Raw genomic sequence first — 265,000 nt, forward strand, 5'->3', positions numbered from 1 at the left:
TAGAGGATGCTCTCCCTCCCTCTATCCCTCTCTCCCTCCCTCCCTCTCTATCCCTCCCTCCCTCCATCCCTCTCTCCCTCCCTCCTGTCTCTCACCTCCCTCCCTCCCTCTTTGCAAAACTAAGGGGAAGGAGGAAGGGGTAAGACAGAGAATTGGGAAAGGGCCTTACTCTCCCACTCCTTTCTTTCTTTCTTTCTTTCTTTCTTTCCTCCCTCTCTCTCTCTATCTCTCTCTCTCTCTCCCCCTCCCTCTCTCTCCATCTCCCTCCTCTATACTCACCAGTAGGTTGGCCCCGGACTGGAAGAGGTTGTATGGGTAGAGGATGCGCTCGTAGTGGGCCCTCAGGTGGGACCCCACGGCCTTCCCGGGAGCGAAGCCCATCCGCAGGGCGATCTTGGTCCAGTGCCGGTCCCGGCACACGATGTCAAAGCCCCCCTCATCCGCCACCAGCTACACAGAGGAGAGGGACCACAGGGGACATTATTATTCCCGAACCTGGCGAGAGTGTTGGGGACTGTACACTGGCACTCTACACTAAGATGTTGCTAATCTTACCGAGTTGGCATCGAACCAGAATTGTGTTGTAGACTGTGGTGGTTCTCCTCTAACTGGGTTGGTGCAGACTACACTGGCACAAACTAGTTTGCCAGAGTTTAGATCTTGTTCCACTGAATAGGTTTCGACTCCGCTGGCTTTGGCCTTGACTAAGCTCAACACACTAAGCTGCCACAGGCCTTGGTAAGCCGGAGTGTTGCTTGTGCTATATGAGGTTCTACTGACTCGTTGAGGTTCTACTGACCTCGTTGAGGTTCTACTGACCTTGTTGAGGTGGTAGAGGTCCAGAACCTTGCGCTCGACGTGCGGGATTTTGAGCGAGCATCCCTGGAGCTCCCAGAACTTGGCGATCTGGTCCAGGAAGTTGAGCTTGACCCGGGTCTGGGCCTGCGCGACAGGAACAGGGGGTCAAGTAGTGAATGCATGTTGGTCAAGTGGTGATACAATAAATGGCCTAGACGCTACCCATGTGACGTCACCCCAAAATCTTACCTACCTAAGCCACCTCAAGATATCATTGACACCCTTTACCTCAAGATCATTGCTTATCACTGCACCTCAAAATCTTATCAAGTCACCCCAAGATCTCTGCTGCCTACGTCACACCATGACCATAACTGCCCAAGTCACCCCAATACTCATCTACAAGTAATGACTATTAGACTCTTAGACTATTACACTTTTCTCTGAGTGCTGAGTTAAGATTTCATGAGACTGCTTTGTGTCCTTCCTCTGGTGACTGGGACAGATGGTCTCATGGCGGCCATGGCGGCCATGATCATTAACTGGACCCCTGCACAGTGCATCTCCCCAGAGTACACAGTGTGTCACACACACACACACACGGAACAGAGGGGGTATCTGCTGACCCATCAAATCTGGTGGTTTTCTGGTGGTCTTTGAACTCTATTCTCTGACTTCCAGTAACAGAGGATCCTCAGCTCCCACCCCCCCCCCGTACGCTAACACACACCCACACACACCCAAGTATATGACCGCAGAGACACACACATGCACAAACAAAATCCATGCAGCCATAAGATTGAAAACACACACAGTAAAATGTTAGGACAAGATAAAACAGAGAAATTACTTCCAGCTCATATAGGAATGCACACACACACACACACCATAATTACCTCCAGCTCGTTGAGCCTCTGGATGCGAGGCGTGAAGTGGAGTCTGTCGACATCACAGGCGAAGGGAGGCTGCCAATCCTGTAATAAAAAACAAGACCAGTTACTACAGAGCAGCTACTGATAACTACACAGCTATTACTGATCAGAGAACAGTTATGACACATTATTACACTCCTCTTCAGAGTGCTGCAAAACGTTCCATTCACATGAATGGGCTTTTCCAATGTTCAGAGGGCTGTTAAAATTATATAATCACCGCTGCAAAGTATATAATGACTGCTGTCAACGGCAATGGGTTTTGCTCTTTTGATTCACGTCTTTCATATCACTCCGCAAGCAGTCCGTTCACTTATTGCAATGGAATTTTATTGAAAGTGAAAGTCAGCTAGTAATATGTTGCCACGCAACACCTTAAACTCAAGTTCTATTTGTGTGGCGAACTACTGGTTTTCTCAGCGGAACCCACGAAACGGTAACAAAATAATTTCAAAAGACCCATTGTGTGAAGTTTCTTTTCTCGTTTTGGCAAGTAGCCGTAAAATAAGCGGGATAATGTACTGTCCGCTGGTCAATAAGTCGCTTCAGGACAAAGCAAGACCCCTCCGCCGTGCATCGGAGTCCTATTCGCCCTGTCTGGACTTATTTACCGATTGTGACCAGCAGACAATACATTATCCCTTACGTAATCACTGATAACTACACAGACATTACTGATCACTGCACAGCAACTAAGCAACTTGTTACATGTGTTACACTAATCATGATGTACCAATTACAGGTCATTATAATTTATCACACACACACATGTCCCCTACATGTCTGAATGCCTCCTTTTCCCTCCCCAGAACGGCATCAACAGCGACAGATAACCACCCCAGTAATCACAGACAGACAGACAGGCAGATAGACAGACATGCAGACAGACAGACAGATCGAGCAGACAGACAGATCGAGCAGACAGACGGACACCATCTCTCCCATCATCCTGTCTATCTACTCGGTCTGTCGTGTATGAGACGCCTGTATGTGTCTGCAGCTGTGACCTCTGGGGGGTGAAATATCTATCTGCTCAAACCTCCTCTAAAATAATATCTATCTGCTCAAACCTCCTCTAAAATAATATCTATCTGCTCAAACCTCCTCTAAAATAAGACGTGATCACGCAGGAAATATCTATCTGCCTGCTCAAACCTCCTCTAAAATAAGACGTGATCACGCAGGAGAGATCTTCACTGGGTGATAAACAGCCTTATTAATTTAACACCACTTTTATGTGTTAAGCATTTAGGACTTAGACATCTGTGTGTGTGTGTGTGTGTGTGTGCATTCTGAGTGCTACACAAACAAAATGCAGGTGTGTATGTGTGTGTGTGTGTTGCAGACATTCCATATTTCCATGTGTGTATGCTTGCATGTCTTTTGTGTGTTCAGCAAAGCAGGTGTGCTTTTTAAAAGGCGTCACTGTAGCAGACAGCCCCACTGACACACACACACACACACACACACACACAAACACACAAACACACCAAACCCTCAGAGGAGGAGAGACAGAAACAGCACAAGCCTCTTTAGCAGTAAAAGCTACGTGGACTGGAGGGGCCCACTGTGGTTGAAAACGATGTACATGTGTGAGAGTGTGTGTTTGTAAGAGAGAAGGGGGGGAGAGAGAGAGAGAGAGAAAGAGAGAGAGAGTGATAGTGAGAGTGAGTGTGTGTGTGTGTGTGTGTCTCCTAGCCAGGCCTCACAGGAAACCTGCAGCCTGCAGTCGGCCTGCTCTGGGCTCTTGGCAACCTGCTGCGGCCAGCTCTCTCGGGCAAGCCAGTGGGGGAGGGGACGGAGCAGACGCACTGCTCTAGGCCACAGGGAGCAGGTGAAACGCTCCAGCTTTGGGGCCTCCTGTAAGGACACCTCCTGGGCCACAGAGAGGGGGGGACGTGGCTGTATTGGGGCCTCTGGTTAGGACACAGAGAGCAGAAGAGACATGACGGTGTTGAGGCTGTGTTGGGATCTCCTCCAGGGCCACAGAAACATCTCCAGGTATTCCAGCTGCCAGATCAGGGACTACTGGACACACAGTCAGAGGTCCACACCCACACCACTGTACGCGCTCAGTACAGGACACACATCCACACCCACACCACTGCACGCGCTCGATATGGGACACAGTGAGCCCTCACTAGGCTACGTCACAGCCAGGCCAGAACCAGACTGGAGCCAGGCCAGCACTACACTAGAGCTTGACCCACTACACAGTCTGGATGTGCACACACCAACACAGACACATTGTGCGCACAATCAGGCCTCTGAATGTCACATGAGACCGCAGCACATGTCCAGTCAAGCACACACACACACACACACACACACAAAAGCCTCTGAGCTTCACCTGCAGGGGGTCCCATTTACAATTGTCCCATTTCTGGAATAATTTGAAGTCCATCTGCTGGGAATAGTTCCGTATGAGACTTCAAACACGCCCAAAATGCTCCCATGGCTGCACTCAGACGTGTTCCCTCACAAATGCTGCAGCTCCCTTGACGACGTTAGCAAGCAAGCACTTTGTCTTTAATAGAGTACAGAACCTGTCTACAGTGAGGGGATCTGGGGCTAGCTGGGGGATCTGGGGCTAGCTGGGGGATCTGGGGGACGTGGGGCTATCTGGAGGATCTGGGGGATCTGGGGCTAGCTGGAGGATCTGGGGCTAGCTGGAGGATCTGGAATTAGCTGGGGGATCTGGGGCTAGCTGGAGGATCTGGGGGATGTGGGGCTAGCTGGAGGATCTGAAATTAGCTGGGGGATCTGGGGCTAGCTGGAGGACCTGGGGGACGGGGCTAGCTGGGGGGGGGCTGGGGGGACGGGGCTAGCTGGAGGATCTGGGGGCTAGCTGGGGATCTGGGGGCTAGCTAGGGATCTTGGGGGCGGGGGCTATCTGGAGGATCTGGGGGACGTGGGGCTATCTGGAGGATCTGGGGCTAGCTGGAGGATCTGGGGGCGTGGGCTAGCTGGAGGAGATCTGGGGGCTAGCTGGGGGATCTGGGGGGCGGGGGGGCTAGCTGGGGATCTGGGGGCGTGGGGCTAGCTGGGAGGATCTGGGGGCTGGAGGATCTGGGGGCGTGGGGCCAGCTGGAGGATCTGGGGGCGTGGGGGCTAGCTGGAGGATCTGGGGGGCGTGGGGGCTGGGAGGATCTGGGGGACGTGGGGCTATCTGGAGGATCTGGGGCTAGCTGGAGGATCTGGGGGACGTGGGGCTAGCTGGAGGATCTGGGGGACGTGGGGCTAGCTGGAGGATCTGGGGCTAGCTGGGGGATCTGGGGGACGTGGGGCTAGCTGGAGGATCTGGGGGACGTGGGGCTAGCTGGAGGATCTGGGGCTAGCTGGAGGATCTGGGGGACGTGGGGCTAGCTGGAGGATCTGGGGCTAGCTGGGGATCTGGGGGACGTGAGGCTAGCTGGAGGATCTGGGGGATCTGGGGCTAGCTGGGGGATCTGGGGCTAGCTGGAGGATCTGGAATTAGCTGGGGATCTGGGGCTAGCTGGAGGATCTGGGGGATGTGGGGCTAGCTGGAGGATCTGAAATTAGCTGGGGGATCTGGGGCTAGCTGGAGGATCTGGGGGACGTGGGGCTAGCTGGAGGATCTGGGGCTAGCTGGGGGATCTGGGGGACGTGGGGCTAGCTGGAGGATCTGGGGGCGCTGGGGCTAGCTGGAGGGGCTCTGGGGGCGTGGGGCTAGCTGGAGGATTTGGGGCGGATCTAGCTGGAGGATGTGGGGCTAGCTGGAGGATTTGGGGGACGTGGGGCTAGCTGGAGGATCTGGGGCTAGCTGGAGGATTTGGGGGACGTGGGGCTAGCTGGAGGATCTGGGGCTAGCTGGAGGATCTGGGGGACGTGGGGCTAGCTGGAGGATCTGGGGGACGTGGGGCTAGCTGGAGGATCTGGGGCTAGCTGGAGGATCTGGGGGACGTGGGGCTAGCTGGAGGATCTGGGGCTAGCTGGGGGATCTGGGGGATCTGGGGCTAGCTGGGGGATCTTGGGCTAGCTGGAGGATCTGGAATTAGCTGGGGGATCTGGGGCTAGCTGGAGGATCTGGGGGGATGTGGGGCTAGCTGGAGGATCTGAAATTAGCTGGGGGATCTGGGGATAGCTGGAGGATCTGGGGGACGTGAGGCTAGCTGGAGGATCTGGGGCTAGCTGGGGGATCTGGGGGACGTGGGGCTAGCTGGAGGATCTGGGGCTAGCTGGGGGATCTGGGGCTAGCTAGGGGATCTGGGGCTAGCTAGGGGATCTGGGGGACGTGGGGCTAGCTGGAGGATCTGGGGGACGTGGGGCTATCTGGAGGATCTGGGGCTAGCTGGAGGATCTGGGGGACGTGGGGCTAGCTGGAGGATCTGGGGGACGTGGGGCTAGCTGGAGGATCTGGGGCTAGCTGGGGGATCTGGGGGACGTGGGGCTAGCTGGAGGATCTGGGGCTAGCTGGGGGATCTGGGGCTAGCTAGGGGATCTGGGGCTAGCTAGGGGATCTGGGGGACGTGGGGCTAGCTGGAGGATCTGGGGGCGGGGGCTATCTGGGAGGATCTGGGGGCTAGCTGGAGGATCTGGGGGCGTGGGGGGGCTATCTGGAGGATCTGGGGGCTAGCTGGAGGATCTGGGGGACGTGGGGCTAGCTGGAGGATCTGGGGGACGTGGGGCTATCTGGAGGATCTGGGGCTAGCTGGAGGATCTGGGGGACTTGGGGCTAGCTGGAGGATCTGGGGGACGTGGGGCTATCTGGAGGATCTGGGACTAGCTGGAGGATCTGGGGGACGTGGGGCTAGCTGGAGGATCTGGGGGCGTGGGGGCTAGCTGGAGGATCTGGGGCTAGCTGGGGGATCTGGGGGACGTGAGGCTAGCTGGAGGATCTGGGGGATGTGGGGCTAGCTGGGGGATGTGGGGCTAGCTGGAGGATCTGGAATTAGCTGGGGGATCTGGGGCTAGCTGGAGGATCTGGGGGATGTGGGGCTAGCTGGAGGATCTGAAATTAGCTGGGGGATCTGGGGCTAGCTGGAGGACATGGGGCGTGGGGCTGGAGGACATGGGGCTAGCTGGAGGATCTGGGGCTAGCTGGAGGACGTGGGTTTGAGCCCCCATCGCCCATCTCAGCCACTGGAAGACACAGAGTGTACCATTGACACAGCTAAACAGTTATGTTAGCTATGAAGAATTGTGACCTCACTCTCTCTCACACGTACACAGAGGATGGGAACAGCTTAGACACACTGCAGTTCAATTTAAACCGAGAACAATAGTTTTTTCTGTTTCGCCACTTTCACCTCCTCCGTCTCTCTCGCTCTCTCTCTCAGACACAAACACACACCCTCCCCCATCCTGGTGTGGGTTTAATGTGTAAACAAGCCTTCTCTCTCCACAGGCTAACAAGTATGCCAGGTTGACATCTTTACCATTCAGGCCTCCCACTGCAAACCCCACCCTCTCTCACACACACACACACAATGTACTCCCTCTTTGTGTTCCACAAAGAGCTTTCTGAGGTCCTAAAAGACACGCATCCCCAACAAACCAGCCAGCCACACACAAATATGATATACACTTAAAATGGTCTTCTGCCACAATGAAATCAATTCATACATAACGCATAAGCCCTAGCGGTATCCCGTTATCCCCAAAGTGCAGAGGATATCGCATAGATGGTCTACTCCTTTATGACCCTCTAGAGATGATATTGCCTGCATAGATGTCTCTGTTTACAAGTCAGAAACTGGGAGGTTTTATTTGTTTTAAAGGCCAAACCACAGACATATTCTCTAATAGTAATTAAGTAAACATATTGTTCCACTGTCTGCTCCCGAGTCATCATCACGCCGTCGAACACAAACGCTGGTCATTTGGGAACTGTTGTACGCTCATACACAATGGGAAAAGAACAACAGCCTCATACCACTAAAGTCCAATATAATTTGATCGTTTTATTATTTCACAAAAAATAATAGGAACCGAAGTAGCAGAACAATTATTCGGTGAGCGCATATCATCCTTGAGTTATCTGACGCTTCACGCCTATTGGTCAGTGGAATTCCTAAAACAAGGAGAAAGCCTTCGTGTTTCACTTATCTTTGCATTATATGGTTGGATAAATTAGTAAGTACAGTGTCCTTTGACCGAACCACGCGATACGGAAGTTAATAACTTTATACACAACCCAAATCTATTGTAAACATGGAGAAGACATACAATAAGGAATTAATTAATTAATTTCAGTAGCCATGTTGCGAGCACACACCGTCACCGCTTCTCGACTTCTTTCCACTCACCCCTCTCCCACACACACTCCACAACCGGGACAGAAACCCGCTATGCGGATTGAGGACACACGATTTCCTACACTGTTCGAGCACGAAGGCTTTGCTCTTGATGCCTCCACAACAACCCCTAGCACAGACACACAAAATGGCCAGATGGTGCTCTCCATAGCCTACCACAAAGCCAACATGGAAGACAACACCCAAGACTAGGCCTGCTTGGCGGACGGCCTGGGCGAACACAGAGCTGTGTGGAACCTCGCTCGGGCTTCAAATGCCTGACCTTCGAAGATATTTAATTAAAACTTCTTTATTTATTTTTTCACATCCCTGACACGCTGCAGGGGGGGTGTCTTGTCACTACTGCCTAGTTGAAAGGCAGTTGCATTTATAGTGCGTGAATGACTTGACTGACTTGCTAACTGAAATCATGATCTAAAATCAGCGTGTACATTAGCCTACAACAGAAGGACTACCGACTCTTATTATTTAAGGAAATGACCCCCATGTAGGCTATGGCAAAGCAAGCTCAACCAAGCAATTGTAACACACAATGTCAAGGCGATTGAAATAGGAGTAGCCGACTTTCTAACACAAAACACCCGTTACACATCAGTTATTACGATTTAAGCTAAAATTGATTACTGACAGTGAGCGTCGAATGCTACCATATTTAAATTACTGCATGGAAAACGTCACGTAGCTTCTACTTCCAGTGTGAGCGTCACTTTGGTGAGAGTCAAAGACCAGACAAAAATAATGAATCATTACATATGTATGTCTATATGTAGGCTATCCTAGAGGCTCTAGTATAGCCTAAACCTCTGCAAATCAACCTCAATAAACGGATGAAGTGGCTGAAGGTTGTCAGTGGTATTGAGAAGACTGCTACTGGATATATGCCAATGTAGGATTTAACTGTGTGAATAAAATACAATCTTCTTGAAACCATTGTGACAGTAACATGTGCCCTGTGCCCACACAACGACCATCAAAGACTTTCTCTTGATACAATGTATCGTCTACTCTGGTCTTTACGTAACCCATCCCCTTGACTGAGGAGCAGAAGCAATCCAGCAGCACTTTCTCTCAGGACAGAGCGGCGCAAAAGGGAGAACTTTTGAGACACTCGTGGCGCGTTTGGTTCAATTTGTCATGCCAATTATATTGAAGTAAAGATAGCGGTAATAATCCTATGCTTCAATATGAGAAGGACCAGAAAGACTATGTTCAATAATCTAACAACTTGTAAGAAAACAACTTGCCCGTGCTTAACTTTAGCATACTTTTAGTTATAAAGGTATACATTAAAAGCCATCACACTGTTAGGTTACAGCATACATATTTGATCATAGGCTAGGCTTACCCTTATTGTGCAACTGAGCTCAGCTCGGCTGATTGGCAAGTTAGGCAGCGATGTTCACTGGCTAATAGATAGGCTAGCACCAGGTATGCTGTCCACGTTGTGTGACCATGAAGCCTCCACACAATCAAGGCTACTTAAGATCTATTACACTCCACAAAATTACTTGTACATATAAGTAAGTGCAGTGTCACAATGTAGAATCAGTGCGGCATAAGTCATTTGAAACACACGCCGGTCGGTAAAACCACCATTCTCCACAGCAGAACTTTCAGCTAACGTTAGCTATAAAGCTAGGATAGTCAACAACGTTAATGTCTTGAGTTTGCCGAAGAAAGCGGCCTATTATATGGCAAAAAATATCTTTGTCTCATTTGCAGGCTAAGAAGAAGTATCTTTCATGTGTATTTGGAGCTTGGAAACCATGCAGTTAATTATACCCTTATACAGTCGAGGGAAGCAACTAACGTTAACCAAATGTCACTTGTGTGAAACAACGACCCTATCCAACTTACGTTAGCCAGCGTTAGGCTAACTATGTCAGATTACGTTATCGGGTCTCACAAAACAATTCGTGGTGATAATAGCAACATTCTGATAAGACAGAAGTGATCTTCACTGAATATATTTTTTCAAGTTTGTATCTGTTGTGTTATTAATGTGTAGTTTTTTGTTTACTGTCGTTTAGCTGTACTGGGCTGAACGTTTGCTAACGTTACTTCAGGACTTTTCGTCCCAATGATCAGGAGGATCTCCAATATTTGTGTCAAAGTACAGTTACTGATCAGCGTGTCAGGTGTAAAACTGTCACACACACCGCGCAGACGGCCACTTTCAACCACCTGCCCCCCATTCTAATTAAAAAAGAAGGACCTTGATAGTTGAGCACACAAAAGATAGCAAGCCAGCTGTCTTATTCTTTCTAAAGCCGCCATGTTGAAAATTTCCCTTTAAACCCATTAAGACATGATCCAAATTCTCAAACAGTGGTTGCCGAGGAAATTCAGTTTGCAGCATCTTGAAACACTCTATCCCCCAACGCCGCACTCACCGGAGGCGGTCGGACCTTGCAGATGCCAGTTTTCTCGGCTATGGGTCGAATCTTATTGATAAATGCAAAGGGATCCGCAAATTCCTCCCAGCTTGGTTCGAAGACTGGGCACTCCGGTGGCGGCTTGAACTCGTCCGGCCGAGGCTGGGTCATTGTCGTGGTCCGGTTCCAGGCCAAAGTAGACACCGGTCGCTTTATCCTGACAGACTGAAATGTTGTTAGGATCAACAAGACGATCAATCCCTTGGTTACTCCAGCATCAGATTCTCTTTGAGTCAAACAATCAGCATCAACATTCACTAGCACTCACACACACATACACACACCGTGAGATGATTGTTCTAAGGCAGTGACTACGTCCGCCCAAAAAAATAGAGACCAATTTAGTCTACTTTAAATATTATAATTCTTCGAAAATCTTAGAGACAATATTTAATTGACCTGTGTGAAGTATAGTACCTTTTCATTACTGGTTAAGTATATTGTTGTTAAATTTCACAATATTTGTCGGTGGAATGTAAAGGGACGATTAGAGATAGCCTTAGATAAATGCATGAGTTACATGGCCTAAAACACGTTGCCTGCGTGTAAAAAAAAAAAAAAAGATACGCATGCATCATAGTCTAGTGAAGCTCTGAAAAGCATGCTGCGAGACAGCGAATAGGGAGCTCTTGTTAGAGGTCCCATAGGCCTATCGAGTTTATTTATTTATTTGTTTGCCAAATGCAGCCTGCTGTAGGCTAATACCGAATTAATCAAATGACGCTGTGTTAGGCCAGCAAAATATATGGGGACATCGAGTATAGGCTGCAAATAACCGTCTCATCAACAACTTCAAAACATTTTCAAGGAGGTTAAGGCAAATTGAACGTGACACAACTTATTTTAGTACACGCTACATGTTTTAACTAATACGCGTTCACTTCATATGAAGTGATTACATAATGTTTATTGCAACTACCACCGGGACGGCGTCCTTCCATAAAAGCGATATTGCCATATGTAGGCTGGCTACCCATCCAGTACTGTTTACTTCCGCGGAGGAATATCTCCAGGTGACAGCTCACGGTGACCGGGACTTGTTCTTTAAATAGACTCTATGGAGTTGCTGATTGGATGCTGTCCCTACGAGTTTGGGGAAGGAGGGGTCTGTTGTAATTAATCTTATTAGGCTGGAGTTAGGGAAATGAGTCTACACCAAAATAATGAAACAAAATCACAAGATCGAAATACGTTGAAGGATTTGGCCCTGCACTCCAAAACACCACCGTGTGTTGCTCTCATATCCAACAGTAACAGTGAAGTAGGTCACTCAGTCAGCACTCCAATGTGCCTATAACTCCTATTAGGCTAAAGGAGATATAACAAGATTTTACATTAGACTGACTGGCCTATCTTGAAATGCTTGGCGCTCCTTGCAGTCGGTAGTTTCTGCCTCAGAGCTGTTCGTATTCAGTAGAAGCGGAATTAGCATTTGCATTTATTTTGAACCCTTGATTGAGTTATAAACTTATCTTAAGTTTAACACTGTGCGAATGTCTAGTATACGGGTCCTTAAACAGCAGATCGACTCATTCAAAGCATCAGACAACAACAATGTCAAGGTCAGCCGGAACGACGCCACCATAGACTCCCCACAGGCCATTTTGTGTGACATGTGTGTGTCCATCACAGGAGATTGGAGGGGGAGGTTTTTCCACCCACGTTTCACGCATTGAACCGATAGTTTTTACGGAATGTTTCTGGTTACCACGTGAGAAAATGACCTTACAAAACAGTTTACTCTGGTTCATACAAGGCTATACCAGATGCCTACAGGCGAAGTAAACCGTACACTGACACCACAGAAAAGTTGTTGTTTCTTGGCATAGGCCTACTATAATTTGGACATATGCAAATCATTCATTTACATGAGCACCATGCCAAACCAGATCTAGTCCTTCCTATACCCACCCTAATCGGAGATGAATCAAGACAAACTAGTCGAACCTGCTGTTAGGGCTAGTCAACCAAGGAAGTGAAGCCCTATATTGGTTAACACCACCATTCTTTTACACAATAATCAGAATCACCATATAATCTCAGCATCTTAAAAGAATAGTCTACATAGATTTCGAATGTATATGTACACTGACGTTTCATTGACACTGGAAAACATGTTTTTATGCTGCAGAGCATGAAGGGACATCATGCTGAGGCAGTCCCCAAAGCAAGTCTGAATGTGTATTTACCATCTTCTGTGTAGCTATTCACCGTATGGCATTGTACATCATCCACCTATATAATCTCCAGGGTACAGTATGTAGCAGGAGTCTAGCATTATAAGCAAAAACTAGGCAAGCCAGTACAAGGAGTTCAACACACACACACACCAGGAAGTGACATCTTACCGTGCATCCCATGGGGAGCCACACACACACACACACACACACAAAAGTCCTCCGAAGCAGCAGATGTAAACACAAGATCTTTATTCAGGGGAATAAAAAACACTGAAACAGTGGGCAGCAGCACAGTCTGTTTTTAGAAACACAACGGTCACGAAGAACTGAGACCAGTCACTTATCAGACAACACCACAAGTACAAACAGAGTTCACGAACAAAAGAAATCAGACAGCAGGACAGATGAAACACACACACACAGACACACACACAGAGAAACAGACGAAAGAGAATGTTGATCCCTTTTGCGGGGTGGCAGTGGGCGGCAGGCTCAGAAGATGCAGTAGGCTCCGCTCAGTACTCCTCGCCCTCCTCCTCGTCCTCCACGGAATCCGCTCCCACCTCCTCGTAGTCCTTCTCCAGCGCTGCCAGATCCTCGCGGGCCTCGGAGAACTCGCCCTCCTCCATGCCCTCGCCCACGTACCAGTGCACGAAGGCACGCTTGGCGTACATCAGGTCGAACTTGTGGTCCAGACGGGCCCAGGCCTCGGCGATGGCGGTGGTGTTGCTCAGCATGCACACGGCCCTCTGCACCTTGGCCAGGTCTCCACCGGGCACCACAGTGGGCGGCTGGTAGTTGATGCCAACCTGAATGGGAATAGAGAAAGTGTGAGATCAGTGGTTTAGAGCAAACCATCATGGCATGGCACGTGGGAACAACCAATCACATGCATTCTCTTCTCTGGGATCAACCAATCCCAAGCACAGCACACTCTTCCAGACTCACCTTGAAGCCAGTGGGGCACCAGTCCACAAACTGGATGGAACGTTTGGTCTTGATGTTGGCGATGGCCACGTTGACGTCCTTCGGCACCACATCTCCCCGGTACAGCATGCAGCAGGCCATGTACTTGCCGTGACGAGGGTCGCACTTCACCATCTGATTGGACGGCTCGAAGCAAGCAGTTGTGATCTCGGCGACAGACAGCTGCTCGTGGTAGGCCTTCTCAGCGGAGATGATGGGAGAGTACGTCACCAAGGGGAAGTGGATACGAGGGTAGGGCACCAAGTTGGTCTGGAACTCAGTCAGGTCCACGTTCAGGGCTCCGTCAAATCGGAGGGAGGCGGTGATGGAGGACACGATCTGGCCAATCAGCCTGTTAAGGTTGGTGTAGCTGGGCCGCTCAATGTCCAGGTTGCGCCTGCAGATGTCATAGATAGCCTCGTTGTCCACCATGAAAGCACAGTCGGAGTGCTCCAGGGTGGTGTGGGTGGTCAGGATGGAGTTGTAGGGCTCCACCACTGCCGTGGACACCTGGGGCGCGGGGTAGATGGCGAACTCCAGCTTGGACTTCTTTCCGTAGTCGACAGACAGGCGCTCCATCAGCAGGGAGGTGAAGCCGGAGCCAGTGCCGCCACCGAAGCTGTGGAAGATGAGGAAGCCCTGAAGACCTGTGCACTGGTCAGTCTGCGAGAGAGGGAGAAAGAAAGAAAGAAAAAGTTATTTCACCATGTGAGGCTTTTGCAATGGTGCAGAGGAAAGAAAAAGAGTGTGAGTGTCTACTGTAAATGAGAGCCCTACAGGCCCGTACTGTACATTCAGCAGGAGACACACTTGGCAATTGTCAGTATCATTAGTCAAGTTCCACACAGAAATAATGTTTTACCACCAAGAACCAGGAGATATGACTGGGATTCTTCCACACACAAGAAATGCAAGAGGACTGACAATAGTAAACTCCTTGTGCTTGTCTCGTCCCAGCAGGCAGAACCTGATTTGCAACAAAGAGCGTCGGCACAGTGACGAGGACGACACTCACCAGCTTGCGAACACGCTCCAGGACTATGTCGATGATCTCCTTGCCGACAGTGTAGTGTCCGCGGGCGTAGTTATTGGCTGCATCCTCCTTCCCGTTGATGAGCTGTTCAGGGTGGAACAGGCTGCGATAGGCCCCCGATCGGACCTCATCTGCGCCACGGACAAAGAAAAACAAACAATGACGGATGGGACACACAAGGAGCTGTGGCCTGCCCTTGTTTATTACAACTGCTAAACGATTCAGACCATGGAGTGTATTACATAGATCTGGAAAGAGTGAGGGAGCAGAGCCCCCATTCATTTCAATGGCCCATGCTAGGTAGCTAGGCTAGCTATCAAAGTTTGAAATTCACAGCAACCAATTTTTTCAAAATGGAGTTTCACAGGGCTTATTTCCAGCACCATCTAGAGTTAACCAATTAGATGCTACGTTACAGATGGAGACAAGATAGTACAACAGTATGTCGTCGATGCAGATTAGTGGTTGAGGTGATTTTGTGCTGGCAGGATCAGACAATCCACACGGATGACATCATCTGTGGCCATCAGAAATGTGGCACTTAAAGCAACACCAAAGCACTTTTCCTCTGTCGCACACACGCTATTTGTTTATCCAGCAACGGCTTTGCAAATAACGATGTCCATAGACAAGGTAGAATATGTTGCATGATTTTATGAAAGTATGATGTATTGCGACATCATGCAAGCTAAATCTGTAGTTTCTAATGTCTCATTCAATGGAACTACAGATCCGCTACCCGATCTGGCAAACTTACATAGTGCAGTTATAGCCGATAGAGGGCCCGCAAAGCGAATGCAGAAGTACCATTCACCCTGTTACGAGTTGATAAACCACTGAAACAAATTTGGAAACATTATTTTAAGATACAAAAAACTCTTTGGTGTTGCTTTAATTGGTTTGATTGTGAAAATGGGGCCAGAAGTGAGCACATATTGGACGCCATTTTAAAGATGGTGGAGGCCAGCTGGGATGCTAACTCGCTAAAGCTAACCCTCTTCCTCACCCCCTGGTTTAGACAGCACAGACAAAGGTTTCCATGACAGTGTTTCACTGGGGGCAGTTGCGGTCTGTGGCCACTAGAGGGCACAGTTGGCCAGCACATCTGACTGAAGGTCTACAGAGGTTTTCAGATGAACCCATATTCCCTGAGGGCTGTCCCTGTGTTCTCACCAATCACAGATGGTTCCAGGTCCACAAACACAGCCCGCGGAACGTGCTTCCCAGCACCGGTCTCGCTGAAGAACGTGTTGAAGGAGTCGTCGCCTCCACCTCTGGGCTTGTCGGCTGGCATGTTGCCATCAGGCTGAATGCCATGTTCCAGGCAGTACAGCTCCCAGCATGCATTGCCAATCTGAACTCCAGCTTGACCCACGTGTATGGAGATGCACTCACGCTGGATGACCAGAGAGAGAGAGAGACAGAGAGGAGAGAGAGAGGAGCACAGGAGTTTAAAAAATGCAGACCTCCATATCGCTGGGCATATGGCACCCAGGCATACTGACAGTGACTGACACACACACCAAAATTCAGAATTGAACTGAGAATAACTCCTAAATTCCAATTCTTGAATTTGATGAGGTCAAAAACAAGATCTAGAATAAAACTCAAATTTGAATTAAAGGAAGTACAATTGAAATTCAAAGAAATTCATATACATAATTTAAGTCTAGTGAATATTGCTTTTAAAAAGTAATCCGAATAAAGTTATCCAAACCACATTTATAATGGGCAACTTAAATCAGTAACCAATTACATTTCCAAATGAACCTTCCCAACACTGAATGTATGGGAGATTCAACACATTCCGTTGTGACTGGAATTTCTTTGAATTGCCATGAATTTAATTCCACTTCCTGTCATTACAATTCAAATTCAACTTCCTGTGGGGCGGAGCCAATTCAATTCAAATTCATGAACTGAATGGAGGTCAATTCTAACATTCTCAATTTTGCACAAGCCTGAAGCAACTGGCATGTTCGTCTCATTGACGCAAGGTCACCATTGTTGGGAGGCACACAACACCCCCGCATGCCGCATTGATGACGCAATAGTCATCACTCGCCGCGTGCGTGGACGCACACACACACTGGGCTTTGTGTGACCTTTAACAACTGCGTGACGGGACACCCTTACGACTTGATACACTCAGAGCCAAGCAGCCGCCTGCGTGGGACCCAGGATGGAGCAGCATCTGTCTGAGCAATGTGACCAGGCCCCTTCCCATAGTCAGAGTTCAGTCATAAAACCAGAGGAGGATAGACACACACCTGGCTCACGCACAAAACAAATGGTCGACCAGGAATCCACCTAGACTCAAACACAGGAGTCTGTAATTACTGCACTCCTCATTTACACACTAGCGAGTCTAAGCCGAGAATGGGCGTGGTCAGAATGGCATGACTACTGCCCTAGGACACTTACACTCTCTCCCTGTGTTTAAATGAGTGTGGTCCGCTTTAAAGCATAGCTCAGATTAATGTGGCCAGGCTTCCTTTAAAATCTGGGCAGGAGGCCAAAAAATTCCCTACACTTTCCTTAAAAGCCAGTTAGGGGGGCACACTATCAGAACTGGCCTGGACTGGATTCAGCATGGATGTGGGTTACTGTAAGGAGGGGCCTCTTGTGAATCTGGAGAGTGTACAGAAACATAAGGTGGCTCAGGTTTCTCTCCTAAAACAATCACTCCTCTCCTCTCCTCATAGGAGCACACACACCAGATCAATCTGAGACCACTTAGCCTACGACTGGGCTCTGACAAATAATCTTCACTTCACATTCAAATAATGCAGAAAGGGAGAGGCCAAGTTAAAACGATTTCTCACCGTGTCAGCAGAGGGAGAGAGAACTACCGCTACATGAGGGCCTATACTGTCCCGTCTGTAAAAAGAACCAGAACTACAGCCCACTACGGGCAACATCGTGGGGAAAGTAACATGTAACCATTAAGCAGGTTTTGACATGCTGCACACAATCACCATTTCAATGAAACCAACTCAACCCTCTCTCTGCAAGAGGCCTAATGATGTGTGTCGACTTCTTTTTGAACACCAACGGCCGACACACATGGCGAACACGGTACAGAGAAGCGACTTTATGGTGCTACCGAAAGCGATCCTGAATGAGTCAATGGATAAAAATGTCAAGGCGAAAAAAAGAAGGGAAAAAAATATTTAAAAAGAAACCGACAGACTAGGCCGCCAACCACTGTACAGGTCGGACTTATATGTCTGTCCTTGTTGTCAGACAGACACTACCTTTAACCAGGTGTACAAGGTTCTTCCCAATCTAAGTATGTCAAGGAGTGCGGGAGCTGACGCATGCGACTTTATGGCAGAAGAGTTCCCCGCTACTCGAGATCCCTTCCCCCCATCCCGGCTACGATGCATGAAAAAATCCCACCTACCCGTTTCCCAACCCAGGGCCAACATGGGCCTCTTCGACAGATTCCGCGGATTCCTCCAAAAGCACACCGCACACATGTCGCATAACCGCTTTGTTCCTCTACTAGTACATCACAGGCAAGCTCAGAACATTCGCTTTTGTCCCACGAACAAAACTTAGTAGAAAATGGCAGGAAATCACAGAAACAGGAAGGTGCGTACACAAAAAAGTTATTGTCGTGTGCAGTTTTAAAATGAAATGGGCACATGTCGAATGACCTTTCAGTCAGACTGAAAGTCGTCACGAAGTTAAAAACTATTTTACGACTCCGTCATGTACAGTAATAACTTAAGACTTTCTTGTCCAGATACTGTTGGCGCACTGGGGATGTGGCGCATCTGGTCCAAAATTAGATCGCACCACGGGGACAATGAAAAGCGAAAAGAGACAAAACTCACCATTTTAGAGATGGACTTTGAAAGTCTGATAAAAAAAATGTAGAGAAAAAGTGTTCTGTGCGTTGACTCCGTTGACTTTAGACGCGTTACGTGTCTCCGCCAACACAGCAATGTCATTCGAAGAAATGCACTGACAAGTTTTTATACGGGCCGCAGGAGAGACCGCCTTCACACGAGCACTATTGGTGCACGGAAGGGAGATGGCTCTCTACGGACAGTTATTGGTGGACATATTTTTATAATATTACGCCTTAATTAAGACTTACGCTTTACACAATTGAAATTAATACAATGTAAATGTCAAGTTTGAGACATTCAGTACAGCAGGCGTCAAATACATCGTCCTGTAGTTTTCCTGAAAAGTTTTAGGATACATTCATTGGAAAGGGGAGGGACACTACAATTTTGAAATTCGCTTTGAAGTTGTCTCTTGCGTTGCTCTGCAGAGCAGCTTCGCAAAGTGCTGAAAAAAGATTCCTCCCCTTTCAAACATACGAGGAGCGCATGTCTGGCATCTTTCAAAATTCAAAATACCAGTGCAGTTGCGGTTATCCGTCAAAAGATCCACCCCTACACATAGTGAAGTTTAAAGCCATACCTACACCAGTGGGTGTAAGTGGCTGTGTGAAATAGTACATCATAAGTAATAAAACAAATTAAACATTTCTCAATGTAGCTCAGCATCACCGTTAGTGGTGTATGCAGAAGACGACCTATCATAATAATGTCCAACAATCATCATGGTCATGTCGGAGTGGAGAGATGGGTACTTTACCCTGACCAAACCCAGACATTCTAAAGGTCAAAAGGTCCTTTAGTACAGGGATACACACACAGTACATACGAATACTTGAGTGTGCAGCTTGTGGGAGCGTGTTCCATGGGGAGGCAGAAGTGTAAAACTGCCCTAAATTGCACAGACAGGGTGTCACCGGAGAGATTCTCACAATTGCAGTCACCATAGCAGTCTATAGAGTCCCACTACACTAGTGCCTAAGTACGTCACGGAGTAACCAAATAGACATCTTCAGACATAACATGGTGCTTCGGCACGTAGACATCCAACCCCTGGACCAGGGGGGTATTCCAAGTACGGGGTTTAGTGATAAACCTGGGTAACTTAACTCAGAGTAAGTGGTAAACCTCCTACAACAAGAGCCCTATGGTATTGTTTTGTTAGGAGAATGAAGCCATACAGCTCTTCTATTAGGTGGTTTACCACCTACTCAGTGTTAACTAACCCAGGTTTGTCACTAAACCTCGTACTTGGAATACCCCCCAGGTCTCCAAGCAAGTTATGGTGGTGCAGGCACGAATGCACCACAATCTGCAAAATCTACCTCTCTAAAATATCAGCAACACAGTCCACGGACACCTGCATTTGGTCAACACGGTCCACAGACACCTGCATTTGGTCAACACAGTCCACAGACACCTGCGTTTGGTCATTGCTACCTGACATCAGAGATGGGAAGTAACAAAGTCCAAATTCTTAAGTACTGTAATTAAGTATCATTTTCAGGTATCTGGACTTTACTGGAATATTTATTTAACAACCTTTCACTTTACTCCCCTACATTTTCACAGAAATATCTGTACTTCCTACTCCTTACATTTATCAAAACTCTCTTCAAAAGTCTTGTTACTTTTGTGTTAATGCATTTGAGGAGAGCTATCAAATTAGTTTTTAATTTGAGGTCATTTTGTGCTTTCCCAACATCAAGGCTGATTTATACGTAAATCGATGGGACAGTAGTGATCCAAAAAGAGGGTTGACTTTGCAACTGTAGGGGTGCCGTCTAAGTGGCGACAGCAAGACAATGGTTACATGATAATGGAAAACTTATCTATCGAATTCAGTGCTTCATCAGGATGTGTACAGACGTCAAAACATCATATTCTTTGTCTGCTTTTCCATCTTAAAAAATGGACATTTCCCGACTAGGCCCTATTCTGCCAGTGAGCTTACCTCAAACAGAGGTTGTTTCTCTGCCAAGTTCATCCCATGGCTTGGTAGTAGGCAACAAGCTTGCTTGATTTTTTTTTTCATGAAATGTCATAGGGACAATGAAATAGTTGTAAAGGAGTACAGTTGTTAAATTGGAATAATTGTAGACTCCAGTCCACTTCTTTAATAGTAACAACTGGTAAACTAGTCCTTCAAAATGGCCAGGATACTTTGTACTTTTATACTTTATGTACATTGTAAGTCTGTACTTTGTTATTTTTACTTGAGTAAAGAAGTTGAACCACTACTTTTAACCAATACTTTTTCTAGAGTATTTTTTTACAGATTTTTACAGTATCTGTACTTCCACTTGAGTATGGAAAGTGTATACTTATTACCATCTCTGCTGTCGGCTTCTACACACAGTTGCGTGCGTTGCAGTGCTGGAGACGCATCCCATTCACTTTACATGTTCTTACGTCATCCGTTGCCGAATTGAATTGTGGGTCCGTTGCGTCAGGTGAGCAGCACTGAGGAAACGCATACACACCTGCCTCAGGTGAGCAGCACTGAGGGCGGTTGGACCATAGACACTTGATCAGGTGTACAGTGCTAAGGACAGCGGGACCAGACACCTGCAGAGTCCAGGACTGCTCATTCCCGCTTCATCATCTTCCCCAGGTCAGGTCAGATCCTGATATCACGTGAGGTCGCCCACGGGTGTGGGAGCAGAGTGTGGATTGATTTCTGCTGGGTGAGAATGACGCATAAGTAAGTTATATTGTAGAGACCTGATCAGAGCTCCTTTTCAAGCACAGGCAAAACCAGAAAGACTTCTTTCAAACTTACTGCACCAGAACATTCTGAAACACCTGAAATGTCAATAAGTAATGACTTACACACAGAGACAGAAAAACACAGACACCCACACATACAGGTAGACAGAAAAGACAACTACACGCACACACAGACAGACACACATACCGTCACACATGCAGACAGACAGACATAAACACACATGCAGACAGACAGACACACAGACACACACACAACCTGTGAGGAGACACAGCAGTAAAGGGACATGACCAAAGAGAAGACTGAATACAATCTTTATTAACAATAAGATTTAGTGTCTAAATGCACTTAAAATCATTATTATAATAGTTTTACAAACACACAAACATAAACACACACACTCGCACGCAGTCTCTCTCACACACACTCCAAATGATCAAAGAGATGTCTGATGCAAGATGAATGCACATAATGGCATGATGGAGAAAATATACTAGAGTCCCAAGCCTTAACTACAGCAAAGGCAATGAGTTACATGAGTATGTGTATGTGTGTATGTATGAACAAAAGTCCCATGACCAGGTGCAAAATTGATCAATACAGGGCGGTAAGGCATACAGCAGCGGCTGAAGTGATAGTGAATGTGTGCACGTGTGTGTGTGTGTGTGTGTGTGTGTGTGTGTGTGTGTGTGTGTGTGTGTGTGTGTGTATATTCTCATATCCATTGCAGCGGTGGCAGAGAACATATATTGCACATTTCCTTGATCTGTTGAGCACATGTGGACACGCATCTTGCCGGTCACCATGGTAACCAGTGCCACCAACACACGGAGGGGATGTCACTGGCCACACCCACTTCCAGTTGTTTAGTGTTCCAACCAAATCAGAGTGAAGGGGCGTGTACATTCATTATGGGTACTTACTGTAGACTCAGACTGCAGTAACCAATCACAACGTCCGCTGGATAGAGAGAGAGGGAGAGACAGGTGCTCTTCCCTTGCTGTCTCTCGCCCTCTCGTCTAAAACCAGGGGAAAGTGGCACATAATGGACCCGGATGGGAGCTGCCGATTCCTCTCCAACCTCCTCCCCCCCCCCCCCCCCCGGCCGTCCCCTCCTCTAGGAGTGGTCTTCAACGAGGGGTCAAGGGTCATTTCTCTCGGAGAACACACACTCCTGCATCACATCGCTGCGTGGCCATGGAAGTCACCACCTCCCAGCTGTCAATCACCGGGTCGTAGCATTCGATGCTGCTCAGGAGCGAGTTTCCGTCATAGCTGAGACACACACACACACACACACACACACACACACACACACACACACACACACACACAGTGTATATTAGTCATTCAGATAAGGGGTATAAAGAAAGCTCAGTGACCATAATACATTTGCTCCTGCAGCTACCCACGGGACACATAACTGAGCATGTCTTTGTGAGTGTGTGTGTGTGTGTGTGTGTGTGTGTGTGTGTGTGTGTGTGTGTGTGTGTGTGTGTGTGCGTGAGAGAGAGGGAGAAAGAGAGATAGAGAGCACATGAACGATGGCGTGCATGATTTGATTTGTGTTTTTGAGACGTACTGAGCACATATTATGTGTGTGTGAGAAAGAGGAGCAGAGTGCATCTATGAAAGTGTGGAAAGTGTGTGTGTGTGTGTGTGTGTATATAATATATATATATATATATATATATATATATATATATATATATATAGTGTATCTGTGTCTGTGTGTGTGTGCGTGTGTTAGAGATGCGCGGATGGGCTATTATTTCAACTGTAACTGCATAACAAAACTTATCATCCATCCGCATCAACGTTTTTTGACCAATTTTCAAACCCGCACCCGCCATCCGCTGGTTGTTTTAATGTATATGGGTGATGCGGCGCTGCTGACGTGAGGCTAGAAAGCTCTTGCCTGTTCTACAAAGACTGATCCAATGCAGCAAATATATTAAAAGGCTAAAGTCCTACATTGGCTATGTTGTAGCCTATCCCCAGAATATCAGCAGCAAACTCAGTCTCTGTCTCACAAAAAAGTCTCCAAATAAAACACACATCGGCCTGTAGCCTACAATTTTATCATTGTAATAAAAAACGCAATTTGGCACATATTTTCAACATGCTGCTATTTAGCCTACTAATTAATGCCTATTGTACTTTATTTTTTGCAAAAAGAAAGAAATCCTTAATAAAATAACAAGTCATTCACATTATACGCTACTTTACGCACTGGTCATGTCAGGGTGACACTATGACAAGCCTGTTCTGAAGACTCCCATTCATTTTGACTGCATGGGAAGAGAGCGCGTCTTTTTCAGACAGACAGCGCAATTCATTTTATACCAGCAGGCCGATTGGACAAACTATGGTGCCTCGATATTAAAGAAACGCAGACTCTACTCATTCCGAAAGTCCACCGCACAACAGTGCAACGTGCATGTTCACATTTTTAGTAACAACTGCCAAACTTGCTTGCTTGCCTTACACATCTAAGTTTTCCGACTATTTTTCTTACCTTCTTTTTTCCACTGTGGATGTTACTGAGCTTGTAGAAGTTTTAACTCTTACGTTCTGAACATCTCGCACTGCCATTGCCCGATGTAATTTCTGAGTCATATCAGTCCATAATCTGACTCTCTTTTAAATGCATATTCCCTGAATGGTAGGCTACAATGACTATGTGTTTTATATATAATATCGAAACAAAATAACCCAGGCAGTCTCATCTATGAGATGTTTAGGCCTCCTCCAATACTGACAGCTGGGCTCATAGGTTGCAGATTTGCTTAGTGGCCTACCAAGGCTCTGCAACGAGACCCGACATGGGAGATGAATCATCGGTCAACTTGCACTGTAGCCTATTCTACTTTCTTATTGCACACTGGAGAGGAAAAATGCTGGTAGGCTACGATAGGCTACTTAATTTACACTTTTTGTTACCTTTAGTGTGTGTGTGTGTGTGTGTGTGCGTGCGTGAGAGGGGTTGCTCAGTGAAACATCGGAATACACCGCAATTCCCCAACACATCTCTGATAGTAGCCTAGGCCTAAACAAAGCAGCATGCATAGAAGCAACTAGGCCAAATAACTGCCTGAGGAAAATTTGACTATTTCAAAGTGTGCTCGTTTTTTTTCGGATGTAGGTAACACAATTTAACAATGTATAGGCTATATTTTTTTTCATTTGATTGGTTCAACCGCCACCCGCCCGAATTTAATTAAAATATTATATTTATTCAAGTCGTCCGCCCGATCAGCGGTTTAACCGCGGAGTCCACGTCTGTAACCGCGAACCGCGCATCTCTAGCGTGCGTGTGTGTGTGTGTGTGTGTGTGTGTGTGTGTGAAATATATATATATATATATATATATATATATATATATATATATATATATATATATATATATATATATATATATATATATATATATATATATATATCTGTGTGTATGCGTGTGTATACATCTGTGTGTATGCATATATCTGTGTGTGTGTGTGTGTGTGTGTGTGTATATATATCTGTGTGCATGCGTGTGTGCATGCGTGTGTATCTATCTGTGTGTATGCATATATCTGTGTGTGTGTGTGTTACCCTGCGATGGCGTAGAGTCTCCCTCTGAGGACGGTGGCCCCCACGTAGCAGCGCGGCGTTGTCATGGGCGCCACGGTGGTCCAGTAGTCGGTGCGGATGTTGTACACCTCCACGGACGACAGGTGGGACGTCCCGTCAAAGCCACCCACCACGTAGATGTGGTCATTCAACAGCGCTACGCCCGCACCTGCACACACACACACAAATAGCTTACCCACCACGTAGATGTGGTCATTCAGCAGGGCTACTCCCGCACTCGTGGCCACACACACACATTTGAGCACACACACACACACGCATATGAGCACACACACACACACATATGAGCACACAAACACACACGCATATGAGCACACACATGTAGATGTGGTCATTCAGCAGATCTATGGCATGCACACACACAGTCTACCCGAGCACTTGGCAGACCTGGGTGTTGTGCTGGTCCAGTGGCCAGTGTGGAACACACACACGCACTACCTGAGCGCTTGGCAGACATGGGTGTGACGCTGGTCCAGTGTCCTGTGTGGGGGTCGTAGCGCTCCACTGAGTTCAGAATGTTCAGCCCATCATATCCACCTGCACACACAGCAACAGGCACACATGTATGTATTTACTTACACACACACAGGCAGTTGTATCCACCTGCACACACAGCAACAGGCACAGTCCCATTATGGGAACACTACTGGAGTCCCTCGATCGATCGATCGATCGATCGATAGATCGATACTTTATTGATCCCCAGGGGAAATTCAAGACTATGGGCACACTACTGGAGTCCCACGTTATGGGCATATTACTAGAGTCCCACGTTCGCTCTGCTCATATCATGTCCCTTGAACTTGACTTCATTGACCTTTAGACACACACGATGCTGTCCTGTCCAGCACGGGAGGATAGGAGGTTAGAATGTGCTTCCGCCCCTTCCACCAGAAATCCATTTCTCATCACCCTAGGTGTGAGTGATCAGGCATGGACAGATAGCTTTTTGGTCAGCCATTAAAACACAAACATTTTCTATCAGCACGGTCTGTTCAGAAACACCCTGACCTACTGCTCAAAGTGGGCAACTGTCCGGATTTGCATGATTCACATGGGTCAGACGGAAAATCCGGCATTAATCGGATAGAATCACATCCTTGATAACCACCACCAGTCTGGCGCCCTCCCTATGTATGTGTATTTGAGTGTGTATGTGTGTGTGTGTGTGTGTGTCCAGCGCTCATACAGAGACAGTAGATGAGGCCGCTGGCCACCACTAGTCTGACTCCCTCCCTGTGTGTGTGAGTGTGTACAGTATGTGAGTGTATGTGTGTGTATGTGTGCGAGTGTCCAGCGCTCATACCGAGACAGTAGATGAGGCCACTGGCCACCACTAGTCTGACTCCCTCCCTGTGTGTGTGTGAGTGAGTATGTGAGTGTGTGGGTGAGTGTGTGGGTGAGTGTGTGTGTGTATGTGAGTGTGTGTGTGTGTATGTGTGTGTGTGTGTCCAGCGCTCATACCGAGACAGTAGATGAGGCCGCTGGCCACCACTAGTCCGGCGCCCTCCCTGGCCGTCTGCATATCTCCAAGCATGCTCCACTGGTCGATGTTGGGGTCGTAACGTTCCATGCTGGTGTGTCTCCGACTGCCGTCAAACCCCCCTGCCACGTAGATCATGTCTGGGGACAGATCACAGATCACACACACACACACACACACACACACACACACACACAGGTAGAGAGATAAATAGGACAGACAGACAGACAGAAAATCACTATGTGTTGTGTAGCAGTGAAATTGCATAACATTCATTTAAACATTTGTTCTCTTTTTTCCTATGTAAGTTTTGACTAGTCTAAGATGATCGTTGCTGCCAAGCAGGAAGCCCTGTTCTCACTCAATAAGCTACACTTCCCACCCAATAAACTACACTTCCAATAAACTACACTTCCCACCCAATAAACTACACTTCCCACCCAGTAGAGTTCCCAGTCTAGACCAGCTACAAGAGTCTCTCCAGCTCATGCAATGCTTCCAGTTTAGTTCCCACCCAATAAACTACACTTCCCACCTAATAAACTACTTCCCAGACAGCTTTAGTTTCCAATCTAACCAGTTAGCTCCTGCTGTTCCTCGATCAGCTCATAGTCTTCCTGGGTAAGTTCCAAGTAATGCCCACTCTGACCCCGCCTCTCCACCCCCTTCACCTCCGAGGGTGGTGGCCCCCGCCAGGCCGCGGCGCACGTTCATGGTTGCCACGGTGTACCAGACGCCGTCCTCGTCCGCCGTGTAGTCCAGACACTCCACTGAGCTGAGCCGCGAGCGGCCGTCATACCCGCCGATCACGTACACGCGGTCGTTAAGGGCAACAGTCGCCACATAGCGCCGCTTCCGGGCGATATTCTGACACATGGGTGAGAAAGTGTGAGTGTGTGAGGAACAGAGGCAGTCACATTGGCACTGAAGTGTGTGTGTGTGTGTGAGTGTGTATGTGAGAGAGACTCACAGGCAGGAAGCTCCACTCCTGTGTCTTGGGGTCGTACTTCTCCACCACGTCTATGGGGGACTGCTGACTGCCAAAGCCTCCAATCACCAGCAGCACTTCTTTAGCCCCTACAGCCAGAGAGGGGGAACACAGGTCACATAGTATAAGCAGTCTGGTCTAGAGGGGGAACACAGGCAGTCTGGTCTAGAGGGGGAACACAGGCAGTCTGGTCTAGAGGGGGAACACAGGCAGTCTGGTCTAGAGGGGGAACACAGGCTACATAGTATGAGCAGTCTGGTCTAGGCGTACAAGTACGAGTTAAAGGTGAGTAGTCTGGTCTAGGCGTGCCTGTGTGTGGGGTTAAAGGTTAAAGATGACAGTCTGACCTAGGCGTGCCTGTGTGCGGGGTCCCTGCATCTCGCTTCTTAACTCAGGACGCAGGTGGAACTTCTTGGCTTCGTCGACCAAATCTCTACAAGGCAGACTGCAGCGAATCAGGGGCTAAAACACACACAGACACACACACACAGAACATGATGTTACACACAGTAAAAAGAATCATTAAGTGTATGTGAGCAAAACCAATGTAAGCGGGTTCCTGTAAAATTATTATGTGGGTGTGGACAACTCACATCATTAAGAGTGCTGCTCAAGCTTGATCTTGATCTGCTAAGGTCATTTATGCATCAGGCACTAGCCTCAACTCGTGTGTGTTTGTGTGTGTGTGTCTGTGTCTGCCGGCAGCACGGTGTGTGTTTGTGTGCCAGATTGGTGGTGTGTGTGTGTGTGTTTGTGTGTGTGAGCAGTTGCTTGCATGAACGTGTCTGTTTGTCTGCACGTGTGTGTGTGTGTGTGTGTGTGTATATAGTTGCTTGCATGAATGAGTCTGTATGTCTGCATGTAAATGTGTGTGTGTGTGTACAGTTGCATGTAAATGTGTGTGTGTGTGTGTGTGTGTGTACAGTTGCATGTAAATGTGTGTGTGTGTGTGTGTGTGTGTGTGTGTGTGTGTGCAGTTGCATGTAAATGTGTGTGTGTGTGTGTGTGTGTGTGTGTGTGTGTGTGTGTGTACAGTTGCATGTAAATGTGTGTGTGTGTGTACAGTTGCATGTAAATGTGTGTGTGTACAGTTGCATGTAAATGTGTGTGTGTGTACAGTTGCATGTAAATGTGTGTGTGTGTGTGTGTGTGTGTGTACAGTTGCATGTAAATGTGTGTGTGTGTGTGTGTGTGTGTGTGTGTGTACAGTTGCATGTAAATGTGTGTGTGTGTACAGTTGCATGTGTGTGTGTGTACAGTTGCATGTAAATGTGTGTGTGTGTGTGTGTACAGTTGCATGTAAATGTGTGTGTGTGTGTGTGTGTGTGTGTACAGTTGCATGTAAATGTGTGTGTGTGTACAGTTGCATGTTAATGTGTGTGTGTGTGTGTGTGTGTACAGTTGCATGTAAATGTGTGTGTGTGTGTGTGTGTGTACAGTTGCATGTAAATGTGTGTGTGTGTGTACAGTTGCATGTTAATGTGTGTGTGTGTGTACAGTTGCATGTAAATGTGTGTGTGTGTGTTTGCAGTTGCATGTAAATGTATGTGTGTTTGTGTGTGTATATAGTTGCTTGCATGGATGCATCTGCCTGGGTGTGAGAGTGTGTGTGTGTGTTTGTACAGTTGCATGTACTGTAAGTGTGTGTGTGTTTGTACAGTTGCATGTACTGTAAGTGTGTGTGTGTGTGTGTGCGTTTGCAGTTGCATGTAAATGTATGTGTGTTTGTGTGTGTATATAGTTGCTTGCATGGATGCATCTGCCTGGGTGTGAGAGTGTGTGTGTGTGTTTGTACAGTTGCATGTACTGTAAGTGTGTGTGTGTGTGTTTGTACAGTTGCATGTACTGTAAGTGTGTGTGTGTGTGTTTGTACAGTTGCATGTACTGTAAGTGTGTGTGTGTGTGTGTACAGTTGCATGTAAGTGTGTGTGTGTATATATAGTTGCTTCATGGACGCGTCTGTATGTGTGTGTGTGTGTGTGTATAGCTGCTTGCATTAATCTGTCTGTATGTCTGCACGTACAACCCCAAAACAGCAAAAGTTGGGATGTTGTTTAAAATGTGAATAAAAACAGAATGTAATAATCTGCAAATCTCTTGCAAAAAGGACACAGACAACATATCAAATGTTGAAAATGGAAATACATGTTAATTTTGAATTTCATACCAGCAACATGTTTCAAAAAAATTTGGGATAGGAGTAACAAAATGCTGGAAAAGTTGTGTAATGATAAATAAAACAAAAGGAGGAATATTTCACAACTAATTAGGGTAACTGGCAACACGATTGAGTATGAAAAAGAGCATCCCAGAGAGGCAGGGTCTATTAGAAGTAAAGATGTAGGGGTATTGATCACTCTGAGTAAACTTGTGTTCACAATGATGAAACAATGTCATTTTAATGCTTCTTAAGATGCAATTGTGAAGTATTTAGGGAGTTAGTCATCTACAGGACATAATATTATTACGGTAAAATATTCAGAGAATCTAAAGAAATCTTTCCAAACAAGGGAAAGAGCTAAAAAACAAATTGGATGGCTGTTGTATTTTGGACCTAAGCTTGTTTAAAATGGACTGAGGTAACATGAAAAAAAGTTCCTGTGGTTAGACCAATCAAAATTTGGCATTCTTTTTGGAAATCATGGACTCATCTGGGCTAAAGAGGAGAGGACCTATCCAAGTATCCAACCTATCCAACTTGTTTTAGTGCTTAGTCCAAAAACCCAACATCTGTGACTGTGGAGTAGCATTAGTGCCTACAGCATGGGCATATTGTACATTTGGCAAAGCACAATCAATTCTGAATGATGTATACAGGTTTTGAGCAACATATACTGCCATTCAGGCAATGTCTTTTCCAGGGAAGACTTTGAATAATTCAGGAAACCAATGCCATGACATGAATTCTGCACATATTTAAACAGCATTTCTCCATAGATGAAAAGTCCAGGTGCTAAAATGGCCTATCTGCAGTCCAGATTTGTCAAATTAGGGGCATAACAGAATGAAAAACATGACTAAGAAAACCCCATACTGTTGAGCAACTGAAATCGTGTATTGGGGAGTAATGGGACAACATTTCACTCTCAAAACTCTAGCAACTGGTCTCCTCAGTTCCTAAACATAATTTTGTTAAAGATAGATAGATAGATACTTTATTGATCCCCAGGGGAAATTCAAGGTCTCAGCAGCAGCATACATACATACAACACAAACACATTCTTTAACAGCAGAAAGAGTAATTAAAGTATATAATATAAAATCACAACTAAGCAGTAAGGATAGTAGAAGATAAAGAATATGCTAAATATACTAAAATACAAATTATACTAACACTTAATACAATATATAAAAATATACTAAAATACAAATTACAAAAATACAAATTATACTAACACTTAATCTAAATCAATTCTAAAAACAGTATCCACATAGTGGTGATTAATAAATCAGAGGCGCTTGCAATGACTGAGGCAGGGACTGAGCCTGTGATTCTCTGTGCATAGTAAGGTATGGTAAGGTGCTCTAAGGTGCTCTGTGTGAATGAGTGTCATGGTGGTAGTGCAATGGTGATAGTGGTCATGGTGATAGTGCAAATGAGTAAGTCAATAGTGCAACAATGCAGAAATAAAGTAAAGTAAAGTCTATATATTTAACTATTTAAGAAAATGTATAAGTGTGGCCACAGTTCGGCTGTGGCATGGAGGGGGGGTTATGCATATGTGCTAATGTGCTAATATAGCATGCAAACGGTGAGGCATAAAGACAGTGGGACAAGTGGCTAGTGGACAGACCGTACCAAACATGGAGGGGGTGAAGAGGCAGACAGACTATGCAGAGAAGTCCATCTCTCCTCTTCCCTTAAGTGAGGCATTGAACAGTTCAATGGCCCTGGGGACAAATGACTTTCTCAGTCTGTCAGTTGTGCAAGGCAGTGAGCGAAGTCTCCAGCTGATCAGGCTCTTCTGCTTAACAATTCACCCCTTGCAGACACGTGACTTAAGTCACGTGACGGCTCCATGCTGGACGACAAAAAGATAGGAGACGGACGGCAAATTACATTATGTCATAACGATTATGATGAACTGAACACCATTACTATAACATCTTTGTAGTTCAATGTATTGCTGTTTGGGGTCTGATAGTCAATGAAAGATGCCAGTGGTGTTGTTAGATGAAATGGGTCATGATCGCAAATGTAAAGTTATTAAAACTGGTGGTAACAGCAAGTGGAGATAATGTTACGTTAGGCTACTGTAATTAACATTATGGTAAATGAACACCCATAAGTATTTCTAGACTAAAATATTGCAAAGCGATTTGGTTACTTTATTTGTCTTGCTTTTATCAGTTGTAACATAGTCAAAACGTTAAGAATGTCATAACAGAACATGAAATAATAACTTAGCTGCCACACTTAGAAGCTAGCTATTCTAGCTAACGTGTATCGTAGCTCATAGTGCTAGGGCTAATGTAACTCGTCAGTTTGTACGTTGCCCAGCGAATAAACTTACTTCTTAGGCCTACATGTCTTAAGTTAAAGAATGGAAAGAAATAGGAAATTTAAAAAAAACTTGAACGGTATTATCTGTTTACATTCAGATCTTGCCAAAGACTTTGCCTAAGTGCTGCCGTCCTGTTCAGAGTCTATGGTTGCTATAGCAACCGCTGCTGTGCTTCATACACTGAGGAGATAAGCATGCAATTGTGGTTGAAATACTCCCGAAACACAAAGAAAACAAACCAAAATATATCTATGCAAGAACATGGGATGTTGTTGTATTCCAAACAATAAGCCAACAGTCGGGAAGGGGGCATTACTACGGTTAAATCTCACTATAATCTCCTAGCTGTGCGATATGTCCCATTACAACCCATTGATTTGATTCGTGTTCTTGCCGTCCACTAGGCTATTTTGCTGTGGCGCGAACAAAACGTGACGTCACTTGCAAGGGGTCAATAGTGCTGTGGAGTGGGTGACACTCATTGTCCAAGATGTTGATCAGTTTGTTCAGGGTCCTTTTGTCAGATAGTGAAGTGATGCACTCCAGTTCAGCTCCCACCACAGAGCCAGCTTTCCTTACCAGCCTGTCAATTAGCCCCACATCCTTCTTCCTTGTGCTTCCTCCCCAGCATACTACTGCATAGAAGAGGGCGCTGGCAACAACAGACTGGTAGAACATCCTGAGGAGCTTACTGCACACATTGAAGGACCCAAGAGCCTCCTCAGGACGCATACAGCCTGCTCTGCCCTTTCTTGTAGAGTGCATCAGTGTTGGCTGACCAGTCCAGTTTATTGTCCAGGTGGAGACCCAGATATTGTAGGTGCTAACCACCTCCACATTGACCCCATCAATGTGGACTGGTAGCAGAGTGGGCTTAGACCTCAAGGAAATCCACCACCATCTCCTTGGTCTTTGAAGTGTTAAGTTGAAGATGATTGAGTTTGCACCATTGCACAAAGTCCTCCACCAGGCTCCTGTACTCCTCCTCCTGCCCGTTCCTGATACACCCCACAATTGCAGTATCATCAGAAAACTTCTGCATGTGGCATGACTCGGTGTTGTAGCAGAAGTCAGATGTGTACAGGGTGAACAGGACTGGAGAGAGCACAGTTCCCTGTGGCGCTCCGGTGCTGCAGATCACAGTGTCAGAGAGACAGTTCTTCAGTCTGACGAACTGTGCATAAAAGTTCTTCAGTTTGATTCTGTGCATAAATGAAGAGGTGAAGCAGCACAGTGGTAAAACATGCTACCATTCCAACTTTTGAAACATGTTGCTGGCATCAAATTCAAAATTAACATATATTTTCCATGAAATAGTCCACTTTTTCATTTTCAACATTCAATACGTTGTCTACGTCCTTTTTGCTGCTAAATATGGGTTTACGAGACTTGTATATTATCATTCTGTTTTTATTAGCATTTTACACATCCCAACTTTCTGTTTTGGAGTTGTGTGTGTGTGTGTGTGTGTGTGTGTGTGTGTGTGTGTGTGTGTGTGTGTACAGTTGCTTGCATGAACGCGTCTGTCTGCACGTAAGTGTGTGTGTGTGTGTGTGTGTGTGTCTTACCTCAGCGTCGATAACGTCGGTAATGTAGCGTGGTGTGAGTAGTGGCATTCGGACGTGTTCTAGCATGTGAGGCAGGTAGGGCTCTCTCTCCTTACGGTTGTGTTTCACCCAGTTAATCACAGCCTCAAACACCGGCTCCTCTGAATCCACCTACACACACACACACACACACACACACACTGCAGTATCCCTTAACGTTTTTTCTTAACTAAAGAAACAATTTAAGGTATTATTCTGTGCAACACCCTTAAATAAACCCCTTACCTAAGGAGAAATTAAGCCTTAAGGGTCATACTTCAGGGGAAAAACTTAAGGTGTTTTGTGTTTACCCTCGCAGTGGCACCACCATGCGTGCGTGTGAAAAAAGTCCCGTCTGAAACACTGTCACGCGGCGCAGCATTCCAAGCGTTGTGTAATCAAATACACCGGTATGGCGGTATATTAAAAATTCATATCATAACGAAAATATACACCGGTATACAGTGTGAACCGGTATACTGCCCAGCACTACGGCTGCACCTATACACACACACACACACAGGTTTACCCAGTAAATCACAGCCTCAAACACTGGTTCCTCAGAGTCCACACACACACACATAGAGGCACACAATCAGACAGACTGATACACACACACACGGTAAACCTGGTACTATATTTGGCTCTGACTTTCTTTACTGTAGCTCTTTTTGCCTCAACATTCCCACCTTCACAGGTCACAGAAACACACACACACACACTTCAACAGGTTTACCCAGTTAATTACAGCCTCAAACACTGGTTCCTCAGAGTCCACACACACACACACACACACACACAGGCTGATACACATACAAGAGGTACACAATCAGACAGACTGATGCACGCACGCACGCACGTACGGTAAACCTGGTGCTATGTTTGGCTCTGACTGTCTTTACTGTAGCTCTTTCTTGTCTCAACATTCCCACCCTAGGTCACAGAAACACACACACACACACTTTAATACACACACACTTAAACACACACACACACTTAAACACACAAACACTTCAACACACACACACTTTAATACACACACACGCAGGTACACAATCAGACAGACTGATGATGATTAAGGTGTTGGCTGATAACAGGTCCTGCCATATCCGTGACTACTTCTAACAAGCGGGGGTATCTGGGGGTGGACTGACATAAGCTCTCTCTTCCAGTAATCATTAGCTTGCTTTTGTGCTTTTTGTCTGACTCTGCGAGTGTGTGTGTGTGACAGTAAACACAATTTTTCTATGTGTGATATACACACACTCTGGGGACATAGGAGGTCTTGCAGGAGGGTGTGTGTGTGTGTGTGTGTGTGTGTGTGTGTAGATGGAAGATGATTAAATGAGATTATATTTATTAATCTACAAGTTTAAACTGGCAGCATTTTCATCTCAAACCACAAATTACTGCAGTGATGAAAGAACACACACACACTCATATAGAGGGAGAGCAGCTTCACAGAAGAGAACCTCTGACGGCAAATTTGAGAAAAAGTTGGTAAACCACCCTTCTTACCTAATTTGAGGATGCTGATTCTGAATATTTTGTTTACCAAGCTCAATTCTGAGTTCTAAGCCGCATAATCAGCATTTTAACATAAAATAGCGATTGTTTTTGCTTATTTTTCCCTAAATTGGGTTGATTTCAAAAGTAAATCACTAAAACCAAATAAAAGTGTTCTCTAAATACATGTTTGAGCATTAAAGAACACATACTATAGTTTATTAACATATTTAATGGGAACATGATTACAGTTAACATGTAATAAACTCGGAAATTCAAATCAAAACACAAGCATATTTTTATTGCTAACATAGAGAGTATGGGTTTAATGCATTTCATCACAATAACAAGTTGCACAGATAACCTTCAACTCAGATATATCCTACAGTAGCCTAGGCTACATATGAACTTAGATAGCAGGAATAAGCCTAATGCAGAACTGCATCTACCGTTAGCAACAACCGAGAAGTAAAAAACATTTTACTTCTAGTAACACTGGATTTGGTATGTGTGCTTGCCTCCATACTAGAGCTTGATAATGTGCTCTTCTTATATGCCATTGAGCTGCATCACTTGTTGGTGGTAGAGCCTCCGATCCTCGACTAATTATGCTAATTAGCAAGCCTAAAACTTAAAATTGAGCTAGGTAAACAAAATATTTGAATTCAGCACCTTCAAATTGTGTGAAATAACCCCTTTACCGACTTTTTCTGAACGTTTGTTAGCTATCTGCTCTCCCACTAATATATACACACACAGCAGCCTCCTCTATTAACCCTTTACTTACTCCACAGCATGAACTCCTCCTCGTGTACACACACACACACACACAGACACACACAGACACACACAGACACACACAGACACGTTACCTGGATCTCATCACACTTGATGAGCTTCTCCACCTCGTTCTGGCAGAGCAGCATAAACTCCTCGTGCTGCACCACCTCGGAGAAGTGCTTCTGGGAGAAGAGCTCGGCCGCCTGCATCAGGTCCAGGCAGTTGTGCATCTCTGCAAAATCCCGGATGCCCAGGCAGTTCGTCGGGTCCAGCTGGCTGTTCAGGAAGTCGCAGCACGCCCTCTTGACCCCTGCGAGAGGTCAGAGAGGTCAGCCGATTCTCACCAGCTAACGACTGGACACGCCACACACATCACCCTCACTAGTTAACTACTGGACAATCCACACACACACATCCCTCTCACCAGCTAACGTCTGGACACGCCACACACACACACACATCCCTCTCACCAGCTAACGACTGGACACGCCACACACACACACACACACACACACATCCCTCTCACCAGCTGACTGGATACGCCACACACACACACACACACATCCCTCTCACTAGCTAACGACTGGACACGCAACACACGCACACACATCCCTCTCACCAGCTAACGACTGGACACGCCACACACATCCCTCTCACCAGCTAACGACTGGACACGCTACACACACACACACAACCCTCTCACTAGTTAGCAACCCCTGAGCTGCACAGTAGAAGAGTGGGCTACAGCTCAGCTCCTCTCCACTAGCCCGCTGGGTACTGACACAGGCCCGGCCCTGGACCCTCATCTGGCCCTGATGTGGCCCAGCCCTGGCCCTGGCCCTCATCCAGTTCTGATCCGGTTCTGATCAAATGTAAAACCTTCGTTTACAAAGAAGACGTGCTGTACTAAGGCATGATTGTCCAGTTACTGATACAGTATGACTTTACATACAGTGCTACTTTAGGGCTACTCATTCTATACCATCTGGTACGGTAGGCACTAGCATGATCGCAGAGTACAGAACATGAATTATGTATGGGATAACGGACGCCGAGGTGTCTTGTTATACCGAATTAATGGATGAGGGCGGAGGCAAAGAACTCCCCGATGCACGCAGCCTCTGGCAAAGTCCATTAATTCTGTATAACAGGACACCTCGAAGGCTGTTATCCCGCTTATCACCGTGTTGCCACTATAGGCAACAGTCATGCCTTTATAGAAAGCAAAGAAAACACGGGGTTCCGTTTACAAAGAAGCCGACTTGTTGTACAAGGCCCTATAACAGCGATAGCATGGACAGTTAGATTGTTTACAGTGGATTCCATTGTTGCGAAGCCTGGCTCAACAGTCGTCCTACTATGGTTGTTATAGTAACCATTCATAAGCATTGATATGGAACGGTGATTAAACTTTTTTTACCAGATCTACTTCATAGGTGTCCTGTTATTCAGAATTAATAGCCACCCCACCAGCCAATCAGAAAAGAGTATTTCTTCTCTCCGGATGATAAGACGTGATCAACACTACTGGTCTGTTTAACATTTACATCTCACAGAATGATTTTGATTGTTCTTCAGTAGGTTGTTATGGCAACAAAAGCTGCTCTCAGGCGAAGATTCTAGTCATCTCAACTTAACTCTGGTACAGATCAATAAGTGCAGTCATGCTCTGGCACAGTACAAGTGAACCCACGTTAGTCTTGTCCTCGTTCGCGGATCGTCCTGGCACACTGTTACAGGCCCACAGAGGGAGGTCCCATGGTGTGAACAGAGACACAAGGCTACTCTAACAGGAAGTGAGGGGTCTGACTGTGGGGGGCCATTTCCTGTCTCTGCAGAAGACTCCCACCTATCTGATCATCTGCCCAGAGCAGACCTCACATGGGCTGCAACATCTACTTCCGCTCTCAGTGTGTGTGTGTGTGTGTGTGTGTTAGAGTGCGGATCGGGCCGCAAATTTCTGTCCGAACCCGGCCCGCGTCCGACAGAGTTGCGTCCGAACCAGACAGGCATTTTCATTTTTATGTCCGAGCCCGACGCGGATGATGCCTCAGTTATTCCCATGCTAATGTAGCCTGGGTGTTCCCATGCTGCCTTGCGCGCAATTTGATTCACGCTGCTAAGGCAGCCTGGAGACCATGGAGCAAATTTTCGCCTGAGATAGGGACCCAATCACAGAACAGGGGGGAAAGCAAGACGATTATGAGCTATGCACAGACGCATTTGATAGACATCCGTGGCACCCAATAAACGGATCTGGGCATTTTTTTCAAATACGAGAAAATGAACGTTTGGTTCCCAGACCACGTCTCATTGAGAAGTGGTGGCGCTAGCCAGGCTAATGCTAGTGATTAAACGTTCACGTTTGTGGATAGCCTGTCTTTTTAGCCCATTAAACGGAATAGACAACAAATTGTCTACAGAATTAGATGAGCGTGCACGCACGCAGGTCACACACAGCGCACATTAACACAAGAGGCCCAAGCAAGCATTGCCTATTGAAATAGAATTATTGTCTTACCATTGACGAAAAGTTTTAAAAATGAACTGCAACAGTCGTTGAAACTACAGTGCCTCTGTCACTGATCCATATGCAGCATCGACGTTAATTGGGGCAACTCGAGGAAATCCTCATCCAGTTGAACGAGACGACCTTATAGCCTACCGGTAGCCTATGTCTTTACCACAGTATGCAACGCAAATAATCTTAAAATCTCCTGATAGGCTAACAACTTTTTTTTAACGTCACCCAAGACTGTGCTTATGTGCATATGTGCGAGATGTGCATAACCATTTGTTTATGTAGTCGTGACAACGCGTGTGCATTTCAGGCGGCATGCCTGAAATGCGTTGTCACGATAAACAAATCTTGCACACAGGAAGAAAGCTATTAGGTCTTTTTTACATTTTACTTTATTCTCAAAAAACAAACGTTTGCCTCATGTAAAGCAGACCTGTTGGTTACCCAACATAATAAGGAATTTAAATGTAAAGCTTCCAATGCATATCGCCCCCATGTGTCCGAACCCGACTACAATTTCTAAATTTTTGTCCGAACCTGGGTAGCCACACTCTAGTTTGTGTGTGTGTGTGGTTAAAATAGGAGGCTGAAAGTTTAGATATAAGTGTATGTAGGCACTGATAAGTGAGTATGTGTGTCTGTGTGAACCAGTAAGCTGCTGCTACAGCTCAGGAGTGGGGGAGTATGTGCAAATATTTGAGAGTGAATGAGTGTGGTTTTCTCTTTGAAATAACAGCAGACATGCCAGGGCATCAGAGGGGTGTGTGTGTGTGAGTGTGTGTGTGAGTGAGTGAGTGAGTGAATGAATGAATGAGAGAGAGATTATTATTTATGAATATGGGTGGGAGTGTGTGTGAATATGTGTGTGTGTGTGGGAGAGAGGGAGAGAGAGAGAGAGAGAGAGAGAGAGAGAGAGAGAGAGAGAGAGAGAGAGAGAGAGAAAGATTTATGAATGTGTGTGAGTTTTTGTGTGGTTACCCTTTGAAGCTGCAGCAGAGATGATGCAAAGGGAAGTGTGTGTGTGTGTGTGTGTGTGTATATTTTCACCTTTCAGCTGCAGAAGACAGGCTGCAGGCAGGAGCTCCTGCACATTCTCCACGGTAACCAGTACGGTCTCAGTGTACACAAAGTCCAGCAGGATCTCCATGGTGGACGCAGTCAGGCCCTGGATGTCCACAAATGACTTCCCTTTCTCCGAGAGCTGCGGGGAAAGGACAGAGGCACACAGCACATTACAACACAGCACAACTCAGAAGAGAAGACCCCCTCACACACACCAACTGCTCCACAACCGTGCCACATACGGGCTGGACTAATTCCTGGTCTGAAGTGAACCTAGCATCTGTGTGTGTGTGTTGAGTGTGTGTGTGTGCAGCAGGACACCCTCAGCGCTCATGAGCACCCCCTAGTGGTGTGTGGTCAGTTCTGTCCTTACAGGGCGCTCACACCCTCCCCTATTGGCATGGCATCAAACACATGGTGTCACCCACTCACTCACACTCACACTCACACTCACACACACACACACACACACACACACACACACACACACACGTCTGAGTGGCAGCTGGAGACCCTGCGGAGCACAGTGTGCTCTCATCCTGCAGGCTGCAATGACAGAGACTGGCACCAAGATTAGAACATGGCTTAATGTTGACCTTCTGGGCGTTTATTAGCAGGAAGACAACACATTTGCAGACATCTGGCCCATGTAGCTACTTTACTGTTCCAAAACGGTAGCGTTGATGTTCACAGGGGCCCCAGCGTTTTCCAGTGGCAGCGGCTTCATTCTGGGCAGGTGTGCTGCTGAGGGCTTTACTCTGTCCAGGTGTCTTCAGTCACTGCGCCATCACACCGTGAGTCACAGAGGAACCAGCACACACAGACACAGCCTGGGTCACGGTCGGAGTGGCACGCACTTTGGGAGGAGAACTGAGGCTTCTTCAGAACTACTGCAGTCGTGGCCCACTGGTTAGCACTCTGGACTTGTAACCGGAGGGTTGCCGGTTTGAGCCCCGAGCAGTGGGCCGCAGCTGAAGTGCCCTTGAGCAAGGCACCTAACCCCTCACTGCTCCCCGAGCGCCGCCGTTGAAGCAGGCAGCTCACTGCGCCGGGATTAGTGTGTGCTTTACCTCACTGTGTGTTCACTGTGTGCTGTTTGTGTTTCACTAATTCACCGATTGGGTTAAATGCAGAGACCAAATTTCCCTCACGGGATCAAAAAAGTATATATACTTATATACAGTCAATGTGATGGGTTGCACCACAGCAAAGACTTCCATGGCATCAGAATGCAGAAGCGCCCATTTAAACTGGGCTGCTGTACCAGCACAAGATATGATTCCTATGATGCAACATCTGATTTAATTTATTTGGTTTGCTTGTGTATATCTGAAAGAAAGTATAGAGGCATAGAGGGAGTGAGAGGGGGATAGAAAGAGCATGCAAGAGAGAGGGAGAAAGAAAGAGGGGGAGAGAGGAGTGATTTTGACCGTGAGAAAGAGGGAGATGGAGAACAACAGACTCTGAGAAAGAGAATGAGTGTGTGTGTGTGAGAGAGTGTGTGTGTGAGAGAGAGTGTGTGTGTGAGAGAGAGAGTGTGTGAGAGAGAGAGAGTGTGAGAGAGAGAGAGTGTGTGTGTGAGAGAGAGAGTGTGTGTGTGTGAGAGAGAGAGCGTGTGTGTGTGTGTGCGTATGAGAGAGTGTGTGTGTGTGTGTGCGTATGAGAGAGTGTGTGTGTGTGTGTGTGTGTGTGTGCGCATGGGACTTACCTCGCTGGTGAACATGGCACAGAAGTAGTCGCTGCAGGCTGCCAGGACAATGCGGTGAGCAGGGAAGTCGGCGCTGTCGACGCGCAGCGTGATGTCACACAGCGTGTTACTCTTCCGCAGCGAATTCATGGCGTTCAGGATAGACTTGGCATGAGAGTTGGTCATGATGTCTTTGGGCGCCATGGCGATAGCTGGTGGGCTCGCCAGGGTGCTGGAGGATCTCAGCAGGACAGGAGGGAAACAGCGAACCAAGCAGTCAATGAGGAACCGGCCTCCGCTCACCTACAGGAGGGAGCAAAACACTGTGATGACTGAGTCACCACACTCCAACAGCAGGTCCCATACGGCCCTGTTACAGCACCACACACACACACACACACACACACACAGGACTGAGTCAGCCTCAGCGTATCTGGGTCACAGCAGTAAACAGAGCTAGCAGCGTCACCCTCATAGTGTGTTCACCCTCTTTGCTTGTTCTCCATACCGCTCAGCCTGGAACAACATCCAAGCCACTACCGCACAGCTGTGTTAAGAAGTACCATCAAACACTGGCAGTCCATTCTTAGTGCCAGACACGTAAACACCAAACAAGTATTTGCCTGTCTGTTCGTTCTATTGTTCCGCCCGCCCACCCAGCAGAACTGAAATTCGGTGCCAACCTTACATCATGACTACTGCAGCTTGTGTCACGGAGTGGTTTGACTCGTATTGTCTGCAGACGGAGGGAAGAATTGGTAGAGGAACCAGACGCGAATGACAGATTCATGACTACGTTGACATGCACACCATATTCCGATTAAGGTCCATACTCTGGATAAGGCAATATTGAGTCGCACAGTAGCAATGTCGTTATTCCAGAAGCTCTACGACACCGGTGTGCGTGTCTGGAGTAACGTCAACAGTTAGGGGCACAAGCTAGCAGTCCTAGCTGGCAAGGCACACCACACACGCGTAGGCTGTGAAGTTATCTAACTGGGCTGGCAAAAGCACAGACATCCTGACTTGGTAGATAAGTGTAAAGGACATATTCACACATGTGACCCCTACCACAAAAATATATTTAACATTTAACCACCTGTGCTATGCTACTGTCGTCACCATGCTACCTTTACAACAACACTGCCTGGAGTTAGCATGTTTAGCTAGGATAACTGGCTAGCTAGTTGGCTGTGAGCAAATCGCATGCAGCTAAACAAGTCACTGTGTACAGATGAAATCGTAAAAATGTCCACTCTACTAGTGTTATTAGCTGAGCAATATCGCTGCAGCATATCTTGTAGTTTTAGTATGATGACCCACCCGCTAATTACGGTGAAGACGCTCAGGGATTTGGTGCTACTCTTGCCCACGATGGCGCTTCATATTCCAGCAAGACCCCTTCACTTCAGCAGCTGTTTGTCGGACGGTCAGGCTGACTACTAGGGACAGTCAGCTACTAGTGCTTGCCAGGATGTGAGAGAAACAAATGTCAACCTCTGTACAACTCTCGCTTGTATAGCAGAAAAGGTGTATCCTTTGGTTTGGCTAACACACATCCACGAGAGTCTGGCAGAGGCACAGCGAGCTACTCTCAAGGAAAACACACACCAACGTCATCAGCAGCGCGCTTGCGACAAGAACGCGCACGGCGTTCCTTCCCATCGAAAAGAAACATTGTTGCAAAGTCACTAAAACAAACAACTCCAAAGGAAAACATGGAATGTTCAGAATGAATGACAAGTTATTTATCGAATGTTAAAAGAAATAAAGTATTTATTTCACTAATACCTCATGCATTAAATGCAAAGTCTTCAATATGTTGGACTATTTCCTCAGAGGTGGAGAAGTCCAGCTTCAGAGAGTAAAAGTCCAACCATGTATTGGTTCTACCTATGCACTTAGCACAGGTGATTTCACCAATTAGCTGCGCCACCCATAGATAGTGGAAAGTTAGATACCGCATTGGGCTCCAGAATGTACGTACATAGCGATCACTGTGGGCAACGATCACTGGAGGCCAATGGAGAAACAGGTGTCACTGATAGCAAGTGTTGCCCATAGACAGTAAGGTCAGGTAAGTTAGGTGTTTGCCCCCAACAAAATGGCGGCCGCGTTCACGTATGGCTCCTAATATAATTCGACGGACATTATGGTATCTAGCTTTCTAATATCTATGGCTCTACCCGGCCTGTGAATAACCTGATGAATGCCCCCCCGCGCAAAACCACAGCACAGTCCATCATTAGTGCACCTCCTCCTCTATTCTCCTTTTCCTTCAGGGCAACACCTCCTCCTCCTCCTCTACTCCTTTCCTCTTGAGCAACACCTCTGCTCTCCTGCTCCTCTCTTTCCTGTATGGTAATGCCTCATCTGGCTACTTCTCAGCTCACTCATAAAGGGCCGTGGTTAGCTAGTATCATAGCCAGCTTTGATGACGACATACACCCTTCAAAACAACTCAGGAAAAGGACTGCTACAAACTACATGCTAAATAGTAAATAATCTAACTTTACAATTTATACATCGTCACTGAGTTGGAAATAACTAAGAGATTCAATCTCAGTCCATCACTTCTGTGTGACACCCATATGTTTACAAGGACAATATTACAATATTAACCCAATTAAGGCAATAGAATTTTCTGATTGCCTTAACCCCAATAAGGTCATAGTCGGAATAAGCAAAACAAGTAATCAATTTAAGACTAGGAGTTTTCCGATCTTAGTCACATTGAGGTGTGTTGTATACATCTTAATTGCATTATCATGTCCTATCAGAATTTCCAGTGCAGACACCTTTACAGAATCAATTGTCTTTGCTAGTAATAATCAGACTATACGGTGTTACACGTAAACAGGAATATGAATGGAATATTCCATTAACAACTCGTCAATAGTCGAAATATTAATGACCATGTAAACAGAGTCACTGTTTCTCTTAAACAGGCCTGAAGTGATCCTTGTGTCCATGTGGAGTTGGAAAAGAAAGCTCCCCCAAATGTACCATCACACAGCATGCTTCACCATGTGCAATAAAAACACAGCACACTCAACAGGGAGAACATGTCATCTGTTTATATGAATATACTGAGCACTTCAAGTATTTCAATTACAGAGTTTGAATGATTCAGTGTTTCTTGTAATTGTTCTGTCAAAGACATAATACACACTCTTATCAAACAGAAGTGAAGCTTTCTGAGGTTCCTCAGAGGGTTGACAGTTAACACACACAAACACACACACGCATACATGCACACACATGTACACACACATGTACACACACACACACACACACACACACACACACGCACACGCACACATGCACTAATTTCTTTTATGGTTTTTGTCAGAGAATGTGTAGGGTACTGGCACCATCAGGGTGGCACCATCTCCATGGTAACATGACAGGAAGTGAGGTGTGGTGGGAGCAGGAAGCAGGAAGTGCTGCTGTGACTGGTCAGAGCAGGGAGTCGTCCGTGCAGCCCCCGCTCAGGCCATAGCGGAACTCCTGCAGGTTGGAGACGCCATAGAAGTGGATGAAGGCGGCCGCCACCACCAGCACGTGGAAGATCTGGTGGGACTGGAACTACAGAGAGGAGGAGGAGGAGAGAAGAGGAGGAAGAGAAGGAGAGGAGGAAGAGAACAGGAGGAGGAGAAGGAGAGGAGGAGAAGGAGAGGTAGAGGAGGACAGGAAGAGAGGTGGAGGAGAGGAGGAGGAGGAAAGGAGGTGGAGAAGGAGGAGGAGAAGAGGAAGAGAGGTGGAGGAGGGATGGAAAGAGGGATATAGAGTGCCAGATGAAGGGAGAGGGATAGAGTAGAGAAGACAGAGGTATGCCCACCATTAGATTAGATTAGATTCAACTTTATTGTCATTGTGCAGAGTACAAGTACAGATGCCTCCAAGTAATGTAATGCTGCCTCCAACTCATCTGAAAAGACACCTTTGAGAAAGGCAGCCTGCCATTCTAAATCAAACTCAGTTTCCCACTTTTCTAAAAGGAAACATGACAGATGTCTCCTCTCCTCTCTCACTGTGGCCCAGCTGGCTGGTGTGTGGAGCAATCACTCACCCAGATGTCGCACTTGCCGGGGAAGTAGCGCTCGGGGACGCGGGCGGCGTACAGGCCAGCTCCCGTGATGTACATGGCGCCCATCAGGTAGAACCAGCCCATCTGGCCCTCTGTGATCGCCTTCACAAAGCCCTCCGCAATGGTGAAGTGCATCGTGGGTACTATGCCACTCAAGCCCAGACCCATGAACACACCTGAAGAAAAAAAACACACGGCACAAGCTCATTCCACAACACACACACACACACACACACACACACTCACTCACACTCACACACCGGATCAAATCAATAACATGACCCAATTTGTACTGATAAAAACTCTCAGTGCTGTGTGAACTGCTGCGAGACAAACACATGGAGTGTATTGATATGAAACAGTGACTAAGCTCGAGGGAGATGAGTCGGACAGACACAGGAAGACAGAACACAGAAAAGCACTTATGCCACTGGAGGCAAAACAGCAGGACAGTCAGCAGATGACCCAGGGGAGAGAGAGACACAGAGACACAGTGGGGAAGGATGGAGGGAGACAGAAAGGGGATGAACAGACCATGAAGGAACAACAGAAAGAGAGAAAACAGACAAGAAATGGGGAGCGGCTTTGGTGGGTCAGTGCTGTGGTGTGTGTTTGTGCATGTGTGTGTGTGTGTGCCTGTATGTGTGTCTGTGTGTGTGTTTGTGTGTGTGTGTGTGTGTGTGTGTACCAGCTCTGGCTTGTGGGTGCTGTGGCGTGTGTGTGTGTGTTTCGTGTGTACCAGCTCTGGCGTGTGGGTGCTGTGGCGTGTGTGTGTGTGTGTTCGTGTGTGTACCGGCTCTGGTGTGTCGGTGCTGCGGCGTGGCGAAGCGGTCCCATTGGGCCACGATGATGGCGGCGATCCCGAGCACACACACCACAGAGAGGTAGATGAGCCGCGGCTGGGGCGAGCAGTAGAACGAGTAGTAGAGCCACGGCACAAACGAACCCATGATCAGCAGCGCAATGCCAGAGTAGTCCAACCTGCACACACACACACACACACAGAAACACACACACACACACACAGAGAAGAGCAGTGAGAAGGAGTCCAAATAACACAGAAGGAGAGTGTGAGGGATCATTCTACTTGTACACAATCAGCGAGCCATTAACAGCCACTGAGCTGAAGCTAAACACGAACAGTCATCTACAGGATCAAGGACAAAGCCCCCACCCTTGAACACACACACACTCTCACACACACACACACACACACACACACAGAGAGAGAGCTCCCTCACTTGGAGAAGGTGCGTGAGACTTTCTCGGAGTGGCAGTAGACGGTGTGGAAGATCCAGGAGAAGCCGAGGCAGAGCACGGCGCCCAGGAAGAACATTCCGAACACCACCTTCTCCTGCAGCGGCGCCATGAAGTACACGTTCGGCCGCAGCATCGTCAGCGTCCCCAGACATATGAACAGGATCAGACCTGCGGGAGGAAAACAACAACACACACACACACACACACACACGCACACACACACACACACGCACACACACACACACATTATGGATTATCAAACACATCAGGCCTGCAGGTGGGCAGTCACTCACCAGGTTCATACATACAGTATGTAGTAACATATCACATATTTATAACTGACCATGTCTTATCTTTGTGCTTAAATAGTGTAGTATCTCCAAAGCCCTTGTGCTCTCCCTCTCTCTCCCCCCCCCCCCCTCTAAAGTGTGCAGAGCCACACAAGGAGGAGCCATTTCGGGTTATGCCACTGCCGCCTCATTTCCTGTTCCCCTGTTCTGATGCATCATGGATGTGGTTGTGCTGTCCTACATCTCCCATGATGCATCATGGATGTGCTGTCCTACATCTCACATAATGCATCATGGATGTGGTTATGCGGTCCTACATCTCCCAAAGGTGCCCAGGGAGTGGTCAGGAGGCTCAAGTGCACCTCATACGTGGATATAGACACAGGAACGCGCTGTTCAATCACTCCCCCACCTAATCAGGGATCTGTTCAATCACTCCCCCACCCAATCAGGGATCTGTTTAATCACTACCCCACCCAATCAGGGATCGGCCTCAGAATGGGAGCAGTCCTACTACTGTGGGTGACTGGTCAGCAGTCCTACTACTGTGGGTGACTGGTCAGGTCAGACTGAGGGGAGGAGACCAGTTGGCAGCATGCTGCGGCCTCTCCTGACCCTGTGTGGGGTCATAATTAAGGACCAGTTGAGCGCTACGCCCGGAGCGGCCTCTCTTAACCCTGGGCTTTGTGTACAGGGCGGAGGTCACAGGCCCTGGGCAGTGGCCACTGTTCTATACTACTGCTTTCATACAACCATCTCTCTTTCAGTGATCGCTCACACACCACCCAGGACAACCAAGCACATCTAAACAAACCAAGGTGGAAAAAACACCATGACAGCTATAGACCGCAGAAGACCACAGGTATAGACCGCACAAGACCACAGGTATAGATCGCAGAAGACCACAGGTATAGACCGCACAAGACCACAGGTATAGACCGCACAAGACCACAGGTATAGACCGCACAAGACCACAGCTATATCAAAGTCCTTTTAGGCAAGTCCCTCCACTCGGCGGCCATTTTGCAACGCTTTTTGGGCACTTATCGGGCATCTATTTGGGCAGAAATGCATGTGCGCAAGGCTTTACGACACCAACCTTGCTCCAGTGGTGAGATCACAACACATGATTGGCACGATGTATTCACAACACACCACATGATTGGCACAATGTATTCACATGACAACTTTTTTGCGCAGAAGGGGCGGGATATGTGTAGACAACTGCCATTTGGCATTACAAACTAACCAACAAACCAGTAGGGGTCAAGTCATTCAGAGACCTCAGACCAGCCTCAGATGAGTCCAGGAAGTGACGTCAATTCCGGAAATAAGTACATCATTTACTTTACTTTATGGAGAATACAGCGAGAAAAAACGTGTTTTCTTTTACAGTTCATGGAAAAAATAGTCACATTAGGTAGAAGCTTTTTATTATTATTCGTAATTAACATTTATTTATTATATAATCGTTTGCGACTGACTGTCCACGTGATCTGCCAGAGTCAGCTGGGAGGAGCTTGTGACTCATGCATAGGGACTCACGGCAGATATTGCGCGAAATTTTGGTTTATGGCTATGGTTTAAATGTCCTTCCTATTCATTAACATTAACATGATGACTGACGAAATAAATTACTATGACGTTTATATCACACCAACTAAGTGTTTTATGTAGGCTAGGCTACTGTGTGACATGCTTTACACTACAGCAAAAAAATCAACAAGTATAGGCTATCAACACATTTTCAGTATCACTGTTGCAGAAATCACATACAAAAAGGCATCCTTTTGACTGTTTTGCACATTGCAACATAAGGAAGCAGCATGAGGAAACATGAGGTTTTTCTGCCTTATGTACTAACTAATTTTACGAGTCTGCAGTATCCCCGAGTACAGCTGTTACAAGAGGGTCTGGCGTCCCTTTGTTATGATGCACTTCCTGTGACGTCAATCGTCTCTAAATGACTTAACTCCCTCTCCAACAAACTGTTGGTGTGTGTGTGTGTGTACTGTATTTTTGCTTGTGTGATATCTTCGTACTGGGTACAAGATCTGAGGGAGGAGCTTTTGGAATCAGGAAATGGGAAAGGAGCACCAACCAGGAAATGGAGCAATAACCTTTGAGACACTTTCTAGTTCACTATGTGGACATGTCACATGACTTTCGCTTCAGTTGGCTGCACACATGTGAAAGTCTGAGGTAGTTTCCGTTCCTGATACACACATGAACTAATGATTCTGTAAGCGATCATGATTGCAGTTGACCTCACAGAGGTAGCGATGTAATGAAATGACTGCTCATGTGTAGCAGAACCTGTACAACTGGCTCCCTATTTCACTCTCACTCACTGGGCCTTCATGTCAATCACAGACAGAGCACAGCTAGTCAGTGAGCAAAGTGTCTCGCTTGAACTATTGCTGGTTTGACTTATAATCGTGGCTACAGTTGACATCACAGCTATTGTGAAAGGAATGCTGACATATAGCAGAACCAGTACAACTGGCTCTCGAATTCACTTTCACTCATTTAAATAATCGACAAAGTGCAGTTAGTCAATGACCAAAGTGTCTTACGAATTGATGCCGGTTTTCCACTGAATGGTACCTGCTGAACTCCAATTGGTTTCTTTGGTTTCCCGTTAGGAAAAACTGGTACCACCTGGTACTGTATTTGGCATCACCCCTGTCAAGGCTCAAGCTGAGGTGATACCAAAAGGTGACGTGAGAGTATTGCAGGTTACTGATTGGTCATTGTTGCCTATGGCATGTGGGAGCATTGTGTTGACCACCAGTGTTTGTGGTTAGAATCTTTCTCATGGTATTAAATTAATACATTAGTTTTTATGGTTAATACATTAGTTTGAGAGACAGTACACTCATTTCCATCATATAAATTAGAGCCCAAGATCTATTAATGTTGACAATAGTGTATGTGTGTGTTGTGTGTGTGAGTGTGTGAGCGTGTATGGGAGTGAGTGAGTGAGTGAGTGAGTGTGTGTGTATGTGTAAGTGAGTGAGTGAGTATGTGTGAGTGAGTCTGTGAGTGAGTGAGTGAGTGAGTGAGTGTATGTGTGAGTGAGTGAGTGAGGAGTGAGTGAGTGAGTGAGTGACTGAGCGTGTATGTGTGAGTGAGTGAGTGAGTGAGTGAGTGAGTGAGTGAGTGTGTGTATGAGTGAGTGAGTGAGTGAGTGAGTGAGTGTGTATGTGTGAGTGAGTGATTGAGCGGGTATGTGTGAGTGAGTGTGTGTCATACCCAGCATGTGTGTCCAGATGTTGCCAGTCTCGGTGTGGATCCTGAAGATGCTCCCGAAGCAGGCCTTGAAGGAGGGCATGGGGGGGCGGTGCCCGTGCTGGAGGTACTCGTTATCCTTCAGCCACTCTGGCAGCAGCTGGTACGGGATCACACGCCAGCGGCCCTCCCACATCTGCACCCACACACACACACACACACACACAACCATACACACACACACACACAAACAACCACACAAGACACATACACACAGGTGAGATACACGTACAGTCAGTAGAGTTAGTGCCAGTGTGTAGATTCAGTAGTACAGGTTGGCTACACAGGTATGTAGATTTAGTACACGTGTATTACATGGTGATACAACCAGGTGAGCTGCGTTGGTAAACATCTCAGACGGGTCACTGACCTTGTGCACAAACTCCTCCATCTTCTCCATGGCATGATGTGCCTGCAGTGGGAGTGTTATCACGTGCGTCCCTTCCTCATCGTCCTCTTCCTCATCCTCAGGGAATGCTGATGCACCCTACACACGTACACACACACACAGTTTTTACAATCAACTACATAACCAACAAGAGGACTATTTGACATCAACACATCTCTGTCTGTCTGTCTGTCTGTCTGTCTGTCTGTCTGTCTGTCTGTCTGTCTGTCTGTCTCTCTCTCTCTCTCTCTTTGTGTGAGAATGGAGGATGTCCTCTCTGTGGGGACTCACGCGGGGGCTGGAAACGGGGGATGCCGCCCCCAGAAGGGGTCCCAGCTCGGTCACCTCTGGGTCCGGCTCTGGGTCCATCAGCTCTGGCTCCGGAGGATCTCTGGGTCGCGGCCTGTGGCCAAGCGGGTTCTCATTTAGAACCGGGCCCTGCAGTTCCGGTTCTTCCTCCAGGAACGTTCGGTGGGCTGCATTACGCGAGGCATGGCCGCGGGCCGTCATGGGGAGATCGGCCCCACCGCCTAGCCTGCTTACACACACTTAGGAACAAAGCTGCACACACACACACACACACACACACACACACACACACACACACACACACACACACACGATAAAATGTCTACAATACCAAAATTCCAAACATAAACAATAAAGAGTTTTTGACAGTTCAACAAAACACAATGCCAATCCTGTAAAATATACTTTTGACACTAACAGTGCGAATATCAAGAGAAACCTGTCTGTACTTATTTAGAAATTGAATTACAACTAAATATAACCTTTGTCAAAACTACCACGTCAATGTAACCTACCCTGTGAGCTGAGGGCTAACTCCAAGCGTATTCCAGTATACCACCGTAAATTAAGTGAGAAAATAATAATAAACTCAGATGTCACAGACTAGAGAGAACGGACAGGTAAAATTAAAAATTACCTTTGGTCAGCTCACCATACCACGATTTACGTGGCAAAACTTGCTAGACCGGATAGACAAGCGTACGACCCACGGAGAGACTTACAGCATTTGTCACATATTAATTTCCAAATACCAGGTCACTATCTAAAGTGGGTACTGGCTGTAAAACAAGTCGTTACTTAAATATTATAATTTCACAGAGAGGCACAGTAGGCTACTCGGAACAAGCACGCAACCTTCCGTTTATTATCCGAGCTAGCATACTGCCTTTTGCTAATACTGGAAGCTAACCGAGATTTCAGCTGTTCGATACATTGGCCATTCCAGATGTGTTTGGCACATAACGCGCGTCTTCCATACGGTCTCTCTGGGATTATGATATATAGACCTACGGGATATTACCGTTTTCTTACCTTGCGTTACACCTTGGCGAGTAGCCTAGCGCTTCCGCCTGCGATTCACCGGGGAAATGACAGTAGCCTAAAATGAGCCCTCCTCCCGGTCCTCCCTCGTACCCGTGAAGCAGCTGGTAAACAATCAGCAGGAAGGGACTCACGCTACGGAACCGAAAACGTCATCTTTTCATAGCAAAGAATTATAGGCCTATGCAAGACACCTTTGCAACACTAATATCTATAGCATATTCTGTACACCAAAATACATAGTATCTGAATGCCACCCTTTTCACGTGAGTAAAAAAACAAAAACAAAATCTTCCCAAATAACACTCAAGCAATCCTAGCAATCCCCAAACATACAAACAGCAACGCCAAAAGTAGGCCTACAAATAAAAGGCCAACAGTTGAATTACCTTAAAGTTTTTTGACCTTAACATAAGATTTCCAAAATCATTTTGATGGCACATATATTTATGACGAACGGCACTTCTGCCATTATCTGAGCGGCCCTCTGTATACCGACCTAGCAAGTTTCTAGTTTCGGGTAGGAAACTGCACCCCCAACCCCCCTCCGAAATCGCAACGTGAAAGAGGCACAAATGATCCTATGCTACAGGAAGATGTACTGCAAAGCGGTACAAAATACGACCGCCGCTCAGTGCTTCACATTCTCTCCGCAAAAAATAAATCACGCTTATCAATTTGTGTGTGTGTGTGTGTGTGTCTGCTTGCCTGCATGTGTGTGTGTGTGTGTTCGCTTGTGAGTGTGTGTGGGGGGTAATGGTGTGTGTGTGTGTGTTTATGTGTGTGTGTGTGTGTGTGTGTATGTGTGTATGTGTGTGTGTGTGCGTGTGTGTATGTGTGTATGTGTGTGTAGTGTACAGTCACTAAATGTACACATATATTAATTTATTGTAGGGTCCCCCATGAACGGAATTCCACGAAACTTGGCATGCATTCAGAGGGTGTCATAATGATCCTTCAAATTCCGTGCATTTGTCAACCTGTCAGGCAAAGATACCTGCGATTACAACACCTCGTTTTTGCTTTTTCATTTTTAACTAGGTGGCGCTATACTTCAAATGAGTGGATATGGGATGGGTTGACATGGCCCCTTGAGACCAACATACAAAACAAGTTGGTCATCCTAGGCCCTACGGTTCTCAAGATATTCACAGAAAACTGTGTTCTCTGGTCTACCCTCCTTTAGGGGAGCCTGTTGCAGCGGGTGGGCGATTGACGAAAAACAATGGTTCTGTGTCACCCTTGTGGGGTTACATACCCACCAAGTTTCGTGCAGCCCGGTCTCTCAGTGTCCCGGGAATCGTTGACGGAAATTCACTATTAAAAAAGCCTGACTAAACCTATACTGTATGGAGGTCATAATAAGAGACCACTGCACATTTTTCTGATGTTTTCTGATGCAGCCTTTGGTTGCTGAGTGACATTCGAATGAGTTTATGGTCATACTCAAATTTACAGTGGTCTCTCAATTACTTAAATTGTCATTGGTCTTAACTTAAATTGTCATTGGTCTTAACTTAAATTGTCATTGGTCTTAACTTAAATTGTCATTGGTCTTAACTTAAATTGTCATTGGTCTTAACTTAAATTGTCATTGGTCTTAACTTAAATTGTCATTGGTCTTAACTTAAATTGTCATTGGTCTTAACTTAAATTGTCATTGGTCTTAACTTAAATTGTCATTGGTCTTAACTTAAATTGTCATTGGTCTTAACTTAAATTGTCATTGGTCTTAACTTAAATTGTCATTGGTCTTAACTTAAATTGTCATTGGTCTTAACTTAAATTGTCATTGGTCTTAACTTAAATTGTCATTGGTCTTAACTTAAATTGTCATTGGTCTTAACTTAAATTGTCATTGGTCTTAACTTAAATTGTCATTGGTCTTAACTTAAATTGTCATTGGTCTTAACTTAAATTGTCATTGGTCTTAACTTAAATTGTCATTGGTCTTAACTTAAATTGTCATTGGTCTTAACTTAAATTGTCATTGGTCTTAACTTAAATTGTCATTGGTCTTAACTTAAATTGTCATTGGTCTTAACTTAAATTGTCATTGGTCTTAACTTAAATTGTCATTGGTCTTAACTTAAATTGTCATTGGTCTTAACTTAAATTGTCATTGGTCTTAACTTAAATTGTCATTGGTCTTAACTTAAATTGTCATTGGTCTTAACTTAAATTGTCATTGGTCTTAACTTAAATTGTCATTGGTCTTAACTTAAATTGTCATTGGTCTTAACTTAAATTGTCATTGGTCTTAACTTAAATTGTCATTGGTCTTAACTTAAATTGTCATTGGTCTTAACTTAAATTGTCATTGGTCTTAACTTAAATTGTCATTGGTCTTAACTTAAATTGTCATTGGTCTTAACTTAAATTGTCATTGGTCTTAACTTAAATTGTCATTGGTCTTAACTTAAATTGTCATTGGTCTTAACTTAAATTGTCATTGGTCTTAACTTAAATTGTCATTGGTCTTAACTTAAATTGTCATTGGTCTTAACTTAAATTGTCATTGGTCTTAACTTAAATTGTCATTGGTCTTAACTTAAATTGTCATTGGTCTTAACTTAAATTGTCATTGGTCTTAACTTAAATTGTCATTGGTCTTAACTTAAATTGTCATTGGTCTTAACTTAAATTGTCATTGGTCTTAACTTAAATTGTCATTGGTCTTAACTTAAATTGTCATTGGTCTTAACTTAAATTGTCATTGGTCTTAACTTAAATTGTCATTGGTCTTAACTTAAATTGTCATTGGTCTTAACTTAAATTGTCATTGGTCTTAACTTAAATTGTCATTGGTCTTAACTTAAATTGTCATTGGTCTTAACTTAAATTGTCATTGGTCTTAACTTAAATTGTCATTGGTCTTAACTTAAATTGTCATTGGTCTTAACTTAAATTGTCATTGGTCTTAACTTAAATTGTCATTGGTCTTAACTTAAATTGTCATTGGTCTTAACTTTTAAAATTGTCATTGGTCTTAACTAAATTGTCATTGGTCTTACTGTCATTAGTGTTCCTTTTCTGATGGCTAGCGAAATTATATATATATATATATATAGAGAGAAAATATTACAAATAACTATATAAATAAATTAAGGTGTACTTTTTGTGGATTCATCAATTTTACAGGTTAATTAACGCTATTAAACAAGTTCTGGGTATGTTGAAAGAAATACATTTGAGCAGATTTTCATCACCCAGATTCCACCTTTTGGGTAGAATGACCCAGCACTTTGCTGTGAGTGTGCTCACATGGTGTCCTTCCTCACCCTGCCTTGGACAACAACACTCTCTCATTCCTCAAGAACATGCAAGGCTGGAGGTGCGACAATATTCTCATATTGAAATGAAGCAACCTCCACCTCCTGTATCTTTCAAGACAGACTTTCAAGAGTCTGTCTGTCCGACCTGGAAAGGAAAGTCACTCCTAGGAACTATACATGGGCAAGGCTTTCAGTCGGATAATAAATGTGTTGCACACGGAAGTTGAAGAGATTTCCATTAGTGAGCAAAACAGTTTGCACCGCGAAGTCCATAAACTCCACCGTTTCTCTCGGTATTTTTGTGTCATAGACAATACATTGTCCATGTGTCATCACTGAAAAGTCTTTACAAGTGCAATCGCCGTGTTATTTTCTTAATCTGCGTTCGCTATCAGCTCGTTGTAGTTGATTTTGTGAGTTTGTTAACATGAACGTTGACACTTCGCAGCCAGTGACCACTGGAGGAACAGCATCGAATTCGTCTACATCGAGCAACAGCAGCAACTGTATCACACTCACAAACAATGCAGCATCAAACGTGAGCAGTATACCTTCCATCGGAGCTAGTAACGGTAAGTTGTCGACCCACAGTTTGTAAAGTGTTGTCCCATCAGGTAGCAAACACAGTGAACTAATTTACTTCCACCGAGTTTGGCGATCACTGTTATTCCCCAAACTCTGGGTTCCAGAAGGATGGTTTATTTGTACATTTCAACATAAGTAATGCATTTGATGCATAGTCACGATACTAATGTAGTTATCTTTGCAATTTAACAATTCCTGTAATAATATGTATTAAGGCTATATTCAGAAATTGTGTAGCTGGTGAAAGGTGTTCTGTAAAAGGTTCAGGATTGGCAAAATGCAGGGTCATCCGTGAGATTGTCAGCAAGAATGCATGACCATGAAGTTAAATGATATGTCATTGCTACATCAGAAAGGTTGCCCAACGTTATGTCAATTTACCTGCGCCTGCGTGTCTTCAGTTCCAACCTCCGCTGCCATGGCGACCCCATCCTCTGATGCATCAGTGTCTAATGGCGTGTATATGCCGTCCGGAATCGCCAATGGAGACGTGAAGCCGGCCATTTCAACCACGCCACTGGCTGACTTCCTGATGCAGCTGGAGGACTACACTCCCACGGTAAGCTCTGAGCTCGAGGACTCCTGGGCTCAGTGCTCAGTGCAGCGGCAGCAAGCCTGTACTCTAATCCAGCATTTCTCAAACTATGGGTCGCAGACCGGCACTGGTCTGCGACGAGGAGACTACTGGTCTGCGGAGCCTCAGAGTGAAATTATGCCCGGTGCTCCGTCTGATAATTTGCTGAACTGCGGACCGACAGAAAAAGAAAAAAGGGAATATGAAATAATTTGGCTAATTTGGTGTCATCAAACATAGATGGGGAGGGAGGGTCCTGTTGATGGGCCCTATGATTCCAAAGTCTGTCAAAACCGGGCCTCAGGTGAAAGAAGTTTGAGAATGGCTGCTCTAGTCAACGCAGGCCTCTTCATGTGTTTGTGTTGATTGTGTTCTGGCCAAAAATCAGGTGTGGGTAACTCAGTGCATCACAGCAACAGCACTGAGTTACCCACTGAGTTATCATAAAGGGCTTTCAGATATAACATCAGAAAACCGACCGTGTTGGCTAACAATTTATTAAATACTCGTGTTATTGTCATCAACGACGTCGCTGTAGGCTACTGCCTTTTCAGCGCCTTCTGCTTATGATGATTTGGTCTTTTGAATTTGTTTGGCCTTGCGATGCAGTTGTAGGCTACATCAACGTGTCTCTTGCCGTTCCCTTCATATGTTCTATCACAATGCTGTCTGCCCTCATGGACAGTAGCTCTGTGATGTGTGCATCTTTCCAGGTCGGAGATTTTCTGGACAGCAATATGCCACTCCATAATAACACTGGCATTTAAGTCAGATTTAACCACATGGACGCATGAAAGAAACGTCACCGACACGCCCTGTCACTAGGTGTGAATTTTAACCGCATGTTCTACGCTTCGTTCAGACACAGCACATTTACATAATGTCCGGAGGAAATACTAGGGGGGGGAGTAGTAGAACAACCGGCTAAATTCGGACTTCCATATGACCGGTTATGTCGTTCAGATATACGGCCCCATCGTTTAACATCAGCAGAATCTCCGGTCTTACACGTATGTCTGAAAGCGCTTATAGTGATCCACAGCCTGTCTCTCTCTCTGACCGGCAACCTGTCTCTCTCTCTCTCTCTCTGATCCACAGCCTGTCTCTCTCTCTGACCGGCAGCATCTCTCTCTCTCTCTGACCAATAACCTGTCTCTCTGTCTGTGTCTCTCTCTTTCTCAGTTTGATCCACAGCTTGTCCCTCTCTCTCTCACTCTGATCCACAGCCGGTCTCTCTCTTACTGATTCACTGCCTGTCTCTCTCTCTGATCCACAGATCCCAGATGCAGTGACGGGTTACTACCTTAACCGAGCTGGTTTTGAGGCATCTGATCCTAGAATGTAAGTGTCGCTGTGTATATGTTGCTATAATATGCCGCCTTGTATATATTGGTCATGCATATATGTACATAAACATTTCGTATATATTGGTCATGTGTATATATATGTACATAAGCATTTTGTATGTATTGGTCATGTGTGTATATATACTAGGGGTGTAACGGTACACAGAAGTCACGGTTCGGTTCATACCTCGGTTCGGACATCCCGGTTCGGTACGAGTTCGGTACAATGGAGGGAAAAGCAAAACAAAAATGCAGAAAGCATTTTTTTTTGTACATTTCTCAGGCTGTACCACCTAGTGTCATACAGTCTCTTCCCTGAGCTATCTGCAACAGCCTGAAGTGTGTAAGATGTAGGCTAAACAGTACAATAAGTACCCAGACTCCATCTGTAACTTGTAAACAAAATAAAACAATCAGCTATAAAACTGAAAATAGGCCTACAGCATCTCTTATTTCTGAAATTACATAGAAAAATTATTTTTAAAAATCCACTTAAGCAAGACCTCAACATCTGTGTTAAGTTGTATATGGAAGGGTCTACAATTTGCCTCAATATTTTTCATTGTGTGTAAAGTAATAATCTAGCCTACTAACTGTGAAAATATCACACTATTTTGCCTTTTTTTAAAAAACGAAATTGCTCCTTTCATTTCATAAACAGACTACAACTAGAAGTCACGTGACTTTGCCCTTTGACGTTAACTCACCGTAGCATGGTTTGTTTATTAGCCTGGTTAGCGTTGTCACTTTACTGTCTATGCACCTACCAGCTCCTCAAGTGAGAAGTTACAAGTTACCCCAACAGGTAATTACCACGCGATTTACATAGCTTTCTGTCATTACGAAATCGTTTAATTTAAGCCATAGGTTTTGGCCCTATTTGTATATGTATCCAAAGGCTGCTGAAGCGCAGGGGAAGTTTTTTACACCTCGTTTCAGTGATTGGTAGCCTACATCATCTGGGTGATGGCTTAAAATATGTGTAGCATTTTTTCCACTCACATACCCAACAACTGCTGAACAAAGCCGACACAGTTTCATCTTATCCACCACTCTTTCGCCTGTACTAACGTTACTGTAACTGAAGTTCTAAACTTTAGATCTTAAAGAGACCAGCGGATCCTCTAACTCTTGTGGGTCGCCACCACTTCTTAGTGCTGCTATCTCTGACTGACTGACTTGACCGGCGACCTGACGAAAAAAAAACATAGAAGAAACAATCAGAGCTTCAGAGCTAAAGGCGAGGCTACAGATTAGAGTTAGGTGTCGCTAAAGAACTACCGTAACTCTCGCTACTTAACAGTAATTGCGCATGACATTAATTAATCCGCACACGAGTTTTATGTATTTTTATAACGTGTATTCTCCGTGTAAATTCATGCACCGAACCGTGACGCCCGTACCGTTTCGGTTCAATACGAGTGCATGAACCGTTACACCCCTAATATATACATGAACATTTCAATATTTGTTTGATTTTGTTTTCTCTAGAATCCGGCTCATCTCATTAGCTGCCCAGAAGTTTATTTCCGACATTGCTAACGATGCCCTCCAGCACTGCAAAATGAAAGGAACCGCTTCCGGAAGCTCCAGGAATAAGACTAAGGTCGGTGTGATGGCAGAGTCAAATGCTGTGGTGCTTTAGATAAAGGATGATGAATGGTGTACAGTAGTATGCAATTAGAGGCACAATCATGGTGAGTTTAGCTACGCTAAGAAAGAAGAAAAAAGGTGCAATATAAACACTTCTGTATGCGAAGTCCGGCCTTTTCCCTTCTTTCTTATCAGTTATACGTATGGCCCAGCACTCTCAAAAAGACAATAAGAGACTGAGTGAAGCCTGCTCCTGCCACACAATTCTCTGAGTAAGTAACGCTGTAATGACTCTCTGCCTCATGTCTTTGTGGTGGTCATTCTCCCTGATTCTAGGATAAGAAGTACACCCTGACCATGGAGGACTTGGCCCCTGCTCTCTCTGAGTACGGCATCAATGTGAAGAAGCCCCACTACTTCTCATAGTCACCTCAAGACCTTCAACACACACTCACACTCACACACACACTCACACTCACACACACACACACACACACAGGGTGTAGAACTGTCTTGCTTCTGTTCAGTTAGCATTTTTATAATTCATTGTAGCATGTCGTCCTTATGTTCATTTATGCATTTGTGATATTTTATTGAGCTCAATAAAATCTTCCAAACCAAAGCTGTTAATGTGTACCGAGTGTGTTTAAAGCAGGATTAGAAACGGTTCAAACAACGAAAACCAGAAAAAAACATTTCTGGATGAACGTAACCGAAAATGGTAACAAAACCAATTTCACTTGTTGCGGATTGAAAATGCTATTTTCAATTTTAGATAGCCAGTTAAAAATGGTATTTATCGTTCCGAGTTACCTTTCTTTGAATATTACTCTGATTTCATGACTCAGTGTCTTTCCTGTATAACAGGCTAAGCCTTTTATGAGTTCATTAAAATGATTTTCCTATCCAACACTATCTACAGTAACTGCCTTTTCCAAGTAGGCTATATAGCCTAAATTACTGAAATGTGGGCAGCCGTGGCCTACTGGTTAGGGCTTCAGACTTGTAACCGGAGGGTTGCCGGTTCGAACCCCGACCAGTAGGAACGGCGGAAGTGCCCTACCAGAGAATGTCTAATAAGGGGAGAACTGCCACTCTCGGAAATCTTCCGGTTTCTGAACTGGTTGCAGTTCCTTCTGTGGTTCCACATGAGGGCGCTCATCCACGAGTGCAGAATGCATGGAGGTCTATGGAGCTGATATATTTTTTTTTCAAGTAATTTGAATATTGTATTCGAAAGGGGAGGCAAAGAAAATACACTTGGTGGAGTATTATATTTTTTAAAGTCACTTAATTGTTCTAAAAAGCCTTTCACACGTGTCAATGATGTCACTTATTAGCACAATGCTAGCGTGTTATGGGCAACAATGACCCAAACTGTAAGAAATCAAAAGGACATAAGTACTCGTTAATTCAACTTTTGACCTATAACCCATGTTGAAGTTATACAAACTACAATCAAATCTGAGATTTTGTCAACGACAATCAGGTGAAAGAGACAAATTTAGCCGTCTAGCTCCATTGACTCCCATTCATTCTGCACTCATGGCGATCGCCCCCAGTGGAAATCTGGTGGAACTGCAACCAAAATTCGGTACAATGAGACTTAATATGGAGTGGCCGGGCTCTGAATGCACCTAACCCCTCACTACTCGCTGAGCGCCGCTGTAGCAGTTATTAGTGTGTGCTTCACCTCACTCTGTTCACTGTGTGCTGAGTGTGTTTCACTAATTCACGGATTGGGATAAATGCAGACGTGATCAAAAGAGTATAGGCTACTATGCTTAAAATAACATAGGCAACCAGAGACTCTAGGAAAATATAGTGTCATGCAGTTGGTAGCACCACACATACGTAGGCTAGGCTATTACAGGGGCTTCTGTGCCTGTAGTTAGGCTATCAATTTTTTTTTTCGACCATAAATCAATTTGTAAAGACAATGTCCTTTTTAAAAGAACGTTATTAACCATTCTTCTATAGGCCTAACATTCTAACTGGTTACCATGAGTAGAGAGGCCATGGAACACTGGAACGGGACCGAAAAAATAATGTTTTTGCACAGAACGAACCGATATGAAAATAATTCTGTTTTCAATTTTTTTTCCAGGTTTAAAAATAATCATTCATAGGAAATGTTGAACTCAAGGCCTCAGTCCCCACACTGCTGAACATCCATGAAACTCACCACCTTGAAAGTGGAACTGTAGAAAGTTAATGTGAATTGCAATATGAAGAAATGAGTAAGTATATACTCTTTTGATCCCGTGAGGGAAATTTGGTCTCTGCATTTATCCCAATCCGTGAATTAATGAAACACACTCCGCACACAGTGAACACACAATAATCCCAGCGCAGTGAGCTGCCTGCAACAACAGCGGCGCTCGGGGAGCAGTGAGGGGTTAGTGCCTTGCTCAAGGGGACTTTAGCCGTGCCTACTGGCCGGGGTTCAACTACCCTCCGGTTACAAGTCTAAGTAGGCCACTGCTGCCCCCATGCCCTATTTTGTTTGTAAATATTTCTTACATGGGTTGACTGTCTAAACCTTAATGTCTCAAGATTGCTACTAGAAACCGCTACTGCAGTGTAGGCCTAACCTGACCCTAGCCAGATGAATTTCGTTCCGCTTAGCTCCGCCTAGCTTCACTCACATCCATCTGGGACCTCTTCCATTGAGAGTGATTTCTGCAACCCGACTATGGTTCAGCCAATCAGGGCCAGGGCGGGAGTTTCATAGATGTGACATAGCGTGAAGCGACTGTGAAACTGTTATTAAGCGTCACAGGTTGGCTTCCCGATGTGAGTGGTTGAAGTAGCACGTCAATAGATGACGGACAAGTGACTTATTCAATCATATGCAAGCATTTTTTGATTAGGCCCAGCCTTCTGAAGCAACACTTCAATGGATCGAGTGGAGCTAGGCGGAGCGAAATTCATCTGGCTAGGGTCAGGTTAGTGTAGGCCTGCTGGGTCTCATCTCTCCTGGCAGCAAGGACCTCATGGCTTGCTGTGAGCCTGCTCTCCAGGTGGCACCGGGTGTACATACATATATATATATATATATATATATATATATATATATATATAATTGGTTTATAGTTTGTTCGTTGTGTTCATTTTGGGTGTTCATGTATTGTTCCATGTTGTGTATTTCTATGATGTCCACAAGTTTTTCAATAAAATATGTTTCTTGTTTACTTGTTACTTTGACACTAACCTTTTATAGGGCATATATAATATGGATTTCACTCTGCAGCGTCCCAATGTTTTTGTTTTTTTAATGACCAACTGGTTAGGTTATGTTTACCTGAGTGCGTGGCATGTGCAACAATGTGATTACAGAGTCCTCTACCAACACACAAAACAGCATATCCCCGCAGTCTTGCTAACCGAAGTAGTGTTAGTAATAGCACGGTGAGTGGAACATATTAGCAAAAGTTTCTGAACCTTAACTCATGGAACAACAACTAAAACTTTTGGGAAAAGAATAAGAGCTTTGTCTTCCATAGTGTTGCAACAAGTTGCTACTTATGTGTGTTTCTATGGGGAAATGTTTTGGATATCATACAAATTATGGTCATATAAAGCACACATACACACGAGGCATTTAATCAATGATATACCAGCTTGGCTTTTTATGTAAGATTGCCTTTTACAATGTACCTACATAAAAGGCAATCTTACATAAAAAGCCAAGCTGGTATATCATTGATTAAATGCCTCGTGTGTATATCTGTCCTTCATATGACCATCATTTCTATGATATCCAAAACATTGTTTGGAAAACACACCTAACTTTCACAAGTTAGGCTCCTTACTGTAGTCTACACAGGAAGGTGCATTTGTTATTAACATTGCAAGATGCTCAAACATCGCCCAGGTCTCAGACATCGACACTGTTGCAAGTAAGATGTCATCCTTCAATCAACTAGGCTTCAGTGACGTTTAGCACGAAAAACAGGGTAGGTAGCGTTATTGATGCATACTCTAGACAACGTTTTTGTTCACAAACCATAGCCATTTGTGTTGAATCTTTTTAATAGTATTTGGCCAACGCACCCCCTTCAAAAAGACTGTTGTAAACAATAGCTATTTCGGCGTACTTTTTCCTTTTGCCCCTGACAGATTCACTGTTCACTACACCTTGTTTGTGCGGCTCCTCGTTTTTTCTAAGAGATTGGTAGCACAGTGATCTCACAATGACACTACCATCTAGGCCTACTACGTTGGAGACTATACAAAAACATGCACGTAATCATTTCAAAATAAAATACTGGATCATTTATTTACACAGCTTTATTGAAGTGCATTTACAAGATGTTTGGATCTGACGTTAGCCACCTAGCTAGCTGACATCAACATTACCTTCACAAAACATAAACTGTTCATGGAACAATTTATATCTACAATCCAATTCTGATGGTTTAGTAGAAGTATAGGCTACAGGATAATTTTGTTGCACTGCTTTATTGAAGTGCATTTACAAGCTGTTGTGTCTTATCTAGTATTATCCATCTAGTTATCTGGTATTAGCCATCTAGCTAGCTGACTGACTTTACCTTCATATTTATATATAAATTGTTCATGGAATTGTTCATGGAATTGGAATTGTTCATGGAACAATTTATATCCCCGATCCAGTTTGGATCGCTTAGTTTTCGTGTGATGTACAATATCTGCCACCTGTGACAGATTAATATTTGGCAGATGCCGCAAATTCCTTGTAAACTTGTAGATAACTCGTTAGTTTATGTTTCTCCATAAGACATTGTTAACCGGAAGTGAGTTTACGGCTTATCGATATTCAAAATGGCGACTTGTCAGCATAGACAGTAGCTCGTCAGCCTTTTGACAGCCAGTCAGTTGAAATATCGTTTCCATTCAGTCTGTGATCACGCCGCTGTTGTGCAATTACAAAACGTATTACGACTTTTAACGGTAGTTATAAAACTTAGCTAAACACTTGCAATGTATCGCCTAAATACTGAGGTTTACTAAAATGGTGGTGTTTAATTCAATGTATAATGTTTGGAAACTTTAGGAAGTGGACAAAGGAGAAACGTGTGTTAAACTCTCGTGTAGATTGTCCTACGGCAGTTACCGTAGAATTGTACTCTATCGGCTGTTGTACATTTGTCGTGCGGAACGTTTTTGAATCGCCGTGCAAGTCCACGCTGTACTGCTTAATAACATCAATTATAAACCGTGTTGTTTAAATTTAAGAGATAACTGGAACGTCTTAGATTTCATCATGAACGTTCAGCCATCAAATCCTAACAACCCAATTGTGTTTTTTGACGTCACAATCGGCGGGCAGGTAAGGAGTTCATGTTGTGGCAAACTAAAACGTTAAGATCTCAGCTAGCATATTACATCGAACTAGCATTGCTGGCTAATGTTGTTCCATAAATAAAGATAAAGATCTAGATAGACCTTTGTTGATAGAAAATGGAAATAAAAGTCAGTTAGCATGTGAGCGTCATCCGTTATTCCAAGCAGCTTTGTCAGTAGTGATCGCACATCATGTGAGATGGTGTTATCGGGAATATCATGCTACTTTGTTGTCCAACCATATAACACATTCCAGTTCCAAGCTTACATTTATTCGCACCAGATAGTATTCCCAGCGAAAATCCACAAAGGTTTCGTTTTTGTTTTGGGGTACAGGCTGCCCCTACTTTGCTCCCAGTTTTCGGAGGCTGGGCTGTTGAACTTTTCAACATTGATTGATGTGCAGCATTGAGTTCCAGCTTGTTGGCCCTGTCAGATTAATTTTAATTGTATGAAATTAACTTTTCCATATCATCTAACAGTTCCAGCTTTGTTAAATAAACTTTTATGTTAGGAAATGAACGTTTCCAGGCTTATTAGGACATTTTCCATATTATTTAAAGTTCAGCATGAACAGTTCCAACTTGTAGCCCTGTTCAGTTTCATGGAACTTCCATATTGTCCGCAGAAAGGGCAGATCTGCTGGCAATTTAAATGTCCCCAGCTGTAGAAAATACTCTCTCACTTGCGACTGTTACAGCAAGACATAGCAAGGTAGCGGTTTGCTAATTTGGCAATGTGAGGTGTGGTTTCATTGGTCCTCCGCCATTAGAGTGGGTTACAGTGCAGTGAAACACAGCCTACTGCTTTGTATGAGGTAACTTCTTCCTTCATCAGCTGCAAAACAGGCTTGTTTCCCACCTGAGTCTTGAAGAGCTCACCAAACTTTTTAGGAGGAGATGAATCAGATGACTCTCCCTGGGGGATGATCTGGCTGCTGTTGTCCCTGTGGTGTCCTCAAAATGAAACGACATTGTACTGTTGTACTACTGACACTGTAGCAGCCAATATTTTGAAGTTAAGACATTTTATGCACAAGAAAATGAATACAGTGCCTGTTACAATCTCTGTAATAAGGCCATCATAGATGTTTTCAGGCGTCATCCAGATGAGGAAGGGTCTTGAACCGTGGGTCAAGAGTTCTGCATTTGTGGAGGAAGTCATGACAAGCAGAGTACTGGTATCTGTCCTCCAGATTTTCTTTGATGAAAATCTGGACTTGGGTTCCATAGAGTTGAGCACTGGGGTTTTCACAGGCAGGGTTGTGATACTGAATTGAGGGTGTGGCTTCAGAACTCATCAGTGTTATAGGATTCATGGACATGGATTTGGTCACATACATAGTGATACTGTTGTGAACATGTAGTGAAATGGTAGGCTAGTTAGCTGCTCAGATTTCCTGTGCAGAGTAGGCTAGTTAGCTGCTCAGATTTACTGTGCAGAGGTGTCGCCAGATATTTATAAGGATACAGAAGAAAGATTTAGAAAGAATTTAAGAAATAGATTGAGAGAGAAGGAGGTAAAAAGTGTTGTGAGGGTTTTTAGTGGTTTATGGACCTCAGTTACCATTCTCACATCCTGATCAGAAGTTGAGGTTATTTACTTATTCCGTTAGCGCTGATGAGTACGCAGCTGCTTGTTGTTAAACGTACCTCTTAATTTTTAATGTTAAAGGTTTAAAGTAGTTAAACCTTTGAACTAGCCGATAGTCTGATTAGCTCGCCTGTCACCACTTGCCAGCTACTAGAGCTGTTTCACTGTCCATGCCACCAAGGTGACGTTTGCTAGGGTGAAATCCATGAGATGTTTCACTGTGTGGAAACTTTCTGTAAAGCATTTCATAACTGGAGATCTATTGGTGCAATGTGGTGACTATTATGAGTGTGTTTTGGTATATTATGTATCTCTTGTTTGGTCTTAAAGTGAATGACTGACTCTACCTAGCACCTTCTTCAGCATGTGTTGAAAACCTGTGTTCTCAACACCGGAGTATGGTCATACATCTGCTGCGTTAAAACCCTCAATGGCATTTCTTATTGCTTTGGCCCATTTTGAATTCACATTGAAAGGCTGTTTAAATGACTAAGTGAGCATCATTTTTAATGCGCTGTTTTTTTTTTTCTCTTGCAGTAGTGGCAGTGATATTCACATTTGTGTGGTGCTGTCTCAAATGAGTCATCAAGTTTGAGTTGTTGCTAGCAACATACCCGATGACTGAACAATTTTGGCGCACTTCTTCCATCTTGTCTGCTTGTTTTTGTCCATTGTTGTACAACCCCAAAACAGAAGAAGTTGGGACGTTGTGTAAAATGTGAATAAAAACAGAATGTAATAATCTGCAAATCTCTTAAACTCATATTTTCTTGCAAAAAGGACACAGACAGCATATCAAATGTTGAAAATTGCAAATTTTAATATTTCATGAAAAAAATATATGTTAATTTTGAATTTTATACCAGCAACATGTTTTTAAAAAAAGTTGGGACAGGGATAACAAAATGCTGGAAAGGTGTGTAATGATAAAGAAAACAAAAGGAGGATTGTTTCTCAACTAATCAGGGTAACTGGAAACATGATTGGGTATGAAAAAGAGTATCCCAGAGAGGCAGGGTCTCTTAGAAGTAAAGATGTAGGGGCATTTATCACATCATGTGTAAACCTGTGTGCACAAATGATAAAAAAATGCCATTTTAATGCTTCTTAAGATGGGGAGTTCATCATCTACAGGACATAATATTATTAAAACATTCAAAGAATCCAGAGAAATCTTTGCAAACAAGGGAAGGAGCTGAAAAACACATTGGATGCTCGTGGTCTTTTGGACCTCAGATTGCACTGCATCAACACCAGACCTGTTTCCACACCTGTCATTGTATGGGCTCAGAACAAACTCTGATAACCATTGTTTATGTGCACAGTTTGATACTTAATTCAAAAACTGCAGCCAAAATTGTATTGAGACACGATACAGAAAATACCACAGTCTTATCTGGACCTGAGCTTGTTTAAATCTATCCAAGTATCCAACCTATCTAACTTGTTTTAGTGCTCAGTTCCAAACCCAACATCTATGACCATGTGGAGGAGCATTAGTGCCTACAGCATGGGCATCTTGCACATTTGGCAAAGCACAATCAATTTTGAAAGATGTAAGTTATACAGGTTTTGAGCAACATATACTGCCATCCAGGCAATATCTATTCCAGGGAAGACCTTGAATATTTCAGGAAAACAATGGCAAAATGAATTCTGTACATATTTAAATAGTATTTATCCATAGAGGAAGAGTCCATGTGCTAAAATGGCCTATCTGCAATCCAGATTTGTCAAATTAGGTGCATAATGGAATGAAAAACATGACTAAGAATACCCCATACTGTTGAGCAACTGAAATCGTGTATTGGGGAGTAATGGGACAACATTTCACTCTCAAAACTCTAGCAACTGGTCTCCTCAGTTCCTAAACATTTACAGAATTCTGTTAAATGAAGAGAAGTGAAGTGAAGTGAAGCAGTACAGTGGTAAACATGCTCCCGTCCCAACTTTTTTTGAAACATGTTGCTGGCATCAAATTCAAAATTAACATATATTTTCCATGAAATAGTCTTTTCATTTTCAACATTAGATATGTTGTCTATGTCCTTTTTGCTGCTAAATATGGGTTTACAAGATTTGTATATTATCAGATTTAGTTTTTATTTGCATTTTACACAACGTCCCAACTTTTTCTGCTAACCTCGACAACCCAACAGTATTCTAACAGTATTATATTGTAAAGGATTTCATCCCATCCCAAACACCTCATGTGTAGGCTACACTCTAGAGAACATTTGAAATAAGGCAACACTGGTGCTAAGCTGGTAAATCACCCATAGCACTGACTGTCTTTTTGTAGCATGAGCAGTGCAGAGCACTGCAAAGCCCTGCTTCGTGTCCTTACGTAGAAGTGCTTCTGTGCCTCCTTCACTAGATAGGTTGGTAGTGTTGGCAGTCCATGTGAGGTCCTGAGAGATGTGTGTGCAAATGATTTTGAAGTAGTTAGACACTAGTCTCCACTCAATTATATCTCCTCAAATATGTAGAAAAGCTGTCTCCTGAAGCAGATCATCAGCTCTTTTGTTTTGGTGGTTCTATCAATTGTAATGTTTTTACAGTATGTAAACACTAAAAATATATGGAAAAAAAATAATAGCAGAGATTTAACGACCTGAATGCCATGGGAGTGCATTGATTCACTGTTGGAGTTCTCAATGGTGGTGTTGGCCGTGGGGTCTCTATAACTTTATATTACATATTTATATTATTTTCAGACCTACAATGAACTCCTGATATTTTCCTGATACTAAACCATCATTTCCCAACCTTGGGGGTCGGGACCCCATGTGGGGTCGCCTAAAATTCCAATGGGGTTGGCTAAGATATTGGGTATCTTACAATTGACCAGTACATTACATAAATATATATATATATATATATATATATATATATATATATATATATATTGAATAAGAAAATATGGAGAAAAAAAACCATTAAGTTACTAATCAGATCCTTCATTACAATCTAGTTATGTAAAAATAAACGTAGACATCTGGCATGGGATCATCATGGGTAATAATGCTTGATCAACGTTCCAAACAAAGTAGCAAAACAACCAGGTGAAATAATTCAAACAAACAAATTAGCTTGCAAGGACATTCGGGGAAAATACTGCTCAGAACTGGATGTGAGACCAGAGCTGAAATCGCTCCCTCACTGAATGCCTCTCTGACTTAAAATTATGGATGCAAAACAATTTTCTCAAGCTCAACACAGACAAAACCGAAATTCTGCTGATTGGCCCTAAAAGCATCCTCACCAAATCTCCCCATCTCACTCTCAACATTGATGGCTCATCTGTCCACTCCACCCCTGTTGTTAAAAACCTTGGCATTCAGCTTGACTCCACCCTTAGCTTTGATCCTCATATCAAATCACTCACTAAGATTGCTTTTTTTCACCTCCGTAACATTGCACGCCTCTGACCCTTCCTCTCTGCTAGTGATGCACAGACTTTGGTTCACTCTTTCATTATGTCCCGTTTAGATTACTGCAACTCATTTTGGTCTCCCCACTAAAACCCTTCAAAGACTACAATATATTCAAAACTCTGCAGCTAGGCTCCTCACCCATACCAGACGATCAGCACACATCACCCCCATTCTCCATCAACTCCATTGGCTACCAGTTCCGTCCCGGATCAAATACAAAGTACTACTACTCACCTTCAAAGCCCTCCACAACCTTGCTCCCCCCTACATCTGCGACCTCCTGACCCCTTACACTCCTTCCCGCTCACTCAGATCCTCTGACCAGAACCTCTTGGCTATCCCCAGCTCCCAGACTCTCCACCCTGGGTGGCAGGTCCTTCAGTGCCTTGGCCCCCAAACTCTGAACTCCCTCCCCAACCCCTTTGTGCCTGTCCTTCTCTTCCTTTCTTCAAAGCACATCTCAAGACCTTTCTGTTTAATGATCACTTCTCCTCCACACCCAATACATAGTTCTTACAGATAACTTGTCTTTGTTGTATTGTTTTGTTTGTTTGTTATTGTATTTCCCTGCCTTTGTCTCTGTTGTATTATTTGTTTGTTTGTTATTGTGTTTCCCTGCCTTCCTACTATGTAAAGCGACCTTGGGTTTGAGAAAGGCGCTATATAAAATAAGCTTATTATTATTATTATTATTATTATTATTATTATTATTATTATAGCTGAAATGCGCTCTCTCACAACATATTGTGAATGATTGGGGTTGCCAACATTTTGTGACATCAAAATAGGGTCACCTGAACAGTCAGGCTATATTAGATTAGATTAGATTAGATTAGATTCAACTTTATTGTCATTTAGCAGAGTACAGGTTCAGAGCCAATGAAATGCTGTTGACATCCAACCAGAAGTGCAAAGAAGCATTAAGTGCCAAGTGCAGGTAGAGTATGGCTGTGCTGTGTAGACAATAGAGATTAATAATGTACAGTGTATAGTTGGATAAATACAGGTTTCCAGATGACATGTCTACAGAGATAAATGGAGTATGTTGAGTATAAATAGACGTTCTATATAACTAATATATATATATATACGTACGTACAGTATATTGCTCAGGTTTATGGGCAGGCTATGAAATATAAAATAAATATATGAGTGAACATGTCTGACTTTTCTAGGTGCCACACGGGTGAGGCAAAGTCCTTTTATGGTTATGGTTATGGGATTTGGCAGACGCCTTTATCCAAAGCGACACACAAATGCAAAAACAACATAATATTTCAAATTTAACAGGGAACAGATTAGAATGTTGGTCAAACTATAATAAGGAGAATAGCAATAATAAACAGTAATGTCAATTCAATCAATAGCCTAATAAATTAATCAATGAATCAAATGAGGGGAAAAAGCAATAATAAACAATAATGTCCATTCAATCAATAATATAAAAACAATGACATGGTAAGACTACATTAAGGAAAATATCAATAATAAACAATAATGTCAAATTAATCAACAGCCTAATGGAAATAAAACAATATTATACAAACCATAACGCATAAGAAGCGCTTAAAGAACTAAGTGCATGTTGAACAGGAATGTATTTAACGACCCAAAACCCCGTCTTAAACGACCCAAAACTACCACAGGAACAGAGAGCACTGGGCAACTCATTCCACCAACATGGAACCACTGAGGAAAAGAGTCTTGAATTAGACCTGATGTTTATGACTGGTCGACACAACAGACGCTCATCAGAAGACCGCAGTGGGGGTTGGGGATGTAAGTCTTGATTATTGAATTAAAATAACTAGGAGCAGATCCAGTCAGTGTCCTATAGGCCAAAGTGAGAGCTTTAAATTTAATTCTGGCTACTATAGGGAGCCAATGGAGAGTAACTAGGATAGGAGTTACATGTGTCCTCTTTGGCTGATTGAAGACCAGGCGTGCTCCAGCATTCTGAATCAGCTGTAATGAAGCGGGTGATTTCACAAGCGGGTAAGCCAGCTAATAGTGAAGTACAATAGTCCAGTTTGGAGATGACCATGGTCTGAACAAGAAGTTGTGTGGAATCTTGTGTCCGATAAGGTCTGATCTTCCTTTCTTTCAAAATTCCTTTTATTGGTTTTTGATTAACACAGACAAAGTACAACCTGATTATTTAAGAATTAACCCGCCCCTCCCAGGTTAACGCATGGGTGGATTTAATCATTGTGAGGGGCTTTGTTGCTGACATTTCTTTTCAAACTGAAAGTATTTAAATGTGAGGTCAATGCAGAATTGCCATTGACCTCATCTACTTCCTACCCAGACTATCTGCTACATGTATGGACCATCCCCCCACCCCACCCAACACACACACCCCTTCCTCACACTACCCAGAGTACCTACTGCATGAATGCCCCCCCCCCAACACACAAACACCTCCCTTAAACTACTGCATGCACTGCAGTACTGAACTGTGTGCAGCGTGTGCTATGTCAGCTTGTGAGCTTCATGTCTCTGTGCTGTTTGAGATCTGTACCTTATTGCATGTAAAAGTTCTGAAGTTCAGGAGTTTAAAAAATGGCTTATGCTGTCATACAGGTGGTGACCGGCAGGTGTCACTACAGATTCTCTTTCCCTGTGACCCCTACTGGTGTGTCCTCCCCACCTCCTGAGCAGTAATGTAAAATACATAATAGAATAGGAAGCCAGACCTAGCTGCCATACAAACAGACGTTTGTTAGCCTAAAACAGAATAAGTTCCCAGTGTGTGAATAGGGCAGGATTACATTATTCAGTCGCAAGCTTTGTGTTTGCCTTTAGGCCTATATGATAATAAACCTTAAACACTGACTGATGGCAGTGTCATGTTTGTCTAACAGGGGTTGCCATAGTACAATGTTTGCATAATTTTCCATGTGCATTTTGAATGAGACTTGTGCAGATGTATTTGCGTTTGTCCGTTTGTGCTTCACACACACGCACACAGAAAATAAACATATGAGCTCTGCTCTCCCTTTTGTGCATGTTCTTGTCACTGTGATGATGAATGAATATAATATAATATAATATAATGTAAGTCACTGGTCAAGAAGGGAAACTGACAAGCAAGCACGTAATTCATAAACACAGTAGAATCAGCTGTGCCATCATCATTGGGTGTGTTTGTCATCAGATAGCAGCTTACAAGAACTGTTCTTCATACAGAAATGCATGCTGGACTTAACATAATACATGTTGGCATAGATCTGTAGATCTGATGGACATTCCTACCCTACAGATCTGATCTGTATGTAGATACACGTCATTGACGTCAAGTTAAGTCAGGTCAAGTTTATTTATATAGCGCATTTCATACACAGAGGTCATTCAATGTGCTTTGCATAAACAAAACAAAAAACAAAGGCAAAAGTATTAAAAGTAATAAAAGACAATTTATTTCATACTATTTATATATTTACATTGACTGCATTATGTACTATTTATTTATTTACTATTTATTTTTTTGAGGAGCAAAAAAACACAAGAAGTTTACTCGTATACCCGTACTTTATACCCTTGTAATAAAGATATCTTGAATCTTGAATTCATTAGAGTAGCATTACATACCATCCAGTATTTCATGATCATTGACCCAGAAATCCCAGATAGAAGAGAAACATGCCCCCCACTATGCGCACCCGCTAAACCTGTCCTCTGTCCTGTGCAGTGTGCAACCCCCAAACCCTTCCCCCTGTGTGTGAGATTGTGTGTGTTATGCTGTCCAGAGTATATCTCAAAGCAGGAGCAGGGGCTTTAGTTTCCTCTCTGACGGAGTCTGCAGTTCCAGGGGCACTTTGTGCAATGGGCCGGGGCTGTTGCCGCGGTAACTGACGTAGCTAGGGATCCTCCAGTCACAGACGGCGTCCAGGTGATGGGTGCTGGTGCCCGTGTCCTGCCTTGCCCGCGCCCAGGAGGTGATGCCCGCCAGCAGGCTGTTGGCACAGCTCAGCCACAGCGTGTTGACGCTGACGTAGGAGGGCACTGACAGCTGTAGCAGCTGGCTGCTCAGGTGCAGTAGCAGGTATGGGCACCACGGCACGGCGAACAGTAGCACGCAGGTAACGTAGAGGGGCGGTCCCCGCTGGCACGGGGGCTGCCCCTCCATCTCAACAGACCAGATGGGCAGGTCGGCGTGGGTGAGGGGCATTTTGCTGTTGGAGACGGGCACGTCGGCTTGGGTGAGGGGCGTTTTGCTGTGGGTGACAGCCAGGTTGCTGCGGGCCATGCCGACCGCCTCCCTTTCCACCGTCAGGCAGTGGATGAGGCGTGTCCAGCGTGGGACGTGGGGCAGGTGGAGCAGCAGTACGACGCCGACCACCATGAGCAGCACCAGGCAGAAGAGACTGACCTCCCACGCTACCCGCACCTCACACACCCGCGCCCACCCAACCAGCTGCGGCGGCCTCAGCTTCACCTCCAGCACTGACGGGTCAGTATGGCCTGCCGAGTACAGCCCGGCCAGAACCCACAGCACCAGCACTGCCCCGCCCTGACCCACGCTGCCCCCTAACTGGTGGGCTCCCCGCCGGTCCGCATAGGCGTAGTCCAGTGACCCCAGCGCCAGCACGGGCAGTGGCAAGAGCGCGTAGACGGCGGAGGCGTGAGCAAGTATGAGGGCCTGGTAACCTGGGTAACCTTGAGGGTCGCCCTGCAGCCGGGTAACGGCCAGTGTGGTGGCCAGCAGGAAGTCGGCCAGGCAGAGCGACAGGAAGCAGAGGCCCATTAAGGACCGTGTTGGCCGCTGGCTGCCGTAGCCGCACGCCAGCAGGACGCAGTTCAGCAGAACCTTGATCAGCAACAGGGACAGGAAGTCCGGCGTGTGCTCCTCCCAGTGCGCATCCCAGTCCGCCCTCTCCTGCAGGACGGCCAATATGCTGTGGTTGTCTAGCAACATGGCTGTTGGCTCGGCTCACTGGCACCACCTGGAGAAGTACAAGGGAACAGCAATAGTTGGGTCATTTTGGCACATTCCCGCGGTTTCGCGGCATACCTTTTTAAATACCCCTACTGTCCCCCTACCAGCTCCTCCAACCCCAGCACGAATAATAAATTAACCAAACGTGACGGCACAATGAATCCTTGCAATACTGGGTTGGAGGAGCTGGTAGGGAAACAGTTGGTAAGTGTTCTTAACAGTCTTCTGTAATAGTGTTGTCACGATACCAAAATTATGACTTCGATACGTTACCTGCCATAAATATCACGATGCTCAATACTAAAACGGCGAAATCCTAAGATATCTGGAGAAGAAAGGACTCATACCTCCTCCAAGTGTATGGAGTCATTTGTGTTGAATTCGGTGCACTTTTGTAGTGTGCAGGTCAATTCTGGGTTCTAAACTTCCTACATAATTATTATTTTTTTTATAGTCAGTAAAATAGTAGGCCTACTTTGTGTGATTAGGCTAAGTCCTTTATTGTTTGTTATAGTTTATTTACATTGTGTTGTGTTTTGGCAATAAAGTAGCTTTAAACAGCCAAACTAGGCTAGATCAAGGTCAGTGTTAAAATTACTGCATGCAAATCACTGAATGCTATGCAGAGAGGCCTAATCTTTAGGCCATCTGATGTACAGTATAGGCTACCCTAGGCCTTCCCGTGTTCATGGAATTTCTTTGACAGTTGCAAAGGGGAAAATGTGAGGATAGTCTTCTTTGCGCCCAGTGTACAAATACGACGTTCCAACCACTCAGGTCTTTGTCAGATAGGCCTACACCATTACCTGTTGCAATATATCTGTGTGCATTCCTACATTATGTCAATTTCTTTGATAACATGATTTGCACAGAACTTTATTATTTTAATAAAGTATCGATTCTAAAAAAGTCTGAAATCGTATCGTTTTTTGCGTGAAGGCATCGTGATACCTTTTTAGTATCGATACACCGTGCAACACTATTCTGTAATAAACTCTGGGTTCGCTAACTACGTTGTTGGTGCTTCGTTTTATGTGTAGGGTCCTTGAGCAAGCTACTGACGAGGGTTGGTGCTGTTCTGAACATTATTACTGGTTGAAAAATGCTATTTGGGAAGCGTTTTTCTCATGGCCCTTAGCTAATCCACTCTTTGTGATTTGGGGCTATAGCGTATACCAGAGCAAGCTCTGTAGTGGTTGACCAATGAAAAATAGTGTCTCCACGGCTTATTTATACTCTACATTTATACTCTACTTATCTCTGTAGACATGTCTTCTGGAAAACCTGTATTTATCCAACTATACACTGTACATTATTAATCTCTATTGTCTACAAAACTGCATAGAATACCGTACTCTTGTACCTACGTAGGTACACTTGGTATTTAATGGTTACCTACACTTGGTATTTTACGGAGCCCCTAAGGGAACATGAGCAAAAAAAAATCTAAAGTTTAGTTTCATGTGCTCACGTGAAACTTTCATGTGCGCACATGAAACTTTTACGTGAGCATATGAAAGTTTCAGGTGAGCACATGAAACTAAACATTAGATTTGTTTTTGTTGCTCATGTCCCCTTAGGGGCTCCGTAGTATTTAATGCTTCTTTGCTTTCTTTTCTTCTGGTTGGATTGTCAACTGCATTTCATTAGCTCTGTACCTGCTAAATGAGTTGAGTTGAATCTAATCTAATCTATTAATGTAAGAATAAGATCAGAGTTGCATCCCCACAGTTAAACGACATGGGGAGAAGGACGACATGCAAAACAACGCTGTCTCGGAGAGCATAGACTGCATCAAAAAATCACCCGATCTTTTTTTACTTTTTTTTTTTTACTACTTTTAAAGTTGGATGGGTTTTTCGGTCATGCTGCTCACTTTAGCCGTTTATGAATAAGTAAAACCTGTCGATTAAGCGAGTTTGTAAATTAAATACAATTATTTGATATTGCTGGACCACAAGTGTAATTCGGCTGCTATTAATCTACTGTACTGTTGCCTGGCGGCAGTAGCGTGATAACATTGCAAACAGTTAAGCAGTCTGACAAGTCCGATAGTACTAGTTCAATATTTGGCAAATGACGTAACAGAAACTTAAGCACATTTTATGTTTGTATGCGAGATGTATTTAGAGGTTGAAGTCTGTTACACCGCCTATGTAAATGGCCCTGTCGTATGAGACTACAGCCTCAGGATGGGCACAGAAGGACCTTCACATGCATTGGTTCAGGAGCACCTTACCTTTCAGAGACGACACCCCCAGCTCTCCTATGGGTCAGGGGTCAGACAGAGGGTCACAACGCCAGCGCTATACTGGTGGGCTGAAGCAGTTGTGTTGGAGATGGTCTGCAGTCTCTCTCCTCGAAGGCAAAATCACATCCAAGCAATGCTGCCTACAGAGAAATACAGAGAAAAACCCCAGTCAGTATATGATGTTGACAGATCAGAATGACTATGCAGGATCTGTGTGTGTGTTTAATTACACAGTGTTCTATAGATAACCAGCAAAATAATTGAAATCCGTAGGTCTGTGCATACCAGTGAAGAGCCATCCGCAGAAACAAAGAGATTAGAAGTAAGAACATGTTTAGTCACCGTTGTCTGAATTTGACTTGGCTTTGATTTGGCTTTTTAATGCTAAAAAATCTTTATTAAGATTATGTGACCTGCTCGTTTTTGTTGTCCAGACGCTTGATTAGTCCAGCCTGTGTTTGACTCCTAGAGTTTGTGAGTGTTGGGAGGCAACGTTAAAGGCTTCTGTGGCAGTGTGGTGGTGACATACTTAAGCTCAAAGTTGTGTCCATATCGTTAGAGCTGTAAATCAGATATGAAGGCCATCAGTACAACGCAATCGACACCCTCACCCCAAACACACACACACACACACACACACACACACACACACACACACCAAAGGGGTCAAAGAGTAAACATCATAATACACCATAATGGATGGAGGACTTTACCGTGACACAGGTCCAGCCACAAGTGTCTAGAGTACTGGTGAATCGACGACTGTCCTCCTGTGTGTGTGTGTGTGTGTGTGTAGGTAGGTCTGACTTAAAGCTTGTTGTGTGAGTACTGAGCTCCTCCCCTGTCCCCACGCCCCTTTACGGTCCACTTTGGTGTGTGGAGCTGCTTGGCCAGTTGCCTTCACCTTTTGAAAAGGAAGTAGACACAGATACACACACACACACACACACACACAACCACAGCCTGAGGTTTGGAGAAACGGGTTTAACAAGACGATCCGGGTTCAGGAATCCATTACATTCTGATGCAGAGGCAGACAATACAATATGCATATCAAAGCCTCAACAGGCCATGCAGGTCTGTAGGTGTAAGTCTGCTTTGTTTTTTTTGGATAGTGTGTCCTTGATTTGCGGTGTCTGTTAGCCTTCAGCATCAAGTCTTTACAGTATGAGAACAGTATGAGCACCTCTCTGCCGTATGGGTTTGTGTGGGGGTGTGTGTGTGTGGTAGTGCTGGGCGGTATGACCAAAAATGTATATCACGGTATTTTTCAAAATTCTTACGGTTTCACGGTATATGACGGTATTTTTTTACCATGCATAATCAGATGTTCACAGCATTTTCTACAGGTTGAGAGAGGAATTGACTAAGGATGGACTATTTTACTGTCATGATGTAGAGAATAAGTCCACACTAGTGGTAATGCAGGTTTGCATGGCCCCAGAAAATGATGCTGTTTACAAAGAGCCACTCATGATTCTAATGAAGAATCTAATCAGAATGCAAAGACAATTGCAGTCAAAATACAGAACTTTTACTGTGCAAATTTCACAAACATCTTGTATAAAACCAATACAAAAAGTAGTGCAACTTGCAATAATTATACTTTTTTGAAAATGATACAATTTAAAATAAAACCGGGGGTTCCATGTTCCACATGTGTTGTGCATGCATTACTTGAAAAGAACTAGCTCCAGTTATGTATGAACAGTGAAGGTAACGATCTCTTGTGAAAAACGTGAACTTGAAGAAGTGAAAATTGAACAATATGAACTATGAATATTGAACAACTTGAAGCTAAAAAGTGTGAACATGCTTAACAAAATATGGGAACAAAACATGGGAACTAAACGTGCATTCTTAATATAATCAGTGTGAGCCCTGCTTGTTTCCCTGCAACAAGAAGCTTCCATCTGGGGGTGATGGAAGACAGTGACACCCTCAGTGTGTTTGAAATGTCCAGTCGATTGCGCAATTTGGTCTTAGTTGCAGTCATTGCCGAAAACCCGGCCTCGCATAGATACGTGGTGGGAAACGTTTTCAGCGCTTTTATGGCTATCTCGGGATATTCTGCTTTGGTTTTGATCCAAAAACCCGCCAGCGAGGTCTCCTCATACACACTCTTAAGACCACCGTCATTTGCAATTTCGATCAACTGCTCTTCCTCCTGCGCTGACAAGTTAGGACTATTCGGGATATTGACAAATGGGTTAGCGGACCCACTCATTGGTTTGCCGTGGATCTTTGGAGGATGGGAAGTAACGCTCAAACTCATTTGAAAGCGCCAACAAGGTGATCAGCGCGCACCAGCTGCGAGAGAAAGGGCCCTGCCTCAGTCTCTCCCAAAACCCCCACTACTGTTTGGAACATATCAAATACACCCTGGTCCACTCGTCGTCCCCACAATTCAAGCTTGCTTTAAATGCAGCGACTTTATCTGCCAGTTTAAAGACAATCGTCATTCTCCCCTGGAGTGACAGGTTGAGGTCATTAAGCAACCCGAATATGTCACACAGGTAAGCGAGTTTTGACACCCAGTCCTCATCACTAAAATGTGCAGCTAACGGTGACTGTCTGTAAGAAATCTCTGCAGCGGCTCTCGCAACTCAAACACTCTGGCCAGTGACCTGCTAAAGATGCTTGTTTTGTTGCTCATTCTAGCAGTTTAGCTAACTTCGTGACACTACCGTTAAGCCAAGAACTGATCAAGTGAAGTGAGCTGACCTGAGGCTGCGCAGCGCTGAAGGCAATATGGAAAAGTGTTGAAGGCGGGACAGACAGACGTAAGAAAATAGACCTTGCAAAATGCAAACATGCGTGCAATCAAACAACTGCATATAGACCTATGCCATGTATAAACGTGACATTATTGCGAATTAAATTTTTAGTTCGCATGCATTTTTTTTAAACTCATGTCGTAGGCTACGGCCCGGTTAGGAATGTCCTGCGGCCCGGTGGTTGGGGACCGCTGGTTTACATGACGTTAGTGGTAGGCTAACGTTAACTTCATGTGGATGTGGATGTCTTGTTAGCCTGCCATGACCTTCGGTTCGGTTCGCTAGGCAAAACATTAACAAAAAAGTTTGTTTTGGTGCACTGATGAAAGTCAGGATCATTTCTAACTAGCCAGCTAGTATTGCTCAGTGCATGTCTATAACATGCTTTACTTGCTATCTGGATAATTTCAGCAAATATTCTTAAGGTGAGATGAATGATCATTAAGCTTCACTGTGTGGGTTGCTAACTAACGACATCACCTACTAGCCAGCTAGTTACAGCTGTTGAACAATCTCAATAGAATTTTCGTGACGGTAAATCCCTTTCAATGCAGTATCCCTTAACGTTTTTCCTTAACTAAAGAAACAATTTAAGGTATTATTCTGTGCAACACCCTTAAATAAACCCCTTACCTAAGGAGAAATTAAGCCTTAAGGGTCATACTTCAGGGGAAAAACTTAAGGTGTTTTGTGTTTACCCTCGCAGTGGCACCACCAGGCGCAGCGTTCCAAACGTTGTGTAATCAAATACACCGGTATGGCGGTATATTAAAAATTCATATCATAACGAAAATATACACCGGTTTACCGCCCAGCACTAGTGTGTGGTCACATAAAGACACGCACATATAAACACACACACCCACATAAAGACGCACACACCGCAGTGTTTCTTCTACATTTATTTTAGCATGGCGGCCCACCATGGTTTAAATTAATACCGCCACGGTATCAGAATCAGGGCAGATGCACAATGTTGCAGTTGCTTTTTAAATAATCCTGCCGACGTATCCTCCCCTGCTGGCTGCCGCTCACATTGAACAAAAAGTAGCCTTGGGTGGGACAGGTATACCATTCCACTTTTCAGGGTAAGGCCATTCGTACTATCTGAAACCAAATCAGACCCTAATGGGCGTTTTGTTGTTGTGGTTGGTAAACTCTACAGTCTGCCTGTGACATTAGCTTGTGTTTATGCCCCAAATTGGGATGATTCTAAATTTATGAGTAACTTCCTGTCAAGTATACCGTACTTAGACACTCATCAACTTATACTAGCTGGTGATTGTCTGTGTAATTAACCCCTTATTAGATAGATCTTCCACTCGCATAGTTGCTAGATCAAAAATGGCAGAATGCATAGAGGACTTTTTACAATGTTGTGCAATGTCTGACCCATGGAGATACCTTTACCCCACAAAGAAAGAATTTTCTTTTTTTTCACCTGTGCACCACACCTATTCACACATAGATTATTTCTTCATACATAAAACCCTACTGCCTCTGGTAAATGCCTGTGACTACAATAGTATAGTGATATCTGACCATGCCCCTGTTACATTAGTTTTGACTCTCCCCATCCATAGACCTAATAGATTCAGATGGAGGCTCAATTCACTTCTTTTGTCCGACGAGTCATTTATTGCCTGTGTTAATACTTACATAGACATATTCTTAGAAACCAATTCAAATGATGAGACCTCCCCTTCATTGCTTTGGGAGACCCTTAAGGCCTACCTGAGGGGGATGATTATCTCCCTCAATGGCAGTATCCACAAAGCGCGAATGGCCAGACAAACAAAACTTTCTAAACTTATCTCTGAGGTGGACAAAGTGTATGCTACTGCCCCAACCCCAGAGCTTTATAAACAACGTATGTTACACCAGGCTGAGTTTGATATGCTTTCAACTGGACAGGCTGAACGGGCTATGTTAAAATCTAGACATATGTCCTATGAATATGGAGAGAAACCCAGCAGAGGCCTTGCTTACAGTCTGAGACATACTTCCATTAGTCATGTCATCGATCAAATTGAATCTGAGTCAGGATTATTATCAGACCCAACAGACATCAATAAACAGTTTTGTGATTTTTACTCTAATTGGTATACATCTGAGCCTCCCACTGATCCGAGTCTAATGGATACTTTTTTTAAGGACCTAGATATCCCTACTGTGGATGAAAAGTTAAGGAAATCTTTGGATAGCCCTATCTCCTTGGAAGAAATAAACAAAGCTATCGCATGCATGCAGAGTGGGAAATGTCCAGGCCCTGATGGCTTTCCTACAGAATTTTACAAGAAGTGTTCAGCAAAATTAGCCCCCTTACTCAAAGCTGTGTTTGATGATAGTCTGGATTCTCAATGTCTTCCACCAACTTTACGCCAGGCATCAATATCCCTTCTTCTTAAGAAAGGCAAGGACCCCCACAATTGTTCCTCCCAATAAGTCTTCTTAATGTAGATGTGAAGATATTGGCTAAAGTGCTGGCTCTCCGTCTTGAATCGGTTTTGCCCACCATTGTGTCATCAGACCAAAGTGGATTTATAAAAAATAGACATTTATTTTTTAATGTCAGGGGTGTATTCAATATCCTTTATACGTCGTCCACCTCTCAGCACCAAGAAACACTTTTAGCTTTGGACACTGAGAAAGCTTTTGATCGTGTCGAGTGGAATTATTTGTTTTATGTTCTTAAGCGGTTTGGTTTTGGAGAAACTTTCATTTCTTGGGTCAAACTGTTGTACACTTCACATCTAGCTTCCGTCAGAACTAATGACACTTATTCACCATACTTTCCTCTTCAGCGCGGGACTAGACAGGGTTGTCCACTCTCTCCTCTGCTTTTTGCACTGGTAATGGAGCCCCTTGCAGCCACCATTAGGCAGTGTACAGATATCAAAGGGATTTTCAGAGCAAATCAGGAACACAAAATTTCATTGTATGCTGATGATGTCCTTCTCTATATATCTGACCCTCTTGTATCTATTCCGCATATCATCACTATCCTTAAAGACTTTGGCAGTTTCTCAGGGTACAAGCTCAATCTTGGAAAAAGCGAGCTCTTACCAATTACTACAGCTGCCACTCAGACCTCACTTCATTCACTACCTTTCAAAGTGACTAATAATAGATTTAATTACCTTGGTGTGTGTGTTACAAAGTCCCACTCTCAGCTTCTGAAGGCCAATTTTACCCCACTCCTAGAGCGTACCAAACAGGATCTTGCACGTTGGTCCACTATGCCCTTGTCTTTGGCTGGGCGAATCAGTATAATTAAAATTAATATCCTTCCGAAATTCTTATTTTTGTTTCAGTGCATCCCATATTTTCTTACAAAAACTTTCTTTACAAAGCTTGATAGTGTTATTTCATCTTTTATTTGGAATAACAAAACACCTAGGATCAGGAAATTGTTTCTACAAAGACCTAAAATACAGGGCGGGATGGCTCTACCAAATTTTCAAATCTATTACTGGGCTGCTAATATCAAAAGCTTATTGTGCTGGCGGTGGGATATATCACCCCTGGATTTGCCTGGCTGGTTACAAATTGAGTCTAATTCTTGTCCAATCTCACTTTCAGCTCTTTTGTGTTCATCTGTTCCCCTGCCTTCACCCCAGACCTGTCAGAACCCAGTAGTTCTTCACTCCTTAAAAATCTGGTCTCAGTTCCGAAAACATTATGGGCTAGTTTCTATGTCAGTTTATTCTCCTATTACAGGCAACCACTTATTCCCAGCCTCTTTAGATAATACTTTTACGAGGTGGCTTAAAAACGGTGTTTTAAATATCAAAATGCTATATAAGGATGGTGTTTTCATGTCATTCGATCAGGTTAGACAGGAGTTTTCCTTACCAACTAGTAACTTTTTCAGATACCTACAAGTGAGACATTTTATACAGAATCACCTCACTCAATTTCCCTCACTCCCACCAAAATCTAGACTTGATTCAATCCTTGAAACCCCACCTGAGGCAAAGGGGACAGTGTCAAGGTTATATACAGTGATATTTGAAATGGAGGGTTCCTCACTGTCAATAATAAAAGAAAACTGGGAAAAGGATATGGATGCCAACATAACTGAAAATCAATGGTCTGCCATCATTCAAAGAATTCACTCTTCCTCCATTTGTGCAAGGCATAGTCTTATTCAGTTTACGATTGTACATAGGCTTCATATGTCCAAGGTTAAACTATCTAAAATATTTCCAGGGGTTGACCCTATTTGTGACAGATGTAAGCAGGCACCTGCCACTCTATACCACATGTTTTGGTCATGTTCTAGTTTAACAGCTTTTTGGTCCTCAATATTTGAAGTATACTCAGCGATTTCAGGTTTAACTGTTGACCCCTGTCCTTTCATTGGACCTTTTGGCGTTCCATCAGAGGACTTTCCTTTTCAAAAGTCACAACTAAACTGAATAGCCTACTCCTCCCTCTTAGGCGACTCATTCTTTTAAATTGGAAGAATAACAAACCCCCTTCCTTTGGCAGATGGATCTGTGATGTCATGTTTTTCCTTAAGATAGAAAAAATCAGATACACACTGAATGGATCAATGGGGAAATTTGATGTAGTATGGCAACCTTTTATCTCACATGTGGAACAACTTACATGCACCCTGGCTCTGAATAGCGGTTGTACAAGATGACTTTGTAACTACTATGTGGACTTTCTTTTGTGTAATGTATGTTTTTTTTTTTTTTTTTTATATATATATTTTAATTATTATTTATTTATGTGTTTGTTTGTTTTTGGAGTTTTTGTGTTTACTGTCTTTGTGTATTTGTCTGAAACCACAATAAAAATACATTGACCTAACAATAAGTAGCCTAAAACTAGTCAGAGGTTATGGCCCATCCAGTTTCACTTCACATATTATATAGTGTATTGATGTAGCCTATTTAAAACATTAACTTTCTTCTCAGTGTTTCCTCTTCATTTAGCGGTGCCACTGCTTCAGAATTAGGGGAGACGCACAGTATTGTCCGGACGCATAGTAGGCTAAATGCCCTCCGCTGGCTGCAGAGAATTGTAGTTTAACAATAAACAGCAATGCTAATCCGAGGGACCTGTCTAGTTTTATTCCATAAATATATTGTTTTATAGACGTTAGTTAGTGGAATGTGGATGGCCTGCCGCCACTGTTAAAAAAAAATCTAGAGGAAACACTGCACACCACACACACGCAGTGCACATGCACACACGTAAAGACACACACACCACACATGCATGCACATGCACACGTACCACACACACAGTGCACATGCACACATGCACGCACATACACACACACCCCATTACCCTCACACACACACTCACAAGCTAACACACTAGGGGTGGCATGGTTCACAAAACCCACAGTTCGGTTCGTATTACGGTTTTAAGGTCACTGTTTTCGTTTCTGTACGGTTATTTTTCCTTTTAAATCATTAACACTTCAGAAATACCAGCATATGATGTATAGCTTAATTATCCACAATTTAGGCTACAGTATTAGTATAGTTATATAATGTACAGTGCAAACGGAAAGTATTCAGACCCTTTCAAGTTTTCCACAATTTATTATATTTCAGACTCATCTTGAAATGGATTCAATTCGTGTTTTTTCTCATTAATCTACACATAATACTCCAACACTCCACAAAAAAACAGGTGTTTAGAGTGTTTTGTAAATTTTTAAAAAATAAAAGTCTGAAATATTCCATTTACATAAGTATTCAGACCCTTTGTTATGACACTCGTCAAAGGCTCGTTTACTCACCGCAACATAAAGGGAGACGGACAACAAAGTTCCAATTTATAATTTATTAAGATTAAGCAACAATAGTAATACCAAACATAATGTGTCTAGGGGAAGATGAGTGTTGGCGTGTGTGTATGTATGAATGCAATGTCAGCATCAGTATGTAAGATGACTAAATGGTAGACAAACGAAGATAGAAAGATTAGAGAGAGGAGAGAAAGCATCAAGTGCCAGTGCAGAGAGAAAGTCAAAATGGTGCCTGCAAGAGAGAAGAAAAGTGCCTAAAGGGGAGGAGAGGAGAACTCCTTATATAACCACACCCTGATGCATGTGTACACAATTCCTAATTGACCTAATCAGGCCCTACCTGCCCGTGCACTGACAAGGAGAGGCCCGAAGGGGCGGGGGTCGTGACACTCTTGCAATTGAGCTCTGGTGCATCCTACTTCTATCAATTGTCCTTGAGATGCTTCTTCAACTTGATTAGAGTCCATCTGCGCCTAAATTAATTCATTGCCCATTATTAGGACAGGCAGACATCTCTTTATATAAGGTCTCACAGTTGATGGTGTATGTCAGAGTGAAAACCAAGCCACAAGGTCAAGACAATTGTCCGTAGACCTGCGAGACAGGGTTGTGTGAAGACACAGATCTGTGGCCTGCCTACGTACTTCCGGTCGATTTCATCTCCCTACAGTACTCCGTCTGGAATAGGTTGATTCGCGCTCGTTTACTTCGGCAGTTGGGCAGCCGACCAACCAGCGAACAGAGGGCGTCCCTGAGAGCGATTACGTACCCAGGCATGGTGTTTCAATTACTACGTCCCCGCCCCTGAAGCAGATCGCTTGGAATACATCAACGTAGGGAGCGAAAAGGGCTTATACTTATGAAATCTTTGAGCAAATGTGAATAATATCAAAGGTCAAAATCACGTGAACCTGATGAAGCAACTTGCGAAACGCTTTGTTCACGCCAAATAAAGTCAGCAAAATATACCCTCCAGTGTGCGATGTATACTACTCTTTTGACTTCCAAATGTGAATAATAGTTTAGCCTATTATCAGGAGTGTCACGAACGAAGTCACAGTGGAGTAGGATGTTATATCGTCAGCTAAACTTTAGTCATAGATTTTGTCACTTGAAATAGGCTACTTAACGTTATTCCAAGTCAAACTGTAGTTTAGTAGGCTACATGGTTGTCAAAATCAAGATTTTGCAAACACTAAGAAGGCTCGACATAACTTGAAAACTTTGATCGAAGATTATCAATGTCTCTACATATGAACTTCGAAGCATTAAGAACATTGTTAAATACACATAGTTTACTAAAAGAAAGATTTTGGACAACTCGCTCCTTGCAAGATGGCAGCGAGCAGAAAAAACAAGTGAGTTGTTCTTTTAGTAAACTCTGCGTACACCAACAATGTTCTCAATGCTCGAGTTCATGTGTAGAGACACTGATGATACTTCGATCAAAGTCGTTGTGTCGAGCCTTCATAGTGTTTGAAAAATAGCGATTTTGACGCGATTGTATCAAAAAAGTAGTAGCCCTATAGGAATCCCATTCAAAAGGTCATTTCACCCGAAAACGACAACGCAACAAGCTTAAAAGTGGCGCTTTGGCCGTACTTATGCATTTATATGAAAGTTTGACTTGGGTACATTCACAAAACACTATATGATGCATTTTGGCGAGAGTTACGCAGATGAAACGTGTGATTGTTTGCTGATAAGATGCACCCGTGCTTGTTATGGGCGTGCTGCAGTGAAACTTCTCTCTATGACGAAACGCCGGTTGTTAGTGATTGGTTCAAAGGAACTCCAATGATTTTAAATCAAAGATTGTTAAGGCGGAGCAAGATATTTCATCAGGAGCCACTTCTGGGAACCCAGATCCCACGAGGGGGGAGGGGGGGTCATAATCCCCCTTTATGCAGAGCAGAAGCAGCGACTGCTCCATTGAAGTCTATGGGCATAGCTCAGAATTTTACCACATATGCTAAGGTCTTGGTTCTATAGAGTTAGGAATGTGAATTTCGGGCACGTTTTCATGATCCTCAAACCCTTCTGAACCTTTCAGGTACATTTTTAGCATTTTTGAGCATTCCAGTCTGGAGAAAATCGACTTTATATCAGGTGTGTGCCAGTTATTTATGCCGCTGCTGTTGACCGGTTGCAATGTACGCTCATCAATACGTCATCGACACGCCTCTTTATGCAGACAGGATTTGATCCCCATTTCGCGCCCATAGACAAGAACTACGACAAAGTATCTTGCTCCGCCTTAACAATCTTTGTTTAAATCTCAAACTGTGCCCTCCCACCCGGGAATAAACTTACGCCTATGGATCTAGGCAGAGAATGTCTAATAAGGGGAGAACTGCCACTCTGAAAACTTCCGGTTTCTGAACTGGTTGCAGTTCCTTCTGTGGTTCCACATGAGGGCGCTCGTCCACAAGTGCAGAATGAATGGAGATCTATGGAGCTGTACCCCTCAAAATCCACTTTTCTCGGGATATATTTTTTTTCAAGAAATTTGAATATTGTATTCGAAAGAGGAGACAAAGAAATACACTTGGTTGAGTATTATATTTTTTAAAGTCACTTAATTGTTCTAAAAAGCCTTTCAAACGTGTTGATGACGTCATTCATTAGCACAATGCTAGTGTGTTATGGGCAACAACGACCCAACCTGTAAGAAATCAAAAGGACATAAGTACTCGTTCATTCAATTTTTGACCTATAACCCATGTTGAAGTTATACAAACTACAATCAAATCTGAGATTTGTCAACGACAATCAGGTGAAAGAGACAAATTTAGCCTTCTAGCTCCATTGACTCCCATTCATTTTGCACTCATGGCGATCGCCCCCAGTGGAACTCTGGTGGAACTGCAACCAAAATTCGGTACAATGGGACTTAATATGGAGTGGCCAGGCTCTCCGTAGACGGGCTCTGATCTAGGCCAGACTCTCTGCGAAGTCAGGCTAACAGATATGGGCAAGGATACAAAAAAAATTCTGCAGCATTGAAAGTGCCCAAGAGCACGGTAGCCTCCATTATTCTCAACTGGAAAAGTTTGGAGCAACTAATAGTCTTCCTAGATCTGGCTGCTCAGCCAAACTGAGTAATCCGGGACAAAGGGCTTTGGTCAGACAGGTAACCAAGGACCGAATGGTCACTATGAATGAGATCTAGAGTTCCTTTGAGAAGATGAGCGAAGTATTTGTGTGAAGGCGTGCCATTGGAGGAGGGGCTGCTAGTCTCCTATTCCCCTTAATTATTGCAAATAGACTTGGTTGCGATTTCCAAACAGGTTTTGTGAGGGCTATTTTGTTAATATTTGGGAGACTGCAAGTACGGGGCTTAGACTGCACAGCCTAAGCTGCTGAAGTGCTGCGAGTGCGCAGCTAATGAACTTAAGAAACAACACATTCAAGCTTGCGATATTCAGACCGGCACATCCTCCCGAAGCTCCCGATTAGCCACTCCGGGTCTGTACTAGAATAATTAATAAGCTACGTGTGGCACAATGCTTGCACATCACAGTCGCAGTTCTATCTACTGTTTTAGAACTCCAAAATGTTTGCACACACCACACCAGGCTGCATTCGTTATCGCTCCCACTTGTCATTTCTACACGTGATCCGCAGCACTCCACACCTCCGCTTTCACGCAAAAGGGGGAACAAACACACATATGGGCATGAGGCTACATTACGCATGCCTTGAACCGTCAAAACTGTATGATGCACACATGCTCCGCAACCGAGGCAAGCGAACCGAACGTTTTTTCATGAACCTTGCCACCCCTAGAGCACACACACACACAAAAGCAAACACATGCACACATGCAGTTTAGGGAATGGAGTAGGAGATGGAGACAAATTGACAAGCGTGATGCGTGATTTATTTTTGCGGAGACAATGTGCAGGACTGAGCAGCGGTGCTATTTTGTACCAGAAAACTCACAAAGGTTTAAAAAAAAAAAAAAAAGTCTGACAAATATGGGTTTTGTTAGGTGAAAAAGGGATTGAAAGCAGGAACTAACAACTCCTAGTTACATATTTGTCCATAAATCTTTGTCACTTTTCACACACTCGTAAACAAAGGATGTTTTAAATACACTTTTTGTCAGAGGCACTCTAAAGCGCCTCCAAGACTTCAAGAGCTCAAACTGGCTGGAAAAAGGGTGTGTACTGACTGCAGTGATTTTCATAGCTTTCTTCCTCATACTGCCAGTGTATATTTAGGTTAGGGGTTTTTGTTTTCCTACTATTTTGCTAGCCATTGACACAATCATGTTTAACTTGTTCTTGTATTTGCAGCCTAAATGGCCAAACCAAGCAGAGATGTGAAAGGTTAAAACACTTTGAATGTGTGTAGTGTATACCAGACAGATGTCAAGACAGCTCAGTCTTCTGAGGAGACTGAGTCATTGTGAGCATTTCTTATAAATATAGTCGGTGTTATCAAAAACTCAGATGGTTGTCAAGAACTGTACCTAATAAAAATTTAGAATAAACAATAGATTTCTAGGCAATAGGCTCTAGGCAGGGGCCAAGTCCCCCCAAGCATTGTCTTGCTCACCCAAAAAAAGTCAGTTTTTTTTGTTGTACACCTGCCCAGTGTGCAGCCTCAAACCCAGCTTGGATGTAGCCATTTTTCACAAAGATCACTGTTTTTCAAACTCACTGAGTAGCCTACTGTTGGTACGAGAAAAAACAATCAGTGCTACCTAGCTCAAGTTGCTGCAGCCAACAGTTAGAGCAGCCAGGCAGCTACAGTGCTACATTCTGGGCAGCATGATTTTAAAGATGCCCCCAGAGTGAAGCACTGTAGCTGCCTGGCCTCTAGCTGTTGGTGTATTTTAAAATAAAATATCAAATACCCTAATTTTTAGTGTATCAAAATAAACAACAAAATACATTAGCCACATAAAAAATACTGTATTTTTGTATTTTGAAAGTACTAAAATATTCTTTAAAGTGAGCTGATATCACTTTGCAAACCTTCCACATCTGTCTATTTAATCTATTCCTTCATCAATACAATGACTCTGTTGATTAAGTGGACAGTGTTTGAGAGCAACGGCTTTTCTCTGCCTGCGAGACATGCCATAATCTGCAAACAGTCAACAGATCAACTATGCTGACCTGCCTGTTGCATCTCATAGCCTATAATTACTGTATCAGAGATGCACTGAAAAAGTCACAGCTGAACTTGTCAAGCAGTTTTGATACAAAATACGAAGCCACTTTCTTCAACAAAATAAAATACAAATGACAAAATCCAATTTTGAGAAATGTCGGGAAATGTTTGTCCGTTATATGTAGGGACAACGTCGGGAGCATTTGGGGAAAAGTTTAACTGGAGGGCAACTTTTCCACATTTCACCCCTCCTCTGGAGACTCGACACAGGGGTGGCGAGACAGGTAGTCAGCAACCAGGTTGTGCTTTCCTGGCCTGTAAACAACCTCAAACTTAAAGGGCTGCAGAGCTAAAAAACCACCTTGTTACCCTTGCATTAGTGTCCTTCATCTGGCCTAACCATTTCAGTGCTCGATGGTCTGTTTCAAGCCAAAAGTCTCTACCTAGAAGGTAGTAACGGAATGTGTCCAAGGCCCACTTCACCGCGAGACACTCTCGTGGGAACAGTTTGCGGCTAATGTAGGCGACTGGCCGCTGTTGGTCGCCTTCCCCCTGGAGTAGGACCACCCCCAGCCCAACCCCAGAGGCGTCAGTTTGGACTGTCCATGGCTTGTCAAAGTCAGGGCTCTTCAAAACTGCATCGCTGCACAGAGCCTCCTTCAACTCTGTGAAGGCTCTCTCGTGCGGCTCCTCCCACCTGACCCTTGCTGACCCAGACTTCCTGGTCAGGTCAGTGAGCGGCGCCGCCATGGTGGCAAAGTTAGGCACAAAGCGCCTGTACCACCCTGCAAGACCCTAAAAGGACCTCACATCCTTCTTGGTTTTTAGGCCGCGGGCAGTTGCGGATGGCCTCGAGCTTGTCAGTTTGTGGGTGGATCACACCATGGCCCACAATGTGACCCAGGTAACGCACCTCGCGCTGAGCAATGGTGCATTTCTTGGGCTGGATCGTCAACCCAGCCTCGTGGACGCGTTTGAAGATCTCGGCTAGATGTTCCACGTGCTCCCACCAGGTGGCGCTGTGGACCACGATATCATCCAGGTAAGCACCAGCAAAGGCCCCAGTCCCTTCCAGCACGCGGTCCATGAGCCACTGGAAGGTGGCTGGCGCTCCCTGGAGACCGACGGGCATCTTTGTGAACTGGAACAGCCCACGGGGTGATCGGAAGGCAGTGTAGGGTCTGGCCTCCTTGGCCAGCTGGACCTGCCAGTACCCTTTGCTCAAGTCCAGCGTCGTGATGAACCGGGCCCCACCCACCCGTTCGACCAGCTCCTCGAGCCGTGGCATGGGGTAGGCGTCGAAGTGGATCTGGGCATTGACTTGGCGGAAGTCCACACAGAACCTCATAGTGCCGTCCTTCTTCACCACCAGGACAATGGGGCTACTCCAGGCACTGTCCGAGCGCTCAATGACGCTCAGTCGCTCCATCACCTGCAGCTCCTCCTGGAGAGCAGGCAGTAACCGCTCCGGAACCCGGTACATTCGCTGCCGTTTCGGGGTGGTCTCTTTCAGGTGGATCGGGTGCTCAGCCAGTGAAGTGGTCCCAGGCTGCCCGGTGAACAGGCCTTCAGGGATGACAGCCCGCAGCTCTTCCTGTTGCTCTGCGGTGAGATGGGAGAAGTCTGGTTCCCCTGCTGTGCAGTCAGTCGGGAAAAACTGCTCAGGGGTGTCATACTCTTCTCTCACAGCTTGCACCATGAGCTGGTCACTCACCGGCTGCTCTCTGTCATGGTACTCTTTGAGCAGGTTTATATGGAACACCTGCTGTGGCTTCCTCCTCCCAAGCATGTCCAGCTCGTAGGTGGCTGGCCCCATCTTCCGGCTGATGCTGAAGGGCCCCTGCCACTTGGCCAGCAGCTTGTTCTCCTCTGTTGGCAGGAGCAGGAGAACCTTCTGGCCGGGCTGGAACATGCGCTGTCGGGCTGACTTGTCATACCAGCTGGATTGGGTCTGTTGAGCGTTCTCCATGTTCTTCCTCACCAGGGTCGCCATCTCCTCCATCTTCTCCCTCATGGCGATCACGTACAGTGGGCATCGCTTTTAAATGGCCACTTCAGTCGCCCATTACGAGGTCGTGAAGCTGCGTGAAGCTTTAGTACCACTTTCAGCCACTGTGCGTCGCTCTGCCACTGTACATCGCTCTGTCAGTAGCCTGACTGCCGCCCCCTCTGAAAAAGCAGGAGGCTAGGCTACCTTTAAACGTAATGGTTACCGAGAGGAATCCCAGCCTACGAATTCAATAGCAAAATAAATCGTAATTAAACATTATCTAGATTAAGGCTACTTGGGTATGGCTTAAGGCTTGACTACACGGTGGTAGCGAAAATCGAAATCTGCTTTTGATAGCCTACCGGTGCCGCTCCACAAAACGAAAAAATATCTTAATTTGCTGTCTATGTTATTGTCAGTGTTAGGGGGTAACGCAACTGCGCAAATCAAAACAGTGTCTTAATTTGCCCTACTTCTTGACTGCAATGTAGTCAATTGATTGCTTGACATGTCATTTTTATTTTTCTGTACAATAAACAAATACATCTGCTTTATGCCGCAGAATTACATTCATATTTGGCTGACTGCAGACGCGCCACTTCCCTCCCCATATTCCAAGATTAAGAAAGTAGCCTATACAAAAAGCACTTCATACTATCATAAAAAAAATCGTTAAAACGAATAGCTATTAATAGCTATTAAACTTAAATAGGTTAACATCACTCTAAGTTCGCCTTCAAGCAAGGAAAACGATGATTTGAAGACATCTTTTTCGTTGGAAGGGCAAGGGGTAGCAACAGGCCAACACAGAGACAGGCCCGATGGCAGGGCTGTTATGAGAGTATTAAAATATGGGATATTCTACGGAAAACATTAAAACGGCAAGACAGCGGGGAAAGTTAAAATCGTGATAAACACGGAAAAAAAAAATGCATTGTTTCGGTCCCCGCACAGGGATTATTTGTCATATTATTAATCACATATGATTATTTGTGAAATTGTGCAAACAGGCTAACACATTTGAAAAGGAAGGACTGGTAGCATGCAAGCTCACGGGAAAGATTGATGTAAGAACGTTATCACAGTGTGTGGCTGTAGCGCGGGCGGAAGACAGCGACAATTGGCAGGGGAGGGTCATGTCTTTTTTAACAATTCTGTCGGAGGGTCATTGAACAATTTCTAGCAGGCAAGAGAGGGTCATGCAACTTGCAACTGAAGCACTCAAAATTCCTCCGTGGCCCCTTCAATAAATAACGAACAGATTGCTGCTGGGCTATATGTCTTGGTTCATGTCTGTTAACAACTCATTGCCACAAACGATAGCCATATCTCGGGTTGCATCCATTACAAACAAACATGCAATGTGAACGCCTGGGATTGGGGGAGAGAACTAAACGCTCTACTGAATAAGCACGAAGTCAAACCTTTAAATGAAAAACACTCTTTAATAATAAAAAAATAAATAAACCGCTAATGAAGTAAACTTGTGACCATCACAAATCGTTTATCGCCTGTAACTCTGTGATAACAGGACGTAACAGGAAGGCATTTGGCTGAGCAACGGAGGTTAATATAATCTATATTTTGTCCAAATGATGTCTGTCTAACATCGTTGCACTCGGAGAAAACCAGAATGTTTAATTTGTCCCATGCTTTAATTTGTCCCATGCTTTTTCTACGGCTGCAAACGGGATTCACTGCGAGTTAACCAAATATTTCTTTATTAGGGCAGGGCAGGCATATTTCTGGCTATTAAATTATTTCTAAACCAGTCTGCTAAAGTCTGTAGTGAAGTCTGTGTAGGGTTTTCCAGGCTCCATTTCTTTTTACTTAAACACCCTGCTCACTTGAGCCATCTACCGTTGTTTGGGTTGTTGCAGCGGCTCACTGGAAAAATACAAGTTAAAGTCGCAGGATACCGCTAAGGATCCCACGCTGACCGCGAGGGGAAGCTGGTGGGCAGTGCTGGTCGAAGCACTGCCCACTGTAGGTGAGGACGTTGGTGGTAGTGGCGCTCGGTGACTCCCAGGCATCCCTCAGCAAATCCAGAGGCCTCCACACTTGCCTCCCATACAAAAGTTCAAATGGCGAGAACCCGGTTGAGGCTTGGGGTACCTCACGGTATGCAAACATGAGTAAGGACATGGTAAGGGAGCCAGCGATCCCAGTCCTTGGCATTAGCACCCACGAACTTTCGCAGCATGCTTTTGAGGGTCTGGTTGTCCCTCTCCACCAGCCCTGCGGGTGGTAGGGAGTGGTCCTAATACCCCGTATCCCTAACAACCTGTAGACCTGCTTAAGTGTGTTCGACAAGAATGCTGTGCCTTGGTCAGTTAAAATCTCCTGTGGGATCCCTACCCTGAAGAATAACTGTAGGAGTGCGGGGGCAATGGTTCTGGCGGTGACTTTGCGGAGGGGAAAAGCTTTGGGATAGCGTAGCACAGACTACAAGGATGTATGTGTGTGACCTGTCTGTGTGCGCTCAAGGGGACCAACAATATCCATTGCTATCCTGGTGAAGGGGACTTCAATGACAGGAAGAGGCTGAAGTGGGTATGGCTTAACCCTCTGCTTGCTGGTGAGCTGACAAGTGGGGCATGTCTTGCAGTGTGTGTGAACGTCTGTGTACAAGCCGGGCCAATAAAATCTGTTAGAGATTCTCTGCAGGGTCTTCACACTACCCAGGTGACCTGCCCATGGGATGTCATGAGAATATTAGGTCTCAGGCTAGTGGGGATAACCAGCTGCTCAGTGCTGCCACCCTCTGGCTGGTGGTAAAGCAACCCATCTTTAACAAAATAACCCTCCCCAGAGAGGGATTTAGCCTGGCCTGTGGTCACACCATCAATTTCAGTGGCCTTACTGAAAAGATCTTTGAGTGTCTCGTCTTGCTCTTGTAGCAATTTCAAATCATGGGGCACATCCCAAACATCTGGAGCTGCAGTGGGGGGTACATTCTGCTCTGCACTCGTCATGGACTCAACTCTGTGAATCAGCTTTTCACGCCGGCGCTGATGCCGGCCCTTGCGTGGCCTGTTTGTGTCGGGGGGCGCAATCTCTTAATCACAGTAGGGGAACAATTCACAGACCTTCTGCTTCTCTGTCTCGTCATCTGCCACTCTTTTAGCCTGAGATCTGGTCACAACCATATTTATGGGTGAAGTAGATTGCACCAGCTCTGGCAAAATTGCAACATCTTGGCCCAACACTACGGGATGATGGAGGCCCTTCACTACTCCGGCTTTGAGAGTGTATGTGTGGTCGTGTACACGCAGGCATATTTCAGCTAGAGGGTATCGGTGCTCGTCGCCATTTACACACCGCACCTGTAGGCATCCTCCTGTCATTATTCCTGGCTGATCAACCAGGTGGGGTTGCACAAGCGTCTGGGTGCTACCGGTATCTAAAAGGGCTCTAGCTGCTCTACCATTAACAGTAACATCAACAGTCTGCACTCTGTTCTGGACTTCTGGCAGACTAGTAGTGGTGACCTGAGCACTGGGGCCAAAACTTCTTGGTCGCTTGTCAGGGCAGTTACGTATGAAATGTCCGGGCCTGCTACAATGGTGACATAATGGCTCAGTACTTGTGGGTGCGGACTGGGTGGATGCAGGGTGTCTATGTGGAGATGCTCTGGGTGTGTGTGGAGGTGTGCGACTACTTTGACCCCTACGCTGATCCCCTCTCCTAGGACCAACTCCCGCACCATAGCCCGCAGACTTACCCCTCTCCGCAGGTTGGCTGAAGCCCTGGTAGCGAAAGTCCTTCGGTCCACGATGGGCGGCGAGGAAGGAGTCCACCAGTTCAGCTGCTCGTTGTCCGGTCTGTGCAGGGCTGTATGTTAAAAAAATTTGCAAGTAGCACTGGTGCTACAGAGGTTAAAAGTTTTGTAGCACCAGCCACAAATTCTGTAGCATCGATATAAAACCTCTAAAATCTCTAAAAACAATCACAAGTAGGGCAGTTCATCACAGTTCATCAATTGTGGTTGGGATCTGTAGGCCTACTGCAACTGGATTGATAAAAGGTCATGTAGTTGCAAACATCTCACCTGGCTACATTGTGTTTGAGATGAACAAAAGCTATCAGCATGATATGTTATTTGGTTGTTGTGTTTTTGTAAGAACAAAAAAACAATCCCTGACAGTTCCATGCAGTTAGACTTTTCAATGGGTATCAGGAAGACAGGTCATGCCATTGGTTTTTTGTTAATTTTTCTTATTCATGCATTGGAAGTCAGTTCATTTATTTTTGAATAAGTAGAAGATATATATATATGCTGAAGATTTTATTCCACTAAGATTTAATTCACGTTTAGTTCATATTTCTAAGTTTTTAGATTACCTAGATTACCTAGAGCAGTGGTTTTCAAAGTGGGGCATTCAACCTTATCGGGGCCTTGCAAGTTGGAAGGAAAAATAAAAGCAACAAATAAATACATCTGAAAAATGTAAAATATACCTATTACTATGAGGGTTGTTATACAATTCCAGTGGTATCTGAACATTATATTTCCCATGATAATGACTGGGAATAATAGTAGCTAATAGCAGAAAGCCCCAAATACAATTTTACACACTGTATGCATGTCAAAATAATTATTAGGATTATCTTAATGTACATTTGCACCCATGAAATGCATTTGGGGGCCCTTTGACTGTTCCATACACATAAGGGGTCAGTATGTAACTGACATGTCCCTAAAGATAGATAGCTGAAGGTCTGTGGCTAACCTAGAGTTGTAATTAAAGTGTTGTGAAGGTTTTTCGAACCGATCTTGTATAGGTTAAATTTCCTAAGCACTACTAAAGCGAGACTGTTGTGCATGAAGTGGGCTCATATTTGACAGATAGAAGCGAACGTCCCGGTGGACTTTTTTCTTAATTTTAGATCTGAATGGTGTTGTTTGGATACTAAGTTATTCGTTTTAAACTGAACTAAAAATGCAAAGCAACAAGGCGATTGCGACAAACTTCTACCTCTGCTTGCCTAATTTAATCACCTCTGCCCGGCCCGGTCGGAAGATAGGCCTACTTTCGATTTAGGCTAAACATAGCTATCACTTGTTCGATTCGCGAGGATAATTTGCAAGGTGTTGTTTGATTTGGATTTGGATTGTTTGGATACTATAGGCCTACAAACAAGTAGACATACTTTTTAATAGCGTAGACTGCAACTAAGTTGAAATCAAAGTAGCATACATCGATTCCCCTCTCACAGAAGTAGTCTATACATAGGCACTTCAAACAAACAAACAAGCGTTTTACCGGGAGCCTACACCGGGCGCGTAACGAACGCTCAAAAACAGAAGACGGGTTTATTTTTTTTTAACGTGGCCTACGCGCCGCTATCACATCTGGTGTAGCCAGTTGCACTGATCACAGTAGAAGGTAATTGCTGTAGCCTCCCTGTCAGTCTCACACGCATGCATTGTATTGCCATAAGCAAAATACTGTAGCACCAGTGCTACATCAGGTTGCTGGGGCTGGTCCTCCTTGGTTCATCACTGGGTGCTGGGGGGCTGCAGGCATCAACAGGGAGGCTGGTAGCGTAGCAGGCTGGCTACTCGGGCCAGCAGGGACCGTCGCTGGATGTGCAGCAAGAGGCACCACAGGAACCGCAGCAGGAGTCGACGACAGGGGGGTGCCGTGGAGGCGACGACCGCATCAGCAGGCGTTGCAGAGGCGACCCCAGGAACGGCCACCGGAGCTGCAGGGGGAACTCTTGCCCTCATTTCTTCCAGTTCACCGTGGACAGTGTTGAGTTGGACCTGGACGTTCCTCCATCTCTGCTCCTGTTTGATGACCTCCTTCTCCTGGTTGCTCACGGCCCTCTGGAGCATCTTGAACATGGAGGCGAAGTCGGGTGCATCACTCACTTTTGTCCCCGTCTGTTTCAGGCACCAGGTCTTCGACCCCCTCCCCGCCATCTTCTTGGTGGGTCGACATCAACCTGCCAATGTCTTTCAACCGTCGGTACGCGACCTTACTACGCACTTGGGCTCGTCTAGTCAACCTTTCTCTCAGTGCCCTAGGGGGCGCCACAATCCCACCGCTGCCACCACGTGTGAAGAATGAGACCTCACAGTCCAAACTCACAAAGGTGATGTGCGCTCTTTCAGGCAACCAAGGTAAAAGGAGACATTGACGAACCACAGACAAGTGCAAATGTTGTACTAAGAGTGCTGGTTTATTTACAGTGCTCAAAAGTGCTAAACAAAAAAACTTTGAAAAAGGCTACAAACAAAAATCAACACGAGGGTTGTTCACACTTAAAGACTTAACTAAACAGAATAATCAATACAAAACTAATAGGGATTCAAAGAGTTAAATGTTCACAAACCAGACTCAGCCTCACAGCAAGCTGCTCTCCCTGCGCCACTCTAACCTGAATGACAGAAGCTCAGCCTTTTTATGGGACTACCCATTAGAAACGTCACTCAGAAATGGCTGGAGAGTAGTGCACAAAACAATTAACAAAATAAAGACATAAACATGTCATGATCCTAATAATATTACCATTATTTTACGCTATCAAAAATATATTTTCTCTTTCCCTAAAATCAGTTCAGAACCCTAACCACAATTACAGACACGTCATCAAAACAAAACAAAAAATACAAAAAGATTGCAACTCTGAGAGTTTGGGTTTCTCGGGGGACCATTGATGGCGGGACACACAACAGGGAAGTAAATGCAGTCAGTGTAGGTGCTATGGCGTGGGAATACTGGTGCGTGTGGTGGAAATGTTTGGTGGAGCAAAACCAGCGCAGGGCTCGAATTACGTGGGAGCCAGAGGGAGCCGAGCTCCCATAGAGTGAAACCAACAAACTCAAAAACCTCAGGGGGTCTCTCATATCTAAAGGTGTCTGGCATTGTAATTTAATATTAAACAACCGCTCATTATCCATCCCTGTGCAATCTCTTACCATTAAAGACGTTAAATTAAAATATAGGCTACTACAGGACGTAGACCTACACTACGCTCTTGAACGCAGCATGACACTTCACCGCCACACCACTAGACTATATGAGCAAACCGTATCGATTTGACAGCACTCACAAATCTGAAGAAGTCACCCTGCTTTGATGTGAGTGTTTTGTCTATTTGCATGGCGTTCATTGGGCTAGCTCTCGTGGTTTGATATATGCTGAAAAGTCCTGTTTGCTGTTGAACTTTATGCTTCACCTATTCTATGTTGATTGACAAAGCCATAAATTATGGCTCATAATGCAGCCTACAATGATTGTGTTGTCTGATGATCTAGCTATCCTCTGCCATTCAGAGCTCCGGAAAGTTCCCAGCTATTTTGAAACACCTGTTCAACACATTAGCCTACTAGAACATAGTTTGGCTGGCTTTATTCATTTCTGCCAGTTAGTGCTTTTTCCCCTGTGTATAAGTTACACTACATGTATTATTGTGTTTGACACTGAGGATAGCCTATCTGAGACGGTGGTCTGGTTTAAATGAGTTACGTTGTGAAATTGAGAATGGCACAGACTAAATCGTTTAGTCTATTTCTTTGTATTGTGAAATTGAAATGACATATGGACTATTATAATCAATAATATGTTGAAATTAATTAAAAGTAATCCATTTCTATGAAAAATCTATGTCTGTTGTGTGCGTGTGTCAAGGTAAAGCCTATGCCTACCGTGCGCATATATACTGTACTGCGCAAAAGCGCCATTTGCGCCTAGGCTATTTCATTGTATCGCCTTGTTAGGCTATGCGCGGGGTGTGCCAACTTTTTATGAGCTAGAGAGACCCCCTTAAAGACAAAAAGATAATTCGAGCCCTGAACCAGCGGGTACCTCGCGGCTTGCGGAGATGTTGTGGATGAAAACTGGTGAGTACAGAAATATGTGCGACACTATGTGATGGTGAAATATGAATGTGTTCAGAACGCGCTAAACCGGTATCGCGTGTAATGAATTTGCCGAGGTGTGTGCGTGTGTGTCGGGAAATGTTTGTCCGTTATGTGTAGGGACAACGTCGGGAGCATTTGGGGAAAAGTTTAACTTTTCCACAATGCGGTTATGCGCCTCTAACATTGTGTTTGTGTGTGCTTGCGCCTCTAACGACTGATACCTTGAGTTGAGTCCTCAGCTGTCCCATTGGCCACTCTGCTCCTTCCCCAGCACCAGTGTTCCTTCCCCAGCACCAGTGTTCCTTCCTCAGCACCAGTGTTCCTTCCCCAGCAACAGTGTTCTTTCCCCAGCAACAGTGTTCTTTCCCCAGCAACAGTGTTCCGTCCCCAGCAACAGTGTTCCCTGCTTTAGCATAGCTTTCTAGTATTCCAGCTTCATTTGTGTTTTTTTCCACACATTATCTCTGGCTACCGCCAGCCCCTACAAAGTCTGTCTACAGACACAGTCTGTCTGTCTGTCTGTCTGTGTGTGTGTGTGTGTGTGTGTGTGTGTGGGAGGGGGGGTGTATTCTGCTGATAATTCTGAGGAACAAATGACTCTTTTCAGGCACACTGACCCCCTCCCTCATGCCCCCTTGTCCCACACACACCAGTGACAGTAACCACTACACACACACACACACACAAAGGCTAGGCCTACACTCTTGCGTATGCAGAAACATTGCATACAAACACACACACACACACACACACACATGTCCATGTACTTATACATGCAGACACACACACATACACACACACATCTACACTGGGCTAAGATGGCTGAGCAGATGGGTGTGATTGGCAGTCATGGAATGGGAACAAACGCAGTTGTGGTGAAAAGTGAGACTCAATAATAGTGAAGTCTCTGAAACTTGTCAAAGCGTCAATCTGAGCTGAATTGATTTGGCATAAACTTCCTTTGTATGAGTGCGGCCAGCACTCAAGGTCAGCCTCTCACCAGCGTTCCTAACCCAAGGTCACGTGGTTTCACGCAGGGCAGCTCAGCAAAGATAGGAAGAAAGCAACATGAACAGAAATATTCATGTGTGTGCAGAGGCCAAATGGATTTGTATGACTGACGCATACACACACACACAGATGCTTAATTGACACATACAAACTAGGGGTCGACCAATTATCGGCCTATGCCAGTTTAAATCATATGAATCCTCTGACACCATAAGCAAGGTAAAGTAATTTTTTGCTTAAATTATTATTGTTTAAGTGTAGGGATCGACCAATTATCGGCCTGGCCGATTATTAGGGCCGATATTTAGCATTTTTATAATAATCTGTATCGGTCATTTTTTCCACCGATAAGCCGATATTGAAATGGATAAATAATGAAACGTGCTACTTTCTCTGTAAAGCATCTCTCACTCCCTGCATTTGCTACTCTGTGGTCAAGAGAACTGTCCCGCCCACTACACCGTCTGATGTGTTAGTTAGCACGAATGCAGCCAATCAGGATCGAAGACTGAACACAGAGAAAGTTTAGGATTCTCACTGAGGCAGACTGGGCTTCAGCTGTACGTACTAGAGATGCACCGATATGGAATTTTAGGGCCGATAACCGATATTTACTGGTTTGTTGTGGCCGATACCGATACGATAACCGATAATATTACTCTTGAAAAAAAATTGTGAAAAGTGATTTGGGGAAAGCATTTAATAAGCATAATTTTATTGCAGGAATTTTACCTACCACCAAATGATGGACAGAACTCATAATAGTCCTCAATAGTACGGCAGTCAACAACATAACAGTAGCCTAGCCCTACAGTATGTGTGGCTCCTTTAAGTGAACCTGAAGTCAGTGAATTGCGAGTGAGTGGCTAGAGAGTTTGAATCGTTTTCATTTAGGACTAAACGCTCATAAACGCTCAGCTTGGTATAAGCTACAGTATAGCGACCAAATCAGTGTTTGTGAGGGAAACTTAGGTTTAGTTTCAACTGCGGGTAACTGAATAAAGCTGCAACTCCTCAGACTGTATCTTATGTCCGTCTACTCTGTTGCGCACAACCTGTTGCAGCAGAAATTAAAGGAGTTAGCCCTGAAGGTTTTAATAACTTATTACAGTATGATGACCTGTCTGGAACTGAAGCACGAATGGTTAGCATATTTCTAGGTAATAATACAAAATCCAAGCTAAAGTAATGCAAATATTACACTAAAACACAACTAGGTCTACTTATGTAAGCTACTCGTCCCACTAACGAGTTTGTGTTACCAGCGCGGTAAAGTGCAAACACACCAGCACAAGACGGCTCTAGATAGGGCTGAGCTCCGCTCTAGGTTAAATGGCGGATCATTCACGAGAGGATTTTGAGATGCACATATTCCCAAATGAACGCATATACAGATTTTGTTAGAGTGGTGAAATACATTCACACCGCTGACATTATATTGAGGAAAAAGTATAGCCAACCAAGCTCAAGTGTAGCCAGACGGACCTTACGTAGGCCTAAATTAAAAAAAAGGCGCAAATTATCGGCCAGAATTCTGTTATCGGACCGATTTAATAATATTTTCATTTTTTCACTTATCGGCTAATAATATATCGGCCGCCGATATATCGTGCATCCCTAGTACGTACGGAGCTATTTTTCGAAGGTAAGGAAGGTAGCCTACATTGCTGAAGTTGCAATGAATCACAATCATCTACACTTAAGTTACAAAAACATCACTTTGTAAGCTATTGTCTCTTTGATCCGGATCAATAAGTAAAGCACCCACTTCCTTCATTTAGCGAATTCCCGATTGATGCACGTTAGTGATGTTTAGGCTACTAGTTAGCCTACAAACCCTGGTGCTGCGCGTCGGGAGTTCTCTGCCTCCACCTTGTCCGTTAATTGTGAATAACGGGACACCTCGGCGGACATAGTACAGACAAGTCCTAAATTATGCGATAGCGAACGTCAAAAAGTCTAATTGCTCCTTTTTGAAACGGACTGTCAGAAAAGACAACATGCACCCAGGGCCAGCCGTAATTTAATCCGACCTGAACTAAATTGTGTCCTGAGCTGGCTATTAAAGCAACACCAAAGAGTTTTTTGTACCTTAAAATAATGTTTCCAAAATCATTTCAGTGGTTCATCAACTCGTAACAGGGTGAACGGCACTTTCTGCATTAAACCTAAGGCCCTCTATTGGCTATAACCGCACTATGTAAGTTTGCCGGATCGGGTAGCGGATCTGTAGTTCGATGGAATGAGACATAAGAAACTACAAATTTGAATTGCATCTGATGTCGCAATACATCGTACTTTCATAAAATCATGCAACATATTCTACCTTGTCTGTGGACATTATTTGCAAAGCTGGTGCTGGATAAACAAATAGTGCGTGCGACAGAGGAAAAGTTCTTTGGTGTTGCTTTAACGTGCCTTTTAGGCTCTCAAAAGTGTAGCTTATAGCATATGGACACAAATTGCATGCTTAAATAGCCTACGAACTATTTTAGAACTGTTTTGTTAAACTATTCAACCCTAACACTTTCCATCACACATGCACCTCTTCCTCTCCCTCTCCCGTGCACTCACACACACGATGGCAAAGCATCCTCTTTCTGACAGGTCCCTTAAAGGTCTCATTTCATCGTTTTTTCATTCATTTTGCAGTGGTCTCTAGTATTAATGAATGCCCTGTGAGCCGGTTTTGATGAAAACAAATGCTCTCCTGCATCTATTTCATGCTGTTCTAGTTTGGTGGGGAAGGTGGGAGGGGAGGAACGACAGGATTTTGCCTCTTACTCATGAATATTCATGACATGTTAATGACCTCGCCTCTGATTGGCTAACAGTACTGTGACGCTCCCTCCAGTGTGTCCTCATCCGATTCTGCCTGTGCTGTGCTCCATATTCAACTTTACAGTGCTAAAACCTGGCTAAAACTCGAGTCAAAACTGTTGCACAAAATGTCTTCGGAGATACAACTTCATGTGTTTCATCCTATCTGAGTAGGATGAAGAACCGCTTCCTGATTGTTTGTCGGAGAATGTTGGTTTAATAGAATGGTAACAATTGCATGTCAGCTTAAAATTTCTCCTAAAAGAGGTAAACGTTTGTGGCATTAGTCATCTTGCTTTCAAGTAATAAACAGTTGGAAACGTTTTAAAATAATTTCTTTACACAGTCAAAAGTCTTTGCAATCTTCCTAGTAGATATTTTACTTCACAACACAGGTTATAAGCACCCTAAATGCAGTTCAGCCACTGACCTAGCCTGCTAATTGTATGCTATCGGAATAGATAGTTATGGTTTGAATTCCATGATACTATCATTGAAAGACCACTTGGTCATAGCCCAATATATATATATAGATCTAAATGCAAACACACCTACCTAGCTATATTTAGCTGGAATTGCACCAGAATGTCTACAGAAGCAGAGAATGTGTGCTGCAAGGAGACTTCTCCGGCAATGAGAACTATGGCTTTGATTGCCTACATTGGCAGAGGTTAGCCTACTCAAGTTGTTTTCTGTCACGTATGACCCTTAGGAAAAAGTAGTATAGGAATCTTATAGTATTTTGGGACTAAATATTATAGTAATCTTTTAGGAATACTATAGTAATCTTATAGGAATACTCGAACGTCAAAAAGTCTAATTGCTCCTTTTTGAAACGGACTGTCAGAAAAGACAACATGCACCCAGGGCCAGCCGTAATTTAATCCGACCTGAACTAAATCGCGTCCTGAGCTTTAGGCTCTCAAAAGTGTAGCTTGTAGTCTACACATGGACACAAATTGCATACTTAAATAGCCTAAGAACTATTTTAAAACTGTTTTGTTAAACTATTCAACCGTAACACTTGCCATCACACATGCACCTCTTCCTCTCCCTCTCTCGTGCACTCACACACACGATGGCAAAGCATCCTCTTTGTGACAGGTCCCTTAACAAGCACATAGCCCATTGTGTAGGCCTAGTCTATGAACATTTTTGCTATCACTTAGCTCTTGGATTAACATGATAAACAGGATTTACACTTGCAAGTGATGCAAGTTGATAGACAATTGTGTATCAAAAGAAGAAAGAAAAGTTTGCATAATTAAATGCTTTTGAATTATTTTTTTGCAGCATATCGCCTTTACTACCTACCCCCCTTTTTGACAACTGACATCGGTTTTATATATCGGTTATCGGCCTCCTGTTTTGGTAATAATTGATATCGGTATCGGCCCTGAAAAAATCCCTATTTAAGTGGTCCTTGGTCTGAAAATGTTTGAGAAACACTGACAAACAGTAATATTGCAGTCTATTAAAATAATGCAAACACAAAACATCCAAACTATGTACAGAATTAACAATGTCCTCTTTTTACCAGACGATGCAGACATCTGGCCTACAGATCCTTTGTAAGACGGTGCTGGGATTAATTAGGGAAAAAGGTCTGAGTTGTTGTTTCGCTTGTGTTGTCCTGGGGATCCGAAGGGACAACACACAAAACACATTTGTTGACTGTGATGATTCTATTACATTGCTCATTGATTGCGCTGGGTCATAGGTAGAGCCATCAGGTGTTATTGTGGAGATGCCACTTTCATCCTCCTCCTCCTCTTGATCAACCCAAGGTCTTCTAGCTGGCCTTGGATGAACAGGCTTGATGGGAGTAGAGGTAGCAGGCCCCCATGCCCATGGTGTATCCGAAGTGCTTGTATCAATACTCATACTTTTCATGAAGTATTCTGCTTGGGTACCTAAAGTAAATAAATGTGTATTACTGTCAAGATACAAGATACTTACAAGATCGGTTTTACATATCGGTTATCGGCCTCCTGTTTTGGTAATAATTATGACCGGCGCGCAGCGAAGCGGCGGTCATATAGGTTTAGTCAGATTTTTTTTTTCTTTTTCTTTTTCTTTTTCGCATGCCCAAATTTCCGTCAATGATTCCGGGACACTGAAAGACCGGGTACACGAAACTTGGTGGGCATGTAACCCCACATGGATAGCATGGAACCATCGTTTTTTCGTTTTGATCTGTAGCCCCCGCTGGACTGGACCCCCCAAAGGAGGGTAGGGCAGACACAGTTTTCTGTGAATATCTCGAAAACCGTAGGGTTTAGGAGGACCATTTTTTTTGTATGTTGATCTCAAGGGCCATGTCAACCCATTCCATAACCACTCATTTCATGAATAGCGCCACCTAGTTAAACACAAAAAGTAAAAATGAGGTGTTGTAATTGAAGGTATCTGTGACCTAACATAGTCAAAACTGCACGAAATTGGAAGTGTAGGATCATTATGACACCCTCTGTATGCACGCCAAGTTTTGTGGAATTCGTTCATGGGGGCCACACAATAAATTAATTTATGTTACTATACACCAACTGGCCTGTAGGTGGCCGGAGACAGTTTTCTGTGAATATCTCGAGAACCATAGGGCCTAGGAGGTCCACTTTTTTTATGTATGTTGGTCTTAAGGGGGCATGTCAACCCATCCCATTACCACTTATTTCATGTATAGCGCCACCTAGTTAAAAATTAAAAAGCAAAAAATTAGGTGTAGGCCAGATCTCTGGCTGACAAGGTCAAAACTGCACGAAATTAAAAGTGTAGGATCATTATGACACCCTCTGAATGCATGCCAAGTTTTGTGTACTTTCGTTCATGGGGGGCCTTACAATAAAATAATTTATGTGTACATTTAGTGACGTACACCAACAAGGATTCCCGGGACACTGAAAGACCGGGGTACACAAAACTTGGTGGGCATGTACCCCCACATGGATAGCATGGAACCGTCATTTTTCGTTTTGATCTGTAGCCCCCCCGCTGGACTGGACCCCCCGAAAGGAGGGTAGGGCAGACACAGTTCTCTGTGAATATATTGAGAACTGTAGGGCCTAGGATGACCATTTTTTCCGTATGTTTGCCTCCAGGGGTCATGTTAACCCATTCCATGTGCACACATGTGCATAAACAGATACACAAGCACACACATACATTTACAGTAATCATACGTATGACACATACTCACACAGTAGACATATGTACACATGCATGCACATGCACAAACACACATCATGAGGCAAACACACAAGCACGCACATACACACACACACCCACACACATAAACATAAACTTGTACACGCACACATGCACACAATTCAAGAATTTTTCCGACATCTACTTCCTGAATTTTTGGTCATTGATACCGGGACACCGAACCACGGGGTACATGAAATTTGGTGGGTATGTAGCCCCACTAGACTTTTACGGAAAAATTTCATTTCGTCCCCGGGGACCACCACCCATCGATATGATTTGATTCCAGCTTGGTAGTTGTAGTCTGTGAAATTAAAAAGCATGTGTGTGTGAAGTATCCAAACAATGACACCTTCATTTCATTATGGCTGCTTTAGCAACACACCTTAAGCTACTGTGTAGTGGGTCCCATTTAGAAGTGACTACTTCATTCGCTTTCCTTGACTCATGGAGCTGCGTGAATGTTATTACAACTTTTCACCCGCGATATGGCAGTTTAAGTCCGCTTGATACTGTAAGGTGTAAGCCATTGGTTTCCAAAGGAGATTTTATTTGTGTCGCCAGCATAGCCTATTGACAATTTATGTTGTAAATAGGCCTACCTTATAATCCTACCTGTAGCTTAGGGAAGCTAACAGCTTTCTATTAGGATCTAGTTTGTTAGTCACCGCTTTGTCATAACTCCCTGATGCATTTTGCATTTAGAATAGCCAGAGCGTGTATATCTCAATCGAAAATTAAACAATATCGGGTGCCTATGGACTAGGCTGGGTGAACCCAGCCTGATCTGCCCGCTATTTATTTTTTGATTTATTAAAAGATTGAGCTTGGTCTGATGAAAGCCAGACTAGCCATGGACCTCAGTTACACAATGCAAGGGAACATGAATCAGCCTATATTTGCACGAACAATAACGGACAAAAGCTCTTCAACTTTGGCCCGTTAAAATGTGTATGAACAGTCTACACGACGCATTTCATCAAGGCCCATTTGGACATGTCAGTTATTTGCACCACTGGTTAGATGTAAAACAGCATTTCGTTTCAGACTACTGTTACTTAATTTGTGCATTAACAATAACGTTTCAGACTACTGTTAACTTAATTTGTACTTAATTTGTGCATTGACAATAAAGTATTACATGAACTAAAGATGACTAAAATCTTATGTAGAAGAAGAAACATTCACAAAAAATTCATCCATCCAAAAATTACCTTTTGTTTTGATAGCTGTTGAAAACGGCATGGAACTGACAGAGATGTTTTTGTTTATAAATACATAAAAAATAAATAAATAAATAACATTATGCTGATACCTTTTGCTTTTCCCAAATACAATGTAGCCTACAGGTGTAAGTGACCTTTCATCAATCCAGTTGCAATGGATGAACTGTGATGAACTGCCCTACTTGTGATTGTTTAGAGATTTTAAAGGTTTTATAACAATGCTACATCTTCTTTGGCTATTCTACAATCTATTCACCTTTTCAGCACCAGTAGGCTACTTTCTGTGCAGCCGCACACACACACTCAGGCATGCCAAACAAGCATACACAAAAGTGGGGGATGGAGTAAAATATGGAGACAAATTGAAGTGTGATTTATTTTCGCGGAACGGATGTACAGGACTGAGCGGTGGTCATATTTTGTACCGCTATGCGGTACATCTAGTTGATATCGGTATTGGCCCTGAAAAAAAACATATCGGTCGATCCCTAATACAAACACACACACGCAGATGCTGAACTGACAGCACACACACACACACACACACACACACACAGATGCTGAACTGACACAAACACGCGCACACACACACAGATGCTGAACTTTGAACTTGGATTTTTTTCAGGATGTGGGAAGGTTGAAAATTGAGTTGTTCGCCGACGTGGTACCAAAAACGGCAGAGAACTTTCGGTATGTGGGTCGTACACACACACACACACACACACACACACACACACACACACACATACGTATACACACACGCACACACAGGTTCTTGAGTGAACTTGTCATTACTCATGTATTTGATACCTGTTTTTTTGTCTTGTAGGCAGTTTTGCACAGGGGAGTTCAGGTAAGGAACGACTGAGATCAGCTCCGTCCCTGGTGGAGTGTATCACCTGTAGCACCTGGTGGAGAATAGCACCTGTAACTGCATTGCATTAGTGTGTGCAGAGGTTGCGTTAACTGAATATTTTCCATCATTGACAGATTTTTTTTAATGACAGAAAAATCAGAAGTCCATCCTTCATTTTGACAGGGGTCACAATTGACCATGACAGATTTTTTCTGTTTCTGTCAACTCTGTCCGTCATTTTGACAGACAACGGAAAAGTGTAACACAACCTCTGCATGTGTGCAGTGTTGGGTCCGATTACTTTGAAATGTAATCAATTACTGAGTACAGACTACATGCCAATTTTTGTAATCAGTCACGTAATCCATTGGATTACAAAAATGATGTAACATAATCTGAATACCTTTGGATTACTTCAAAATAAAAAACTCAAAAATGAAATACATTGAAAAAAAAAAGACACTTAATCAAGATCATTTTGATGCTACGCTGATATTTACTATGGAAGAATATGGGTAGCTTTATTCAAATGAGAATGCAATATGCAATTCAAAAATTATGCAATTTAATATTGCAATTTGCAATAATTTCCAACAAATTGTATTTTAATCTGCAAAGTGACAATGAAATCCTAAAATCATTTCCAATAATTTTGGTTAAAAAATAGAATAAACATGGATTGAATTGCATTCCATTTTGCCATGGTACTTCAGTCTCAATATTCAAATGGCAATTCATTTTGCATTTCAATTTTCAATAGTCAGTTTCATCATTTAACTGTCAATTCGTTTTGCAATGTAATATTTAAAGTGCAATGTAGGATTGCATTTTAAAAACATATTTGGCAAAACTGTCAATACCAGCCTGAAAACATTTTGGATTATTTTGGGCAAAACGTTTTGCCATCGTTTTAAGGCATTTTATTCAAATGGGAAAGAAATAGCGCCCCCCGTGATTGCATTGCACTTTGGTCACGCTCTTTGTGTTGCAAAATTCAAATGGCCTGCCAAATGCATTGCAATCGGTCAAGTCACTCGTCAAGGCGGGAACTAGGCTACGTCTTACCCAGTTAGCGTTTGCAATGGAGGAGTTTGCAGCTGCACTAAGGTCTCTGCTATCTTGCCCTACTTGTCCGATTTGATGTCAACCTGGTCCGTTCAAAGATTTCTGAGGCCTTACAGCTAATGGGCGCTAGCCGGTGGGGAGACCTTCTGTGGATACCACTGGAGGGAATAGAGGGTTACCTCTCCTATTAGGGAGATCGCGGAGCTCTTTGGAGTTCACAGGACAAGTAGGGCTAGATCGCCCACTCTGTCGTCCATTGTCGTTAGTTAGGCTAAAACTCACACAGCCTTTCCTTGCCCTGCTCACACACACACACACACAACGGAGACTCCCCTCCGTGGTCTGGCTAGCCTCATAAGCGGACCGGGGGGTGCGGTCGCTCCGGGCCCACGGCTGCCACGACCGCAAAGGGGGCCCACGTTTGGCCAAATCTATCTCGCTGAATTGTTGTATGCTTATTTGCGATGCTTATTTGTAGGCTACTGATTGCTGGGGGTGATTGCTGGGGGGAGGGGGGTGCTACTAAAGATGCCGCTGGTTAGACAGGCAAAGTTATCAGCAGCAACATAAGAGCCTTAATAATGTAAGAACACAGCTGGGTCTCGCGGACACTAGGCCTACTCGCGGTCACGGTTAACATTATTCATCAACTGTGACATGATATGTTTGCGCCGCCAACACTTCCCCCCCAATAAAAAAAAATTTGCCCCCTTGAAAATCGCAAAATTTGCCCCCTCTGTCACTGTACCCTACAGCCGGGTCTGTCGGCCAGAGACTGCAAACTCCTCCATTGCAAACGCTAACTGGGTAAGAAGACGGAAGTGACGTAGCCTAGTTCCCGCCTTGACGAGTGACTTGACAGATTGCAATAGACCTCTCCAGAATAAGTCCCGCCTCCGTAACTTCCGTATCCATCCAACTTCCGGGCGTTGAATGTCAGTGTTTCCCACAGAATTGAATTATATTTGTGGTGGTAGGTTTGCAGAATTAACTTGAATGCAACAGTTTTTAACAAATTAGTGCAGCGTGGTTATGATGTTAACCAGATTTAAGCACAATGTAGTACAACCTGGAAAATCATTGTGTGGTGGTCAAAGTTGATATTGTGGTGGGCCGCCACAAATAAGTCAATGTATGGGAAACACTGAATGTCTATGGGAAATAACATGGCGTTTCGAAATATCATACCAGTAAAACATCTGTAGGTGGCGAAGTAGAAAAAAATGGTTGGCCGATTGGCCTACACACTTCTGCCATCTAGTTTCCACTAGGTTTTTTGATTTTTACTGGGTTTTTTAACTGGGTTTTTTTAAATTACTTCAAATAGAATTACTTAGAATGACCGCCACCCAGTTCAGCACATTTTTTCCACAAAAATAAATCACGCTGAAAGGCCTATATGATTCTAACTGTCTCACTAAATTGCATTATCCACACTCATTTCTCACTGGTATCTGCTAGACAACAAGTACCAAAACATGATTAGTTCATAGATTTCACATGTAAAATTAATTTTATACAACCCCACCTCCATCTTGCCTGTTCATAATTCTGAGAAATTCTTGAATTGTGTGCATGTATATGTTTATGTTATGTGTGTGTGTGTGTGTGTGCGCGTGCTTGTGTGTGTGCCTGCGTATGTGCCTGTGCATGCATGCGTAAAATATGTCTACCGTGTGAGTGTGTCATACGTATGATTACTGTGAATGTATGTGTGTGCATGTGTATCTGTTTGTGCACATGTGTGCACATGAAATGGGTTAACATGACCCCTGGAGGCAAACATACGGAAAAAATTGGTCATCCTATGCCCTACAGTTCTCAAGATATTCACAGAGAACTGTGTCTGCCCTACCCTCCGTTCGGGAGGTCCAGTCCAGCGGGGGGCTACAGATCAAAACGAAAAATGACGGTTCCATGCTATCCATGTGGGGTTACATGCCCACCAAGTTTTGTGTACCCCGTCTTTCAGTGTCCCGAATCCTTTGTTGGTGTACGCCACTAAATGTACACATAAATTATTTTATTGTAAGGCCCCCATATGAACGAAAAGTACACAAAACTTAATGCATTCAGAGGGTGTCATAATGATCCTACACTTTTAATTTAATTTTAGTTTTGACCATGTCAGCCAGAGATATTGTGATGAAAACACCTAATTTTTTGCTTTTTAATTTTTAACTAGGTGGCGCTATACATGAAATAAGTGGTAATGGGATGGGTTGACATGCCCCCTTAAGACCAACATGCATAAAAAGGTGGACCTCCTAGGCCCCACGGGTTCTCGAGATATTCACAGAAAACTGTCTCCGCCACCTACAGGCCAGTTGGTGTATAGTAACATAAATTAATTTATTGTGTAGCCCCCCCCCATGTATCTGCCCTACCCTCCGTTCGAGGTCCAGTCCAGCGGGGGCTACAGATCAAAAACGAAAAATGACGGTTCCATGCTATCCATGTGGGGTTACATGCCCACCAAGTTTTGTGTACCCGGTCTTTCAGTGTCCCGAATCCTTGTTGGTGTATGCGTCACTAAATGTACACATAAATTATTTTATTGTAAGGCCCCCCATGAACGAAAGTACACAAAACTTCGCATGCATTCAGAGGGTGTCATAATGATCCTACACTTTTAATTTCGTGCAGTTTTGACCATGTCAGCCAGAGATATTGTGATGAAAACACCTAATTTTTTGCTTTTTAATTTTTAACTAGGTGGCGCTATACATGAAATAAGTGGTAATGGGATGGGTTGACATGCCCCTTAAGACCAACATGCATAAAAAAAAGGTGGACCTCCTAGGCCCTACGGTTCTCGAGATATTCACAGAAAACTGTCTCCGGCCACCTACAGGCCAGTTGGTGTATAGTAACATAAATTAATTTATTGTGTAGCCCCCCCATGTATCTGCCCTACCCTCCTTTCGGGGGGTCCAGTCCAGCGGGGGGGCTACAGATCAAAACGAAAAACGATGGTTCCATGCTATCCATGTGGGGTTACATGCCCACCAAGTTTAGATGGTACCCGGTCTTTCAGTGTCCCGGAATCCTTGACGGAAATTTGGGCATCTAAAAAAAAAAAAAAAAAAATCTGACTAAACCTATATGACCTTCGCTGCGCGGCGGTCATAAATAGCCTTCTGGGCCTCAGCGGCCATTTCTCAAGTATGAGCCTGCCCTGCAGACACATTATGTGTGTGTGTGTGTGTGTGTGTGTGTGTGTGTGTGTGTGTGTCTGTGTCTGTGTATATGTGCGTGCATGTATGTGTCCGACATCTGTTTTTTCCCCCTCAGGAAAGATGGTGTCCCGGTTGGCTTCAAAGGTTGCACATTCCACAGGTATGTGTGAGTGTGAGAGAGTTTCTGTGTGTATGTCTGTATACATGTGATTTGTTATATGTTATGTACATGTGAGCAGTTGACAAAACTGGTGTTTCTGTTCTGTTGTTGCCCTGACAGAGTCATAAAGGACTTCATGATCCAGGGAGGAGACTTTGTTAATGTGAGTAATGGCACCCTTACATCAGAAGACTTTTTGGGAAAGATTTTTGAAAGACTACAGTCTCATGCGTCTTACATACTCGCCACTCCCGACCCGTAGGGCAACAATGTGACGTCAAAATGACATAGATTTCTCTGGCGTGCCAGGATTTTGGCCGGGTAGCGCACCACTCGATTGACCTTATTCCGCCTGCAGTGTATAGGCCTACTTTTCCCCTTCCTGTTTGGTGCAGGAGAGAGCTCACTATTGGTTTTTATATTGTCCATGTGAGTCACGACTAAGACTTACGATAATATCAAATATGTTTCAAATATGGCACCTTATAATAAACAATCTAGTTGAAGAGAGCGTGTGTGTGTGTTGACGAGAGTGTGTGTGTGTGATGACGAGAGTGTGTGCGTGTGTGTGTGTTGACAAGAGTGTGCGCGACTCCAGTAAAGAATACAAGGAAGTTTATTGTCACATGCATATAGTTACTGGAAGTAAGAAATGTAGTGACATTATGTCTGGTGTCAGCCTATTTGTGCATTTATGGGGGGTAAAAGTGCAGTAGAAGAGGGGTTTAGTAGATTAAGTGGCAAGGGCTGCATAAGAAAGGTGGGGGAGGATTGGGATGGGGGGGGCAAACAAAGGAGCACCCAAGAGCAACAGGGGCAAGGAAAAACTCCCCTTACCAAGGAAGAAACCTTGGGCAGGTCCACGGCTCAAGGGGGCTACCCAACTGCCAGGGTCTTGGTGTGTTGGGGGATGACAGGGGAGATGGGATAGTGTGCTGTGTATGTGGGGGAGAGGGCAGTGTGCAATATGTGTGGAGAAGCTTCCTCATGAGACAATGTGCTGTATATTGGCAATTGGGGGTGGGGGGCAGTGTGCTGTAAGTATGTTGGGGATGTGTGTTGGAGAAGCTTCCTGATGAAATAATGTGCTGTGTATGTAGGGGAGAGGGGGCAGTGTACTGCAAGTATGGTAAAAGGGACTTACTATTGCAAGCAGAGTACTATATGTATGATGGATGTGAGTGATGACAGTGAATGTGTGTGTGTGGGCTTAGAGGGGAGTGGAGCAGTGACTGTGTGTGTGTGTGTGTGTGTGTGTGTGTGGGTAGGTGGGGGCAGTGTGCTGTAAGTATGTAGAGGATGTGTGTTGGATAAATCCTGAAGACAATGTGCTGTGTAAAAAGTTGCAGCAAGTATGTAGAGAGGCTTACTGTGCAAAGTGTGCTGTATGTATGTGAGGTGATGAGGTGATGATGTAAGTGTGTGTGTTTTGTGTGTGTGTGTTTGGGATGGGGGCAGAAAGGCTAGGCAATCAAGGACATGGGTAGATGGAAAAATAAAAATAATAAATAAAAAGTTCTATGGAGATGTGCAAAAGTTGGAGAAAGTCAGATATGTGTGTGTGTGTGTGTTTTGACGTGTGATGAAATAATAAAATAAACTAGATGTACCGCAGAGCAGTACAAAATATGACCGCCGCCCAGTCCAGCACATTTTTTCCACAAAAATAAATCACGCTGAAAGGCCTATATGATTCTAACTGTCTCGCTAAATTGCATTATCCACCCTCAATTCTCACTGGTATCTGCTAGACAACAAGTACCAAAACATGATTAGTTCATAGATTTCACATGTAAAATTCATTTTATACAACCCCACCCCCATCTTGCCTGTTCATAATTCTGAGAAATTCTTGAATTGTGTGCATGTGTGCGTGTACACGTTTATGTTTATGTGTGTGTGTGTGTGTGTGTGTGTGTGTGTGTGTGTGTGTGTGTTGTGTGTTTTTGCCTGCGTTTGTGTGTTTGTGCATGTGCATGCATGCGTACATATGTCTACTGTGTGAGTATGTGTCATACGTTTGATTACTGTGAATGTATGTGTGTGCGTGTGTATCTGTTTATGCACATGTGTGCACATGGAATGGGTTAACATGACCCCTGGAGGCAAACATACGGAAAAAGTTGGTCATCCTAGGCTCTACGGTTCTCAAGATATTCACAGAAAACTGTGTCTGCCCTACCCTCCTTTCGGGGGGTCCAGTACAGCGGGGGCTACAGATCAAAACGAAAAACGATGGTTCCATGCTATCCATGTGGGGTTAAATGCCCACCAAGTTTCATGTACCCCGGTCTTTCAGTGTCCCGGGAATTCTTGTTAGTGTACGGTCAGTAAATGTACACATAAATTATTTTATTGTAAGGCCTCCCATGAACGAAAGTTCACAAAACTTGGCATGCATTCGGAGGGTGTCATAATGATGCGCGCGGCGGTCATAATAAAAGACATTGTGACCTGTAAGTACTCTGGGTCAAGTTTGCACCCTGAGAGGAAGCTCCTCTTTCACACCAATGTTCTTTCATTCACCCCTCACACTTTCCGGTTCCAATGCTTTTTGGGTTCCCTCTCTATGGTTCACCTGAGTTCCTACACAGTATAGAATTTGAATATGTGTAGGTCTGGATAAGTATGGAAAATAGAAAAAAGGTTTCAGAAAAATATTTCTCTTTCCAGACTATTGCGTCTACAGTAGTTTGTTTTCTAAAATATAAAATTGCCAAAATGTTCAGCCATGTGTGAGACCAGAGCAACCTTGATGTCATTGATTTTAAAGTCAAGCTGTGCCACAGTGCAATTTGTTTCTGCGTTGTATACTGTAATCTGGGCAAGTGTTATGTCTGCATAGCCCTGCTGTTTTCCGCTAGAGGGCAACCAGACAGTTGTGTTTGTGAAAAATTGTATTTGCTTTGCCTTTTTTCGCTTAAATGTTGTAAAAGTTATCAAGAAATAGACACTGTATTATCTGATAACCCTGATATTGCAAAAATAAAAGAAATCGGTGTGACCGGTGGAATACACTCTGCATTGTGATTTGCTGCTATTAGTGACTGACGTGACACAGGATGACGATGAATTAGCGGGCTTTTATTCTGCAAGACAGATGATAGAGTTTACAGTCAAGCAGTAGGGTTGTCTCATTCCCCCAACTCCTCTTCCCCAGAGTGACAGAGACAGGGCACAAAAAGCACAGGTAACCCACACAAAATGCACTGAATACAAAATACAAGATATAAAACAGAAGTAACATCAATCACTACATTTAAAAGGTCAGCTGGTCACTAGGATTTAACCATTAAACTATGCTACTAACCTAGCCTAGCTCCTGATCGAGACCTAATGGAAGTAGCCAGAGCCATGGCTCTGGAAGTAGCTAGCTAGTTTAGCTAACTTAGTTAGCAACTAGACAAGGAACTAGTTAGCAACTAGACAAGCAGCTGGACAAGGTCACAAACAAAAAAACACCATGGCAAAGCGATAAACAAACAGAAAAACAATGACACACCTGCAAGATGATATACACAGTGTACAGTCAAGCAGTACGTTTGTCTCCTTCCCCCAACTCCTGTGGTAAATTGTAAACAGTATCAGAGAATGTCTAATAAGGGGAGAACTGCCACTCTCTGAAAACTTCCGGTTTCTGAACTGGTTGCAGTTCCTTCTGTGGTTCCACATGAGGGCGCTCGTCCACGAGTACAGAATGCATGGAGGTCTATGAAGCTGTACCCCTCAAAATCCACTTTTCTTGGGATATAATTTTTTTTCAATTTGAGTATTGCATTCGAAAGGGGAGGCAAAGAAAATACACTTGGTTGAGTATTATATTTTTAAAGTCACTTAATTGTTCTAAAAAAGCCTTTCAAATGTGTCAATGACGCGTCATTCATTAGCACAATGCTAGCGTGTTATGTGCAACAACGACCCAACCTGTAAGAAATCAAAAGGACATAAGTACTGCTTCATTCAACTTTTGACCTATAACCCATGTTGAAAGGTCTCATCTCATCGTTTTTTCATTAATTTTGCAGTGGTCTGTAGTATTGATGAATGCCCTGTGAGCCGGTTTTGGTGAAAAAAATGCTGTCCTCGCGCCTGTTTCATGCTGTTCTAGTTTGGTGGGGAAGGTGGGCGGGAGGAACGACTGGATTTAAACCTCTAGTCATGAATATTAATGACATGCCAATGAATTCACCTCTGATTGGCTAACAGTACTGTGGCGCTTCCTCCAGTCGCCCCTCATCCGATTCTGCCTGTGCTATGCTCCATATTCAACTTTACAGTGCTAAAACCTGGCTAAAACTCGAGTCAAAACTGTTGCACAAAATGTCTTCGGAGATACAACTTCATGTGTTTGATCCTAGTATTCGAGTAGGAAGAAGAACCGCTTCCTGACCGCTTGTCGGTGAACGTTGGTTTAATAGAATGGTAACAATTGCCTGTCAGCTTAAAATTTCTCCTAAAAGAGGTAAATGTTTGTGACAATCGCCATCTTGCTTTCAAGTAATAAACAGTTGGAAACGCTTTTAAAATAAAGACCTATTTCTTTACACAGTCAAAAGTCTTTGCAATCTTCCTAGTAGATATTTTACTTCACAACACAGGTAAGCACCCTAAATGCAGTTCAGCCACTGACCTAGCCTGCTAATGCTATCGAATAGATAGTTATGGTTTGAATTCCATGATACTATCATTGAAAGACCACCTGGTCATAGCCCAATATATATATATATATATATATATATATATATATATATAAATGCAAACACACCTACCTAGCTATATTTTGCTGGAATTGTACCAGAATGAATACAGAAGCAGAGAATGTGTGCTGCAAGACTTCTTAATGAGAATGGCTTTGATAGCCTGACATTGGCAGAGGTTAGCCTACTCAAGTTGTTTTCTGTCACGTATGACAGAAAAAGTAGCCTACTATAGGAATCTTATACTATAGTATTTTGGGACTAAATATTACAGTAATCTTATAGGAATACTATAGTATTTGGACATACTATAGGTACTATAAGACTACTATAGAAAAACTATAGCGGTTACAGGATGTTATAGTTATTAGTAGTACTTCTACAGGTCCCAATTATTTATATAATAATTATTCCTATAAGATTACTATAATATTTTGTCCCAAATACTATAAGATTCCTATACTACTTTTTCGTAAGGGGATTGCTCATGTGGTTAGAAAAATGGGCAACACCAGTACCCCTGTTGTCTGTATGACCCTGTACCCAGGATTAGAACCAGTCCCCAGAGGAAACTTTTGCTTCTCATTTGTATCCCTTCTGTTGCTAAGGAGGCAAAATGGTGATTCTCTTTTAAGGATCATTTAAGTATTACTTTTGTCACAATTATTTCTCCTAATTTTGCCTTAGGAGAAATAAAACAAGCAAAAGATGAGACACATAGCAATAAGACAAGTAGGAGTCACATAAGAGATATTAGTTTGAGAAGCAGGAGAAGTACAGGAGATCTCATATGTTGGAGTGTAGTCTCACTTACAACTTGTTTCTCCTTAGGAGAAATAATAGAGCAGATGGAGTCACATAAGAGATATTAGTTTGAGAAGCAGGAGAAATACGGGAGATCTCTTATATGTTTGAGTGTAGTCTCATTTACAACTTGTTTCTCCTTAGGAGAGATAATAGAGCAAATGAGGAGATATTGCAATGAGAAACAGTTGAGAAGTAGGAGTTACAATTGAGATATCAGTTTGAGGGTCAAAAAATAGGGCACTCCATAGCATTTCAAACTTTTATTTTATAAAACAAAGCAAAACAGTTGTACTTTAAAAATGGACTTTAAGCAATGGGAGCTTGCACAGTTGCACTTTAAAATGGACTTCAAGCAATGGAAGCATGTTAATGCCTTGATATGTTCTTTTTAAAAATTGTGTATTCTTATTTTTTATTTTTTTGTGTGTGTGAGTGTGTATGCGAGTATTATTTTTAAAAGCTGCACAAGCAAATTGCATTGTACGGACCAACTGCACAATGACAATTTAAGTCTATCTATAAAGCATACAACATGGAGAAATGAACTAATAAACAATAGCATAAACAAACTGAACTTGTGCCAAAGCGTGCCATACTGTGTACAATGGTGGATGAAAGCGTGGGCTGGTCAATCTGCATCTTTTATCCTGGTGGTGGAACCAACCAAAGGGAGGAGGGAGAGAAGAGCAGAAAATAGAACATTATTAGTTTGTGAGCCACTCAAAAATACAAAGTAAGACATTTGTTTGACCGTCTGCTTTCATAACTGTGGGAATTTTGATACAGCACAAAGATCAGACACACCTTATTAATCACTTAAACACAGAATGGGGGATGTGATAGCTACCACTCACATTTGCTATATGTTGCACAATTGAAAAACAGATTGTATTGATATATTTGTCAAGCTTAAACAAGTTTGTTGAATTCCCTCACCTCATCTAGTGAGTAAACTGTATTGTCAGGCTAGGATTAACCCCTATCCAGCTTACCACTAGGCAAAACCTTGTTTTGGTTGGACTAAGCCTATTCAGTGTAAAAAAAAAAATGGGCATCTGAAAATAGTTTAGTTCAGAGTCCTGATGTCAAAAAAGTAATTTGGGCAATTTTTTTTTTTGTCATCTGGGAGCTGGCTCCATAGTCAGAACGCATAACAACTAAATGCAGCATTGCCTTGTTTAGTTCTGATAGTGGGTTTCAACAGGAAAATTTCTCCTGTGATCAGTGAGGTTTAAGTGATGAGTATTGCTGGAACATGTCACACAGTCTCATTGAAGGGCAAATCTGGTGTAAACTGATTCAAAGCCTTGTTGTTCGAGCTCACCAGGCACTGTCCAAAGGACAAAGAACAATAAAATGTGTCATTACCTAGACAAGTTATGGACAAGAAAGTAAAGCTGACTCAATATGGCAAAAAAGCCTTCGGTATCTTCTTTCCATTACAGGGTTTCCCCAGGTTTGACCACCCCAAATAAGACTTTTTTTTAAGACCACTTACATGAAAATTAAGACCTACATCACACCCATTATGCGGTTGTAAAACACCAGATCAAATCCATAATGACAATTAAAACAACACTTCCCCATGATGTGCTGTCCTTTCCTTTCGACTGATTATGTTGATTCATTGCTGCGGTCAAAAGCGAAAACCCAAAGTATTGTTTATGATATCCTAAGAAATTAGACTAGTGTAGTTGCCACGATACCAAAATAATTGTTTCGATACGATACCACATCAAGAATTGCGATTTCGATACTTCTTCGATAATTCTTAAAAAATGTATTTGATTTGGGGGCCCAGACCACCTTGACATCATCAGTATTATTGAATATAGTGTTATCATTCACACCAGTGGGCATCCTAGATTCTGCTTGACTCTTTCCACACACCGCGAGGAAAATTATGGCTTATTTCATATGTTTCTATTTCATATACCTTGAATTCATATAAAGTGTACAGTTAATGTATAGTATTTTTTAATCTGCATAATTACTATTAATCTGCTTAATTGCTAAACATATTTAGTCATTTGAATACTTAATATTTATTTTTAAACTATTACACCTAGGCATATTTTAATGTGGTGTGTAGGCCTAGGTGTAATTGAGTGTTTGTCACTTTAAGAAATCATTGAGTAATTACTGTAGCCTTCAGTCTCACGGTTTTAGGCTAGTGAATAATAGTTGCACATAATGCATGGATATGTGGATGCAATTCATTGTTGTCTGTCATTAGATAAAATAAATGTAAATAAAAAAAACTATCAAGTTCATAGAAGGGATCATGTTCAATAATGATTTTAGCACTAATTACTTAATGACATACATGACCTGAGCTAGCAGAATTAGTTAGCAAGGAGCTCTCTCCAGATGTAAAAGTTTGCAAAGGTTATGCTGCCTATTTCTAAATGACATTAAACCCAATAGTAGACCTACACGCACATCTCATAGCCTAGGTAGGTTAGCAACACAAAGTTGAGAGGTGCAAGTGAGCAAATCAACTTGATATTAGCCTATTATTATGTGTTACCACAGAATCACTTAAGCTAAACTAGCAGCCATGTCTAAGCTGTTTATGGCACGACAGCCGCGCATATGTGTGTGAGGAGAAAAGACGCACAGCCACAGGCTTGGGGAGGAGGCACTAGAAGCATGCCTTGTGCACGAAACAAGAACATGGTCATTCTTAAAAGTATTGATACTAATAAAAATTAGGTATTGTGACAACTGCTAATAGCTATTGCGACACTTTTGTAGTATCGGTGCACCGTGCAACACTAAATTAGACGATCTCTGGCGTTAATCAACCCCCTGTTGAATTTTCACATTGTTGTTGTTTTTACTAGCCTAGAAATCTAGAAGCGCACCCTAAGCGGCGGCAAATTAATTTGCTCAGCCTGTACGCCTAGTATCAAACCATAGGGATTTCTATTGGCTGACGCCGTGGGCGCCATCCAATCACAGCGCCTGGCGCTATTTTGTTAGAGAGTCTTAAAGGCGGGCTTAACAGGATGGTGACAGTCCTGCGACAGTGAACAACAAGGAAGGTGGCTATGGCAAACGAAGAGTGGTTGTTTGAATCGGCGTTGGCGTCAACTTTGGAGGAGTTGGCAACCCAATGCACTTAAGTCATTCCTTTCGAAGAAGGATGTATTTGCCGTTTTGCCGACCGGATACGGATATGGTCGTAGCGCTGGCCTATTGCATGCTTAGGCAGTTTGAAAGACAATTCTCTGTCCGCCCCTTGGATTAAGCGAGGTGAATGGCTCGATTCCAGACTATACATTTCAATGATATAGGATGGCCCGCCAGGCTAGTTTTTTCCCCCATTTCACCTTGCTTGCAGGCTAGTATAATTAAAATTGAAGACCTTCGTTTAAAAAATTAAGACTTTTCTTAATTAAGACGGAATTTAAAACTTTTTCAGACTTTTTAAAGTTCTCAAGAAACTGATGATTAATCATCTAATCGGAAGACATGGAACCGGTTATGGTTGCCCTGCAACAAGTTACCCCACATGAAAATTTTATTAATAATTTGCCCAGACTTGTTGTGATCATAATATTGAGGTTCAGGAAGATGAAATTGCTCACATACACAATACACTCCTTCATACCAACCTCAAGTTTCTTGAGAAAATAAACAAATAGACAAAAAAGCAGGTCAAATTATTGTAACAGCTACAAAAATAGATGGCCATAGAGTGGGGGAAATGTCTTGGATGAGTATATTTTGTATATCTTCATTTACAGTAATATAATAACATGTATTATATTTTAATGTCCCCATGATGGAATTTGTTTTAGAACAGCATAGCCCAGTGACAGACAACTTAGATAATTAACTTTAATATGTTTGTATTAAATTGTATTCAAATACAAAGACATTTTATGTGAGAGTAAGGTATTTGTGTTTTTTTGTCCTTCAATTTATGAGTATGGTGTTTGCATCTGGTTTCCCTAATGTATTTGTGCTAATTTCACATCTTGAGCCTGTTTCTGTTTATCTGGATGTTTTGCCTCATGCCACCCTTGAATCAGTGCCTCACTAGTGCCACCCTTGTTAAAAATGTCTAGAATCGCCACTGTGTATATATAATATTAGGATGGATGGATGGAGCCTAGTTATAGATAGATAGATAGATAGATACTTTATTGATCCCCAAGGGGAAATTCAAGAAGATTGTAGGCCTAGGCCTAATGTTTAATGTGAAATAAAAGAAGTAGCCTAAAAGGCAACATTCGAAATGAGGAGAAATAAGGCAAGATAAGAGTGATTGGGGAGAAAAACTGAGTAGCCTTGGCTATTTTAAATATCTTAACGTGAACTTAAAATAAAATCTGAGCTGAGACAAGGCTGGTTCCTTGAACCCATTAATCAGCAAGTTTAATTTATTTATTTATTTATTTATTTTTTATGTTGACCCGAAATACTGAAAACCCAGGAACATCACGTTGTTGGGCAGTGAATGCATGTTGGCTTAACTAGATTGTGGTGGATCAATCATATTGCCTTCTTAAATCGTAAAATATTCTGTGGTCTCAGTTCACTGTTGAATGGGCCTAGCCTACCCTATGCTTGCTCAATATGCTTTGTCTAGTAGAGGTGCTTCAAATTGGCGCTTTTAAAAATCGCCTGTCTCAGAATAGAAGAGGTCCAGGGCAATTCTGCGCAAAACTGTCACATCCATATTTAGCCTAGTTGGCGTTACGGACGTGACAGTTTTTATGCGGTATTGCCCCCGTATCGTTATATAAAGCTCTGTTCTCGCTGTCTAGCTTCCTCCTCTTTGAGCAATCGATGATTTGAAAATAACTTACTTATCATTAACTTAGATATCCATCTGATTGTTTCTCGTCCCGTCTCCTCTCCTCGCTCGTTTCAATCTTCCCCATAGCAAGCTACTTTACTCACTGACTCGACTTTATCAGAATTCACAGATTTCACTGGCTGAGTAGCAGCAGGCGAAATGATGGTTCCTGAAGCTCCTGAAGTAAATGCTGTTATCCTAACCAACGAAACATTTAGCGCAGCTTTGAAATCTTACGTGAAAATCTAAATTAGGCTATTATGGTCTGGGTCCGGATAGGATCACGTCACGGTCCGGACTCGGATCGCGGTCCGCCATTTGGTGATCCCTGGTATACACCATACAACAAATATTGTTGGTGAGTTAATCATTTTGGCCATGTCATTTTTTTTACTTTTGATGTATATTCAGCCCATCTGTAAAATATCTTCATAAACCCTAGTGGAAATTTCGCCTCTATCATTTCTATGACAATGTGATTTTGTAGCTTTTGTAGCTACACAGTTTGATGTTAACTGTATAAAGGTTGAATAATTTTAGTGCAATAGAGGCCTACCCTTTATAAAAAGCCCACCAATAATGCTCACCACAATTGGAAATAATTTAAAATAAGAGAAAATTACCCCAGCTTCATGGATGTTTTGGAACCTCCAGCCCTCGTAACAAAAGCCTTCTTGACCTTTGCGGATTCCACAGCTGTCCATCCGCAGAGCGTTCCACAGTGCATAACGTAGGCTGCAAATAAAAAGCAAAATCAATCTATCAGTGTGGTAATAATAGCTCTGAAACTGACAGTTTCAGTCATTGATTTTGATTAGCTGAAACGTGTTCCTTTCTGTTGTAATTCCCAAGTTACACAAAGTTACACAAGGTTACACATCCTTGTGTACACATCCCTACGCAAAGAATGGGAAAAAATGAAGTTTTTGAAAAAGTTACAAGCTGTGGCCAATGTTCCACTTACCATTGTGTGACAGTCTACATGAACTATTTATTGGTGTAGGGGTGTCTTTATAAAAACCATCAACTGTGCATAAGTTAAGACAACCAGAGGAATACAATAAATCATCTGTTGGAAATTGATCTTAATGCCTCAATTAAAAAATGAGGAAAAAATCCAACCTTTAAACACACCAATATTCTTTGTGAATGAACCAGGTATCGTAAATTAATAAATGTTATTCCTTAAAATACAGGGGGCATAAGTAAGGAACCCCCTATGTTAAAATCCCATAGAGGCAGGCAGATTTTTATTTATAAAGGCCAGTTATTGAATGGACTCAGGATACTATGCATCCTGATAAAGTTCCCTTGGCCTTTGTAATTAAAAGATAGATAGATAGATAGATAGCCCCACATCACATACCCTTCACCATACCTAGATATATCATGGTTTTATTTCAGTTAGGCTAATAGCTGGTTTGATTTGCATGCTACAGATGTTATTAAAGATGAACTGAACTGAAATAATCAACATTGATAATGTGTTGATTATGACAATTAAAAATAAATGACACTAAAAAATTGAATTAAAAAAATCAATACGTAGCCTTTTTTAAGCAACACCAAAATTGCGTTTGTTAGTATTAGAACGCTGCCAGTTTCAATGACGTCACTGGCATGGTAGGACCTGAGAAGTTCTACAGGCAACAGCTGCAGCATATTATGTATACACGAAAATTAGTAATTTTAATGGCATTGGTTACACATTTGAGCCTGTGAGGGACAGACCTGTAGTGTCTTGACTACCACTAGATGGGGGACGATCGGTTTCAGGCTCCAGCTCAACCTTCAGTAGGATTATTTGGGTGGAAATGACTGTGGGCGCTGCCGGAGCATGGACACTGGAATCTATCTGTTGCAATGCAGTGGCGAAACGTAGGGAAAATGTTCGAGGAAGCCAAAGTGACGGGAAAAATATGTTTATTTATTTATGTGTTTATTTCGGGGGTATACATTTTGTGCAATGTACAACATAGATACATTTTGTGCGGCACAACATAGGCTACTGTAGACCTAGCCTACAGGTCATGTAGAAAACTGGACGAGGGGCGCTTGAGACAGCATGGCACATAGACTGTGGGCTCGCCCTTCTATTAACTGAAAAACACTACAAGCTGCCCCACCGAGTTTGCGATAAAGTAAGCAAGAAAAGGTTTTTTTAAGTCAGGATATGGCGAGTCAATGGCATTTATTCGTCCAAAGTTACAGACCAGTTTCCATAGTGCACATCTTATCAATAGTTTGAATGTCGTGTGTGTTTCTGCTCATTGACAAAATAGCATTCAGTGTGATTCATGCCCAATTAATTTCCCCTGTTAAAGTGTTCGCCTTTGTTTCACTAGTTTGGTTTCATTTTGTATGAGATTTTGTGATGTAGGCTAGCCTATGATAAACGGCTTATGGCCAATATGTAACTCAGCTAGGCCTAATGTTAGTTTCCTCAGCCATGTCAGCTAGCCTCAGACTCATTATCTGCTATGGCTGCTAGTGCTTGTGCAGAGTAGCTTACCATGCCAGTGATGTAGCCGATTGTTGAAATCCAACATGGCGGCCCCCGTGTAACAACAACAACAACACTTTCAACGTACAATTTTATTCCTTTTTTAATAAATTCAGCCATTTTAATCATTGTACCAATGAGAAGAAATAAAATACATCTGTTATAACACCTTTACTTCAAATTCCAGTTCAGTTCATCTTTAATTGCAAAAGAAATGTTGACTGGTAAGTTATTCATGACTGCAGATGCTGACTTGCCTATTTCTCGATCCCTCGACCGCAGCAACGCTACTCCCTAGTTTACCTGGGTTACAAGAATGCCCTTTCACTCCTGTTACAATATGCTGTAATTTATAGCAGGTTAAACAAAAGTGAGAACATATTGTGGGGAAAAATATACTTACCATTTTGGTAATGCTGTTTGTTCAGCAATTTGATCTGATGGTCTAGCCGTAGTCTTCCAATTTTTAAGAAGCTGCCGGCCTCTTTTCAGTGGAATTGAGCTGGAACCAGTTTAAACCAGTGGCAATAACGTTAGCTTCACATCTTGACTGACATCCCAAAGACATTTTAAAATTCCGTGCATTTTGGCTACAGCATGGCTTAACACCATTCAAAACATACAGACTAAAGCTGTATAAGGCAAAGTAAGTTAGCAAGGTTAAATTGTCTAACGTTAGCTTTATATACAAGCGGCACAGCCAGTGATGTAACTTACAAGTAGCTAACATTAACTAGCTAGCTAACTTTTATGTGCTGCTTCGTCAGGTTGTTCAATGATATATTGAGTCTAAAAATATGCAAGAACATTAGCAAATTACCAAAATGTTAATGTACCTTCTCTGAGTTTTTTTGGGTGGCAAGTTCTGCACAATCCTTCATACCCACACACCGTTTCACTTGGTTTCACTGGACGCCAAATCTAGACTGCATTTTCTGGTAGGAGTCTTCTGCACGCGAGTTTGTCACGTCCGACCATCATAGACCTCTGGAGTCTAACTTGATTTCTCTAACTTGCTAACAAGTCGCAAAGTTAGCTCTGGGGTAGCAAAAAATCAAAATTGTGCCGCCTTCACGCACCATTGATTATAATATCTACTCGAAGGTTGAAGACAAAAAGTGCGTTCAGGAAAAACGTCTGCGTCTCGATTTCGTGTCTCCCTCTTGCGAAATTTAACAGGTGATCTCCTTATATGGGCATAGATGGTAGCTTTTTTGTAGGCTTAACTTCAGAGGTCTGTCAGAGCATCGTCATGTGTGGTGGTCACATCACATGGTTAGGCCTACTGTTTGCAAATGTGAACTTGAAAATATGTGCAATTAAAACAAATAAGCCAATGAAAATCATTTGAGAATTGTTGTACAACAGCTAGAGCTCTTACAGATCAGACTAATTTATAAAACAAATAGGTCTGGATGAGCATTACATTAGTTCACTTAGAGAGCTCTCTGATGGATAAGCCTGAGTAAAATATGAGATATATAAATTGAGCAAGTCTGAGTATTGTATAAGCCTTTGCTGAGATCTCTTTTGTAAATCAAAAAAAGGACTAAACTGAGATGACTAGAATGAGAACGGTTCAAGCTTGTGAAGAGATCTCTTTTACAGAACTGATGGAGCCTAATCTGAGATTTACCAAAAAGATCTGAAATGAGAATTGCATGAGTTTAGAGAGAGCTCTCTGGTGGATCAGCCTGAGTAAAATATGAGATGTATAAATTAGACAACACTGAGCATTATTTAAAATATTGATGAGATCTCATTTGTATATTAAAGGGAGTCTACACTGAGATAACTTAACTCTTTTGCTCCAGAGACAAACCTGAGAAGCGGGAGACAAAAGCAATAATCTAATTTTTATAAAACTGTGATCTCATTATTGTCTAGGAGAAACAATTGAGAAAGAGAGGAGCTCTCATTTTAACATTTTCTTTCCTCTGGGTCTGCCTTAGCATAATATACTCCCTTCAAAATGCACTAAACATTCGACTATGACGACTATGGCCCTCTGTGAGACAGAAGATATGAAAGGTAAGATAAACCTTTAGCTTAAATGGGACAAAAACTGATGAAACTCCTAAAACAAATATACAAAACAGGTCAATTTTCAATAAATAACTTTATTATATTTACATACAGCAGTGGTACTCAAAGTGTGGTCCGCAAGCTATCTCCAGTGTTTCACAAGTAGATGTGGTAAAATATAATAGATGAGTTGTTTGCAATATTGAACCAACTTGTATGTAAATCCAAACAGTTCTGCAACACTGATGTAACCTAGTGCTGGGCGGTATACCGGTTCACACCGTTACCGGTGTATATTTTCGTTATGATATGAATTTTTAATATACCGCCATACCGGTGTATTTGATTACACAACGTTTGGAACGCTGCGCCGCGGGACTTTTTTCACACGCACGCATAGTGCCACGCGAGGCATGGTGAGGGTAAACACAAAACACCTGAAGTTTTTCCCCTGAAGTATGACCCTTAAGGCTTAATTTATCCTTAGATAAGGGGTTTATTTAAGGGTGTTGCACAAAATACCTTAAATTGTTTCTTTAGTTAAGGAAAAACGTTAAGGGATACTGCGAAAGGGTAGCTCTGGCAGCAAATGTAATTGGCTTCCGCTAGGGGCGCGTCTAGATTTCTAGGCTAGCGAAAGGGATTTACCGTCACGAAAATTCTATTGAGATTGTTCAACAGCAACTAGCTGGCTAGTAGGTGATGATGTCATTAGTTAGCAACCCACCAAACACAGTGAAGTTTAATGAGGTTATCATTCATCTCACCTTAAGAATATTCGCTGAAATTATCCAGGTAGCAAGTAAAGCATGTTATAGACATGCACTGAGCAATACAAGCTGGCTAGTTGTCATCAGTGCACCAAAACAAACTTTTTTGTTAATGTTTTGCCTAGCGAACCGAACCGAAGCTCAAGGCAGGCTAACATGACATCCACATTCACATGAAGTTAACGTTAGCCTACCACTAACGTCATGTAAACCACACAATAACAATAAGGCATGTTTCTGATAGGCCTATTTGACAGAGTAAGCATATTAGCAGAGAGGTTTAATTTTAAATTGTATAATTTTCAAAAAAAGTATGAAGTTGCACAACTTTTTGTATTGGTTTTATAGGCTACAAGATGTTTGTGAAATTTGCACAGTACAGTTCTGTATTTTGACTGCAATTGTCTTTGCATTCTGATTAGATTCTTCATTAGAATCATGAGTGGCTCTTTGTAAACAGCATCATTTTCTGGGGCCATGCAAAACTGCATTACCACTAGTGTGGAGTTATTCTACATCATGACAGTAAAACAGACCATCCTTAGTCAATGTACTGCAGCAATTCTTCCCTCAACCTGTAGAAAATGCTGTGAACATCTGATTATGCATGGAAAAAAAAATACCGTCATATACCGTGAAACCGTAAGAATTTAGAAAAATACTGTGATATACATTTTTGGTCATACCGCCCAGCACTAATGTAACCTATGCCAGTTTAAATCCTATGAATCCTCTGACACCATAAGCAAGGTGCAAAGACAATAAGCAAGGTGGTTCAGTGAGAAGGCATATTGTGTAATATACTGTTGAAGTAGGTCTACTGTTTTTTTTTTTGCTAGGTGGTCCGTGAAACACTGACATGGTAATATTGCAGTCTATTAAAACAATGCAAACACAAAACAAGAACATCCAAACTATGCACAGAATTAACAATGTCCTCTTTTTTGCCAGGCGATGCAGACATCTGGCCTACAGATCCTTTGTAAGATGGTGCTGGGATTATTTAGGGAAAAGGTCTGAGTTGTTGTTTCGCTTGTATTGTCCTGGGGATCCTCAAGGGACAACACACAAAACACATTCATTGGCTGTGATGATTCTATTACATTGCTCTTTGATTGCGCTGGGCCATAGGTGGAGCCATCAGGTGTTATTGTGGAGATGTCGCTTTCATCCTCCTCCTCCTCTTGATCAACCCGAGGTCTTCTCGCTGGCCTTGGATGAACAGGCTTGATGGCAGTAGAGGTAGCAGGCCCCATGCCCATGGTGTATCCGAAGTGCTTGTATCAATACTCATACTTTTCATGAAGTATTCTGTTTGGGTACCTAAAGTAAATAAATGTGTATTACTGTCAAGTTACAAGATACTAATAGTACACAGGATATTCACCATCTCATACAAAACTGTACTGGCACAATGGAAACAAAAAATATTTTTTAGTGACTGTGGTAAGGTGTATGATGTACTAAGTAGCACACCCACAAGAAGACATTCGGTAATATAAATTCTATCTGTTATGCAATTCATGGGTTTCATCAGGTCCATTTACACAGGTGTATTAATCAAGCACCATGCAGTCTGCATTCATAATCGTGGTGCTTGATTTTTATACACCTGTGGAAAGTGACCTGAAGAAACCCATGAATTGACTTTTCCCAAACATTGACGAGCACATAAGAACCTGTATTAGCCTACTAGAAAAAAAGACTTCTAGAAACTAACTAGCACAACAATAAAAAGTTAGATCACAAACCTTTGCTTCTAACGTGATGACCTAATGTAGGCTAGAAAGCTGTGTAGCCTGACATGAGGATGTGCTCTGGAAGACATACAAAACACTAAGTAAACAGCAAGTAATCAAACAAAACATCATTGTAGGCCTACAAAGGTCAATGTAATAATGGCAAGAAGATATAAATTAGACTGAAGTGTAAACCTGAGCTCTAGTGATAGCAACTTAGCCTAATAGTGCACAGGTATTGTGTTTTTGATTTTCCCTGTTTAGACTAAAACAATACCCGTACTTAGTTGAGCATAAGATATTGTTGCTAATATTATTATTTGTGGTGTAACGCTTAGGTTAGAAGATTATAGGTTCAACAAGCTAAATCTCTGGGTAGTGTGGTCAGTTTCTCATGAGTGTAACGTTAGCTACACCAGGCACGTAACTGAAGCATTCCGTTCGCGTTGTACTGCAACAATTAGCTTCCAATAGGCCTAATCAATGGAAGTAGCTACACCTGGCGTGTTAATGGCCTGTAGGCTACGTTCGGGAAAATAGACCATTCCTCTAATGGGTTTTACCAGAGCCCTTCCTATTAGACATTCTCTGATTTTACACGTCGCAAACAGAACACTTCAGTTACGTGCCTGGTGTAGCTTCCTGTAATATAGGCTAGCCTAAGCCTAGCTTGTACCCTTTTCATGCATGCTAACGTGAAGAATATGAACATGCTATTTTGTAACAGACGTTAGGTGGAAAAGTTTGTTTGTACTTGCATCCTGTGAGCTGGTGGCCGATCATCATGACGGTACAGAACCAGGTTTTCAGAACTTCGATGCAAAACCACTTTCTAACTGTAGGCAGTGAGTGTGGTCGAAATGATTGGAACACAGAACTAATGTTGCACTACCCGGTTGGTGGTGTTCCAACGATAAATCCGAACCATTTCTTCCTCAACTCTTGTTTCTAAGGCAAGACATGGAACATTGATGTGTTATTGCCACAAATAACACAGGCACGATGTTTTCCCGCCATGTTAGCAACTTGCTGTTCGCAACTGTTAGCAACTGCCTACTAGCTGCAGAGAGACAATCCCCTAGCCGCAAAATCTTCCAGTCTTCCTACAAGCCAAGGTGGGCGAAGCCATGAATAATCAGTTTCCCTTTGGCGTCATTGGGAAGGGCTCTTTCTGATTCGCTTGTTTTTCCGTGTATTTTCTTTCATTGGCTAATGCGGGCAATGGGGGTAGAAGATCATTTTCACGTGCAGCATGCATATGCAACTTGGATTGAGCTATAGTATTTCGAAAGTAACAGGTATTAAACGGTTTCTCAGTGAATGAGACCTTTGAAGTTATACAAACTACAATCAAATCTGAGATTTGTCAACGACAATCAGGTGAAAGAGACCAATTTAGCTGTCTAGCTCCATTGACTCCCATTCATTCTGCACTCATGGCGATCGCCCCCAGTGGAACTCTGGTGGAACTGCATCCAAAATTCGGTACAATGGGACTTAATACGGAGTGGCAAGGCTCTCCGTAGACAGGCTCTGACAGTATGGGCTTTTGTATTTTTCATCTTTGTAACTTTTATACTTTTTAAACTATTAATTAAAAACTACTCAAAATTTCCCCATAGACTTAACATTGGGCTGATGACGTCACAATAGGGCCGTTAAGCAATTAGAATCCTAGGCCAGGTGGCCAGGCCACCTGCACCAACTGTCAGTTTCTCAGGCTTTAAAGGAATTATCCGGAGTAAAATGCACTTTAGATCGATTTACGGATGATTGGGAGTACATACGTTGAGTTGACATCCAAATCATGTCATTCGGATGTGTTTTGAGAAAGTTCGATGTTACCGTTTTTAGTCAAAGCTTCGTTAAGCGTGGAAGTGAGAAGGGCATATTATTTCGCGCTACAAAACGCTATTTTTATACCTCTTCTACAGTTCCAAACAACATTGCACACGTGGTAGTGAGTAGAGGGTCCCTAAAGCCAAACCGAAGTATCCCGAGGTCTTTATGTGGTCGGATAGAGAGTCCAGAATGAATTTCATCAAGCCAGTAACCTTTCCGGAAATGTTGCCATCTTTGCTGCTGTAGGAGTCGATTGCTAAGTGTGCTCTGGAAATTCACAATTTCGTCGCCGTTTAAAAAAAAAAAAAAAAACATAGTCCAGTCCATACAACTTCATTTCAATTTCAAAAGAAATACTGGACTATGTTTTTTTTTTTTTTTTTAAACGTATTTACTCCCAATCATCCATAATCGATCTAAAGTGCATTTTACTCCGGATAATTCCTTTAAGCATAGTCTCATTCTCTTAAGATTACACATCCTGTTTAACTGTTTCCTCTGTCCACAACTGTTTCAAAATAAGTCCTCACTACAATAATTCCCTATCGAATAATTTAACCATTTAAACTATCCACCTATTTAACCCTTAGAACCCGATTGACGCAAAGTGTGTCAAAAAACACACCCTTTCTTCTCTGTTACATTGCTCCGGATCTGTTCATTGCAGCTAGATGAAACCTTTATTGCATGACAGAGCAGAAACAGGGCTTTCCAAAGTATGAAAAAAAATAAATCAAGAAATTAAATCAAATTGCATCATGTTTACAGTCTATACTTCTCTGCGTTCACCTGCGCACCCATTACTCTCGTTGCAATTACTTGCGAACCCGTGATCGCATCGATATGGCAAGCATATCAAATGAAAGAGGAGACACAGGGTTATCCATTGGTACCATGTATATCGATCCTTCTGGCTTGTAAAAACAGACAAAGTGATCGCAAAATAATAACGTCAATATATAGAATATAGAAATGCCTATTGAGAGACACAGACTATGTCTCAAATCGCGTACTTCTGCACTTACAATACCTAATTTGAGTGCATGAGGGTGTTCACACTGAAAATTCCAACGACACGAAGGGCGCTGCAAGTTCCCGGATGGTGCACTCATAACGGTCAAAAAGCTGAGTGTGCAACGCTGGACACTTTTAAGCCTTTAACGGATCAATCTTGGCCAAATAAGCGGAAGGGGAGGGAGCTTTTCAAACTTCGTGGTAATCGCGGTTGAAAGCTGAAGCAGCAGCAGTGGAAAACAGACTTTACGGAGGTACAAGCAAGTTATAACATAAACGGTTCATGTTTTGACACAGTATGACCATGTCACTGTCGAATTGAGGGCGCCAATAAAGTTATATTAAAATGTTTGCGATCGTCATTTCCGTGAAGTGCACGGAGTTAGTGTTTGATATGAGACAATACTATTTTGTTAAAATGTGCACACTCTGCCAGTAAGCACACAGTGCACATAGTGTACTACACAAAAGTGTACTCACGTAAGTACACCAATTGAGATAGACTCACATTCTTGCCTCTGGGCTCCTTGACACTAGATTGAACCTTTATGCATATAACAAAGAATAAACTGCGCATATGCAGCGTTCACTTAAGGAACTCACATTAAGAAATTATACCATGACTGCTGCTCTGGCATATGTTTGACCAAACAGTTTGTTTCTGTCACTGCCTTCCTTCTGTACAAAACTAAAAATCCACTTGGCATTTACCTCCTGATACACTGAAGAATCCTATAACATTTTTCTGAATCACTCCAGCCACATCAACATAATGTTACAGTACGATATCAATATGCCACACGAAAAACGGTATTGTATCTATTTCGTTTTTAAATGGTAGTTGAAATTTAGCTTCAAGCAGATTGTTCTGAATTGGCTTTGACAAAGTTGACGATTTAAAATGGGAAGCCAAGACGTTATAACACATCCATAACATAGGCTAATGTTATCATAACACATCGGTGAACTTGCAGGACGGCTACTGTACGTTGAGAAGCTGCACTTTCTAATGCATAGCCTACATGGAGGAAGTCTATTGAAAGTCTATTGGTCTCCCCTCTGCATTCACTCATAAGTTCTCCTCATTTCAAAAAACTGTAAAGAATCCTGTAAGTTGCGGTCAGCGATGTTCATCGCCTGAAACTTCCGTCGAATCCATCTTGCTACTAGGACTTAGTCACTAACGTTAGAAGCTAGCTTCTAGCTGCTTTCCCCCCTAGCTGATGTTAGAAAACACAGAGCTACACACAATAATCCTAAATAAAACTTTTTCCCCTATACAGAAAAAAATCCAATGTACCTTACAAAATGAATGTAAAACAAACTAGGTGAATGAGTTACACAATTTATAATGAAACTCTAGTAAGGTTACTGAAGGCAAAAGTGATGGCAAGCAAGCTCACTAATGGAGACAGTGATTGGCCAGAGTGTTGCGTCAATCATATTCAACGGCAGGAAGTGTGCTCAATCAGTCACTGCTTCACGGGTGGGACTTATCTGCCATAAGGATCAATTGAAACGGAAAAAATCCACGAGCTGCCTGGGTTTTCACTGGATTTACATTGAAGCAGAGCCCGTTTACGGAGAGCCGGATCACTCCCTATTAACTCATTGTACCTGCAATCTGTTGCAGTTCCGCCAGGGGCGATCACGAATAAGTGCAAAAACAATGGGGGCCTATGGAGCTAGATGGCTAAATTTGTCTCTTTCACCTGGTTGTGGTTGAGAAATTGAAGATTTGATTGTGGTTTCTGCAAGCTCAATATGGATTATAGGTCAAAAGTTGAATGAACGAGTAGTCACGTCCTTTCGATTTCTTACAGGTTGGGTCGTTGTTGCCCACAACACACTAGCTTTCTGCTAATGAATGACGTCATTGACACATTTGAAAGGCTTTTTATAACAAATAAGTGACTCAAAAAATATAATACTCAGCGGTTTGTATTTTCTCTGCCCCCTCTTTTGACTGCAACATTCGAATTTCTGGGCAAAAAATTATATCCCGAGAAAAGTGGATTTGAGGGGTACAGCTCCATAGGCCTCCATTCATTCTGCACTCATGTGGAACCAGAACAGGAACTGCAACCAGTTCAGAAACCGGAAGTTTCCCGAGAGTGGCGGTTCTCCCCTTATTAGACATTAGGCCTTTTCACACAGAGATCCCGCTAAATTTGCGGGAAGAGGAGACATCTTTTTGCCGTCTTTTTGTGTCTGAAAGCGAGGTGAAAATTTGCCGGCCTGCTGATGTGTTCACCTGATGCGGCATTTTGGGGAGCCAGGAGGCAGGATCAGCTATTCACCCCTTGCAGACACGTGACTTAAGTCACGTGACGGCTCCATGCTGGACGGCAAAAAGATGGGAGACGGACGGCAAATTACATTATGTCATAAAGATTATGATGAACTGAACACCATTACTATAACATCTTTGTAGTTCAATGTATTGCTGTTTGGGGTCTGATAGTCAAAGAAGATGCCAGTGGTGTTGTTAGATGAAATGGGTCATGATCGCAAATGTAAAGTTATTAAAACTGGTGGTAACAGCAAGGGGAGATAACGTTACGTTAGGCTACTGTAATTAACATTATGGTAAATTAACGCCCATAAGTATTTCTGGACTAAAATATTGCAAAGCGATTTGGTTACTTTATTTGTCTTGCTTTTATCAGTTGTAACATAGTCAAAACGTTAAGAATGTCATATCAGAACATGAAATAATAACTAGCTGCCACACTTAGAAGCTATTCTAGCTAACGTTTATCGTAGCTCATAGTGCTAGGGCTAATGTAACTTCGTCAGTTTATGCGTTGCCCAGCAATAAACTTACTTCTTACATGTCTTAAGTTAAAGAATTGAAAGAAATAGTAAATTAAAAAAAAACTTGAACGGTATTATCTGTTTACATTCAGATCTTGCCAAAGACTTTGCCTAAGTGCTATCTGCCGTCCTGTTCAGAGTCTATGGTTGCTATAGCAACCGCTGCTGTGCTTCTTACACTGAGGAGATAAGCATGCAATTGTGGTTGAAATACTCCCGAAACACAAAGAAAACAAACCAAAATATATCTATGCAAGAACATGGGATGTTGTTGTATTCCAAACAATAAGCCAACAGTCGTGGAAGGGCATTACTACGGTTAAATCTCACTATAATCTCCTAGCTGTGCGATATGTCCCATTACAACCCATTGATTTGATTTGTGTTCTTGCCGTCCACTAGGCTATTTTGCTGTGGCGCGAACAAAACGTGACGTCACTTGCAAGGGTGACGTGCAACAGGGGGCGTGTAGAGTGATAGTCGTAGGCATAGACATAATATACATAGACGCCGCATCAACCGCTGCTCCCTACTAGCGCTGACGAGATTTGGAGCCGCCATCTTGGACCGGTCATCCACTCCACTCAGTGTAATCTGTTTGGCTGGTGCAATGAGCTGTCAGCACACTTAATTAATCATATCTCACTGAATACCCAACAGATTTTCACGCGTTTTTTTTTGCTGCAAAGGTCATACATGTAGCTATGATACAGGCCACATTGTTTGAAAATACAAAATACAACCAATAGTACGGTAATGTTAAATCTTACTTGTGAAAAGTAAATCCCCCCCAGTATGGTCCGCCCGATTTGAGCAGGAACATGCTGCACAGTGCTGTCATCTTGTGTTTTCTGCTGCAACGCAATGAGGAGTATGACAGGTCCAAGATGGCGGCCGCATTTCTTGTTTCCAGCAGCCAATGCGGCGTCTATGTATATTATGTCTATGGTCGTAGGCCTTATTATGCGTGCGTGGGGCTTCAGATACAGCAGGTGTGTGATTTCAAAAACCATGGCGGGAGAACCGACTGCACTTTGGTTAGCTTGCAATTTGCTTTGCTGTTGCTGTTAGAATGTTAGATTGTTAGATTCTTGCGATAAATGCCTTCAGACAATAAAAAGTAATTTGGAAGGGAAATTGAAGAGAAGAGTTGCCCTTGCGTTCGCCGTGATTCCCCTTTGAATATCAGAGGTTCACAGGCTACTGTGGCCTTGGTCAGTGGCGCCGCCAGCCTAATCCTATGCGCGCACTGTCGCGCACAATTTATTCATGAAATCATTCAATATTACAACAATAAAAAATAGCTTGTGTATTGCCTTAACATGCTTCGCGCACAAATGATAGCATAGGGCAAAGAGAATGGACATCTCAACATAAGGATACATTAGAAGATGATGATTGGTGTAAACTTTGTCACACGACGTGATAAGCAGTTCTGGCGCTTAAAAACGCAACGTTCCATTCAGTCATAAATCATTCAAGCGTAGGCCTAGTGCTCGTCGTCATGAAAAGAAAACAGCAGCTTAATATTTTTCAGGTGTTTAACAGTAGGCCTAGGCGCACTGTTTGCAGTTATGCCGAAGGCAGTGAGATTATTAGGCATTGCATCCTGTCACTCTGTTTGGAACATCGCAGTTCGGGTTAGATTCAGTTAATGCAGTATGGATCATCTCAAAGTTTGGGACAACCAAACAGCAATGTAGGCAAAGCAAATCCTAATTGTTAGGTTACCATAGCTGTCTTTTCTCTAGGCCTGGGCCTATCGGAAATCGCGACAGAAGCACATTGAAGCGATAATGCATTTAAAGCAGTACATCATGTGAGCCAGCGCCGATATGGCCAGAGCTGCTGCTCTGTATTCTGTCCCACCCAAATTTGCTGAACTACTTGCGAAGTAGCCTATTATCACAGACATCACATGTATCACACGGAAGAGCCCTTTCTCAGCTTTTAAACGATGTTAGTGATTAGTTGTTGTGGTAAACGGTTTGCGAGAAAACTTTAATTGAATCATAACTTAGTAACTTTAATTTAATCATATTTTTTGCGCCCGTCTCCCTACCCATTCATCTTGGTGGAATACTTTGCGAACTTTACCTCAACACATGACAAACCATATATCAGAATAAACAGCAGACCTTACCGAACACAAAGGTGTAAAGCATGCCCCTGTACAGTTAGCCATTCCAGAGTAATCCGGTTTAAAATTTGCAGCAATGTCTTTATGCATGTCTCCAACTTTGCAGTTCCTAATGTGTTTAAATTGTTCAATAGGTCTACATGATTTTATAACAGGCCAAATACAAAACAAATGTTACAAATATCGCCTAGATATCTGTAAGCATTACAATCAGAGGATATACATATAGGGCAGACAAACGTTCATGAGTTCATGTTTTGTTTTTTCGCTGGATTTTAGGATAGCCTATTATGGCAACTGATTGCATTCCAAGCTACAGTCAACTCTAGCAGGCATTGAATGACTGGAGACTTTGTGAATTTATAGATTGACACAATGTGCTGTCTATGCTATTGCTGCTTTTGATCAGTTAGATTTATTTGCAATCTCCTGTGGTGGGCTGGACATAGCATCGAAATGCCCGCCCAGATTCCCCTTTCCGCCTTGACCCATTCACACTGGTGCCGGAACGAAAAAACTCGGCCAAATGTCTAGGGGGCTTGGTAGTAAATTTGGCGAGACACTTTGTCCCGCCGTTCCGCCTCGGTCTATGTGAAAGGGACAGTCGTTCCGCGATTCTGGTACATAAAATCGCGGCGATTTCGCCAGTGTGACAGGGCCTATTCTCTAATTGAAGTCAATGGGAAAAGATATCTATGGTAGTGAAGCAAAACGTAAAATTGGGGAAGCAGTCTGATTCACTGTAATTCTCTGTTCCACCGCGGGTGACGATGGCGCTGTTGTCACTCATAGAATTGATTTCAGGAAAACAGCTTGGGCTAGTGACTGTTTTTCTGTTTCAAAGGAGTAAAATTGGGATTATTGTAAGATTTTTTTTGTGTTTTGTTTTTTACTTTTTTTTTTTTTTTGAAGCACTGCTTCACCTGTAGTCTTATAGAAGCCTCCTCTGAATGGTGGGCATGTGTTAACCGTAGCATTACCTACACAGTAACCCCATGGTAATGCGATGCGTGATCATAATAACATATAAAACGTGATAGTCCTTGATCCGTTTGTCATTCACCGTGCTGTGAATACAGCATTAAGATGGTAGGCTAAAGTGCTTGAGATTCAGAGAACCTGCATGGTTGTGCTCATCCTGTCAGAAAATAGCAATTTGATCAGTGATCATGCATCATATCAGCGCAAGCTTGGTTTGAAACTGGTTTCTGGGGATGGGGTTTACACAATCCTTCACTGGGCTAGTGCCTGCTGTGTTAATATGACCGTGCTGATGCTAACAGCTGCATCTCCCTCAAATCTATATAGGTTCTCATGCATATTAGGCTAGCTTTTGCCAATGAAAATGAATGTAACATACAGCGGGGAAAATAAGTATTGAACATGTCAACATTTTTTTCAGAAAATATACTTCCAGTGAGGCTATTCACATGAAATTTGTACCGGACATTAGTAACTTAGGTAATCCACACATGTATAAAAATCCAAACATTAATGTCTAAAAGTAGAGTTATGAGTAAAAAAGTCGAATGGCACAAGGAACAAGTATTGAACACGCTAAGAAAAAGCAGTACACAAAGGCAAGGAATGGCAAGGAACAAACTGGAATTTATATGTAATTAGAGAAATTATCCCTCCTATCTGTGCAAATTGATATAAGATGGGTTAGAACATACTGGTGGGCTATAAAAAGGTTTTTTGTTACCAAGGTGTCACACAAGAAACATTTCATGATGGGTAAAAGCAAAGAGCTCTTCCAAGACCTTTGCAACCTTATTGTTGCAAAACATATAAATGGAACTGGTTACAGATGCACTTCAAAACTTCAGAATCATCCAGCAAGCAGTATTTGAGCCATTATCTGCAAGTGGAAGGAACATCACTGCATCATCAACTGGCCATGCACAGGATCTCCTTGCAAGATTTCTGACCAGGAAGTTAAAAAGGATAGTCAGAAGAGTAGCCCAAGAGCCAGCTACAGAAAGACTTGGAGGCAGCAGGTTCAATTGTTACAGAGAAAATCATAGGTAATGCACTCCACCGCCATGGCCTCTATGCACGCTCATCCCGCATGACTCTATTGCTGAAGAAAAACATGTCAAAGCTTGTTGAAAGACAAGCCATTAACCATTTGTGTAAGCAGAAATATTGTTGTGCTGAGTTCTAAGAAAAGAGAGCTCAAGTTAAATGTTGTGCTGAGTTCTAAGAACAGAGAGTACAAGTTAAGTGTGCACCCAGACAGACAGGAACTGCACCCTGTCTGTGTGTGTACTGTGTGAGTGAGATAAGAGTATGTCACAATGAAGTCGCTATGTCTTGCTTCCTATTTTCTGTGTGCATCTGTACAATAAGAGACAGCTTTTGGGCTGCAGAGTCAGAGACTGATTGTGTGAGGAATTCTTCCTTACATTAGCAGGCTCTCCTCTTGGTACCAGAGTTTGTGGGCAAAGCCATACGTGTTGTGGTTGTATCTATTGTATCTATGTTGGGGTTAAATTCCCTGACAGTTACCAACAATGTTAACAACAAACTCAGCTTCACTGCTGCAAACAAAGTTGGCTGTATGCTTCGCCATATAACGAACCAGCTAGCCTTGTGATAACAAAATCTTTACCTTTAAGTTATCCACATATCAAACGATTAAATACACAGTTATGGAAGAATTGTTTTGGGGAAGCAGTTGCACTATATCCCACTTTTGCTGCCTTTTAAAGGGAACTTGGCAACTATTTCAACATAATAAACCCGTTTAGAAATCATTTGGATGGTTAAATGACCTGTTCCGGTGAAAATGGTGACTTTCCCTGCTGCCCCTAGCGCAGGGGTGGGCATTTCCCCAAGGGGCCACATGACAAACTGGGACTGTTGAGGAGGGCCGGACCCAAAATACTGAACTCAAGTCTGAACTTAATTCTGTCCAATTCTATTCTGTTCTTGTATAACATTAAGTAAATCATATGGTTTTGTTTACTACTCGTAAGAACAGATGAAAATGTGAGGGAGACAAAGGAAAAACAGCAATAGGTTATTTAATCTATGTCCAGTATTTAATCCTCATTCTCGAAAAAAAAATTTGACATTGACATTTTTTTTCAGTTTTCAAAGACTGAAAAAGTACTACAATATCTATATAATAAGGCTAGGCCATGAAAATGTGAAGGAGTCAGTACAACCATAGGCCTGTGCCACCATTTCATCAACACTCAGCAATATTTCATCATTAAATCATTACCATCATTAAATTAACTCTATGCAGAATTAGACTATGAAAATGTGGAGCAGACAATAGTAGGCTGTAATTATTAATCAACATGCACAAAGAAAACTATTTTAAAAATGTAGGCTATGTTTTTGCTTTAACTTTATGCACAAAACTGTGATTGGTCAACTCGCCCTATGTGTTGAGCCGGCTGCTTCAAGCAACCTGGGTAGTAGCATCATACTAGTTCTCTAACATAAGCTTTGCAAATAAACTGACATATTTTGGTTACAATGACGGGGTTATCCGAATGTAAACTATCTATCTGCCAGTAACGTTTTAAAATTAACACTTCGTATCGCCAACAAACAGCAGGAGTTCGTTCTGACAACCTTTGTGGTGGTGAGCGACGCAGACAAAAGAGACACAAAACTTTGAAAGGTTTACGCCAACTAAAAGGCAACTGCATTGTGTCGACGCAGAAGCATAAATTCTATTCACCAGCACATCAGTGAGGGTGTTTACATCGTATGCATCCACGCACAAATGTATGGGCGTACAAATAGCAGTCGCTTTCAAAATAAAAGCAACGATATTGATTAGCGTGCATTATCTCTATGCTAGGCTCTTGACTATTGTTCTTTCACGGACCTTACGCGGGCCGGATGTGGCCCGCGGGCCGTATGTTGCCCATGTATGCCCTAGCAGAGCCCGTCTACGGAGAGTCTCCCCACTCTCTATTAATCCCATACAAACCGAATTTGGCTGCAGTTCACCAGAGTTCACCTAGATGGCGATCGCGGGCGAGTCCAAAATACATGGGGTCCTATGGAGCTACATGGCTACATTTATTGTTTTCACCTATTTAACAACTGAAACCCTCAGATTTTATTTTATTTTTCGCAAAATGGATATGGATTATCAATCAAAAGTGAAATAATCCGGGAGTCATGTCCTTTCGTTTTCTTACAGGTTGGGTCTGTTGTTTCCTATAACACACTAGCATAGATGCTATGCTATGCTATGATCATGCTAATGAATGACGTCATTGACACGTTTGAAAGGCTTTTTAGAACAATTAAGTGACTTTAAAAAATATAATACTCAACCAAGTGTATTGTCTTTGCCTCCCCTTTCGAATACAATATTCAAATTACTTGAAAAAAAAGTATATCCCGAGAAAAGTGGATGAGGGGTACAGCTCCATAGTCCTCCATTCATTCTGGACTCGCCCGCGAGCGCCCCTAGATGCAGTACCACACCGGAAGCGTTCCGAGAGTGAAGGTTCTCCCCTTATTTGACATTCTCTGGCCCTAGCGTCCCCAGGCGGAAACCCAACCTTGCAACATTGAGACTACCGTCCCGGAAAGAGAAGTGAGAAACAAGAAACCGTGTTTAAATCGTGTTTCTTACCTTGTAACATCCACATTGTCTGCCGAACTTATGCTAACCGTTTTGCTAGCCTGTAAACAAATCCATGTGCTTTATCGTTACCTTTTTCCACAGTTTGAAATAGCATAATGCACAATTTCTCCAGCAGAGGGGGAAATCCTGCCAAGTTTCCCTTTAAGCCACTTAAATCCATAGCTGAGTATTGCGCATACGTTACAACTTGACGTGATGGTGAAGCTAAATGCCCAAGAAACGTCACGTCATAAAAGTTGTAGGCATACTAAACGCAAAAACGCAATGACGGCTTGTTCGTGGTGGTGTAGTGCTGCCTAATTGAAATGGGATAGGCAAGGGTTATCTTATATTCGGCTATTACGTGTGGCACATTTATTGGGCTTTTAGCCTCTTTTAATTTATTTGATGAGGAACTGATAAAGACTGAGCAGCAGAAAAGTCATAGTCGATACATAAATCGTTTATTATTATAATTAGGCTATTGATGGCCTACTATTACTTTACTACTATTACTGTTATTATTATTATTATTATTCGGATGAGGCAAAGGAATGTAAATCTGAGTCTGAAATGTTGGCTACAAACAGTCTATACTGCTGTAACTGCACTGCTGCTATTATTAATTGTTAACTTCCGGGAACTATTTGAGGCTTCCATTAGCTGCCATTGTTGGAAAAAAATGGAACATTAGCGTCAATTGAGTTGTCGCAACTCTACCTTTATATGGCTCTGATTTAAACTATCCACCTATTTAACTGTTTAGTCATTCCAACTGTATTAAACCTCATCTACCTCGCAAATAATTTAATCATTTAAACTATCCACCCATTTAACTGTTCAGTCATTCCAACTATATTAAACCTCATCTACCTAGCAACCAATATAGCAACCACCTCAAGTACCCTAGCAACAGCCTAGCAACCAGTTCCACAGTTACAACCTAGCAACCAATATAGCAACCAACAGGATTACCCAAGCAACCAGCATAGTAACCACTTAATTTGGCACAACAACCACCCTAGCAACACTATTGCAACTGCATTATTTGTTTTTACTCTGTATGATATTTTACATCATACATTTTTTGCATTTTCATGCACTGTATTTCCTTCAGGAAATGCTTTTCTGGCACATTCCAACAGAGAGCTTCCTCTAATATTATCCAACAATGGGCAATTGCACATTTTCTGAGGGCTATAAGTTAATACTAAAAGAAGAGTTTGATTCCAAAACGCTTTATCCTCCATTTCAACGAATTTTCATACATTTGGAAAAAGAAGTTACTGGCCTACTGGTTAGCGCTTCAGACTTGTTACCAGAGGGTTGCCGGTTCGAACCAGTAGGCACGGTTGAAGTGCCCTTGAGCAAGGCACCTAACCCCTCACTGCTCCCTGAGCGCCGCTGTTGTTGCAGGCAGCTCACTGCGCCGGGATTAGTGTGTGCTTCATCTCACTGTGTGTTCACTGTGTGCTGAGTGTGTTTCACTAATTCACGGATTGGGATAAATCCAGAGACCAAATTTCCCTCACAGGATCAAAAGAGTATATATACGTATACTTATACTTATACTATCCAAGATCCCGGATCCAAGATGGCGGCGCGTACACACGCAGCGACCTCTCTCTGTCCCAACCGTACGGTGTTTTGTTCGTTTAAAAAGTGTTTGTCCGAAAGTTTTACGTGTTCGTCTTGTCTTACTACCTCGTACTACAAGTACAGCAGGCAGTTTTTAATCGACATCTGCAAAAGCAAGTTTTGCAGCGTTCTGGACTTTGCAACAGAGACGCTAAAGGAACTCGGACTACTCCGGCCTGCAACAACACCGGACTCGCCTGCTACTCCTCCCCCGGAAAGAAAGCGTCGGAAGCGGTGTGCGAGGAAGCAGAAGAGGGGCAAGCGCGGAGGCGTCCGGGCCAGGCTAGCGGCCAGCCCAACTCGCCCAGCCATACCATCCATTCTCCTGGCAAATGTACGATCACTGGACAACAAAATGGATCACATACGACTGCTGAGATCAACGAACCGGACAGTAAGTAACTGCTGTGTGCTCGTCTTCACTGAGACTTGGTTAAATGACAACATTCCGGACTCTGCTGTACAACTGGAGCAGCTAGCATGCTATCGAGCAGACAGGGCCATTGTAAAGGGAGGTAAATCACGAGGAGGAGGAATCTGTGTTTACATCCGTGACGAATGGTGCCGGGACACTGTAGTAGTATGCAAACACTGCTCACCACTGGCAGAGTTTATGATCATAAAGTGCCGACCTTTTTTTACCTGCCAAGGGAAATTACTGCGATTCTGCTAGTCGCAGTATACATCCCGCCTACCAACAACAACAGCGATAAGAACGCGGCTCTTAGTGAACTGTACCAGGCTGTCAGTGAACAACAGACGGCAACACCCAGACGGTTTCACCATCTTCACTGGAGATTTTAACCATGCTGATCTAAAACTGTACTTCCAAAGCTACACCAGCATGTTGATTTTCCAACAAGAGGAGATAACATCCTGGACCTGGTCTACACTACACACAAAGGAGCATACAAAGCCACCCCCCTCCCCCACATTGGACTTTCAGACCATATCACTGTTATGCTAATGCCCGATACAGACAAAGGGGGTAAGCGAACAAACCGGTTCGTAAGCAGGTAAAAGTGTGGCCTGAGGGAGCCTCCGATGCTCTTCAAGACTGCTTTGACACAACAGACTGGGAAATGTTTAAGCAGGCAGCCACTTACAACAACGGACAGACATAGAGGAGTATACAGACACTGTAACCTCTTACATCACCAAGTGCATCGATGATGTGACCCACACAAAAGACATCATCACTTTCGGGCTAACTGGAAGCCATGGCTGACAGGGGATGTCCTCAGGCTGCTGAGGGCCAGAGACAAAGCCTACAGAGCTGGGGATGAAGCTGGCATGAAAACAGCGAGAGCCAACCTGTCCCGTGGCATCAAGGAAGCAAAAAAGGAATACACTCACAAGATAACCACCCACTTCAAAGACAGCAGGAACTCACAAAGCCTATGGCAGGGCATTCAGGCCCTCACGGGACTACAAGCCAGCCACAGAGCTGTGAGAGCAACATCCCTCTGCTCAACAACCTGAACCACTTCTTTGCTCGCTTTGAAGCACAAAACAGCACCTGCCCACAGAAGACCCATCCCCCTCTACATGAGCAGCCCTGTGCCTCTCTGCCGACAGCGTGAAGAGGACACTTGCTGCTATCAACACCCGTAAGGCAACAGGTCCAGACAACATCCCAGGTCGTATGCTGAAGGACTGCGCGGGGAGCTTAAGGATGTCTTCACAGACATCTTTAACACTTCCCTGAAGCAAGCCATCGTCCCATCATGTTTCAAAGCTGCCACCATCATACCTGTGCGAAGAAAACTGCTCCATCCTGCTTCAATGACTACCGCCCTGTGGCACTGACACCCATCATCATGAAGTGCTTTGAGCGGCTTGTCATGTCACATATCAAAGCCATTCTCCCCCACCCTGGACCCTTCCAGTTTGCATACCGAGCCAAGCGGTCTACAGAGGATGCAATCTGCTCTGCCCTCCACCCAGCCCTCACCCACCTGGAAAAAAAAGAGACTCATATGTGAGATTGCTGTTTATAGACTTCAGTTCTGCATTCAACACCATAATACCACAACAACTCATCTGCAAACTTGACAAACTGGGACTCAGTACCTACCTCTGCAACTGGCTACTGGACTTCCTCTGTCAGAGGCCCCAAGTAGTACGTGTTGGCAACAATACCTCAAGCAGCATCACACTGAGCACAGGGGCCCCCCAAGGCTGCGTGCTCAGTCCGCTGCTCTTCACCCTGCTGACGCATGACTGCACTGCAACCTACAGCAACAATCACATAGTGAAATTTGCTGACGACACAACTCTGGTGGGTCTCATCACCAAGGGCTAGCGAGACTCAATACAGGTTGGAGGTCGACCATCTGACCACGTGGTGCAGGGACAACAACCTCCTGCTGAACGTCAGCAAGACCAAAGAGATTGTTGTTGACTTCCGGAGAGGTCACACCCAACACCTGCCACTGACCATCGACGGTGCTGTGGTGGAGAGAGCCGCAGCAGCACCAAATTCCTGGGGGTGCACATCAGTGAAGACCTCTCCTGGACCACCAACACTGCATCACTGGCGAAAGAGAGCTCAGCGCCTGTACTTCCTCGCGAAAACTCAGGCGAGCAAGTGCTCCACCAGCCATCATGACCACATTCTACCGAGGCACCATTGAGAGCATCCTATCCAGCTGTATGGCTGTGTGGGGAAAGCTGCACTGAATACAACAGGAAAGCCCTGCAGCTTATAGTGAACACAGCTGGAAGGATCATTGGTGCTTCACTCCCCCCTGAAGGACATTTACACCACCCACCTCACCCGCAAGGCTGACCAAATTGTGAGTGATGCAAGTCACCCCGCTCACAATCTGTTTGATCTACTGCCCTCTGGGAAGAGGTACAGAAGCCTGCGCTCCCCACTACCAGACTCACCAACAGCTTCATACACCAAGCTGTAAGGATGCTGAACTCTCTCCCCTCTCTCCCCCTCCACCCTCAGCTACATAACACCCTGGACATTGGACCCACAATGGCCGCCTGCACTACTCCACCTGCACACTTGAACACTTGCACACTTGTACACTTTACAACTTGGTGTTGTTGTCCTGAAAACACAACACTTCTGCTGCTCTTACAATAACTTGCACCACTATGCCACTTTCTTTATTACTTAGGTCAAACAGTATTTTATAGTATTTTTTACAGTATTTGCACTAGTATTTTATTGACTGTCTATGCACAATTTCAAAAAAAAAATTTTGCTGCTCTTATTTTTTCAATTATTATATGTGCCCTCTTATTCACTTATTTACTTACTTTTTTTGTTTACTTGAATGTTATGTTGTCTGTGGACAAAAAATTGGTCAAATATGTCTTGTCTTCACCGTGGGATAGTGAGAAACGTAATTTCGATCTCTTTGTATGTCTGGAACATGTGAAGGAATTGACAATAAAGCTGACTTTGACTTTGACTTTGACTTTGATACTAAATCATTTTGTTACATTTTGTTTTACAGGTAATTTCAGTGCAACGGCAATTGGGTTATTGTTATTTGATTAATCTTTACTCAAATCAAAATTAGAGATGCACCGATTGCAATTTTCTGGGCCGATACCGATTTCCGATTTTTCATAGAGTTTGACCTGCCGATACCGATTTTAGCCGATTCCGATTTCATTTCTTCTAACCATTTTACAGCACACACACAAATAGTTATTTTCTATCTTTTTTTTTATAGAACATGTTAATATAGACGTGTAATCAACTTATCAATGATGAAATGGCTGTTAAAAAAAAATGGAACCGGTGAGCAGACAGATTCTTTTTCAAGTCTAACTTCAGATGCAGTAGGCTATCAAATTATGGATTAAGTTAAGTTATGGAACACCCATTGTATGCTTCTCACATCCAATATCCAACTAAAGATTTAAGAACAATTTTCATGATACATTTGAACATACTACCATGTAACATATTTTCATATGCATTGATGAATTTATGGAAGGGCGAGGGAAAAGTGGTAGCAGCCTAGGCTATCACGCAAACACAGGGGAGAAGTGCTAATAGCGATTAGGTGCTCCACCTAAAAACAGTGCACGTCTGTTTTGCGGTGAAAAAATTAAATCCAAATTCCGGTTAAATTCATCAATTAGGCTATAGAAACTTTCAGAGACGACTGATTCAGTATTCAGAGCATCAGTTTTCTTCATTGTAGGCTACTATGTCAAAAGCAACTTTAACGTTTGTTTGCCTTTCTAATAGGCTATCGTTTGTTCACTTTCACGACATCCACTTCTCAATCTGCTAGACTAGGGTATTTTAAAGGCATAGCCACCGGTCTACGTGCAGTAAATAGTTAAGAGCATTTTTTTTTTTCAGTGGAGTAGAACTACTAGGGCTACTGTATGTCACTGCTTGTTGACCTCTTTGATTATTTTTAATATCGCAGTCGTTTATCTCCGTTCAGCAGGCTTGTGGTTCAGCTGTGGGCACACAATTAGCGGCAGTGACGGGCGGCGATGAGCGATGTTTAGCTACGTAGCCTAATGAAGTGACAGCTTAGTAAATTCCACGCAGTAGGCCAATGGTAAAGCACAGCGTTTGCTGCATAGAAAAACTCACTAGCCTATTAGCGCTTTCTTTGTAGCCCTACATCCAGCCCTGAGTGTTGGCCTGGTTGCTAGCTTCTTCAAACTTTGCAAACTCAGCTGGGTGTTGTCACAATTGCGGCGCACGAGTGTATTTGACCGGCATAAAATCGGCATGTCTCAGACTGACCGGCCGGTCGCCGGTCATGGCCGATCACGTGAAAATCGCAATCAAAATGGCAAAACTGCAAATGGATTGCTATTACCTGAAATATACAATTAAACAGGGTTGGGTAGTAACTGATTACAAGTAATCTGGATTACATAATCAGATTACAAAAAACAAGTAACTATAATCAGACCAGATAAGAAAAATGTGTAATCAGATTATAGTTACATTGTCGAAGATTACTTGATTACATTTTATTTATGTGTTTCAATACATACAGAGATGGGCATAGATACATCAGGACGTAGCCTATTTTGAAATAAAATACCAAATACCCTCTTTTGTAAATGTGTGTGTGTGTGTGTGTGTGTGTGTGTGTGTGTGTGTGTGTGTGTGTGTGTGTGTGTGTGTGTGTGTGTGTGTGTGTGTGTGTGTGTGTGTGTGTGTGTGTGTGTGTGTGTGTGTGTGTGTGTGTGTGTGTGTGTGTGTGTGTGTGTGTGTGTGTGTGTGTGTGTGTGTGTGTGTGTGTGTGTGTGTGTGTGTGTGTGTGTGTGTGTGTGTGTGTGTGTGTGTGTGTGTGTGTGTGTGTGTGTGTGTGTGTGTGTGTGTGTGTGTGTGTGTGTGTGTGTGTGTGTGTGTGTGTGTGTGTGTGTGTGTGTGTGTGTGTGTGTGTGTGTGTGTGTGTGTGTGTGTGTGTGTGTGTGTGTGTGTGTGTGTGTGTGTGTGTGTGTGTGTGTGTGTGTGTGTGTGTGTGTGTGTGTGTGTGTGTGTGTGTGTGTGTGTGTGTGTGTGTGTGTGTGTGTGTGTGTGTGTGTGTGTGTGTGTGTGTGTGTGTGTGTGTGTGTGTGTGTGTGTGTGTGTGTGTGTGTGTGTGTGTGTGTGTGTGTGTGTGTGTGTGTGTGTGTGTGTGTGTGTGTGTGTGTGTGTGTGTGTGTGTGTGTGTGTGTGTGTGTGTGTGTGTGTGTGTGTGTGTGTGTGTGTGTGTGTGTGTGTGTGTGTGTGTGTGTGTGTGTGTGTGTGTGTGTGTGTGTGTGTGTGTGTGTGTGTGTGTGTGTGTGTGTGTGTGTGTGTGTGTGTGTGTGTGTGTGTGTGTGTGTGTGTGTGTGTGTGTGTGTGTGTGTGTGTGTGTGTGTGTGTGTGTGTGTGTGTGTGTGTGTGTGTGTGTGTGTGTGTGTGTGTGTGTGTGTGTGTGTGTGTGTGTGTGTGTGTGTGTGTGTGTGTGTGTGTGTGTGTGTGTGTGTGTGTGTGTGTGTGTGTGTGTGTGTGTGTGTGTGTGTGTGTGTGTGTGTGTGTGTGTGTGTGTGTGTGTGTGTGTGTGTGTGTGTGTGTGTGTGTGTGTGTGTGTGTGTGTCAACACCTTAAGAGTTGTGCTAGTAAGAGAGCCAGCAGACTGGGCTTTTAGCTCGATTGTTAGCATGCTTGATTCCCGAATCCAAGGTGCTGCTGTTTGTGGGTTTGAGTCCGGGCGAGTGCAGGGCTGAGCCGTGAAAATCAGCACAAGGCATTGGTGTCATGACCCAGATCAGGAGTGAAGTTTAGACATGAACATGCAATTTGTGGTGAAAAGGGAGAGTGGGGGCTACATGCACTCTAAAAAATGCTGGGTTATTTCTGCACCCAATTACTGGGTTGTGGCAGTTTGACCATTTATTGGGCTATGTTAGCCCATGCTGGGTCATTTTCCATAACCCAGCCACAGGGTTGGTGGTTTGGAACTCAATCTCCAATCCCAGTAGTTTTTAGAGTGTGTGTACCATAAAGTAGCAGAAATAGCATTACCACAACACAAATCTTTGGGCCATTCGCTCAACCTAGCACAACCTGGCAGCAAGTGCCGCTTGCTATCTTTTTTATTCAATGTATTTGTAACCTCTGTCTTTTTTTATTCAATGTATTTCATTTTTGAGTTTTTTTTATTTTTTAAGTAATCCAAAAGAATTCAAATTACGTTATGTTATTTTTGTAATCCAATGGATTACGATACTGATTACAAAAATTGGTGTGTAGTCTGTACTCTGTAATGGATTACATTTCAAAGTAACCTAACCCAACACTGCAATTAAACTAGATGTACCGCAGAGCGGTACAAAATATGACCGCCACCTAGTCCAGCACATTTTTTCCAGAAAAATATGTCACGCTTGTCAAATTGTGTTAATTTCCTACTTTGTTCCTTTTTTGTGTGTTTGTAATTGAGTGTCTGCAGAGTGTGTGGTTGTTTTTGTGTATATGTTTTTTGTGTGTTTTTTTGTGTATTTTTTTGTGTGTGAGTGTGTGTTTGTGTATGTGGGTGTGTTTGTATGTGTGGGTGCGTGTGTGTGTGTGTGTGTGTGTGTGTTTGTTTGTGTGCGTGTTTGTGCGTGTCGTGTGTGTGCATGTATGCGTGTGTGCATGTGTAGTGTGTTTTTGTGTGTGTATGTGTGTGTGTGTGCGCATGTGTGTGTGTATTTATGTATGTGTACATAAATAAAGCAAATCAGGGAACCACCTACTCTTTGTGATAAGTGCAATGGGATTTTTAACAACCATGGTGAGTCAGGACCTCAATTTAACATTCATGCAAAGGAAAACATCTCCTGCAATTTTTAGTGTCCCTGTCACCGCAATGGGACATTGGGATTTTATACAACCCCACCCCCATCTTGCCTGTTCATAATTCTGAGAAATTCTTGAATTGTGTGCATGTGTACGTGTTTATGTTTGTGTGTGTGTGCGTGTGCGTGCACGTGCTTGTGGGTGTGCCTGTGTGTGTGCATGTGCATGCATACGTACATATGTCTACTGTGTGTGTGTGTGTGTCATACGTATGATTACTGTGTATGTGTGTGTGTGTGAGTGTGAATATCTGTTTATGCACATGTGTGCATATGGAATGGGTTAACATGACCCCTGGAGGCAAACTGACGCCAAAAATTGGTCATCCTAGGCCCTACGGTTCTCAAGATATTCACAGAAAACTCTGTTGGTGTACGGTCACTAAATGTACACATAAATTAATTTATTGTATGGCCCCCCATGAATGAAAGTCCACGAAACTTGGCATGCATTCGGATGGTGTCATAATGATCCTACGCTTTCAATTTCGTGTAGTTTTGACCATGTCAGCCAGAGATATTGTGATTACAACACCTAATTTTTTGCTTTTTAATTTTTAGCTAGGTGGCGCTATACATGAAATAAGTGGTAATGGGATGGGTTGGCCCCTTAAGACCAACATACAAAAAAGAGGTGGTCCTCCTAGGCCCTAGAACGGAATTCCACGAAACTTGGCGTGCCTTCAGAGGGTGTCATAATGATCATACACTTCCAATTTCATGCGGTTTTGACCATGTTAGGTCACAGATACCTGCGATTACAACACCTCATTTTTACTTTATTGTTTTTAACTAGGTGGCGCTATACATGAAATGAGTGGTTATGGAATGGTTGACATGGTCCCTTAAGATCAACATACAAAAAAAAGATTGTCTTCCTAAACCCTATGGTTCTCGAGATATTCACAGAAAACTGTTTCTGCCCTACCCTCCTTTCGGGGTGTCCAGTCCAGTGGGGGGGCTACAGATCAAAACGGAGGTTCCATGCTATCCATGTGGGGCTACATGCCCACCAAGTTTCGTGTACCCTGGTCTTTCAGTGTCCCGGGAATCTTTGACGGAAAATTGGCCATGCGAAAAAGAAAGAAAAAAAAATCTGACTAAACCTATATGACCGCCGTGCAGCGAAGCGGCGGTCATAATAACATGATTTATTAATGTTTTTAAAAATGGAGATATACTGTAGCATTTTGGAATCAAACTCTTCAAATATAAAACCTGCTGATACAGATACTGTATAGAAATATGTGTTCAGCTTTCAGGGGTGGACAGTAACTAAGTACATTTACTTGATTACTGTACTTAAGTATGATTTTTGAGTATCTGTACTTTACTTGAGTATTAATATTTTTGGAAACTTGGAGTGTCAATGGAGCGTTCTACTTGCCTTGTGAGGAGCCGTGTAATAATAAACAATAAATAATCTACTCATAATTCAGTTATCTGGTTTTGTGTTCGGCAGTGACATTTTTTAGATTTGTGAACAGAGAATGAATAATAATTTAAATTATATTATTGCATCCATTTGAACAGTTGCAAAGTTATGAAAATAGGTAAAATGTTTTTTGTTGGATGTAAAGGCCATTACATTAAAAAAGGCCATTACATTAAAAAGGACAAATGCTTGTATTTTTGTATACTTAAGTATTTTCAAAAGCATGTACTTCTATACTTCAACTTTAAGTAAAAATGTGATTTAGCAACTTCCACTTGCATTGGAGTAATATTTGGTAAGGTGTGACTATACTTTCACTTAAGTAAAGGAATTGTGTACTTCGTCCACCTCTGGCAGCTTTAGGTCTTATAGCTGCACCTTTCTGCAGCTCGCCATGCCGCCTGCCTAGGTGTGCTGATGAGTTTCCTCTTCCTCTTATATGAGAGCTCTTCTGTGGGGAGAGCAGTGGTCTGTATGCTTACCCCCTCTGGTGGCCATGCAGCGTAGTACTGCTTTTGTCTGTGGGTTTGAACCATTATTGGAGGCTCTGTGCTCTCTCTTTCTTTCTGTGTGTGTGTGTGTGTGTGTGTGTGTGTGTGTGTGTGTGTGTGTGTGTGTGTGTGCGCACGCGCGCCAGATTCAGGGTCCATATAGAAAACACATACAACACAGACATGACACTACAAAAAGCATTGTAGTTTTTATAAAAGATACATAGAACAGTGTTTCAAAGACTATCTTTACAATGTGATACCAGACTCATCAGGAGTGCCCCTTTGACCCAATTTCTTAAATGATTTATTATGATTACCTGTGTGATGAACCTGTTGATTCATTTGACTGTTGTGTTCCAGTGTCTGTTGTTAATCTGTGTTTATTGAACTGCTGGGTGTGTGTGTGTGTGCAGGGGGATGGCACTGGAATATGCAGCATCTACAGAGGTCCTTTTGCAGATGAAAACTTCAAGATGAAGCACTCAGCCCCAGGTCTTCTGGCTATGGTAAGATGGCCAGGCAGGTGTGATATTCTGTGTATGTGTAGGCCTGTCTTCATAGCTATTTTTATACTTCAAACCGATGACTCAAATGTAAATTTAGAGGTCTGCAGAAGTTATTGTGGTCATTTTCATATCATGCGAGAAGTCGATAACATAATTATCGTGACAGGCTTGTGTTTGCATGTGCATGGATGCCTGTGTCTACGGTTAAACGAGTTAGACACACAGGCCAGGGTTTTTCTATGTGTTTTTGTTTTTATTTCTCTGTATGCGTGTGTGACTTGTCTTTCTCTCTCTCTATCTCTCTCTCTATGTATGTCTCCAGGCTAACAGTGGGCCCGGCACTAATGGCTGTCAGTTCTTCATCACCTGCACCAAGTGTGACTGGCTGGATGGGAAGCATGTTGTGTTCGGTGAGTCTCACCTGGCAGTGACATCACCACATCATTACAGTATTGCATGTAATGTATCATAGTCCATGGGCCAGATGAGATGTCGGTACCACTCAAGGTGGCAAAGGTTGCTTATACTTTTTGAAAATATACATATCTGTAGTTTGCATTTTTGTATGATAACCCTTCTGGAGTCAAAGCTAAATTAGTGTTATCAGCTGTTAAAGATACTCTCCCCCATTGAAAAAACACATTTTTGACACAGGTGCCTATCTTGCTATTGGCCTTTATTAAAGACATATTTGCATGTTTGATTTTATTATGTTTGGTATCATTTTAAAGAGGACAATCTCAGCTTTCATTCAAGTCCTTTGTGAACACTTTGGACAAATACAGGGGACCCTGGAGCTCTTCAAACTTTTAATCACATAAATTTTCCTGCCATTTCCTCCAAATTATCTTTTTTCTTTTAATCCTATGGCATCGGGGAGCATCAGAGATACAACATACAGACACTGCAATACTGGCATGACTCTAAGGATTCAGAAAATGTATAATTTACCCATATTATCTCATTCTGAGGTGGTGATTTTCAACTTTATATCAGGCATGCCGTTTTTTCGAAGAAAGGTAGTTTTGCCAACCTCTGAGGTTTCCTTTGCTATTGGACTCTGACTTTAATTTATACTCAACCATCTTCTGGGCTTTGTAATTTTGTAGTTTATTTTGCTATTGCTGGTCCTGTCAGTACTGTCTGACCAATTGTATTTGATCTGAGCTTCTGACAGTGACAAATGTATGCTTGTTTGTGCGACGCCAAAACAAGTGCTTGAACATAATTTCTTGTCCATGAAGGAGTTGAGACCAGACCAGGGTCAAACCGGAAACCAAATCTGATTGCGCCAAGGGGCTATCTGAATCACTTTATGCCTGTCTCTCCTCACTCTCTCCAACATCGCTGGGATCAATGCCTTCGGGGGGAAAGCATACAGCAAGGCCTTCAGCTATTCGTGTGCCAGAGCACAGTATATCGTGTCGCGCGAGGCAACGAGATCGACATGAGCTTTCCCGAAGCGCTGCCACACCCCCTGTGGGTGAAGATGCCACTCCCAATGTGATAGTAGCCTGGTCCTACCCAACTTTCGTACATAATTCATAATGTACAGAGAGTCTGGCCACTAGTTAAAAACTATTGGATCTGCCCAGAGCCACTCTGATCTGCCATAATCAATCGCTAACATTTGGTCGTAACGTATGTCATGCTCAAACTAGCGCACAACTTCAACGTCATCGTTCTCAGCTACTCCCTCTGTTTGCTGATTGGACCTGCACATTTTTGGCCAGAGAAAACCTGTGAATATACCGCAGACCCAGACGACTTACTGAAGGGAAATGAAAATTGAGCGGAAGTACGTAGGAGGGCAGAGCCAGGCTAGTGATTGGGAGCCCCTCGTGAGCATATCTGCCGTCCTGTTCTGTTCTCCCAGAACATGAACTGTGCAGACTGAGAGGTGACACCTCTCCCATAACAGCAACCTTTTTGCCAGACCGCATAGCTGCGGGAAGCAAATGCCGCCTTGCCGATTGATAAAGGCTACCGACGCTGTATTGTCTGACCTCACCAATACATCACGCCCTGCGATTAGCCGGCGAAAATGCTTGAGCACTAGATGCACTGTTAAAAGTTCCAGCGCATTTATGTGGGCCGCTGCAGCTGCTCGCTCCATGTCCCTCGGACCGCTCGCCCCTCGCACACCGCTCCCCAACCTAGGAGGGAGGCATCCGCCCTGCTGTGGGAAACTATTCCTCTGGGGCTGACCGGCCGATCTTGGCTGCTGCTGCTGCCTGCACCTCTGTCTCTGCCGATGTACCGCCATCGGAGCTAGTGGGGGGGCGGGATGGGAGATCGCCTCCTGCCGGGGCAGCAATGTCTTGTGCACCACGGCGCTATTCTGCGGCACCTCGAAATGCTCCCTCATACTCTCCATCGTCGGCCCGAACAATCCGGAGCGGGAGATAGGCGCATCCAGCAATGGAGTCTACTCCCTTTTGGGTAGCTGGGACAGCGTGAGCCACAGATGGTGGACCAGCCCCACCAAATGGCCCATTGCTCTGCCCTGTGCCAGGGCTGCGCACTTCGAGGCCCGCAAGGCCAGGTTCAGTGCTCTCCTCCATTCAGGGAGTGGAGTCGTGGGCTTCGTTTTCCTCCGCAGCCAGCCTCATGCTCTCCACGGCGTAGACCTGGAGGATTGCTGTGGTGTTGAGGGCACGGCATGCCTGCCCCACACAGGCATAAGCCTTAGACGCCTGACCCTGCATGGCTTTAGACGCCTGGCCCTGCATGGCTTAGATGGCAAAGTGGCCGGGCTACGGGCTGATGCTCCCTGGGGGACGAGTTAGGCAGACAGCGCCTCCTCCACCTTGGGCAAGTGGATCAGCCCCTGCTCCTCTGCCCCATGCAGGGCAGAGAAGGGCCCGAAGCCCTGGACGGGTGATCACGCTGAATAGGGTTTCCACCAAGAGCGCATCGTCCGAGCTACTATGCGAGCTACTCTCAGAGGCCACGGATACCTGGTCATCATCATGAGACCCCAGAGAGCTTCCTGGAGAGTGGGGGACTCTGCAGCCAGCCTGACCGGCAAATTCGCCTCCCCCTGCTCAACCAGCAGCCACTCGCGCGAGTGGCTCCCCTTGAGTGGCGGACTGGGAGGGGGGCCGTTGGCCTCCATCTCCTCAGGCAAGGTAGCCCGGAAGAGGACAGCCTTCGGCCCCAGTGCGAGCAGAATTGTGGGACTGCCAACTCTGTCCGGGCATGAGATATACCCAGACAGTTTATGCAAATGGACATACACGACATACACGCACATTACAGAATCACGACATACAAGCACATTACAGAATCTCTGTGTGGTTGTCGAGTGAGGAGTGGGGGCTTGCAGAGTTCGCAAGAGGCGTGTTATGACGCAGAATATATGCGGCCGCTGTCACAGCTGTTGTTTTTGTTTACAAAATCTATGCATTATGTAGGCTAAAGAAGAAAAATCTATTGTGCGTAGGCTAATACTTGAAGTAGTCACGTAAGTGCGCATAGGCCTACTTGAAGCTGACCTACAGTATTTGTATCTGTGCTTCAAATAAACACATTTATCTGTTTTCAACGTTATGTAGCAGAATTACTTGGCTATGGAACCCAAATCTGGTTTGCGTTGGAGAGAGCATGCATAAACTTGTAGGCTTTATGGTACCAGCCAATTCAGTAACTCAAGACTTCAAGGCCATCATATACAACGGTTTAAAACAGCAAACAAAATACTAACATAACGGTGAAGTGGTTCGTTTTTTCCTGGTTTATTTTTCCAAAAGCATCTCTCCTGTCCCAATGGCAGGTGCACCTGCTAACTACAATGCCTGCATTTCGTTGAGTGGCAGCCTAAATGATAATCTGCCATTCACATGCCTTTTGTATGCTCCTGCAAACTAGTCAAATACTGTATGTGTCTATTGCATTTACGTAAGTCATTTTCTCTAGCTAGGTATTATTCATTCTCAAAAAATATTGGGCTCAGCAGTGAGGTCATGAGAAGGCTATCAATGAACAGAAAACCGACCGTGTTGGCTAACAATTTATTAAATACTCTTATATTATACTGTAATACCGTTATTGTCATCAATGACGTCGTTGTACTGCCTTTTCAGCGCTTTCTGCTTATGATGATTTGGTCTTTTGGATTCCTTTGGGCTTGCGATGCGGTTGTAGGCCTACATCAACGTGTCTCTTGCCATTTCCTTCATGTATTCTATCACAATGCTGTCTGCCCTCATGTAGCTCCGTGATGTCTTCGTCTTTCCAGGTCGGAGATTTTCTGGACAGCATTATGCCACTCCATCATGGTCCTGACCCTGGCATTTAAGTGCTCCCGCCACATGGACGCACGAAAGAAACGCCATTGACACGCCGTCACGTGGTGTGAATCTTAACCGCATGTTCTCCGCTTCGTTCAGACATAGCTCATTTACATAATGTGCGGAGGAAATACTAGGAGGGGAGCAGTAGAACAGCCGGCTAAGTTCGGACTTCCATATGGTCGTTTATGTTGTTCAGATATACGGCACTGTTTGGCATTGGCCGTGCTGGCTAATATAAAGCCGAGCCGTTTCGTGCCAATGGAACCTATTAGAGGACTTCAGTGGTCATCACACGATCGAGGAGTGTATTCCCATTGATTAATGCTGAGTAGTTCGACTGATAGAGAACCATTCATTTTCATGTGAAGCAACCAGGGTCAGTGTTTGTGGCCCTGCCCTGAGGCTTTTTAAGTTTCAGGTTTGACCCTGGTCTGGTCTCAACCCTTAATAGACAAAAAGTTATGTTCATGCACCAGTTTTGGCCTCACACAAACAAGCATACATTTGTCACTGTCTGAAGCTCAGATCAAATAGAAGTGGTCAGACAGTGCTGACAGGACCAGCAATAGCAAAATACACTACAAAATCACAAAGCCCAGAAGATGGTTGAGTATAAATTAAAGACAGAGTCTCAGAGGTTGGCAAAACTACCTTTCTTCGGAAAAAAAGCCATGCCTGATATAAAGCTGAAAATCACCACCTCAGAATGAGATAATATGGGTAAATTATACATTTTCTGAATCCTTAGAGTCATGCCAGTATTGCAGTGTTTGTATTTTGTATCTCTGATGCTCCCCGATGCCATAGGATTAAAAGAAAAAAGATGATTTGGTAGAAATGGCAGGAAAATTTGTGTGATTAAAAGTTTGAAGAGCTCCAGGGTCGGCTGTATTTGTCCAAAGTGTTCACAAAAGGTGAAAAAAGCTGAGCTCTTTAAAATGATACCAAACATAATAAAATCAAATATGCAAATATGTCTTTAACAAAGGCCAATAACAAGATAGGCACACTAATTTAGCTGTGACTCCAGGGTTATCATACAAAAATGCAAACTACAGACATGTATCTTTTCAAAAAGTATAAGCAACCTTTGCCACCTTGAGTGGTACCGACATCTCATCTGGCCCATGGACTATCATATATATATATATATGGCCAATCAGAATCAAGTACACCCTAAGAGATTGTAAATGTAGTGTAGCTCCTAAAAGTGTTGGTATGTGGTGACTGTATCTGTTCAAACAGTTACTTCATTGACCGTGGAGCATGAGTGGTGTCTCCCATTTAGCTATAGGCCAACTGGTGTAACCCATTCCAGTGAATTATGCTAAGCTAGGCTAACAATGTCAGACTGGGTTACTGCAGGCACAGAGAGGAGAAGGGTATTGGTGCTTTCATGAGCACCTGGGAAGTTGGAGAATTCTATAGTTTCGGGGCAGGAGAATGTTTTGATGTCACTCAACATAGTGGACCCAGGAACCCACTCTATGTATCCTCATCTCTATCTCTGGGGCAGACGGCAAAAGAGTTAGGGTGTTCCTTTAAGGCTATGATGATGCTGAGGTGATGTTTTGCTCTGTTTGTTCTGTCTAGGGAAAGTGGTGGATGGGCTACTCGTCATGAGAAAAATTGAGGTTAGTTGACGCGCTTCATATCCTGTTTATTTTCTGCTTGCTGTTTTCATGTTTCAGTTTTTAGTTAGTGAGGTGTGACTGTGAATTGATGTGATGGGTTGTCATGGTTTCCATAGTTGTGAAGCGCTATGCACATTGGTGCCCACATGCGTGTGGCAGTGTTGTAGTACTCGAGTCCCGGACTCGAGTCTGAGTCATGAGCTAAATTTAGAGACTCATGACTTGACTTGGATTTGAGCACTGAATGACTCGAACTTGTACATTCAGACTCGGAAATTGAGACGAGGACTCGACTTTTTTTTTGTAATGTCATTAGGCTATAATATGTCATTAGAATATTATTTGGTATATGATTTTAATATCTAAATTATTCTCAGTTTTAATATTAGTGCAATGGAATGTTACTGCTTCATGTCATAGGCCTACATCACACATCATGCCATTTTTCTACAGTAACGGACGTTAACTTTAACGGCGCCACATTCCTGGAGACATGAATGCCTCGAAGGTTGTTTGTTTTGCATTTAATAGTGACTAGACTCGGACTTGACTCGGATGAGTAGTGGACTCGACTCGGACTTGACTTTTTTTTAATGACTTGGACTTGACTCGCACTTGAACACTGGAGACTCAAACCTGGACTCGGACTCGGGGCATAGTCACTTGACTACAATACTGGCGTGTGGTAGACTCCACTTTCGGCATTCCATTCCATTACATTCCAATACAGCTCCGCACACCAGCTTCACTTTGCCACTGGCCACCGTGTAGATTACGATTCAGTTCTATTTTGTTGGCACCCTTCAATAAAATCCAACGTTTGACCAATGCTTGCCAGTTAAAAATGTCGGCGCTGATGTGCAGAGCGCTTTCTACAGCTTCATTTTGATGCTTGAAATGCCTGTGTGGCTTCTAGAATGCTCTGTCATGCTGAGTAACTGCCCCTCTCTCCCTCCAGAATGTCCCCACAGGCCCCAACAACAAGCCCAAGCTGCCCATAGTGATTAGCCAGTGTGGGGAAATGTAGCCCGCTTGGAGCTCTTCTGCTTTCTGGACCGACTCCGTTTTCTACTCCGACTCCCTATCCCTGTGCGGAAATATTTTTACTTATGATGACTGGTGTAAAAATGTGTGTGTGTGTATGTATGTGCATGCAACAAATGGTATATGGCATGTTAGACCCCCCTCCCCACCCACCCCACCTCTCGACAGCACCTGGCCCCTGTACGCAGAGGCTCTTCACTGGGACACCTGAAGGACAGGAGCTTTACTGTTGGACTGGCCGCAAACACGTGGAAAATAATCTGATTTAATGATCTGAACAATTTCAAATATACAGTGCTGCCAAACACCTGAATAATGTGTGCATTGTGTGTTTTTTTTTCCCATTATAAAATCATTTCATCTACAAAAACATTTTGATGGCACATAAACTGTTAATAGGGCGAACGGCACTTCTGCCGCACTCTGAGCAGGTCTTATCGCTTGTAAAACAGCCATAGGAAGTTTGGTGTTTGGGTATTCCCTCTATATTGTATCGGAGTTGTGTTCATACTTTGTTGAAAAAGAGGCATATTTAGTTTGTTTATTTTTGCACTTCTCAACTGTAGGGGGAACTGATTATGTTACCAAATAAATCAACCTGTTTGTTTTTTGTACGTCACCCTCAAAGTGATTCATCTGTGCCTGAGCCCAGAGTCTCTGGCTGGGGTCGCTCATGGCTGCTGTGTGCTGCTCAGATGGAAACCTCCTGCTGTCCTCTCTGCACTGGGATCTGTCACCGTGATGAGCATAAATGTGTATATCACGCTACCATGGTCTGCTAAAATGCTGATTAACTTGTTATATCAGGTTGCACTAAGGCTACAGCCTACATTTTGTGTGTGCGTGCGTGTGTGTGTGTGCGTGCGTGCGTGCGTGGTAACTGGTGGATTACAGGCCTTCCCCGTGTCCTCGAAAGCACCACCAGTAGACGCGCGCACACCCTGTGGAAGGCTAACTCCCCGATGCCAACTGCCCAGTTGAAACTTCCTTTGTGTGGGCCACTTGGCCTGCCCCGCATCCCAACCTCACCCAGCCCTGGCTTCACTACAAAGAGGGCCTTTCAGATGCGGCTCTGGGCCTGGGTCGCAGGATCCTGGGCGTCAGCGCTGAAGCGTGGCTTTGTGTGCGACAACAGGGCTTGCCATTAACAACAAGGCCTTCACACATCCAGCAGCACTCGTAAACAGTGCCAGACACATTTCCATGACAAAGGAGACGGGCAGTGTGGGACGGGCTCCCACTCCACCATGCTTTGTCCCCGCGCAGCCACTGGGTGGACCCATACTGAAGCCAGACTCATTCCCACACAGCCGCCCCTCCCAAACTCCCCCAACCAGGCCTGGGGATAGAGCACTAACTGCAGACGTGAAAAACTTCACTGTTAGTGCAAGTGTCAACAGTGATTGACATATGGTTATTATGTACTCAAATTAAGTGCATGGGGTAAATGTTTGATATAGTGCATTTAAAATAATAATAATAAAAAACATCCAAATGAAACAATATAATTATCCTGAAACAAGCCCAAACTGAGTGACTAGCATGTTAACATGGTAGGCAGCTGGTCCAACCGTGTTAGGTCTGTAACAAGGTGATTCCCTGCCGAGGAATTACCAGAGGTTGCCTTCATATTTACATTCCTAATAGTTGCAGCGGGATAAGGCTAAGGCGCTTTGATAAAACTGACATGTAAACCCTCCAATGAATTATTTGAAAACTACTTACATTACTATTATTCAACTGAATTATTGAAAGTACATGAGATTATTCATATACTATTTGCACATGATAATTTGAGCCAAATATGCATAGATTTACAATCGCACACGGACGACCCTTGGCAAGCTTAATGAAGTTCATAAGATTTTATACTGAGTTCACTTCTCAATCTGGGTTGCTTTCGTGGGCTGTTCTCAATGTTACCTTAAAGGGCCAATCACAATGGGAGGAGACCGTGTTGGCCTTTGAGTGACGCATCTTAGAACCAATAGATAGAAAGATTATTGTTTAGGTTGGTCGAGAAATAGGCTGTAAACCAATTAAATGATAGGATGGGAGGGAAGCTCTATCGGAATATCGTCCGGCTTCGTTCCCCATTCCGTCCAGTTCGATCGGCAACGGGAGCGGAGAAAAGAAAGCTGAGAGCCCGAAGGCAGCAGCCCCCACCACCGCCGGCCCAGGTTACCATCTAGCACCGGGAAACACACTAGAGAGCCACCGCCGGCACAAGTCTTTACCAACCAGAAACCATCATGAGCACCGAGGCCGAGACACAACAACCGCCGCAGCCTGCCGCCGATGCGGAGAGCCCATCCAGCCCGGCAGCCGCAGCTACCGCGGGGGACAAGAAGGTCATCGGTAAGCTAGCTAGCTAGTTGGTTCAGTGGGGAAAAGTGAATACTACTACTTAAGTTATTTGATGTTCACTGTTTCTCGAAGTATAATATAGCCTTAGGCATTGAAATCAATATGACTGCTGTCTGGTTGACCTGCCTATCGTTAACGTTACTTAGCTAATGGTAGCCAACACGATGCGTGATTGCTATGTGGCCATAACTTTATAGTAGCTACGCTACTCAACGTCCCTGGTTAGGTCTTGTGGCTTCATCTTAAGTTAGTTAGTTAACAAGAAACCAATTTTTAAGTGATCAGTGATATAAGACTTTCAAGATTAAACGTATCACGTATCATAAATTACGTTACTGTTCAATATATTTAACGTTGAACAACTGATTGGTAATGTTAAAGTTAGCCACCTAACGTTGGTTAGCTTGTTAACTTGCTGTGCTCGGAGCCTTTGTAGCCACTGTTAACGTTAACTGTCGAAGTACGGCCGCTTATTTTGTAAGTTTAAATTGAAACGTTCACATATGATTCTAATTCTACTTCCAGTGTCTACGTTCCATTATTGGGTGATCAGCTGTTTTACTAAACTGTTCAGTTATGTGGCGTTCTGTGAGAAGCTAATGTTAACCTAGCGGCCTGTCCTCGGGAACAGGCTAGACAAGTCGGCCTAGTACCAAGCTATGATTGCTGAAGTAAGGCAGTGATACGTGATAAGAGCTTGAATTTAACAATGAATTCTCAATTTCTACGTCTAATTCGCTGGATTATGTGACATGGCAGCCACTAACATACGTTTACCGTTTGCATCACTGAGATCCTTCCATTCGAACATGAACTAATGGGAATTAACGCTTGTTTGCGAATCTTACGAATTTGTAATAGTAACATTAAGGAATCCCTTTCTATGTTGTAAGTAAACGTAGGTACAAGTTGCCACATGGCTCAGTGGCTCTGGTAACGTTGCTCATCTAACATCAGCCAGCCGGCGGCTAGGATGTGAGCTTGGCCTTGATCATGACCCTCCTCCACCGGCCGATACGTCTGGAATCAAAACTCATAATTCTTTAACCAGGCGTTGTAATGGTCCCCCTAACGTTTCACCAAGAGTGTAAATGTGTTTAACGTTACACGGTCTGTTTGCTGCATTTTCCATCTTTGGAATTTTGTTTGGTGACCGACATTCCAGTAGCGTTGAATTAACTTAATCGCACAGACAGCCCTGGCTATCATAAATAACTGCACTGCAGATGAAACTGTAGCTAACTCTGTTAGCCGAACCTTTTGTTCATGAGAAAGCATGCCAGCATTTCACCCCAACTCAAATCAGCCTCTGTTGGAGTGGACATCGCCTTTATTGGATCACGATCCGTTCCACGCATGAATGCCCCTAACAACAAGTATAACTGATTGGTAATTTAATAACGTGCGGTACGGGTAATATTGGCCATTGTGTTGGGCCTTTTGCGGCTATGGTTGCCCGTTGAACATTAGCGCACAGGAGCTAGCTTGAGCCTCCAAAATGTCTGCCATGATATTTGGGATGTAGGGATTTCTTTTGTGTGGAGACCTTGAACGGATTTTTTTTAGGTACTTTTGTTTGAAATGTCACAGAGCACGCCATCACCCACTGTGACGATTTTTCGTCTAGCTAGAAATATAGAGAATTGAACATATCATGCTGAGGCGCAGTTGTAGTTAGCATTAGGTCCATTGGGTCTTAAGCTACTGGCGCATCTCCAACCACATGGTTGAAAACCAATGAGCTAGCGCTAAAATGCTAACCAGCTAGCGTAGCTTAGCCTCTGATAGTACATCGCCTTGATTATACCAAGATTACGCCGAGCGTTCTGTTAATTAACGATCGCGATTTGCTTAGTGTTATTGAATCCAGTGATTAATATTCCCCTGAGGTCGAGCCAAATGAAATATTACGCATCCTCAGCTGACCTCGAGCATGATGCGATTTGAGTATCGTAAACTCCTTTAGCCACGGCATTGAATGAGCTTGGCGTAGCTACCCCGCGGGGACAAGCCATCATACCACGTGTAACTTTTTGAATCACTTCCTTGTTTCTTTTTTACCAGTGTTTCCTGGATACGTTTACAAGTATACACGGGCGGGCACTGCGGGCTAATGCTGTGTTGGCCAGCAATTATTGTAATGGAACTAGTTGTCCTATCTGAACATTCTCAAATAGGGAGTGTTGTTTGTAAAGAGGGGTCTTGTGTCTGGTCAGTGCTGTCTGAATGGCACAGCTGTCGTTGTACTGCAGGCATTTGCATCAGATGCTATAAAAAGATTGACAGTTGACAGTTAAAAATAACTTTCTTACAAACTGCCCAGTGACCCTGGACTGCTGACTTTCTTTGGCCATCACCTGCTTGTCTTGAACTGTTCTGTGTAACTCTTTTTTTTTCTGGAGGCGCTGCTTTCCTGTTAAATTTGAAGGCCTGATGTAAAACATTCATGTTTTTTTTTTTTTTTTTTTTACAGCAACAAAGGTCCTGGGGACAGTGAAGTGGTTCAACGTTCGGAACGGCTATGGTTTCATCAACAGGTAGGATTTCTTGGCTAATGTGATATGTGGGTCAGCACACATCCTCAATCCTATTACAGCTTTGATATGCTTAGAGAGCCATGCTCAGTCTGCTGGTGGCACGCCATTGTTTATTGCCACCTCAAAGTCTTTAAGCTGCACAGCCATGTTTCTCAATGGGCTTCTATTGGGGGTGCATGCAGCTGCCATATGGAATCAGCCACAAGCTTTATAAAGACTCGCTGTCCTCATTTTCTCAGGAATGACACAAAAGAAGATGTCTTTGTACACCAGGTAAGGAGGCACACATCACACGCTCTGTCGCCTGTGTGTGTTTTTATTAAAGTGCATCTCCTCGGGTGGAATGGGAAAGAACAGTGTGCTTTTTGTTTTGACCCCCAGACTGCCATAAAGAAAAACAACCCAAGGAAGTATCTCCGCAGCGTGGGGGACGGAGAGACTGTAGAGTTTGATGTGGTCGAAGGGGAGAAGGTCAGTAGTCGCCCAAAGCATCTTGGCTGAGCTCACATGCTTATGCCTGGTTTTGTGTGTATATTTACATCTACACGTTAGAGCTCCTATTAAATGTTCTTTCAATCACCTGGAGTGAAGTTTGTAAGTAACACATTGGTGATGAGTAAAACTTCCATATGTGTGTCCAACAAGGTGGAGACCTTGAATGGATTTTTTTAGGTACCTTTGTTTGAAATGTCACAGAGCACGCCATAACCCACTGTGGTGATTTTTTTTCGTCTAGATAGAAATATCGTGTGTTTTATGACTGTGTCCACAGGGTGCAGAAGCAGCAAATGTCACCGGCCCAGGCGGAGTCCCAGTCCAGGGCAGCAAGTACGCAGCGGACCGTAACCGCTATCGACGGTACCCACGCCGGAGAGGGCCCCCGCGCGACTACCAGGACAACTTCCAGAGTGATGGAGATGGCGAGGGGGAGGTCCGGGAGAAGCGCGAGGGAGGAGCGGAGAGCGCCCCGGAGGGGGAGGGTCCGGCCCAGCAGCGGCGCCCCTCCTACCCCGGCAGACGCAGATATCCCCCTTACTTCGTGCGCCGGCGCTATGGACGCAGACCCCCCTACAGCAGCGCCCCCCGTGGGGAGATGACCGAGGTGAGATGAGACACACACACACACACACACACACACACACACACACACATCAAATCGCAAAAGGTTTCGCACTGCGGTTTCTTAAAACTTAAAATCTGCTAGATGAGTAAGTGCTGTGTGAACAGGAGGGCTGTGGACTAACGGAGTGCCTGTGTGTGTGTTTTCAGGGTGGAGAAGGAGACGACAACCAGGGTGGTCAAGACCAGGGCAACAAACCTGTGCGGCAGAACTACTACAGAGGCTTCAGGCCAAGGTTCAGACCCAGGTGGGGGGGAGTGTGTGTGTGTGCGCCAGGCTGGTGTCCTGCTCTGGGGGAGCGGGCCAGTGGACTGACCCAGGTCAGGGTTCGGAGTGTGTAAAACACCAGACACTGACTCGGTTCTGACTCCCTCAGGGTAGGATTACACTTTGGTTGAAAATGCTCCAGGGCCAGTTTGATCATAAGTGGACAGCTGAGACCCATATACACATGTATCCAAGGTGGACAGCCACAGACTTGGTTGACCACATGTGTTTGTATTTCACGACTGCTAAAGTCCCATCCATTAGGACTCTTATTGGTGGGTACGCATCAGAATGTAAAAAAAGAGATGTCAGACCACCTCTGTGATATAATCACAGTGCATCTTGGTGGTGATTTTACACTTGTATTTAGGGCTGTCCAATTATGATGAGATCGCCTAAAACGCATTATAAAGACTTGTATAAACACACTTCAGTCCTGTTACTCAGTAGAAAAGTAGAACTATGTTGCCAAGGTGAACAGTACTAGCCTAGCTGCAGGTCTCATATCTCTGTTCATTTTCATACCACTGAGACACTAGTCTGGAGTCTGACCGTACACTAACGTTTCCCTCAGCCATCGGGGTGGCTGGCCATTTAGCAACGAGAGGGGATGATGGTAGTTTTGAAATCAAAAGTGGGTGTGGTAAACGGTAGTAGCAACACCTGCAAATATCAAAAAATTGCAATCGGAATCATTTAAAAATTCATGTCCATGCTAGGAATCCCTGATCAATGTGATTTCTCATTGGTCCACCATAACCAATGGTTTTGAAGGGAACACAAAGTGTTCCGGTGCTAGTGTTGGAAACATTTTCTAATCATGAGGCCAGACGCTCTTCACAAAGTGAAATGAGGTGGTGACTCTGGAAACCAGGCTATGTAAGCACATCAGTGGGCTGAGCCCAGCCTTTCCAGCATGACACCCAGGTGATAATGCTGAAGTTGAGCTAAAGCCAGTTGGCATCCAAGTTGGCTGCCACCATCTTTAAAATGGCATTGGACAAGTGCTCTATGGCAACCAGTGAACTGGTGGATGTTCCTATGAGCTGACTGCTTCTAAGCAGTCTTCTGAGCTGATCCACATTGACGACATTTGCGGCCATCTGTAAAGTGCTATCTAACCTGAAAATGTGCCTTGAAGCAATGTTGATGCCATTTGTAGCGATGACTGCAGTCAGTTAAGTTATTTGGCTAAGGCAACCAGCCTAGCATCAGCCATTGATATGAATGCCGTTTAACCAGGTCTATATGACATGTCTATATGACCAGGGCTATACAGTGTAGCACGTTACAGAAAAGTCAGTCTGTGCTATGGATAATGTAAGGTTTCTAGGCCAAGTATACTTGAATTTGATCTCTGCATTTATCCTGTCAGTGAAATTAGTGAACACCGTGAGGTGAAGCACACACTAACCCGGCGCAGTGAGCTGCCTGCTACAGCGGCGCTCTATATGACCCAATGCAGGAGATGCTTCCTCACTCTCCCCAGGTCTGTATGACATGTCTATATGACCCATTTATTGAGCATCATGAGATGAATGCAGGAGATACTGCCTCACTCTCCAGAGAGTCTATATGACTCCTCTATGGTTGGAGCCACCATCAGCTCTCGTGCAAATTGAGCAGTGCGACCACATCTCCACTGCCTCCTGCAAACCCGCCTCTGTGCTGCCAGCCTGGAGCCAGCTGTGTGTGTGTGTGTGATGGGGGTGTCTGTGTTTTAAGTGGTTGTGATGTGCATGTAGTGTGTGTGTGTGTGTGTGTGTGTGTGTATGCGGGGAGTGTGTATGATGGGGTTCATGTTGCAAGCGTGTGTAGTGTGTGTTGTAAGCGTTCGTGGTGTGCGTCTTTTAGTAGGGGCCCGCCACGGCCGCGGCCAGTGCGTGAGGGCGAGGAGGACAAGGAGAACCAGGGTGACGGCGCGCAGAGCCAGGAACCCCGGCAGCGGCGCTACAGACGCAACTTCAACTACCGCCGCAGACGCCCCCAGACCGGCAAGCCTCAGGACGGCAAGGAGGGCAAGGCCTCCGACGCCCCCGCCGACAAGCCCGCTCCCGAGGCCGAGCAGGCCGGGCCCGAGTAACAGCACACACACCGGCTTACCATCTCTACCATCCTCCGGGTATGCGCGCGCACACACACACAGGCTTACCATCTCTACCATCCTCCAAGCGCGCACACACAGGCTTACCATCTCTACCATCCTCTGGACAGACACACACACACACGGGCACAACACCTTTCTCTCTCTATTTGCTGTCCCCCTCTCTGGGACTCTCCATTCACACACCATACTTTAGCTCCCCTACTGTGATGGTCATAGATACCGATATGGCATAAAACTAAAATTACTGCTGCTGCTACCACTACTCCCTTACTGCAGCTCGGTAGCATTGCTGCTATAATGACCACTAGAGTAACTGCAGCTCAGTAGCATTGCTGCTATAATGACCACTAGAGTAACTGTTGAAACTGTTCCCTGACCAATGCATGCTTCCTGCTCTTGACTGATGTCCTCTCTGTTCTGTGTGTGTTGGTCAAGGCTGGACCCACTGACCCTGAGCTCTCCTTCTCTCTTGCAGTGAGTGATGTCAACACAAAGAAACATCAAAGATGTGAGCAATAAGAACCAGATTTGACTTGACGATCGTCTAAGCTTGCAACTCGCATTTGACCAGATTTCCACCGATTGCCTGCAGGATCTATGCAGACCCCTTTTTTTCCATTCTTTTTACGTGACAGCTTAGAGCTCTGGGGAAACAGCAGCTGCTTTTCTAAATCGGTCTTAAGTTTTTACACCAAATGGTTTTTAAAGAAAAAAAAAAGTAATTTGATATCTGGTCAGTTTGACATTTTTAAATAACTTTTTATGTATTCAAACATGAATTTTGACAAAAAGGCAAGCTCAAATAAAAGTCAAAGACGAACTTTACCATTTGTCTGGACTCGATCATTTCACTTGAGGCAGGTGAATCACTGGTCACCCCACAATGCTGAAAAGACCTGGTCACTTAGTGAAGGCATGAAGTGTGTATTAACTATACCCTTCAGAATGACTGAAGTAACTTTTAAAAACTCATACATACATGAACTGACACAATCATACATGCATTTTAACAGAAAACATCTAAACACATTTTTAGAACAGCCAGTTTAGTGTTAGTAAATGTCAAGTATTTAGCCACAAGTACAAACACAGGAGTGGAGAGGTTTATGGAGGTTAGTGCATCTCCACACTGTGCCGCCCTCCAGTTGTGTACAGGCAGGGGCGAGTCCTCACGACTGTCCAGATATGTAGTTAAAGGCTGCGGTCTGCTGGTGTGTGTGGGTGTTGGCTCATGTGTTGGTCCCCTGTTGTCCAAGACTCCTGTTGATTGTGTGTGTTAGACTATGGTCTCTTTGCGCAGGCGCTCCATACGGCTTATGTTGCACATCATGGTGATGCGGCTGGTGATCTGGCTGGCGCAGGACGAGGGGAACCAGCCGCGCTCCGCATCACGCATCCGCTCCCCGTGGCACCACCCTGCACCACACAACCAATCAAACGTCAGCTTACTCCACTCTCAGCCAATCACACAACAGCTTGCTCTGACTACCTACAGCTAGCTCACTCCTGGACGAGGCTGGTTTCTGTATTGAACTCCACGTAGCCCTAAACTCCGCTGTGCACCTCGCTGAACAAGATATTACTGTTTTTTTGAAAATGTGTTTTTATTTTTTTTTATTTAGTAAAACAAATCTGTAGTATACAACGCAACATTGGATAACATTACCTATCTGATTGAGACCTAATAAACACATCACAGTAGTGTAAAGGATCCCTGCCTTGTAAATGCTTCTAGACCTCAATGTCAAAGTGTAGTTGGTGATGAGTGTGTGTGACTGAGTGCTGGAGTGTGTTTGTTGGTGATCCACACCTTCCACCTCCTGCTCCACGATCACCACCTCTGCCTGCTGTAGACCCAGCTCATCTGGAGTCTTCGGCATATAGGCCTTAGTGGCTTCGTACTGCGGCAGCTCTGGAACACACACACACGGGTCAGTAGCGTGAGCAGCACAAACACACTGCCAGCAGTGGACATCAGATCGGGGAAATAAAGCAATTCTCCCAACAGCAGCCGCTCATTTCCTGTGTGATTTGCTGCCACTGAGCCGCACTTTACACACACGCACATATGCTGTCACAAGCTTGCACACACACCTTCCCACTCACACACGTACACACCCCTCTTATTTGCACAGGGCTTTGAGCGCCTCATAAACCAGGCGGCGCTCCCAGGCAGCCCCTGCGTCTCCTCACACTGGTCATTACCAGCAGTAATGAGGAAGAGATTGGACCTGCTACTCCTCATAAACCTCCACTGTGTTTACAACATTCATGTGTCTGTGTTTATGGCTCAACTTCACACTTCTGGTTATAAGTCGGTCAACACAGCGGTACAAATGCATGTAAAGGTGAAGGCAGCCATTTTGGAAAGAGAAATCACCAACCATCTCTGTTTGTGTCGCGCTCTGCTCGTCTGTGCTCCCGGAGGGCAGTCACCCAGCGAGCCTTATCCAGTCTGCAACACACACACATTTAGCAAGCCTTACAACACCCACTAAACACACTTAACACATTCAATCCTCTAAGTCATCCACTTAGCCCAATCTAGGCTTTTAAGCATGGACAGAAACAGACTTTACACTAGAGAATCTGTAACCAACACAAACAATGTAATCACTTGGCCAGAGCATTATTAAGACCCTGGGTTATAGCACGCCTCAATGGCAAAGCTGTTTCTTTTCCATTCTGAGTACAACCACTAGATGGAGCCAGTCTCTATTTTTTTTTATGTGTACTGATAATATTTCTGTCCAAATTAGTGATTTACTGGGAGGGTGTATGTTGTGTGTGTGTGTGAATTCTAAGACTATTTAAGAAATAAAGTGTGTGTGTGTTTCCCTACTTGGACTCTGCCACCAGGCCGATCTGCTCCTTGTGCCCGGTGCTGTTCTGGGCCATGACCACGCGCAGCTGCAGGGGGTTGGCACCGCTGCCCGGCTCCTCGTCCACACACACGTGCTCCAGCGTGGCGTAGTCCAGCACCACAAATGTCTCCTCGCTATACACACACATAATGCATACATGTATTAGGTGTGTGTGTGTGTGTACACACACATACACACACAATATATACAGTGTATATACACATGTAATAGATGCATTTGTTAACACACACACACACCCCAGCATGGCACAGTCTAGCACAGTCTCTGCACTTCACATATAAACACTTACACACAGCACAGCCTATAACTCTGACGTACAGCTTGCAAAAGTATTCTACCCTCATCACTATTTTCTATATGTACTTCTATGTATACATATTTACCTAATCAGTGTAATCAATATATCAATATAAAGATTTTAATAATCTAAAATCCCATTTGCATAAGTATTCAACCCCTACACCTTAATCCATTTGGTGTAATAACAACCCAAATTCATTTAATGTGAGACAATATCGCCTTTGTACATTGTTTTGCAGTGATTTCCCCCAAGTTTCTCTTTGTAGAATTTGCATGGATCATCTAGGTTGATGGATAAAGCTCCGGCACTGTAGTGCCACAAACTCTGTGTTGGATTTCAATCAGGACGAGGGCTTGAGTCATTCTAGAAAATCCCCTTCCTGTTATTTGAGCCTCTCCAGTGTTTAGCTTTATTTGTGCCTCAGGTTACTCTAACGAGTTGGTAAAACCTCTCCCCAACCTTAGCTTTGTGCCTCAGTTTTGCCTTAGTGCTTTAGTTTTACAACGGACTACAACAGGTTTTCCTTTGATATTGTGTAACATGAATGTCTGTTCTTTGGTGTCCCAATCCCCATAGGTGATACATATCCCCACACAATGACGTTACCACTGACAAGACTTCACAATTGGGATGACATTTCTTTAGTGTTCATCCTTGTTAGATTCACACTACATGTAGTGTTTTGAGGATTGGCTAAAAAGCTCCATTTTAGCATTAAGTGACCATAAAACCTTTCCCCATATCTTAAGCAACATCCATAAATGCTTTAAAGTGGATCTAACTTGTTAAATCACACACACACACACACACATCGAAGATGATATCAGGCTGGTCGCTGATGCTGCGGTCTCTCAGCTCAGCTCTCTCACACACACACACTGCAGGACACTGAAAACCTGTGTGTGTGGGGAGGCTGGAGGACAGGAAACATACTGGGAGCCATCAAGGAATTCCATGCATGCCAGAGGACCTCCCTCATCTCTCTCTCTCTCTCTCTCTCTCTCACTCACACACACACCCACACCTCGTATAATCACATTCATGGCCTCAGCACACACACACACACACACTCTCTCATCTTGTCTCACCTCCCAACACGTAGAACGTAGAAAACACACACACACATTTTTCCTGGCTCTTGTTGCCCCCTACACAGACAAAGCCACCCTCCTCTTCACCACAAACACGCACGTGCTTCACACACTCTCCTCTTCACCACAAATACACACATTCTTTTCTTCATCATGTTTCTACACATGCATACACACAGTTCTTTACATTATTTATATTCATACACATCTTTTACGCTACAGTGCAAATTGCAGTGAATACTGTCTCCTTTAAACATGCATCTGGGCTAGTGGGCTACATCAGGGCCCCATCAGGACTACATGAGAGCTAAGTCAAGGCCACATGAGGGCCACATCAGAGCTGAGTCAGGGCCACATCAGGCCAGAAGCAGCTACGCCCCGTAATCTCAGAGGCTCGTCAGCCTAACGCTGCTGATCCGGCTGCACGTCTGGCTGAATCTTTATTCTGAGCACACATACTGGCTCTCTACTAAGGAAATGAGCAAAACACACACACACACACACAGGCTCTCTACTGAGGAAATGAGCAAAACACACACACACACACACACACACACACACACACACACACACAGGCTCTCTACTGAGGAAATGAGCAAAACACACACACACACACACACACACACACACACAGGCTCTCTACTGAGGAAATGAGCAAAAGACTGTGACTACCCTGGGCTCTTACACACTTTCAATATAAAACACACACACACACATACACACGTGTTGCGGTGCCCCAGGCCCTGAGCTGGACGTACCCCTTTTTCTTGGTGATGATGAGGACGTCATTGAAGAGGAAGAGGAAGTAGCTGCGGTGGCTGAAGGCCTTCCAGAAGAGACTGAGCTCCTCCGTGCACACCGCCAGCTCTCCGCTCTTCACCACCCACCGAGACGACGACACCAGCGGGAACGGCTGCGCGCACACACACACACACACACACACAGACAGATCAACATACTCATACAAACATACACACCGCTCACCAAGACCACGACATCAGCGGGAACAGCTGCATACATATGCACACACACAGAACATGAACATACTCACACACATATACACACATGTGAACATACTCACACACGAACACACATGATCACGAACACACACACACACAAATATACTCACACACAAACACACATAGATGTCACCTAGAGGTATATTAATGTGTGTGTTTTATATAGGATTCATAGCGTCCCACAGTGGCACCTTAATCTTGCCGAAGTCCATCTGCTTCTGGATGCTGTACATCTGCTCCGTCCTCTCCATCTTCCTCGCCCCGTCATTACAGCTCTTCACCAGCTACACACGCACGCACACGCACATGCACACACGCACACGCACGCACACACACGCACACACACACATATGGGTGTGAGCTCAGCAGATCAGATCAGACACACTGGGCTAACATCAGCTGATGTGGGTGATGGCTCTGTGTGTGTGTGCGTGTGTGTGTGTGTGTGTGCGTGCGGAGGAACCCCTACCTTACTGATAGCCTTGAGAGCCCAGCAGGCAGCAAAGTACTCTGCAGTCTGAGCAGGAGTCTTCTGGCAGATGGTCTGCACAGAGAGAACACACACGCCACACAGGACACACAGGGCTGAATAATAATAGGGAGTGAAAGAAGTTTGTTTGTTTGTTTGCTTGATGGTGTGTGTGTGTGTAGAAAATAAAAAAATGGTCGCACTCCAGAATAATTTCTTTTCTGCAAATTTATTTATTTATGTATAAATATGCATGTGTGTATGTGTGTGTGTGTGTGTACATATGCATGTGTGTGTGTGTGTAAATGTGTGTGTGTGTGTAAATGTGCGTGTGTATGTGTGTGTGTGTGTGTGTGTATACTGACGTCCAAGAGCAGGGGCAGTCGTGTGACTCTCTGCATGGGCAGGATGAGGAAGGAGATCATGGGTAGAGATCCACACTCAGGGCTGCACTCGATACGCTTCAGAGCCTCCTTAAACGCAACGTTACTGGAGCTGCGCGCGCACACACACACACACACACACACACACACACAGAAAATATATGGTTAATCAGTCAGTGGCCTAGTGGATAGTACTAAATATGATCCTTTTTGTCCAGAGCAGCGGTCACACAATGACTGGTAGTGTGTGTGTGTGTGTGTGTGTGTTTACAGGAGCTTCTGTAGTGTCCTCTGCTGGAAGGTCTCGTTGGCGCAGTAGACGATGTAGGGCTCAAAGTGATTGGTGGCGTGGTTCTGGACGATGTCACTGATGTCTTGGATGACGGGATGGATGGTGTGGCGTTTCTCCAGGTCCTCAAAAAACCTGCAGGAGTAGAGTAGAGGAGAGGAGAGGAGAGGAGAGGAGTGGAGAGGAGAGTGGAGAGGAGAGTCGGAGAGGAAGAGGAGAAGAAGAAGGGAGAGCAGGAGAGGGGAAGAGAAGGGGAGGGAGTAGGAGGAGGAGGAGGAGAGGAAAAGAGGAGGACAGAAGGAGAGGGGGAGAGCAGAAGAAGAGTGAGTCAGTCATAAGCCCATAACTTCTGTTCATTCCTACAGGAGGGAAAATGGGAGAAGGGAGCAGAGATGGAGGACAGGACAAGGTGTGTGTGTGTGTGTGTGTGTGTGTGCAGAGACAAAGGAGTGGGTAATGCAATCTTAATTGCTTTTCATAAGGCACCCAGAGGAATTGCACAATGACACTTTTTTTGAGTTACAAAATTAGGTTCACTTGAGACTCCGGTTGTAAATGGCAAGAGATGACAGGTAGGGTTGCCATGACGACACATCCTGCTTGCCAAAGACACACTTGGCACACAAACCCATCAGCCAAGATCAAAACAAACTGTTACAACACAAACATACACACACACACACACACACACACACACACACACAAATATTTCAGCAAAATGACAAATGGCTCACTCTGGGAACGAGCATGTGTGGATTTTTCTGATAATTTCTGTCTCTCTGCTGAAAACGACCCTTATTCATGAACACACACACTCATCAAACAGGACAGACATGGGAGATACACACACCTGTGTGACCCCTACAGTACTGAGATACACACACACCTGTACGCAGGGCTTAAAGCAATAAGGTAGGTAACAGACATTTATGAGGACGTCATATATACTGTTGTCTCATTGCCTATTTTCAAATCTGAACACTTTAAGCCCTGTGTATGACCCGCAAGTTATGAGACACACACACACCTATATGACCCTCGTGACGAGACGTGACAAGAGGATGACAATATAAACACCATAGACGTGACGAGAGGATGACATGAATATAAACACCATAGACATGACGAGAGTTGCGAGCTGCATGATTAATCAATTAAGCTCATTGCATTTGTTGAAATTGCAGTTTTTAATCAGAAACGATTAGTGGTGCAACCCTAGACTGAACCCAGCCGTGTGCTCTCTGAGAGCCACTGAGAACCTGTCAGGTCTGTATGTGTGTGTGGGTGGGTGTGTGAGAGAGTGTGATTTCCGTACAAGCTGTGGAACCAGTTTTCCTTAACCTGTTCAGACCTGCTCAGAAACACAGCTCCAGACTACCCACACACACATCGGTATTTACCACACGCACACACAGGCACACACACGCACACACACACACACACAAACACACCTGTGTGTGATCACCAGTCTCTGCTATGAGTGAGGCCCTACTGAGAGCATGTTCTTCTGCAACATGCTGCTCTTAGACTGTTGGTAAAAATATTGCATACCAAAGTGAAACATGAGATCCAGTCACGAAGAAGTACAATCAAGATGCAGAGTTTAATTTGGCTGTATACAGGAGAGAGGCACACACACTCTCTCTCCTTCTCATACACACACACTCTCTCTCTCTTTTGCTCACACACACACACACACACTCTCTCTCTTTTGCTCACACACACACAGCTGTTGTTGTGTGTGCTCTCTGTCTGCTGTGAGTGGGGCACACTGTTCCTGCACACACAGACATCATCAGGAATGTGATATCTAGCTGCTGCTGCCTCCACTTAGATACAGAGGGCTATATTTTAACGGTCTGAAACGGAAGTGTCTGCGCAAAACGCAAGTCACTTTGTGGGCGGATCTTGGGCGCTGATGCTATTTTACCGGCGGGATATTTGACTGTTGCGCCAGGCGCAAATCTAAGGGCCTGTCCACACTGAGACGCTTTTTAGGTTAAACGCAGAGGTTTTTGCTTCGTCTTGGCAGAGCATCCAAACGAATCCTGTAAACGCACTGCCCGAAACCGCACTTTTCTGAAACCTGGTCCCAGAGTGGAGAAATCTGAAACCGTAGCCCGTTTGAGTTCGTTTAGACAGCGAAACCGCACATCATATCGATGATGTCATCGCCACACCTCAGCTGCCCTGGACTGGACTGGACTTGCCTAACAATACTAGTTTTCATACATGACATTACCTACGATTACACTCCGTTAAGATAAATATCACAACTGATGCTTTCGCGCAGCTGATAGCTTATGACTTGGTGGACTGAACACTGTTTTTCCGGTGTTTTTGCATTCTAGCTACTGTCAGTGACGCCGAGAGAACTTAAGTTATTAGGAAAGTCGCGATTATAAGTTTAGGCTACATTAATTTGTGCGTAGTGCCAGTGTCATTCATTTATTTTACATGTCTTACAACATATATACATGCATTCACAGTCGAAAGTGAAATCAGATATAAGCATACAAAGGCGCTTAGAACTCACGTTAAGCCGATGGTAGCACACTGAATGCGAATGCACGATTTGATGCAGGCAAAAGTATTGACTGTTACTAACGAAGGTTTTATAGCAATATTATAAATGTGGCGACAGAATAGCCTAGAACTTGGGTAAGCCTTGGCGTTTAGTAGCCTAATTCGGTGATAGCCAAAACTAATGTGAATCAATGGACTATCCTACAACCAAAGAAAGTAAAAGGTGATTAGTAGGCCTACCTCGTTAGCCAAATAAAGGGCGGGACTGCACCCTTCACAAACCGTAAAATAAAGTTTATTAGTTTTACAGTTGGCTACAGTTGACAGTTCACCATCAGTCCACACAAAACAATTCTGGTTTCCTTGAACTAGCCATTTTACCGTAGCCTATGCTGTCTGTTTTAAAGCGCATCGTTTTGCAAGTTTTGGTGAATTTCTGTAAAGACACAGTGTCACCTATAGGCCTGGGGTGTGAAGTAACGTGTTGAGTCAAGTCAAGTCAAGTTTATTTATATAGCACATTTCATACACAGAGGTCATTCAATGTGCTTTACATAAACAAAACCAAACGATAATAACAAATAAAAGTATAGAAGGGCAATATAGTCAAAGAATAGTTAAAAGGTAAAGATCATAATAAAAAAGAAAACATAAAACACAAGGTAAAATCATTTAAAAAATAAAGAATAATTAGTAAGCAAAAACAAAGGCAAAAGTAGTAAAAAAAGTAATAAAAGACAAAGTAGAATAATTATCGAGGCAGATTCAGAATTTGTAACTTCGGCACAGTTAGCAGAAAGCGCCTGAGAACAGTTTGGTCTTAAGTCTAGATTTAAAACTGGCTACAGTTGGGACCTTTTTAATGTCATCCAAAAGTTGGTTCCACAGCTGAGCATAGCAGCTAAAAAAGCTGCTTCACCATGTTTAGTTCTAACTGTAGGTTTTACTAGCAGGTTTTTCACCTGGGACCTGGGAGGACGAGAAGGTGTGTACTGCTGAAGCATGTCTGACAAGTATTTAGGTCCTGCTCCATTTACTGATTTATAAACAAGCAATAGTGCTTTAAAGTCAATTCTGTGACTTACTGGAAGCCAGTGCAAGGACTTAAGAATTGGAGTAATGTGGTCAGTTCTTTTAGTTTTGTTAGAGTCCTAGCTGCTGCATTTTGTATCACCTGAAGCTGTTTAATAGTCTTTTTAGGAAGCCCTGTGAACAGTCCATTGCAGTAATCAACCCTGCTGGAGATAAATGCATGAATGAGTTTTTCTAAGTCATGTTTTGACATCAGCCCTCTGAGTTTGACAATATTTTTGAGGTGGTAAAAAGCTGATTTAGTTATCGCTTTCATGTGGCTGTTGAAATTTAGATCACTGTCAATTAATACACCAAGATTTTTAACAGTATCCTTTGCCTTCAACCCTTTTGTGTCAAGGAGAGTGGCAACCCTAAGTCTTTCCTCATTTTTTACCAAATATAATTACTTCAGTTTTTTCTTTGTTCAGCTGAAGAAAATTTTGAGACATCCAGGTGTTGATTTGTTCTATACACTGACACATAGATTCAAGAGGACCATAGTTGTTTGGTGATAGAGCTAAGTAAATTTGTGTGTCATCTGCATAGCTATGATATGAAATCAAATTATTTTTAATGATTTGTCCAAGTGGGAGCATATAGAGGTTGAATAATAGTGGCCCCAAGATCGACCCCTGGGGAACACCACAGGTCAAGGACGTTGGTGTTGAGGTACAGTTTCCGATGGCAACAAAGAAGCTCCTTTCTGATAGATATGATTTTAGCCAGCTGATAACTATGCCTGTAAATCCAACCCAGTGTTCTAGTCTGTGTAGTAAAATATTGTGTTCAACAGTGTCAAATGCTGCACTAAGGTCCAGTAGCACTAGGACTGATGTTTTACCTGAATCTGTGTTGAGGCGTATGTCATTGGAAACTTTAATGAGACCTGTTTCAGTGCTGTGATTTGCCCGAAAACCAGACTGAAAGTAATCAAAATACCCATTTGATGTTAGGAAGGTGGTTAATTGATTAAAGACTACTTTTTCAATAATTTTGCCAATAAAAAGGTAGATTGGATATGGGCCTGTAATTGTTTAGCATGGAGGCATCCAGGTTATTCTTCTTGAGAAGTGGCTTTACAACAGCTGTTTTCAGTGACTTAGGAAAAGTGCCAGACAGCAATGATACATTTACAATTTGAAGGACATCCGCCGCTATGAGGTGAAAAACAGTTTTGAAGAAATTGGTAGGAAGAGTCGTGCTGAGATGGATCCGTTTGGACGCAAATATTCTTGATACGGTTCCAGGGAAGACGGAGGGAAAAAAGATCGGTTTGGTACGTGTGGACTAGGCCTAAAATGGGGTGGTCTGAAGTAGCTACATTAATCATGGGTGTGGTTTGGGCGTAACGTGCAATAAACCAATCAGGGCGTCATCTCACATTCCCTTTAACAACAGGCACGCTTGTTCCATAGCTGATTGCTATTATGGTGGCGTATTTGCCAGGCGCAGCCAGGAGCGTTCACAGCGCTATAATTTTACTGTTCAGTTAGGAACTGTCAGCTATTGATTTTTCCTCTTGACAAAATGTAATACAGAATTGTCACAAAGACATACTTTCCGATGTTTTGGGATCACTCTCACTAAATCACGGGGTGATATTTTTGCTATGTACAATGTAATCTAACATTACCTCTCTATAGACAATGCATATCTTCTGTCAGTTAATCTCTTCTCTCCCGTGCTGCGGCTAGCATTTTAGGTTAAATGGCATCGACATACGCAATTCAACATCACGCCTCCTTAAGTCATCTAATATTTCCTAATTTATGTCATCAACACATCCGTGATTAAGTGAAAAATGTGTACGCTAGATTTCACATCTTAATGGACACCACCACGGATTTCCCTCGAAAGTGGTAATATTTTTCTTTGAAATTATGTATGGTTTTACCAAATGGGAACTATGTTGTATAGATGAGTGGAGCAAAGTGTCTGCGGCCTGTGAGAAACAGTTTCCAAGTTGACCTAACTTTCAACTCTGCACAGTATATCCCATTAACTGCATGACAGTAGGCTATTTACAATATTTGTAAAGTAAACTTTATCATCAACTTAATGCACGCGACAACATTAGTTTGAGCAGGAGAGAGAATGAATGGGTGCAGCAACTACAGAAATTGTAGCCATACTTGCTGCTTTCTCACACATCTTTCTCTCTCGCCCCCACGCACACAAACACACAAGCAAGCACACACCCACAACCTCTCTCTCTCATACACACACACACACACCAGCACCACTCTAACTAATCTACACACATCTTTCTCTCTCGCCCCCACGCACACAAACACACAAGCAAGCACACACCCACAACCTCTCTCTCTCATACACACACACACACACCAGCACCACTCTAACTAATCTACACACATCTTTCTCTCTCGCCCCCACGCACACAAACACACAAGCAAGCACACACCCACAACCTCTCTCTCTCATACACACACACACACACCAGCACCACTCTAACTAATCTACACACATCTTTCTCTCTCGCCCCCACGCACACAAACACACAAGCAAGCACACACCCACAACCTCTCTCTCTCATACACACACACACACACACACACACACCAGCACCACTCTAACTAATCTACACACATCTTTCTCTCTCGCCCCCACGCACACAAACACACAAGCAAGCACACACCCACAACCTCTCTCTCTCATACACACACACACACACACACACACACCAGCACCACTCTAACTAATCTACACACATCTTTCTCTCTCGCCCCCACGCACACAAACACACAAGCAAGCACACACCCACAACCTCTCTCTCTCATACACACACACACACACCAGCACCACTCTAACTAATCTACACACATCTTTCTCTCTCGCCCCCACGCACACAAACACACAAGCAAGCACACACCCACAACCTCTCTCTCTCATACACACACACACACACCAGCACCACTCTAACTAATCTACACACATCTTTCTCTCTCGCCCCCACGCACACAAACACACAAGCAAGCACACACCCACAACCTCTCTCTCTCATACACACACACACACACCAGCACCACTCTAACTAATCTACACACATCTTTCTCTCTCGCCCCCACGCACACAAACACACAAGCAAGCACACACCCACAACCTCTCTCTCTCATACACACACACACACCTACACCCCTCTCTCTCTCTCACACACACACACACACCAGCACCACTCTAACTAATCTACACACATCTTTCTCTCTCGCCCCCACGCACACAAACACACAAGCAAGCACACACCCACAACCTCTCTCTCTCATACACACACACACACACACACCGGCAGAGAGCGGCGGTAAGACAGAAGCGGGCTCTTGGGCCCCCACAGCCCCGTAGCTATGGCGACGTTGAGCGGAGCGGGGTGCTGACCTCTTGCTGATACTGTGGATGACGGAGATGTTGGAGAAGAGGTGGTGGTGCTCTGTGGTCGTCATGGTGCTCCGCAGCTCCTCGCTCTTCTTGAAGTGGCGCACCAGGATGCTCAGACTGTGCTGGTACGAGTGCTCCGACGTCAGGATCTCAAAGATGGCCTGAGACACACACACGCACACACGCAAAAATGCACGCACACACAGACGCACAACAGAAACACACAAACAAGTTTTTACACCAAAGTTTTTACACAAAACATCTCACAGACACACACACACAGCTGAAGGCCTGACTGGAGGACAGACAAACTCACTGTCTGCACACACTTAAGGGCTAATCACTATTCTACAGGCATTATATATAGGGGAGCCACACAATAATATCAATATGATTTAAAAATAGGATTGGTATAAAAAGATTCCCTAGGGGTGAGATGGAGGAGGTGAGTTCTCATTAGACTGATTTCCTGTTTTTACTCTTCATGTTACTGTTCTCACACTGCCACCCTGCTTATAGGCCTAGGGAGGAGAGGAGCAGCAGCACCTGCACGCACGCACGCAGCAGTAAATGCCCTTGGTGCGTGATACAGTTAGTGTGTGTGTGTGTGTGTGTATAAGGAAACAAACACTGTGTGTAGTCTGGGTGTGTCCTCTTTGAGATACATGAGGGTGGACCTTGATATTTACCCAGGAGCAGCGTTGTGTTCAGAGAAAAGATAATGACTAAGCTCAGCACACACGCTGAGTGACTGTATTGAGAACTACAATACCAGTCGATAGAGTTATACTCCAAACACCAGGCAATCAGACAAAACAGCTTCACTAAAGACCTTCACACACACACACACACACACTTTTAAAAAGAAACACACACAGCTGTCTTCCACACAAACACAGACCCAGTTAGACACTGTGTTACTGCATACTGTCAATCTGTGTGTGTATGTGTGTGTTGTTCTTTGTTGGGTGGGGGTGGGGGTGGGGGTGAGGACTGTGACCCATAGAATGTTTACACACACTAATCCACTCCCACTGAAATGCACAAAGGACAAAAAGAACAAGAGTTTGGTCCTCTGGGAGACCTATGGGGTGTGTCTGTTGACTAGTGTGTATATCTGTGTGTGTATCGGAGTCTGTTGTTCTCCATCTTCCTCTCAACATCTTTCTCACGGTCTCAACATGTGTGTATCTGTGTGTGTTTTAGACTAGTGTGTGTGTGCATGTGTGTGAGACCTGTGTGTGTGTGTGTGTGTGTGTGAGAGACCTCTGGGTGTGTGTGTGTGTCGCTCACTCTGTGTGTGTGTGTGTCCTGTGTGTGTGTGTGTGTGTGTGTGTGTGTGTGTGTGTGTGTGCTCTGTAAGCGCTTTCAGACATACGTGTAAGAAAATGAAAACGAAGAAAACCCAACTTTGTTCCAAGCTCCTTACGTAAATGCAATAGACAAATGGGGAGAGGATGCTTTTGGAAAAAATAAACCATGAAAAAAACGAACAACTTCACTGTTATGTTAGTATTTTGTTTGTTGCTTAAAAACATTGTATGATGGCCTTGAAGTCTTGAGTTAGTCTACTGAATTGGCTGGTAGCCTACCATAAAGTTTGTGCATGCTCTCTCTCCAACGCAAACCAGATGTGGGGTTCTATAGCCAAGTAATTCTGGTACATATCATTGAAAACAGATACATGTGTTTATTCGAAGCACACATACAAATACTGTAGGTCAATTTCAAGTGCGCACTTACGTGACTTACTCCAAGTATTAGCCTACGCACAATAGATTTCTCTTCTTTAGCCTACATAATGCATAGGCTACACTTTGTAAACAAAAAGCAGCTGTGACAGGCAGCGGCGCGTATATTCTGCGTCATGTCTCGCATCTTGTGAACTCTACAAGCCCCCACCCCTCACTTTCGACAACCACACGGAGATTCTGTAATAATGCGTGTATGTCGTTCACACATCACGATCCGTATAAGGTCAGTATAAGGTCCATGAGTTAGCATCATATCTGAGTCATCCGAAGGGTAGGACCTCCGTTTGACAAACCTCCGCATATACTCCGGAGGTTATATCTGAAAGCGCTTTGTGTGTCCTCTGTGTGTGTGTGTCCCCTGTGTGTGTGTGTGTGTGTGTGTGTGTGTGTGTGTGTGTGTGTGTGTGTGTGAGAGAGTCCTCTGTATATATGTGTGTGTGTGTGTGAGAGAGTGTGTGTGTGTGTGTGTGTCTGGCTTGGGTCTGGCTCAGTAACTCACCTCCTGGCGTTTGCGCTCCTCAGGTGAGATCAGCTCCAGGATGCCCGTGTCCTTCACCTGGAGGAGAAATGGACGACAGAACGCGGTCAAACAGATGGTGGCATCATACTGCAACTTGCTTTCCAATTAAATCACCTCCCCTGGACACATATCCCATGATCCCCTGGACACATACAGGGCTTAAAGCAATAGAAAAGTCTGTGCCTGAAGTTATCAGACATTTATGAGGACATCATACTGTAGCCTAGTCTCATTGCCTATTTTCAAATCTTAAGCATACCAGCTCACGCCTGAACACTTTAAGCCCTGCACATATCCCACGATGCCCTGGACACATATCCCATGATCCCCTGGACACAGACTGGAGAGGGAAGAGGGGACAGGAAGTGTAGGGGGGGAAGGTTTCTTGAGAACATGTTCAGATCATACACCTACACACCTGACACCTGTTGGGTTCACACTCTCCCCCTGACTCTTCCCCTGGCAGGTCTCAGCTCTTCCTCTTCCTCTGGCTTCCCCCCACCCTCAGCTCCTCTCAGCAATATGATATGACTCACTTACAGCACTGACCTCACAGCACTTACTAGCCTCACAGCACTGGCCTCACAGCACTGAGCTTACAGCACTGACGATCCTCACAGCACTGACCATCCTCACAGCACTGACCTCACAGCACTGGCCCATACTCACAGCACTGACCATCCTCACAGCACTGACCATCCTCACAGCACTGTACAAAAATCTCACTCATTACAAATGTTATGCAACCTTTATGTAACATTCACTACAGGACAGCTCATCAATAGCCTTCAGAGATGGCAGATGACTCATAGCGGGAGTCCATGTGATGCAACACACACACACACACACACACACACACACACACACACACACACACACACAGAGGACTTCCCTGTCTTTCCTCTCTTTCACAAACACCATTAGGGTTATTCCTTTCTTCCCTCTCTTTTCTCTCTTTCACAACCATCATCCCTCTCTCACTTCCTCACCATTCCATGCTCTCTTCTCTTATGCTCTAGTTTCCATATTCTTAATGTGTCAGACAGGGCTGGGCAAACTGTGTGGCTCGAGGGCCACACTGGGTTTTGAAAACTGGCCTGCGGGCTGCACAACACCCCCCCACCCCAATGACACACACACACACAAATACATTTTGTTATAGCCTATCATTTAGCATCAAAAGTATTTGTTTTAAAATTTTAATTGCTTAAATAATACTGATAATTTCCTGCTGTTTAACACATGTATAAATTGTGCACTGTCGCCTTAAGAACAATTCACGTTTATTTCTCAATGATCTTCTGCCTGCTCCGCTATGGTTAGTGCTGTACCTACGGCTGGGCCCCCTCACAGTTTTTAAATGGTCAGTAGTGGGAACTACTGTTGCCTTCATGATTTAGGCTACTTCTTATAAGGAGATATCAATTATCAACAATGACAAGCCAGCTGGAACCTGCTGCTCTCTCTCCCTCTCGTGAGCGCAGACGCGTTCCCAATTAAATGGAGTAGTAGCATAACGTTCAAGTTAGATCTGCTGCAAAGAAGATAACTAAGAGTAGGCCTCATCTCTATTTAACATGATGTTTTGACATTGACATTGTAAGCGTTCTCTAGCGAGCAGCCTGAAACCAAATTAAATGCTCGGCGGGCCGGATGAACGTGCTTGGCCACAGTTTGCCCACCCCTGATGTAAGACATATTACTACAGCTATTACAATTCATGTGCTACTTAAACATATTTGATTCAAATAGAATGTAGAAGCAGCTTTTCATCTGCCACACCTGAGGTTCTATCTGTCTCATTTGAAGCAACTGATTGGCTGATGGGGTCAGACCTGTCTCATTTAAAGCAGCTGATGGGGTCAGAACTGTCTCATTTGAGGCAGCTGATTGGCTGAGCGCTGTCTCACCTGAGGCAGCTGACTCCAGGTCATGTGGGCAGGGCGGTAGTTCTTCACCACAATGCCCTGGTCCTCTGGCGGCGGTTCCGTCTGGGTGAAGTCCTCGTCAGTGTTCTGCAAACCTCGCTCCTTGATCTCCTGGTAGAGGCGCGGTTCTGTAAGAAGATATTTAAGTTAGAAACACGAAAACTGCAGCTTAGAACTTCACATGTATGTCTATTCAATTCATTTGGTCCAGACTTTAACACCATCCAGCTTACAAATCGGACACCCATTCACACATCTGAGAAAACACATGCCTGAATAAAGCTTCAGCTGTGAGAACTGTCCACAGGCACAACAGTGAGATGCCTGATTGTGAAGTGGGTTTTAGTCAGATCAGTTCATGTTCCTCCAAAATGTCTCTCAGGACTAAACCCCTCATCCATCTAAACCATCAGACTAAACCCCTCATCCATCTACACCATCAGACTAAACCCCTCATCTATCTAAACCATCAGACTAAACCCTCAACCATCTAAACCATCAGGACTAAACCCTCATCCATCTAAACCATCCTCAGACAGAAACTTGCTCTTTGTGCTCATGAAGCCTCTTAACAACTTCAGGGTGAGTCTGTCTTGAGCAAGGCACCTAACCCTCACTGCTCCCCGAGCGCCGCTGTTGCAGGCAGCTCACTGCGCCGGGATTAGTGTGCTTCACCTCACTGTGTGTTCACTGTGTGCTGAATGTGTTTCACTAATTCACGAATTAGGATAAATGCAGAGACCAAATTTCCCTCGCGGGATCAAAAGAGTATATATATACTTACTATACTTAAAACTGACACTTACGATCTTTAAACGACCCTCCGTGCTTCTGGTTCCTCTTCCTCCCAAAGGTTCTCTGCCAAAGATATCATCATCAATATCCCTTTACGGTATATGTGTAACACATTTAAATATCATATCACACTAAACATTGTAATATTAGATTGTAACATATGACATATGTTGTAAATGGTATGACACTAATGGTGCATGTGTATGTTCATGTTTAAGTGTACAGGGCTCCGCTTGGGTGGGGAGTGCCGTGTGTGTGTGTGTGTGTGTGTGTGTGTGTGTGTGTACCTTGCATGCTGGTCTGTGTATGCGTACCTTGCATGCTGGTCTATGTGTGTGTGCGTGCGTGCGTGTATGTATGTGTGTGTGTGTGTATCTTGCATACTGGTCTGTGTGTGCGTACCTTGCGTGCTGGTCTGTGTGTGTGTGTGTGTGTGTGTGTGTGTACACCTTGGGTGCTGGTCTGTGTGTGTGTGTATGTACCTTGCGTGCTGATCTGTGTGTGTGTGTGCGTGTGTGTACCTTGGGTGCTGGTCTGTGTGTGTGTATGTACCTTGCGTGCTGATCTATGTGTGTGTGTATCTGTGTGTGTGTGTGTGTGTGTGTGTGTGTGTGTGTATGTACCTTGCGTGCTGGTCTGTGTGTGTGTGTGCGTGCTTGTGTGTGTGTGTGTGTGTTTGTGTGTACCTTGCGTGCTGGTCTGTGTGTGTGTACTTTGCGTGCTGGTCTGTGTGTGTGTGTGTGTGTTTGTGTGTACCTTGCATGCTGGTTTGTGTGTGTACTTTGTGTGCAGTTCTGTGTGTGTGTGTATGTACCTTGCATGCTGGTCTGTGTGTGTGTACTTTGCGTGCTGGTCTGTGTCTGTTGTGTGTACCTTGCATGCTGTTCACTGTGTGTGTGTGTGTGTGTGTCTGTGTGCCTTGCATGCTGGTTTGTTTGTGTACCCTGCGTGCTGTTCTCTGTGTGTGTGTGTGTGTGTGTGTTTACCTTGCGTACTGGTCTGTGTGTGGTCGGTTGCGGACTTGGTGCCCTCTCCTCTCCCACCGGTCTGAGCGTGCTCGCTTCCCTGCGCTCCATCGCCATGGCGTCAGCACTCAGGCTGGTGACGGCGGCGCGGTACGACTTGTTCCTACGGTTACGGCGCAGCGCAAACCCATCGCCGTCGCTGTCGTAATCCTCCCAGGACAGGTCGGGCATGTGCGACACACACTTGGCCTTGTGTGTGTCCAGTGCGCCGACCGGCAGCGTGACCACTGTGGTGTGGTGGCGCATCTTGGGTCGGCTGGACTGCGCCAGGCTCTTGGGGATGAGCTGGGCACTGCCCAGTCTCTGGGCCACCTTACTCTGCGTGCTGAGCACCACCTGCGCACCTGCGTCTGTTTGTGTGTCTGTGTCGGGCGTGTGTGTGTCTGTGTCGGGTGTGTGTGTGTGTGTGTTCAGTTGGAGGTCAGACCTGAAGCGTTGTTCCAGCAGCAGGGGTGCCGTGTCCCCCGTGGAACCGTCAGAGAGCCTGTTGGACATGACGCTGTTCTGATAGAACCTGGAACCTGGCCCACGTTCTAGCACTGCTGAGAATCCACTCAAGCTGCACGAGAGGTCTCTCTTGACTCTAGGTTCTGATGTGGATTCTTCTCAGGCATACAACAATGAGCCTGATCTGTGTCTCTGTGGGCTGTGTTCCGGTGCTGACCCAGTTCCTTATGGGATGTGTTCCGGTACTAACCCAAATCTCAAATGGGTTGAGTTCTGGTATTCTCCCGGTTCCCTGTGGACTGTGTTCTGGTACTAACCCAGTTCCCTATGGGCTGACCCGGAGCAGGATGTTTGATGTCCCCGCTGGTGCCCCAGGCTAGAGAGAGAGGCTCCGCTCTGCAGGCTGGGCGTGTTGAGACAGATGTGTGGAGGAAAGGGCACGGTTTATCTCACGCGCTCCACGCAGCCTTGCCAACAGCAGGACGGCACGGTTAACAGCAGATCTCGTCTAGTTTATCAACAAGAACCTGCAAGGATGACAGAGCCCATTTATATAACGAGTCTCCCTATTGCAAGACTTTGATTGCTGTATTTTGTACTCTTGTCAAGGAGATACGTCAAACATTAACTTGAAATCAGGACGTTTCCAAAGCCTAGGCAAAATATGGTCTGAAATTGCTCTACTGTACGTCAAAACTGTCCCAAGTCCTTAGATGTGAATGTCAGTTAATGAATCTGAGTGAGACCCCCATGTTCTCCCCAAAACAGTGAACAGTAGCCCACAATCTGATTAGAGCGGCTCAAATACCTCACCGGATTGCTAATACCCCCGTTTAATCTGCACATATTTCACTGGTCGAACAGGTTTGGCGTTACACTAAACAAACGGTCCTCAAAGCTGGTTATACTGTGAATGAAAGTTGCAAATACGGTTAAAGACAAACACGCCAAGGAATTCACGATTGTAGGTAGGCCTAGGTACACTTAACACGACATGGCCAAGTGTTTGGATTATGCGTAAAACAAATCTTTAACGAAACTACCCAAATCGTAAACTTTGAATCAACAGACCTGTCAAAGAACCTGTAACATGTTGCCAGGGCATATTTCCAAGTAGCCGCTCGACGTTCGTTCAGCCCGTACATTTTAGTGAATAAAATTATTCCGTGCAATCTGAATCAGCATTGAGACCGATGTGATACGTCTGCGGTATGCTTTCTTTCCCCTTGGACTCACGAGTCAGACAATCACAAGGAAAAGTAACCAAGGTGAAACGGACACTTACCCATAGCGGTGACATATTCCCAATGGTTTTACGCAGGCTATGCTTTGGATATCCTTCTAAACAGTCCTGTATTTTCTGAGAACAGGCTAGAGTAGGTTTACCTGTCACCATAGGTTTCTCAACTTCCTCCCCGACGCACTGCTGCCCGAGGTCTCCTATCTGTGCGAGTTTACGTCACCACAGGTGAAGCAAATGTACACAGGTAGACAGGAGGCTCATTAGCACAGAGACTGGTAAGAATGCACGATTAAATAATACATATGCCCATATGCAATAGTTTAACCTAGCTTATTCACGGACATACTTGAATGACAATAGGGATAACACAATTGTCTGAGCTGAGTCCTTGAAGGGCTAAGCCTACTGCCTCTGCTTTAAGCCGCAGAATATTTCGACGAAAAAAGTATACTAGAGACACTGAGTGATTTACATTCATAAATATATTAATGTCTGATCAGAACATGCACACTGACTTTTTGGAACTTTCAGTCTCAATCAATGTATTGTGAAACAGCGCCCTCTGCTGTTGAAAATGATGGCCTACACCTATATTTGTGAATCGGCCTGCCCAATAGAAATAATTCGTGACATTTGCCTAAACGGTAGCCTAACTCTGATGAGACTTTTCCCATGATATATTACAGAAAACAAAATAGTTTATAATATCAATCCTGTCTGTTACGTCACCTTTCGGTGGAGACGGTAGGATCTGACCAGCAAAGTGTCAAATGGATATGGTTCTGTCTTACAATTCATCCATAATTCTGTGACATTATTAGCATCTCATTGTTCTCTAGGCCTTATCTATATCTCTTATCCTCTATTCCCTACAGCTGCCACCATCATGCTTCAAAGTAGTATACTAGGCCAGTGGTTTTCAAAGTGGGGGCCGGGGCCCCCTGGGGGGCCGCGAGGGGGTGCCAGGGGGGCCTCAGCAAGTTGGAAGGAAAAATAAAAGAAAAGAAAAAAAACAAATAAATACATTTGAAATTGTTTAAATATACCTATTACTATGAGGGTTGTTATACAATGTCATTATAATAATGTCTCACATATCTGAACATTATATTTTCCATGATAATGATAGCTCTCATATAGCAGAAAGCCCCAAATGCAGTTTTTTCACACTGTAAGCTCCATTGCGAAAGTGCTTGTGGCTAAAATAATTATTAGGTTTAGCTTAATGTGTTTTTGCCGTAGTGTTGTCAATGGGTTTAATAACACATCAAGGGGGTCCTTGGCCAGAACCTAGTGGTATTTGGGGGGCCTTGTCGTGGAAAAGTTTGGGAACCCCTGTACTAGTACTATGTTATTTTTAACGGCAGAAAGCAGCACAAACATAGCACAAACGATTGAGACCATTTTGGTGAGTTTTGGACATTGATGGGGGGCTGGTGACGTCACGCGAGTAATAAATAAACCATAATAACTTAGAAAACCTAATAGCACAAATGTTTCTTTTAACGGCACAAATCAGCACAAACGATTGAGATCATTTTGGGAAGATTTGGACATTGATGGGGGGCTGAGTGACGTCACACGTGTAACAAATAACGTGGAATATCTTAAAAAACATAGTAGCACAAATGTTACTTTTAACGGCACAAATGAGCACAAACGTAGCACAAACGATTGAGACTATTTTGGGGAAATTTGGACAAGTATGGGGGGCTGAGTGACGTCACTGGCCAGAAAATGTGTTTTTAATCATTTTTGAGTAACATGGGGGGCCAGCTTCACGCAGGTATTGACTGCACTCAGGTCATCTCTATTTCACTAATTGTGAGACTACTAGCAGCAACTGGTTGGACCGCTGCTGAACTTGGTCAGTCACTATTTATACAGCCACTAATTTTACATTCTATATAGGCTATTAAATCTTTAATTAATTAACATAACTTTGAATATGTCTATTTTCACTTTGACATTAAACAGTTTTTTGTAGCCTAAAAAAAAAAAAGAAGCAAATCATCCTCCATTTATAAAAGCTATGGGGAAAATATCCAGGGGGGTGAATACTTTCTAAAGGCACTGTACATGAAACTTGAATAAGCTCGTAAGCCAGCAGGGGAGTTGCTAGACTACCCTGGCTGCAAATTACATTTACTGCCGCTAGGGTGCGTCTCGATTTCACACCGATATCATACGCATATCACCTGAGAGAACACGATCTAAACTTTCCGATGGTAGGCTACAACTCTTAGGCATATGCAGACGTTTGTTGAAAATGTAACTAAGCAAATCACAAATGTATTTGCTAATAACACTCCCTGCATTCTGCACTGTGTTTACTCGCTGCATATGTGATTCTGGTGTTGTTGACGCACAATACCATGCAAGGCACGATCCGTCCAAGGAGTGCAATATCACAAAATCAGCTGGTGCAAGGTTTGTAGTATACGACTTATTGTAGCCTACGGCTTATTATTTTGAGCTTTTTTTCATGGATTACTAAAAAGCTATTCGTTTTGAGTTTCGTTGGAATGAGACACGTGAAACATAGGTAGGCCTATAGCCTAAATTCCGTTTTTGCCCCCATGACTGCTGGTATTTTTTTGTGATTGGAGTAGGAAACCTTGTGGAAAATCAATGTAACTGTACACAGGAGAGCACTCTTGTGTTCAAAATGTCTATGTAACTGTACAGGTGATGCCTGTGTCAGACAGTCAACAGGGCTCTCAAGTTTTGAAGTTTGCAAGGAGTGAGACTTTGTTTCTGTGGGGGGGGGGCGTGACATTGACACAGTGCCACGCCCCCCCCTGATCGAAGTACATGAAAGTCCTACGTCTGCTTGAACTACTCGTGGCGCCACGCCCCCATCAACAGACCCACCCTCCCCATGTCCCATCAACCCAGCTTCATGAGAAAGCACAAATTCCATTATTTCAAACACACTGTTTTATTTATTCTAGAACCCTATAGTAAATAATAATAAATAATAATAACGCATCACTGCAAACCTCAATCTGATGCAGGTTATGTAGACCAGCCTTTCTCAAACTTCTTTGACCTGAGGCCCAGTCATTGCAGACTTTGGGGTCATAGGGCTCATCTACACGTACCCAACCCCACTCCCTCCAAATCAAATTGTCATTTTCATTATCACAATCATTATTATTATATATTGTTATACATGCACTTTCACTTAAATGTTTTGTGACATGCACATCAGAGGACTGCTTTACTAATGTAAGATATAATTAGTTTCATGACAGTTCACAGTTTCACACAAACATGACTATATCCTACACATGTGGCCACCTATAGGCTACCTGCTGGTAGGCCTGAGTTTCGTAGTCCCCCAGCGCCGACTCCGGCAGGAGCAGAGAGAAGTCCTCCCTCACCTCGTAGGAGTAGTTAGCGCCTTGGTAGACTGTTGTGTCATTATCATGTAGGTTTTCCATAACCAGCCTAAAACACAAACACACACTCTACCAAGGTGCTAACTACTCCTACGAGGTGAGGGAGGACTTCTCTCTGCTCCTGCCCGAGTCGGCACTGGGGGACTGCGGCTTTTACCAGTGCACCCTCTGGCCACCTCAGGGTCACTTCATTCCAGTGGGAAAATACGACTACAGCCCACCAGGTCGGCACATGCTTGATTTGACTCTGATGACTCCACATTTCTGACAGGCCTGTACTGTTGTATTATAGGGTAAAATTAAAAAGTCATTTTTGTTTGCTTCTTGAGATTAACTTAGTCCAAATCTCTTCACTAGAGACATTATAAAGAGAAGGTGAGGAAATCAGTAGCAGGAGACCCACATAGACATGCAGGGACCTGCAGCACACACCTGACCGCACATAACAACTAGGGCAATGATGAGTAGAGAGGGAAGCCCAAATGACAGCTATGGAGTTTTGTCTTAGTGTAGAACTCCTAGACTGATGTTGGCTGTTATAAATGATCAGAGCTACACAACATCAGACTGTTTAACTCCAGACGGCAGCTGACTGGGACGATCTGGCCCCATGGATCCCTTCCCAAGGCCTCCCCAGGTGTCTTCACAAAGAAAGTGTCCAGAGTGTTCAGAAGTCGTTTTCAAAGATGCTCTTTGGTGTGGTGAAAACAAGAGTTTGAAGGAAAGAGAATCCAAGGCTCTGTTTTACAAAATTATATAAAAAGCTTTTATTTCAATGGCTATATCATAATTTATTTTTTAATGTCACATACATCTAAAAGTGAGCTGAGTGACAACCCACGTGATATAGCCATTGAAGGGGAATTCCCCTTTATTTTGTACCATACGTAAGTCAGTGAAAAGGGAGAGTACAAATTACAGCAGTTTAAAAGTTCACCAAATAGGTCCACTATCCATCAAGCAGCATCAGTACCAAACTTGGATTTACAGATAGTCTCCTACATTACTCTATTGTGGGTGGAGCAAGCAGCCAGTTTTTAAAAGCCATTAAAATGGGCCACTGTTCATAAGTTAAAGGCATGGGAGAGAACGTAAGCTGCTAGCTACAAGCTATCTCAGGACTCTCATGCTTCTCTATAATACACTCACAGGCCACTGATTCACCAGACAAAACCCCAGCTCGTGTCAATATTTGCCATGCTGCACAACAGTATCATGCTTGATAGTATGTGGTGTTAAAGCTATTATATCCTAATAGGTAATGTTATATGATACATGATGTGTTTACAAATTGGAATACACATACATACAGTACGATGAGAAAACAAAAGATTCACAGTTTAAACCAAAAAAGGATTTGAAACATAATAATTACTATTTAATACTATATTAAATATGTTAACCACAGCCAACAAATGCTCCTCTTGCCACAGCACAAGCAGCCTACATTACAAAGATGTCGAGGTGACCATTCCTGTTGTCATTACCACAAATGTTTTATTAAACATTACTGGCAAGACCCTGGCCAAAATTGACCAACAGACGCTGTTCAGTTCATTTCCACACAGCTGGACACAGATACAAGTGATGGCCTTAGGCAATCAAAGTGCTTGTGCTCTTTAGATTGTTTACTTGTGGAGCAAATGATCATCTGTATTCTTTTTTAACTGTTTTATGCTCTTAAAAAGTATGGGAAAGATCTTTCTGTCCCTCCTTGTAGTCTCTCTTTTGGTGGATAACTGGTTTACATATGGAGGTAAGCTTGTTTTTGTTTTATTGCTAATGCCATTTAAAATGAAAGTTTAAACCAAGTAAAAAGCAAACTGAACAACACAGCAAAACATGTAAAACATTATACAGGGAAGAGTAAATATTTGTTGTGATATATTTTGTTAAGGCTTCCCGGACTTTGTGACAAAGTGACCAAGGGTTACCAAACGTTGTCTAAACATTCTAATATTTATTGCTTTGTTAAATAGCTGCCATGAAATAGAAGGCAGTCAAGTTTAGTTATTCCTAAACATTTCACTTGTTAGTCACTCGGTTCTTTATTTATTATAAAATGCCTGTGCATCTTAAATTTTATAACTATTAATTATGGTTTAAAAATGTATACCTTCCTATTTCCTCAGTTTCAAATTGGGAATGTTATGGAGATGTTTACCCAAATAATTTTTCTGTTGTATGCTGTGGACTGAGATATCACAATAAACAAACTGAATACGCCTCATGAACTCAGAGTTCTCTGTTGTAATTTGTTCCTGTTCCAGTGTCCGTGTTTATGTTGCCCCAGGCGGCGAGCACGGTTCTGCGGAGGCAGCGCCGGTACAACAGCGGGCACCTGGAGGAGGTGGTGCAGAGGGACAACCTGGAGCGGGAGTGCATCGAGGAGAAGTGTAACTGGGAGGAGGCCAGGGAGGTGTTTGAGGACAACGCCAAAACGGTACACCACCTGTGTGTGTGTGTGTTTGTGGGGTGCTTGTGTATGGTCTTTTTGAGGAAACAGTCTGTCTAAAGCATGACAATAGACAACTATGTCATAGCAAATGCTATATTTTGACAGTAGTTGTCCTGGCAGTCAATGTTCCACGATATAGCTGTGTCTTAATTCTATTCTCAAATGGTCCTGATAGCTTCTACAGTTTTAGAATTAAATCATAGCATAGCATAACAACCTGGGCCACATGCTACTGAGCTGCCACAGTGTCCCCTGAGACCTGTTATCACCGGTTCTGGGGGCGTGACACTCTCACTATTGCGTCCCCTTCTGTAGATGGAGTTCTGGACTGGTTATATAGGTAAGACGCCCACCGCATTCATTCAAACATCACTGAGTTCCCTCTCTTCTCCTCCCTTTCAACTTCTAGCACTGATTATTATAAGCTGAGGAATTTATTGTTGTTAGCACTCATTCATACTGTGGTATAAGCAAGCTGTTATTATTTACCATAGATGGGGATCAGTGCGAGTCCTCTCCTTGTCAGAACGGAGCAAGGTGTCAGGATGGCTTGAGTTCCTACGTGTGTTGGTGTCCCTCTGGCTTTGGTGGCAAGAACTGTGAGATAGGTGAGTGAGTCCTGTCTCTTGTGTCTGGGTAAAGAACTGAGTCCTGTCCCTTGTGTCTGGGTAAAGAACTGAGTCCTGGCCCTTGTGTACTGAGTCCTGTCCCTTGTGTCTGGGTAAAGAACTGAGTCCTGGTCCTTGTGTCTGGGTAAAGAACTGTGAGGTGAGTGCGTCCTGTCCCTTGTGTCTGGGTAAACTTGGCACAAGATATGAAAACCTGGTAACTGATTAATGTGATTTCACCCAAACTTGAACAGACAGGATGTAAATAAGAGGTAGTCTTATAATGTGAACCCCTGTACCATGTACAGGTTGGAGGTTCAGGATTTTCATTTGAAATGTTGCTTGTTTGTTAAGCTTCTAGATGGTTCTGGACGTTGTTCTTTTTCTGTGTTGTGGTGTGTATTGACTAACATTTTTACTTCAGGGCTCATGCTGTGTGGGACCAATATGAAAATTAATGTCAGGGTTGTGCAGGAGGACCCAAGTGCAAGACTCAACCAGGCAGACTTACAGACAAAACAGAATTTATTTTAAAACACGAACTTTACATTTACAGAATTTCTTACATACAGGACTTTGACTAGACAAAGGTCGAGACGATCTGACCAGGAACAGAGAAACAGGAGGGTAGAAATACACAGAGCAATTAACAGAGAGACAGAGGACTGGACGAAACCAACGAGACAATAACAGGGAACAGGTGAGGAGGCAGAAATGGAAGGAAAACAAACAAGACAGGAAGCACAGACCAAATAAGGATATGGGGCGGAGACAAAGACAGAGGACAGGCAGGTAACACAAAGCACATGGGGAACAGACAAAAACAAACACAGGACAATACACAAAATGGCCACCAGGGTGGCACAAACTCCAACAGTCCGGGCCAGATCCTGACAATTAAACAATGTCATGCCAGTAATTGAATCTCCCACTGCATTTGAGTATGATATTGGACCTAGTCTCTCTGCATTTGAGTATGATATTGGACCTAGTCTCTCTGCATTTGAGTATGATATTGGACCTAGTCTCTCTGCATTTGAGTATGATATTGGACCTAGTCTCTCTGCATTTGAGGATGATATTGGACCTAGTCTCTCTGCTCCACTGTTTCTCTCATTAAGAGATTGCTCGTCAGTGTGATGTGGATAACGGCGGCTGCATGCAGTTCTGTGTTGAAGACAAGGTGCGGGGGCCCACATGTGCATGTGCCCCTGGGTACCAGCGGGGGGCGGACAAGATGACCTGCGAGCCACTAAGTACTCGCATCTCCATCTCTCTCTCTCTCTCACACACACACACACACACACACACACACACACACACACACTCACTCTCTTTCTCTCTCTCTCTCTCTCTCTCTCTCTCTCTCTCACTCACACACATCACATTTGATTTTGATCACTAAGATGAGATGACTAAAGGCCACTCATAGTGACTGTTTGGCGAACACCAGCTATCAATAAATAACTTTGATGATTTTCTTCTCCAAGCCTCAAAGTCCAAGGATGAGAAAATAAACAGCTGATGACACATTTGTTTGTTTGTTTGTTTTTGTCAGGTCAATACTCCTGTGGTCGAATTGGCAAAACCGTAAAGGACAAACTATCTGCAAGATCTCTCACTGTTTCGGAAACAGTCGACCTAAACAAGATGTCATTCAACGGCCACATCAACATGTCCATTCAAACACCCTCTGAGAACAACACCCTTGACCTCTTCAATGACCTAGACCTCACCAATGGCACAGCCAGTCCAGTATCACTAGAGGTCAACAGCACCCAGCTGCCAGCAGTGGACAATTGGACAATTCCTCTCCGACATATCTCCTCGTCCATAGACGAGCGCATCGTTGGTGGAAACGAGGCTACCAGAGGGGCGATTCCATGGCAGGTACGAGGCCTGACAGGCAGATGACTATCATTTGGGGGTCGTGCTACTGTAGCATAGTGGTTAAGGAGCTGGGCCAGGAAAGCTGTGGGTTCAATTCCCGGCTTCCACCGTGGTGCCCTTGAGGTATAGTGGCACCAGGGACAATAGTCCTTGTAATGACTGCTTGTAATATAACTGTATGTGAGTTGGTTTGGATAATTTGAAATGTGGAATGTGGATTGAGCTTGACAGGGATTTGGCAGTTCAAGGTGTAGAGCAGTGGTTCTCAAAGTGTGGGGCGGCCCCCTCTAGTGGGGAATAGAGACATGACGGGGGGTGAACGGGAAGAAATAATTTTTTTAATAATAATTTTATAATCTTTAATTTGCCTCTCTGTTTTGACAAGGAAGGAAGATCATATATTCAAAACAAAACAGCCACACACAAACAAGTCATAAACAGACCGACATATGAATTAAAGTAACATCTGATCCAGCAGACCGAGACGGGAAATGTAACGTGGGTGTAGTAACGTTACCATTTTGCCGGGTTGATGGGGTCAGGTGGGGCTTGAAAATTCCCCAGCTCCGAAGTGGGGAATGGCAGAAAGTTTCAGAACCACTGGTGTAGAGTGAGGCCAAGTCAAACCAAACGAGGATTGTTATGGTTGTACACTGTTTCCAGACTGGGGATGTGAATACCATAATAACATTAGGCTTGTAAATGTACTTTTATAAAAATACACTCATTACTTATCTATAGGGCAATTCCGCACAAAACTGTCACATCCATAACGGCAACAATGCCATGGTAATTTTTACCCTATACCAGGGGTTCTCAAAGTTTTGATTGGTGAGGGCCAATCCAGGAACCCAACATTGAACTGAGGGCCGCCAAAGGGGCGGTGGGAGAAAAAGAAAGAAAAAAAACTGGGGAAAAAATCCCATTTGTAATCATTTTAAAGAGCAGGTTGCATCTCTACAGTTTATATGTATTGCATTAAACACATTTTAATTCATAACTGAGGCTAAACCTGCCAAAACTTTAGAAAATCTTAAGAATGCACACACAATCCCTGGGGTTCCCTACCCTCAACAGACAAATTTGGGATATAACAGTTCTGGTTGCAGTCCATTTCAAGTACAAACGTATTTAGAACAAACAGTCTGCCTTGCTTCTTATCAGCATAGGCCTTATTCAGGCCCAATTCCAGCTACCAAAGCACCACAGGAAAACCTGACGGCCACAAAACACCACTAAACGGAGATTCATTCTTTTCAAAGCACACAGTACAGTTGTACAGTTTTAACAGTTTTCCAGTTGTTATCAGATGTTATCGCGGGCCGCCAGAAATGTTTCCGCGGGCCGCCATTGGCCCCCGGGCCGCACTTTGAGAACCTATGCCCTATACCGATCAATACTTCAAATACCAATCTTGTAATTTGTCCTTAACTCAACTAGGTGGCTATAATCAACAAAGCCACCAGCACCGTGTTCTGCGGAGGATCGCTACTGAGTGATGTCTGGGTTGTCACCGCAGCCCACTGCATAACTAAGAGCAAGGGACCTTTCTTCAGCCGACTTGGTGAGTGGACAAATATGCAGCAATTTCTGAGAGAAGGAGGGACGCCGGTGCAGCTCAGATGTCTTCTTAATTTTCAATTTATTTAGTACAAGGTGCAAAACATACGACTAACCTTGCACCTTGTACTAAATAAATTGAAAATTAAGAAGACATCTGAGCTGCACCGGCGTCCCTCCTTCTCTCTGAAATATCTGTCCTGGCCTGGTTGCACCAGACAGAAGCGCGGAGAACCCTCCTTTGTCTACTGATATGCAGCAATTTCTGTTTATAACATACACATATAAATGACAACATACAAATATAAATAGGTGTATTATTGACCCAAACACTGAAGCAGACTATTGAGACACCACCTGTTGTTCATGATTCCTGGGTGTTTGCAGGTGATACCTCTTAACAAAAATCTTAACTCTACCAGGGGAACATGACAAGCGCAAGAATGAAAAAAGTGAGCGTGACCACGAGGTGGATGATGTCATCCTCAACCCTCATTACGACGCCAAGAAGAGCCTCTACAACCACGACATCGCCCTGCTCCACCTCCAGACCCCCGTCATCTTCTCCGACTACATCATCCCCATCTGCCTGGGCACCAATGGCTTCACCGAGTTCCTCCTGAGGAACGCCGCCACGTCCCTGGTCAGCGGTTGGGGCCAGGTGCGCTTTGGCGGCCGTGACTCGCCCACGCTGCAGAAGGTCCAGGTACCTTACGTGGACCGGACCGAGTGTAAGCGCAGCAGCAGTGACCACGTGTCCAACTTCATGTTCTGCGCCGGCTACGACACCCTGGAGAAGGACGCGTGCCTGGGGGACAGCGGCGGCCCACACGCCTCCATGTACAAGGACACCTGGTTCCTCACAGGCATCGTCAGCTGGGGAGAGGAGTGCGCCAAGGAGGGCAAGTACGGCATCTACACACGCATCTCCAAGTACTTCCAATGGATCTCCGACGTCACAGGCTTGACTCTCGCCCCCACAAATTGACCAAGGACCCAAACCAAATGTGTCAAACATAGGAATGCAAAATGTCATATTTGACACCGCTTTAGTTAAAGAAATGTGCTGTGTCTTTAGGTAAACAATGTGCAGGGTCAACGGTTGTGAAGGATGCATAAAGAATTGTAAGCTTCCAAAGCATTCCATAGTCTGATGATATATATTTAATTCAAAATGATTCACTCAAGAGTAAGACAAATAGACACAAATAAAGATGTCCTCTCAAAATAGTTTTGTTACTGCATTAATATATTTCCTTTTGATATTTTTGGATATTCACATGAGAATTGTGTGGTAGGAGCAGGCTTAACTTACCCTGGAAATCCAGAGTTCTCGCGAGAGCTCATTTGAATTTGCTCAGCAAGTGACTGGCGACGAGTAATGATGCTCATTACCTATGCCCATGAAACCAAGCTGCACCAATCACGTCACCCCCCACCACACACACACACACATACACTATAACCTCCCCACCCCACACAATTAATATACCTTTTTAATTTCTACTATTTAGTATTTACAGTTGAGCTGGCTCTTGAACACAAGACAGTTCATAACTGATCATCAAAATCATTTTATTAGTTAATGACAATAAACTTGAACTTGTATGTGTGTGTGTGTATGTGGTGCGTGCCTAACTTTCCTCGGCACACAGCAAAAAAGCTTCCTACCCACCCATTTGGCTCGTTCACTCTATCATAGTAGCCGTCAATTACCTGACAACACACACAAACAGTGCTACATTCAGATTACGATTCCAGCGCTCTCAGTGAGCCCCTAACAGCTTCAGACTGAGGGTGTACCAGCTAGGGCACTCTCATTATTAAAGCAACACTATGCAACGTACCACGTTTGGAGATATGTGTTCAACTAACTGCAACTGACTCAATCCTCATTTGGAGATTTGTGTTCAACTAACTGCAACTGACTCAATCCTCATTTGGAGATATGTGTTCAACTAACTGCAACTGACTCAATTCTCATTTGGAGATATGTGTTCAACTAACTGCAACTGACTCAATCCTCATTGAGTGGGTAGGAGTTTGAGTAAAGTCAGCATGATACTGTGTGTGTGTGTGTGTGATGTTACGAGGAGGCCGAGGCACAGCATCTAAACTAAAGCTACGTTGTCTAGGGTATAATGTTTAGCTGACCTTGGTCCGTAACGTAACCTGAAAGCAATGATTCAACTATCCTGCACACTGGCCCTACGTGATGCAAAGATGCGGAAATAGAACCTACCGTGTGTGAGAGCAAATGTGTGTGCGTCAGCTTTGGCAGCGCTCCAGCGAGAGGTCACTTACCTGTGGCTCTCGCTGACCCGGTATAGCGCTCTCCCTCTTATACAGTTAAGAACTGGCACACACCCCTGGCAAATATTGATTTAATGTTGACCAATATGTTTGTTCTGACTGAAAATGACACTGCCACATGGCTAAAGGTTGTAAGCCAATGTGATAGTAGAAACATGAAATCAAAAAAAGAGGCGTTTTCATCTTTTTTAACATTTTTAATGAAAAATAGCATATCCAAAATTATTCATACCCCTTTTAAATAATCAGTGGAAACATCTTTATAGCATTGATAGCTCTTATAATGCCTATCAAGCCTCTCCATGTCTCTACAACGATTCTAGACTGCACCTTTTTAGCAGCAATCTGAGTTTTGAGGCAGGAATGATTATTTGCCAATTGCCATCACTCTGGCCTTGTGCTCACTTTTTTTGACAGATTGAAGTCTGGACTCTGAGAGGCAGTATGACAGTACTTGAAGCACTTTTCATCTTTGTTTCTCTACTACAATTCTGTACTCAAATTTTAGTTTACTCCTTTAGATTAACTATGGTGAAGAAATCAGTAGCAGAAGACCCACATTAAGATAGACGTGCAGTGACCTGCAGCACACACCTGACCTGGTAATAACAGCACAAGGGCAATGATGAGTAGAGAGAAGCCCAAGTGACAGCCATTGAGTTTTGTCTTAGTACACTGCTGTTGGCTTTTATATATGATCACCCACAATCACAGCTACACAGAGCCGGACAGTAACGGAGTAGATTTACTTGAGTACAGTACTTGAGTACAATTTTGAGGGATCTGTACTTTACTCGAGTATCATTTTTGGGGAGTACTCATGACTTTACTCAAGTACATTTGAGAGGCAAATATTGTACTCTTTACTCCACTACATTTCTATCCATAACCGTGAGTACCCATTACAAAAAAAAAGGAAAAAAGAAAGATTTTGGAAACCCTCAATTTGTTGTTTCCCTCTCAAACGTGATTGGATTGGGCAGACACCACTGATTGGGACAGCCTATCAGCAATCACCTTCAGCTTTCCGCCAAAGTCAACTCCATGGTCAGATTTAGATAAGAGACGAAACCATGGACGAAACAATGGATGAAAATGCAGCAGGTCCATCCTGGGAATGTGCCAACCTGTGACCCCACCTCGCCAGACTATTTCAATTTTCTGAACAAGTTAATGATAGTTTTCGCTTCAAGTGTTTCAATTACAAAATAGTATTTTCAGTTCAAAAACTCTTTTATTATTATTTTCACTGTTCAAATAATGGCCATAATAATCTATAATATGACCTAATATGTTGAGGAAATAAATTCAAAAGTGCTTCGGGAAGAAGTTTTTTTTTCCACATAAGGCATTTCAGGCCACAGATATAACCTAGGGGACACAATGAAAATAAATTAACACTCCCCTCAATGTCAACACTTGCAGACATTGCAAAGGACTTTATTTTCAACACTTTATTTTTATCAACACCATCAGGCCGTTTTTTAAAAGTAATTGTTCCAATCAATGATCCAGGCAGCCCGTTTTCTTCACTCTCCTTCATTTTACAGTCTAATTTTTACTGATTAGAACGGCTCGGGGTCAAAGGTCGTACGGAATCGATTAATCTGCACTAATTTTTTTAATCAGTTATTTTTTCTCAAATTAATTAATCGAAATTAATCAGTTATTTTGACAGCCCTATAAATAACATAAAATAAAATAAAGGAACACCAGCAATCATCAGCAATGAGGAATCTGTTTGGATCTCTAAGTATTACCGTATTTTCCGGACTATAAGTCACACTTTTTTTCATAGTTTGGCTGGTCCTGCGACTTATAGTCAGGTGCAACTTATATATGAAACAAATTATATAACTGAACATGTTTTTAAATGTTAATTTATATTAACTGACATGAACCCTACATGAAACATTACCGTCTACAGCGAGAGAGAGCGCTCTCAAATGCACAAGTCCTGTGCACTTTCAGTCAGAGATTAGTGCTTGCGCTATGCCTGAAACACACGTGCATACATAAATGCTCAAGTTATGGCCAGGATTCTATTTATAGCGGGCCTCAGATTCGGACAAATAAAAGCCAGTATAAGTTTGCTTCAATTTAACTCATAAAAGAGCTCTTCTTAATCATTTATGTTGGTTGGTTTAATATTGTTGCCAATGAAAAGTCATCATTCTACACCATGAATCTCCAACACGTTGCTCTCAAGCTACCAGTCACACGCAGCCCCTTTCTGAGCTAGAGGCTGAAGCAATAACCTACATTTAAACACAATTGTTGCTGCCAGGCATCAGCCTACGAATTTTATAAAAAAAGTAAATCATGCATAATTTAAAAAATAACTAAATTTAGGCTATCTTAGACCTCTTTGGCTCTTATCTCGCAATATATGGATGGAAATCCCGACACTCTTTCATACATGAAACTTGATAGTGAACCATTGCCATTGGTATGCGCTCCTATAACGAAAAGTATAGGCCTATGTCTCACAGTAAAACGCAAGAAATAATGGCCTAGCTGACTCGAATAGCCTACAAGCCATGGTCCAAATATGCTCTGCTTTGCCCAGTCATAATTTGAGGATGTACGATAGTCTGTCCCCTAAACATTCCTCACCCGTTATCTAGACATGCATGAAAACATTTGAAAACAAAACTCACTGCCATGTAATATTTGATCGCTGTTTTGCTACTAATGATCTTTCACGTGAATATGCACAGAAAGTGAAAGTCTGTTCACGTCCGCAATCGATTATAACGTTCCTCAAATGGAGAACACATCCATGTTCTCTCGCGTTATATTATAGGCTGTCATGCTTCTGTGTTTGCAAAATTCCTGAAGGTTCCTGATCGCTAAACGTTTGTTTTCCTTTCCTGTCGATAGCGGTTGATGTAGAAGCATCTATAGGCTATAATTTAGCGGTGACAAATCCTGCTGAGAGAGAGAGGCACCCCCAAAGTGGTCCTGCGCGCGCGCGTGTATGTGTATCTCTGCATAGGGTTCAATTGAAGTCAGAGTTGGTCCGTCCAGTCAATAGTCCCACATTCAGGCCGCTCCATTATTAGATTAATGTCAGACAGCGCTTTAAAATGTGTGGGAATTTCTCGCATTATGATGGCTAGAGTTGCGGGATTTTTATTACTAGGCCTATGCTCAAAACTTAGTAATAATTTATGCGCAATACCCGCAATCCCGAGCTGACATTTAGGCCCTGGTTTTATGCGCATTTTTTTTCTCTCGCTGTCTCGGAGGTGGCCAGCGATCATTTGTTCTGTTGTCTGTGCCAGTATATCGTCCAAAATGCTTGATTGCATTGCATTCTCCACATTTTTAACTACATTTTCATGTACCACATCAGCATTTTTGTTAAGTGAATCTTTTGTAAATTGCTTTACAATAGCGTCGGGCACTTGTCAGCAGCTTTCGGCTTGCCTCTTGCCATTCACTCCTTCCTATTCACTCCTACGTCTTCAACATTCCCTGTAGAATTCTCAATATTTTTGGCCTCAATGTGTCCAGTTACATAGTCTGTCTGTTCTTAGTCTTGGATTTTGGGAAATAAATTTCTAAATATCACCTGCTTGCTGCAACTTCGGTCTGCATGTCCTTTTAAAACCGCATCTTTTTCTCTCTCAAGCTGCTGCGGCTTGTCTCTCCACACTGTCCAAAATGCTTGATTGCATTGCATTCTCCACATTTTTAGCTACATTTTCATGTACCACATCAGCATTTTATTCAGTCAATCTTTTGTAAATTGCTTTACAATTACCGTCGGGCCTATAGGCCTATTGCCTGGCTTGCCTCAGCTTCGGTCACGTCCTTTAAAAACCGTCTTTTTCTCTATCATGAGTATTTAATCTGCAGCCAGTTTGTGACTCCATATCGCCCAAAATGCTTGAATGCATTGCATTATCCACATTTTTAGCTAAATTTTCATGTATCATATCAGCATTTTTGTTCAGTGAATCTTTTGTAAATTGCTTTACAATTACCGTCGGGCCTAGGCCTATCGCCTGTCTTACTTCAGTGACGTCTAAAACTGCATCTTTGTCTCTCTCGTGAGCATTTAATCTGCTGACAGTTTATGACTCCACATCGCCCAAAATGCTTGATTGCATTGTATTCTCCACATTTTAGATACATTTTGGTGTACCACATGGCATTTTCTTTCAGTGAAACTTTTGCTTTGCAATTACCTTCCTGCCCTCCTCTTGGCTGCCTTCACTCCTTCGTCTTCATTGTTAATCTTTTTGGCCTCAATAATCCAGTAGATCTACGAGTGCTCCAGAGTTCTCGTTACCGACTAAGAGCGTCTTAACAGTACTTCTCACTGAGGTCACCAACAGGACATACAGAGTAATTACAACTTAGAATACATAATCCAACTTACGTTCCCATTCTTTATTGTGTTTATCTGTGATGAATCAGATTTTAACGTGCAAAATAGCATAGCCTACATTTAATGGTCATAATAATGTGATGAAAAGCGGACAAAAATGCAATCAAGTTATGAAACGAGACGTTGCCAGAATAGTTTGCCATTATCTTTGCTAAGTGAAGGCTATATTTTATTAGGGCTATGAGGTAAAAGCAGAGAAAGGAACATGTGGTTTAGTCTGTAGGCCTACTGCATCAAAATCTAAGCCTACACATTTCCTCACTTTCTTACTCGACTTCTTTCTCCGTCGTTATCGGGAAACTGGGCCCAGGAATACAATATGCACTCCTCGCTGCTTCACCTGCACCGCCGACGCCACCACTTATGGCTCGTTAGACCAATGCAGTGCATTTCAATTTGAGAGCTGACTCCTGCAGCTATAGAAAATGATAAGATCAGGAAGCATTGTCCTTATATGGACGTGGACGTGGAAAACGTCTCCAGGACCAGGTCTCAGGAGGTGTTTTTGGCGCATTTTTGATTTAAGAGTCAGGTGTCAGACATCATATGAAAAGGCATCAGGTCTCAGGAAAACCTCTGTCAAATTTACAGAATTGCACAGTCATTTCTCAGACATCAGATGCAAAGCCATGTCTCAGGAAAACCTCTGCCATGTTTATGGAATTACACCATCAGATAAAAATAGGTCAGGAAAATGGTGGCCATTCACCAACTCCTCCTGCAGTCAGAAAACAGGTTTATGCTGGCAATGGAGCAGATGCAGGCCAATATAGCCAACTCCATAAATCAATACAACAAAATACAATAGGGTGGACAGGGACACACAAAACAAATAATTCGAAAGCAAAAATCTATATATTTTTAGGGTTTTACTATATTTTACTCACTTAACTTTAAAGGAAAAGTTTGTAAGAAATGTAGGCTATTTCAATTAATCATAAAATGGCCCTGATATGTCACTGGACATTAAGAAATCATGTTCATTTCAAATGCTTATATCACTGACAACAGTAGTCCGGCCAGGATATTGTAATTTAAAAAGTGAAGTTGCAGCCCTCAACTGATGTTGATGTTGTGTTTTGTCATGTCATGTTTTGGCCTGATGCGCCTCCACCTATCTACTAATCACAAAGTCAGTAGTGTTTCGGCATCCGGGTTGCCAGCTCTGCCAGTCAGGGTGGAGGGGGAGGGGATTCACCGCTCTACAGTAATTTGAAAGTGATTGCAGTACCAGTTTTGGCCACAATCTTACATACGGTTCCTTTAATGCATAGGTTCTCAAAGTGTGGCCCGGGGGCCAATGGCGACCTGCGGAAACATTTCTGGCGGCCCGCGATAAGTACAAGTATTTATATGTATATATACTCTTTTGATCCCTGCATTTATCCCAATCCGTGAATTAGTGAAACACACACAGCACACAGTGTACACACAGTGAGGTAAAGCACACACTAATCCCGGCGCAGTGAGCTGCCTGCATCAACAGCAGGCGCTCGGGAAGCAGTAAGGGGTTAGGTGCCTTGCTCAAGGGCACTTCAGCCGTGCCGGGGTTCGAACCGGCAACCCTCTGGTTACAGTGCTAACCAGTAGGCCATGGCTGCCCAAATAACATCTGATAACATCTGTAAAACTGTTAAAGCTGTACAACTGTACTGTGTGCTTTGAAAAGAATGAATCTCCATTTAGTGGTGTAGTGGCCGTCAGGTTTTCCTGTGGTGCTTTGGTAGCTGAAAAGAAGCAAGGCACACTGAGACTGTTTGTCCTAAATAAGTTTGTACTTGAAATGGACTGCAACCAGAACTGTTATATCCCAAATTTGTCTGTTGAGGGTAGAGAACCCCAGGGATTGTGTGTGCATTGTAGCCTGGTAAACCAGACCCTGGAACCTTTCAGATTAAGGGTCTGGCCACGAGTAATGAAAATGGCTCAATTCGAGGGGCGGCACCAAGCATGCATTTGAAACTCTCACTGCACGCAGTTGGATAACGCTACGACCAATCACAACAATTCACCAGTGTCAGTCATCAGTGTAGCTCGCCTTTGTCCTGCCTACACGATTTGATTGCTCCCTCTCGCTCGAGAGATAGAAGAAATTTGGATCATTGCTCGTGGCCAGAGTATCTTGCGGGCACAATTCAAATTGTGCTCTCGCGAGAACTCTGGATTTCCAGGGTATGTGCATTGCAATTTTTCTTAAGATTTTCTAAAGTTTTGCCAGGTTTAGCCTCAGTTATGAATTAAAATGTGTTTAATGCAATACATATAAACTGTAGAGATGCAACCTGCTCATTAAAATGATTACAAATGGGATTTTTTTCCAGTTTTTTTCTTTCTTTTTCTCCCACCGCCCCTTTGGCGGCCCTCAGTCAATGTTGGGTTCCTGAATTGGCCCTCACCAATCAAAACTTTGAGAACCCCTGCTTTAATGCATGGTGCATAGGGCATGGCAAAATAGCATGTGCATCCTCTCTCATACAAAGCTGAACATGATCTAGAAAATGCATGTAAAATGGCCAAGTAGGCCTAATGCTTTTCCTGAATATAACATAGGCTACATATAGACGAATGAAACAAACTCTTTCATAGTCATTTACATGTGATGTGATAACAAGATATGGCAAATAAGGTAGGACATGCATATCCAATGCAGAAAGGCACAGCTAAGCGATATTCACCCTCATAATTTAATTTAAAATTCACACTGAATTAATGAACGGATATGGCACGAGTGAAAGTGGAGTTGGTAAAGAAAACATACTAGATTAAGGAGGAACAAGCTGTAAGTACCCATGGCTAGGCCTAAATTAGCTGTTCAAAATAGGTGATGGAGTAGCATACTTATAAATTCCCTCAACCAGTTTACAAGGCTTAAAACAATAGAAATGTCTGTGTCTGAAATTATTAGACATTTATGAGGACGTCATACTAGTCTCATTGCCTACTTGCAAATATTAAGCATACCAGCTCACGCCTGAATTCAGGCAAGTCAATTCAGGCACGGTGCTTGAACACTTTAAGCCCAGAGTTTAATTCAAAACGTTTAAGACTTGACCGCCTTTTTCTCGAAACCGAAACTGTAACAGCCAATGAAGTTCGGTTTTGCACACGGCGTTGCATAACATGGTGTTATGCCATTTGCACACGACAGCTTGTTTATTTTCGTTTTTGCAGCAGCATTGTTTGCACAATTTGCACAGTTTGTTAGTCAACTGTATAATACCCAAAAAACAGGCATCAGGCATGTTGTGCATTTTGGGTAAGTCTTGTTTAATCATTAGCCTAACAAGCAGTAGGCTATAGCCAGGCTTTGCATTGTTGAGTGCAAATAATTGCATTAACTAATAACACTCCAGAAATTAGGTGTCATAGACTGCATGTCGAAATGACACGTTTTTGCGTTTTTTCTGCAGTGTGTTTACTGAGTGCAGACTTCGCACTTGCCGTGTTGACAGCAGAGAGTCTCTCAATACCATGCAAGGCACATTCGGTACAAGGAGTGCAATATCGCAAAATCAGTTGGTACAAGGTTGGTATCTTCAATGCAGTGACTTTCTACACCTTGCTGTACCGTTCGACAAGTTCTATCATGTTTGCCCTACGGAGAGTTCACTTCCTCATTGTAAAGGTGTTTAAGTCATGATTCACTCGGATCTTTCACCCGTGTCTTTAAATTAACCCATGAGTCGCGAGTCTCTAGTATCATTAACTCGGATCAGTTGAGTCCTACTACAATTCAATCTAAAACGATAAACAGCGCCACACACAAACCTCTTGCAACATTAGCTAGCCTCCTAGCCCTAGCCATCGTAGCTGCCAAAAATGTAACAATTTCGTAGGCAACCACAACTCCACAAATCAACTCAAGCGACTGAGTGAGCAGGCAGTCCGAGATAACTGGTTAACTTCCCGCAGAGCCGGAAACATTGCAGACTCACAGACCATGGGACTCAGATTGGAGTGGCTGAGTAGCAATCCGGGTTAGTCGGATCAGCCGGCCGGTTAGGCTACGTTGAGTACGAGTCAGTCGAATCAGCCGGCTACGTTGTCATGAGTGGATCTGCGAGAGCGAGTAGCTCCTCCTCGAGGTGAAAAGCAATTCCACAACAAAAGCCATTTTTCCACTTCTGAAATAGCATTCAATGTTCTGCATGTAGCCTAGACATACTTGATCTCAAGGGGCCATGTCAACCCATTCCATAACCACTCATTTCATGTATAGCGCCACCTAGTTAAACACAAAAAAGTAAAAATGAGGTGTTGTAATTGAAGGTATCTGTGACCTAACATAGTCAAAACTGTACGAAATTGGAAGTGTTTTGTGGAATTCCGTTCATGTGTTCACATGAAGTGTAATTCCCATTTCTTCTTGAAGCCGAAATAAATCTGAGGATGTTTATCGGACATGCTTGGTTTTTACTGCAGGTACGTTAATCTTGTAATATCAATAAGGACCTAGGTAATGTTACCGTTAGCGTTGGTTGAGTGATGGAGGCCCATTTAATAGATTGCATTTGTAGCAAACTATAAATGCGGTTATACCAAGCAAATTGATAGCAGCACTGTTTGTATCTTTCGACTGTCATTTATTGCACGTGCTACAAAATCATTCTGTGCAATGGAAGATTTACCAACGTTACACCGGTCTGATACAGTTTTGCCTATTCATGCGTGAGACTGAGACGCCTGTTTATTTTGTTTTAAGTACGTGCAGGGTGTGAGAGGAGAATCGATGTGCTTTGATTCCAGCTTGGTAGTTGTAGTCTGTGAAATTAAAAAGCACGTGTGTGTGAAGTATCCAAACAATGACACCTTCATTTCATTATGGCTGCTTTAGCAACACACCTTAAGCTACTGTGTAGTGGGTTCCATTTAGAAGTGGCTACTTCATTCGCGCTTTCCTTGACTCATGGAGCTGCGTGGATGTTATTACAACTTTTAAACCAATGATATGGCAGTTTAAGTCCGCTTGATACTGTAAGGCGAAGCCATTGGTTTCAAAGGAGATTTTATTTGTGTCGCCAGCATAGCCTATTGACAATTTATGTTGTAAATAGGCCTACCTTATAATCCTACCTGTAGCTTAGGGAAGCTAACAGCTTTCTATTAGGATCTAGTTTGTTAGTTACCGTTTTGTCATAACTCCCTGATGCATTTTTGCATTTAGAATAGCCAGAGCGTGTATATCTCAATCTGAAAATTAAACAATATCGGGTGCCTATGGACTAGGCTGGGTGAACCCAGCCTGATCTGCCCGCTATTTATTTTTTGATTTCTTAAAAGATTGAGCTTGGTCTGATGAAAGCCAGACTAGCCATGGACCTCAGTTACACAATGCAAGGGAACATGAATCAGCCTATATTTGCACGAACAATAACGGACAAAAGCTCTTCAACTTTGGCCCGTTAAAATGTGTAGCCTATGAACAGTCTAGCGACGCATTTCATCAAGGCCCATTTGGACATGTCAGTTATTTGCACCACTGGTTAGATGTAAAACAGCATTTCGTTTCAGACTACTATTACTTAATTTGTGCATTGACAATAAAGTATTACATGAACTAAAGATGACTAAAATCTTATGTAGAAGAAGAAACATTCACAAAAAATCCATCCATCCAAAAATGACCTTTGTTTTTGATAGCTGTTGAAAACGGCATGGAACTGACAGAAATGTTTTTGTTTATAAATACATAAAAATAAATAAATAAATAAATAAATAAATAAATAAATAAAATTATGCTGATACCTTTTGCTTTTCCCAAATACAATGTAGCCTACAGGTGTAAGTGACCTTTCATCAATCCAGTTGCAATGGATGAACTGTGATGAACTGCCCTACTTGTGATTGTTTAGAGATTTTAAAGGCTTTATAACAATGCTACATCTTCTTTGGCTATTCTACAATCTATTCACCTTTTCAGCACCAGTAGGCTACTTTCTGTGCAGCCGCACACACACACTCAGGCATGCCAAACAAGCATACACAAAAGTTTCCAGAGTGGGGGATGGAGTAAAATATGGAGACAAATTGAAGTGTGATTTATTTTCGCGGAACGGATGTACAGGACTGAGCGGTGGTCATATTTTGTACCGCTATGCGGTACATCTAGTTAGATTTGGTGTATGGATGTAGCATATTAAAATGCAATTAGGTCGTGCAGACAGTCCGAACTGCACGCTCATGCTTGAGCTGCTTGAGTATCTACCTGGGTCAGTCGAATCAGCCGGGCGGACCGGTTACGTTGTTATGAGTGCAAGTCAGCCGAATCAGCCGGCTACGTTGTCATGAGTGGCTCTTTAGAGGAGCGAGTAACTCCTCGTCAAGGTGAAAAGCAAATCCACAACAAAAGCCATACTTTCACTTCTGAAATAACATATGTTCTGCACGCATAGCCTACTTTAAAATGCAATTAGGTCGCGAAGACAGTCCGAAACATTGCAAGCTCTGTATGGAGTTGCTTGAGTAGGCTAGCCTACCTGGGTCATTTGGATCAGCCGGGCGGACCGGTTACGTTATGTTGTGCCAGTCGAATCAGCCGGCCAGTCGAATGAGTGGATCTGTAGACGAGCGAGTAGCCTAGTTTCTACTCGTGTCAAGGTGATAATAATAATAGGCCTAATGAGAATAGTAGTAGTAGTAGTAATAATAATAATAATAACAATAATAATAATTTATTCACTGCAGGGCATTTCTAATGCCCTGTTTCTATGTCTACATTGAAAGTCAATTGCTTAGGCTAGGTTAAGACAATAAATAAACAGTCTGGCTCAAACTGCTTTCTTTCCCGTGAGTGGGTGGAGGTTTTGATGCTATTATATTAGGCTATTTTATATTATATTATATTATATGATATTATATTAGGGTACCTAACAGTATAGCTATGATTAATAGTAATATTAGTTGCCTAGTATTAGCAGCCTATAATACTTATTAGAATAGATTCCTAGTAGCCTACTATTAGTAGTAGTGGTAATAAACATTGTAGCAGAGTAGCATTAGACCTAGGCAAACTTCTATTGACAACAACAAATAATTAATTATTATAATATAGGCTACCCTCTCTGTCAATAAGATCAAAGTTTCTGAACATGAGCACCAAAAAGATGAACAATGTGTGGATGCACTTTTTGACCAGGATAGCAAAACTCTAAAGGCTAAATGCAAGTGCTGCAAAAACCTGGTTTCAAATCATGGAGGATCCACATCCAACATGAGAAGGCACTTAACGAAATGAAGCACCCCACGGCACTGCTTGAACGTAGGACTGAATTTCTTTGCGATTTAGCAATACTGACTCAAATGACTCAAGTGACTCGTTCAACCCGGATCAGTTTAGTGAGTGACTCAGAATAACCCGGATCCTTAAAAGGAATCGAGTTTGACAGGCCTACGGCTCATTGTACCGAATTTGGTTGCAGTTCCACCAGAATTCCACTGGGCGTGATCGCAGGCAATCCTTCACAGACGAGGCAAGGCTTCTTCCTAGCATACGGAAAACACACAATGGAACAGACTAGCGAGTGTGCAGGAAGCTGCAGATGCATTAATAAAAATCATGTGTGCGCACAGGATTGTGGGTGTTCCAAGCACGCAGAGGATACAGGCATGCATCCTCGAAAATCTCAGAACGAACTCAGTAGTTAGATAGAATCAGGGCTCTCAAGTGTCACGCATTGAGCGTGACAGTCACTCATTTCAGTCTTTTGTCACGCTCTCCCGCCACACATTGTATTTCTCACGCAGAAAAACTATTTATATATTTAATATGCTCGCGGCAGCTTCAAAATGTATCTGGCAGCGCCCGCTCTCACTATGGAACCGGCAGGAATCAAGCGCGTCTCCCCTGGAGTTGAGCCTGCCACTTATCAGCCAATCAAAAATAACGAGAGGGGCTACACAATAGCCAATCAGAAAATAACTATATTGTATCTGGGTAAGATTTAACGCAACAACAATGAAAAACGCGTATCCTGGAATTGTTGAACGTGAATTATTGAACATGAACCTGTTACCTACTTCTTCCAAGTTTCGTTCACCTTGGAGCTTTGAGCATCAGTTCATGGTTTCAGCACAGAGTAAGTCATCTTTTAATGTTACAACAAATCCACAACTTGTTTGACACAAACAATGACAACGTGACTGCTGCTATAGAGAATGTTTCCCAGATAATTAGCATCAGTTGTTCATGACTGTCTGTAACTTAGCCAACAGTTTCACAGCCTGTTCATTGACAACACTTGCTCAGAAACAGTAGCCTATGCCTAGTCATACTTTCGTTCACACGATGACTGACATATTGTCACATTCTAAACATCTCTCTCTCCAAATAGGCTTAATCATTTTATTAGCACTAAACAAATTAAAGTGTATTGCATAGCCTATTGTTATAGGTCACTTTTAAAATCACGTCATATTATATAATTATATCCTGGCCATGGATGCATTAATCATTGCACCTGTATTCAAAAATGTTGGGTAAAAAGCAATTAAGCATCCTCTCATTCACCCTGAGAGGAAAGCCCCCTAAAAGGTCCAGGTTAGTGGATGCTCAGAGGGGGTGAAAAGGCCCATTATTGAATTTTCAGTGCCATGTGTCAAATCATTTCTTTTGCAAATCTGAGCAATTATAAATTATACTTTTGCCCCATTTTGACTTAGGAGGGCATTGCTCCTACATACTTTAGCCAATAATCGTCTTTAGCCAAACATCTGCTCTCTTTTGGAAAGCTGAGACACTGTTGGAAAACAATTAGAATAACTGTGTGATGTACTGTCACAAAGTTACAAAGGCTAGATTATTCTTTTATTTTTCTACCAGATAACAAGCATCTTTGAACTGACCACATTTCAGCCCTCTAGGTCTTGACTTGATATGACTTGAGTCCTAGCATTAGGTCTTGTCATGCTGTGTGCAAAAGTAGATCAATATAGAATGACAACATGAGTACTTTAGACCATTATTTGCCAAGGTATGCTCATGCATTTGGTAAAATGCCCTATGAAAACTCCCCATAGGACTTTGGGTTATCCAAAATGCATACTGGCAATCAAATGCTTACTGCATATGAACCCCACATAAGCATAATATTGGCCTCAAATGAAAGGTAATACTCTGAAGTTTCATGCTTGCATTTGGATTGTAGGCTACTTCAGGTTCTGATATGACTACACTAAATATGGAATAATTACAAAAAATAAAAATCTTTACAATTTCTATTTCAATTCAATTGGTGTGTATAAGACGGGCTATATTTCTGCACAACTAATATTGGATCAACTGGTAACTGACCTGGGGCTGGTGTATGCTAGCTGGTGATGCTAGTTGCGCGTGTAAATCCTCACACCCCTAACCTTAAGAACAATTCTAACCGCTGAGTTGGAAGCCTGGGCTTTTAGCTCAGTGGTTAGAGCGCTCGACTCCCATGCCAGTGTGTGTTGACGGGGTTGTGTGGGGGGGGGGGAGATTGTCGACGGGGAATGTCACTCTTGCCTGTCCTCAAAACTTGAGAGCCCTGTAGAATTTTAAAGCACCCTTGACATTGGTACAGTGCTTGGCGAGATTCAATGACGTAACGTGAAAGAGCGGCTTTGAAGGACCCATCCTTGACTTTGAGAAACGACCCTAGAGTATATAAGTAAGTATATACTATTTTGATCCCGTGAGGGAAATTTAGTCTGGCACACAGTGAAGCACACACTAATCCCGGCGCAGTGAGCTGCCTGCAACAACAACGGCGCTCTGGGAGCAGGGAGGGGTTAGGTGCCTTGCTCAAGGGCACTTCAGGCGTGCCTACTGGTCGGATTCGAATGCATTCATAGATGCGCCCTAGCGGCAGCAAATGTAATTTGCAGCCAGGGTAGTCTAGCAACTCTCCGTTGGCTTGGAAGCTGAAAAAAACAAATTTCGGTCAGGCCAATTACAGCACCCCCACATGGGAACCAGCAACCAGTTCAGAAACAGGAAATTTCCCGAGAGTGAAAGTTCTCCCCTTATTAGACATTCTCTGACCACACTCAGCTTTGGGACGAACTTCACTCTCCGTAGCGGAAGCTGGTTATCACAGATAGCATTTTGTTTACTAGTGGGGGGCCTTAAGCACATTTTCGCGCAAATTCTTCTAAAAGCGCCTAATTTGGCACAAATGTAGCTTAGGTCATACTGAAATGATTTAACTAGGGCGCCGGAGTCAATGACCCTTGGGGCCAAGATGGCGGCCAAATCCAATATGGCTGCTGCCCGAAAAGGCTATAACTTTTGAACCACATGAGTTACAAATGTAAACTTGATATCTTTTTCAGCTTAATTGATCATGGGAAACACATAGCAATGTTAATATTTATGACCCAGTACATCTGGACCCCTTATTCCTTTAATTCCAATATGGCCACTGTCCAAAAAAGCAGTAGTTGGGGGCCTTACACCCCATTGTTCGTGCAAATTCATCTACAAACACGACATTGACACAGATGTAGCTGAGGGCATAATGAAATTATTTATCCAGGGCATCCAAGCGACCAAGATGGCGGCCAAATCTAATGTGGCCGCTGCCTGAAAGGGATTTAGCTATACATAGCTTTTGAGCCAGATGAGATACAAATACAAACTTGATGTCTATTTTAATTTTTTGACCATGGAAAACCCATAGGAATACTTACATTTATGATTGAGTATATCAGGACCCCCCAAATTCCTTAAATTCAATTCGGCCCCTGTCCAAAAAAGTGTTTTGGCTACAAATTTTGAACCAAATGCGCTACAAATGAGGATGTGGTGTCTATTTTATGTTTATTGACCACAAGAAGTCCATGGCATATTTATATTTATGCTTGTCATATTTATATTTATGCTTAGGTCTGGAATCCGTATTCTTTTTAAGACTGTGGTTGAAAATATTTTTTTACCACAACTTTAAAGGGTTTTCTCAATGTTGATTCATTTCCTTATAAAAGTGAAATGCTTTCAGTGCACCACAGATGAATACATTTCAAAGTGTAATCATATAAGAAAGAATAAGACACAATTATTATTGCAAGGCAATATTTATATTATGGCAAATTGTTAAAAGAACAATATAGTCGATTTGTCCAAAACTCTGCTTCACAACTGCATAACAAAAAAAGCAATAACATAAAAACAACAGTGAATTCTCATTATCACTCACGATCACCAGATCACTCATCGTCTCCACCATCATTGTTTGTACAAGCACCCTCACATGCATATAGAAGTGCAACGAACTCCAGCTTTACAGCACTTGCAGTGCTCTCTATTTTCAATTTCAATTTAATTGTGCTTATAGAGCGCCAAAACATTACACATGTATCATGGCGCTTTACAAAGTGTAGACAATAAGAGAAAGAAAAGAAAAGAAGGCCCATGGGGAACAGGGGAACAGGGGAACAGGGGGGAAAAACTCCCTAGAATTGGAGATACATATAGGAAGAAACCTCGAGCAGATCCATGACTCAAAGGCCTGACCCATCTGCCTAGGGTCAAATACAGGACATTAAGGTCTGTATACATGACAAATGCATATGATAGGCAGGTGTAGAGAATAGGACATGGTGTTTAAAGCCACCTGAGGTGAAAGTTACAAGAGTTGGGATGATTACATATCCGGTATGATAATGCATTAATCCTAATTTAATGTCAGAAAGTTCAAATAGTCCAGCGTTGGTCCAGGGGGAAAGGAGTTGTCAAGGCATGTGGTGGGTCGGCAGTATGGGCCAGGAATCTAGGCAGAGTTGTCATAGGCGGGTGATGGGTCGCTACATGTAGGCTGTACGGGCCAGGACAGGGCTGTACAGGGCCTCTCTACATGCTATCTTGCAACCACAGTGGAGGAGAATGGTGCAGGCTTTACTGGCATCTCCGAGATTAGTTCTGTAAGGTTCCCAAGTCTTGCGGGACAGTGGTTGCCTGATTCCAGTAAAAGCTCGCCTGCAGCAGTGCTCTTTTGATGTGCTGAATCAGTGCAGCTTGGGTGGGAGGCAGGTTCTCGAGAGATTTGGTACCATTCGAGAAAAGGTGATGTCTAGCTTCATCTAAGCCACTGGAACCACAGTTCTTGCTGTACATGATGACGACCATACGCTTCAGTTTTTGGACATGGAAGTTATTGTTGATCTGTTCAGGGTCCCAGGTAAGGGTAACCAGGGATTCTGTGAGATCTGGTGTTGCCTCCCTAGCTGCCCAGGCACTCGTTTTCTCATGGCCCAGGAAGGCTGAGGTTGTGTCACAGCCTGTTAAAGCGTGGACGAGTGGTAAGGCCAGTGACTTCTGGGGACCTAGATCCTTGCTGATTTAAGTGAGCAGGAATGTCCTTGGAGTTCTCCCATCTACTTTATTTCTTGATCCGGTTCCTCTGCGTTGGTGAGTTTGTGCTTTGAGGTTCTCCTCTGGATATGTATCAAACACAATATCCAGTCGCGTGACAGATTCATAGCTCATGTGTGACCGCACAAACCCAGCAATACTACTAAACCTGAAGAATTCTGCCATGTCTGCATCAGGCCTGGACTGAAGTGAAAGGAACAGTTGTGTGATGAGTGTCATGTTTTGCTTCTAAATACCATTAGTTGTTTTGTGCTTGGCTTTTGTGTCAGGTCAGTTGGCAAATGTCAGTATGTTTGCCCGAGGAATCATATCAGTATAAGTATAAGTATATACTCTTTTGAAATTTGGTCTCTGCATTTATCCCAATCCGTGAATTAGTGAAACACACTCAGCACACAGTGAACACACAGTGAGGTGAAGCACACACTAATCCCGGCGCAGTGAGCTGCCTGCAACAACAGCGGCGCTCGGGGAGCAGTGAGGGGTTAGGTGCCTTGCTCAAGGGCACTTCAGCGGTGCCTACTGGTCGGGGTTCGAACCGACAACCCTCGGTTACAAGTCCGGCGCTAACCAGTAGGCCCACGGCTGCCCTAAAACTCTGATACAGGCTTGGTGACCTTGTCAAGTCGCTGCTCTACATTGGCAGTAGGGCTACACCAACTTTGTGAGCAGTAGTGAGCGAATCAGCCACTTCTCTTTCCATAATATCTTGGGTGTCAAGTGCTATGAGGTCATGATTCGTTGATAAGAAGGGATTTCCAAGGGTTTCCATAACCGGTAAAATTTAACGCATTTGGTTCAAAGGTTGTAGTCAAAAACCCTTTTTTGGAAAGTAGCCATATTGGATTTGGGGACTTTGAGGATCCACATATACACAATCATAAATAGAAATATTTAGAGATTGGTATGGTGTGTGTTTTTTGTTAGCCTATTAGCTGGTTTGCATCGAACTCAATGAGCATCAAACCAGCTAATAGGCTAACTGAAAAACACACCATGCCAATCTCTAGGTATGGTGAAGGGTATGTGATGATGTGGGGATATTTTAATTCCAAAAGCCAAGGGAACTTTATCAAGATGCACAGTATCCTGGATCCATGAAATAAGTGGCCTTTAAAAAAAAAAAATCTGACTGCCTCTATGGGAATTTCACATAGGGGTCAAATACTTATTGCCCCTGTAATTTAAGGGAAAAAAAATATTTATTTACGATACATTTTTCATTCACTAAGAAAATTGGTGTCCTTAAAGGTTGGATTTTTACTTACTTTTTAAGTAAGGCATTAAGATCAATTTTTAGTCAACTTTAGCATGGGTTCAAATACTTATTCTCCCACTGTATCAATTATACATTTGTATCTCATCTGGTTCAAAATATGCAGCCAAATCCCTTTTCAGGTGGCGGATTTGGCTGCCATCTTGGTCTCAGAGATCACCAACTTCGAGCCCTGGCTAAATCATTTCAGTATGCCGTCAGCTGTATCCGTGCCAAATTTGGTGCTTGTAGATAAATTGGCGCAAACAATGAGGTGTAACTACAGTCAAAACTGCTTTTTTTTTGGACAGCGGCCATATTGGAATTGGAGGATTAAGTGGTCCAGATATACTGGGTCATAAATATAAACATTCCTATGTGTTTCCCATGATCAATTAAGTTGAAAAAGACATCAAGTTTGTATTTGTAGCTCATGTGGTTCATAATCACGCGGAACTAACATTTTGAAATGTCCTCCATGACGTGCCGCATAATTGACACACACCCTTGACAAATGACCATGTCTGAATCCCAATCTCTCCCCTAAACCCTAAACTCTGAACCCTTACACACTTAACTGACAGCAAGTTAGCGAGGGTGTAAGGGTTCAAAACACTAACAGGAAGGGGACAGCCCCTGTGACCTATCATTAAACTGACAACACAAAAAACGTGCTGCAAACACGTTACCTTTTCCTTTTTATGGCAGTTGTTTTTGTTTACTGATGTTTTTTCAAGCTTCCAGCCTCCCTTAAGAAAAATGTTCATAGATCCCGACTTATTGAAAGGGTACAGAAAGGGTGCAAGCGAGCCCTCAAGCACTTAACAACTTTGCAGTTGAAAAGCCCTAAACCTGACGAAGTTTGCGGGAACGCGCAGATTGTGTGAGTGCGTAAGCGGAGAGATTGGGATTGGGCCTACCACTTAACAGTACCGTAAAACTTCAAATAATAGCTGAGTCCCAAAGAGACGCCTGTCTCTTTTAAACGCCTGGCGTGGCTACAGGTTTGGGTTAAAGGCCGGTCTCCAGTAGAGGCCTGGCCTGTTTTTTAGTTTCGAGTTGTATTTAATCTTCTAAAACCTGTCAGATCGTCTGTTTAAAGCCCAATTCACACAAAAGATTCGCAATGACACAAAACCGTTTCAGAAAGGATGTTACAGCGGTGTGAATTAGATGTTGCACGTCGTTGCAAAGCATTTACCATGTCTGGTCATAGTTGGAAGGTTTTAGAATGTTGCATCAAGTTGCTGGTTAATATTAGAATGTTGATTAATTAAATTAATTAGAATGTTGCAGCTCATCTCGTCGCGAATCTTGGGTGTGATTTGGGCTTATGTATGGTGCAGACTGCGCACGTTATGATTAGATGGCATTAAAAGACTGCGGTGGGGAAAAGCTAGAGTTCCAAATTGTATAACTTTTTTTTCAATATGAACTATGCCTATATGTTCGACGTCGTCATCGTTCAATTCATCCCTTGTGTTTAAAATTTGCGGATAGGCCGATGGTAAGCTTGTTTTTATGCTGGCAACAAAACCAGAAGGGTTCACGAACATTATCCTTTATTCTAAATCATAGGTTCTCAAAGTGCGGCCCGGGGGCCAATGGCGGCCCGCGGAAACATTTCTGGCGGCCCGCGATAACATCTGATAACAACTGGAAAACTGTTAAAACTGTACAACTGTACTGTGTGCTTTGAAAAGAATGAATCTCCGTTTAGTGGTGTTTTGTGGCCGTCAGGTTTTCCTGTGGTGCTTTGGTAGCTGGAATTGGGCCTGAATAAGGCCTATGCTGATAAAAGCAAGGCAGACTGTTTGTTCTAAATCGTTTGTACTTGAAATGGACTGCAACCAGAACTGTTATATCCCAAATTTGTCTGTTGAGGGAGGGAACCCCAGGGATTGTGTGTGCATTCTTAAGATTTTCTAAAGTTTTGGCAGGTTTAGCCTCAGTTATGAATTAAAATGTGTTTAATGCAATACATATAAACTGTAGAGATGCAACCTGCTCATTAAAATGATTACAAATGGGATTTTTTTCCAGTTTTTTTCTTTCTTTTTCTCCCACCGCCCCTTTGGCGGCCCTCAGTCAATGTTGGGTTCCTGGATTGGCCCTCACCAATCAAAACTTTGAGAACCCCTGTTTTAAATGTACTGCCATGGCGGAAGGAATTTACCTTAGACTAGGCTATATCAGAGCCCGTCTACGGATATTCTCTGGCTATATACTGAAATAGGTTGGTGATGTAAAGTCAAGTGCACTTCTATGGGACTGGTGTGTGCGCGCGGAGTTTTTATTATTGAGTCGGAGTGGCAAGTGCTGCGCATAGTTGCAGTGGAATGTGGCTGCCCAGGGCATTATAAAACTTCTCACTCTTAGACCTACTCATACACGCCACTGAAATGGCGTATTTAGCTGTCTAAATTCGAATCATATGCTGGGGGAGAAATCGTCGGACATCCATGATTATTTTGTTATTCAGCACCCCTGGTCAAAAATATGTCCCCGCGCGCCTGGAAATAGGCTATGATTTGAAATGTAGACTGTTGTCAAATTTGGCAAATACAATACGGGAGAAACTATATGGTTAATGCTCTCTCATGCTGTTTCATTCGTGCCGAAAAGGAGGGAGAATGAAACATTATGCACGTTCCACTTTTGCATAAATAATTCCTGAACGGTTTTGGTCAGGGCTGATAATGCAACTGTATTTGACAAAGGACCGATATAGGCTATTTGCTAGTGACAAAATATGAGCTTTCAGTGTGATACAATCTATTTGTAAATTACGTTTGATTAAAACGTGTTTCGTCTGTTCTGGCTATCCCCGCTATTTGGATCTTACTGTATCTCACTTAATGAACAACATCTCAACACTAAAGGAATGATGATCCGTAATTGTCATCAGATAGCCTAGTCATATAGGTAGACATTCAGTGTGTTTGAAATAATTAATTCGATAATATTTTCCATCTTTGCAGAGGAAAAGTTTTGTGTAAAGGGAATTAAAGGCCTGTCTCATATAGACGTCTGTCTCTAATACTAGCCGGTGCAGTTTGGCGATTTGGGAAAATAAAAGCCCGGGCTATTATTTGGAGTTTTACAGTAATTGGTTTCAGATGGCCCATAATGTGGCCTGTGTTTTTGGCGTTTGCACAGCTCAGACATTTTCTTTTACTGTCTATGAAAAATTCTCTGCTGTTAAAAAAAAAAAAAAAAAACACCTTTATGGGAAAATGAATCTTTTGCAAAAAACAGCATAATAACCGGAAAGTAAGGTGTGAGCGAAACAACGGCCGTAGGGTTTGGACCGCAGAGAGAAAACAGATAAAACTGCTTTTCTAAATCACTGCTTGAGAAGTCTACCGTGTTGCCAAACCAGTGTTATGAATGACACTGCAGGCCTACATAACAGTAATTTCACAGAAGTAAAAAAGACGTGGATAGAATGAACAGTAGGCAAGTATAAATAATGGTAGGGTGATAGATGTGTGTGTGCGTGCGTGCGTATACGCATGTGCGTCTATTAGCCTACACAAACACAGGTTTACTTAGGGCAGGTCCCTCAGGTTGTGACATTTCAAGACCTATTGTGCTGCCGGGGCAGCAGAAGGCATTCGCCAAGTAGCATGGTGATTATCATTGTCTTCAATGTCTTTAAAATCTTTTAAAAAAAAAGCTTCCTAAACATTTTTTGAAGGTTGAAAAAGGTGTCTGTGTTAATCTGTCATATTTGTTGCAGTGTAGTACAAAGTACTTCTCTGTCTCAACTTGCTCTGCTTGACAGTGACCACATATTCTTTGTTCTCTTGGCAGCCAAGTTTTTCTGTGTCTGCCTGTTTCTACTGCTATATGGTGCCTGAGCCTATAGCCTACTTGCAAGATTTGCCTCTGCTTCATAACTGACAGAGATGAGATACTCTGCCAATTCATATTCTATTTATGGGGTCAGATGGGGATTCCTTTTACTTTGGTTCGTAATTTGGTTTGTCCAATGCTCTAAATATTCTTCTTTTGCTTGATTCATTTTTTTGTTGATTCTAATTGATGTTTGGGAAGCAGAGCTAGTTAGAGTTAGTTATCTTCAGTACCAGCTGACTGAGAGGACTCTTTTCAGGGTTCAGTTCCTGGCTTTTCAGTGTCTCAGATAGGAGTGTGTTCTTGGGACTGCTGTTTAGATGCATCCAGAATTTTAAGATTCATTTTTTTAATGTAAAAGCCAATGTCTTTCTATTTCTATTCAATGGCTCTTTCTTCAATCTCTTTCTATATCTATGGTTCGGACAGGTCTTTTTCTTCCACTGTCTGTTTTCTCTGCCACTCTGGTCTGTCTGTCTATGGCTATGGTTTCAAACAAGCGGCAACGTTCAATACCAAACAATGAAGCCAACACGGAAGTTCAGAAAACCTGCATTACCTTGAATGTCCATAGGGAGCGGCTTCAAGAACGAGCCATTTGTATAATAGACTACTGTATTAAAATGTCCAATTTCACAGCAGAAATGCTTTTACTAACACCCTGGCACAAAAAAAACTATTTGTGACTCTAAAATTAGTTGTCTTGTTTATGAAAGCTGTGAGTTGGGTAAATTATTTTGTATCTCATCCATTTCAATTGTAGATTCAATTGAATTTGCATTTAATATAAATGAGTTCAGGATTAGATGACAGTTCGAAATACCAAAGTCACGCTATATTTTCTTTGGTTCTTTTGGTTAGTCTTCGATTTATGCTGTTTGTGCAGCACTTGGAATATGAGCTCCTGTACATCCTGCAGCTTTTGTAGCTCATGCTGCCAATTTCCGTGCTTTACCACTTCGAACCTGCCCGTGATTGGCAGTCGATTGAGAGAAACGTGGATAGGACACACCCGGAGTGACAAAACGTGGGCATCCTGATGAATGGCAGCATTTCAGCAATGGACAGGTAGTTTCCCAATTACAGCTCTGCCTCAAACTTCAGAGGCAGCAGGTCACTATGGCAATATGTGTGGGAAATCAATCATCTAGCATTAGTCCATATAGATTTGGTTCATTTTTGGTGTATTCCACTAATGAATATTGGTGAGACAGTTTAACTGTCAGCTCATGTAATTTAGGCGCACTGTGTTTTGAGTTGATCATACTGTACATTCCAATACTAGTACCCTCTCCATTTCTGGTAGTTCTTATCAGAATAACACTTCATAGAATGGAAGAAAAGAAGGTAAAACAAGGATGGACTGTATAAACGAAAGATTCTAGAATGCTAAAACCTTTGGTACAAACAGTATTTTTTTATTCTGTTACGATACAGTTATTGACGTAAACATGTTGTCAGACAACATTAAAACATTTATGAGCCTGAGTGTGAGTGAAGCTTCACAACAAGGTGGCTATTGTTGAGCTCTCCTGACTCCATCTATGTCTCTGAAATGAAGAGGGTGAATGTGTTATCACAGACTACCAGCAGATGGCCCTCCAGACTTGTATACATCAGAGCCGTATATAGGGCTCTGGTATGCATCTCGATACTGTATGCTGTGTTTTGAGGACAGCAGAGGAGGAGGGGTGCTTTATTTAAAAGGCACCAAGTCAAGACTGGAGCAGGCCAGGCAGACATAAAGCCACTGAATCCTTGAGTTAGGATGGTTCTGTAATGGCCAAATTCCTATCTAGATAGATAGAAAGATAGATACTTTATTGATCCCCAGAGGAAATTCAAATCTTAAGTTAAGATTTTTTTCCTAAAAGTAGTTAGGAAACATGATTCTGTAATACCAAAAATCCTAAATGCCATCCTAAACTGAAGTTTCTATAATGAGGCCCCTGGTATGCATTCATTTCTTATTGGATGTTTTTTTTCTCTGTAGGTGATTGGACCTGAGTACCGAGGGCTTGTTATGAAGAACCTACATGATAATCACACAACAGTCTACCGAGGCGCGAACCACTCATACGAAGTGGGGGCGGAGTTTTCTTTGCTCCTACCTGAGCCAGCGCTGGGGGATTGCGGCACTTACCAGTGCACCCTCTGGCCACCCCTGGGTCACTACATCCAGGAAGGACAGTATGAATACTACCCCGCAGGTCAGTAAAGTGGGACAGTACAGTACGACTGCTACCCCACCAGGTCTGTACAGTGGGGCAGTACAACTATTACCCCACAGGTCAGTATTTTGAGGCAGTAGGACTATTGCCCCACCAGGTCAGTACAGTGGGTGGTACAGCATGCGATCCCCGTGGCCAGTAACACAGACCATGAGCACAACCTCCATGGACCAGACACGCTGCTCAAATGCACTGATGTGTTGCACCCTGTCTGATGTCTTATGACCATGTCATATTGGTGTGTGACAGTATTATTGATGTCTTATGATGCTCAATAGTGTTATTAATGCCCTTATGATGCTCAGATAGTGTTGTGAATGCCCTTATGATGGGTTATTAACACCCTGTCTGTTGCCTTATAATACTCAGGCTGTCTTATTAACATCCTGTCTGTTGCCTTATAATACTCAGGTTGTGTTATTAACATCCTGTCTGATTTTTTATGACACTCAGGTTGTTTGCGACCAACTGAGGCATTACCCATGATGCCCCTCCCTGTCACTCACTTCAGCTGTTTTGACATCACAAGAAATCTGGCGTCTTGGGGAATTCCAGCCGCTCTTATTCTCATCATCATCATCGCTGGAAGTGTCTTGTACTTTTACCAAAGACAAAAACAATATAAACTGGCAGAGACCATTTGAAGTTTCACGTGTCACTGTTAACTCTCAACTAGTTGGATGGAAGTTATCTGCTTTATACAATTCCAGCCTTTCAGAGATTAGGTCTTATCTTTAACACAGTAGCATCATATATCAATATCTGATGTAGTGGTACAGGGTGGACCTCACAAGCGTGTCGCTATCCTAACATCTCAAATTAATTTCACAAGGTGTCACCCTTCCATCAAAAATGGTTCTGGTATGACTTTGAACAAAATTTGGATTCAGTTTTGACCTCCTGTGCAATTGTCAGCTGACAATTATTTTGATTAATATTTGAGACACCACACCCATAACCTTGAAAGTGAAATTGTGTGTGTGTGTGTTGGTTGGTGTGTGTCTCTGTGTATAATATCACTGAGTGGGGTTTCTCTGTCCTTACTCTGGCAAATTAGTTGGTGTTGATAATTGTTTACAATGAGTTAAGCTCGCAGTTATGAAGGTTGCAAGGCACCTTAAGCCACCTATTCTATATTTTTCTCATCAATACATTATTTTATTCTTTTTTATTTGACAACTATGATTTGCTGTAAATAACATTAATTGTATTGTACTTATGCTGTCTAAATCTGCTGCAAGACGCTGTGTAAAATGTGCAATATAAATAAATTACTTTGACATTGAAATGTTATACTTTATCTCTTCAAATGAACCCAGACAAACAGTGCTTTAAAAGGTCTCCAAGAGGCTGACAAGAACACTGTTCACTGACCCTCCCAGGGTCTGCACTGAAAATAAGAATCTATGGGACATCCTCATGCAGACACACACATGATGGCAAACACACACACACACACCAGTAGAAACAGAAAACATTTCGTTTGTAGAGCTCTGTCAAACTACTGCCACAGAGTTACATGTAAGTTTCACTTTTCTGTTAAGTCCTTCACAGTTGTGCGTCCTATACTATTTACTAGACAGCCTACCCTAAACTTGCCCATTCAACAAATAGTGCTAACACCCAATTCTGTTAGGACTCCAAATAGGAAATAATCAAATCAAACTGGTGGTATTCTAATAATGAAGACCTGCAGGATGTCAAGTTTATTGTCATATGCATATTAGTAGAGTACCACAGCAATTAAATACAATGTGTCTTGGCACTCTCTCAGTCAATAATTAACAATTATAAATAACATTTAAAAGCAGCCAAGCACAGTAAGCTCAGACCTCAGCCCTCCTTCCTGTTGTATTCAATAGCCTTATAAGAAATCTATCCCTAGAAACATGATGTGCGCGCGTTGGGATGCTCTGCAAACGCCTCACTGATGGAAGGTGGGAGAAGAGATTGTGTGCAGGATGACTAGAGTCCTGCATAATATCTAGTGCCTTCTTAGTGCTGTTTCCAGTAAATGTTTTAGAGCGGTTCAAGTGGAACCCCAATGATTTTAGATGTCCCAATGATTTTAGGCCTTCCACAGGGATGTAGTGGAGGCTAAACACAAGTAAACACAGTTTATCCACCTCTTTCTTCAGTAATAGAGTTTATCCACCTCTTATTAGAGTTTATCCATCTGTCAAAAGAGTTTATTCACCAATTGCAACTTTAAACATTAACTAGAAAATGTAATTTCAAGGAAATTACCAGTGCATAAAAATATAAACATACTGTATATTAACATAACATGCCAAACAAACTTTTATTTGGAAACAGTTGGCAGGAGTCATAGTTGATAACAACTGACAGTTGAAATGGCTGAACAGTAAATAGTTGAGTAGTTTAAATAGTTAAATTATTTAATAGTGAATTATTGTAGTGAGGACATGTATTTTGAAACAGTTGTGGGCAGAGGAAATAGTAGTCTTAAGAGAGCCAGATTGTATGCTTAAAGCCTGAGACAGAGTATATAGTTTAAAAGTTGAATGTAGATAGTGTAATGGATGTTGATAGACAGAAAGTTGAATGGATGTTGATAGGCAGATTGTTTAATGGATGTTGATGTATAGTTTAATGGGTGGATGAGTGAATGGTTTGAAGAGGATGAATGGATAGAGTTGGATGGAATGTGCCTTATATCCTTGTAGAATGGAGAGACACAGAGAGAGTTGGCCTAGTTAAGCAGAAAGCAGTTGATAAAGGTGCAATCAGTTTAACTGGCCCTTTGATGGGTCCTAGTAGTGAGCAGCTGGAAGTTGATACAGGTGCAAACCAAGTTAATTACAGTGCATGAAAATGCACTGTTCTGTTATCCGAAGTCTTCTTCTTATTACAGTGCATGAAAATGCACTGTACTGTTATTCCAAGGCATTTTATTACAGTGCATGAAAATGCACTGTACTGTTCTTCCTAGGCTTCTTCTTATTCTTATGTTTCTTCTTCTAACGCAGTTAATGCAGCTTCAACCGTTTAACGTAGAAACTTCATTCAAACTATGTTACGTAGGTCTTACTTAGGACATGTGCGCTATGTATTTTTCAGCTTTGTAACTTTTATACTTTTTAAACTATTAATTAAAAACTACTCAAAATGTCCCCATAGACTTAACATTGGGCTGTGACGTCACAATAGAGCCATTAAGCAATTAGAATCCTATGGCAGGTGTTCAGGCCACCTGCATCAACTGCCAGTCTCAGGATTTAAGCATACAAACTGGCCCTATTAAGACTACACATCCTGTTCAACTGCTTCCTCTGCCAAAAACTGTTTCAAAATAAAACTCCTCACTACAATATTTCACTGTTAAACAATTTAACCCTTTAAACTACTGAACTTTTTAACTGTTTAGCCATTGTAACTGTTACTTGTCATCAACTATGACTCCTACCCACTGTAGTGAGTTAGCATGTTAGCATTGCTAACATTGTTAGCATTTTTAGAAAAACTTCTAAAAATGATTAGCTAAGTTAGCTAAGTAACACGGTTAACATAGTTAACATGCTAACATGTTAGCATACTAGTTAGCATAGTTAGCATAACTGCTAAAAATGATTAGCTAAGTTAGCTAAGTAACACAGTTAGCATAGTTAGCATAACTGCTAAAAATTATTAGCTAAGTTAGCTAAGTAACATGGTTAACATAGTTAGCATGCTAGCATGTTAGCATGCTAGTTACATTACATTACATTACATTACATTACATTTGGCTGACGCTTTTTAGCCAAAGCGACTAACAACATAGTAAACAGTTTAAGTTTTAGAGCAGTTCTCAACAATTTTAGGACAATTTAAAAACATTAGAGTACAGTAAGAATAAGTGCATCAGTGAGTGCTGTTTTTAACAGTTACTTGTCAGTTTGAGACGGCTGGTGAGTGCTAGGATCAGTAAGACTTGTTGTAAGTGTTGCTATGAGAGGAGATGTTCTCTAAAGAGCTGGGTCTTCAGGAGTTTTCTGAAAATGGAGAAGGATGTCTCTGCCCTTGTAGGAGCTGGCAGTGTGTTCCACCAACGAGGAACAACAGATGAGAAAAGTTTGGATTGGCTTGGCGTGCGGTGGTAGAGCTAGGCGTCGTTAGATCTGAGGAGGCGCAGCGGTCTGGAGGTAGCGTATGTCTGTATGAGGGCATTCAAGTAGGTGGGAGCAGAACCAGAGAGAGACTACTTTGTAGGCCAGCGTTAGAGCCTTGAATTTGATCTGGGGCGCCATAGGTAGCCAGTGTAGCTGGATGAGCAGCGGGGTAACATGTGCCCTTTTGGGTTGGTTGTAGACCAGGCGCTGCAGCGTTCTGGATCATCTGAAGTGGTTTCACTGCGCAGGCTGGGAGACCTGTCAGGAGGGGCATTGCAGTAGTCGAGTGCATTGAGATGACTATTGCCTGAACCAAGTCTTGAGTCAGGTAAGTCCTGATTTTCCTTATGTTGTAGAGTCTTGAACGGCATGACCCGGGCGACTGAGGCAACATGATCTGAGAAGTTTAGTTGGTTGTCGAGAGGTGAAACAGACAGGGAGTCCAATTTGATGTTGATGTCGTGATGTATGGTAGGTTTAGCTGGGAGGACCAGTAGTTCAGTCTTTGAGAGGTTCAGCTGAAGGTGGTGTGCCTTCATCCATGTAGCTATGTCTGAGAGGCAATCCGAGATCCGTGCTGAAACCAAGGGGTCATCAGGTGGAAAGGACAGATAGAGCTGTGTGTCGTCTGCATAGCAGAGGTTTGAGAAGCCATGCAAACGGATAATCTGTCCCAAGGAGGTGGTGTAGATAGCAAAGAGAAGGGGGCCCAGCAGTGAGCCCTGGGGGACCCCTGTGGTGAGATGGTGAGGTGCAGATAGCTGACCAAGCCATGATAATGCTAAACGAAAGTCCTGTGAGGTAGGATTCAAACCAGGAGAGAGCAGAACCGGAGATTCCCATGTTAGCGAGTATAGAGAGAAGGATGCGGTGATTAACTGTGTCAAAGGCAGCCGATAAGTCAAGCAGAATGAGTACTGATGACCGAGCGGTCGTCCTGGCTTCTTTTAAGGCTTCTGTTACAGACAACAGAGCCGTTTCGGTAGAGTGGCCGCTTTTGAACCCAGACTGATTTGGATCCAGAAGGTTGTTCTGTGAAAGGAAGTCAGAGACCTGTTTGGAGACTGCTCGTTCAATGCCTTTGGATAGGAAAGGCAGGAGTGAGACAGGGCGGTAGTTCTCGACTTGAGCAGGGTTGAGAGAAGCTTTTCTTAAATACTTGGTGTTACCGGGCCATTTTGAGCAGCTGTTGGAAATGTGCGGAGGTTAGCGAGGCATTCATCACATGTGTGATAGCTGGAGTGATGGTCGGGGCTGATGGACTGAAGTAGGCTCAGTAGGTATAGGGTCCAGCGAGCATGTGGTAGGACGGCTGCATGTCAGGAGTCTAGATACTTCACTCGGAGGAGAGAGCGTAAATGCTGAAAAAAATGTTTCCGGTATCTGAGTCAGATCGTTGAGTGGGCATGTAGAGAATTGACTGCTGATTGCCGCCACTTTGTTTGTAAAAAAAAATGAGGCGAGGGTATCTGCAGTAAGGCTGGATGGAGGAGGAGGCAGCTGAGGGTTGAGTAGCGATTTGAAGGTTGAGAAAAGTTTTTTGTGTCTGTAAGCTGTTGATTTTGTCATTGTAGAAAGCCGTCTTAGCAGCAGTGATGCTGGCTGAGAAGGAGGTCAGGAGTGTCTGGTAGTTTTGAGGTCATCAGTTAGTTTGGATTTGTGCCATTTCCTCTCCGCGGCTCTGAGTTTGGTGCTGCAATCGGAGGGGTATCATTTAGCCATGGATGAGAGTGTTTGGATCGAGCTGGCCTTGTGGTAAGAGGGCACAGCTCGTCTAGACACGAGGTCAGTGTGGAGCAGAGCGAGTCTGTGGCCTCATTAACCTCCAGAGAGGAGAAAGGTGTTGAGTGGAGGTAGACCGGAGGCAACCACAGAGGAGAAGTGCGTTGGAGACAGGTTCGGATGTTGCGCGAACGTGACCATCGGCTGAGGAGCGGAGGCTGTTCTGTCAGGCTGACGTTGAACTGGATGAAGAAGTGGTCAGAAAGATGGAGAGGCGTCACCATGAGGGTGTCTGTGCTGCAGTTCAGTGAAGATCAAGTCAAGCTCTTTGCCAGCTTTGTCGGTGGGCTTTGAACCAGTTTGAGGTCAAAGGAGGATCAGGGCCAAAAAGTCTGCTGAGCCTGGAGCATCTAAGTGGATGTTCATATCACCGAGAACAAGAAGCGGACAGTCATGCTCAGGGATGGAGGACAGCAGAGTGTCAAGTTCGTCCATAAAGTCACCTAGTTGGCCTGGAGGGCGGTAGATGACCAGCACGTAGAGTTTTGCTGGGGCGATCACTGTGATGGCATGGAATTCGAATGAGACATATTTGTTTGAAGGCAGTAGCGGGGTGAATTTCCATTTGTTGGAGATCAGCAGGCCCGTCCCGCCTCCTCGTCCAGATAGGCGAGGGGTGTGGGATAGTGTAAGGTTAGTGGAGAGTGCAGCCGGGGTGGCAGTGTTCTCTGGTTTGATCCAAGTCTCAGTGAGAGCAAGGAGTTCCAGTGAAAGATGGTTGGCATAGCCAGCTATGAAGTCCGTTTTGTTGACTGCGGATTGACAGTTCCACAAGCCCATGGAGAAGGAGGTTGCTGTAGGTAAGGACCGTTTAAGTTGCTGGAGGTGAAGGCGATTTCTGCCCCTTTTGGCATGATGCTGTTTTCTGCGATGGCCGGTGATTACAGATATGGTGGAATGGCACATTTTTGCCTTTGTCGGCGCCTGTGCTCGGTGAACTTGCACAGGTAAACTTGCTTGTCTTGACCGCGTATGTCTTACACGAGGACGGTTGAAACGAGGGCTGCCGCTTACGCTGACGCTTCAGCAACAGCCTCTATTGTTATGCTGACAGGAATTGCATGCAGCTGTCCTCGTGTCTCACTAATGATGAATCAGCGTAGACTGCCCTCTGACGTTCGCACAGCTTAGATTGTTCAAAAGGGTGTTAATTACTGTCAACTGAAAGTCCGCTCGCTCACACCGACCGAAACTCGCAGTTTCAAGTAGCCTTCTCCCTCAGCTGTTCCCAAACACCCAGAGTCCAAGTCTAAACAATTGGAGAGGATTGGCCAGTAGTAGCCTATGTGTTCTTGCTTTCTCTTTTCCAACTCACTGCAGTTGTTGTCTGATTACCTGAGAGGTGCTCCGATCTTATAAGGAGCTAGTCACGTCTGATCCCCGCCCTCTGGCGTTAGCACAGCTTAGATTGTTGTCAAAAAGTGTGTTAATTACTGTCAACTGAAAGTCCAATTCTAAACAATTGGAGAACTTGCCCAGTTTCAAGTAGCCTTCTCCCCAGCTGTTCCCCCGAGCCAGTTTCAGTCTAAGCAAATTCTAAACAATTGGAGAGGATTGGCCAGTAGTAGCCTATGTGTTCTTGCTTTCTCTTTTCCAACTCACTGCAGTTGTAGTGTAGTTAGCATAACTGCTAAAAAGGATTAGCTAGGTTAGCTAAGTCACATGGTTAATATAGTTAACATGTTAGCATTGCTAACATGCTAGTTAGCATAACTACTAAAAATGAAAACATTAGCTTGGTTAACATTATTATCTTTGATAACATAGTTAGCATAACTGCTAGCAAACATTAGAGCCATTCCAACTGTCAGTTATCGTCAATTATCTACCTAAATAATTTAACCATTTAAATTATCCACCTATTTACCCGTTCAATCATTCCAACTATATTAAACCTTATCTACCAAGCAAATCATTTAACTATATAAACTATCCACCTATTTAACTGTTCAGTCATTCCAACGATATTAAACCTCATCTACCTAGCAACCAATAAAGTTTGTTTTTACTCTGTATGATATTTTACATCATATTTTTTGCATTTTCATGCACTGTATTTCCTTCAGGAAATGCTTTTCTAGTTACAGTGCATGCAAATGCACTGTATTGTTATTCCACGGGCTTCTTCCGACTTATTATTATTCTTCCAGGCCCTAATTTGGCTTGAACCTCTTCCTGTGTGTCCCTCTCCATTCAACTGAATAGCTCACTTCTCATCCCAACTTTCTTTCACTTCTTTTTCTTCACTTTCTCTATCTATCTCTCTATTTCTCCCAATTTCAATAACTTTTAACTATTCTTACTTTTTTTCACTATTTACACATTTTATAGCATGGTACCCACTATAATGACCCTAGCAATAACCTAGCAACCACTTTTATAGCATAGCAACCACTATCATTATCCTAGCAACAGCCTAGTAGCCACCTTAAATATCCTAGCAACAACCTAGCAACCACTTTTATAGCATAGCAACCACTATAGTTACCCTAGCAACAACCTAGCAACCACTTTTATAGCATAGCAACCACTATCATTATCCTAGCAACAGCCTAGCAACCACCTTAAATACCCTAGCAACAACCTAGCAACCACGTTTATAGCATAGCAACCACTAAAATTACCCTAGCAACAGCCTAGCAACCACCTTAAGTACCCTAGCAACAACCTAGCAACCACTTTTATAGCATAGCAACCACTATAATTACCCTAGCAACAGCATAGCAACCACTTAAGTACCCTAGCAACAACCTAGCAACCACTTTTATAGCATAGCAACCACTATAATTACCTTAGCAACAGCCTAGCAACCACCTTAAGTACCCTAGCAACAACCTAGGAACCACTTTTACAGCATGAAAATGCACTGTACTGTTCTTCCTAGGCTTCTTCTTATTCTTCTGTTTCTTCTTCTAACGCAGTTAATGCAGCTTCAACCGTTTAACATAGAAACTTCATTCAAACTATGTTACGTAGGTCTTACTAAGGACATGTGGGCTTTGTATTTTTCCTCTTTGTAACTTTTATACTTTTTAAACTATTAATTAAAAACTATTCAAAATTTCCCCATAGACTTAACATGGGCTGATGACATCATAATAGAGCACTTAAGCAACTAGAAAAGCATTTCCTGAAGGAAATACAGTGCATGAAAATGCAAAAATATGATGTAAAATATCATACAGAGTAAAAACAAACTATATTGGTTGCTAGGTAGATGAGGTTTAATATAGTTGGAATGACTGAACAGTTAAATAAGTGGATAGTTTAAATGGTTAAATTATTTAGGTAGATGGTTGACTGATAACTGACACTTGGAATGGCTCTAATGTTTGCTAGCAGTTATCTTAACTATGTTAACAAAGATAATAATGTTAACCAAGATGCTTAACTTAACTCTTGCTAACAATGTTAAAATGCTAAGTATCTTAACCATGTGACTTAGCTAATTTAGCTAATCATTTTTAGCAGTTTTTTCTTTAAAATGCTAACTAGCATCTAACATGCTTTAGCATCTTAACTTTGCTAACCATGTGACTTAGCTAACTTAGCTATCATTTTAGCAGTTTTGCTAAAAATGCTAACTAAGATGCTTAACATCTTAGCATGCTAACTATCTTAACCATGTGACTTAGCTAACTTAACTAATCATTTTTAAGCAGTTTTGCTAAAAAATCTTAACTAGAAGGCTTTACATGCTAGCATGCTAACTATCTTAAACCATGTTACTTAGCTAACTTAGCTAACTAGCTACAGTGGGTAGGAGTCATAGTTGATGACAAGTAACAGTTACAATGGCTGAACAGTTAAAAAGTTCAGTAGTTTAAAAGCGTTAAATTGTTTAACAGTGAAATATTGTAGTGAGGACTTTTATTTTTGAAACAGTTTTTGGCAGAGGAAGCAGTTGAACAGGATGTGTAGTCTTAATAGGGCCAGTTTGTATGCTTAAAGCCTGAGACTGGCAGTTGGTCCAGGTGGCCCTAACACCTGCCATAGGATTCTAATTGTTAACGGCTCTATTGTGATGTCATCAGCCCATGTTAAGTCTATGGGGAAATTTTGACTAGTTTTTAATTAATAGTTTAAAAAGTATAAAAGTTACAAAGTTGAAAAAATACAAAGCCCACATGTCCTAAGTAAGACCCTCACATAACATAGTTTGAATGAAGTTTCTAATGTTACACGGTTTTAAGCTGCATTAACTGCGTTAGAAGAAGAAGAATAAGAAGAAGAAGAAGAAGAAGAAGAAAAAGCCTTGGAATAACAGTACAGTGCATTTTCATGCACTGTAATTAGAATCCTAGGCCAGGTGTTCCGGCCACCTGCATCAACTGTCAGTTTCTCAGGCTTTAAGCATACAGTCTCATTCTCTTTAATAAGACTACACATCTTGTTCAACTGTTTCCTCTGTCCACAACATAATTTAACCATTTAAACTGTCCACCTATTTAACTGTTTAGTCATTCCAACTATATTAAACCTCATTTACCTAGCAAATCATTTAACCATTTAAACTATCCACCTATTTCACTGTTCAGTCATTCCAACTATATTAAACCTCATCTAGGCCTACCTCGCAAATAATTTAACCTTTTAAACTATCCACCTATTTAACTGTTCATTCATTCCAACTATATTAAACCTCATCTACCTAGTTCAGTCATTCCAACTATATTAAACCTCATCTACCTAGCAAATAATTAAACCAACCATCCACCTATTTAACTGTTCAGTCATTCCAACTATATTAAATCTCATCTACCTAGTTCAGTCAATCCAACTACATTAAAGGAACCATATGTAAGAAATGTATTTCAATTAATCATAAAATGGCCCTGATATGTCACTAGACATTAAGAAATCATGTTAATTTCAAATAGGCCTACTTATATCACTGACAACAGTAGTCCGGCCAGGATATTGTCATTTAAAATGTGAAGTTGCAGCCCTCAACTGATGTTGATGTTGTCATGTTGTGTTTTTGGCGAGCCACCCTCCACCCATCTACTAATCCGCAAGTCAGTAGTGTTTTGGCATCCGGATCCGGTTGCCAGCTCTGCCAGTCAGGGGGAGGGATACACGCTCTACAGTAATTTGAAAGTGATTGCAGTACCAGTTTTGGCCACAATCTTACATACGGTTCCTTTAAACCTCATCTACCTAGAAAATAATTTAACCATTTAAACCAGGGGTTCTCAAAGTTTTGATTGGTGAGGGCCAATTCAGGAACCCAACATTAACTGAGGGCCGCCAAAGGGGCGGGGGGAGAAAAAGAAGAAAAAAAAAACTGGAAAAAAATCCCATTTGTAATAATTTTAATGAGCAGGTTGCATCTCTACAGTTTATATTTATTGCATTAAACACATTTTAATTCATAACTGAGGCTAAACCTGCCAAAATCCTAATGAAAATCTTAAGAAAAAATTGCAATGCACACACAATCCCTGGGGTTCTCTACCCTCTATTTCTTTGAGATATAACTTTTCTGGTTGCAGTCCATTTCAAGTACAAACTTATTTAGAACAGTCTTAGTGTGCCTTGCTTCTTATCAGCATAGGCCTTATTCAGGGCTAATTCCAGCTACCAAAGCACCACAGGAAAACCTGACGGCCACTAAACACCACTAAACGGAGATTCATTCTTTTCAAAGCACACAGTACAGTTGTACAGTTTACAGATGTTATGCGGGCCAAAAAATGTTTCCGCGGGCCGCCATTGGCCCCCGGGCCGCACTTTGAAAACCTATGATTTAAACTATCCACCTATTTCACTGTCCAGTCATTCCAACTATATTAAACCTCATCTACCTAGCAAATAATTAAACCTTTTAAACTATCCACCTATCTAACTGTTCAGTCATTCCAACTATATTAAACCTCATCTACCTAGTTCAGTCATTCCAACTGTATTAAACATCATCTACCTAGTTCAGTCATTCCAACTATATTAAACCTCATCTACCTAGCAAATCATTTAACCATTTAAACTATCCACCTATTTTCACTGTCCAGTCATTCCAACTATATTAAACCTCATCATCTACCTAGCAAATAATTTAACCTTTTAAACTATCCACCTATTTAACTGTTCATTCATTCCAACTATATTAAACCTCATCTACCTAGTTCAGTCATTCCAACTATATTAAACCTCATCTACCTAGCAAATAATTAAACCAACCATCCACCTATTTAACTGTTCAGTCATTCCAACTATATTAAATCTCATCTACCTAGTTCAGTCAATCCAACTACATTAAAGGAACCATATGTAAGAAATGTATTTCAATTAATCATAAAATGGCCCTGATATGTCACTAGACATTAAGAAATCATGTTAATTTCAAATAGGCCTACTTATATCACTGACAACAGTAGTCCGGCCAGGATATTGTCATTTAAAATGTGAAGTTGCAGCCCTCAACTGATGTTGATGTTGTCATGTTGTGTTTTGGCCGGAGCCACCCTCCACCCATCTACTAATCACGAAGTCAGTAGTGTTTCGGCATCCGGATCCGGTTGCCAGCTCTGCCAGTCAGGGGGGAGGGGATACACCGCTCTACAGTAATTTGAAAGTGATTGCAGTACCAGTTTTGGCCACAATCTTACATACGGTTCCTTTAAACCTCATCTACCTAGAAAATAATTTAACCATTTAAACCAGGGTTCTCAAAGTTTTGATTGGTGAGGCCAATTCAGGAACCCAACATTAACTGAGGGCCGCCAAAGGGCGGGGAGAAAAAAGAAAAAAAAACTGGAAAAAATCCCATTTGTAATAATTTTAATGAGCAGGTTGCATCTCTACAGTTTATATTTATTGCATTAAACACATTTTAATTCATAACTGAGGCTAAACCTGCCAAAACTTGTGAAAATCTTAAGAAAAATTGCAATGCACACACAATCCCTGGGGTTCTCTACCCTCTATTTCTTTGAGATATAACTTTTCTGGTTGCAGTCCATTTCAAGTACAAACTTATTTAGAACAGTCTTAGTGTGCCTTGCTTCTTATCAGCATAGGCCTTATTCAGGGCTAATTCCAGCTACCAAAGCACCACAGGAAAACCTGACGGCCACTAAACACCACTAAACGGAGATTCATTCTTTTCAAAGCACACAGTACAGTTGTACAGTTTTACAGATGTTATCGCGGGCCGCCAAAAATGTTTCCGCGGGCCGCCATTGGCCCCCGGGCCGCACTTTGAAAACCTATGATTTAAACTATCCACCTATTTCACTGTCCAGTCATTCCAACTATATTAAACCTCATCTACCCAAAGCAAATACTAAAACCTTTAAACTATCCACCTATCTAACTGTTCAGTCATTCCAACTATATTAAACCTCATCTACCTAGTTCAGTCATTCCAACTGTATTAAACATCATCTACCTAGTTCAGTCATTCCAACTACATTAAACCTCATCTACCTAGCAAATAATTTAACCATTTAAACTATCCACCTATTTAACTGTCCAGTCATTCCAACTATATTAAACCTCATCTACCTAGCAAATAATTAAACCTTTTAAACTATCCACCTATTTAACTGTTCAGTCATTCCAACTATATTAAACCTCATCTACCTTAGCAACCAATATAGTTTGTTTTACTCTGCATATTTTACATCATATTTTTTTGCATTTTCATGCACTGTATTTCCTTCAGGAAATGCTTTTCTAGTTACAGTGCATGAAAATGCACTGTACTGTTCTTCCTAGGCTTCTTCTTCTTCTTCTTCTTCTTATTACAGTGCATGAAAATGCACTGTACTGTTCTTCCTAGGCTTCTTCTTATTACAGTGCATGAAAATGCACTGTACTGTTCTTCCTAAGCTTCTTCTTATTACAGTGCATGAAAATGCACTGTACTGTTCTTCCTAGGCTTCTTATTCTTCTTCTTCTAACGCATTTAATGCAGCTTAAACCGTTTAACGTAGAAATTTCATTCAAACTATGTTCCGTGGAGGTCTTACTTAGGACAAAGTGCTATGTATTTTTTCAGCTTTGTAACTTTTATACTTTTTAAACTATTAATTAAAAACTGTTCAAAATGTCCCCATAGACTTAACATGGGCTGATGACATCACAATAGAGCCGTTAAGCAATTAGATTCCTATGGCAGGTGTTCGGGCCACCTGCATCAACTGCCAGTCTCAGGCTTTAAGCATACAAACTGGCCCTATTAAGACTACACATCCTGTTCAACTGCTTCCTCTGCCAAAAACTGTTTAAAAATAAAAGTCCTCACTACAATATTTCACTGTTAAACAATTTAACCCTTTAAATTACTGAACTTTTTAACTGTTCAGCCATTGTAACTGTTACTTGTCATCAACTATGACTCCTACCCACTGTAGCTAGTTAGCATGGTTAGCATAATTAGCATGTTAGCATTGCTAACATTGTTAACAAAACTGCTAAAAATGATTAGCTAAGTTAGCTAAGTAACATGGTTAGCATAGTTAGCATGCTAGCATGTTAGCATGCTAGCATGTTAGCATGCTAGTTAGCATAGTTAGCATAACTGCTAAAAATTATTAGGTAAGTTAGCTAAGTAACATGGTTAGCATAGTTAGCATGCTAGCATGTTAGCATGCTAGTTAGCATTTTTAGCAAAACTGCTAAAAATGATTAGCTAAGTTAGCTAAGTAACATGGTTAGAATAGTTAGCATGCTAACATACTAGTTAGCATAACTGCTAAAAATGATTAGCTAGGTTAGCTAAGTCACATGGTTAGCATACTTAACATGTTAGCATGCTAGTTAGCATACCTACTAAAAATGATTAGCTAGGTTAGCTAAGTCACATGGTTAGCGTGTTAGCATGCTAGTTAACACAGTTAGCATAACTACTAAAAATGATTGGCTAGGTTAGCTAAGTCACATGGTTAGCATAGTTAACATTGTTAGCATGCTATTTTTGCATTTTCATACACTGTATTTCCTTTAGGAAATGCTTTTCTAGTTATTATAGTGCATGAAAATGCACTATACTGTTCTTCCAAGGCTTCTTCTTCTTCTTCTTCTTCTAACGCGTTTAATGCAGCTTCAACCGTTTAACGTAGAAACTTCATTCAAACATTGTCATGTAGGTCTTATTAAGGACAAGAGTGCTATATATTTTTCAGCTTTGTAACTTTTATACTTTTTAAACTATTAATTAAAAACTATCAAAATTTCCCCATTGACTTAACATTGCCCTTTATGACATCATAGCAATTAGAATCCTATGGCAGGTGTTCAGGCCACCTGGCCCAACTGCCAGTCTCAGGCTTTAAGCATACAAACTGGCCCTATTAAGACTACACATCCTTTTCAACTGCTTCATCTGCCAAAAACTGTTTAAAAATATAAGTCCTCACTACAATATTTCACTGTTAAACAATTTAACCCTCTAGGCGCCACAGTCGACTATAGTCGACAAGATGCGGTACTGAATAAAACGGCCGATTTAGTCAAATAGGGTGTCATATTTCGTTCGACTTCCACTCCACTAGATGGCAGACATGTCATACGTCATCCCCGAGTCGAAAAAAGGGCACACTTTAAAGACAGCTACAGCGCATTGAATCAGTGCGTGAAATACCGGAGCTAGTGTGCGTGTGAGCCACTTTGTCAGAGCGATATTGTCAACGTCAGCGAGTATTTGCATTAGATTATCGCCTAATGGCATCAAAAAGTTTACCTGAAATGAAGTGTTGGGTCTTCTATTCAAGGACCCTGATTCTGAAGGGGAATATCTGCCTTCAGAAAATGACGGTGATTCGTTTAGTGAGGCTTCAGGTGGCCCCTGCCTTGCAATGATGCAGCTGGACAAAGTGAGAGTTTACTCCATAGTTTAGCTTTACACCAAGCACAAACGTTGAATCGTTTGCCCAATGTCACTGGTGGGAATAATGTTTCCGGTTGGGTTCACGGAAGTTCATCGGGGCTTAACGCAGGCTGGAGGTAGCATAATGGTGTTAGTGGTGTCCATAGGCTTAGCGTCTTATGAACGTGCCTCTCACAATGGCAGTATGGGGAGCCGCATAATGTTAGAATGACAGTAGGCCTAGTCCGGTATGGGGAGTCGCAATTCTCTCTAGTCCGGCGCGCAAATTAGATCTGGCCATGCTGCTCGATGGTGGAGGTGGTGACACGCTCTCTCCCTCTCCCTCTCCCTCTCCCACACACACACACACACACACATTAGGTCATGCATAGTCTATCACAAGATGATGGGAATGCCGGCCCTGTATGGATAGGGATATTCATTATCATTATCTCTACAGCAAAAGGCCTGCTACACAAAAAAAAAATGTCAGCCATTTAGTAATGATTTACACTGTTGATTTGCTATCTACTTCCCTGATCATTTAGGACATACAGTACACTATGTGTTCCTTTTTGTGTGTTCATGTCCTTGTGATGTGTGGGTCTTTGTCAGCTAAGAAAAAAAACAAAAAAACATCAACAAAAACAACAAAAAGAAAAAAAATACTAACATTGTCTCTTGTCTTGTCTCGTCATCTCACTCCTGATCTGTGCCTTGCCGTGGCAAATGAGCTTTTGAACTAAACAGGTCTTGTCTACTTGTGTTTGTGTGTCATCTGAATAATATATATGTGCCCCATACATGGAATCAGAGTGCCTACTGTATGTAGTAAATGGAAAATCTCTACAGCAAAAGGCCAGTCTACCGCTACATGCATTTGGTTTGTTTCTGCCATTTATTAGTAATGATTTACACAGTTTGTTCACTATTTACTATTTGCCTGAGCATTCAGTATTGTGCAATATAGCATACAGAAGGTGAGGGACATTTTGGGGGGAAAGAAGTGGTGCATTTTATCATTCAAACATCGACTTTTCATGAAAATTTATAATCCAAGATGGCCGCCACCATATGACGTCATAATATGCAAATTAGATATAAACATTTAATCTCTACATAAACTTTGGGTCATCCTTAATATTTCTCTAATTTACAGAAAGTCTCTATCTCTTATCACTTTTAAGATATAGCCTTTTGAAATGAAGATGTCAAAATTGATCGTTTCGGAAAAAAACCTCTGGCGCCTAAAGGGTTAACCCTTTAAACTACTGAACTTTTTAACTGTTCAGCCATTGTAACTGTTACTTGTCATCAACTATGACTCCTACCCACTGTAGCTAGTTAGCATGGTTAGCATAGTTAGCATGCTAACATGTTAGCATGCTAGTTAGCATAGTAACTGCTAAAAATGATCAGCTAAGTTAGCTAAGTCACATGGTTAGCATAGTTAGCATGCTAGTTAGCATGCTAGTTCACATAGTTAGCAAAACTGCTAAACATGATTAGCTAAGTTAGCTAAGTAACATGGTTAACATAGTTAGCATGCTAACATGCTAGTTAGCATTTTTAGCAAAACTGCTAAAAATGATTTACTTAGTAACATGGTTAGCATAGTTAGCATGTTAGTTAGCATAGTTAGCATAACTACTAAAATGATTAGCTAAGTTAGCTAAGTAACATGGTTACCATAGTTAGCATGCTAGCATGTTAGCATGCTAGTTAGCATTTTTAGCAAAACTGTTAAAAATGATTAGCTAAATTAGCTAAGTAACATGGTTAGCATGCTAACATATTAGTTAGCATAGTTAGCATAACTGCTAAACATGATTAGCTAAGTTATCTAAGTCACATGGTTCACATACTTAACATGTTAGCATGCTTTTTAGCAGTTTTGCTAAAAATGCTAACTAGCATGCTGACAGTTTAGCATGCTAACTATACTAACCATGTTACTTAGCTAACTTAACTAATCATTTTAGTAGTTATGCTAACTATACTAACTAGCATGTTAACATGCTAGCATGCTAACTATGTTAACCATGTTACTTAGCTAATCATTTTTAGCAGTTTTGCTAAAAATGTTAACTAACATGCTAACATGTTAGCATGCTAACTATGCTAACCATGTTACTTAGCTAACTTAGCTAATCATTTTTAACAGTTTTGCTAAAAATGCTAACTAACATGCTAACATGTTAACTATGCTAACCATGTTACTTAGCTAATCATTTTTAGCAGTTATGCTAACTAGCATGCTAACATGCTAGCATGCTCACTATGCTAACCATGTTACTTAGCTAACTTAGCTAATCATTTTTAGCAGTTTTGCTAAAAATGCTAACAATATTAGCAATGCTAACATGCTAACTATGCCAACCATGCTAACTAGCTACAGTGGGTAGGAGTCATAGTTGATGACAAGTAACAGTTACAATGGCTAAACAGTTAAAAAGTTCAGTAGTTTAAAGGGTTAAATTGTTTAACAGTGAAATATTGTAGTGAGGACTTTTATTTTGAAACAGTTTTTGGCAGAGGAAGCAGTTGAACAGGATGTGTAGTCTTAATAGGGCCAGTTTGTATGCTTAAATTGCTTAACGGCCGTATTATGATGTCATAATCGGCAATGTTAAGTCTATGGGGATTTTTAAAAAGTTTTTCTTTAATAGTTTAAAAAGTATAAAAGTTTCAAATTTGAAAAAACATACCAACCTGATCTGTTTGAAGACCTACGTTACAAAGTTTGAATGAAGTTTCTAAGTTAAACTGTTCAAGAGAAATTGTGTACGGAAAAAGTGGTAAGCGGAATAATAATAAGAAGAACAAGTTGCCTAGGAAGAACAGTACAGTGCATTTTTATGCACTGTAATTAGAATCCTATGCCAGGTGTTCAGGCCACCTGGAGCAACTGTCTCTGGCTTTAAGCATACAATATGGCTGTATTAAGACTACAGATCCTGTTCAACTGCTTCCTGTGCCCAAAACTGTTTCAAAATAAAAGTCCCTTTAAACTATCCAACTTTTTAACTGTTCAACTGTTATCAACTGTTTAACTGTTCAACTGTTCAACTGTTGTAACTGTTTGTCAACTATGACTCCCATCAACTGTATCCTCTGCCTTAAACTGTTTCAAAATAAAAGTCCTCACTATCTAGTTAGCATCATTAGCATCGTTAGCATAGTTAACATTTTAGCATAACTGCTAAAAATGATTAGCTAAGTTAGCTGAGTCACATGGTTAGCATGTTAGCATTGTTAGCATAGTTAGCATGTTAGCATTTTAGTAAAACTGCAAAGCCTTTAAACTAATTGTCTATCAACACACATTAAACTTTCAGTCTGTCAACAACTTTTAAACTATCTACATTTAACTTTTAAACTTTCAACATTCATTAAACTATCTGTCTATTAAACTATCTGTCTATTAACAACTGTTAAACTATCTATATTCAACTTTTAAACTGTCTACTTCTAAACTATCAACTTTTATTAAGCTATGCTATGTCTGTCCTAGCTTCATTTTCATGCACTCGTAATTCCCTGGAATTACATTCTCTAGTTCTTCTTCTTCTAACGCTTTTTGTGCGTTTAATACAGCTTCAACTGTTTAACGTAGAAACTTCATTCAAACTGGCGTTGCGTGGTCTTACTTATGTGACTTCAGCTATGTATTTTTCAACTTTGTAACTTTTATACTTTTTAAACTATTGATTAAAAACTACTAAAATTTCCCCATTGACTTAACATTAGATTATGACATCACAATAGCATTTAGAATCCTATGCCAGGTGTTCAGGCCACCTGGAGCAACTGTCTCAGGATTTAAGCATACAATATGGCTGTATTAAGACTACAGATCCTGTTCAACTGCTTCCTGTGCCCACACCTGTTTCAAAATAAAAGTCCCTTTAAACATCCAACTTTTTAACTGTTCAACTGTTATCAACTGTTCAACTGTTGTAACTGTTTGTCAACTATGACAATCTATCTAATTCAGCTTTAACCATTTAACGTAGAAACTTCGTTCAAACTTTGTAACGTAGGTCTTCAAAAGGACACGTGGGGAATGTATTTTTCACTTTTGTAAACGTTATACTTTTTGAGATATTATTAAAAAACAAGCTTATTTTTCCCCATGGACTTTGTATTAGCACTATGACATCACAATGGACTAATTAACTTGATTTGCACCTGTATCAACTTCCAGCTGTTCACTACTAGGACCTATCAAAGGGCCAGTTAAACTGATTGCACCTGTATCAACTGCTTTCTGCTTAACTTTCCAACTCTCTGTGTCTCCATTCTACAAGGATATACTGTAAGGCACATTCCATCCAACTTTCTATCCATTCATCCTCTTTCAACCATTCACTCATCGACCCATTAAACTATACATCAACATCCATTAAACCATTCTGCCTATCAACATCCATTACACTATCTATATTTAACTTTTAAACTATAGGCTTCAAACTGTCTCAGGCTTTAAACATGTGTCTCCTGGCTTCTACAGATCCTGTTCAACTATTTCCTCTGCTGCCTAACTGTTTCAAAATGCATAATGTCCTCACTACAATAATTCACTATTAAATAATTTAACTATTTAAACTACTCAACTATTTAACTGTTCAGCCATTTCAACTGTCAGTTGTTATCAACTATGACTCCTGCCAACTGTTTCCCAATAAAAAAGTTTGTTTGGCATTTTATGTTAATATACAGTATGTTTATATTTTCATGCACTGGTAATTTCCTTGAAAATTACATTTTCTAGTTATTATTCTTCCCACCAAATTTCTGCGTCTAATTCAGCTTTAACCGCTTAACGAGAAACTTTTTTGTAACGTGGGTCTTGAAAATGACACGGGGGAATGTATTTTTCACTTTTGTAAACGTTATATTTTTGAGATATTAATAAAAAACAAGCTTATTTTTCCCCATAGACTTTGCATTAGCACTATGACATCACAATGGACTAATTAACTTGATTTGCACCTGTATCAACTTCCAGCTGCTCACTATTCGACCCATCAAAGGGCCAGTTAAACTGATTGCACCTGTATCAACTGCTTTCTGCTTAACTAGGCCAACTCTCTCTGTGTCTCTCCATTCTAAAAGGATTTAAGGCACATTCCATCCAACTTTCTTTCCATTAATCCTCTTCAAACCATTCACTCATCCACCCATTAAACTATCCATCAACATCCATTAAACAATCTGCCTATCAACATCCATTCAACTTTCTGTCTATCAACATCCATTACACTATCTACATTCAACTTTTAAACTATATACTCTGTCTCAATCTGACTCTCTTAAGACTATTTCCTCTGCCCACAACTGTTTCAAAATAAATGTCCTCACTACAATAATTCACTATTAAATAGTTTAACTATTTAAACTACTCAACTATTTAACTGTTCAGCCATTTCAACTGTCAGTTGTTATCAACTACTGTTTCCAAATAAAAGTTTGTTTGGCATTTTATGTTAATATACAGTATATTTATATTTTCATGCACTGGTAATTTCCTCGAAATTACATTTTCTAGTTATTACAGTGCATGAAAATGCACTGTTCTGTTATCTGAAGTCTTCTTCTTCTTCTTCTTCTTCTTCCCACCAAATTTCTGCGTCTAATTCAGCTTCAACCGTTTAACGTAGAAACTTCGTTCAAACTTTGTAACGTAGGTCTTGAAAAGGAGACTTGAGGAATGTATTTTTCACTTTTGTAAACTTTATACTTTTTGAGATATTAATAAAAAACAAGCTTATTTTTCCCCATAGACTTTATATGGGGACTATGACATCATAATGGGCTAATTAACTTGATTTGCACCTGTATCAACTTCCAGCTGCTCAACTAGGTCACATCAAAAAGCTAGTTAAACTGATTGCACCTGTATCAACTGCTTTCTGCTCAATTAGGCCAACTCTCTCTGTGTATCTCCATTCCAAGGATATAAGGCACATTCCATCCAACTTTCTATCCATTCATCCTCTTCAAACCATTCACTCATCTACCCATTAAACTATCCCATCAACATCCATTAAACAATCTGCCTATCAACATCCATTACACTACCTATATTTAACTTTTAAACTATAGGCTTCAGGCTGTCTCAGGCTTTAAACATACAATCTGGCTCTACAGATCCTGTTCAACTATTTCCTCTGCCCACAACTGTTTCAAAATAAATGTCCTCACTACAATAATTCACTATTAAATAATTTAACTATTTAAACTACTCAACTATTTAACTGTTCAGCCATTTCAACTGTCAGTTGTTATCAACTATGACTTCTGCCAACTGTTATCAAATAAAAGTTTGTTTTGCATTTTATGTTAATATACAGTATGTTTATATTTTCATGCACTGGTAATTTCCTCGAAATTACATTTTCTAGTTATTAGTATTATTATTATTATTATTATTATAAATCTGACCAGTCAGGCAAACGCACCGTTTGCACTTTGTCAGTCAAGCAATGCCTCTTCCGTGTAAAGGCCATGAGCTGTTTCAGTCGTTTGACCGAATTATTTACATCATTCTGTATACCAGAGTTTTAGCAGTTTATTCTTCTAAATATACTTTTCCGTGTAAATTAATGTAGGCCCTACAGATGACATTTACGATGCTTTAACTGGCCAACAGGAACATACAATCTAGACTGCCAGTCTAGGCTGTCTCATCGACTACGCTTATTCTGTGTGCTGATTGGTCTGTTGGCTGTCCTCGTCCTGTGATTGGTAAACTCTGCGATCTTAGGGCGGGGTCCCAGCCAACGAGGGATAGTAGTGATGCAGGAGGCGGAGCATGCAGCGTGTTTCCGGTAAGAACAGGCCAAGACAACAGTAACATTAAAACCATAGACTGGAAAATTCAAGAAATTCTTACGGTCTTTTTGTTCACCGGTTTTCGAAGCTGACGACATAGTAGCTCGACCAACAGAAATCAACAGAGCGTCGGGCTTTGGGGTTGTATTTCACACGGCAATGGAAGCCGAGTTTCGAGAAATCGATGAATCCGGGAATTGGAACGCCATTTACCAGGTAGGTACTGCTGGCTCAAGTAAGGTGGTGCAGTGAAGAAGGTAACTTAGCTAACAACTTTCACAGCCGGCTACAGCCGTGTAGCCTACAAATGTTGCACAGCTAACAGACGTGCACACTGCACAGGACATGTTGTAGACACAATATCGATTTATTGATGTTTAGGAAAATAATCAAGCGAACTAGTCACTGTGTTTGACAGCTTGGTAAGTCCAGAAACCATAATGATCAAGAGATGCTATCCCTTGGAAATAGTTAGCATTGCTATCTCTGAAGACGGAACAAAGTGGAGGAGTGGTGGAGTAGGCTACACTGAGGTCGTTATCTAAATAGATAATAGGTGTGAAGAGTTGAGCTCGCCACGCCAGTACGTGGAAACGAGAGGAAACTTTGCTGCCTACGTCTCAGGCCAGTACGTGAGAAAAAGTCGGCTCCCTCCTTGTGTCAAATTCCTGGAAAGCACCAGCATGTTGGCTAATGGAAGTTAAACCGATTAGTTTGCTGTCACCTGGTCAAAGGAACAGCCAGGTGGCAATACTTGGCATGGTCGTGAAACCAGAATGTACAGGAATATGATGTGTATCGTTATTGCTAGCCACACTAGGTGTGCATTCAAAGAGGTGAGAGTTAGCGAACTGGCTAACTGTCTCAAAGGTTAAGCCCAGCACAGCATATCTGGAAGTCTCTCGTCAGCTGTGCGGCCCTGGTCTGTTCTGCTGGACTTTCTAAACATGTTTATAAACACGACTCAGGGGCCAGGCTAGCCCTTGCGTCACAGAACTGTGCTCAATTCGAGTATGTAGGCAGGACAGCTCAGAGGCTGAGCATCTGTCTGTAAATGAAGGGCAACTTCCTTATAGCGGCTTGGTCCCTCATGCAAATGTTTTGATTCTGAAAGTAAACAGTTAGCAGGGCTGTCCTGCTTCAGACTCTCAGGAGGTTGGCTGAAGTACTCCTCCTCTCTGATGGTGTGTGTGTGTGGGTTCTCCCTTGTGTGTTACAGGAAATCCGGCAGCAGTCAAGTGAGCTGCCCTGTCGGGTGGCAAAACTCCAGGAGAACAAGAACAGGAACCGCTACAGAGATGTCAGCCCGTGTGAGTACCAGCCCCTCACACTCACACACACCACCGCTAGCACCACAGACACAGACACACACAGCACCGCTAGCACCTCACACACACAGACCACCGCTAGCACCTCACACACACACACACACACACACACACACACACACACACACACACCACTGCTAGCACCTTACACACACACACACACACACACACTGCTACACACACACACACACACACAGCACTGCTAGCACCACACACACACACACACACACACACACACACACACACGCCAATGCTAGCACCTTGCACACACAAAGCCCATATGAACACTCGTGTTGATAAAGACAGAGACATAAGCCTATACGATCAGTCATACATACATGTCAGCCTATATGATCACTACAGCCTTGCTCTTATATAATATATGTCAACCTATATGATTACTACAGCCTTGCTTTTATATAATATATGTCAGCCTTTGATCACTACAGCCTTGCTCTTATCTATGTCAACCTATATGATTACTACAACCTTGCTTTTATATAATATATGTCAGCCTTTGTGATTACTACAGCCTTCCTTTTATATAATATATGTCAGCCTTTGTGATTTACTACAGCCTCAATCTCATATAATATGTCAGCCTATATGATTACTACAGCGTTATACTTAGAGATGTCAGCCTATATGATTTCTACAACCTCACATGGGATAACTCGTATGGCTATACGGCATGACTGTGTGTGAGGATTTAGTGTGTGTGAGGACCTGTGTTAGTTTAGGATGGAAGAGAAGTGGAGGGTTTCTGGCATCTTCACTGAGCAACTGGTCTAACTGTGTGTCCTAGCCAACACAACAGCACAGTTAAAACCATCAGGGCGTTCAGTCAGGCGTTTTTTTCCTCTCACTTGTCTTATCCTTCCGTCACAGAGCAAAATCTTTTTATTTATTTATTTTTTCAAGCATGAAGGCTCAGTTGAGTTTGTGTGTGTGTGTGACGCCTGAGAAACTCATGCCAGCTGTATACAGGATGTCCCACATGTCCTCTTTTGGTGCTGTGTGTGTGTGTGTGTGTGTGTGTGTGTGTGTGTGCGCGCGCGCGTGGGGGGGTGGGAACTCACACACCCACATTCACACTCAGACACACACTCACATTCACACACACACACACACACACACACACACACACACACACACACACACAAACACTCACGATTCATACTAAATCCTCTTCTTTTTGTCTCCTTTCCCCCTCTGTGTGTGTGTGTGTCAGTTGACCACAGCAGGATCCGTCTGCAGCAGGGTTCCAATGACTACATCAATGCCAGTCTTATAGCCATGGAAGAGGCACAGAGAAGCTACATCCTAACTCAGGTATGTGTGAGAGAGTGTGTTTGTGTGCACGTGTGTGTGTCTTTGCAGGTTTGCGCGTGTGTGTCTGTGTGTGTAAAACTCTCAGTTCCTATGAGAGCTGACCTGGGCTTTGTGAATGGCATTGTTAATGTAAGAGTGTGGAAACGACTACCAGCGGGGCTTACTTCAACAGCTCCACTTTTTTCACACATGTGAACACACACACACACTTCACATACCATGCACTTCATTCCAGTGCTGATTGCTATCTAAAATGGGGATGGCCCTGTACTGTTCCTGGATGGACTAAGACATGCGAGAATGACTGTGGTCAAGCCCCCACCCACTCCTGAGGTGGAGCAGGGGCATGGCTCCCCCTCCCCCCCCCCCAACACACATACACACACACACACACAGCACAGCACACTGAGGTGGGTGGGTTGGTGAGCTGGCTCTTGCTCAGCATTGCTGTTGAGATGGGGACGAGATGCCGGGGTTGATGTGGGTGAGATTTCGGTGCCGTCTGGCTGTGAAGTCTGACCTTTGAGGTTGCAGTTTGGTTACCAGCTGTGTGTGTGTGTGTGTGTGTGTGTGTGTGTGTGTGAGAGAGAGAGTGTGTGAGAAAGAGAGTGTGTGTTCTATGAGTGGAGCTATGGCAAGACAAGATTTGCTGAGGAGAGAGAGAGAGAAATATAAACCCAAGGGTGTTTACTTCATGCTTCTGCCTTGACTAGATGCCATTGTGAACCTTTTTCAGTTCTGCATGTCTTGTGTCTGTGTAGCACACCGCCCAAATGATGGAACGTCAGAATGGCAAACAGACAGGCATGTGTCGATATAAATGTTATTTATTTGGCCTTTCTGTGCTCAGATTTGGTGAAAGTTATCGAGAAATAGACACAGTATATTCCAATGACCTAGGTATTGTAACCAGAAAACACGTCTGAAGTTATTTGCGCAGTGTCTGCCAGCCAGTTTATTTTATGTTAGCAAGCGAACTTCCCACAACTGCCCACAAAGTACTGCTTGCTGGTGAAGTGCTGATGTTAAAACGCCACTGACAAACAGACACTGTACAATGGGATAACCCTGTCATTATAACCCAAAATATAAGTGAGTTTGTTTGCAAAGCTTCTCAGCGAGCTAGCATGAAGCTACTGCCCACACACACACACACACACACACAAAATGTGTGAGTTTGTTTGCAAAGCTTCTCAGCGAGCTAGCATGAGGCTACCACCCACAGCATGCTGCTGAAGCACATCAGCTATCCGCACACAGGGCGTGTTGACCAATCACAATCATCCTTGAGTCCCCTCGACGCAAAGTTACAATGTTTTGTAGGTGCATGTCGGGTGACTAGGGCTTTGAGGGGGTACCCCATGGTGACTGCGTAGGGCTTTGAGGGGGTACCCCATGGTGACTGCGTAGGGCTAAGCCGTGGATTTTTTGTTGCAGAAGCATAAATTAAGCTTCAGCCCTGCTGCATGTCACACTGTGCACTTCTACACACACACACAGGTTAAAATGCCTAGGGACATATGGCTGCGTAAATAGTTAACTTAAAGTAAGGGGAAAAAAGTAAACACAAACAATGAAGTAAATGATTGAGATGACCGGTTTATTGATAAATCAAAATAAAACTTCAAACGGACAATACAAAATTAAAGTATGAAGAAGGCTAGGCCTAAGCCAAACTAATTTTAACAAACAAACACATACACACACACACCCGGCACACCCTAGGCCAGTATTTTGCTACATCTTAGCCACTCTCCACACTGGGAGTAATTGCCGCACTTAGCACACATTACCCCTGTAGCACCTTTACAATGAGCAGGACCAGAGGCCTATACTACGAACTGGGGTTACTGGCTTATCTGGGTAACTTCGAGAGTAACTTGATCACGTGTGGCGTAACTTCCCGATTAACCCGTACTACAAAAGGTGGATAGGTTTGAACCGAGGTATGCTGCCATGGTAATTTACGCTGCATCTCAAACCTGCTCCGAGCAGGTTATGTTCTTGGTTAACCTGAGGTTTCAGTTTAACCACACCCTTTATAAGTACCACCCCTCCACTAGCAATTTCTCCCGAGACAATATCGGCGTACCTGGATGATCCATACGACATTAGAGCGCAAATCGTAAGGGGCTCTCTTCGCAGAGCGAGGGTTTTTAGAGACTGCCAGAAATCCGCTGATATACCCGGACGATATTCTCTATGAAGATATAGATTGTTAGCCGAGGGAATTCGTTATCTTTGTCCGCTGATTTAGGCAGACTTCTCTAATGTCACCAGCAATGCCCTTACATGGACAATTCATGTATTCCATAGGTGATGCTGAACATCTGAGCAAGAATATTGTATGTCCGAAAATGAATCGGACATAGGCCTACAGTAGGCCTATGCTGAACATCTGAGCAATAATAGCCTACTGTATGTCCGAAAATAAATCGTCCTAATAAATTAAAATCACCATTTTAACATAAACTTGAATGTCATATTAGGCCTACCCTGCACATAAAGGCTGCACATTTCCACAGCACCAGAATCCGACCGAATGCCTCCCTCAACCCCCTCCATAATCGGCCTTCCACTATTATTTGCGATGGCCAACTCCTGCTACTGTAAAAAACTCTGGTGCTTTTCCTCCTACAGTAGTGTTCAAACTTTTTTCTTGTTAGCTGTAAAACACCTTTTTCTTGTTAGCTGTAAAACAGAGGCCAAGTGAAGGCTATATATATTATATAATTAGCATACAACATGTTTTCATAATTAAGAAATATTAATACAAGTTAGAACTATATAATGAATAATGTTTTTGTGTTTAATTTTCACCTGCTGCCATGTGCGTTTGGCAATGGCGTTGCATCTGAAAAGTTCACAGGATTAGGCATAAATCAGTCAATGGGGGCTACTTAAACATTCAATTATCCTTATTAATCTCTCTGCCCACTTCTGAATTGTGTTGCATCTGTAGGCCTTTTTATGAACTCCAAATAGGCAATTTAATTATTTCAACTAATTTCAGACATTTCGCAAGCTATTAACCCTCCGTAACACATATTTGAAGAACATGTGGAAATAAAACTGAACTTTTAGGCATTTAGGCTACCTGCCATACGTTGCCAACAGCCTTGCCTTGCTTTGTTTTCTGCTGACGTATTTGATTTTTGTCGTAGAGTAAATTTTAATTCCTCGTAACTTGTCATAATAATTGTGCATTCCTCATCCGTAAAAAAAGGTGATCGCGTTATCATTGAAAGTGGTGACTTGCGCTGCAACCCGCCCCTTTTTTTTGGAACTTCTTTTTATTTTCATTCATAAATTGCAGTCATACATTACATTAAATCCACAGCACAGGTCAAAACACAGCAAGTATATCCACAGGTATAAATGTCTGAGGTATTCTCAGTCTCTTGGTTGCTGGTCTTGCTTATGATTGATTTCCAGTCAGTTTCAGCAGTAGTTGAGTCAACTCACAACATACAAATACTCCACAAATGGCAATATTTCACACCAATTCACAAATTCAAACCAATATTCTAAGAGGTTAGTTCTATATAAGAAAACAAAAAAAGAATGAAATACAATAAAATAACTGTACAGAATATAAAAGCAAAAGGGATAGAAATGGTGGTCATTTCTATATTAAATGAAAATGTAGGACAATTCTTGTCCATTTCCAAATAAAAGCCTCTGTTTTTAAATGTAAGAATGCGGTCAGATTCTCTATGTTATAAACCTCTTGGATTCGATCTTTCCATTGTGCAATTGTGGCTGCAACCACGAGGCTGTGGCTGCAACCACGAGGCTGTAATAACCTTATTAGCAATCAGGAGAAGTGTTCGTAATAGATCTGTGTCATCATCTTCTTCAAGATCATCTGGTAGTACCCCTAGTACAAAATATGATGGTTCTAGAGGCAAGTCTATTAGTAAGCATTTCTTGATTTCTTTTTGTACATTTTGCCAGTAACCTGAGAGAATCGGGCAATCCCAAAAAATATGTGTATGGTCCCCCACCATACCGCATCCCCTCCAACATTGCCCTGAGGCATTGCTCCATTTTGATGTTATTTGTGGGGTCCTGAAGTACCTCATTCTCATCTTCCATCCAAACTCTCTCCAGTTGGGGCTACTGGTTAATTTATGTCCACGTTCGCAAGTATTTACCCATTGTTCATCAGAAATTATGACCTTCATTTCTAATTCCCATTTTTCTTTGACATCCATACTATTATCTTTCAAATCTTCTTGCAATATACTATAGATATGTGATATGAACTTGGTTTTTATTGTGCCTTGAATAGTAGCAATAAAGAATTGTTCTAATTTAGATGTTGGGTTACAAAGGCTTTCCCATTCTTCATGTTTATGTAAGTAATGTCGTATTTGTAAATATCTAAAGAAATCCTGTTGCGGCAGTTCAAATTTGTGTCTTAGATCTTCAAATGATCTTACAGTGTGTCCCTCAAACAACTGATCCAAAAGAACTAAACCTGCCTTCTCCCATCTTTTAAAGCACCCATCAAGACCTGCTGGCACAAAGTCCACATTGCTTGCAATCCTTACAGCCCTGGATATGGTCATAGGAAGATGTAATTTTTTCCTCACAGTAGACCATATTCTAAGAGTGTTTTTAATCCATATATTATCTATCTTCCCTTTCCCCCATTGATTCTGACTTAGGAGTGGGACTGAATCTAGTGGGGTATTAGGACAGTCACCTTGCTCCATGTCTACCCATATTGTGTCCGTGTCTCTTGACAGCCAAGCAGCCATGGACCTAATCTGGCCTGCCCAGTAGTACTTTCTTAGGTTCGGGAGATTAAGCCCTCCATCAGCTTTTGAACATAATAGCCTCTTAAATTTGAGTCTGGGTGGTTTACTTTGCCATATAAACCTTGATAACCATTTATCTATTGTGCTGAAGGTGGAAGTGGAGACGTATATTGGTAGTGACTGAAAAAGAAAGAGTAGTCTGGGTAAAATGTTCATTCGTATTGTCTCTATTCGCCCTATAAGAGAGAGTGGTATGATTTCCCATCTTGAAAGATCGTCTTTTATTTGGCTCATCAGTTTACCATAGTTAAGTTTAAACAGATTAGTTACATCTGTTGTTAATATAATACCCAAGTATCTAAAGCTTTGGGACCAACGGCAGTTAAGTTTACCTGATAATTGTGTTGGCCAACTTCCATTTAACGTCATCGCCTCTGATTTTGACTGATTTACCTGATATCCAGAGAGTTGTCCATATTTTTTTAATGTATCTATTAGAGAAGGAATGGAAGTGATTGGGTCGCTAATATAGGCCAATAGATCGTCTGCATAGAGTGACATCTTATGCTCTTTCTTATTCATGTCACTAATGCCTTTTATATCTACATTTTGACGTATAGATGCTGCCAGTGGTTCAATATTTATAGCAAAAAGCAGAGGGCTGAGGCAATCACCTTGCCTCACCCCTCTCTGTATGCCAAAAAACTCTGAGCAGCAACCATTGACCCTCACTCGTGCCTTAGGATTTTTATAAATTACTCTTATCCAGTCTACAAATTGTGAGTGGAATCCCATCACAGACAAAGTTTTGTATAGAAAATTTAAATTTACAGTATCAAAAGCATTTCGAGCGTCAAAACTAATTAACAAAGAAGTCTTTTTTTGTTTTTTAGCACAGGTAATAATATTTAGTGTTCTTCTGATGTTATTCGCTCCCTGTCTTTTGGGTATAAACCTGTTTGTTCCACATTAATTAGCTCTGTAATGTGCTTTTGAATTCTATGCGTTAAAATACTGGTCAGTAGTTTCTGATCATTACAAATCAAACTAATTGGCCTATATCCCTCACATTGTGTTGGATCCTTTCCTTCTTTATGAATCACTGATATTATTGCCTGTGACCATGTTTCGGGGGGGTTGTCTTCAGATAGAGAGTATCTGAACACCTTTTGTTAGTATTGGAATAAGATCATCGACAAAGCATTTGTAGAATTCCCCTGATGGTCCATCCACACCTGGTGATTTATTGCTTTTCAGTCTTTTAATTGCATCTCTTATTTCCGTGTCAGTGATTGCTGATATCATTTGCTCTGAAGCTTCTTCTGACAATGAGGGGATATCTAGGCTAGCAAGAAAGGTCTCAATATCGTCTAATGCTGAGCTTGGTTTCATCTCATTATATAAGTTTTTATAAAATGATGCAAAGGCATTGGCTACATCTTTAGGGTGGGATACTGTTTTCCCTGCAGTAGGATGGTTAACCTTTGAAACAGTGTGGTCTGCCTGGGCTTTACGAAGCCGGAAAGCTAGAAGGCGGCTAGCTCTATTCCCTGATTCATAGTATTTTTGTTTGGAGAATCTTAATGCTCCTTCTGCTTTATAAGACAAGAGCTTATCTAATGACTTTCTTGCCTCTTTCAGTTCAGATAAGATGCCACTTGAACCTGTATTTCTGTGTATTTCCAGCTGTTTTATTTTCTTTTCTAGTTTTAATTGCTCTTCCTGTCGTTGTCTCTTTAATCTTGATGATATTTGAATAAATTTCCCTCTTATGACAGCTTTTGCCCCTTCCCATAAAACAGAGGGATTAACCTCACCATTGTCATTTATTTCAAAGGATTCTTTTAGGTGTTGTTTTATTTCTTTTACTATCTCGGCATTATTATGACCGCCCAAGCTTGCGGCGGTCATATAGGTTTAGTCAGATTTTTTTTTTTTTTCTTTTTTTTTTTTTTTTTTTTTTTTTCGTGATGCCCAAATTTCCGTCAATGATTCCGGGACACTGAAAGACCGGGTACCACGAAACTTGGTGGACATGTAACCCCACATGGATAGCATGGAACCATCGTTTTTCGTTTTTGATCTGTAGCCCCCTCGCTGAATTGGACCCCCGAAGGAGGGTAGGGCAGACACAGTTTTTTTTGTGAATATCTCGAAAACCGTGGGGTTTAGGAGGACCATTTTTTTTTGTATGTTGATCTCAAGGGGCCATGTCAACCCATTCCATAACCACTCATTTCATGTATAGCCACCTAGTTAAACACAAAAAGTAAAATGAGCAACTGCACGAAAATTGGAAGTGTAGGATCATTATGACACCCTCTGTATGCACGCCAAGTTTTGTGGAATTCCGTTCATGGGGGCCACACAATAAATTAATTTATGTTACTATACACCAACTGGCCTGTAGGTGGCGGAGACAGTTTTCTGTGAATATCTCGAGAACCGTGGGGCCTAGGAGGTCCACCTTTTTTGTATGTTGGTCTTAAGGGGCATGTCAACCCATCCCATTACCACTTATTTCATGTATAAGCGCCACCTAGTTAAAAATTAAAAGCAAAAATTAGGTGTTTTTCATCTCAATATCTCTGGCTGACAAGGTCAAAACTGCCGCGAAATTAAAAGTGTAGGATCATTATGACACCCTCTGAATGCATGCCAAGTTTTGTGTACTTTCGTTCATGGGGGCCTTACAATAAAATAATTTATGTGTACATTTAGTGGCGATACACCAACAAGGATTCCCGGACACTGAAAGACCGGGGTACACAAAACTTGGTGGGCATGTACCCCCACATGGATAGCATGGAACCGTCATTTTTCGTTTTCATCTGTAGCCCCAGCTGGACTGGACCCCGAAGGAGGGTAGGGCGAACACAGTTCTCTGTGAATCTTTTATGGTATGTTGGTCTCAAGGGCCCACATCAACCCTGGCTCATAATCACTCATTTGTGATTTGCCCCCCCCCGGTAAAAAATTAAAATCAGGCTGCATTTTCAGTATTGGCGAGAATTAGTCGTTTGTCCACTAGAGATGGCGATCGTTGCAGTGAGGCGTAATTTTTGTTGGAAGTTAAAAGTGGGTTGGAAAAACAATGGGCGCTTCATACAAGGACTGTAATTTACCGCAGCGAACATCTAATAAGGATAGGACGATGTTCACATGAAGTGTAATTCCCATTTCTTCTTGAAGCCGAAATAAATCTGAGGATGTTTATCGGACATGCTTGGTTTTACTGCAGGTGCGTTAATCTTGTAATATCAATAAGGACCTAGGTAATGTTACCGTTAAGCGTTGGTTGAGTGATGGAGGCATTTGATTTATTGCATTTGTAGAAAACTATAAATGCGGTTATACCAAGCAAATGTATAGCAGCACTGTTTGTATCTTCGACTGTCATTTATTGCACGTGCTACAAAATCATTCTGTGCAATGGAAGATTTACCAACGTTACACCGGTCTGATACAGTTTTGCCTATACATGCGTGAGACTGAGACGCCTGTTTATTTTGTTTTAAGTGCGTGCAGGGTGTGAGAGGGGAATCGATGTGCTTTGATTACAGCTTGGTAGTTGTAGTCTGTGAAATTAAAAAGCGTGTGTGTGTGAGTATCAAACAATGACACCTTCATTTCATTATGGCTGCTTTAGCAAAACACCTTAAGCTACTGTGTAGTGGGTCCCATTTAGAAGTGGCTACTTCATTCGCTTTCCTTGACTCATGGAGCTGCGTGAATGTTATTACAACTTTTAAGCCCGCGATATGACAGTTTAAGTCCGCTTGATACTGTAAAGGCGTAAGCCATTGGTTTCAAAGGAGATTTTATTTGTTAAGCCAGCATAGCCTATTGACAATTTATGTTGTCAATAGGCCTACCTTATAATCCTACCTGTAGCTTAGGGAAGCTAACAACTTTCTATTAGGATCTAGTTTGTTAGTTACCGTTTTGTCATAACTCCCTGATGCATTTTTGCATTTAGAATAGCCAGGCGTGTATATCTCAATCGGAAAATTAAACAATATCGGTGCCTATGGACTAGGCTGGGTGAACCCAGCCTGATCTGCCCGCTATTTATTTTTGATTTCTTAAAAGATTGAGCTTGGTCTGATGAAAGCCAGACTAGCCATGGACCTCAGTTAAACAATGCAAGGGAACATGAATCAGCCTATATTTGCACTAACAATAACGGACAAAAGCTCTTCAACTTTGGCCCGTTAAAATGTATGAACAGTCTAGCGGCGCATTTCATCAAGGCCCATTTGGACATGTCAGTTATTTGCACCACTGGTTAGATGTAAAACAGCATTTTGTTTCAGACTAGGCTACTGTTACTTAATTTGTGCATTAACAATAACGTTTCAGACTACTGTTACTTAATTTGTGCATTGACAATAAAAGTATTACATGAACTAAAGATGACTAAAATCTTATGTAGAAGAAGAAACATTCACAAAAATCCATCCATCCAAAATGACCTTTGTTTTGATAGCTGTTGAAAACGGCATGGAACTGACAGAGATGTTTTTGTTTATAAATACATAAAAAATAAATAAATAAATAACATTATGCTGATACCTTTTGCTTTTCCCCAAATACAATGTAGCCTACAGGTGTAAGTGACCTTTCATCAATCCAGTTGCAATGGATGAACTGTGATGAACTGCCCTACTTGTGATTGTTTAGAGATTTTAAAGGTTTTATAACAATTCTACATCTTCTTTGGCTATTCTACAATCTATTCACCTTTTCAGCACCAGTAGGGTACTTTCTGTGCAGCCGCACACACACACTCAGGCATGCCAAACAAGCATACACAAAAGTTTCAAGAGTGGGGGATGGAGTAAAATATGGAGACAAATTGAAGTGTGATTTATTTTCGCGGAACGGATGTACAGGACTGAGCGGCGGTCATATTTTGTACCGCTACGCGGTACATCTAGTTCAGTAATGATACATTAAGTCGCCAATATTTGAAATAGGAATGAGCAGCAAAATTTATTTTCAATATCACAGGAGCATGATCGCTCAAGGTTATTGGTTCTATATGACAATCTATGACTCTATATAAGTCCTGTTGAGGTAGGCAGAAAAAGTCAATCCTGGAGTAACTATTATGAACAGAGGAGAAGAAACTGAAATCTTTCCCTTTTGGGTTTTTGGCCCTCCATGGGTCCTTTAGTCCTAGTTCTGAAAACATATTATTCAGAGTCTGTGTTTTTTTGTTCTTCACCTCCTTGTCAGCTGGTGTCTTGTCTAATTTCCAGTTTTGGACAGCATTAAAATCCCCACCTATTATCAGCAATCCCCTGGTGTTATCTGCAACAATATTGGAAATTTCCCTGATAAAAGCATTGTCATACTCATTGGGGACATATACATTCAGAATGGATATATCAGCACCTCCCATTTTTCCAATTACCATAACATATCTCCCCATTTTATCCTTTACCACTTTCTCAGTACAAAATGGCAGATTTTTACTTATCAGGATGGCCACACCTCTCTTTTTGCCATTTGAAGCACTATACACCAAGTTCACCCATTCTCTTCTTAATTTTGTATGTTCACTCTCTGTTAAGTGTGTTTCTTGCAGTAACGCAATGGAACATTGCATCTTTTTCATTTGAGACATAATTTTTTTCCTTTTGATAGGATGATTCAACCCATGGACAGTGTAGGTCACCAAAGTTATTTTATCCATTTGGATAAATAAAGCACTTCAATTTGAACAATAAAGACATTTTCCCAAATATAAACCTGTATCTGTAAGACGTATGCTGCAGGACTGCATGGTAAGAAATTACAATCATCTCAAACTTGAAAATTGAACAAAAAATTATAAGAAATCTGACTTCCAAACACATGTCAGAATTCACCAACATAAAATCAGTCACAACAAAAAAGGAGAGTTGTGGCAGTCTCTCCAAAAACATACACCTAGTGTAATTGCAAATAGGCATCAAATTGCCTTTGCTAAAGCCTCCCAGAAAAGTGAGAGAAAAAAGAAACGTGGGAGGGAAAGGGGGTAAGCCCTATGGGTGAGGAAAAGGCCTAAGTAGCCTCTCTAAGTAGCTCTTCACTCAAGGAGAACATTGAACTCACCTAAATATTCAACATCTCGCCAATACTCTTTTCTTCAACATGCCATAACGTTTCACTACTCACAGTTCACATTTATATGATGGTAGTGTTTATTGCAGTCAGCGCTCGTCATTGATGGGGGGTTCGCCTGCTTTCTCGTCTTGTTTTTCGCGGATGCTTGCGCCCAGCTGTTTCTTAGAAGTTCTGCCTGAAGCTTTTCCCGTTCCTCAACGTGAATATGGATACCCAGTTCAGCCAGTACTGTTGAGGCGTCGGCAAGGGTCGGGAAGGTCTTTACTCCGGAATCCAAGTGAATTTTCAATTTCGCAGGATAGGGCGACTGTGCTTTTATATTCTTCTCCTTCAGCTGCTTAATCACGTCTCTGACGTCTTTGCGCTTTTTCTGCACCTCAGCTGTATAATCCTGGTCGAAGAATATCTTATATCCATTGTGTGTCACCCCACCTTTTTGCTTCCATGCTTCTTGGATGATCATTTCCTTGACTCGATAGTCCAGGAACCTGATGATGATGGATCTCGGGGGGCTATCTGGGTCAGTAGGTTTCTGGGTCAGGGATCGGTGAGCCCTCTCCATATTCAGCTCGAATTCTTCCGGTAAAGACAGTGAGCTGCGGATGACAGTTGATATGAAACCGACCATGTCGTTATTTTCCTCGCCCTCCTGTATACCGTAGACTCGAAGATTATTCCGTCTTGCCCTTGATTCTAAGTCCTCACATTTAGCTGTAAGATTAGCCTCTCGGTGTAGTAGGTAGCAGAGGGCTCGTTGGTGTGTTTGTGTTGCATCTTCCGTATCACAAAGTCTCTGCTCAGCGTCTGTCATACGGCCCTCCAATTTGGTTGTTCTTTCCGTCACTTCTTTCAATGCGGATTCAACTCTTGCCAAGGCAGCTTTAGTCTCCTTAGAGGCCTCAGCATGCTCTCTTCTCAATGCGCGTAGCTCCTCCACCACACTCGCCATGTTGTCTCCATCTAAGTTTGAGCCGTTCTGGGTTTGTTTGACAGTCTTCGTTTTTTTCTGTTGTTTTTCTGCGTCTTTTCGAGTGCCAGACATCACATTTACTTCTTGTGAGCAGTAGTGAACTGATATTTCTTACAAAATAAAGAGATTGGCAATTTATTTCAAAGTTCTCCTCTGGAGCAAAAGATTAGGCTGCCGTCTCCACCATGGCGCCACCGGAAGCCCCCCAACCCGCCCCTTTTATGTGAACGCGCACAAACTCCTATTAGGTTAACCCCGGTTCAACAAATCAACTTCATAATCAGCGTCGTAGTACCGATTAACACCACTTAAGATAACCAGGTTTTGTCAACCCCGGTTTAACAAAGTAACCCTGGGTTACATCTGGGTAG

General features: G+C 43.1%; 12 protein-coding genes across 22 annotated transcripts in view; 6 read left to right on the forward strand and 6 right to left on the reverse strand.

Annotated features, from left to right (window-relative positions):
* Positions 1-10,733, reverse strand: part of kdm5bb (lysine (K)-specific demethylase 5Bb) — a 35,658-nt gene extending 24,925 nt beyond the window's left edge. For both annotated transcript variants that reach the window (XM_048240819.1, XM_048240818.1), the window contains exons 1-4: positions 10,402-10,733; positions 1,695-1,772; positions 820-942; positions 280-450 (exon numbers count right to left, since the gene is read on the reverse strand). In XM_048240819.1, coding sequence (XP_048096776.1) covers positions 280-450; positions 820-942; positions 1,695-1,772; positions 10,402-10,554 — 525 coding nt within the window. In that variant the 5' untranslated portion in view covers positions 10,555-10,733. The remainder of the gene's footprint in view (positions 1-279; positions 451-819; positions 943-1,694; positions 1,773-10,401) is intronic.
* A 2,122-nt stretch (positions 10,734-12,855) lies between these two features.
* On the reverse strand, positions 12,856-21,375 carry tuba5 (tubulin alpha 5). Of its 2 annotated transcripts, none has more exons than XM_048240826.1 (5): positions 20,963-21,375; positions 15,796-16,018; positions 14,605-14,753; positions 13,572-14,252; positions 12,856-13,432 (listed from the first exon to the last, which is right to left on the reverse strand). In XM_048240826.1, the coding sequence occupies exons 2-5, from the start codon at positions 15,914-15,916 to the stop codon at positions 13,139-13,141; spliced, it is 1,245 nt and encodes a 414-aa protein (XP_048096783.1). In that variant the 5' UTR covers positions 15,917-16,018; positions 20,963-21,375; the 3' UTR covers positions 12,856-13,138. The 2 variants fall into 2 exon arrangements, with proteins under 2 accessions (XP_048096783.1, XP_048096782.1); XM_048240825.1 differs by lacking the exon at positions 20,963-21,375 and adding an exon at positions 18,465-18,621.
* Positions 21,376-22,310: 935 nt separating this feature from the next.
* Positions 22,311-43,112, reverse strand: LOC125293129 (kelch-like protein 12). Of its 3 annotated transcripts, none has more exons than XM_048240823.1 (12): positions 42,750-43,112; positions 40,980-41,261; positions 39,257-39,410; positions 35,781-35,998; positions 33,385-33,534; positions 27,659-27,773; positions 27,294-27,400; positions 26,995-27,190; positions 26,305-26,463; positions 25,279-25,377; positions 24,802-24,988; positions 22,311-22,482 (listed from the first exon to the last, which is right to left on the reverse strand). In XM_048240823.1, exons 1-12 carry the CDS (start codon positions 42,756-42,758, stop codon positions 22,356-22,358), a joined length of 1,803 nt encoding a protein of 600 aa, XP_048096780.1. In that variant the 5' UTR covers positions 42,759-43,112; the 3' UTR covers positions 22,311-22,355. The 3 variants fall into 3 exon arrangements, with proteins under 3 accessions (XP_048096780.1, XP_048096781.1, XP_048096779.1); XM_048240824.1 differs by lacking the exon at positions 42,750-43,112 and adding an exon at positions 42,282-42,583; XM_048240822.1 differs by lacking the exon at positions 42,750-43,112 and adding an exon at positions 41,647-41,861.
* Positions 43,113-44,013: 901 nt separating this feature from the next.
* adipor1b (adiponectin receptor 1b) lies at positions 44,014-53,026 on the reverse strand. Of its 3 annotated transcripts, none has more exons than XM_048240828.1 (8): positions 52,890-53,026; positions 50,569-50,838; positions 50,260-50,376; positions 49,854-50,025; positions 46,290-46,476; positions 45,842-46,029; positions 45,031-45,224; positions 44,014-44,546 (listed from the first exon to the last, which is right to left on the reverse strand). In XM_048240828.1, the coding sequence occupies exons 2-8, from the start codon at positions 50,785-50,787 to the stop codon at positions 44,418-44,420; spliced, it is 1,206 nt and encodes a 401-aa protein (XP_048096785.1). In that variant the 5' UTR covers positions 50,788-50,838; positions 52,890-53,026; the 3' UTR covers positions 44,014-44,417. The 3 variants fall into 3 exon arrangements, with proteins under 3 accessions (XP_048096785.1, XP_048096784.1, XP_048096786.1); XM_048240827.1 differs by lacking the exon at positions 52,890-53,026 and adding an exon at positions 51,619-51,743; XM_048240829.1 differs by lacking the exon at positions 52,890-53,026 and adding an exon at positions 51,224-51,561.
* A 2,099-nt stretch (positions 53,027-55,125) lies between these two features.
* On the forward strand, positions 55,126-59,622 carry taf10 (TAF10 RNA polymerase II, TATA box binding protein (TBP)-associated factor). The gene is made up of 5 exons (XM_048241383.1): positions 55,126-55,474; positions 55,889-56,046; positions 57,338-57,402; positions 58,899-59,013; positions 59,337-59,622. The coding sequence occupies exons 1-5, from the start codon at positions 55,330-55,332 to the stop codon at positions 59,424-59,426; spliced, it is 573 nt and encodes a 190-aa protein (XP_048097340.1). The 5' UTR covers positions 55,126-55,329; the 3' UTR covers positions 59,427-59,622.
* Positions 59,623-63,856: 4,234 nt separating this feature from the next.
* On the forward strand, positions 63,857-162,043 carry ppih (peptidylprolyl isomerase H (cyclophilin H)). 2 transcript variants are annotated; one of them, XM_048241820.1, is made up of 9 exons: positions 63,857-64,314; positions 108,972-109,036; positions 109,176-109,199; positions 113,562-113,606; positions 113,727-113,769; positions 154,665-154,757; positions 155,080-155,167; positions 160,646-160,686; positions 161,645-162,043. In XM_048241820.1, exons 1-9 carry the CDS (start codon positions 64,249-64,251, stop codon positions 161,711-161,713), a joined length of 534 nt encoding a protein of 177 aa, XP_048097777.1. In that variant the 5' UTR covers positions 63,857-64,248; the 3' UTR covers positions 161,714-162,043. The 2 variants fall into 2 exon arrangements, with proteins under 2 accessions (XP_048097777.1, XP_048097778.1); XM_048241821.1 differs by lacking the exon at positions 63,857-64,314 and adding an exon at positions 77,498-77,635.
* si:dkeyp-100a1.6 lies at positions 72,790-100,550 on the reverse strand. 3 transcript variants are annotated; one of them, XM_048241816.1, is made up of 4 exons: positions 77,262-77,337; positions 76,962-77,109; positions 76,537-76,688; positions 72,790-74,304 (listed from the first exon to the last, which is right to left on the reverse strand). In XM_048241816.1, the coding sequence occupies exon 4, from the start codon at positions 74,274-74,276 to the stop codon at positions 73,116-73,118; it is 1,161 nt and encodes a 386-aa protein (XP_048097773.1). In that variant the 5' UTR covers positions 74,277-74,304; positions 76,537-76,688; positions 76,962-77,109; positions 77,262-77,337; the 3' UTR covers positions 72,790-73,115. The 3 variants fall into 3 exon arrangements, with proteins under 3 accessions (XP_048097773.1, XP_048097774.1, XP_048097775.1); XM_048241817.1 differs by lacking the exons at positions 76,962-77,109; positions 77,262-77,337 and adding an exon at positions 100,307-100,550; XM_048241818.1 differs by lacking the exon at positions 76,962-77,109 and having other exon boundaries at positions 77,262-77,309.
* Positions 162,044-163,843: 1,800 nt separating the features above from the next.
* On the forward strand, positions 163,844-170,953 carry ybx1 (Y box binding protein 1). 2 transcript variants are annotated; one of them, XM_048240878.1, is made up of 8 exons: positions 163,844-164,088; positions 166,571-166,634; positions 166,874-166,907; positions 167,016-167,105; positions 167,407-167,736; positions 167,904-168,001; positions 169,876-170,143; positions 170,604-170,953. In XM_048240878.1, exons 1-7 carry the CDS (start codon positions 163,983-163,985, stop codon positions 170,102-170,104), a joined length of 951 nt encoding a protein of 316 aa, XP_048096835.1. In that variant the 5' UTR covers positions 163,844-163,982; the 3' UTR covers positions 170,105-170,143; positions 170,604-170,953. The 2 variants fall into 2 exon arrangements, with proteins under 2 accessions (XP_048096835.1, XP_048096836.1); XM_048240879.1 differs by having other exon boundaries at positions 167,904-167,989.
* Positions 170,867-191,491, reverse strand: arhgef16 (Rho guanine nucleotide exchange factor (GEF) 16). The gene is made up of 15 exons (XM_048240877.1): positions 191,310-191,491; positions 189,539-190,551; positions 188,564-188,615; positions 187,740-187,885; positions 185,809-185,865; positions 183,556-183,716; positions 176,548-176,700; positions 176,259-176,388; positions 175,894-175,968; positions 175,616-175,708; positions 175,164-175,318; positions 172,971-173,126; positions 172,513-172,583; positions 171,939-172,040; positions 170,867-171,544 (listed from the first exon to the last, which is right to left on the reverse strand). The coding sequence occupies exons 2-15, from the start codon at positions 190,070-190,072 to the stop codon at positions 171,405-171,407; spliced, it is 2,025 nt and encodes a 674-aa protein (XP_048096834.1). The 5' UTR covers positions 190,073-190,551; positions 191,310-191,491; the 3' UTR covers positions 170,867-171,404.
* A 4,718-nt stretch (positions 191,492-196,209) lies between these two features.
* LOC125292851 (coagulation factor IX-like) lies at positions 196,210-202,417 on the forward strand. Its single transcript, XM_048240316.1, has 8 exons — positions 196,210-196,427; positions 196,942-197,114; positions 197,445-197,469; positions 197,624-197,737; positions 198,859-198,993; positions 199,296-199,627; positions 201,068-201,191; positions 201,610-202,417. The coding sequence occupies exons 1-8, from the start codon at positions 196,346-196,348 to the stop codon at positions 202,173-202,175; spliced, it is 1,551 nt and encodes a 516-aa protein (XP_048096273.1). The 5' UTR covers positions 196,210-196,345; the 3' UTR covers positions 202,176-202,417.
* Positions 202,418-211,008: 8,591 nt separating this feature from the next.
* Positions 211,009-228,868, forward strand: LOC125292767. Its single transcript, XM_048240176.1, has 4 exons — positions 211,009-211,155; positions 211,310-211,425; positions 227,343-227,559; positions 228,034-228,868. The coding sequence occupies exons 1-4, from the start codon at positions 211,020-211,022 to the stop codon at positions 228,222-228,224; spliced, it is 660 nt and encodes a 219-aa protein (XP_048096133.1). The 5' UTR covers positions 211,009-211,019; the 3' UTR covers positions 228,225-228,868.
* A 21,229-nt stretch (positions 228,869-250,097) lies between these two features.
* The window catches only part of ptpn1 (protein tyrosine phosphatase non-receptor type 1), a 39,337-nt gene continuing 24,434 nt past the window's right edge, over positions 250,098-265,000 (forward strand). Inside the window, exons 1-3 of the mRNA XM_048240566.1 lie at positions 250,098-250,335; positions 251,339-251,429; positions 252,679-252,779. Of these exons, the coding sequence (XP_048096523.1) occupies positions 250,279-250,335; positions 251,339-251,429; positions 252,679-252,779 (249 nt within the window). The 5' untranslated portion in view covers positions 250,098-250,278. The remainder of the gene's footprint in view (positions 250,336-251,338; positions 251,430-252,678; positions 252,780-265,000) is intronic.

The sequence above is a fragment of the Alosa alosa genome, chromosome 4 (assembly GCF_017589495.1).
Source record: "Alosa alosa isolate M-15738 ecotype Scorff River chromosome 4, AALO_Geno_1.1, whole genome shotgun sequence".
NCBI classification, from domain to species: domain Eukaryota; kingdom Metazoa; phylum Chordata; class Actinopteri; order Clupeiformes; family Clupeidae; genus Alosa; species Alosa alosa.

What these genes read in the sequence shown, in the direction of transcription:
- tuba5 (XM_048240825.1), bottom strand. Translation starts at nt 18,581, where the DNA reads ATGACATTGCTGTGTTGGCGGAGACACGTAACGCGTCTAAAGTCAACG. An exon ending in CAAAGTCCATCTCTAAAATG is followed by an intron (nt 16,019 to 18,464) that starts GTGAGTTTTGTC and finishes CTGGTCATCCAG; the next exon opens with CGTGAGTGCATCTCCATACA. An exon ending in GGTGCCCCACTGGCTTCAAG is followed by an intron (nt 13,433 to 13,571) that starts GTGAGTCTGGAA and finishes ATTCCCATTCAG; the next exon opens with GTTGGCATCAACTACCAGCC.
- LOC125293129 (XM_048240822.1), bottom strand. Translation starts at nt 41,748, where the DNA reads ATGAATCTGTCATTCGCGTCTGGTTCCTCTACCAATTCTTCCCTCCGT. An exon ending in GTGCCATGTTCACCAGCGAG is followed by an intron (nt 39,411 to 40,979) that starts GTAAGTCCCATG and finishes CTTTCCCCGCAG; the next exon opens with CTCTCGGAGAAAGGGAAGTC. An exon ending in AGACTCTACGCCATCGCAGG is followed by an intron (nt 22,483 to 24,801) that starts GTAACACACACA and finishes TGTGTGTCTCAG; the next exon opens with CTATGACGGAAACTCGCTCC.
- adipor1b (XM_048240828.1), bottom strand. Translation starts at nt 50,787, where the DNA reads ATGACGGCCCGCGGCCATGCCTCGCGTAATGCAGCCCACCGAACGTTC. An exon ending in CCCCCGTTTCCAGCCCCCGC is followed by an intron (nt 50,377 to 50,568) that starts GTGAGTCCCCAC and finishes GTACGTGTGTAG; the next exon opens with GGTGCATCAGCATTCCCTGA. An exon ending in GCACCGACACACCAGAGCCG is followed by an intron (nt 45,225 to 45,841) that starts GTACACACACGA and finishes TTTTTTCTTCAG; the next exon opens with GTGTGTTCATGGGTCTGGGC.
- taf10 (XM_048241383.1), top strand. Translation starts at nt 55,330, where the DNA reads ATGAACGTTGACACTTCGCAGCCAGTGACCACTGGAGGAACAGCATCG. An exon ending in TTCCATCGGAGCTAGTAACG is followed by an intron (nt 55,475 to 55,888) that starts GTAAGTTGTCGA and finishes GCGTGTCTTCAG; the next exon opens with TTCCAACCTCCGCTGCCATG. An exon ending in TGGAGGACTACACTCCCACG is followed by an intron (nt 56,047 to 57,337) that starts GTAAGCTCTGAG and finishes TCTGATCCACAG; the next exon opens with ATCCCAGATGCAGTGACGGG.
- ppih (XM_048241820.1), top strand. Translation starts at nt 64,249, where the DNA reads ATGAACGTTCAGCCATCAAATCCTAACAACCCAATTGTGTTTTTTGAC. An exon ending in TTTTGCACAGGGGAGTTCAG is followed by an intron (nt 109,200 to 113,561) that starts GTAAGGAACGAC and finishes TTTCCCCCTCAG; the next exon opens with GAAAGATGGTGTCCCGGTTG. An exon ending in TCGTCATGAGAAAAATTGAG is followed by an intron (nt 160,687 to 161,644) that starts GTTAGTTGACGC and finishes CTCTCCCTCCAG; the next exon opens with AATGTCCCCACAGGCCCCAA.
- si:dkeyp-100a1.6 (XM_048241817.1), bottom strand. Translation starts at nt 74,276, where the DNA reads ATGTTGCTAGACAACCACAGCATATTGGCCGTCCTGCAGGAGAGGGCG.
- ybx1 (XM_048240878.1), top strand. Translation starts at nt 163,983, where the DNA reads ATGAGCACCGAGGCCGAGACACAACAACCGCCGCAGCCTGCCGCCGAT. An exon ending in ATGTGGTCGAAGGGGAGAAG is followed by an intron (nt 167,106 to 167,406) that starts GTCAGTAGTCGC and finishes CTGTGTCCACAG; the next exon opens with GGTGCAGAAGCAGCAAATGT. An exon ending in AGGCCAAGGTTCAGACCCAG is followed by an intron (nt 168,002 to 169,875) that starts GTGGGGGGGAGT and finishes TGCGTCTTTTAG; the next exon opens with TAGGGGCCCGCCACGGCCGC.
- arhgef16 (XM_048240877.1), bottom strand. Translation starts at nt 190,072, where the DNA reads ATGTCCAACAGGCTCTCTGACGGTTCCACGGGGGACACGGCACCCCTG. An exon ending in AGGAGCGCAAACGCCAGGAG is followed by an intron (nt 183,717 to 185,808) that starts GTGAGTTACTGA and finishes TGTGTGTCTCAG; the next exon opens with GCCATCTTTGAGATCCTGAC. An exon ending in GGCCTGGTGGCAGAGTCCAA is followed by an intron (nt 172,584 to 172,970) that starts GTAGGGAAACAC and finishes TGTGTGTTGCAG; the next exon opens with ACTGGATAAGGCTCGCTGGG.
- LOC125292851 (XM_048240316.1), top strand. Translation starts at nt 196,346, where the DNA reads ATGCTCTTAAAAAGTATGGGAAAGATCTTTCTGTCCCTCCTTGTAGTC. An exon ending in TTGAGGACAACGCCAAAACG is followed by an intron (nt 197,115 to 197,444) that starts GTACACCACCTG and finishes CCCCTTCTGTAG; the next exon opens with ATGGAGTTCTGGACTGGTTA. An exon ending in GTTCTGGACTGGTTATATAG is followed by an intron (nt 197,470 to 197,623) that starts GTAAGACGCCCA and finishes TATTTACCATAG; the next exon opens with ATGGGGATCAGTGCGAGTCC.
- LOC125292767 (XM_048240176.1), top strand. Translation starts at nt 211,020, where the DNA reads ATGGTGTTATGCCATTTGCACACGACAGCTTGTTTATTTTCGTTTTTG. An exon ending in AGGCATGTTGTGCATTTTGG is followed by an intron (nt 211,156 to 211,309) that starts GTAAGTCTTGTT and finishes TTTTTTCTGCAG; the next exon opens with TGTGTTTACTGAGTGCAGAC. An exon ending in GCAAAATCAGTTGGTACAAG is followed by an intron (nt 211,426 to 227,342) that starts GTTGGTATCTTC and finishes TTTTCTCTGTAG; the next exon opens with GTGATTGGACCTGAGTACCG.